Source organism: Mus musculus, chromosome 6, assembly GCF_000001635.26.
Source record: "Mus musculus strain C57BL/6J chromosome 6, GRCm38.p6 C57BL/6J".
Taxonomy (NCBI): domain Eukaryota; kingdom Metazoa; phylum Chordata; class Mammalia; order Rodentia; family Muridae; genus Mus; species Mus musculus.
The window spans coordinates 84004293-84292650 of record NC_000072.6 but is presented as its reverse complement, the minus strand read 5'-3'; the positions used below and the strand labels follow the sequence as shown (position 1 = coordinate 84292650).

Genomic DNA, 288358 nt, shown 5'->3' with positions numbered 1-288358 from the left:
ACTTCCACATTGCTGTTCATCACCAAAGGAAGTCAGGACTGGAACTCAAGCAGGTCAGGAATCAGGAGCTGATGCAGAGGCCATGGAGGGATGTTACTTTCTGGCTTGCTCAGCTTGTTTTCTTATAGAACTCAAGATTCCCAGCCAGGGATGGTACCACCCACAATCTCACCCTTGATTACTAATTGAGAAAATGCCTTACAGCCAGATCTCATGGAGGCATTTCCTCAAAGGAGGCTCGTTTCTCTGTTATAACTCCAGTTTGTGTCAAGTTGACACACAAAACCAGCCAGTACAGCTGTGCTCTTATGAGATTGATAAGGAACCTGTGTGTGCACTTGTATGTGTGTGTCTATATGTGTCAGTGTGTATATGTATGCATGTATGTATATGCATGTGTATCTTTTGTGTCCATGTGATTTTGTGTGACTGTGTATATGTCTAAATGTATATTATGGGTTATGTATGTTTATATATCTGTGTGTCTGTGTATGTGTACTGTGCATTGTGAGTATGTGCCTCTTTGTGTGTTTGTGTATCTATATGTATGCCTTTGTGTGTCTTCCATTTGTATCTATGCACATGTGTGTACTTATATGTGGGTGGGTGTTTTCAAAGAAGCCAGAGGTAGTACTAAAAAGAAAAATATGGTTCTACACATATATGCATTCACATACCCACTATATCTATGGAAAAGGCATGACAAAAACTCATTCTTCATTGTGGTGGTGGGAGTGTAGGACGGCTTGGTCACACATGATCTGGTAGCAGAGAAAGCAATGCTTCCTATTAAACCTCAAGTCCTACTCTGCTACCTCCACCAGGCTCTACCACTTAATGGTTCCACCACCTCCCAAAACAGCACCACCAGCTGGGAACTAAGTGTGCACACCCATGAGCCTATGGAGACATTTCACATTCAAACCACAACTTCCTCTACCTGCTTCCCAATCTACCTGTGGGAAGATGGTTGGATCTGGGCTGCAGTGTTATGAGTCAAGCAGAAAGCTGCAAGCTCCAGCATCCTCAAGTCCAAACACTAGGGAGAATTCTATCTCCAATGATCTGCACAGAGAAAACCATACTACTATCAAAGTACCAAGTCTCTCAGCAAAGAAGCCTTAGGAGAAGAAGAAAGGGCTGAACTGGTAAACCATACAAAACTAAGTCAGAGGAACTGTGAATCTGCCTGCACTAAATATATACTACCCCACTACACACACACACACACACACACACACACACACACACACACACACAGGGCTGAAGTTTAAAAGAAATTGATCATGATCACAGCTATCAAAATTTTGATTTAATGGAGCTGTTTCAAAGCAAGATCCCTAGAACCAGAGAATACAGACTGGCTTCCAGTGGCCAAAGAGCACTGCATCTGATAATATCTTAATGCTGCAAGGGACCCCTCATTAAACTCCACCGAGGAGAGCCAGCATGGTGTACGAATTCTAACCACAGAGAACAACAGAAGGAAAACTGAAGAAGCAGAAAAGAAGCCACTGGCGGGAGAGATGGTTTTAATCGCCCCAGAGCCAAAGAGTAATTGGAGTAACTGTAATTGGTGATTGTTTGAGGAACAATGGATCGCTGGGACATGACTGTAAAAAGTTGACTACATATAGTTTTGTGTTTCTCATTAAACAGAGAAAAAAAATTAAATTAACTAAGTGCTCTACTCAAAAAACAAGCCGGAGCCCCCAAAGTAAACATTTAAACAGCTAGAGGAAAGATCTGAAGATAATGAATTAGATGGCCGTGAATTCAAAACAATAAGCCTGCAGTGTGGACATAAGGAATCCAAGAATTTGGACTTTGTAGAGAATAGCAACTGGTTATGGGACATTTTACTTAATGACTGAATACTCTAGAGAAACACAAGAAAATAAGGAGGGAGGGGGAGATGGGGAGAAGGATGGGAAAGGGAGGGGGAGGGAGAGAGGAGAGGAGAGATGAGAGAAAAGGGGAGATAGAAGAGGGAGAGAGAAAGAGAGAGAGAGAGACAGAGAGAGAGAGAGAGAGAGAGAGAGAGAGAGAGAGAGAGCTTATGTGATAATGGAGACTGAGAGTGTCCATGGTACTTTATGCTCTGGTGTCATCTGCTCCTTCCTCCTAGATGGAAACAGAGATGGCACATAAGGACACATGGTATGGAGACAGAGACCTAGGACAATACCCTTAGCTTTCATGAATCTTGAGTGAATGTCTCTCAGAAAAGTAGGAAAGGAAAGGAGGAAGAAGGCAGAGCTACAGAGAATTGGCCTAGGTGAATTAAAACAGATTCGGCTTGGTAAGCTGCATCTCTGGTCAGCTTTCACGGACAGGTTTGTTGGCCTGATAGAGTGGCTTCACTGGCTTCTCTGTTATTGCCTTTTTTTTTCTCTTTTTAAGCAGCAATGATTTCAAATTTAAAGTTTTGTAAGGACAATAAAAAGAGATTTTTTCCCTAAAACACTTGAAGATAATTTGCCAATAGGATGTCCCCTGACCCTCCTAAGACTTGGGTGTCTCTCCTTAAAATAGGATGCCTTCCAAACAATCACAACAGGACCGTGGGGACCAGAAAAATAACACCACTGCATATGGCCATTGAATCCTTGGGTAGCTGTTCTATGAGACCAGTGAGTGAAGGGGTCTGACCTCATGTTCAGCACCTTGTCTTGTGTCTTGTTTAGCTAGGTCTCCTTGCTTCTCTTTAAGGGCTTCACCCCTTTCTCTACTCTCTTAGTCTAGCAGCTTTTGAGGACATGAACCACTCATGTGTGCATGTTTCTTCCATCTGGGTTGGTCTGGTGTTCCCTCAACATTCCACACCTTTTAACTACGGGGGGAGAACATGATTTCCATGAATTAAGAGAAGGTCTGCCTCAGTCAAATGACACTTTCTCCTGTGTGCTCAACCAGGACTGTGTAAGATTGGAGACCAGAGACTCTCTCTGACTACAGTTCTCACATTAAAAATATCCAGTGGCATACACACACACATACACACACATACACACACACACACACACACACACACACACACACACACACACAGAGAGAGAGAGAGAGAGAGAGAGAGAGAGAGAGAGAGAGAGAGAGAGCTATATTCAGTGGCTAGGTTACTTATTGCTATGATGACTTGTATTTTGGTGGTGGTGGTGGTGGTTGGTTGGTTAGTTTTTGTGGAAGAATCTCATGTTTCTCAGGCTGGCCTAGAATTACTTTCTGACTGAGGATGACCTTGACCATCTGACCCTCCCCCTTCACCTCCCAAGTGCTGGTTCATAGAATCTCCTCTTCACAGCTATGAACCAGATCTTATAGCTCATTCCTAATAAACAGAACACAATGCAGGGGAAGGAAAGTCTCTTTCAAGGTTAGATTACAAAAAGACTATGATGTCCAACCTCATGCCACACACTTACTTATATTTTTAAGATTTTTTGAGATTTTAATTGCATCATTTCACCCTTCCCTATCGTTCCTTCATATACTGATATACCTGAATGTCTATCCTGGTTCTCTTTCAAGTTTATGGCCTCTTCTTTCACTAATTCTTGTTACATGAATATTCACTCACACATTTTATATATATATATTCCTAAATATAAACCACTCAGTCTGTAAAATGTTATTTGTATGTATGTCTGTTTTCAGGGCTGACCATTTGGAATTGGATAACCAATTCCACCCAAGGAATTTATTTATTCCAAAATATATTTTGTAAATTTGGAGATTTTTAAAATTTTTATTCTTGAGATTAATATAACTATTTTCAAGAATTATTATTTTAATTATGTCTATGTGCACAGGAGTGTAGGAGCCCTCAGAGGCCAGGGGTACTAGAGCTCCCAAGAACTAGAGTTACACGTGCTTCCAGTGGGTGGGAATCAAACTCAGGTTTTCTGGAAGAACAGCAAGTGCTCTTAACCACAAAATCTCTCTAGCCTGACCTCACTGTTGAGTCTCAAGGAAACCCAAGACAAAGGACTAGGAGGTGCCTATTTAATATATCAAAGCAAGTCCTCCCAGCGGCTCTCCCAGTACCAGGAGTCACCCCACTGGCATAGCCTGCTCCCTACAGGAAACCTATCCAGCCCTGGCTTCAGACCCCTTTCACCAGCCATCTTGACTACAATCCCTCTTGGCTCTTGATTCTCAAGTGTTCTCTTTACTCTCCCTCTCTCCGCCTCCTCTCTCACTGCCCACCCCATCATGGCTGGGTTTAATCTGGACTCCTGAAGAGACCTCGAGCTGTTCTCTGGCTTCTCAGTAGGGAGCAGCCCTGTCCGACATTTCTCATTCGCCCACCCTTTTATAAGCAGGACCACCCCTCTTCACTCACTGCTCTGCTGATTAAACACATCAAAAACAAGCTAGACAAATTAAAACAACGTGGTATTAAAGACGGACTCAGCGGAAGGGCTTAGCAGGAAAAGCACATGTATGTAGCTCACTCTAAAGATGGAAATTAGATTTATTCTTTTCTTATACTTTGTTTCCTCCATGATTTATGGCAAATGTGTGAAGGCAAATTTTTTATTGCTTTTTTTCCCAAAGAAAGAGCTATTGAATATATTTATCAGCCCTATTGGTTATTTTGTTTTGTTTTGTTGAGTTCATTGTTTTCTTTATTAGTTTTTTTTTTCTTCCTTTCTTCCTTTGGTGCATTTTGTTCTGCAGTTTCTTCAATTGAGTGCTTAATTTTTTTATTTAATAACAAAGTACTTCTTGCCCATTTATTTTTCCAAAAGAACTTCGTATTCTCTTCAAGTTCAGAAAAAAAAAATCCTATGGGACATTTATCAGAATTTTATTAAAGATATAAATTAATTTGTGGTGAAGTGGCATTTTCACATATTGAATCTCCACCACGTCATGTGTCCTCATTTATCCAAGTCTTGTTTTATGTCTTTGAGTAAAACTATAAAAGTTTTATTCCTGAGGGTCCCACATTGTTCTCCATAGTACAAGCTAAGGAGATTTTCATCCTAACTGTTGCTATTTTACAGATACTGAAAGCATACTTGATTTTTGTTAGCTGAATTCATAGCCCCTTCCTTTATGAGCTGTCTTCCCTGGAAGCTTCAAAGTTAAAAAATTACTACTTCCACTCTCACCCACTTCATTTCCTGTATCTGGGCTTCCTTGGTGTCTTAGGTAACTGCATTAGTGGGAGTTTTAGTCTTGCTCTTGACTCTAAGTGCTCTGCTTGTAAGAATCTATGCAGGGGTTTCATGTGTCCTTCACCCGATTTCCCACGAAGCTGCATCACCACCAGGGAGTGAGACAGCACCAGCTTCCTAATCCTATGACGATTTCCCCAACCTAGCCGTGCCCCTGGTCTGTCATATATACAAGACCCCTCACAGCGGTATTGTATAGTGACACATTCCCTGTGTCCTGTACCCCTCACAGTGGTCTTGTATAGTGACAGATTCTCTGTGTCCTGTACCCCTCACAGTGATATTGTATAGTGACACATTCCCTGTGTCCTGTACCCCTCACAGTGGTCTTGTATAGAGACACATTCCCTGTGTCCTGTACCCCTCACAGCGGTCTTGTATAGTGACACATTCCCTGTGTCCTGTACCCCCCAACTCCTCACTGCTAACACCTGTACTCTGTGCTCCGCTACTAGAATTTTATCATTTCAAAGAGTTTTATAAACAGACTCACAGTGTGTAACAGTCCCTGGATTGGCTCTTTGGAGTCACTATGTCTCCCTGGCAGTTTGGTCCTTGGCATCCACAGAGCTTTGTTCCTCTGTACTTGACTGTATGGATGTACCACAGGCTGGGTCACCATTTACCTTGAAGCACATCTAATTAGAGAATAGATGCCGGTGCCGCCGAGGAGGCTTTCCCTCCCCTATGTGTCATCTGGACACCCTCTCTATGTAAAATGCCTTTCACAACTTCCTTGTTTTATAACAAGGGGGGGGGGATGGTGGTGGTAGGACTACCTTAACTTGACAAAGAGTTCTTATTTTAAAATCTCTACAGCTAACTTTGTCCTTTTTAAATATTAAGACTTATTTAATCAGTATGTTAAACTATCTGTATGTGTGCCTGTGTATATTTATGCCTACATGAAAGTAAGTGCAGTGGCCAACGAGGCCAGAAGAGGATATCGGATCCCTTGGAGCTGGAGTTACTTGCAGTTGTGAAAAACCTGATGTGGGTGCTAGGAACTGGTCCGCTGGAAGATCAGAAAGTGCTCTCAACCACTCCAGCCCCTCACCTCCTCCTCAGGTCAACCAGGAAATGTATTCTTCCACTTCCACCAACACAGGGATGCAGGCTCTCACTCCTGAAATGAAGCGAGAGAAAAGGGTAAAGAGCACACGACTTAGAACAAAACCGTCTCTACTCACAGCAACATGGATGTCTATACAGAAAACTGTGAGTTCTATAAAAACCACAGAGTTACATGAAATGCAGGAAGGTTACATGTTGGGAGCCGCCCTCACATTTGCCATTATAAGATGGCGCTGACAGCTGTGTTCTAAGTGGTAAACATAATCTGCACACGTGCAGGGGCAGTTTTCCCGCCATGTGTTCTGCCTTTCTCGTGATGACAACTGGGCCGATGGGCTGCAGTCAATCAGGGAGTAATACGTCCTAGGTGGAGGATAATTCTCCTTAAAAGGGACGGGGTTTTGCCATTCTTTTTCTCTCTCTTGTTCTTGCTTTTTCTCTCTCTTATCTTGCTTTCTTGTTCTTGTTCTTTCTCTTGCTCTGGCTCTTGCTTCTCTCTCTTGCACTCTTGCTCTCTTGCCCTCTTGCTCTGGCTCTTGCACTCTTGCGCTCTGGCTCCTAAAGATGTAAGCAATAGAGCTCTTGCACTCTTGCACTCTTGCTCCTGAAGATGTAAGCAATAAAGCTTTTGCCGCAGAAGATTCCGGTTTGTTGCATCTTTCCTGGCCGGTCGCGAACGCGTGTAAGAGTTGGTGCCGAAACCCGGGACGAGAAGACCTGGGACGAGAAGACCTGGGACGAGAAATCCGGGACGAGAAAATCTGGGAAGAAAAACTCGGGACGGGAGTTAACCATCACCGGCGCAAGGAAGATTCTTCATTCCGGAACCAGAACTGCGGGTCACGGTCATAAAGGTTCCCATAAAACAGACTGTTGAGAAGGATCCAGCGTGGATTCAGAACTCTTCAGCTGGGGAATGGTGGTAATGAAGTGTTCCCACAAAACAGACTGTTGAGAAGGATTCAACTGCGTGAATTCAGAACTCTTCAGCTGGGGAACAGGGTACCCGTAAGTATAGCTTTACAAGGTAAGTCTGGCCTTGAACTTTCTAATGAAATTCAAGACAGTCTATCAGAAGTAAAGTGGGAAATAGCTTTACAAGGTATGTTTGGCCTTGAACTTTCTCTAGTGTTAGGAGCCTTTTTGTTCCTTTTCACATGTTATCAAACGGTTAAGGCAGGGCTGAAAATTCTGGATGAAATTCAGGGCAATCTATCAGAAGTAAAGCGGGGAGAGAGAGTAGGAGCAAAGAGGAAATATGGTACACAAAATAAGTATACAGGCCTTTCCACGGGTCTTGAACCCGAGGAAAAGTTTAGGTCAGGTAAGAATACCTGGGGAGAGATTAGAAGGAAGGAAAAGAAAAAAGAAAAGAAAAAAGATCAATTAGCGGAGGTTTCTAGGAGAAGGAGCCTATACTCATCACTAGGTAAGCTCAAGGAGCCAGTTCTTAATAGTTCTGAATCAGATGAAAAGGCTATTAGGGCCTGGAAGGCGCTCTCCCGAGCAGGTGAAGCCACTGGACAACTAACAAAGATCGTCCAGGGACCTCAGGAGTCATTCTCAGATTTTGTGGCCAGAATGACAGAGGCAGTAGAGCGTATTTTTGGAGATTCAGAGCAAGCCGCACCTCTGGTAGAATAGCTCATTTATGAGCAAGCCACGCAGGAATGCAGAGCGGTCATATTCCCAAGAAAGAACAAAGGTTTACAAGACTGGCTCAGGGTTTGTCAGGAGCTTGGGGGAACTCTCATTATGCGTTACTTCCATTCAGTATGAGAAATTTACTAGGGCAGCTAATTTGTTAAAAAGTCTTTCTCAGTATATGTTACAGAATTGGACGGCTGAATTTGAACAGACTCTTCGGGAATTGAGACTTGCCATCATTCAGGTCAACTCCACGCGCTTGGACCTGTCCCTGACCAAAGGATTACCCAATTGGATCTCCTCAGCATTTTCCTTCTTTAAAGAATGGGTATGGGTGGGATTATTTGGAGATATACTTTGCTGTGGATTAGTGTTGCTTCTCTGGTTGGTCTGTAAGCTTAAGGCCCAAACTAGGAGAGACAAGGTGGTTATTGCCCAGGCACTTGCAGCTCTAGAACATGGTGCTTCCCCTGATATATGGTTATCTATGCTTAAGCAATAGGTCGCTGGTCATTCAGCTCTTGCACCCCACGAGGCTAGTCTCATTGCACGGGATAGAGTGAGTGTGCTTCAGCAGCCTGAGAGAGTTGCACGGCTAAGCACTGCAGTAGAAGGGCTCTGCGGCACATATGAGCCTATTCTAGGGAGACATGTCATCTTTCATGAAGGTTCAGTGTCCTAGTTCCCTTCCCCCAGGAAAAACGACACGGGAGCAGGTCAGGGTTGCTCTGGGTAAAAGCCTGTGAGCCTAAGAGCTAATCCTGTACATGGCTCCTTTACCTGCACACTGGGGATTTGACCTCTATCTCCACTCTCATTAATATGGGTGGCCTATTGCTCTTATTAAAAGAAAAGGGGGAGATGTTGGGAGCCGCCCTCACATTTGCCATTATAAGATGGCGCTGACAGCTGTGTTCTAAGTGGTAAACATAATCTGCACACGTGCAGGGGCAGTTTTCCCGCCATGTGTTCTGCCTTTCTCGTGATGACAACTGGGCCGATGGGCTGCAGTCAATCAGGGAGTAATACGTCCTAGGTGGAGGATAATTCTCCTTAAAAGGGACGGGGTTTTGCCATTCTTTTTCTCTCTCTTGTTCTTGCTTTTTCTCTCTCTTCTCTTGCTTTCTTGTTCTTGTTCTTTCTCTTGCTCTGGCTCTTGCTTCTCTCTCTTGCACTCTTGCTCTCTTGCCCTCTTGCTCTGGCTCTTGCACTCTTGCGCTCTGGCTCCTAAAGATGTAAGCAATAGAGCTCTTGCACTCTTGCACTCTTGCTCCTGAAGATGTAAGCAATAAAGCTTTTGCCGCAGAAGATTCCGGTTTGTTGCGTCTTTCCTGGCCGGTCGCGAATGCGTGTAAGAGTTACAGGACAAAAGATCACCTCAAAAAACCACACCTGTATGTCACTGATAAGGAAGGATAACTGTAGCCACAAAGAAAATGGAATAGTTGGGTTTATTCCCTGAAACAAGTATGGTTAGAAAACAAGAACTGTAATTAGGAATCTGTATGATAAAGTTTTATGATGTCAATTTAATCAAAGAAAACCCAAGAGCATGCTGTACTTGTGGGTTAGATGGCAATACACAATGAAAAAGCAGTTACCTCCCAATTGATTTCTAAGTCTAGTGCAATTGCTATCAGAATCCTTAAAAATTCATTGGTAGACACACAGCTCATTCTGAGGTGTAAATGGAAAGTCAAAGCCCTAAAGCAGATATACACAAAAATTCTTGAGAAACCAAAATTCAACCATGAAATTCATATTTTTTGGTTCTGTTCTTAACACTTTAGTGTTATTCAGGGTTCTCTAGAGTCATAGAACTTATGGAATGAATTATATATAATCTGGGTACACCCAGATCCTGGAGCTGCCACGGTTGAGAAATTTACTAGCTCAAACTTAAGAACTAATATTTGACATCTGCATATATACATATATATGCATATATATTCACATACATACAGGATATACATACATATAGGATGTCAATATACAAGACCCCCATATATATATATATATGGGATTTATTGGAATGATTTACAGGTTTCAGTCCAATTAATCTCACATTGGCTAGTTATGACCAGAAAGTCCAAGAATCCAGTAGTTGCTTGGTCCACAAGGCTGGCCCTCTCAGCTGGTCTTCAGTATATGCTGGAATCCTGAAGAAGTAGGCTCCAATGCTAGTGAAGGAATGGATGTGCAAGCAAGGCAAGCAGGCAAAGAGCAAAAGCTTCCTTCTTCTGTATATTTACATAGATTTCCAGCAGAAGGTGTAGCATATATTAGAGGTGTGTCTTCCCACCTCAAAATAAGAATTAAAGGCCTGTATTTTCCAGCCTTAAGATCCTGATCAAAGGAGTATGTCCTCCAGCCTCAAGATCTGAACCAAAGGTCTTCCTACCTCCAAGGTCTGTATTAGAAGTAGATCCACTCACTTCAACCAAGCAGAAAAATCTCTTGTAGGTGAGCCCTCCATTTCTGGATTGTAGTTCATTCCAGATATAGTCAAATTGGCAACTAAGAATAGCCATCACAACCTTCAAATAGTTCCTTTTTAAATAAAGAACACGGGGCATAGAGTTTCACTCCATGCTTGAAAGGTGGAAATACTGATATTTTTTGGCATCTTTTCTATAATTATTCTATCATTTTTCTATCATTATTTCTTGATTTCAATAGAATATTTTTATTGTATTAAATGTAACTAGGCTAGGGAGATGACTCGGTGGGGAAGAGTGGTTTCTGCCCAAGTATGAGGATCTGAGTTTAGTCTCCAGCACCTACAAACAAAGCTGGGCATGACCCACACCTGTAAATACAGCAGGAGGATTGCTGGTCTAACTCCATAGTCAGTGAGAGTTGCTGTCTTAGTTATGGTTTCATTACCATGAGCAAGGTAATTTACAGAAAAGGGCATCTAACTGGGGGCTTTCTTACAGTTTCAAAGGGATATCTTATTATCACCATGGAGGGGAGTGTTGTGGCATGCACACAGGCTTGGGGCTAGAGAAGTAGCTGAGAGCTTACATTTGATCTGCAAGTTTCAGGCCAAGAGATAGCAAAAGTGAGCATAGAATGGACTTTGAAACCTCAAAGCCCACCCTCAGTGACATATCTTCTTCACCAAGGCCATAGTTTCAGGCCAAGAGATAGCAAAAGTGAGCATAGAATGGACTTTGAAACCTCAAAGCCCACCCTCAGTGACACATCTTCTTCACCAAGGCCATACCTCTTAATCTGTCCTTAATAGTTCACCAATCGGGAACCAAATACTCAAATATATGAGCCTATGGGGACTATTCTCATTCAAACCACCACAGACCTAACCTTTAGAGTGTGATAGAGCAATACACCCAATGTCCTCTGCTGACCTCAAGGAGTGTGTGTACTCATGTGTGCACAGAGCGTTTCCCTACCCCCACTAGCCATACACACACACTCAAATGTAATCATCATGGTCTGTCTAGGTGGACTCTCTTTTATGATCTCGCTTTGAACACACTAAAATACATCTGGGTACACATTTGGATTCTCCTTTTGAATAAGACAGGACTGAGTCATTCTACAGAACCTCAGGGTATGACCAGCTGATGGGGGTCATATGTTGGTCTCCTGGTAGTTTGAGAGAATGGGATCCTGGCTTGCTTAGATTCTCTGTCTGACTATTTCTGTCACAATAACATCCAGCACAAGGAAGTCCACAAGCAGAAAGGGGTTACATGGGGACCTTGTTCCTCTGTTTGTCCTCTCAGTAGACATTTCAACAGTATTGGTCCATGTTCGTGGAAGAACTGCTTGTGTTTATCATATCTCTCATATAATTCCCCAGTGCTCACCTCTGTCTCACCTCCTTTGAGTATTAATTTTTAAGTTTCTTTCCCATCCATCTTTGAACCATTAGTTTTCAGGCGGATAGACTATACACAAAGATGGCTGCCAACCAGTTCTCCTGCAAGTATCTGTCAAGGCAGAGTGGGTCTCCTCCCCTCAACTCAGCTGACTCTGTGACTTGATTGAACCAATAAGATGCAACTAAGCAGATGTCAGGGGGTACCATGTTCTCCACCTTTGGGGGTTATGTAGACTCTCCTTGCACATTCAGATTCTGGAGCTCCCATGGTTGGGAAATTTACCAGCTCCAACTTAGCAACTGATATTGACATCTGCATCCCTGGTGCTGTAGCTCTGGGAAACTCAACCCTGATGTCATTCGACATAAAAATTTCCCTACAACAACTTGAAATATTTCTATCTAACATCTCCTAACTAGAAAGCCTTTCCCACTAAGCCTCTCTTTTACCACTTGGGGATCCAGATGCCCTACAGAGACCAAATTATAGTAGGGGCGGGTCATAATTCTCGAGTCACCAGGGGCCAAGTGACTAAGGGGAGCCAACTTCAAAGGAGATCCTTGGCAGCCATCTTTGTTGCCCACCCAGCTTGGAACAAAATGTTCAAAGGATGGGAAAGGAACAAGTTAATGTCCGTGTGTAGGGAGGTGAGCAGCAGGGGCAGCGCTATGGAAAATCAGAATCCAGTACCCAGCTGGATGCTACCACCTCTTGAAGATTCACTGGAGCAGACCCCACCTACTGGAAGAACTGCCCAGTTAAGCCTGCTATAATCCTTTCTACAGAGTGTGTGCAAATGACAGCTCAGTGTGTCCTGACCAGCCGTTGGCACACTCCCTGTTGCCAGCTTCCCTTTCTCTCACTTGTTCCTCTTATTTCTTGCTTCATCTTGATCCTATTCCACCTTGTCCTATCCAGTTATTCATGAAGCCCACATTTATTTTTATTTTTATTTTTATTTATTTATTTTTTAGTTTCTGTAAACTATCAAGGGCTCCAGTGAATCTTCTAAAATTGTCCTGGTTGCTCTCTGCACCTCTGAGTCAGCAGGGGGAGGTTTCCTTTCTCATGTTCTACAGTTTGTCTTTTATTATCATTATTATTCCCCTCTTATTCATTTTCAAAACAAAAGAAATACACTGAGACACTATTCTAGAAACAGAAAACAAATGTGTGCGTTTTCCTTAGCCCCACCACTGTTCTTTTGGAGTCAGTGTAGTCAGTGTGATGCCTTCTCAGTAGCTATGGGCAGTTCTGGGGCAGCAATGGGCAGTTCAGTATCTTGCAAGGTTATGGCCCAAGTCTGAGCCTGATTTCCTAAACTTTTGGTTCCATGTTACTGTATGTGCTACTGGTCCATGATGATGTTTTGTTCCACCCCTGACACTTGCAGAAATGATGAGCCTATGATTTCTTTTATAGATTCTTACACGCATTCGCGACCGGCCAGGAAAGACGCAACAAACCGGAATCTTCTGCGGCAAAAGCTTTATTGCTTACATCTTCAGGAGCCAGAGAGCAAGAGCAAGAGCAAGAAAGCAAGAAAAAGAACAAGAACAAGAAAGCAAGAGAGAGAGAACAAGAAAGCAAGAGAGAGAGAAAGAATGGCAAAACCCCGTCCCTTTTAAGGAGAATTATCCTCCGCCTAGGACGTATTACTCCCTGATTGGCTGCAGCCCATCGGCCCAGTTGTCATCACGAGAAAGGCAGAACACATGGCGGTAAAACTGCCCCTGCACGTGTGCAGATTATGTTTACCACTTAGAACACAGCTGTCAGCGCCATCTTATAATGGCAAATGTGAGGGCGGCTCCTCACAATAGATGGTTAGCAGGCATGGTAATACCTCTGGGCTTAACTGGGAAGGTCTTCCCCACCATTGGGATCAGCCACAACACCCTGTTGTTTTCCAGGAGTTTCAGCCTCCTAAAGAATGTGGAAACATCTGTGGCCAGGCAAAATAAGCAGGGCCCATGCCACTGTGAGACAGCATCCTCACTTTTTAAATTAGTCTGTCTCCATGTGTGTTTGGGGTGAGACTTTTTCTCATTCAACAAGAGTTTGTCGATGCCATGCCACTTGTTCCTAACATGACACAGTTGTGTTTGCACAGGTGTGTGTGTGTGTGTGTGTGTGTGTGTGTGTCTATGCACATTATGTGCATGTGAAGGTCAGAGGTCAATACCAAATGTCTCTTGAATCCCTCTCTATCTTATTTTGTATGACTGGCCCTTTCAAGGAACCCAGAGCTTGCTGGTCTAACTAGAGCTTGCTGGTATCTGATCAGCAAGCCTTGGGAATCCTCCTGCCTCTGCTCTTCTAGTACTGGGATCACACACACACACACACACACACACACACACACTACTGGATCAAAGCCCAGCTTTTTTGTAAGCGTCGGATATGGAACTTGGACCCTCATCCTTGCATAGCGAACACTTTACTGACTGAGCCCTCTCCCCAGACCCTAATTTTGTGACACAGTTTTATCCCTATTGTCCAGTCCATTCCTCTCATCACCTGACAACACCTCCACTTCAATGATGTCACACATCTTTGTCTCTAGGGTGTAGCTTTTTAGAATGTAGGTTCCAGAGGCCACAGCAGGAGCTGTGATGGGACACCATTGTAATAGAATCTGTGAATCCTAACTTAATTCCCCTTAAACAACCAAGAAAGACTCTGAAAGAAGTTTATGTCAGGTCTGCCTGGGGAATCCTGTGACTAAAAAGGACATAAAACACAAGAGATTTTAATTACAGTCCCCCCAAAGAAAGGCCAACAAACCAAGTAAAGATGGGAGAAAGATGATATCCTAGATGAGGGAAACCGTCTGGCCAAGACCTCTTCCCACTGCCATGACCCTGGATCTGGATGCCAGGGATAGGATGGTGCCAAACTCCATTCTTGAGCTACATGGGGGTGGAGACTATCACTTCCATCTGGGATGTTCTCTCTAGGCTAATAAATCTCCAAACCCCACGTGCTAATTAGTTTTCATCAACTTGACACAAACCTAGATATACCTGGGAAGAAGGAGCCTTCAAATGAGAAGTTGTCTCCAACAGATTAGTCCGTGGTCATGCCTGCAGGGCATTTTTTTTTTCCTGAGTGTTAGTTGATATGAAGGGGCAACTATTGGTGGTTCCAAACCAGGGCAGGTGACTTTGTTTGTATAAACAAACTAAGCAATCAATGGAGATCAAGCCGGTAAGCTGCACTCCTCCATGGTTTCTGCCTCAGTTCCTACCTCCAGATTACTACCTGGGTTCCTGCCCTGACCTACCTCAGTAATGGACTGTGACCTGGAAGTATGAGATGAAATAAGCCCTTCCTCCCCAAGTGCTTTTGCTTGTAGTATTTATCACAGCAGTAGAAAGCAATGTAGGATGGCTCAGGAGTGCCAGGATGCAGCCTATGCACTCCCTTCCGCTGTTTGGTCATTTACTGCTGCGTAACAGTCGCCCCGAAGTTTAATGACCTAAGATAATAACAAAGCATCTTATTGCTTCTGAGTCTGTAGGTTATCAGCATCCATCATCCTGTAGTGGCTGTTGCGCTAGCTCTTTGAGGGTTCTCCTGGGCCAGAACATTTGAGATGGTCAGCTGGAATAGCTACACCTGAATTGGTACCACTGGAAGTAGCTGGGGTTCCAGGATGGTCCACTGTGGTCTCTGTCTCTCTTTCTTTCTGATCTAACACTCCATCCCACCCCGCCCCCTTTCATGACACTCTCCTTTCTTGCACAGATGTGGGTCTGTTTTTTTCATCTTCCCTTGGAAATGGGAACAGACGATTAGCAATTGCCAGACATCTGGGGGCAATTCCCCATGTAAAACCTAGAAGTAAACAAACAAAAAGAGAACTAAGAAGAAACAAAATTCACAAGGAAAGCAAAAGGAAGCATCAGAAACACACAATCAGCATTCTCCACGAAATGAAAGAAAATACTTCATCAATGAAGTAAAAAGAGGGTCTGTGCAAAGAGGTGACCAGAGAACGGCGCAGAGCCACTGAGGGCTGGGTGTGTAATAAAGTGTCATAGGGATAGTTGGAGGATTCATTTTTAAAGTAATTTTTGTAATAAAGCAGTAGCAATAGTAGTAGAAGAAGACCCCAAAATTAGCAAATTCAGAAGATGACATTTCCAACACGTAGGCATAGGGTAAAGAGGGAAAATGGTAGAAATATAACTATAAAAAAGAATGAGGGTGAGGAAAGGAAAAGAGGGGAGGGGAGAAGACAGGAAAAAGTGTGTGCGTGTGTGTGTGTGTGTGTGTGTGTGTGTGTGTGTGTGTGTGTGCATGCCTGTGTGTGTGTGTGTGTGTATGTCTGTATGCATGCACACACACACTTGTGTGTGTGTGTTTGTGTGTGTGCATGTGTGTTTGTGTGTGTGTGCGTGTGTGTGTGTGTGTGTGTGTAGAGGAGACAGAGATAGAGGTAAGGAGGAGAAGAAGTGAAAAAGAGAGGGAGAAAGAAAGGAGAAAGGCAAGGAAGGGACCATATGACCACAAGAAAACTTTCTATGATTGAAGAAAGAAACTCTCCAAATTGAAGTTCAGTTTAAAAACAAACAACAAAACCCCACCCTAGGACCCACTGCTGTGTTTTAGAATAACACGGACACAGAAAGGATGCTGACTGCTCCTTGAGAAAAAAGGCAGTCCAAAGGATGGAAAAACTCAACCTCATCTACAAGCAGAAGTAAAGCAGCCCCTGGCATTCTGCGTCTCCCCGAATTTTCTCTGTGGCTCCATTTCTCACAAAGCTAACAGAACAAATGCACTGTCAAAGCCAGAGACCCTAAGGAGGAAGCCTTATGTGACTGAATAAGCAAACAGTGTGGGGGTGGGGGTGGGGGTGGGGAACCTAGAGAAGGTCAGGGTCTTAATGAGGGAGGAGGGATGAAGCTATACAGAAGCCATGGAAAGAGTGGGACAAGACAGAACACAAGCACAAGTCCCAAACAGATACAACTCAAACTGAAAACAACAAATTATCTAGTAGGTTTGACCAATCATAAAGCTGTACGAATGATATTTTACACATCTTGGGAAATATGAAATACCTTAGATGCCCAACAAAATGTAAGCAAGTGGAGAAAAAAAACCAAGGCAATTACCAACTTCAGGAAAATGAAAAGTCCTAAGAATGGACTGTAATCATAGTACACCATTTGTGTCAACTGTAAGCACAATTTATAGCCATAACAAAACTCTAAAAATTATTTTAAGTAAGACCTTTGTGTCCCTACCTGAGAGCTTGTAACCTCAGAATCTGTAGGAGTCTCCTCTCAGGGCAGTGATACCTTCAGATTTGACTATAGCTCATCATGTTTCTGTTTCTTCAGTCAGCCAGATACAAAGTATACAGACTTCTCTACTCATTTAGGTCACTGCTGGGAGAAGCTGGCTATAGACTCCCCACCCCAGGACTGGAGCTGAGTTTAGCAAGCTTCTTGATTCAACTCTCAGCCAATACCTGGAGTCTGTTCATAGCGCTCTTGCCATGCAACTGAGCTCCACGCTCCAGTGTCTGGCTCTTCATAGTTGTACTCCTAATTGAGGGCTCTGCAGGGCCACTTCATGGGCTGAATGAATGAGTGGATCAAATGGTTTGTGGATGGTTCTCGCCCTTGCTGGGTGGTTTTGAAGAAGCAAGGCTTTGCTAAATTACACTAAAGTGGCCCTTCTTATCACATGATCTTTAGCATCACAAAGAACTTACAAGAACTACAGATTCTCAGGCCCCTTCTGAGACCCTGGCAGTGGGCCCAGCAGTCTGTCCTTGAGGAGCCTCCAGGTGCTTCTGACATCTCAAACTTGAGCAGCTGTGCAGTTCTCCTCACACTTGTGGCCGTGTCTAGCCCCAGGTTTTCTCACACATGGGTATATGAGAGTGAGGCAGAAGCAGCCATGACAAGAGACCACCAGAGATTCCATCTGGACTTGGCAGAGTTTGGACCCCATTGCCTGATGACTGGACTCAAGGCAGTCTGTTCTAGAGAAATGTGGCCTAATTTGGTTCTGCAGTAGGCAGTAGTTAATGCAGAGACTCCCAAAAGTCAAAGTCCTTTGAGTAAGTGACTGAGCATTCATCCCTACCCGGGACCTCTCTATCTACCCCACCAAGACTTGGGGAACACCACGGAAGAGAGGGCAGAGAGAACGTAAGAGCCCAAGGGTGAGGAGGGGTGCTATGAATGAGGTTTCTCGACATGGTGTGGCCTTTGCACTCATGAACTCAGTAGCCGTGGTTACCTGTCACACAACTGTGGTTACCTTCTCACACCTGTGGTTACTTGTCACACACCTGTGGTTACCTGTCTCACAGCTGTGATTACCTGTCACACAGCTGTGACTACCTGAAATACAGCTGTGGTCACCTGTCTCACACCTGTGGTTACTTGTCACACAGCTGTGGCTACCTGTCTCACACCTGAGGTTACTTGTCACACACCTGTGGTTACCTGTCTCACAGATGTGGTTACCTGTCACACAGCTGTGGCTACCTGAAATACAGCTGTGGTCACCTGTCTCACACCTGTGGTTACCTGTCACACAGCTGTGGCTACCTGAAATACAGCTGTGGTCACCTGTCTCACACCTGTGGTTACTTGTCACACAGCTGTGGCTACCTGTCTCACACCTGAGGTTACTTGTCACACACCTGTGGTTACCTGTCACACAGCTGTGGCTACCTGAAATACAGCTGTGGTTACCTGTCTCACAGCTGTGGTTACCTTCTCACACCTATGGTTACCTGTCTCACACCTGTGTTTACCTGTCATACAGCTATGGTCACCTGTCTCACACCTGTGGTTCCCTGTCTCACACCTGTGGTTACCTTTCTCACACCTGTGGTTACCTGTCTCACACCTGTGGTTCCCTGTCTCACACCTGTGGTTCCCTGTCTCACACCTGTGGTTACCTGTCTCACACCTGTGGTTGCCTGTCTCACAGCTGTGGTTACCTGTCTCACACCTGTGGTTACCTGTCTCACACCTGTGGTTCCCTGTCTCACACCTGTGGTTCCCTGTCTCACACCTGTGGTTACCTGTCTCACACCTGTGGTTGCCTGTCTCATAGCTGTGGTTACCTGTCTCGCACCTGTGGTTACCTGTCTCACACCTGTGGTTGCCTGTCTCACAGCTGTGGTCACCTGTCTCACACCTGTGGCTACTTATACAAGATCAAGTCAGTAAGACCAGTCAACACTCCAGCAGGCAGCACTGATCACACTCAGTGTGTTACAAAAGAAAGAGAAATAAGAAAAGAAAGGAATGGAGAGAACAGCAAGCCAGGAAGGGGGCACACTGCGGATATCTGGGGGTAGTGGAAGAGGGGAGTTGGGAGTAGCTAGGATCAAGATACACTGTATACATGTACAAAGTTCTCAAAGAATAATGTAGAATATTCAAAAATAAAAGTGAAGACCTTTTGTAAGGGAACAAAATGTGAGCCTGGTGTCTTCAAGTCCTGTAGAACTTCTGTGGCAGCAGCCCTGGGTCTCAGCAGCTCTAAAGACTTCCAGTTTAGAGAGGAAGATCCTGGACCAGAGAAGCCAAGGTGGGGCTTGGCATCTCACAGCTGAAACTCTGGGGCAGTAGACAAGGTGACACAGGACCTGAGGAGCAAGGTCAAGTTCTTTAAAGCCTTGGAGCACCTTGCCTATCCAGACCTCCCTCCCACTCCTGCCTCCTCCTGTCTTCCTCCTCAGCCTCCGAGGCAGAGCCAGCAGCCAGCTCCAGGCAGATTTATGGCTTTGGGCCATGAATAATGCAGGAGCCCAGCTCCCAGGCAGGAGCAGGCTGTAAATCACTGCAGACACTGTGCCAGGCTGTTTAATCAGCTGTCCCTGAGGTACCTCTGCATACTGAAGGAGGGCACCCTAGCCACATTCAGGAGTCCATTAATAAGACCCAAGGCTACAACCACTGACCTTTCCCTAGCTAGACCCATAGCAATGCCCTGAAAAGCAGAAATCCCCGGGAAGGCAGAACGGAAGGGCACAGATACAGGAGGAGGCTAGACCAGCCACAATCTGCGGTGCATGTCTGCTCCTAAATTCAGGACTCTGTGCCAGGTTGCAGAGGTCACTGACTTCACTGCCTAAGGGCTCTAGAAAGAGGGGTGTTGATGTACTTGGGCTGAAACACACCGCAGACATCACCCACTAAACCCTGCACTGGCTTAGATCTGTGTCCCACCACTAGGGGAACCTGCTTCTGATTTGTTCAAAGGCGTAATCTCAATGACAGACAGACACACACTCAAACATCCTTCCCAGTTCTGTCTTCTCTTGTTCACAATGTTAATCCCACCTCCTTCTAGAAACCCAGCCTTCCTAGCTCAGGGGCTACCCACCACCCACCATCTCTTCAGAGTACAATCATCCCTAGACTCTGCATCTCCAAGCTACTGGGAACAGAAGTCCAATGCTGCCCAGCTCACACAAGCTGTAGACACATGGAACTGTGGATGGGATTCTATGTGTTTGCCTCCAAGGTACATTTCCCATTAGTCCACTTTGGATGAGTGTTAACTATGCTCTAGAAGAAAGACCTCAGACAGGAGGGTTAATAAACCTATTAAAACTCTGACTCATGCGTCTTCCAGTGACCCTTGTTCCCCACTGGCAAGGAGCCTGTTACCCATAATAAAAGGGTATGCTCGGGCCTAGGAGCAGAATGGGTATGCACAGGGGAGCAGACTTCTGGAAATAGAGCTAGGAATTTTAGAAATGCATTAAGTCCCTGAACCATGTCTCCTGTCACATGACCTAGTCGGTGTCTCTGGAAATCTCACATGGAAAATTGGACTGAAACAGGGAGACACTGCTTCCCCAGGGAGGCGGGCAGGCTGGAAGATACTGATTAGAGCCTTCCGGGGGACCTCAGATGGGGGTTCCCTTGGACGTGCAATTTCATTCATGTGTCAGGTTGCCAGCACTGGGAAATATCCTTGAGACCCATTGATGAGAGACTGAAGGGCTGTCTGTCCTGGTCATAATCAGTCACTTCCTGCCTTGACCACTCTTCTTTCTCCAGACCGCTGCTGACTCCAAGAACGTCATGGCTCAGCACATGCTCAAAGCCACCAAACTGAGTTTACCAGCATCTCTGGGATGCCAAGGCAACAGAAGCCCACAAGCTCCCTACCCTTCCTACTTCTATGTGAAACCATGCTACATCCTTTTGCAAGAAGCACAGGCCCTGCCCTGTCCTTGGTGGGTGCCTGATTTGTGACCTTACTGTTGGCTACACAAAACATTCACTGCATAACCCAAGTGACCAGGCTTCATGGGAAGGGGTAAGTCTACAGCCCTTTATCATCTATCTCTGAGTGAGTCACTTAGCCATCCAACAGCTATCCAGGGCAGACACAGTTCATAGTGTGTGAAGATCAATTAAAACGGGCACCTTGGAGAAAATATGGCCATTCCCTTCCAAGTACTCCACAAGAGTAAGCCCATGCCAGCCTGAGGGCAACTTGGAAGGGGAGACATTATCATTATTCAAATTATTATATTCACATTGTTTTTATTTTACTGACAACTGAGACACAGAGAGGTTCAGTCACTTGACTAAAGCCATATAGCCAAGTAGCAGACATATTTTAAGCCCAGACTGATGGGTTTCAGACACCACTTATGCTCTGAGCAGACCCAGAGCCTGTTCTCTGTAAGAGCTCTCCTCTCTCAGGAGTTCTTAGCCTATGAGAGTGATCTATTGAGCTTCTAGCACGGCTCTGCCAGCTCTGGTGCCGTATCTACCCAGGCTTTCTCCAGCACAGAGGTGTTAGAGGAGAGAGGGCTTAATGTTCCCGGAGAACCATGGCTGTCATGTGAGATCAGGTGAGCCATGAGGGCACAGAATGAGCTGAGGGCTGGGTTTGCCCATTCACATCAGGACAGCATATGTAGGTTCTGTCTCATGGGCCATGGAGAGCCATTGAGGCTACAAGCAGGAATGCCTTAAGAGCCCAACCAAAGGGAGGTCCTGGACCAGGTTGGCCTGTGGCTGAGGACCCAGTGGTGGCTGCTTCCTGCGCCTGGCCTGGCCTGGCCTTTGCCTGCCCTGGCCTGGGGTGGGGCCAGGGGAGCCGGCCGGCTGTCTCCAGATGATTAAGGAGCTGGCAGCTACAGCATGGTCCGGGGAGCGGGAGCCAGCACAGCACAGTCTTCTCTCTTTCTTTTTTGGCACCAACCAGGCCTATTGATGTTTATCAGCCCATGTTTATTATTCTTAACGCTGTTCAGGATGTTCCTCCCGGCTGGGGAGAGTAAAGCAAGCCAGTGGGAGAACGTGGGGCCGTGACCTTGAACCTTGGCTCTGCTGCCACCCAGGCTGTGTCAGAGCCCCCCACTGGCCCAGACGCCTCATCGGACAGATTAAAAAGTTAAGGCCAGAAAGGGGGAGGTGGTTTGCCCAAGGTTGTAAGTGAATTGGGTGTAGAGGGTTGGTTATACGTGGAACTGAGCCTGAATCAGTTAAATTCCTACCAGCACCTGATCATTGTGTACTTTCCCTTACAAGCCCCCGATACGTGCTTGGTACCTTGTCCTGCAGTTGTCAATGTTTGCTAGAGGAGTGAGTTCCGGAGGATGAAGAAGGAGTTGTCCAGGGGATGAAGGCTGAGATGCAGGCAGAAAGTTGGTAGGAAGGATGTCATGGGCAAGACAAAACAGAAGCAGTAAGAATCTGAACTGTAGTGAAAGTTTGGAGCTAGGAACCATCTGGAAAACAGCAAGAAGACAGGAAGAGACAGGAAATGTGTCTAAAACCCAAGAGTCTTGGTCTGGGGAAATGGTTTAGTCGGGGTGGGTAAGTGCTACTGCTGTAAACATGAGCCCCAAGTTTAGTCCCCAGAGGCTACATGATTTGCCAGGCTCTGGCTCTAAGGCAGAGACAAGAGGGTCCCTGTAGCGCCAGCCCAGCATGATGGCTGGACAGATCTTATGGATTAATGTCTTGAATCTGTAGGCTTGTCATGAGCAGAGGTCCTGTGACTCCGACTCAAGAGTCCTGTTCACCTTGTCACTGCTGCTGCTGACTGCATTCAAATAATTGTACTCTGCCTGACAGGCTGGGAGGAGCGGTTGGGACGCTGGTCTGACCTCTCAGTAGGCACTGTCCATCTCCAGGGTGTGGGCTCAGGAGTTTTGCTCTGTTTTCTGTTACTCTTGCAGAACGCATGAGAATGGATCATTTATAGAGGACAGAATCTCCTTCTGTCTGGAGGCAAGATAGTCCAAGTTTGAGGTGCAGGCATCCAGTGACGTTGTGTTCCAGGCTCAGTCCTTCCTGTACCAGGCACTGGGGGTGTATGATGTGGGGACATTGACAACTCTCCATCTGGCAGAAGAACAGTTCCACAGTAATATGTGTAATGACACTACCCCAGGACTTGACCCCCATCCTGAGTCTTAATGCTGTTTCAATGAGAATAAAGTGGCAACCTGAACACTCAACCTACAGCATGGTCTGAGGCAAAGGTGTGTTGAGAACCTCTTGATGAAGACTGTTCAAGGGAGTGAAGTCCATATGGGGCCTATGGAAAATAGGACTAAGGCCTCCACCCCAAGACCCAAGAGCCAGCCTGAACATTCTCTGCCCTATTTACTGGAGATCCACAGGGGTGAGGAGTTCCACTCCCCAAGTCCACGTGGTGGCGCTCCACCCCAGTTCATAGGGCCCCTCCTCTGCCCCCCATCTGTTCTCAGCCATCACCATCCTGAGCCTTCCTAGGGTGTGGACCACTTCCTGAAAGTCTTCCTCAAGGGGATCCCATTTGGTTCTGAGAATTTGGGTGGCAAAGCTTGTAGGTCCAGCACAATGCAGTGACTTCCGCTCCAAGTCAGGCTCAAGTTAATTCTAAACCCTGAGATTCTGCAACCTAGAGCTAGCTGTCCTCCCTGGACTTGGGGTCGTTTGCTCCCTGCCAAGAACAAGGCAGAGCATCACCCACAAAGAGAGGTGACAAATCTGTCGGGCAATGGGAAGAGGCGCCATGGGGAGGGGGGAGGGGGGCAGCATCAGCTGAATGAGAAAAAGTCTGTGGGACACTGACAAGAGAGACAAGGGTAAAGTAACAGCCAGAGAGGGAGGGATCACTAGTGAGTGCTGGACTAGGCCCTAGGAATCTAAAATCCTGGGTCTACCTTGTCCCCCAGCCCTGAGGATTGTGGATTTAGGGCCTTGTCTCTGAAGATCTCAGCTTTGTGAAGACGTTGACTCAAAGAGGTCTCAGGAGGCTTTGCAAATCTGTCTCAATGCTGAGTTCCTGTGATTACAGAGTATAAGAAAACCCAGCAGGAACGTGCACTTATGGCTCCCATACCCCCAAACCAGGACCTTAGGAACTCATGTCACCCGGTGCTCCTACCCTCACCTGGGGCCTGAAATGCTCAGGGTGGTGGGGCATAGAAAAAGCACTCCAAAGAGACAAGGCGGTGAAGATTACACATCATCCCATTCATGGAGTGTCTCTTAGTCATCCATATTTAAGGCCCTTGGCTTTGGAGGCCAAAAAGGAGGCCACGAAAGTAGGGCAGAGTTCAGAGCAGAGAAGCGGTCTCAGCACACATCCCTGCGTGTGCCAAGGGCTGTCACCAAGGCAAGACTGATTCATGGCTCCATTCATTCCTCTGGCCATTCACCCCTCACTTCTTCAACTCTTCCCATCCCTTCAATAGGTCAGCATCTGGACAGCCAGGGTAGCCTCTGACTTGAGGAGTGCACAGTCATGGGGAAGATGGAAGGGGTCACCCAGTCTTCAGGATAAGCTGGGTATTGGCACAGGTGTGATGATGGTTCTGAGAAGGAGCATGGTGGAGGGCCAGCTTGGGCCTTAGTGAGTAAGTAAGAAAGAGAGGAGCTTGATGCAGCAGCAGCAGCCGCTCTATGCCTCAGTGGGGTCCAGGCTGCTTTAGAAAGAGAGACCCTTCATCAGGAGGCTGAAGAAGAGTTGGAAATGAAATGACAGGGAATGGTGGTGGGGCCCTGAGCCAGCACTGTGGTGGCAGGCTTGGGAATGAAATGAGAGGCAGACATAGGCCTTGGTTCCTGATGCAGGGTATCAGGAAACATGGGATATATACCTAGAGAGCCCTAGTTCTGGCCTGAGTCACTGGAGAGATGATGTTGGACACAGGGCAGGCCAGAGGGAAACGATTAGCGATTAGTTCGGACTTTCAATCACACTGGCTCTGTTTCCGTCTAGCACAAAAGGTATCATCGACAATCTGTGAATGATTTACAGCCCCCTTCTGTATGTTTTACCATTTGGATTCTCTCCTGCACACCCAGCGATGGAGAGAGACCAGGAGAGAGTCCTCCTCCCTGCCTTTGCCCCTATGCCATGCCTGTCACCAACATGAATGACACCTGATGCCTACACTGTGACTTCATCAACTTCCTCCACACCATTCCCATGGCTGCCCTGGAGGTTTTCAAAATGTATGCTTTGTGGGTAGGGGCAGAAAGAGACTTGTCAGAGGTCACACTTGAAGGCACTAAAGGTTTCCTGATACACACATCACAGTGGCCACTGAGGCCTCTGCTCTACCAACTCCACATGGACAGGAGCAGCAGCAGTGAGCAGAAGCCCCCTCAGGGTCTCAACAGGAACGCTTCCTCTTATCCCATGGAGCTGGGTGGCCCGGGATGCCTCTACTGGCTGGCCCTTAGCTCCCCACGGAACGTTAGGGATGTGGAGACAAATGTCAGCTCTGAATCCCCATGGAAGGATCTCTTGCCCTTCAGTGAAGAGTGGTTCCTTCCCGGAAACCAAGCCCCCGACTAATGGTCCCACTCTCTTTTCTAATAAATACGTGGCCCTGGGCCCGGCTCCCTTCTCTGCTTTGTCATGAGGGACCCGTTATTTATGACTTGGGAGTGAGTCACAGGCCTTGGCAGGGAGCTAACGGTTCTGGGCCCAATGTATTTTTCCACTCAGTAGCAAATGAAGGAGGAGCTTGTAAATCCTGCCGTCAGAACGGCTGTGTAGGTATCTTCTCGGACAGACGCTCCTCCTAGCTTGGCCGTAAATCTTTTCCCTGGTAGATGTTCCCGGTGGTCTTTGGCAGCTGCTGGGAGAGTAGGTGGGGGCCCTTCCAGACTCCGAACTCTGCTCCCTGGCCACACAAGTGACTCTTGTGCCCAAGGAACTGCCACAGTGTCTCTGGGGACTTCCCACAGGCAAAATTGGGGGAGATGATGGGGTCTGAACAGTGAGGGTCAGAGAAGAAAAGGCTGAAGTGTGAGAGGAAAGCAGTAAGATACGTGGCTGGCTTCCGTGACCCACGGGACTCAGTAGGTCTTTCTCGACTGCCTGTGTTGGGCCCATCCTCAGCCATCAGCGGACAACCTCTGGACGTGCCGCACCCAATCTCCATACCCTACTTTTTTCCCATGCCCTGGGCCCACCCTCCTTCCCTGGCGATCCAGGCACCAGGCAGAACTGCAGGCTACTTCATATTTCCTGCTTATTTTTCTTACAGAGCTGTAACTCCCACATCTTAGGCCTCATTTTACCATTTGCCCAATGACCAGACACGTGACAGGCCTAGGAAACGTTGAAAACTGCACAGTGAGACTCTGCCCTTTGAACAAGCTGGCAAACATAACCACACAGTTTCTTTGGATGTCAAAGGACGCTCAAGACCCTGGGCTTCAGAAACAAAAGATAGATTTATTTTACTTTTTCTTAAGTTCCATAGATCTTAATCCCTACAGAACCAGAGATGCCTGGTCTGTACAAACTGAGAGTTACATCATGGGAGGAGCCTACAGCTGTGGGGCCTGGGTCTTTTTTATTAATAGGCAAAATCTAAGCTTGGCCCCAGGGGAAGACATTACCTTTGGTAAACAGAACTATTCTGTCTTTCCCAATCTGTTAACTTAAAAAGTGATGGAAAGAGAGCTAGGTGGGAAGGTAGCTGGCAGGAAAGACAGACATGGGAGACCCAAGGGGACAGGAGACAAACCTGTATCCAGACAGGGGTCTCACCTTGCTTCTGTCTTCTAGTGACTACTTCAGGTATAATGCTCCAGCCCAGGGACTCCCAAATCTTGATTGCATCTCAGAGTATAGAGAGGTTGAGGCAAAATCAGGCTGTAGCCCTCGATGGTCAGTCCCAGCTACACACCTGAGACTCTGGTCAGGGGTCTGGGGATGAAATGCTCCCTAGAGAAGCCCTCAGCCAAAGGAAACTGAGGAGGTGAAAGTTAAATACCTTCTTCATTCTCTGAAGCTATACTAGGACACAGCGTAAGCGACACCAGCCATAGCCCAAGGTAGCATCTGAAAAGGCCACATATGTTGTGCTCAAAATGCAAGGCATGGAAAGCGAAGGTTGGCGACACTTCTTTTGAGATACGTAAAATCTGGCAGTCATTTCTTTCCAGAAAAGATGGCTCAAAGGGGGCATAGGGTGGGGGCACCCTAATCCGGACCCTGTGGGGGCTCCCAAGAACACACCACCTGAAGTAAGAGAAGACAGCAAGGTGACAAGGTAGGGTTACTGGTCAGTTACTGTTCACACTGGGGGCCGGAGAGATGGCTCAACAGTTAAGAACACTCACTGCTCTTGAAAAAGACAATGGTTCAATTCCCAGCACCCACAGGGAAGCTCACGTCTGTAACCCCAGATCCGGAGGATCTGATGTTCTCTTCTGACTTCTGTGGGCACTGCATGTACATGATACATAGGCATACATGCAGACCACGCACCCACATACAATTCTTTTTTAAAGTTTGCCTTTCCTCCTGTAGAGTTCACCCCTAACATCCAATCCCAGGTTAGGGCCTTTCTTGATCCAGACTCTTCTCTCACAGGAAGTTCGAGTGTCTGAGAAGACCAGGGACTCTTCAGGACTTTGGTTCACAGTGAGAGAGAATCTGAAGAGTGGACGTGTGGAAGTGGACAGTGTGAGACTGAGACAGAATGGCTTGGAGAGTCTCTGCAAACCTCACCTAATGATCTGGAGATGTCCCAAGTGTGGTTCCACCACATGCCTGCGTAGTTCACATTCTTCCAGCATCCCTCTGCCAGGCTTCCTCCTCAGCCAAACTCTCCTGCTCTTTACGAGCAAATGGCTCACAGGAAATGATTAGTGTTAATTTGCAAGACTTTATCTGGATGGCCATGTCTCACTGAACCTCTACTTGTACATCCCAGTCAAGACAAGAAAAATAAACTTAGCTTAGAGAACAACACTCGGTGTAAATGCTGTCGATTAGCATAAGGCATGAATCCGGGGCTTCCAGAAAGGCCGCAGAGCTTGTTAGCACCGCAAACAGTCAGAGGAGCATCTTGGATCTTCTTGTGCATGCTAGGCAGATGCCCCACCCCAGAGGGTTGCTCCCCCCCCCCCATATCTGCTACCTACTCTAGCAGAAGCTGCCCTCAGTCATGTGTCCTTAGAGTGTCAGGTCCTGCCTTGAGGTACCTTCAGCACCCAGCACATGGTCTTTATTGAGGGAATGGGGTGAGTGTGTGTGCATGCGCATGTGAACACCAGAGGTCCACCTTGAGTGTCATTCCTCAGCAGCCATTCTCCTTGATTTTCAAGACTGGGGTTCTTGCTAGCCAGGGCTTCCCAGATCCAGCTAAGCTGGCTGATCAGTAAAGTCCTGGAATCCTCCTGTCTCTGCTTCCCCAGCACTAGGGTTACAAGTGTGCATCACCCTTTCCCACTGCTAACCTGAGCTCTGGGGACTGAATTCAGATCTTCATGCTTATGTGGCAAGCACCTCGCCAACTGAGCTAGCTCTCCAACCTCCACACACTTTCTTAACCCTCAAAGCTTTCCCAGGTAGCTGCTTGCTGTCCCATGGTGCTTACAAGGCGCTGTCAAGTTCAGTGTTTTGCACAAGGAAAAGAGCCAGTGTGTGAGGACTGCTGGCTGGGGCAGACATGGACATGCAGAGAGTTAGTTCCCCTAAAGCATGAGCTCAATCAGACCTGACAGCCAGATGTCTGGACTGATGACGTCAAGGCTTAGGGCAAGGGCTGGGGGACAGCCAAGCTCTGGTTGGTAGCCCCCACCCAGACAGCTTCCCAGGAGCTGGGAGCCACATGGGAGGCAAATGAAAGCCTATGGCAGTGCCTCCCTGCTGAGGACACCCTGCTGATGGGCCTGGGGTGGGGGGCTGGGTTTGTACATCAAAAAGAGGCAGTGTTTATGGGTTGCTGAGCCCAGACTTTAACTATAGCTCCAAGAAAGCAACTCTTCCTTCTTGCCTCAGAAGCCCAGGGACTATCCCATCCCAAAACACCCTTTTCTCCCCTCCCCTCCCCTCCTTCTCCCTTCCCCTCCCCTCCCCTTCTCTCCTCTCCTTTCCCCTTCCCTCCCCTCCTCTCCACTCCTCTCCCCTTCTCTCCTCTCCTTTCTCCTCTCTCCTCCCCTCCCCTCCCCTCCTCTTCCCTCCTCTCCTCTTCCCTCTCCTCCTCTCCTTTCATTTCTTCCATCAAAGCCCTCTCTGTTCAGCCAGCAGCATGGAACACTCCCCTTGCTTTGTGATCTGCCTTATGGGACACCTCTCTTCTCCCTAAGACTCTTCCCTCAGAACACACCATCTCCTGCCCATATGGGGGTGGGGGGTGCAGAGGTAACTTTATTCTTGTCCATATTGTTTGTGAGACCTAGAACTCACAAGTTAGGCTGGGTAAGACGTCAGGGATTCTCCTGTCTTCACTGTCACCTCACCAAACCTTTTTTTTTTTTTTTTAATGTGGATTCTGGGGGCCCGAACTCAGACCTTCCTGCTTGCAAGGCAACATTTTGCCAGCTGAACCATCGCCCCAGCCACTTCTCTTTCTGAGTATTTTGCTTGGCCTGCTGTGCAACACCTTGGGTCATAGATTAAGCTGCTTGCCCAAGATGTCCTTGAGCAGCCTTGGGAGGCTGCTGAGTACCTAGATGCTTGGTATCCCCAGGACCTGCTGGCTGCCAGCCACTGAGACTTCTGCTGGGAGACCTGGAGCTCAGCTTGCTCAACTCCACTGTAAACAAAAGCACTAATTAGCCTGTAGGAGGGACAGAAGGGGGACGGAGTAAATCAAGTCCTGCTCCATAATACCTACAGAAAGGGCTCCTCGGTCCGGGAGCTGGCACGTTTGTGATAACCTACCATGGCTCTTGGGATATTAGTTTGTTGATTGCTGATAGTGAACATGGGAATGAAAGTGTGATTAAATGGCACAGTGACTTCCATTGGCTGGGTACTCAGGCACCAAACTAGCTAGAGTAGAGGGGTCCTGGGATATGGGTCTGAGTGAGAGACTAAGCCTGGACTCTGTCCAACCTGGTGGGGACTACACCCTTACCTTGGAGGGGGGTGGGGCAGACTCAGCTTCTCTCAAGGCTACAGTGATAGGACTGAACAGAAGGAGACACATGTGGGCATGAGCCAGAACTCTAAACTTGTGTTTGCAGCTTGCACCATATCAGTATAGAAAGTGGCTATTCTTTCATTTTTGCACGTGCATGTGTACGTATTTATACATGTGTGCATGTTCATGAATGTAGGTGTGTGTGTGTGTGTGTGTGTGTGTGTGTGTACATGTCCACATATGTATATAAAGGCTAGCAGACATCCTCAGCTGTCATCCTCAGGAAACTTCCTCCTCTTTTGAGACAGGGTCTCTCCCTGGACCAGAGCTCACCAACTCAGGCCAGTGAGCCCCAGGGATCTGGCTGTCTCCACCTCCCCAGAGCTGATTACAAGTACACTACCACACTTGACTTTTTTACATGGGTTCTGGGGATGGAACTCAGGGCTCCCTACTTGTACAGCTACTGAGCCAGCTTATCATCCCAGAAAGTGGGTATTCTTAATTCAGAAAAATCCAACCAAGTCACAGGGATGTCCTGGGTGTCAGAAAAGTACTAAGCTCCACCATCAATCTCTGTCTCTCTCAGTCTTCCTGTTTCTTTCTCTACCTCCTTGTCTCTGTCCCTCTCTGTCTCTGTCTCTCTCTCTCACACACACACACATGCACACGCACACACACACCACACACACCCCTCCATGAGCTCTCTCCAGTGTTACACTTACTCTTCATATTTTTCCACATCATTCTCTGTCTCCGTTCCTACTTATAAAATGTATCCGCAGTTAAGAGCACTGGATGCTCTTCCAGAGGACCTGGCACTCAGAAGTTAACAACCATCTGTAACTCCAGTTTCAGGGGATCTGATGCCCTCTTCTGGCAAACAACCATGTGTGCAAGCATAAATCTTAAAAAACAAAACAAAACAAAACAAAACAAAAACCAGCAAAGGGCACCTACTAGCCAGTAAGAAAGCTGGATCTGAGTCAATAAGTTAGAACCAGAAAGGTAAGAAACTAAGATGAGCCTAATGAGCCTAGTCTAGGAAGTCCACTAGTGGTAAGCACAAGGGCAAGGTCCTCCAAGACCAGAGCATCCCCCCATCTTCCATCAAACAGGTACGGGGCAGCTGGAAGGGAGAGAGGAAGGTCAAGGTGCTGGGCTGCAGTTAGACATTGTACCTGACAGACAGGAACAAGAAAGGCCCACCATAAATGACAGCTCAGAGGACGCAGACTAAAGAACCTGCACTGGGTTGGGGAGCCAGGGACAAGGGCTAAAAGTGAGCCTCGAAGGATGCATGGGTGCTGATAAGCAAGAGGAGGAAAAGGCACCCCAGGCTGAGAGTAGCAGGGTGAGGCTGAAAAGCCTGATGTGCCACCAGCAACGCTTTAGAAAGAGCTGAGAGGCCGTCTGACAGCCAAGGCGAAGCCGTGTCATCATTCCTCCAACAAGCACCTTACAGATATACAGACACGCCTCTCCCCAGCCTGATGCCAGGAGCCAGGGAAGGCAGCACATGGCCCTGTCCTCTGAGTGCTCCTGGACAGGAGGAAGATCAAGACACTGCAGTCCTGGTGTGGGAGACACAGAGACCAGGGTGTGGAAGCCAGAGTCTTACATGAGGTCTTAGCCTCCCAAAAAGTGGGAAGAAAGGGGTCCCCTGGGACTGCCATTTAGGTCTTGCAAGTCCTGAATGCTGAATATGTGCTAGGAAGTTGAGGAGAAGGAAGGGGAGCCTGAGGGGTGGAGAGCCCAACAAAGGAAAGTAGTATTCAGATCTCAGAGCTCGAGAGCCTGAAGAAGCAGAGCAGAGGGAGCAAGACAGAAAAGCAGCTTGCACGGACACCCTGTACGCCAAGGGAGGTGGGGGGTTTACTGTCAGGAGAAGGGATCTGGGATTGACCTATGCACATGAACTCAAGCTTTTGCAGATATGTCCAAACCAAGCCAGAGATTCCATGTGTAGCTGGGGATAGCAATGATCGTGGCCTAACAGATCATAGACTAACACAAAATATCATGAGGTCTTTATGTGATCTTTTGTTTGTTTTGTAACTCAATGGCATGGTTCTTGAACATGAACTTTGCAGATGACATGTTGCATGGTCCCAAGGTTGACTCTGTTTATGCCTCAGAACAGGAGAGGCAGGTGCCATGTGAGGTAAGGGGACAGCTGACAGGTGGCTGCAAGGCCAAGTGAGCAGCCAAAGAAGACATAGATGGAGGCAAGTGACATAGAGAAGAAGAGGGAACTCTGAGGGAGCTCGAAGACAATTACTCAAGAAACACTGGAGAGAGACTAGGGGTGTGGCTGCTTCACACAGATGCAAAGTTTGTCACATGAAGAGGTGAGGAAAGTCATGAGTTAGGTTGGGGACACATTGATTTTGATTTTCAGAGGGAATTAAGCTAGTTGCAAGGTGAGCGTGTGGCCCACAGTCAGGAAGGAGCATGCACTCTAAGCATGGACTCAGTGCCATCTTTTGGAGAGAGAGTGACCCCATGTGGTACTCCAAGTTCCAGGGGAGAACATGCAGGGATGGAAGGGAATGGGCCAGGTCCCCCAGCGTAACCAACACTGGAGCAACTGGCAGAGGAACCATCAAGTGAACCAAGGACCAGGAGCCTCAGACACAGTGTGTGCTCTCTCCTAGCATAGCAAAGAACTTAACCAGGCACATGGCTGCCTGGCTTCAGATCATAGTTGATTGCTAGGAGCAGCCACATGCTAATGTCCTGCCAGCTGCTGTGAGCTATGGTCATGTCACATTCATACCTGTAAAGAGAGCTGATGCCCCTCCCTCCTCTCCTCTTCCCTGGGGGCAGCAGACTCCATGTAGACACTCCAAACTAAGAAATGTGAGTGGTGCCTTAAAACAAAACAGCAAAAAGAGGGGTGTTTCGTGGTCCTGTGTTTGCCTGCACAAGTCCAGCTTTTTACTAGATTGAAGCTGGGGTCTCTACCCTGGTTAAACCGTGATTGAGGGTCTTTGGTTTGGATGGGAGGTACAGAGGTCAAGGGAGAGCCATTCCAGTCAGCAGAATACACCTAGAAGGGCTTGGAAAGATAGGCAAAGTTGCTAGGAAGTTCCAAAGTAGATACACACAGGTGGTTCTGGGGTCTTCCCCACAACTTCCTCTCTGAAGGCACGGCCTGCATGGAGTACACACATATGGAGTACACATGGAGCACACAATAGTGATGTGGGTTATCTGAACCAATGTCCTCCAGGCAGGACCAAGGAGTCTCAGGAGCAAAAGAGGCCTGGAGAATGAGGCAGGTAAGCGAAAGAAAATGTAGGAAGCATCCAGCTTTCCATCCCAAACCAGGAAAAGTGTGGGGACAGGAAAGGTCGGGAAGACATGGTATGTGGACAGCTTGGGACCAGCGGGGACAGCAGCTCCCGTGGAGAGTAGCTGGGAGACAGGTTCCGGTTCTCATGTCAGCGGGGTTGAGGGGAGCATGGCTGGAATGCACCACAAGTCAGTGACCATTCCCTGGGGTGGCCAGCGGGGAACCTCCAGCTCCGAAGTCATCCCCACCAGAGGAGCCTAGACCTCTCCATGGAAAAAGGGTTCCCCTGGGGTGCGTGGCGCCAGGGTGGATGAGCTCATGGCTGCTCTCTGTTGCTTCCCTTTTTTTCTAGGCATCTCAGATTTCTGGATGTTTGGAGCATCTGCCGAGGACAAGAAGGGGACTGGGATCCAGATGCAAGGTGGATGTGGGGGTGCAGGGGTTTGTTCTTTCCTTTCTGTTCAGTCCTGGGTTAGACGAGGAAGTTCTACACCCCAACCATACACACCGTCACCTCCCACTAAGGCACCAAGAACTGTACTACACAGAAGGCCACCACTTAGAACACACTTGCGGAGACTTTGCTTAGCAATTGAGAGACATGGACATAAAAATAGAGAAGCTGGTGGGGGTGACAAGAGCTTGATGGGATCAGGACATTGCTGCAAGAGGCAAGGAGCTGTGACAGGATGATGCAGATGGTAGCAGTGCTAAGAATAGGAAGATGTGGCCGTGGCTTGCTCTTCTCCACTGATGCTGTGTGATGCTAAGGAAGCTACCTCTTTCTCGGAGCACGTTTCCGATCTATGATATGGAAACTCTACCTAATCTTAGAGAGCTTCTCGAATTCCTTGAGTGCCCCGTGGTGAATGCTTCAACATCTCATAGCTCTTTGCACTCAAAGGGAAATAATATTAGTTCAGACCGTGTTAAATTGTGGCTGTATCATTGTACAACCCGAGGAACACCATTCCCAGGGTGGCCTTTAGATGTGGCGTCCCCTCCAACCTTAGTGTGATCAGTGAGCTTAGAAATGGTAAAGACCTGTGGGTCTAATCTTTGGGGGGAGGGGAAATGACTGTGTAGAAGGTACCTGGGTGAGTTCTGGGATGTATATGGGTCTCCTTGGAGGGGATGAGTCCTGCTCCAGGACACTCTTGTTTAAATGAGTGTGTGCTGCTTTGGAAGAGGAAGCTGCAGTGGCGAGCTGGCTTGTGCCAGCCTATTGCCATCTCTCAAACAATAAAGAGACAGGGACTCTCCTCCAGATCTGGCACTTGAGTGGCTACCTTAAGACATCCCTGGAGGATTACCCTGTCCATGACAGTCCTGAGAGTATATCAACTAGGAATCCAGGGGATCCTGGACTAAGGAGATGGCCCAGTCTCTGATGTGCATGTTTTGCAAACACTAGGATATGGGAGCTAGACTTGGTAATGTGCTTACCCAAGTGCTGGGCAGATGGAGACAGGGGTATCCCTGGGGCTCTCTTGACGGGTACCCTTGCCAACTGGGTGACAGTGCAAGTCAGTTTCTGGGTTTTGTTTTTTGTTTTGTCAACTCAACACAAGCTAGAGCTATCTGGACAGAGGGAACTTCTAGAAGAGGGGATAAAGTTTCCCTATCAGATTGACCTGTGGCCATGTCTGCAAGGTATTTTCTTGAATAATGATTGATGTGGGAGGTCCCAGCTCACTGTGGGGCAGAGCCACCCCTTAACAACTAGTCCTAGGCTGTATAAGAGAACAGGCCGAACAAGCCATGGAGAGCAAGCCGTTAAGCAGCATTCCTCCATGGCCTCTGCATTTTAGTTCCTGCCTCCAGGTTCCTTCCCTGGCTTCCCTTCATGATGGACTGGAAGTTGTAAGATGAAATAAATGTTTTCCTTTCCAAGTTGCTTTTGCTTGTGGTGTTTATCATGTAATAGAAAGCAGGCTAGAACAGTGAGTTCCTGGCTAGGAAAAGATTTCTCTCTCTCTCTCTCTCTCTCTCTCTCTCTCTCTCTCTCTCTCTCTCTCTCTCTCTCTCTCTCTCCCTCCCTCCCTCTTGCCCTAGCCCTCCCTCTCCCTCTCTCCCTCTCTCTCTCTCCTCCCTCCCCCCTCTCCCTCTCCCCTCCCTCTCTCTTCCCCTCTCCCTCCCCCTCCCCTCCCTCTCCCCCTCCCCCTCCCCTCCCTCCCCCTACCTCCCCCTCCCCCTCTCCCTCTCTCTCTCTCTCTCTCTCTCTCTCTCTCTCTCACACACACACACACACACACACACACACACACACACACGGTGGATGGGAGAAACAACACCTAAGGATGTTTTCTGACCTTTTCACACATACATCACATACATACACATTTGTACATGTACCTCATACATGTGTGCCTATACATATATTCTTGTAAATAGACCATATAAAAGAAAGACAAGGCAGAATATCCTGAGGTCACAGAGGTTATTGTACTGTGAATACCAAGGGTCTTTGGCAACCACGGGTTCTTTAGGTCAAAGGTGTCCTTGGGTGCTCTTCCTAGAGGCAGAGTCTCCTCTGTAGAGACAGGTGGCTCAGAAGATGAACACATTTCCTGCACAAATCTGATGTCCCAAGTCCTGTCCCTGGAACCACAGTAGAAGAGAGCATCAACTCCAGAAAACCATCCAGAAAGTAAAATAATCACTTAACCAGGGAAACAGACAGAAGACAGTTTCTGAAGAGAACCCAAGAGCCCAGGAGATGATGGCTAGGATTCAGACAGAGAGGTTAGGGTTGAGTGGTACCCCAGCAGGGCTGCTCCACACAGCCAGTGGGAATGTTGGACATGTTAGTGCAGTATGTGTCAGAGTTCTCTCTTAAAGCTCTCATGAAGCTGAATGTTCTGCCGCTAAAACATCTCCTGGCATCAGGAGGGCTTGGGAGGCTGAAGGAATCTGAGATGGGTTGGGTTCAGTCATGGCTCATCACTGACAACTGGAAGAGATTTACAGTACCATGGGAACACACCTCTGGGCATGTCACTGAGGAAGTTCCTAGATTGAGTCTGACTGTGGATGGCACAGTCAATTCCATGGGCTGTAGTCCCAGACCAAATAAAACAAAAAGAAAGAAAGTACGGTGAGCATCGGTGTTCATCTCTCTCTGCTTCCTGATTGTGGATGCAATGGAACCAGCTGCTTCAAAGGCCTTGCTGCCCCACTGCCCCACTGTGATGGACTGTAGCCTCAAGCCATGAAACAAAATAAACCGTTTCCTCTCAGGTTGCTTCTGTCACCAATACAAGTGGCAGTTAGACAAAACCTTAACAGTGAGGTGTTTGAAAGAGTTATGGACACTGACCTAATGGGTTAAAACAAACAAACAAACAAAATGGTCTTTGTTCATTTCCTCCCACAGGATCCTGTGTAAAGTTGGTGGTTGACATTTCTAACCAGTAGAACTTTCTGGAAAGAGGGTAGGCACCCATAAGACCTCCTCATGGGTAGAGAAGTGCATACAGAGTGTCTTTGGAATCAAAATTCAAATCTCAGAAGGGGGTTGGACCCCCCAGGCCACTCCCACGCCTGAGAGCCCACCATTCTGTTAAAGTGACTGAGAAAGTCTCTCGAGTCACTAAGCCAGTGTCTGCCTCTGGTGGCTTCCTCCCTCTGAGAAGTCCTGAGAACAGCTCAGGCTTATTCTCATTCAAGCTCTTCAAACACACACAAACACACACACATACACACATGCATACACACAGACACATACACACACAAACACACATACACACACACACATATGGGAAAGGGCCTCGTGTTGCTCAAGTTGCTTTGGAGTCAAGAAGGACCTTGAACTCCTAATCCCCTTGGCTCCACCCACCAAGTGCTAAGACTATAGGTGTATCTCACCACACAGTCTGAAAGAGCTGGCACAGATTTGGCTGTCCTCCAAATGTCATCTCTCTTGTTTAGGACAACCCCCCAGGCCACCCCCACCAGCTTCTCTTATAGCAAGGGACTTCCACATGGCTAAGTTGCCTCCCTCCTATCTGAGTATCCTCTGTGACGTTCCTTATCCTCTCTTCAACTCTACCAGCCAGGACGTTGACTGTCAGGATGACTCTGGAAGCTGTGTGCTGAAGAAAGCAGTTACCATCATGGTAAAGAGTCAAAAGCCTTGGGCAAAGAGTTAATATCCAAGAGGTATCCCCAAGCTTGTTTGACTAAGACATTTGTGGTTCACGTTGCACAATCTCTCCGTGTGGTATTCCAAGCCCTCTGTGCCCTGCATGAAAGCATTTTCATTCACATCTCCTGCTGCAAACTAACTTTCCCAAAGTCTGTCAGAATTCTGGGAATCCAGAAATTCCAGGAGAGGACCACTGGCAAGCAGGTCCTTGCCTCTTGCTTCTGGAGTTTCCTCCCTCTCAGTGGTCTTCCCTTGTCCCAGGCCCCATGTGACCATATGCTTCTCCCCTCACCGCTCCTCTAGTGTGCTCTGAGGAAACAGCGCCTGCAAAGCCTGCGAGGAGGTCATGGGTAAGCATGTTCTATTCTCAGGCAAACAAGACCGCATGCGCCGGGCCAGGTCTCTTGAAATTAGTTTTGGGGAAGCCAAATATAGCTTTCTGGTAGACTGCTTGCTTTGTAAACATGGATGGGGTCCTGGAAAAGGAGACCAAGGAAAAAAGAAGATAATGATGGAGGAGGGGGAGGTGAAGGAAAGGAAGGATGGGGGTGGCAGAAGGGATAGGAGCAGGAGAGGGAGAAAGAAGAATAATTAGGTCCAAAATACCCACATTTTCTAGTAAGATGCTGTCATAAATGGTGACTTCTGCGCAGAGGCTTGACAGAGCAGCACATATTTAACCAGCCTCCCTCCCTGCTGCAAACCCGGATGGAGGGCCCTGCGTTAGCCTGGATTCTAGACCGGAAAGGCCACAGAACAAAGCCACAGCCAGCCCATGAAGCACGGAGAGTCCTCCATTGCCACCACCTACCCATCTCAAACAAACCAGCACAGATGTCACACAGAGGCTGTCAGGGGACCTTCCAATTACCCCGGTGATCAGAAAACACATAGGTTCCAATCATCTACCAAAATGGCACTCAAGAGTGACTATGGGACGTCTCAGACTCTAGTGTAAAAAGTTGAGTCTGTGCGTGGGCTGACAAGATGGTGCCTGTGGGGAAAGAGTGTCTACCGCACAAACACAAGGATCTGAAAACCCAATTTAAAAAAAGCAGGGCATAGTGGCATACACCTGTTAGCCCGGGCTTGGGAATGCAGCTATGACAGGACGGTCCTTGAAGCTCACTGACCAACTGAGACACCATCTCAAAAGGTAAGGCAGAGAGTAAAGAAGGAAGACCCCAGATGTGGGCTTCTGGCCTCGGTGTGTGCACACACTCAACCGTACACACACACACACACACACACACACACACACACACACACACACACACAGATTGAGGTTGCTGTTTGCTATGTAAGCTCCCTTTGGGGACTGTTTGTCATTGCAGCACACACTAGCCTACCTAGATTAACATCTTCAGATATTCTCTGTGTATCAGTCTTTTATCTTAATTAGTCCCCAGATTGACAACATCACTGCCCTACCCACCCTTCCCCTCCATTTCATCATTCCCACTACCACAAAATCCATCATCTTTGCCACTATCCCCCTCCTACCACTTGCTACATCACAGTAATGTCTCTTATCCCACCAGAGCCACCACTAGGGACGCTCTGTACCTCTGCCCTCACTACTGCCATTACAAATGTCCTTCCCATCTCCACACAGCTGGCATTCATAATTGAGCTGCTATTCTTCTACACAGTTTCGGTGCTTTTAGTTAGTGGGTGCCTATCTTTCCTTCCCCTTTTCCCCGGCATCTGCTTCATTTTCTATATATTGTTTATGATCAAGTCCACCCCTTCTACTCCCAAATAGAAGAAAACATTTCCTATAACTCAATTACTTTCAATTTCATTTATTTCTTGGGGATCTCTCTCCTAGATAACTGTCCTGTGGGGACAATCACATCCTCCTGGTGACCCCAGTCACTGCCGTCTCAGCACCAGAGGACCTCCCCTCCTATTCTGCATGTGTTTTTCTCCCCGCCCCCACCTCCACTTCTGCCTTTACTCATGCCACCGTGCTCAGCAATGCACCTCTCCCGCCCCCTCCAGCCTCCATTACTGTAACTGGTACCAGCATTTTCACTGTTCCCTTCTCCTAATATTTCCTCAACACTCCCATTCTGACCCCACCATGATTGTATTCTCACTATACAAAATTATTGTTGGGGCTCCTAATATTTCCTCAACACTCCCATTCTGACCCCACCATGATTGTATTCTCACTATACAAAATTATTGTTGGGGCTGCAGATAGCTCTCAGCACTTAAGAGCACCAGGGCTCAACTCTCAGCATCCTCACAGCAGCCCATAACTTTCTATAGCTCCAGTTCCAATGGGTCTGACACTCTCTTCTGGCCTCCACAGGCATCAGACACATATGGTGCCTATATGCTCATGTAAGTACCCACAAATACACAGAAAATAATGTTGATGGATCTGGGGATATAGCTCTGGGTTAAGAACACGTACTGTTCTTTCAGGGAATCCAAGTTCACTTCCCAGCATTCAGATTAGGCAGTTCACAACCACCTCTAATCTCAGCGCCAAAGGATCTGATGCCCTCTTCTGGCCCTCACACGCACCTGCTCTCACATGGTACACACACATACTCACACACTCACACACACACACCCTCACACTTACACACTAACACATGCTCTCACACACACACTCACATACACACACTTTCACACAAACTCACACATCCTCACACACACACACACACACACACACACACACACACACACACAAGCCTTAGAAAATGTGCCATTGTCCCTTTCTCAAACACTATCCTTGTTGAATCCTGGGAGTCTTTCACAGCTCTCCCCCAGGAGCTTTTGGAATGGTTACCCAGCCCAAGCATCTCTGTGGTGCACTGAGGCAGTCTGTCTGGGTCACGTGGCTACAGGAGAGCTGAGGCCTGCTCCCCTACAGAGAGCCTAATCATCTCCCCTTCTTTTGGTCTTGAGCCTTCCCCTCTGCTCCCCCTCTCCCATGTGGCAGCCACATGGTCTTGGAATGGTCTGAACAGTGGAGCAAAAGCAAGACCTTCCTGTGTTTCTGGAGCTCCTTTTGTGGCTTTCTGGGGAGTGTGGACACATCCAAGTCTTGGGTTTGGACCTGGAGGCAGTAGATGGAGCAGGTCTTTAGAGGATTCTGGTTCTGGGCCATTTGGACTGATTTATTTGGTCAGGACATTTCTCCACGTCATCTAGAATGCCTCTCTAGCGTTCTCTTTGTATATTCTATTTAAATCTTAGGGTTATTTTTTTTTTATCAAAGTAATGCATGTACATATTTTGAAAGTAAAATGTTCTACAAGGTTCATAATGAAAAGCACAGTTCCTGGCCAGTCCTGCTTGCTTCTGGGTCCTTTCCTGACAAGTACTTTGATATATTTTAACCTTGTCTTGTCTTTATTTCCATATTTCCAAGCAGCATGGTAACGTTGACATTTGTCACAAATTTTACCACCAGGTTCTGTGGCTCTTATCACATGGAAGCCAAGTGCCATCCCTCTCATACCACCTCTCTCCAGAGACTTAGTCAGTGTTCTATCGCTGTGAAGAGACACCGTAATCACACAACTCTTGCAAGAGAATGCATTTACCTGGGGGCTTAGTCCATTATCATCATGATTGGGAGCTTGACAGCATACAGGGAGGCATGGTGCTGGAGAAGTAATTTCCAGCTACACCCTGATTCAGAGAGAGAGTGGGAGAGACTTGGCTTGGCATAAGCTTTTCAAACCTCAAAACCCACTCCCAATGACACACTTCCTCAATAAGGCCACACCTCTTCCAGCAAGGCCACACCTCCTAATGCTTCTCAAATAGTGCCACTCCCTGGTGACTAAGCATTCAAATATAGGAACCTATGGGGTGACCCAATCCTTATTCAAACCACCATAGTGCCCCTTGCACATAAACACACATGTGAATGTCAGTATAACAATTTCAGCTCTGATCACCATACTACATGCGTGTCATTCATTTTCTCGTGACAGCTTTGTGGTTCACTTAGTGATCGCCTTGTGTTGTCCTTACTGTGTATTGTATATGAACAGATTCCCTCATCCCTGCACTAAAACAGCCGTTCTCAACCTTCCTCACGCTTCAACCCTTTAACACAGCTCCTCAGGTTGTGGTGACCCCCAACCACAAAATTATTTTCTTTGTTACTTCATAACTCTAACTTTGCTACTGTTAAGAATTGTAATATAAATATCCCTGCTTTCCAGTGGTCTTAAGCAACTCCACTGATTGGGTCATTTGACTCCCTCAAGGGGTTGCAACCCACAGGTTGAGAACCGCTGTACCAAAGCAAATCAGAAAAACAAAAAAACTAAAACTATGTCATTTCTTTTGACTATACATTGCTGGTGTCTTTGTTTTTCTTGTTCCTAGAGCCCTCTATGTTTAGGACAACGTAGACAAAATTATTCTGTATCCATCTCAAAGATTCTTCTTCCAAAGTTCTCCTTCATGCTGACTCCTGGATTTCTATTTGAATTTACCTGGAGCTCTGCATCACTTGTCTGTTTCAGATCCTTGGTGATTTCCCAACTGGACAGCATTCTCTCTAGGGCTGGTTGGAGGTAATACTCTTCAAACAAACCTTTAAAAACATCTGAGGGACTGGAGAGTTGGCTCAGCAGTGAAGAACACTGACTGCTCTTGCAAAGGACTTGGGTTTGGTTCCCAGCACCCACACAGTTGCCTGTAAGTCCAGTCCCAGAGGGCTTTTGCTAGCCTCTGAGGGCATTGGACACACATGGTGTACATACATATATGCAGAAAAATATCCAGACATAAAAAATTTTTTAATCTATTTAATAAGTAAAAATTACATGTGTCCAGTGTCACATCTGTTTTTATTGCCACCCTTTCTTGACACAGAGGCTCAGTGCGATAACGCATGAGTATGGTAATTCTTAGCATCGGAATTTAGAAGTATCATTTATTTTCTTCTGGTTTATATGGCAGTTGAGGAAAAAAAAACTTTGAAACAACTTGGATAATCAATGTTTTTAAAAATAAACTACTTTTCTCTTATCCAAAAAGACTTGAAAATTTTCTTCTCTAGTTTAGAAATTTTACTTCAGCATGTTTTGACTGAATTGTTTTTTGCTTTTTGCTTTAAAATTTAGTTTACTTCTAGAAAAATTTTATTCTGTAATTCCAAGGTCTCTGGCTCTAAGAAATAATCTTTCCCTTCTCCTTTCCTTCTCTCTCCTCCTCCTCTGCTTCTCCTCTTCTTCTTCATTACCCAACCTCCTACTCCTTCTCCCTTCCCTCCCCATGCAGTTCAGAGCCTTCCTTTTATATCTCTAGAGATTCTATCATCAGATGCTACTCACAGATCAAACATCTCATTTTTCTATTAACTCACATTTCTTTTGAATTTCATTCTTCTTTGGGAAAAATTATCTTGACTTTATCTCCTTTATTTTATTTAGGTTTGATGTTTAAATCAAATATGGATGCTATATGTATATTTTCCAGGAACTTTCTTTTTCTTAATCCTTTTAAGAAAATAGTCTCCAGTTCTCATTTAAAGGAGGCGCCACCTTTGATCATCCTGAAAATATTAATCTTCATTTGTGCTGTTTTTCTCTTCGCTGTCTCCTCTGGTTTCTGTGATCCCTTGAAGGTTTTCCTTAACTATGAAATGATTCTCAGCTGCCTCTTATACTTACTTACATGGGAGGTGCTAAAATTCCAGGTGGAAGTGGCCAGAGGAGAGAAAAGTGTGGGCTTTGTCATTAGGTGGTAGAGCAGGACGTACTGTTAGTTGGGGAACCAAGTGCCTTTTACTTTGAGAAAGTTAGTTTTTCTAGGAATAACTCTCCCAAGGTCTTCCTATATGATTTCAGCATCCCAAAGCCTTGGCCTTCAAGAAATGCATTCATCATGGTACCTCTGTGTCAAGAACCTTCCTTGTTCACTATCTCAGAGAAAGCCTTTCTGTTTTCTGAGCAGAGGGACTGATTATATAGGTGCTGATTACATAGGACTGATTATACAGGGTGGAGGACTATTGCTGGGACAGGGACATTCTTCCTGCTTCCTGTAGGAATTCCTTACCAGCACTCCATTTTTCCAGCTTCATTGTCCACTCCCGGCCACTCTGGGATTCTGAGCCCCCAGGGGCTTTGCTACCTATCTCTCCCTGATGTCTGTTCCCACACCTTGTACATTTGGGTCTCCTCCATCTTCTGTGGCTTGGGTCTCTCTGTTCCTTGTGGTCGGCTAAGTCTGGCGCCATACATCCACATACTTTGTAATTCCCAAACTGCTAACGCCTCTTGTGCTGCTGTTTCCTTTCCCGTTCCCTTTCCTTGTGGGTTTATGTCTTCTTCTTCTTTTTAGCATTCCATTAATGACATTTTAGTGGGACTTCTGGAGGTAGCCAAGATAAACATGTGTGTTCAATCAACTATGATTAAGCAGTCTAATGTTCTCTATTACAGCTTAGAGCCAAAGTAACAGTTAATCACATAGCCTTCTCCTACCTGGCTTTGCCTGCCTCCTCCATCCTTTGTCTACTGAGTGGATGACTGGCTGGGAGCAATCTCATCACGTAGCACCATCTGTCACCATGAGGCCACATCAAGTTTAACCTAATCTGTCATGCTGAACAACCCCAGTACTGTGACCTCCACGTGGCCTGTATCAACATCAGTACCATGGCTTTCATCCCCATCACCACCGCTACCCTCCCCTTCACATCACAAATACTTCCATCTTACCCTTCATCACTATGATGACCGCCACCTCTTCCATCACCCTAACCTCGTTCTCCATCAGCTTCTTCATGTTTCCCATCACCACCATCTCTTCCACCTTCACGACCACGCCCTCCACTGTCATTACCCCATCACCACAAGCCCTATCAACCCCGCTGGGCTTCCGATGTACTCACCAAGATCTCCTCTCTCTCCCACAGTGATCTCCTTCCAAAAGATGTTTTACATGAAATAGTAATACACTCTCTATTCACAGGGTCCATAACCAACCAGATGCTGTGCTGTGGGCCTGGTAATCCCTGTTACTCAGACAGCTGAGGGAGGAGGATTGGTTGAATGTAAGAATGTGAAACTAGCCCTGGGAACCATAGTGAGATTCCATTTAAAAGATGAGAGAGGGAGAAAGGTAAGAGAGAGAGTACGGGGAGAGGTGGTGATGAAGAGGAGTAGGTAACAACATGGAGGAATGAGTCTGTCTTTGAACATATACAGTATTCTTCTGGGAAAGGAAAGGCTAAAAATGATGTCTCCAGTTCAAGCATCCTACATGCAACATGGGAGAGGCAAAGAAATGGAACGGCAAGTCCTTCCTGGGCATTGAGCACCACAGTAGACACTTTATCTTCTTTTTATTTTATTTTATTTTGGTTTCAGATGAGGAATATTACTCCTGTTTTAAATGAAGAAACTGAGATTCCCAGATGCGAAATAACACAGTCAAGGCCACACAATTAATAAGCTGTGGAGCCAAGATTCCAACCCTGTGTGACTTCAAAGTCCATATTCTTTCCATTACACTGTGCTGGCGAGAAGTCCCAAGAGTTTGGTTTAAGCACAATGAGATATAACCAGGCAAAGAAACCCCTTATCTCATGGAGAGCTGGTCCAATGTGGCACCAAGAAGCCCCTCTCCCAAGAGAAAGGACACCAAAGTTCTCTAATGACAAGATCCACTTATGCTCACAGAGCTCACACAGTGCTGAAGGCCCTACCCCAGCAACCTCATGCAGAGCCTCAGCCTTACCACCTCTTCCTGACCCCAGTTCCCAGCGGGGAAGGGAGGGAGCATGGACAACCAGTCCTGGGAATGCCTGGGGTTTGGGGGAACTGGGTTATTTTGGGATTGTTTACATTTGGAATCTTCCTGATCTTTGGTCCCAGAAAAACACCCACATGTTGGAAAGTCTTCCGAGTTATTCACTGTTGGGTTTTTTTTTTCTTCATCTCCTTCGACTTTTTCTTCTTCTTGGATGGAAAAAAAATGTGCTAGTGATTAGTCACAACCTGTGAGGCTGGGCTCTTGACAGCCCCGCTGAGAAGGCAGAGACAAAGAGGCTCAGAGCAGGCCCCCTGGCAGATGCTTCTGGGAAGGAAATGTTCATAGCACAGACCCCCCCCCCCCCGGGCCATGGAGTGGTCTGCTCACCTCTAGCTCCCAGAGGTCCATCACTGCCCAGATGTAGGGCCTTTGGCCGTTCTATTCCAAGCCAGCATCCCAGCATCACTAGGGAGATCTAGCCAGCATGTGTGCTTCAATGAAGCCAGAGGACAGGACCTAGGCAAGTGTGTGTGAAGACAGTAGAGGAACAGGCAGTTGGTGAAAAGGATGCCCAGCCTGTGAGGCGCCGTGCTGAATGAAGGCCTTCCTTGGCCATCCCTGACTTCCACACATCTTAAGACCCCTGGCAGGGTGATCACCAGTTTGGTCTTGTGGACACCCTAGGGGCTAGCTGTCCTCTTGAACTCTTTTTCAAGAAGGTTATGGGTTGAGAGGGACAAAACCGTGTCCACCGAGCCAGCACAAAAGGAGATTGCTCCAGCTAAAGAACTAGGCTTGGGAAGCAGGTCTGGATCCAATTTTAAAATCTAAGGATTGTGAAACATGGCGGGAAGGGGTAATAAAGGGAATCTGGGAGCTCTCCCTTGGTGTGGGTCTTTTAAAGGAGATTTTAAGGCAACTAAGAAAAAAAATCAATTAATACAATAAGCAGCAAGATGGCTTAATGTCAGGGGGTGACAGAAGTACCCCTAGGGTGACTGGAATCTGAGCAAAAAGAATTTTCTTGCCAGGCTCCTGCTGATACAAACAATTTGAGTCATTCCAAAGTAGGATGTCAGCACCATTCTGAAAGCCCAGTCTCCTGTGATTACACTCACACAAAGCACTCCACCCCACCAGGGGAGCCATCTACACACCAGACTCCAGGCTAGAAGCAAGTGTAGCTATGGGCCCCACGAGGACCCCCACAGACCTGAGGCCCACCCTCTGTGGCATATGGCTGACCTCACACATGGGACTTGAAGATCAGGAGAAGAAACAAGAACATGGCCCACCCAGGTTTCACTCTAACCTCCAGAGGCCCCAGCTAGGAACTGCTGTCCCTGGTCAACCCCAGTTACATAGGAGGAGCTACAGCAGACAGAGGACGACACCCCAAGTTAGGGGTCCTTGTTGCCCAGTCTTGGGGAAGTGCCAAGGTCCCTCAACAAATACCTTTTATCTCTGCAGTGGAAGGCACTAGGGAGTGGGCACTGTGCTCAGGCCTGGCTCCAACTTATGCAGATGTATAGTTTTTTTTTTTTTCCCATGGGGGCAAAGTATCTGTCAAAAGAATCGAGAGAAGGGGTGGTTTCTCTGGACTCATAGACCATCATGGAGGAAGGTGCAGCAGCAGGGGCACAAGGCATTATGTTTCAAAACATCCTGTGGACAGTCAGGAAGCAAAGAGAGATGAATGGCAGTGCTCGACTCCTGCCTTAGAATTCAGCCCAGAGCCCCAGGCCATGGGATGGTCCTCCCCATGGTGAAGGTGTGCTCCCTCAGCTCAGTCAACCTGATCTAGATGATCCCTTACAGGCAGAGCTAGGTCTCTATGGTAGTTTGAATTAGAAATGCCCCACATAGGCTCATGGGTTTGAACGCTTGGTCTCCAGTTGGTGGCACCGGGGAGTTAGGGAGCTTTCATAGGGTAGGGCCTTGCTGCAGGAAGTACATAACTGGGGCAGCTCTCAAGTTTATACCATTTCCAGTCACACCTCTCTTTCATGTTTGTGGCTGCCAACGTGGTATCTCAGCTTCCTGCTCTGACTGCCTGCTGTCATGCTTCACCACCGTCATGGACTCTTCTTCTCCAACTGTAAGTCCAAATAAACCAAATAACCCTTTCCTTGGACATACATATCCATATCCATATCCATATCCATATCCATATCCATATCCATATCCATATACATATACATATACATATCCTAATAATAGTATTTTGTCACAGCAACAGAAAGTAACCAGTACAGGGTTCTGGGTGGTTCTAGACCCAGTCAAGGTGATGTTGGCCATTTTCCATGATCTTTAGCCACTTCATCTCACCCTGAAGAGGAGGGGCAGCTAAGTGTCTCTGAGGTTCAGGGATGAGGATGGAGCAAATCCACGACTCTGTTCTAGAACAACTAGTCATCTGTGCCGGAGACTTCTCAATGGTGAGGGGAAGGTAAGAGAGAGCAGAGATGGACCAGGAGATCAGAAGAAGCTTATGTCCCTGGGGCAGACCTACATGCAGAATGTGGGGATAGAATCCACTGAACTGGTGAGCTTGTCTAGATTTGGTGGCATCAGGAGACTGGCAATAGGTCAACTGACAATAGGACTATGTGCAGAAAGTTACTATTATTGATTATAACAACATTCCTTTAGACTAAGGATCTCTAATCTTTCACATCATAAAAAGTTGATACTATCTGCAACTGTGTTGGCTGCACTTAGAGCTATCCTGGGATGCATGTCCCAGTCTCACACTTGACAATCCACAGAGGAAGGTGAGTCAGGGTTCCTGCTACTACATAGAGAAGTTGATGCGAGAAATGTGTGGTGCCCCAAAGCCTAGTTTCAGCTGTGTTAGAGTAGAAGACTGTCCTCTTCCCCTTCCCCTGGGTGGAATGAAGGGAACCAGAGGGAGCCATGTCCCAGGCCTTGAGAAGGTACTTCCAGGCAGAAGGGACACCAGGAAGCAGGTTGGCCCTGTTGTCCAGGCACCTTTGCCTGCTCCCATCTGCTACTCTGCCCGGCCTGAGCCTGAACTTAGATCTTCTCCAGGAGACCTGGAGCCTCAGGAGGCATCCTCTCACTCTCTGGGGAAGCCTCCAACGTCATCCTGAACATCTGGGCTCAACTCTGCCCCCTTGGTGCTGAGGTAAAGCCTGAGCCTGGCCTCCACCACCAGACTAAGAGCTCTCTGGGGCAAATTCCATCCTAATCCTATCCCCTAAGCCTCTTTTCCTCCTGTTCCTTTCTCTTTAATACTTTGTGCTCCCTTCCCAGAAAGAACTAGTATTTGACAATGGACAGGCTCTCCTCCCAGACAGCCATTCATCCAACTTGGATTTTGCTTCATGGACAGAGGCCCACCACCTGTTTGCCATGCATGGAGCTACTGGTTCTGAGTGTTCTCCTTGACCAGAGAGAAATCTGGTCTTAGAGAGGCCAGGCGACTTTCCTTCAGGAGACATTCTTTGGGTGGAGCCCCTGACCTTCCAGCCTGGGTGCTTCCCCCTAGACAACCTTGGGCTTGCCCATCTCACCCCAGCCATATGGTGGCCACCCCACATAAAATCCCAGAACTGGGACAGGAACTAGGACAAAGAGGAGGACACTGGGGCCCCAGTCTTGACCCCAAGTTCCTATTTATAATCCTTATTCCAGAGATGGCCATTTAAACACACATTCCTGATAACTGAATAATCTTTGGCACCAAGCAAAAAATAGCCTGTGGCCCAGACCACAATTGTACAGCTGGAGCGGGGTGAGCAGGGACAACAGGGACCCGATGATGCAGGACAGGCTGGAGGTAGGAGGGGCTGGTTTGGGACAAGTGAGTTGGGACAGCAAATATAGACAGTTAAATATATCCCTGTCAACCTGGACATCATGTGAACCTAATGCTATGCCAGGCCCCTCTGCCGCAAGCCCTCCCCAGATGGGCTCAGATCTCTTGTTCACAATGGAAGTGAGACCAGAGACCAGGTCTGGAGGAACCAGAGGAACCCTGGTGACTGTGAGCCCTGGGGCTTTGGAGAAGTCATCGAACAAATCAAGATCCAAGAACAGAGGCTCACATGGCATCCCCTGGAACTGTTAGTGTGATGAAGGGAGTGTAGCTGTGTGCTGGGGCAAGAAATAGAGGGCCTTTCATTCTTCAAGCCAGCTGACAGAATCCTCCCTCAATCTGTGGGAACACCAAGGTCTCTTCTATAGAAGTCTTAGCAAGAGATGGAAGTCTCAGCCAGTGTCTGCTACTGCTCACTGGGATCCCCTGGAGAATCCTGTCCTTAATACTGAACATGTCCCACAGCATCGCTGTCCATGCTCCCCAGCTCCACAGAACTCACACCTCTTCCTGCAGCTGCCATTTGCACTTAGTTTATTTTTGTGCACCTTGCCTTCAACCTCCTTCCAACTGGGGGAAGAAGGACAAATGACCTCACGCTTTCCATTTTAATAAGGTCACCAGTCACACAGGTTTGGGGCCTATCCTAAAACCCCCTCTTAACTAAGATCTTCCCTTCAAAAGAGTCCACATTCTGAACACTAGAAGTTAAGACCCCTCTCCCACAACAGCTGAGTTTGAAAAGGAGATGAGCTCCATCTTATGTTTGCAGAACATTATTTGATGTAAGAAATCTCCGAGAATTACCTCCTGGGACCTCGGACACTTATGGTGCTTTATACTGGTGACAAACAGAAGGGGCAGAAGAGTTCAGCTTCGAACGTGACTTTGAGGAATGCCCAAGCAGGCCCCTGTGCTCACAGCTTGTGACAGACTGTCTTGTGACAGCCTTCTACAGATTAAGCTAGGGTTCTAGAGATACAGTACAGGGCTCAGGAGATGCTCGGTGGGCAAAGCACTTGACATCCAAGTATGAGGACCTGGGTTCAGATTCCCAGAACTCAAATAAACTCAAATGCCTCTGTAACCCCAGAGTTCCTATGGCAAGATAAGAGGTGGAGACAGGAGACTGCCTGGAAATTTGCAGGCCACCTATGCAGTTAGAAACAAGAGTCTGTCACAAGCAAGGTAGAAGGCAAAGACAGATATGCAGAGCTGTGATCTAACAACACATGTGCCTTGGCATATATATATATATATATATATATATATATATATATATATATATATATATGTGTGTGTGTGTGTGTGTGTGTGTGTGTGTGTGTGCCTACACACATGCATATGTGTACACACAGTTGACAGCTAAAAGCTAAGAAGTTAGATCACAAAATGATGAAACAGGAAGCAAGCACAGTTGACGTGATGGAGCCAAGCACTGAGTCTTCTTTTTAAATACTAATAAAATCGACATCCATTTGTGGGAATGACAGCTGGGAAAACGGAATGAGTGGAGACCTGAAGCCTGCATCAGGTTGAGAACTGACTCTCTGCAGGTGCTGAGTCACTTTTAGAAGATAAAGAGAAATCAGGAGAAACACTACACAAGCCAAGTCACATCCCAGTGAGAGGCAAGTAACCAGAGGGCTCCTGGGAGCACAGGGTGACAACCAGCAGCCTGTCCTCCCAGCACCAATTCCCTGCAACTAGCAAGGCCTCCAGGGCTCCACCTCCCTCAAGGATGACCTGACGTTGCAGGCCTAGCTCTGGAAAGAAAGTTCTCAGGACAATGTAGGCACAGATTTTGAATGAACTCAGTTCAGACTAGCCAGAGTGCCAGCCTGCTGCTATTTGCTCTTCTGCAGCACTGACATGACTGCCTGTCATTCCTAGGGCCTGGGATGTGTCCTCATGTGGGGCACACTCTCCTGGGGGACAGAACAGCAGAGTCTATTAAGTCTGTGGGGTCATGAGCCAAGCTTCCTGGGCTCACAACCTTGCCCTACAAGAATCATTTAACAGTTCTATATTAAATTTATCTTAACTGATAAAGCACAAAAGTATACATATTTACGGGGGAGCCATGTGATTTTGGGGATATGTATATGTGTTATGCTTCATTTTCAATTTTTTTAATGATACTAAGGATTGAACCTAAAGCCTCAAGTACTCAAGGCTGGTTCTCCACCACTCAGCCACAGCCCACTCCTCATTTTACTCTTTGAGATACAAGCTCACAAAATTATCCAGGCTGGCCTTGAACTGTGATTCTCTTGCCTCGGCCTCCCAAGGCACCAGGTCAGGCTCATTGTGTCATATTTAAGTCAGGTCAAACACGACCATCCCTTGTACACTGGTCATTTCTTTGTGGTGAAAACATTGCACGTCTTGTTTTATAAAGTACGCAGTGTAGAACTGTTACTTATTTCCACCCTACTCTGCAACTGCACCCCATCGTTTGCTTGCTTCCTTCTTACTTGTGATTTAGTGCCCATGGACCAGTCCTTCCTTCTCTTCCCTGCCAGCTGTTCTGCACACTCTGATAACCACTGCCCTCCTATCAGCTTGTAAGAGATTAAGGTTTGGAGCTTCTGCATCTTGGTGAGGTCAAGCCATTCTTGCCTTTCTGGGCCTGGCTTATTTCACTTAACATGATATCACTAATTCTAGCCCCGCTGTTGCAGACTTCCCTCTGTAGGTGAAGGGTATTCTGTTGTGTTTATGTACCACCTTTTCATTACCCACTCGACAGTTGACAGACACATAAGTTGCTTCAGTGGCTTGGCTCTTGTGAATGACAATGAACAATGAACCGCAGACATAATGATACACGCAGCCAGCATCAGGATTGCTGGGCCATGAGAAAGGGCCAGTTTTCATCCTTTTGAGGGAACTCTGTCATGGTTGTGCTAATCTACACTCTGGCCCACAGAGTTTGAGTGTTGTGACCTTGTTGCATCTCCTTGGTTTGTCTGTCTGTCTGTCTGTCCATCAGGGGTGGTAATAGTGACTCATCGTGGTTCTGATTTGCATTTCTCAGATTATCATGGTTAATCTTGATTAACTGACACATTTAGGATCACCATAGAAACAGATCTCTAGGCATGACTGTGAAAAAATGTCTAGCTTAGGCTAATTGAGGTAGAAAGATAAACCCTAAGTGTGGGTGTCTCTATCCCATGCGATGAAGTCTAGAACAGAGTAGAGAGGAGAGAGCCAGGACATGGTGACAGAGACCTTTAATCCCAGGAATCAAGAGGCAAAGACAGGCTGATCTCTGTGAATCTGAAATTAACCTGGTCAACACAACAACTTCTAGGCCATCCCGGCCTATACTGTATAATAATAATAATAATAATAATAATAATAATAATAAATATTAATAAATTAAAATTAAAAGCGGTTGTGAGTTGAATAGAGAATTTCTTTTGGGTCTTCCTCTGCCTTCTGACTGCAGACACTATGTGACCAGCTGTCACCATGAGTTTCCTTCCATGGTAGACTATATCCTCAAACCAACATCTGGAATCAACTTTTCCTTCCTTAAGTTGTTTCTGTCAGGCTTGTATCACAACAATGAAAAAATAACACAGTACTGATTAGTGGGGCTGGGGGACCTGCTGGCCACCCCTCTGTCTTCTTTTGAGACATATCTGTGGATGTCCATTTAGTCTTTCTAACTAGCTGTTTGGGCTCTTGCTACATCATGTACAGACTCCCTAACCTTGCCACGTGACCACCTACAAACCTTCCCACCTTCTCAGCGCTCCTCTTCAGACACTCCCCATGCAATGGGACCCCATTTGTCTCTTTTGGAGTTTGTTTCTTTGAGGACTTCTCTGAAAAGCCCTGTATTCCTCAGCATTGTCCCTCTGGTTTCTCCTCGTGGTTTTAAACCTTCACATTTACATTTATGTTGTTAGTTTAGATCTTTTTATAAAAACTCAAGTTACAGGTGCATAGAGTTTATGTTTATGGTCTCTGTCTCGTTCTTTGGCCTCTGGTTATTTTTCTCTCAGTGTCCATGCTGGTTTGATTATTATAGTGTTGTAGTATTTTTTTTTTTTTGGTAACATGATGTAATATTTCTGCTTAGTTCTTTTGCTTAGAACTGTGTTGCTGTTGGTTGCCTTTCATGGTTCCAAACAAGTTGTAGTATTTTTTCCAATTCTATGAAGAATATCATGGACATTTGATGAGAAATGTGTTGACATTGTGTCTATCTTTGGAAGTGTAGACATTTGAACAATATTGATTCTTCTAGTCTGTGAACAGGGGACGTCTTTCTGCTCTTTGTGTCCTCTTCAATTTTTTTACCATCAATGTTTTATAGTTTTCATTACAGAGCCTCTCTCAAAACTTTGATTAAATTTCTGCCTCCGGAATCTTCTTTGCATCCATCACAGAACTGACTGCCTTCTTGATTTCGTGCAAGGATACCATTTTTTAACATATCTATGAGTTCGGGTGCCTGCAAAGGCCAGAGGCATCAGATTCCTCTGGGAGGAGGAGTTGCAAGGGGTCGTGAGCAGCCCAGTGTGGGTGATGAGAAATGAACTCTGGTCCTACAAGCTCGTAGGCACTGAACTATCTCCTCCAGGCCAGGGCTGCTGACTTGTTAAGGGTGCTTTTTGTATCTTAATTTTTTTTCTGGGTCCATCTTTTAGGTTCCCAACGTTAATTTATAATCTCTAGATTTCAATTTTCTCACTTTCAATTTTGTAGCAATAAATTTTCAAAAGGAGTTACAGAGTCCATTCATGCAAAGATTCATGACCTGTGCTAAGCATCCAATAACCATCGACAAGAGCAACTCCTGCTTTCCAGGAGTTAAATTATGATTCTGAACATTGCTTAGGGAATCTGGAGCTGAGAAGGGAGGTGAGGTAGTTGGGAGGGGGATTTTACTTTACTCTAGAAAAGCTCAATAAAGCAGCTCAACTCCATAGCAGAAACTCCTTCATCGGCTCCCACGTATCAAGTCTCATGTCCTTGACCACATCTGCAAAGCACTAAGCATCTCTTGTTCCTCTGATCTTCTCCATTCAACCTCAATCCAGCCCACCTCACCTGTGCCTCTCATAAACAAGAGTTACAGCTATAAACTCCAAAGGCTTTCTTAATGCCCTATACTTCATTTTCAACAATCTCCACGATGGGCTGGAGAAACAACCGACCAGTTGCAATGGACCTTCCTAATCAGAATGGCTTAGAGCAGAGGTTGGCAACCCATAGCCCTGCCCAGTTTTTGTAAAACACATGAGTTAGGCATGATTTAAATTTTCAAGAGGACAAACATCACATGGAGAATTCGTGACATATAGAATTACATTGAATTGGAATGTTGGTGTACAACAGGGAAGCTGTATTGGAACCAGGCCACTCATTCTCAATTGCCTGTGGCACTTCCACCAAGCATGAAGCAGCTACTAGTTCATGCTTTACAGAGGTGTTTGCCAACCCCAGGCTTAAAACAGCCACTGTCTTTTTGGTTAAAAACTTTCAGTATGGGTTGCCACTGCTCTTTCTGGTGCCTTCTAAGCTGATCAAGGCAGAAATTGCCTCAGTGTCTAGGGTAGGCACTGTCTGTGTAGTTTTTGGTTAGGGCTATCAGTTGGCAGAACACCTCCCTACACGTTCCTCTCTGACTTTATGGCTTCCTCACAGGATGGCCTCTGAGTCCCAAGGACAAGCATTCTCAAACCAAAAAGAGCAGGTGCTACCACTCTAAAAAGATGCCCTTGAGATCAGCACAAATGGAGATGTTACTTTTCCATTATTCTAGTTTCGTTCCCATTACTGGGATAAAGAATCTGACAAAATCCTACTTACGGGAGAAAGGGTTTAATTGGCTCACAGCTTCAGCTTTGGGGCAAGTCAAGCAGCTAGTCACATCTTATCCACAGTCAAGAGCCAACAGAAATAGATGCATACCTCTTCATATTTATATAGTTTTCTCCATTGTTATATACTTCAGTATCCCTTGCCTAGGGAATGAGGCTGCCCACAGTGGGCTGGGTCTTCTCATATCAATTAATATTAGTAATCAAGACAATCCCCCATAGACTTGCCCACAGGCCAACCTGATATGGAAAATGCCTCACTGAGACCCCCTTCATACCAGGTGATTCTAGTTTGTGTCCAGTTGACAATCAAATTAACTATCACAACCATATTCAAGCCAGTTGGTACAGATCACAGGCTAGGAGGTAGGGGGGATGCAGACGCTACCTTCATTGGATTCAAGGTTAGAGAATCCAGCAAACATGTTTTCTACACATCACAGGTGTAAAGATTCTGGGGCACACGGTAGGAACTCTTTGAAGAGTGACTTTTATTATCTCCACTGTTGCTCACCGACATCATGTCTGATGATGTTTGACAGAATACTGTACACAGAGCTCAGGAGACATCCTGCCTCCTCCATTGGGGGTCAGTTTACAACAGGTGCTCTTACAAACTGATCAAGAATAGAGTTCAGCTGTCCCATATTTTTGTTGTTGTTTTGAGAGAAGGGCTCACTGTGTAGCCCTTGCTGGCCTGGAATTTGCTTTGTAGATCAGGCTGGCCTCAAACTCAGAAATCCACCTGCCTCTGCCTCCCACATGCATTTTTTTTATTCAAGTATAGATTGGTTGTACATGTGTTGATTGGTATGCTTGCAAATGTGTATGTGTGTTCATATGTATATGTGTGACTTTGTGTGGATCTATGTGGGGAAGCCAGAGGTCATCCTCAACTTGTCATTCCTCACATGCTGTCTATCTTGGCTTTTGAGACAGGGTCTCTCAATGGCCTGGAACTCACTAAGTGAGCTAGGATGGCTGACTTCAGGAGTTCACATGTCTTCACCTTCCTAGGGCTGGAGACATAAGACCAAGCCACAGTGTCTGGATATTCTAGATATGTTTGTTTGTTTGTTTGTTTGTTTTAATCTCTGCTGGTAATGATCATATGTCATCTGGGTGAAGGACTACAGGGTACTACAGCATTTCCAGGATCTTCAGAGCCCTACACATTGCTAATTGACAGCCCATACAGTGATTGTAGTATTCTAGCTCTGAACATGGAGCCCAGAGAATAGAAAGCAACTTTGCTTATGATTTCTCTGAAGAGTCCAGAACAGACCTGGAGCACAAAGGATTCTCCACTAACACAACTGAGGACCCCATAACTCTAATCTTCCCTCCCTAGAAAGATTTTCCTGACACAGACTAATCCAGAGTAGAGGTGTCTGGCCTTATGCCAGGCTTCCAATCCTCTTCCTGTCCCCACTTCTGTAGCTTCCAAGGCAACATATACTTAAGACAAAGAAATAGCTTCTGTGTTCCCTGCCTTGGACCTAAGTGGGCTTCTTAGTTGCCTTAAGAGTTGAGGAGACTGCTGGGCGGAGGTGGCGCACACCTTTAATCCCAGCACTTGGGAGGCAGAGGCAGGTGGATTTCTGAGATCAAGGCCAGCCTGGTCTACAAAGTGAGTTCCAGGACAGCCAGGGCTATAGAGAGAAACCCTGTCTCAAAAAACAAACAAAAAAACAAAACAAACAAACAAACAAAAAAACCAACAACAACAACAAAAAGAGTTGAGGAGAGTTCTAGCTTAGATACAGGATACCACTCAGCCCATAGCCATCAGAAGAGCTCCAGCCATGGGCAATGCTAAGCTAAAGCCTGGTCTCCAGACTCCAAGCCTAAAGTCTGGGGTGCCATCTTCCATGGCACCAGGGAAGCCCCTCAGATTGTGGCCAAATGCAGGAGTCCTGCCCTTTGGGAGCTGTGGTCTTCTGTCTACTGAGACACAAGCCTCAGTGGCCCTGCCCAGGCCTCAGAAAGGTATGAGAGCTTGGAGCTATTGATGTTGGCTCTGAACCCTTGAGCCATGGTAGAGTGTCCAAGGAGACCTTTAATTGTCCAGACATGGGGGCGGGCACCAACCCTGCTGCCAATCTCCTTTGCCTCAGTCACAGTGAGAATGAATGGCTCACAGCCACAATCAGCCACCTCTGTCACATACTGCAACCTCAGACTGACCTCAGCCAGGGCCGCAGACCCATGCCTGACACTGGTCCCAGAAATGACCCTATCCAAAGGCCATCCCTAGCCCAGCTACAAAACTATCCCTGATTTACTCCACACTGATTCTGGCTTCTGATCAGGGGCTGTGGAAGTTGTTAAAACCTCACAGGCCCACAGTGCCAGTCTTAATTGGCAGCCACGTTCAGTGAGGGAAAGAGTCTGTCCTGCGAATGCAAGACCCCAGAACTGATACTGTTTTCATTCAGTCTGGAGCCCCCAGCATCTGGGATGGCACCACCATGTCACCTGGTCTAATGCATACCCAGAGGCTTGTCTGCAGGGTGACCACATGTCCATCACGTTGACAATCAATGTTACCTATCTCAGAAGCAAGCAGCTGCTGACCATCCCCCATTGGCCTCTGTACCTCCACACTGGAGCTCCTGTCAGGCATGCCACCACCTCCCACCTACCCTAACTCGCTTACCTCCAGTAATTCCTGTGAGATTGCCTTGCTTCAGTATCCAAAGAGCAAAGCATCAGGGCTTGTTGAGTCTGATAGGACAAGGTCCTAGGTCATCTTAACAGAGCCAGAAGTCTGTCAGCAGCCCCAGGCTCCTGGGTGGCTTAGAAGAACAAGGATACCTGGGGCTTCTCTGGTACCCTGATGTCTCAAAGCCATTACCTTAATGCCAAGTTCACATTCAAGAAGTTCCTGTGAGAACTACAGTTAATTACCTACAGTTAATGCTGTCCTGGCCCCAGTTAAAGACAAGCACACACACTCCCAGCCCCTACTAACTCTCAGCCCACTGGCCCACTCCTCACACTACACAGATCTTCTCAGGGATCAAGACAGTGGAGTTTGTGTCTCTCATCCTCACAAAGTTCAAGCTTTCTATAGCTAGAGGTCTATGCAAGCCTGCACAGGACCAAAACAAAGACCACCCTGAGGAAAGACCCTGCATCCCTAGGCAGTACCCCCACCCTCAGCTCAGTCCTGTCCATCATGCAAAAATGACTTTGAGAGGGGAAAGCCAAGCAAGGCTTCAGAAACTGGGCTGCTGCTGCACCCAGCAGCCTGGAAGGGACTGGAAGAGAGTCAGCTGACTCCCAAGAGCTGTGCAGAGCTGAGCACAGCTTCCTTACAAGGCCTTCCCTAGATTCTAGGGATGAACTCCAACAGTTCCAGGCAAAGTAGGCTATAGGATAGCCCAGCTGACTCTCCATCATCCATAGAGGTGAGCCATGGTGGCGTTAGTGGCCACACAATAAGAAAGGGCCTCTTTTCAGGTGTTCCACTTGAGCTGGATCAGAGACTAAGAATGAAAGCAGGAAGCCGCCCCCCAGCAGACCTGACAGCCTCCCCTCCAGTCCCTGCCAGGCTTCCTGCCCTCGGCCTGTACCTTTCCTCACCCCAGCCATGCTAATGCCTTTAGCAGCCTCCAGGTCTGTCTCCAGGGCAGCCCTAGGTTCAAAGATCAAATACACTTTCTGGCAGACTAGGGCGATGGCCTACTGCCAGCAGTGGGAAGGGCCGAGCCAGTGTAGAGCAAGCAAGGTTCTTTTGAGTCCTTGGTGTGAAGGGACCTTAGGCAGGAAACTCCACAGTGTGCCCAGAAAGAACCTCCATCCCCAGGGAGCTGACCTTGGCCCTGCCTTCCAGCCTAGGAGGAAACGGGTAAGGGGTGGGACCCAGGGGAATCAAAATGAGGGGCGAAGGAGAAGCGAACTAGAGAGGAATCAACTCAGAATGTCATTCTCAGGTTCTGGCTTTTCCCCACCACACCCTGAAGCCCAAACCACTGGGTGTAGTGACAAGGTGTGTGTGGTCAGGGAAGGGACACCCAGGGTGGCTGAGGAAGGACTGGTGAAGAGGGCAGGCAGAAATCACCACAACCAGTCCCTGTCTCACCATCTTGCTTACCAGTGTGTTCATGCTTTTTGGATGGGGGTGTCACAACTCAGAATACATAAACTTTCCTTCAAACAACCACAAAAATCTAAAGCCTTTACCAGGTGAGTGTCTGCAGTTCTGAGAACCAATTATCTTGGAAGACCACAAATGAAAAGTCACTGAGGAATGTGAAGGGTGACCCTGCTGTAAGCTTTCTTCTCACTCAGCTTCCAGGCAAGGCTGAAAGCAGCTGTGAAAACCTGCCCTGTCCCCTAGAGGCTTGGTCCAGGGATGGTAGTGTCCTAAAAAAGAGAGAGAGAGAGAGAGAGAGAGAGAGAGAGAGAGAGAGAGAGAGGAAGGAAGAAAGAAAGAAAGAAAGAAAGAAAGAAAGAAAGAAAGAAAGAAAGAAAGAAAGAAAGGAAGGAAGGAAGGAAGGAAGGAAGGAAGGAAGAAATTCTGAGGAAAGCAGCATTGTAGGAAGTCCTCAGGTCACTGGAGGATGGTGACCCCAGCCACTCCTTCCCCATTATCTGTGTCTGTCTTTTTCTGTTTCATCTCACACTCTCTCTCTTTCTCTGTGTGTGTCTGTCTCTCTGTCTCTCTGCCTCTGTGTCTGTTTCTCTCTCTCTGTCTCTCTGTGTGTGTGTGTGTGTCTGTGTGTGTGTGTGTGTGTGTGTGTGTGTGTGTGTGTGTGTGCATGTGTGTGTTCCCTGGATCATGGCATGAGTAGTTTGTTTCACCACAAGCTCAAAGCCACAGAACAAACCTGTCATAGAGCAGAGCTCCAACCCTGTGAACTAAGACAAATGTCTTTATGCTAAGCATTTTGTACAGCGAGAACAAATCTGACTGACAGAGAACACATCTACTGAGAAATGGGATTGTTGTCTCCAGCAATGTCTGGATGGAACAGAACTTTAAAATTGGTTCTCAGAGGAATGCAGGAACATTCAGAGGAGGGGGCTTGAGAAAACTCTAGATAGCTACAAATAGAACCCAGGGGGCCATCTGCTGAGGGCTCAGACACCAGACTGCTGTGGGAAGTGTGAGCTGTAACAGGCTGTGCAGCTTCAGATGGACAGACACACCAACTAGCATGGAGACATCTGTGGGCAAAGCTGCTCTCTGGGGCCATGGGAGCACCGCTACGACCAGGAGGGCCAAGAGAGGGCATAGCTGCCAGTCAGCGTTGGGGCCCTCCCAAGAAAGAACATGAAGAAAGGAGAGGAGGAGGTGAAGGAAAGGGAGAGAAAGAGGAGGGGAGAGGGGGGAGGGAGGAGGAGCGCAGAACCTGTCAGCTGCTCCACACTCCACACGGGCAGATTGGATGACATTGGCAGGCTGAGGCTGACAGTGACCATGAACTGGCCAGGCAGAGCCCCTTCCAGCTGCTGCCCATCCTCAAGTGCAGCGGCGATTGGAGGACTTGGTCAGCCAGAGCTGTGCAGCTGTCCATCAGGACAGCGGGTCCCACAGATGGAGAACACTATCTACACAGAGGACTCAGCAGCAGCAGCAGCAGCAGCAGCAGCAGCTCAGGGGCCACACAAGGCTCAGCACCTCCTTCAGGTCACCCTGGTTCTCAGGGCAATCAGGAGCCTGATCAAAGTTTCTCATCTGTTCCCAAACTTGCTGACTGTGGAACCGGTCCCTCCCTCCCTTCTTTTCTCCCCTCTCTTCCTATTTTCCTTCCCCTTCTCTCCTTCCTTCCTTTCTTTTCTTTTTATTTTTGTTGTTATTGTTTTGATATAGGCTGTCATATATCTCAAGCTGGCCCCAACTACTTATATAGAACTCCAGATCCTCCTTCTTCCACATCTCACATCTCGAAAGCAGGAACTGCCAGCTGAGCCACCACACCCGTCTTTTTTTTTTTTTTTTTTTTTTTTGTCTGCTGTTATAGACTGAATTAAGTCCACCCCCAAATTCATCTGCTAGTATCCCAGTGTGACTGGGTCTATATTCAGGGTCCCTTTAGGAAGAAGCTGAGGATCATGGAAGCATAAAGCTGGCCCCCAATCCAACAGCACTGTTAAGGGAGATATGAAGGTGGCCAGGGAGGGCCTTAGATCTGGGAGGTCTGGGGACCATCCAGCAGGAAAGCCACTGTGCAGAGGTGGACCGTGAAGGCTGGTTCCCACCATCTGCACCCCAGCTCCGTAATCCTCCCTCCTGGCATGGAGACCTTAGGCACTGGCTGGTTTTTCCAGGCCTTTAAGTATGGAGGGCCTGGCAGCCAGCCACTCCTAGCCTCTGTTGGGGGCCCAGAACCTGGAGAGGGAGGCAGCGTGGAATAGCACTTACCGCACTTCCCCCACTCCGCTTGCACAGGTGGCTGATGGACAGGCCTCCCTCGGCATCTGCTCCCCATTTCTAAGTGAACTCCAGCCAGCTCTCAGAGCCACGTGTTCACCCAAACCAACTCAGCCCAGAATCAATCACCATGTGACAGGAGAGGACATGGGGTCTGCATCACCTCCCCATGCCCCCACTCACTGCTGCCACCTGAGATGCCAAGCATGAGGGTCCTCATGCGTCTCAGCAGCAGGCCACCTTAGGGGTTGGGTTGTCGGCTGAAGAGCGGGAGCACTAGGCAGCCATGGGCACTCACGTCTCTTTAGGGCCAGGCAAGGTCAGAAGGGTAAGGCCACATGTGGGCAGACCCTGCTTTTACCTAATGTATGCTCAGAGCTATGTGTGTGTGTGTGTTTCTAAGCTCTAAGTATGACTTTTTTTATTATTTGTGACTTTGAAAACTGGAAAAATGAATCCCTTGCCTAGTCCTGGCCACACAGTCAGAATCTCTCCACTTCCCCATCCTCAGGGTGGGTAGCAGCAATCCCCAGGCCTTCAGCACTGCCCACTCCAGGGAGCAGCAGAACAAGGGACAGACTGATGGCAGGGGTGGGATTCTGGTACAGCTAGCTGCTGCCTGCCTGAATGGACTTGAGCAAGTTGCCAAGTACCTGATGCCCAGCTGAAGTGGGGGCACCTGTGACCGCATCCTTTCGCAGGATCAGCTGGAGGTTTAGAAGGGTTTGTATTCACCCTGTCCTTCAGAAGTACTGGGAACAAATAATGGATGTATTCATCGGTTCCATGTGACTGGAAACCTTGGAGATGGTTGCTACAACTTGACAGACAACAGGAGAGCCGTGGTCAAATAATAATCTCACGGCCCTGCTTAGATCAAAGCTGCTTGTCCCGCTCTGCCTAAAACAGATAGCAGACTATGGGCCCTGGGAAGCCTCTTGGGAAACCCTGCTGGGGGTCGGGGGAGGGGGGCAGGCACATGAGGGGAAAGAAACCAAGGACACTAACTGATCTTGTGGACCAGGCTGAAGCAGGCAGGGTACCTGAGACCTCTTTCTCTTTTGCTGTGGTCAAGCCGAACTTCTCAGCCTTATGATGACAGTCCTAAGGAGGCCAACCTCTAAGGCTCCCCACCCTTCCTCAGCAAATCTCTGCTTCTCTCTGGTGGAAGTCACAGGAGGGTCCAGCATCAGAAGATCCTGGCTGGAGACTCAATGGCTTCCAGGTGTGGGGGAGGCCCAGCTGGCAGGGCAGGTGTGGGGAGGGCCCAGCAGCTGTGGGGTGTCTGGAAGGCATTTGAGCGTCTAATGAGCGCGGGATCTAATTAAAAAGTTGGAGGAGGAATAAGGGTCCACACCATGTGGCACAGGAAGTATAGCTGGGGCTGCCCGAACAGCGGGGGTTCTGTGGGAGGGGCACCTGGCTAAGGAGCAAGGGTCAGCCCTAGCCTTAGCCCTCCAGCCATGCCTCCAGTAGGTGCTAACGGCAGAGACTTCCATGCCAGACACCAGCCCTTCTGGCTGCCCTGCTAGCCACTTCCCGGTCAGATGTGTAGGCAAGTGGGTCCCACACTCTGCTGAACCCTTGAGAGCAAGGGCAGGGAGCTGGAGTGCCTTTATTGGACTGTGACCCAGAATTCAACAGCTTCTAAGCAAGATCTCCAATGTAAGCTATTCCCCAAAGCCAAGGTGTTTCTGAGGGCAGGAGATGAGCTAAAGTGGATGTTTGTCAACTTGACAACCCGCTGGACCCTGCAAAAGTGAGTTGAGCAAGACAATCCCCCAACACTGCTGTCACAGGAGGTCACTGGGAGTTCAGTCACCCCTCCATCAACTTGTGGTCAGCGAGGCTTTAGGCAGGTGGATTTCTGAGTTCGAGGCCAGCCTGGTCTACAAAGTGAGTTCCAGGACAGCCAGGGCTACACAGAGAAACCCTGTCTCGAAAAAACAAAACAAAACAAAAACAAAAACAAAAACAAAAACAAAAGAATGCCCCTCTATCTTGGTACTCTCTTCTGTTCCCATCACACGCGGTGTCAACTCTAGTCCAGCAGACACTGGCCTCCACATGTCTGTTCTTAGCTCAAATGTGCCTCCCGCACTTGGCTCCCTCTGCCGTGTCCTCCACAGCGCCCTCAGGCCCAAGGCCTTCCTGTGAAGGGCTCAGGACGCCAGAGGATGAGGAAAGGGTCTGTTCCCCATCTTCTAGTGCCCTACCCACCAGCTCGGCTGCCCTGCAGCCCCTCCCCAGCCCTGTCTCTTTTCCCTGCCCCCTCCCATCTGCTCCCAATAACAAAGCTTTGTCTCCCAGCATGCCCTGCCCCTCCCAGTCCCTGTGGGAGGACAGGGAGGCGAGACACCCCCATGCTGGTCCCTGACTAGGGTGTTAATGAGATCCAGGTTTCCATCCAGCTGTGGGCTAGGCCCTGTGAAGGCAGTTTCCTTTCTCTTGCCTTAACCTTGTTCCTTCAAGTGTCTCCCCACATGCTGGGATTGGGGTGAGCAGCAGGTGAGAAGGGGAGAGGGAAGAGAAGGGAAAGGCAAAAGGACTGAGAGCCTGTGTGGACAGGCGACACAAAGGAAACCTCAGAGGGGGTTCTTAGCCTGAAGAAGCCCTTCAGGGTCAACAGGAAGTCGGACCCACAGCCGTTCAGAGAGCTGGGCACTGGCTACCCTTACTCACACAAGCACACACAGCCCTCTTCATGTCAGCCTCAGTGGCTGCCTCCCCAGGATTCATCCCTCATGGCCCGAACTGTTCAAGAGCTCCCCGCTGCACCCCACAATGAGCCTTCCTAGGGACTGCATCCTCCAGCAGAACTGACCACCCACCTCTGAAGGTCACGAGGACACCTGCTGGATCAGCCCTGTCCTCTCTGTTTCCTACCTCTCCTGCTACCCACACCTAGCTCACCTTCTGCTGACTCAGGGAGTTAAAGACCTCATGACCTCACAGGCAGGGCAGTCCAGAGAGGCAAGTGTCAGATCTGCTGCCTGCCTGCCTGCCCTGCTTTACCATGCAGCCTTAGGCAGTTTTCTTGGTGTCTCTGGCCTCAGGGGTCCCAATAGGTGAGCTGAGGGTGGGGTGACGCTCTCCCCACAAGCAAGGTATGCCCAAGACTGGTTCCCACAGGATAAGAACAGTGAGTACATCTGTGAGGCTACAGAGGTTGGAGTCCAAAAGCCTGGGTGAAGGGGAGGACTCTGCCTTGCCCTGAGGGGATAGCACTGAGCCCATACAACTGTAAATGTGGCCAGGGGTTGCCCCATTCTCACTACCCAGGAACTAGAGACCTCACACAGGCCTACATTCCCTGTGCAGGATTCTTTAATTGGTGGTACTGTTCAGTTCTTGCTAGAGCTGTATACCCTAGCGCTGCCTAACCCCGAAGTTGCAGCTCAGGGAGTCAGCGAAGGGCAAAGTATAGGCCCCGGTGCACTCCTTTGCCTACCCCCAACCTACCAATGTCGGACACACAACGCACCACTTCTGCAGAGGCAGGGTTGTGCATAACACAGGTCCTGCCCTGGATTGTGGTTGAAGGACACTATCTGCTAAGAGCTGAAGACCTAAGTGGGCCACAAGGCTGAGACCATTAGTACTACCTCCCTGGATGGAACAGACCCTTTGCTAATGCATAAGCATTGTTTTCAGCACCACACGGAGCCCTGGCTTCTCTCAACATCCCTCCAGCCCTCCTCCTCAGCAGCCAGACTGGTGAAAATACCATAGCTTCGCCCCACTGGTATCCAGTCCACACTCTAAGCCCCGTGCCCTAAATAAAGCTCTCCCTACACACGTACAAGGTCTGCCATTCCATCCTGTGGCCTCTCACTGACTTCACGGGGGTTGGAGATTGCGGGCTGGCTGAAGCCGACTGAGGAAGGCAGTGAGCTGCTCACAGTCCTGTCCAACACAGATGTGAATGCCACCTCTGACCATAATGGAGTACGTTCTTTCCAGACCACCTGAAGGGTGCTCCCTCAAGATTCTGGCCAGCGTTCTCATGGTGACAGGATTGTGGGAAGCTTTCCCCAAAGCCTGGCTGCCTCTGGCAGGAGCACCAGTTGCCTGATGGCCTCAGCCAGCCAGAGGGAGAGTCAGGAGGCATCCACACAGCCCATCCTCCAGTTCTACGCAGAGGCCTCCAGAGCGGAACACACACACCCACACAGGAGGACTGACTTCAGGACACCTGAACTCTACTACCTCTTGTGGTTAGCTTATCACTGGGTGTGACAACCTCTCATCTAAAAGACAGACCTCTCACTATTTCCATTCTTAGGGATTATCTCACCAGAAAGACTATACAGAGTACTCTGAAGGAATGGCCCACCGGTATACCAATGGAACCCTCTCAGAGCTTCCTGCAGCACATCTCTGTGCATGTCATCTCCTGGAAGCCTCCTGTGTTGAGACCCTTGGTACTTAAGGGTTCAGATGGGGCTGCTCCCATCCCACCTACCTTCCTTGGGCCCAAGCCACCAATCAGAGCCTAACTCTGAAGACTTCAGATAGCAGGCACTACCTCTGAAGGGGAGGCCAGGGGAGACCAGCAGGGGCTCTGTCCTGAGGCTTGCTGTGTTCCCCACCTCTGCCCTGACCCTGGCTACAGGCTGCTCTGCCTTTCTAGGATGCCAGTGTTGAGCAGCCAAGTACCACACCCACTGAATCCATCAAGAGTCTCCCAGTTGTCCCATCCCTGCTCCCTGTCCAAGCTGTCCTCGGCAAGGACAACACAGCCACTTTCCTCTCCTCTATTTTCTTCCCCTCCTGCCTGGCCTCACCAGAGCTTGTTTGTCCTTCCAGCTCCTAGGAGAACCTGCTGAGACTTCCCACCACACAAGTATCTATCTAGCCATTTGTCTTCAGGGTCTCCAGCATACTATTGTGGGCTCACTGAAAGCACTGTCCTTCATCAGAATCCACGTTCTCTGAGGAAAATGCCCATGCCTTGTTTATGTTGAGCTGTCCAGTTCCAAGAGCTGTGGCTGCCTTCAGACAGAGGGTCCCTTAGGAACAAGAAAGAAGCTGATCACACATGCCACCCAGAGATTCATAGGGGATGTGGCTCTGTCTTCCCAGCAGTGCAGAGTCATTCGAAGAGCTATCATGCCTTTATCTCCAACCTCGAGGAGAAGTTCGACCTCCCCCATCAGACCCAGGGCTCTGCAGAGGCAAAGTGGGCCTCCTCCATCACACTCTAGCTAGAGAGAGAGAGAGCATGGGGTCCCAGCCTACTGTTCAAAACATAAACCCAGGAAGGTCCACACACCTCCCAGTGGGATAGAAGTTGAAATCCCAAGCAACAGGCAGACCAGAGAGCCAAGAGAATGGTCAGAGACCTGGAGGTGAGCAGGGCAGGCCTTATGCCAGAGGCAGGACACCCAGGGTCATCTTCCTGAACAACGAGGCATTCATGAGCAGCCTGGCTCCAGGCAAGGCAGGCTGTCATGCCAGGCCCGGCCCTGCAATCTGTGCTCTGAGCCCAGCACTGGCTGGTGCTCAAGTGGGAGAAAGTTGCTGCTGCTGAGGTAGCTGCGTGGAAACAGCTATTTTTACCCTGGCAGGCAAGGAACAGGTCAGAGTAGAGTGAGTCGTGGAGCAACCACCACAGGGCCTAGAGAGGACCTAGGCAGGGGTGGCCATGATAACGTGTGGGTTGTAGGGGCATGGGCCAGAGCAGCTGAGGGCCACCCAGGCAACTCGCCACAGTAAGCTAGTCCTACTAGGAGCCAGCAAAGACATCCCAGGGACAGACCCCAGCAGAGTTACTGGTGTGTCTATCCCCGGCTGAGGCTCTCTGATACACACACACACACACACACACACACACACACACACACACACACTGGTCCTTGCTGTGTGTGCAGGGTCAGTCTGGACCAGAATTGGAGACACATGGAACTTTCCACCATTTCTAGTTACAGACCAGCTCCTTTCAGCTCCTCTTCCTTCTTCCCTGAGGATGCTGTGGGTATTACAATTTAGGAAGGGCAGAGGGAAGATCCCACTTACCTCACAGGACCTGCTCGGGACCTCTGTTTGAGAGTGGTGGCTTGGCAGCCTTTAGGTGAGGGGCTGGGAGAGAATTGCAAAGCCACCTCTATTTGCCTCCAGCAGCCAGCACGGGGGGGGGGGGGCACCTGTCCCCGCAGTAGATAGAACACTCTGTGCCTAGGTGCTTAGTTACATAAGCACAGCCACACTCAACTCACCGAGACCATTTGTGGCTCTCCCTGACTAATAAAAAAGCAAATGTCTCCTTGAGCCGGGCTCCCTGCCACCAACCACTATCCTTTCTGACTCCTGGCTTCCTTTGGTCCCCTGCCAGCATATTACCACTCACCTCTGCCTGCCCTGCTGGGAGGGAGGGAGGGAGGGAGGGAGGGAGGGAGGGAGGGAGGGAGGGAGGGAGGGAGGGAGGGAGGGAGGAGGCAGACCATCAAACCTTTCAGGAAGGAAGCCAAGAGAGAGTGAGGTCCAGTGTCCCATGCTGTGTGGCCTTCAGGAGCCCTGGGCTATAGAAGAGGATGCCTGCCTTCCCATGGGCAGTTCATATCCCACTCTGGGAAGGCCTTCTCATCAAAGGACACACCCTACTCAGAGGTCCTGGCCCTACTCCTCAGCACTTGCCTGTGAGATTCTGAGTCTATGACACTTAGCAATTTCAACCTAGATCCATGTTCCCTTTCTTCCTTCCTGACAAGAGTCCCCTTCCTCTGTACTGTTGGATTCATCTGCCCTTTAAGATAGGAAGGTGGGGTCAGATCCTGGAGACGGAGCACCCTGGAGGGTGGAGCTGAGCATAGGAAGAGGGAGACAGAGAAGATATCTGTCAATCAACTTCTAGCTGTTGGATTCTGACCTATACAGTAGCTCAGGGAGGGCTTGCTGTTGACCTTTGTCCTTAAGGCTAGGGCCCTTTCTGTGAGGCTGTGGACAACCTGTACCACCTTGTAGGGAGTCCTGCTGGCTTCAGAGGGAGAAGGGGGAAGAGCTGGGCTTTCCAGGAAATCACTCACTCTTTATAGGGCTCCTGAAGAGCCTTGGGGCCATCCCCTAACAATCCCAGCCTGCTCTTTGGGGCCAAGCCATTTGATTTTCGATCATAAATCACAGAGCTCCGAACTTGCATGGGTGAGAAGGGTCTGGCCCCTGCCCCCACCTTTCATCTAGGGTGGGGGGGGGGACTGCAGACAGATTTTAACTTTGAGTTAATGAGGGTCAGGCAGGAGGACACCCACAGGAAGGAGAGGAAGGGGAGGTGGAGGTGGAGTGATCTGGATGGGGTGGGAGCGGTGTCCTGCGGTGGGGCCTGTCTCATATGGATGCTGGGAAGCAATCCTGGGCATGATGGTTTACACCTTGTCCTCCCAGAACTCAGGAGGCTCACCTGGAGCTTAAGGCAACATGGGCCTAGGCCTATATTCCAACATGCATCTTCAGACCACTCCAGATGGAACACTGCTCATAGAGAGGGATGGCTTACAGAAAGAGCAAGAACAAGAGCCATCATGGACAGGAAAGGGGGGGGGGTGCATAGAAGAGGAGCCTGCAGAGAAGTCCCCAGAACAAAGTAAAACACCTGCCTTTCATACCCTTTCAGAGCATGGCAGGAATTTCTATGCCATGTGATTTAATCAGGGCTAGCCTACATGACGAGAAGCATGAAGAAGACAGGTAGGACCGTAAGTTAGGGGTTGTGATAGATACATCAGGGTCAGCACATCACACTTCTTAATTTTCTGCACAAGGAGGAAGGAGAAAGAGAGAGAGAGAGAATTGAATGTTTGGATGGGGGGATCCTGGTTTCTTCAAGCTATGAAGATATGACCAGCTTTGAGTGACTAGCATCTTAAAGGGCCAAGCCTATGATATATATATATATATATTCATGTGGATGTGTATGAATGGAGATGGAGGCCAGAGATTGACATCCAGTATCTTCCTCAACTACCTTCCGCCTTACTATTTGAGACAGAGTCTCTCTCTGAATCTGGAACCCAGTGATAGGTTAGATTGGCTGGGTAATGGGGTCCAGGGATCTGCCTGCCTCTGCCTCCCTGTGCCAGCCCTGAGTGCCAGGGTTACCAGTGCTTGCTGCCATGCCTGGCTTCTATACTGGGACCCAAACTTAGGTCCTCATGGTTGTAAGCAAGCACCTTCTCAGCCAAGCCATCTCACCAGCCCTTGTTTTTGTTAGTTTATATTCTATACGTAGCACTAGGCTTTAGAGCCATTTCATATACACAAGCATATAGTTATTTTCACCATGTTCCCTTCTACCCTCCCCCACCATCCCTTTTCTCCACCTCTGCAGTCCCCTTGGTCCCCTTTGTCTCCTATACAGTGTCACTTCCGTGTTATATATACACATGATTCTATGTATCTATTACAAAACCCAGAAAGAACAATTGAGAGAAAACATGCAGGATTTGTCTTTCTGAGTCTGACTTAATTTGCTAAATATGACTGTCTCTCGTTGCATCCATTTTTTTAATAATGACATACGTTTATTTATTATGATCAAATAAAATAGTGAAAACATACCATTACTCTTTTTGAGAGAGGGTTTCTCTGTGTAACAGAGCCCTGGCTATCCTGGAGTTGCTTTGTAGACCAGGCTAGCCACAAACTCACAAAGATCCATCTGCCTCTGCTTGGTTTAACCACATGTACCACCATGCTGACCCACCCACTTAAGTATTTAATAAAACAACTTTCAGAGGGAAAGACTAACTTGTTTGCTTGCTTGCTTGCTTGCTTGCTTGCTTGCTTGCTTGCTTGCTTGCTTGAAACATAGTCACCCTGCCACCCCACCCCCCCAAACCCACACTGGCCTTAAACTCAAAACTTCCTGTCTCTGACAACAAAACATGGGGTTGTAGGTAGGTGCCACCATAGCAGGCTTGTTACCATGTACTTTACATAAGGGAAATTCTAGAATTAAGTGCCAGCCACAGTTCTCTCTGGTTAATAGGATTAGGGGCTATTTTATACTCTGCCCTTTGCTAGCTGTTTTCCCAAAATTCTCTAATGAACATATATTACTTTTATAATAAGACAAAAACCATTAAAAACTATTTTTAAAAATAAAATAAATGATCCCTTTGCCCATCTGGAAGGAGTATGTTGCTCAAATCCCAGTGAGGGTTAGAGTAGGCAATGAAGAGGTCAACTTCTAAAGCACTTCCCAGAGCCCAGGCTGGCTTCCAGGCAACCAAGCATGGGAAAGGCAAGAGCCAAGGGCCTCTGTGCCCACATCACCAGTCCAGCCTATAGTAGGCAAGGGCATGAGTCACAGCAAAGGAGCCGTAGGATAGAACCCAGACTCCCTCTCTGGCTGAATTGGTTACTTTGTGCATTGCTGAGACAAAACATCTAACAGGCGTACCTCAGGGAAGGGTTGATTTTAGTTCACTGTTCAGGGGCGCAAGTCCATGTTGGTGGGGAAGTCACAGCAGCGGGACCCCGGGACAGCTGACAACATGGCATCCTCAGCCAGGAAGCAGAGTTCAGAAAGAGTCAGAAAGCCAGTGTTCAGCTCATCTTTTTCCTTTTTACCCAGTCTGAGATCCCAGTACATTGAATGGCATGTTCGCACTCATGGATCCACCCTGTGAAGCGAATCTAGACAGTTCCTCACAGGCTTGGCCAATGATTTGTTTCCACGGTGACTCAACCCCATCAAGTTGACAATCAAGACCAACGGGTCACACTGTCCCAGAAGTGTAAGGTGAGTTACACAAGAGACAGGGGTCACAGCCCACACCTGTTCTTCCCTTGAATTCTTTGAACATGCTGTGGACTCTGCTGAGAAGACTCATCTCAGGTGTACATGGCTACCACTCATTTCAGTCTCACCTCTGAAAAAGGGCAGTCATTCTAAAATCTCCCCTCCCTTCAGTTTTGCAGCCATTATTCAGCCAGTGGCCACCTGAAGTCCTCGTTCTCAGATGCCATGACCAGAGAGGCCTTTCCTCACACAGGCAAGTCTCTCATGCATAACTCCTAGCCAGAGCATGGCAGCCACTCTATAAACATTGCCAAGTAAAGGCAAACACTGCCTACTTCATGGGGCCAGTGTCACCTCTGCACAGTGCCCCCCCCCCTGCGTCCCACTTCTACCCCCACCAGAGCTCTAGGAGCATCTGGGAGCCACCGCGTGAGAGCAACTGAGATAACATACGTGTGTTTCTGTGACATCCTCAAGTTTAACATTTATCCTCTGAAAACAGGCTTAAAACAGCTCCTTCAAAACTGGGCAAAGGGGCACAAGCCTGTGATCTCAGCCCTTAGGTGGCGCAGACAGGTGGACCCAGAGGATCAAGGACACCTTCAGCCACATAGTGAGTTTGAAGCTAACCTGAGCTAGAGATCTTGTCTCAGAAACAAACTAATTAAAACAACGGCTTCCTGTTGCCAATGCCAGTTAAGAAGTAGATATGCCTAGTGCCGTACTGGCTCAAGGGAGCCAAGGCTCCTTCTAAGACCTCCTGCCTTGCAAGGAGCCTCATCCCAAAATAAAGCAGCTCTGGAGGTGGAGGCTGGGTTTCTGGGAACTCACTAGCCTCTTCTCTTTCCTGAGGCTACCCACCTCACATAGATAGAAGAGAGGGGATAGAAGGAGAAGCTGGCCTCCTCTTAGCACTGGGACTAAGGGCTGCCACAGTTGCCTGCCCGCTACTTACACACTCCCTGGATCCAAGCCTCTATTCCTCCACCCTCCCCTCCTCCCATCATCTATGTCTAGAAGTGTTCCTTAGACACTGGTCTCATTCTTGAGGCAATCACCCTCAAGGGGTGAAGCCAAGGTTAAGTCCAAGGCCCCTGAGGCCCTACCTCAACCTGAAGTGGAGCTTACAAGGCCTCCCCAGCAAGGACTTTACTTCATGTTGGGGTCACCAAGGCTATTCTTCCCTCACATTCCTTTCCCCGAGCTTTACTGTCTCTAATGACCACTCAAAACCCACACTCTCCACTCACAAGAATGATTTCTACCAATCTACCCACCCTTGCCTTTCCAAACTCGAGCACTGCTTAGGGTTTCCATTGCTATGAAGAGACATGACCAAGGCAACTCTTATAAAGGAAAACATTTCATTGGCCCAGGCCATTATCGTCATGGTGGGAAGCATGGCAGTGTGCAGGCAGACACAGTGCTGGAGGAGCTGAAAGTTCTACATCTTGATCCGAAGGCAGTCAGGAAAGAGACTCCCTTGCACTGGCAGCCAGGTGAAGGCTCTCTCCTGCACTGGGCAAAGTTGGAGCAGGGGGAACCCTCAAAACCTGCCTACACAGTGACACACTTATTCCAACAAGGCCACACCTCCTAATAGTGCCATTTCTCTCCTAATAGGGCCAATAATATTCAAACTACCCACTTTCTCTGGGCACAACTATAGCCATTTGGTTCAGACAGAAGGATAACACATCTCTGTCTGCTGGAGAGGGAATGCAGCCACCTGAGGGGTGTACTCCCTTCCTAGTCTAGGGAAGGCACAAACACAACCCACAGAAAAGGGATCCCCAAAGACAGTTTGATCTCTGAGGGACATTCTTGAGCTAAAGAGCTGCCCCAGGCCTGTCTGTAGTTTAAGACCTTGGTTTAGAAGGGTCTAACAACAAGCCAGACTCTTCTCAGCAAGTCTCAGGGAGGCCCATGAAAAGCTTTGCAGAGATAATATACACCATCTGAGAGACCCACGTTTTCCTCTCTGATGGGTGAGCGTAGGATCGTTGAGGCCTCCCTGGGCCCTGGGGCCCCTCAGCCTATCTCTGCCACTTCCCCCATGCCTCCAGGCCAGCGTGTATGAGCTGACTGGGGAACTAGGGAATGTCTGCCACTCTTTCCTGGATCTGGGACAACAGCAGGGGGGTGGGGAGATAGATCCAGAAGGGTCCCCTGCCCCACCCCATTTTCCAGACCCAGCCACGTACTTCCTCGTCCCCTCAGTTCAGTAGCTGGCAAGGAGTAGTGATTGAATTTGCAGCTGAGCTGAGAATGAAGAAAGCAAGCGCTTTACATGTCTGGGATTAATTTATCCCCGATGACGGCCACATCCACGCACTCTTTTCTGCCTGCATTTCCAGCATGTGCTCTGGCTGACAGCGGGAGACACATACATGCACGCACGCTCAGAGAGCAAGCATGCTCAGGATGCCTGTCCCTCTCGTGTGTGCCCACGTCTGTCTGTGGCCAGCTCTGAGAGGACCAGGTTGTGAGCAGATACTGCTGAGTCCACCAGTAAGTCTGTCTACGTCAGTGGTTCTCAGCCTCCCTAATGCTGAGACCCTTTAATACAGTTCCTCACATGGTGGTGACCCCTCAACCACAAAAGTATTTTGTTGCTACTTCATAACTGTAATTTTGCTACTGTCATGAATCATAATGTAAATAGCTGTGCTTTCTGATGGTTTTAGGTGATCCCTGTGAAGGATATGTGACCCCCCAAAGGGGTCACGACCCACAGGTTGAGAACTACTGGTCTACAGGCTCTGCAGCACTTTTGGGACCAGGTGATAGTTGGAGCTCAAGTGTCAGAGGCGCCCTGGCTCCTTATGTCCTTCTAGCACTTCCTGGCATCTGTGTCACCTCCCCCAAGAGACAGCCAACAGCATTCCCAAGGACTGTTGGTTACAGACACAGAACACCATGTCTGGGGTTCCAGACACCCCAACTTTAACTCCCATACCCCAGAAGCTCTATGACCTGGAATCTGCCAGCTAGTGAGTGTCTGGCCCTGGGAGAACTGTGCCACACTACTCTGGAGCTTGGGTCCCTGCAGTAGTATACTCTCCCCCAAGGTGAATACCAGTGGAGTGCTCCCAAGCCAGCCACCTGCCGGTAGTAGTACTCCCAAGCTGGCCACTCTCCAGTGAAGGTGCTCCCAAGCCATCTATCCCTAGTGGGTATGTCCCCAAGCCAGCTAGCTGTTTCAACAATTCTGGGTAGGTCCAAGAAGGTAGTGTCCATGGAGCACTGTCCCTGGACAGTGCTGTCCTTTCTTCTTCCCTTTGCCTGAGGCATCTTTGATCCCTTCCTCTTCTTCCTTGGAGTTATCCTGGTGGAGAGGACCAAGCAGGTCAGAGTAAGAATGATATAAAAAGCATTTACTCTCACTATATGAGTCTGTGTGTGTGTGTATATGTGTGTGTGTGTTCCCAGTGTGTGTGTATGTGAATGGTCCCACTATGTGTGTGTGAATGGTCCCACTCTATGTGTATGCCTGTATATATAGTTCTATTCCGTGTGAATGGCCAATCCCCCTCCCATGTCGGGGGGGGGGGGGCAGGTAGCAGGCTTACTCGTGTGAATGCTTCCTAGACTTTAGTCTTTTACTATTTGTTCTTGGTCAAACTTGAAAACTGATCCTTTGAAAGTTTCCAGGACTTCAGCAGATGCTGAAGCAGCAGGGAAGCAGTTTCCTGTCTAGGCCTACACCAGGCAAGAGCACAGGTGGGTCTGAGCCTAGCAGGAGACCAAGGGTTGGGGCAGCTCCTGCCTTCTTCTGCTAGAGCCGAACCTGCCTCCCTTCCCCCTACACACACACACACACACACACACACACACACACACACACACCCCACAGCCATCTGGTTAAGAAACCTGGGTGCCAGGCCAGCCTGGCTGGGTGTGGGGCTTGCACAGGGCATGTCCCTCTCTTTCTCCTTTTCTCCCATATTTTGAGTAAGTGGAGAGGGTAGAGTGGAGCCAGCTCTGCCCAGCAGTGAGACAAGCCACCTGAGGATGGCTCCAGCTCACAGGCACTTGGACAGGCTCCTGGCATGCTGTCACTATCCCTCTGCCTGTCTGCCTTTGCCTCTCTCAGTTTCTGCCCACATTTACTTCATCTGCCAGCTGTGTGAGTGGTGGGGGCACCCCAGAGCAAAGTCAAGGAAATGAGGTGAACCCAGAGGCTGGGTCACAGGAAAGAGCTGATGCAGACACAGTTTTCCCCAGAGAACAGGTCTGGAAAGTCACCACTGTACCTTCAGTACCTCTCAGTGAGGAGGGGACTGGTGAGCCAGGTGAGCCCTTGAGACACCCTGGCTGTCACCAGCTCCCAGGCAGGGGCACTCACCTGGCTCCTCTGGAAATCCCATAATCCCACATTTATGAAACACATGAAGAGAGGATTGAGACAAACTTGAGGTTCCCAGAGTTGGGGCACATAGGGGAGGGGCAAAGTAATCGCTCTGTGTGTGCAGGGCTTCCCTGTCTGCCCAGCCAGGACTGTCACACCAGACTAGAGAGAAGAAATCAATGTGTGTTTCAGTGTTTACCTGTGTGTGGTGTGTGCATGTGAGTCTGTTTCTATGTGTCTGTGTGATGTGCATTTACATGGGCACACATTTATATATATGCTTATGTGTATACAAGTAGAGTATTTTTGCATAGGCCCTTTTGTGTGTATTTGCATATATATGTTTGTGTGTGCATATATTTGTATGTATGTGTATGCATCCGTGTTTGTGTTTTATATTTGCAGGGAGTATACCTATTTGTATGTCTATGTATATGCATGTGTGGCATTTTTTATGCTTGTATATGTTTTATTTGCGTGTGTAAGTATATATTTGTGTATACATGATTTTGCTAATGTATAAGCAAGTTTGTTTGTGTATGTGTTTGTGTACGTATTCTCTGTACATTTACATGTTTGTGTAGGCATGCATGTGTATCTGTATGTGTGTAGAATCTCTCTTGAAAGTTCTTAGAAACAGCAGAGGCAGGAAAGTGAATTTTGGGATACAGAGGTCATACTTTTGACTGAACTGGTTTTTAACAGTGAGATTTTTTCCCCCTCTCACTTGGGTCCCAGAATGATCTCTAATGTGGTAGACCTACAGAATTTCAAAACATATAGTCCCCTGGAGTGGATTCTGATGGCCATTGAGAGGACTTGAGTCAGCCCTCAGCAAAATCCCTCCAGTGAAAGAAGAGAACCCACTGAAGACCAAGATGTGAATCCATCCCTGGAGACATGTCGTGGACCAACAAGCTGCAGTCATCTCAGGGCAGTGCTGAGGAGCTCAGAGTCAGGCTGGGCAGAGCAACAGGGACAGCGTGAGGTGAGTCTCATTCCCTCCTGGGGCAGTGAGGGAAACTCCCTGGGACTAGAGGTCAAGGACAGGGGGCAGAAGACTAGACATAAGACAGAAGGCAGGTCTCTGGGCTCCAAGGAGGCTGGCGGCTGGGCATGTTAGTAAGTGAGGCCCTGACACCGGACTGAGAAGCAGCCGGTTTGCAGGGCACTGGAGAGACAGCATCAGCTCTGTTGATGTGCTGAGTGTGTGTATCTGGTGAAACAGGGCTTCCATACACTTCCACATGCATCCTCGTGCCTGATCGGTGGATCATAGAGCAGAATGGGAACCTTGGTCAGCACCATGCAGGGGGAAGGAAGAACACAGGAGCACCCACCATCTCCCTCTGGGCATAAGGGAGCTTTTCTGGCTTCCTTTCTATCACTGTGATGAAACACTGACTAAAAGGAAACTGAGAGAAGAAACGGTTTACTTGGCTTACACTTTCAGGTCAGAGTCCATCACTGAGGGCACGTGGAGCAGGAACTCAAGCAGAAGCCATTGAAGAATGGCACTTGCTGGCCCACAGGATGGCTTGTACTCAGCTAGTTTTCTTACACAGCTGAGGACCACCTGCCCAGGGAGTGCTCCTGTCCTTAGAGGGCTGTGCCTCCTACACTGATTGACAGTCGAGGCCAACCCGATAAAGATGATTATTCTGTTGAGACTCTTTGGGGTGATTTTGGGTTGTGTCAAGTTCATACAAATTAGACAGAGCTCATCTCAGAGAAAAGCTGGGCTAGGCAGGCTGGAATCAGTCACCCTGGTCAGTGGGAGATCAGGAGCCATCAAGGACCTGGGGACACTATAGACTCACAGGGAAGCCAGGCCAGAAAGAGGAGCACGCTGTGGGGGCTGCAGGAACTCCAGATTGCTTACACAATGGCTGGAGAACCCTGAGCTCTGAGAGACTAAAACGGTGGAGGAGGCTTGGGCAGGGTAAGGCGGTGTCCTTGCAGGAGATGGTGGGAAAAAATACCACTTCCTGTAGTATGAGTGATGTTACCAGGAAGCTACTGAAACAACAACAACAAAATCTCTACTGATTTTATTAGAATGAAACACTTGGCTTCATTTGTGGGGAAAGTGTTGTAGTAAATAGTCTATATGATGTGAACTGGGAAGACGGCCCAGTGAGTAAAGACCCTGCCACAGGAGCACAAGGATCTGAGGGCAGTGCTCAGGCTGGGCATGGCTGCGCATGTCCGTAAGCTCCATGCTGGGGAAGCAGAGATAGGCAGGTGCTGGAGCCAATCAGTGTACTCCAGGTCCAGTGAGAGAGTCTGTCTCAAAACGAAGGAAGAAAGGAAGGAAGGGAGAGAGGGAGAGAGGGAGGGAGGGAGAGAGAGAGAGAGAGAGAGAGAGAGAGAGAGAGAGAAGGGGAAGAGAAGAGAGTAGGGGAGGGGAGGGGAGGGGAGGGGAGGGGAGGGGAGGGGAGGGGAGGGGAGGGGAGGGGAGGAGAGGAGAGGAGAGGAGAGGAGAGGAGAGGAGAGGAGAGGAGAGGAGAGGAGAGGAGAGGAGAGGAGAGGAGAGGAGAGGAGAGGAGAGGAGAGGAGAGGAGAGGAGAGGAGAGGAGTTGTTACCCTCTGGCTGTACCTCCACACACTCACACAGAAAGCACATGGTGGTGTACCCACACACATCTTATTCAGGGCGGTGGCAGTTTAAACAAGTCTCAGGGAGTGAGTGGAGCTCTGCAGCCAAGAAACCCAACCAACAGGGGCTTGGGTTGTGGGGAACTATGACCTGCATCTGGCCTAGAGGCAGGCAGTTAAGGCCTTGGTGCCTTCCCTCCATTCTGCCATCCTCCGTGTGTCAGCTCACTTCCCTGACCCAGACCAGCTCAGTCACAGGGCATAGCCTCTAAAAACATCACTCCACTTCCCACTGGAGTAAGAGCATAAAAATGAAGGTGTGTATGTGTTTGTGCGTGCGCACGTTTGTGAGTGTGTATCTGTGTGTGCATGTATGTGCATATGTGTATGTATGTGTGCATGTGTGACTGTGTATCTGAGTGTGCATGTGTGCATGTGTGCTTGCATGTGCATGTGTGTGCATATGTGTACGTGTGTGTGTGTGTGTGTGTGTGTGTTTTACTTGGTGGGATACCTTTCTAGAAATGCCCAGGCCTTCCTCATCTCCATAGCACCAGCACTTTCCCTAGTTACAACTCCTCTTTCCAAAGCTCCCATTGCCAAGGACAGTGGCTTTAGTTTGATTTGCCTGATCATAGCATGTAGAAGAGGGAGGATGAAGTGGGGTTACAGAGAAGAAGCTTTCTAGAACTTTCTATAAGGAGAGGAGAGAGAGCCCAGCTGCAGATACCTGAATGTATTTGAACCCACTTGTACAAAACAGATTGGATAAAACAGTCCCACTGTCTGCTGGCCATGAAACCTGACAGTCTAGGATGGCTTGGGGCTTGTCTGCCATCCCACACCCACAACCTCAGGCCATGTGTGGATTGCACTGGGTGATTCTATTCATCTCCGAGGTTCTGGGGCAGCACTGTGCCAGCCCAGCCTTTGTATGGGGCCCCCTGCTCTCCCCACAGCAGTTCAAGCAATCTGAACTGTATTCAGACTCGCCGTAGAGCAGGATATTTGCAGGGAAGAGCAGCCCAGCTGAGAGCCTGTGTCTGAGCCTGACTGTGGGGACTCCACATCCTGAGAGGGCCTGTCTTTGCAAACCCTTCCTGTTTCTCTTTCCCTGCTTTTAACTCACGATAGCTGCCCTTCCCTCAACGTGCTGCCCCTCCATCTCCAAGTGCAGAGCTATGCTTACCTTATAAAACCTCTCTCCTTGCCCAGCACCCCACCCTGTATAGGATGTCTTGTATGAATGAGTGGGTGAATCACCTTTGCCTTCTGATTACTGAGCCAGCCTTCTGAACCAACTGTCAGGCGCCAGCTGGCCAGCATCCTGCTTGGCCTCTGTGATCTCTGGCCACACTGAGACTTGGGTCAGCACCCCAGCTACTATCTCCAGCAGGACAGTCTTCCAGGGTGGCTACAAACTAGCAGATACTCTGTCCCTACAGAATTCTCATCTCCCAGAAGAAAACCTAGACTAGAATTATTTTTTAAAAGACACATGGTTCTGACCAAGGTCAGCCAGTCTCTGCAGCCTCCTGTATTCTCCTGTTGTCTCAGAACAAAGTTCAGTCTCCTTTGTATGTTAGGGTCTTCACACCTGGCCTCACCCTTCTTTCTGACCCATCCCTTCTTCTCTGTGACCAAGTTCAGTTCTGGCTCCACAGGGCTCCAAGGAGCTCTTGTTCTCTGTCTCTCTGTGTCTGTCTGTGTCTCTGTCTCTGTGTCTGTCTGTGTTTGTCTGTGTCTCTGTGTCTCTGTCTGTGTGTCTGTGTGTCTCTGTCTCTCTCTCTCTTTTTCCATCAGTGGTGATGGGAACAACTTCCTATTGTCCAGAACACAGTTTGATCCCACTCAAATGTCACCATTATTCCCTAAAGAAGGTCTCCCACCCTCCTAGTCCCAGAGCCGTAGGTGTGCCTCCCTGTGGGAGTCATGTGCAACTCACTGGGGACAGCCGTGGAGCCTACCCTAGGCCTGCCCCACGAAGCATCTCAACATCATACATGTTGGCCAAGCATATGTCCCCTGACCATCCATGCCACACTCTCATCCTCATGCCTGAGATTTGCTTAATGACTGGTGTTGTCTCAAGCTTCAAGCTTCAAGCTCAGTTCTAGCTGCAGGGATGAACGTAAACAGAAAACAACCTAAGAAGGGCAGAGGAGAGAAAGATCACAAGTCCTTAGGTGTGAAGCTGAATCAATCCTTGCCTGAAGCCGGTCTTTTGGTATGTTTCTATGTTTCTATTTCAATGAAACCATTGAGTGCTTTTTACTCATCTGAGTAGACTTCCTATTACTTATCAACTATAATAGAAAAACAGTGCTCACAGTAGCCCTCCTGACCCTTTCATAGCAGCTGGGAGACTGCAGGGGTTCCTCTTACATTCTAGCACCTGGGGGAAACATAGACTGACTGACTAACTGTCTTCCTTCCTTCCTTCCTTCCTTCCTTCCTTCCTTCCTTCCTTCCTTCCTTCCTTCCTTCCTTCCCAAGCTAATATTTTCTGCCTACAGAAACCAGTTCCACTCCACTCTATCTTCCACTGTGTCTCTGATTCTTCCTAACTTCCTCCTCCCAAACATCAGAAATCCTAGGGCATCCTACCAACAAAGCTCCCTGGCCCTTCCTGAGGCTGGACAACCCCTGCTTCCTCTCCTCTGGTTCCCCCGGGCTACTGTCATATACTGTTGGACATGGCATAGACCCAGCAAGGCCTCATCACTAGGTGGGACCTTCCCAAAGAGCTTGCAGCCCCGTGTCCCTGCTTTGCTTTCTGGGTGAGGTGTGCTCCTGCCTCCTGGACTCAGGCAGCAAGCCTTCAAGGGCCTGGCTGCCAGGTTCTCTTGGCCCAGCATGAAGCAAGAGTAACTGGGTACCAACTCTGTCATGTCAATCAGGTGGTGCCTCAGCCTGAATCCCGCAGTCCTGGGAGGGAGGAGATAATGGAGAGGCTGAGGGGGAGAATTCCTCCAGGGCCCGGGGACCTGGGCCAGGGGAACCAGCTCACAGTAGGAAATAGGAGAAGCCTCTTGGTGACAGGGAAGAGACAGCCAGCACTCCAGGCCCTGAGGCAGAGGCCTCTCGTTTGGAAGCCTCAGAGCGGAGTCTTCCAGCTCTGCGTTTTCGGAGTGCAGTCCTGCTGCTTCTGAGGATTAAGTCTGGTTCCCGCAGGAAATTTCAGACCAAGGCCAAGGCCAAGCTTCAGACCACAAGGAAAAGGTGTCTTGATTCAGCCAGATATTTAAAGCAGGGTATGAAAACCAAGCAGACGTGTTGCAGAACTATGTGTGACAAGGTCAAAGCCAGAGGTCAGGCCATCCTCCCAGTCTGCGGCTCTTACCTGAACAGGATAACCTTCCCAGAAAGGAAGGTGGGGGTTCAAGTTGGAAATGAAGAGAAGGTGGTTGCTGGGCTGGATATCAAGCCTCAAATCCTCCTGCCCTGGCGGCTTCTGCCTCCAAACACTGGGCCAGAAACGACAATACCCCACCAGCACCCTGATCTCCCCCAGCCCCTCCCTCCCACACAGTCTCGCTCATTCAGGAACTGTAGACACATAGCAATATATTTTCTGGTTCTGTCTGCTTTATACTGAGAAAGCCAAGAGTTTATCCAGAGGAGTGTTGGGTTAGGGGAGAAAGAGAAGATGAAAATAACGTGATTCCCAAGAACTCCATGGACATGCGCAAGACCACCAGGCCCCAGAGCAATGGAGGAGCAGCTAGTCCTGGGCCAGGAGGCAGCCTGCACCCCCTTCTCCAGAGCAGATGTCTTCTTCATCGAAAGGGCTTCACCAGCTTCATGGCAGCGTAGTTCTAGGAGGAAGAGACACAGATAGAGACATGTGGTAAGCCCTTCAGGGGAAGCGTGGTGGGAGCTGTTGTCATCGAGGCTGGGAGTAAAGCTGCAGGTAGGTGGTTGGGCTCTTGGGTCTTTACCACCTGCCTGCAGCCTACTCTTGTCACCTACCAGCCCATGGCCGGCTCCACACACTACTGTAATGACACTCCTTCTCCAGCAAGCCAAGCTGACCCTGTCCTTCTCCATGGCTCCTAGGCTCCTCCTCTCATACCCACAAACAGGAGACCTGAGGCTAACCCACCCCCAAGCCTCTGTCCAGAAAGACAGAGAGTAGGTAGGGTGTTTGATACATAGGACAACCCACAACAGGAGCCAGCATCAGAGACAAGTCACCCTCCACAAAGCCCTTCCTGCTGCAGGCCTGACAGAAGCCTCCCCTTCCCACCACTCCCCCCAAACGCCATGAAAACACACAACACAACACAGGGCTCCTAATTGGGACAGTATGTTCTCCAGCGCCGGCCTGGAAAGCCAACCCTGGAAACAAAGCCGGCCCTCCTTCCCGGCCAAATCGCTTCTGCCGCCCCAAGCTGGCCCTGCTCCCAGAAGGCTCAGAGGGGCCAGAGAAGTCAGAAGGCCCCCTCTTACCCCTCCTATGGGGACAGTGGGGGTGGTCCAACCAGAGCTAGAGCAACTTGGGTACTCTGCACCGGCTAGTGTAAACCCTCTGTACCACATAGCTAAAAGCAGGTGAGCTGACAGGTCCGGGGACAAGCCAAGCCAAGTGACTAGAGACTTGGATAGGTAGAGATGGGATTCTAGGCTGTAGCCAGGTCAGCAAGCAGAAAGTGCGCAGCTAATCCTGTGTCCCCTCCAGCCTGGAGCCCTGGACTGGATCCACCTGTGCCCTCTGCTGCTCTGGGAGGCTGGTATATAAAGAAGACACCCTAGGCCCATGAAAAGAACGTAACTCAGCCACTGGAGCCCAGACACCGGAGGAGACTCTCTACTCAGTCCCCAAAAGTGCTCCTCAGCCGTCTTCAGGAACACCAAGGTCCACAATCTAGAAAGGACTGGTCTTTCTTCCAGCCACAGCCCTGAGACTTAGGACCCATGGGCCTCACAGGGCTGGGCCCACCTGGACAGGGTCTGGGTAAGCACTGAATCAGCCATGGAGATAGGTGCTAGGGACATGTTCCTGCCCTCTAGGTCCTTAAAGAAGGGACTCAGTTTAACATGCAGCAGTTTGAAAGGACAAACAGAACCCGACCTGAGCCCATCAGAAGTCCGTGGAGCCCATGTTCCTAGGTTCAAGAGCAATGCTCTGTCTCCTACAACAGCCAGTTACTCCATTCTTACGGGGACAGGGGGCAGTTTCCTGCTGAGCCAGCTCAGAACTCTTGTGTCCTAGAAGTTTCCTAGTGACATTGAAGCTGATGCTCCCTGGACCATACCTAGAGATGCCGACTGTATACCTGCCCTGCTTTCTGTCAACCTCAGTCTTCAGTGGCCTTATTATTCCTTAGGTATCTGCCTCACACCTTTTCCCTTGTGGCCCCAAGGCCCTCCCCTCCTAGGCACTGATACCTGCTTATTCAAGCCACCTCATTCTCTGAGTAGAAGCTGATCACACCACTTGAGAGAAGGTGACCTAAGCCAGGCCAGAAGAGGAGGCTGTCCCTACCTCAGCTTTCACAGCCCTACATGGTCCAACCACCAGGCACCAATTCCAGGTCACCTTTGGTGGCAGCTTGGCTCAGGACACCATACTTGTAAGACCACTCCCCACCCCCAACCCCCAGGAGACTTGACTGTGACGCTGTATTTGTTGTCTTCCTTTCCTTAACGTGTCCCCTGACATGGCACAAACTTCAGTCCTCACAGCCTGGACCCACTCAGGACCCCAGTTTGTCCAGTTGACTTCAGCTTCCTGCTGAGTCAGGCAAGCATTGCAAACGGAGTAAGGTGGCCACAGCCAGTGCACAATGCCCAGCCTGTAACCATAGCCATCAGCCGTTACCATTACAGGCTTTCCTGCTACTGTGGCCATAAAGGGAACTGGGGCCTCAACAGCCAAACCAGGAAGTCCCATCTGCTGCTACTTAAGGTTTGTGCAGGTTGGAGCAAAGCAGGATGATCTGTGGTCTTGACCTTTCCTTCCAGGAGGCAAGATACACTGGCCAGGCAGCCCCGTGCTTGGCTCTCAGTGGAGGGAGCCTTTCTACCCATCTCTTCCTCCCGTGAGGAGTCTGTGAGCACACAGTAACCTGGGGATAATTTTCCAAGCAGCTTCTCTAGTCTGAGATGGTGACCAGGATGCCATTTGGTTCTCAGTGACAACCATATCAAGCCATGGTCATGAATTGCATACAGTTTATATGCATGAATTGCTGTGCAGTTTACCAACAGTCCCTTCCCCTCTCTGGACCTGATGTGGCTTTGAAGTGTTGATGTGAAAAGTCTGTGGGCTGAAGATTTGTCTCGACAGTGAAGATAACTGCAAATTCTGTTCCCAGTACTCAGGTCAGACAACTCATGCCCATCTATTACTGGAGCTCAAATAGAGCCAGTGATGCCCTCTTCTGGCCTCCATGGGCATCTGCACACAGGTGGTCCACATTCACATAGAAAACACACACACACTCATAAAATACCACAAAAACTCTAGAGACAGCCTAACAGTACTTCAACACCTTGAAGTCTCAAGAGACACTGGAGGGCCAGGCATTTTCAAGTCTCCTGATGGGGGTGGGGGTGGGGGGGAGTGGTCTTACAAGTATGGTGTCCTGAGCCAAGCTGCCACCGTAGGTGACCTGGGATTGGTGCCTGGCGGTTGGACCATGTAGGGCTGTGGAAGGGTCTTGGCCAGCTGTGAAAGCCAGAAGCATGGGCAGAGGACAGAGGCTTGCCCCACAACTACTGCACAGGCAGAGCCAGGGAGCCAAGGCCCCAGCAGCCCTGGATGGTATGCCCCTGGTGGCCTGGGTGTCTCTTCACCAGATGCTAATTGACTTCTTATCAGATAAAAGGAACCCCAAGTATGACCCTACCACTGAGGGACTCCTGGGCCAGCCCCTGTTCATTCCTACTTTCTCCAAGTCTCCACCCTACCTCAGAGGACCAAGCAGGTGCTGCCCCCTGCCCCATCACCTCATACCTTCCCTTCCACCACCATCACCCTTTGCTCAGCTCTATTCCACCCTTCAACAGGCTCCTGAGCCACCCTAGGCTCAAGCCCCTTGTAGTGTGCATTTCCTCCAAACTTATCTTGTTAAGGTTCAGGAAGCAAACAAAACTTACAAGTCTCAGGACGCTCCTGAAATTTACAAGATTCACAAGACTCTCAAAAAAGAGAGTATCCAAGCAGTGTAGCTTCCTGTGAACTTCATGCAGAAAGCTCCGAGGCTGCAGTTTCTGAGAGTTTCCAGCCATGCTGGAGTGGGCTTTTCAGTGGTGTAGCAACTGCTACTGAGTCTAACCAGTGACATGGTTACCACCAGGTTCTTGGAGCACTTGAAAAAGAAGGCTCCCCCAAGTCAGCATCTCCTCACATCAGGCCTGCTTACCGGGAAGGCGTAGACAAAGACACCCAGGAAGAGCAGGAGGATGAAGAGGATGATGAAGAGGATGATGGCACACCGGAAGCGTCGCCACAAGATGAACTTCATGGTCTTGTACGGGGAGGTGAACCACAGGAAAGAAGTATCGGGGCGCCTGGAAGTGAGATCCCAGAGGCCAGCTGAGCACCTCTGCAGGACTGATTCCTCCAGATACTGCTTTTAGCTGGGACAGTTGGTCAAAGAACCTGACTGTGGGAGAGGGGCACCCTGCCTCCAGACCTTCAGCTCCTCCTCCCAGAGCCTCTTCCTAGATGATGCTTGCCTGTACCACCTGCATTCTCGGTGCTGCTGAGCCCCTTCATCAGGACCCCTTCACAATGGCCCTCTCTCCTTCTGAACCCATCTTCAGTCACAGATCACATGCTTGGGAGTGGGGCGGAGCTTCCAGGATGCCCTGTTTGGTGACTGAGGGTACACTGGCCCCCAGATAAGCCAGGCATTACCCCTGTGTACATAGCTGGACTGGACTTTGGAAGGATGGACAGCAGAGAAGCCAGAGAAGCCCTTCTTCTCTCACTCACTCTTAACAAAGAACCGCAAACCCCCTCTCCTCTAGCAGCACCACAACTCAAAAAACACAGAGCGCTTTACAACTCAATCAGTCATTTAAGTCTTCGAACTTCCTCCTTTGTCTATCAGATTGCAACAGCCTGGGGTACAGGTACAACTCCACATTCTCTAACTCCACACCCTGAGGACAGCATTCTGATAAAGCGAGCCACCTATGCTCACTTTCAAGACCCCATGGTGAGTGCTGCCAAACACAGCCTTGAACTGAGTCCCAAAAGCATCTTCAGCAACTGTCCAGGAAGCTGGAGAACTTCAGATCCCCTCTCCCATTTCTTTACTAGAATGACTGTATTTAACATCAGTGAGCCAAGTTTCATCTGTGAAACGGAAGTAACTTCCCAGCAGGGAAGATTCTAGGACACTGGACCCTAATGCAGTATAGTATGCTTGACACAAAACCCACAGACAACTAGTTCTAAGGGGCCTGCTTCTGTTTGCTTTGTTTGTGTTTTGGGTTTTGAGACAGTCTCCAGCTATGTAACCCAGGTTGGTCTGGAACCCACTATCCTCCTGCCTCAGCCTTTCAACTGCCAGGATAATAGACCTACATCCTGTGCCTGGTTTTGTACCTGCTTCATGAATTAGTTGAAGATCCCAAGTGTCCACTGAGGCTGTGCCATGGCCTCTGTCTCTTAACCCATAAAGACTATGTAGCCTCTGTAAAGCTGTATACTGGATGTCTCCTAGATAGCAGTGGCCTGCTTCTGAGGACAATTAACTAACCTTGGATCCTCTAGCTTCGGATTCATGTTGGGTTCATCCCGACCTTGGCCAGCAGGCCGCTCTTCATGTTCACTTTCTGCAACAATCTCCAAGGTCATTTCCAGCTTGCCCTGTGGACATCAATGGAGCCTGATTGTGGCCTCTGGCCAGTGGCACAGAGCAGAGCCAGGCCAGGCCAAACAGAAAAGGCTACAATGTTACTTTTATTTTTATTTTTATTTATTTTTAAGATGTAGGGTTGTGGTGAACCATCTAGAGAGATGGTTCAGCAGTTAAAAGTGCTTACCGCCTTTGGAGAGGAACCTGATTCAATTCCCCACTAACAGGAAGATGGTGATTCACAACCACCACACCCTCTTAGGTCATCTACTGGACCCTCTACACATATGGTACACATACATAAACTCAGGCACAAATATATACATCAAATAAAATAAACATGTATCATAGCTTCAATTGCCTATTTGGTACAAAATAGAGCAAAATGGGAAGAGACTCAATTGAAGAATTGCCTAGAAAAGATTGCCCTGAGGGCATATCTGTGCAGTATTTTCTTAATTGTCTATTGCCATGGGTAATGTGTCCTGGGCCGGTGGCCCTGGCAGTATAAGAAAGGTAGCTGAGCAAGCAGCACCCTTTCATGGCCTCTGCTTTGGTTCCTGCCTCCAGGTTCCTGTCTGAAGTTCTACCTTGGCTCCCCTCAGTGATGGCTATGACCTGTAAGCCAAGGAAACAAACCCTTCCCTCTTCGAGTTGGATTTGTTCGGGGTTTTATAGTAGCAACAGAAAAGCCAACTATGGCAATATATCTACTTCTGAAACATTGGGTTGTTATAATCACAGAAGCATTCAGAGATTACAGAACTATAATGAAGAAGTCACCACTTACGTGGACACCGGTGTTTCCAGTGTTCTTTCTTTATTTTACCATTTTAACCTTTCTACTGTTTTATTTTATTTTATTAATATATTTTAATTGAGAGACAGAGCATGAGTGTGTGCACACGTGCATTCAGGCAGGTGCACAAGTGACTGAGAAGGCCAGGAGAGGGCACTGGATCCCCTTGAGCTGGAGTCACAGGTAATTAATTACCTGTGAGCCAACCATTGTAGGTACTGGGAACTGAGCTGGGGTACACACCATCCCTCCAGCCCCATTCCCAATATTCTTACTCGTCAGAGCTGCAAGTGTGTGAGGCGCAGCACTGTGCGTGCAGCCCCATGGCTTCTCGCTCGGGAGGCGTTTCACTGTGTAATTATATATTATTTAAGGCTTGGTTTCTAATGATTGTAAAGCCACCCACGATTGGTTGACCATAATTTATTTAGTAACTACTTATTTGGGGTTATTTTATGTTGTTTTCAGCTCTTCAAAATGAATAAATAATAGCACAACAACCATCTCTGAACCTAATTTTTTTATTTTATCTGGTTATTTCTTGAGACGAGAATTTAGAAGTGGGATGGCAGGGTGCAAGGGCATAGACGTTGTCAAGTCCTGTGCTGTACAGTTTGTAACTGCTTCCCTACACACTGAAACAAACCCTGCGACCCCAGCGCAGGGGACTGGGGTTTGTCTCCTTAACCTTTACCAGCGTGAGCATTTCCAATTTGTTGTTGTTGTTGTTGTTGTTGTTGTTGTTTAAGTCTAATTTAATAGATCAAACGCATTTTTTTAAAAATAGTTCTTTAATTACTAGGGAAATAACTAACTTTCTTCTCTTGTGTAATGAGTCACAGAGCCTGTGCATGGACCTTGCTCGGTTTCCCTTCGGGATGTATTTCTTATTGGCTATCATGAGTCTCTGTACAACATGGATATTTTACTACAAGGGTCACTTGAGGGCTGGCCAATTATGCTTTCTAAGGAGTCAGAGGGGGATTAACTTCTTCCCTGGGGCTGCTTTGGACTTCAGGGGAGGACTGCTCATCCTGGTCCTCCGGCCACGCCCCTCCCCCCACCTGCCAGAGTGGACCTCTCGTCCGGCAAGAGTGATCCCTGAGAAAGGGCTGCACAAACAGAAGAGGCACGGCCTCTGTCCATCCAGCAGGAAGCCCCAGTCACAGGGATACTCGGGACCAATCTCTATAAGGCCATTTGTCTATTCAACAGGTCTCCCTGTAATAGGAGCCCAGAGAGAGGCAGGCTGGAATAGGAAGAGGGAGAACACATTGGATAATAGAGACAGAGAAGAGGGCCTGGGAGAGGGCTCAGTCACTCACGTGCTTATCATGCAAGCCTTTGGACCTCAGATAGAGCCTCAGAACCCACAGAGAAACCCAAGGATGGTGACGCATTTGAAATGCCAGGACTGAGGAAGCAGAGACAGACAGTTCCCTGTGGCTTGCTGGCCAGACAGCTAGCCTAATGAGTGAGCAGGAAGCCAATGAGAGAACCTGTCTCAAAAAGACAAAGTAGCAGGCCTCCTGTACCTATACGCATACATTCACATGAGCATGGGTATGTGTGCCCCTGGGTTCCATGAAAAAAACAGCCACTGCCCTCCACTGAGCTGAAGAGGACAGACTCACCGCCAACATCTTCTTCTCGCCCTCCTCTGTCACACAAGGCCACCATCCTTTCACTGTCTTCTGCTCAAAAAGGGACACAAACCATTCTGGGTGGAAGGTGTCATCCAGCTGGTCCAAGGAGCACTTCTCAGCCGTCTTGGCTGGCTTGGGCATTCGGTTGAGATCCAGCTGCAGAGAGCCTGTGGCAGAGTGATGATGCTCTTAGAGGATGCAGCAGTCACTGCTCACTTAGGGCCACTTTGGGTGGGCAGATTTAAGAGCTCATTGCCACCTCTTCAGCTTGTGCTCATGGGTCAGCCAAGGGTCAGCTCCAGCAGCCTCCCAGCTCCTGTCTATTGCCTCTTGCTCCTTCTATATAGCTTCTACCATTCATCCATTCATTCAAAGTGTGTAATCTACCCATTCTGTTTCTGCAGTACAAGCCTTCATACACCCATTCATTCATTGGCATAATCATTTTTATCATGGTAAAATGAATACACACACCTACACTATATGAATCTGTATATGTATGTATGTGTGTATGTATATATATATATATATATATACATATATATATATATATATATATATATATATATATATATGTGTGTGTGTGTGTGTGTGTGTGTGTGTGTGTGTGTGTATTCATGTATGTATATACTTACATATGCATGTGTATATATATGTGTGTATACGCATACATATACGTCTGTATTTATATATGTATATATGTGTGAATATATGTGTGTGTATATATATATACATACATATATATATATATATATATATAGTGTGTGTGTGTGTGTGTGTGTGTGTGTCTGTGTGTGTCTGTGTGTGTGTGCTGGTTAAGTGTGTTTATTCCTCTTGACACAAGCTAGTGTCATCTGGGAAGAGTGAACCTTGACTGAGAAAATACCTCCATTAAATTGTCCTGTGGGTCATTTTCTTGATTAACAATTGATGTAGAGGGCCCAGCCCAGTGCTAGTATCCACCCCTAGGCAGGTGCTCCCGAGTTCTATAAGGAAGCATGCTGGACACACCACAGGGAGCGAGCCAGTAAGCAGCACTCCATTTTACCCACTGGGCCACCTGCCAACCCCCAGTAATACTAAGTGTTCATTCAGCGGCATTAGATATAGTCACAGTGTTGCTTAGCCGTCACCACTACTTACAGAAAGTTCTCATCCCTGAAGAGAAACTGACCACCAAGCTATAACTTCCTTGTCCCCTCAGACCTGAACACCAGCATTGTCTAGTTTGTGTGGACATGCCTCTTGTAGTTACAGATGTCTGTCCTTAGGCGTCAGGCTTATTTCATTGAAAAACTGTTTTCAGAGTCTGTCCATATCCCGGCATGTCACTATGTTTTTTACAGTTGAGTCATATGCCACAGGGAGACAATACATTTCATGCATCCACTCATCTGTTGGTGGACACAAATCATCCTCCCCCTGTGACAACTGCAGACATCTGGGTGGGCGGGCGGACACTGGCATACACAGGCCCAGTTCTCTGCTTTTCTTTTGAGATATGAAATGTGTGATTAGAAAATGCAGTCTAGGGTGAAGAAGGGAGATCTGTGATAGCCCAAAGACAGTATTTGTTAATGGTTTAAGTTTTGTTAAAGCAAAAACAAAACAAAACAGAAAACCTGTTTATCGTTTTGAATGTTGTTTTCTCAGTAAAAATGAAATTTTCTTTGGAAATAAATTTTCTAAAGCCTCATTTGTAAAGGATAGATTGATGCCAAAAAATCTATTAAAAAAATCATGCAAAATGTAAAGGCAGGGAAGATCTGGAGAGATGGCTCGGCGGTTACAAGCATGTATTCCACTTGAGTAGGATCCTCCCAACACCCACGCTGGGCAACTCACAACCACATGTAACTCTAGCTCCAGCTTCTAGAAGCTGGTATCTCTGAACTCCACGGGCACTTGTGCTCACATGTGGAAACCTACAAAGACACATAGTAAAAAGTAATTTAAAAATAATAAGGAACTTAAAATGGTAGAAATGATATGAAATGTACCTTGTATCCTTAATATATAAAAAATATCTGAAAAGCAATAATTTAAAAAATGAGCACATCCCAAAACCATGAAAAAGAATCACCAGTGGGTGTTGGGATGGGCCGTATGATGAATCACAACCATCTGTAACTCCAGTTACAGGGGATCTGATGCCCTCTTCTGGCCTCTGTGGGCACTGGTCAAGGACATGGTGCACATAAACGCAGACAAATCTTCAATTAAAAGAAATTCGCCACTCTGAGCACGTTTAAATCTAGAGTCAAGAGTTGTGCAACCACAGACCTCCCCCTAATTCCAGAACATTTTTCATATCTGGAAAGAAACCTATCTTTCTGTCTATTAGACTCCTTCCCCATGTATCCCATTAATCTACTCTTCCCTGTTTTGGATATGTGTGTGAGTGAGTGTGTGAGTGAGTGTGTGTGTGTGTGTGTGTGTGTGTGTGTGTGTGTGTGTGTGTGTGTGTGTCCCTGTAGAGGCCAGAAATCAACCTCGGAATTGTTCCTCAGGTGCTGATCATCTTTTTCTCTTTGAGACAAAGTCTCTCACTGGCCTGGAGCTGGCCATGTAGGCTAGGCTGACTGATTAATGAGCATCAAGATTCCTGTCTCTAGCTCCCCAGCTCTGTGACCACAAGTAAATGCCACCACATCTGGCTATTGTTTTGGATGTTGGTTTGGTTTGGTTTGGTTTGACTTGGTTTGGTTTGGTTTGGTTTGATTTGGTTTGGTTTGGTTTGGTTTTAAACTTAAGTTTTAGGCTTGAAGCCCGGTGCTCAGGCTTACACGATAAGCTCTTTCCTCATAGAGCCACCTCTCCAGCCTTCGTCCCCTCTTTGGATCCCACAGATGTGGACTTGTGTGGTACTTGTCTTTTCATTGCTGGCTTCTGTCACTTAGCATGTTTTCAAGGTCCACCAGACGGAGTCAGGAGAAGCACCTCTTTTCTTTGTGTGTATGAACAATATCCCATGTATGGACAGACCATGTTTCAGCACTAGTTTTCCTACCTCTTACTAAGGGTAAGACTGTTAATAACCTGCTTCTCCCTCAGCACTCCCTGATACCCACATACAATATCCTCCTTGTCTTCACTCCTACCCATCAGCCCAGCTCCCCATGACCCAGTCTGGCTTCTTAGACTGAGTTCTGTTCATTAGGACCGTCCCTGGGGCACAAGGATAAGACATGACCTGATCCCCACAATTTTTGGACTCTGTATTGCTAGATTGTTATGATCTGGGACCTTTGGGACCTCCCTGTTAGAAATGAGGCCAGGCAGCTGTGAGGGCCAGCACAGCCCTGCCCTGGCTTCTGCCCTTGTCCCCATTCTTCTTGAGTCCCACTCTTTGACATGGCTCAAGGATCACCTCTGCTGAAGACCTGCTCCAGGAGGACCACCCTGGTCTCTGACATTGTTGTGTCACATGCTTCACTTATGCTGAGGACCCAGCAACCCAGAGCTTCTCCTGGAAGCTCAGAGTGATAGACACGAGGCTTACCCAGAAAGTCATCAAAAGAGAATTTGTCATTGTCCCAGATCTGGAAGACCACACGTGCTGGGATCTTGCTCTCTGTCTTGTCGAGTCTCCAGAAGGCATCCTGACCCACAGGAAGATCACAGAAACAAGGTTAGAAAGGTTTGTCCGAGGCTGCAAACAGTGAAGGCCCTCTAGCCTCGAAGACTACAAGGCAGAGACTGTGGAGCAGTGTATCGTTAAGGGTCATACCCAGGCCAGGTCCTATCAGGAAGACTAGAAAGCGCTCAGCACTGTTCAGGGGTGTGATGGCTGATTTTAATGGCAACTTGCCACAACTTAGAAAGCCTCCTTTGAGGAACTACTGTCTATATGAGGCTATGGGTATGTCTGTTGAGGACTATCTTTAATTGTTCATTAATATAGAAAGGACCCAGCTCATTGTGGGTGGCACCATTTCCTAGGCTAGGTCCTGAACTGTCTGTCTTCCAACAACCTAAGAAGGAGAGGCAAACTTTCAGCTGAGAAACCAAAGTACGCAGAGTGTCCAAGGGTACAGAATACAGAGTGACAAGCAGGGATTCAAACCCAGACAGTTAGGTTCCAGGGTCCTGTTCTTAGTTCTAAAATGGGCTTTGCACATGTGGCCTCTGGGACATGTGGGCTGGCAGAGATCATCAGGGTGCAACTCCTGCTGTCACTGGAGGGGAACAAGGCATGCTGCAATAAAAAGCTGGCACTGAGGTGGGTCCACAGGTCTTCCTTCCCACTTCTCTAGCCCATCTCCATCTCCAGAGCCTGCAAAGAAGTTTTTCTCTCCTGCTGGAGAGGAGGGCAGTGCTCTTCATGGCGTGTCTCCCATAGCCCACAGGTCAGACCCTTCTGGAACCAGGCTATCTTGGAGGTGTGGGGGTGAGTTTTCCCATGGATTTAACCACTCACAGCTTGAAGAAAAATCACTGGACTTCTCTGTTCACTGTGGCTCTATCTGAGCAGGTAGCATGTATAGGAAATACTTTGTGGGGCCAACCTGAGCCCTGGATCCATATCTTCTAGTACAAGCTGTGGGATGAGAGCTGGGTACCCCAATTAACCACAGAAGTGTGTGGCCCCGATGTCATAGAGATGGTTGATCTTCATTGACACTATTTAGAATAACCTAGGAGACACACCTAGAAGGGTGTCTGTGAGGGTGTTGCCGGCAAGGCTTAACAGAGGGAAAACCCACCCTCATTACAGGAGACATTATCCCATGGGCTGGGTCCCCAGAATGAATATATAGGGAGAAAGCAGAAGAATAGCTAAGTACTGGCATTCGCCCACTCCCTGCTTCCTGTTCTGTGGGGATATTAGTGGTCACCTCACATTCCCCACGTGACTATGGAATTCCAGCCACGTGCCTTTCCATCATGGTAGACTGTCTCTCTTTAAACCAGGAGCCAAAAGAAACCTTTCATCCCTGCCATTTCTATCTGGTACTGAATCATAGCAGCAACAAATCTGCCATGAACACCCTGGCCACCACAGTTACAAACACCTCACTATGCTTCCTAAGGAGAGACCATGGCCACTGTCCTCAAAGAATGGCCATCATGCACAGTCCCATAGCCTAGGCTTCAGCCGCCTGCATGGAAGGAAAGCAGACCAAGGCTGGCCCCAGCCACCCTGCTCTGTTGCTCAGCTGCCTGGCCCAGCCTCCTGCAGGTGCCTGCTTCCTCTAACCAGCTTTTACAGCCAGCTCCAGGCTGCCTGCAGGGCCGCCAGCAGCCTCCATTCCTCAGCAGGCTGGTTTACTGGCTTAGTAATGAGCCTGAGGTTCAAACGGCCCCTGGTGGGAGCAGCTGGTCAGGGGCTCAGCCTGGGGAATGAGCCCCCCAGGTCCCAGGCGCTCATTACACTCCTGGCCTGGGCCCTTTTACTAGCTGTTTATTTGCAGGGTGGGGGCCTGCCTGCATGGCAGGCCCCAGTGGGTGTGCTGGGCTCCAGGTGGGGAAGAAGGCTGAACAACCAGCGGTGGTTCAAAAAAGGGGGGATGAAAGGAGACCTTGTACTTTACGACAGTCTCGTCTGGTTAATGGGGTCCCTGGAGGGCCTCCCTGCCTGCCAGGAGCCCCAAACTTCATGGTAGAGGGCTGCTTCTGCAGCAGAGCCTGGGAGCCCACAGACCTTGCAGCCCCTGCCCTCAACTACCCCATCCTGCCCTTCAGACCAGCTAATCAGTGCCCTACTATGGGCAAGCTCCACCTGCCTCTCAGGACCTACCCCTAGAAGTACCTACTAGCCCTGCTGTCCTTAGGGCTGTTTCTGCTTGATCCCACCCTCCTGCCTCCTGTCTCCAGCTATCCTTTGCATGGGGATTTCTTCTCTTCCTCCCCAAATGTGTGTCTCCTCACTCCTCTGCACCCTACACACCCTTTGTAGGTTCTCCCTTCTTCCGCCAGACCAGCCACTCTCTTTCTCTGTAACCTCAACAAGTCATTCTATTTGAACTCCACCCTGACCCCAACACAAGTCACCCAGCTTCCCTTTCTTACCATGGGTGCCAGAGCAGTGCTGCCCCAGTGCTAAACAGCACCTGCAACTGGGCCCACAGAACTGCCAGGTGAAAATTCTCAGCTACCAACTTGCATTCTCTCACCCCACCCCTCCTCCACTCCCTCTGTATGTGCCACATGTGTGTGCATGGGTGTGTGTGTATGGGTGTGTGTGCATGGGCATGTGTGCATGTGTGTGCATGGGTATCTGTGTGTGGGCATGTGTGCGTGGGTATGTGTGCATGTGTGTGCATGAGCATGTGTGCATGGGTGTGTGTGGATGGGTGTGTGTGGATGGGCATGTGTGCATGTGTGTGCATGGGTATCTATGTGTGGGCATGTGTGCATGGGTGCGTGTGTATGGGTGTGTGTGCATGGGCGTGTGTGCATGGGTGCGTGTGTATGGGTGTGTGTGCATGGGCATGTGTGCATGGGTGCGTGTGCATGGGCGTGTGTGCATGGGTGCGTGTGTATGGGTGTGTGTGCATGGGCATGTGTGCATGTGTGCATGTGTGCTCATCTCTCATCATCATTACAGCTCCTCCCCATTCTCCCATCCACCTCAAATCACTTGTCATAGTGCTAAATTCTCTTCTTCCTTCACCCAAGGAAACAGGAAGTCCCTGCACCAGACAAGCCTGGCCACATCCTCCATTGTGGTAAAAATGCTGAAGCCCCTCCCGTTCAAGCAACCAATGTGCATCTCTGCCTCAATTTCCCTACCCAGGCCTACTCTCTTTAGAGGGCTCACTGAAGCCTGAAGATGATGCTTTGCCCTAGCCTCACCATCCCTGTCCTCGGCTAAAGGAGAGGTACTTCTGCATTTGATGCGGGCTCTCAGGCACAGTATCTGCTATCAGGGAAATAGGCTTATAATAGACAAATCTGAAGGAAGGGCAAAATCAAAACTTACAGAGAGCCTGGGCACTGCACTTTCAACGTTGACTACACTCAACATTGCCACTAAATTTGGCTTTCTTTTCTGGTGGACCCTACTGCCATCTCTGGGTAGAAGAATCTACCCTTTAACCCTAACAAATTTATATTTTTCTCTTTGACGGTTCCTGGGTGTTTGGTGGAACACTCTGGTTTCTCTGAGGTTTGGATGAGTCTGTGTGTTGGACTAGGGAGGCTCAGAGGTGAGATGAAGAGAATTCGGAGGGCAAGGAAGTCAAGAGCACTCTGACTTCCCTTCAAGGTAAAGCCACACTACAGCCTACAGAAAGGTGTCACTGAGACTGTGACACTGGACACCTGAGCTCCCTCTGGGTAGAAATCAAACCAATAGGACCTAAGCACATGCAGGCATGTACTCGGAGAAGAGGACACTTCTGGGTAGCCATTAGTGTCAGGAAGGAGGAAGAACATTGAAAGCATCGTTGGGCCTTCCTGGAACCAGCATAGCTGGAGACCCACACTGCCCCATACCCATGTATTGTGCTCTACTGACTTACGAGGGTAACCAGGTATGGGGAGGATGCTGCTACCCTTAGACTTAGACCCTTTCGAGACTACAGAGGCTAACACTCAGCTGAGACCTAAACTTGGATCTGCTAAGAGTCCAAGGCCCACCTCCTCACCCAGACCCAGGCCAGGCCTGCCCTCAGGAGTACACAGCTGGCTCCACCCCCTGCCTCTGTGATGACCATGATGGGTCTCCAGACTCTTCTGCCTCAGACTCTAGGTCCTTCCATGCTGCTGGGTGTGGGGGTGGTGGTAGTGGTGGTAATATAGGCAGTGGTAGGAGGTCCTGAACTTGGCTAAGTGGTTGGTGTGTGCTGTGTAGCTATGGATCATCCTGGAAGGTAGAGACACTGGCCACAGTAATACTAGCAGAAAAGGAAAGAGAAGTAGGGTACATAGATGGTGGTGATGCCCCTGTGGGTGACAGAGACAGAGGTCACAGCTGCAGGAGTAGAGAGAGAATGTCATAGTGTCAGCTGTAATGCTAAAGGTGAGGATCACATTAGGAATGTGAAGCACCCAGAGTCTGGTGCCCCAGGCCAAGGGCCACTCACCTTCTTGGCAACAGCACAGACTTGCTCAGCAGGCAGATAGTCGAAGGGAAACACGAACCTCCAGTTGAAATTGCCCTCCCCACCCAGGGAGCGGTAGTGCACATCTGTCTTCTGCTTGTGTTCTTCGAATCCCACCATCCAGCTGGCCACACATGGAAGAGGACAGTCCTCATTGGTTCAAAGGCCCCATACAACAGAACATTTCCCACATGCACTGCCAGATGCTCAACCTCTACTTAGACCAGTGAAGAGTTGTGGAGGTGAAGGAACTTGGTAAGGGAAGACCCAGGTGATCTCCACAGCACCCACTATATACCACAGAGTGGGGTGATGCCTCAGTGGTCCCCAAGAGCATCCTCAGCCCTTGCCATTGTAGCTCAAAGAAAATTTGAGGGAAATGATTCCCCAAAGGTGCAGACTCGGTTGGGAGACCCTCCTTGGAAGGGTGCCTTCTCCACCTCCACGCCACAGCTCTGCCTGAGAGAGCATCTGTCCCCCGACCTCTGGGAGCTGGGGAGGTGTCATGAGCTGGTCCAGGTGGAAAACAATGACTGCCTACCCTTTCACATAGATGTCACTCATCTTCTCCCCCGTGAGACTGAGGTCATCCAAGATCACATCTTTTGTGTTCCAAATAATACAACGCAGAAAAAACCTGGCAAAGGAAAATGGCTTATATCTGCACAGATATTCCAGGAAAGGATATGTTGTCCCCAGCTGATAGGCCAACTCACCCAAGGAGTTCTTCTGCCTGCTTGGCTGGACAGTTATCCAGACCCAAACAAGCTGTGTTCCAAGATCTCAGTGGCCCCAAATCTGTCCGACAGGCACGCTTCTTCCCACTCTCCCACAGCTGCTCTAGCCCTCTTGCCATGGGCCCAGCTAGAGCCTGTGGACAAGCCTGTTCATTACCTTCTAGCTTTCCGTGGGGTGATGTTGAAGGGAGGTCCAGGCCGGCCCAGCACCTTTGGAAATATGTCAATCCACATCTGTAGCTTCCCCTGTAAAGACACAAGCAGTTCATTCACATTCTACACATACACACACACACACACACACACACACACACCTCATTCCATCCATAGTTTCTATACACCTGCCTAGAGTATACACTTGGGGCCCAGGCCAAAGGAAATGAAACTCAGGCCTGCCTGCTTGCCTACTAGAAAGAGACTCGGCACTCAGCAATAAAAGGGAGCCTAGACAGGCTGATGTAGGACCCACTATGGAGGAAAGATCACTACCCACCAGACACAGGCTGCTCAGAGACAGTGATGTGTTGGCTGAGGTTCAGCATGCAGAGAATGGTATGTGCAATGCCACAGAGGGCCAGGGAGCCAGGGTTTAATTATAAGGACTCGGGTCTCTATGACAGAAGTCACTTTCCCTGCCCCCTGGCCTCTACAAACATAGGATATTTCTCTCTCTCTTTCTCTCTCTCTCTCTCTCTCTCTCTCTCTCTCTCTCAAAATGTGAGAACAAAAGTACTTCCATTCAATAATATCCATATGATCATGAGGCTAGAAGACAAGAAGGTTTAACCTGAGCTGCTCTGTGGGGCTGGAAGCCAACCTAAGAAAGTGCCTACCTCTCTCAAAGGCACCCTCAGAGCTTCCCCTGACTTTTCTCCCCTCTCCCCATCCCACGCTGAGCCTGCTTCCTCAACCAGCCTGGCTTGGCTGCCAGTCTTTTTTTTTTTTTTTTTTTTTTTTTTTGGTTTTTCGAGACAGGGTTTCTCTGTATAGCCCTGGCTGTCCTGGAACTCACTCTATAGACCAGGCTGGCCTCGAACTCAGAAATCCACCTGCCTCTGCCTCCTGAGTGCTGGGATTAAAGGCATGTGCCACCACACCCAGCTGACTGCCAGTCTTAAACTTACTGTCTGTGTTCACCTATCTTCCGAAAGGGAAGCTCGCAGTCCTTCTAATCACTCTCTCTGTGGGCCTCGACCATTCCAGAGTTCCTGGATCTAGTCTGACCCCTCAACTGGAGCTCAGTATAGGATGACCTTCTGGGACTAAACCAGTAATGATGGCAGAGACAGAGGACACCCTTAGGTCAGGTTGAAATGGAAAGACTTCAGATGCCCAGGCAAGTCATGTGCCTAAAACAAGAACAGTCATTGTCTCCCTGGCAGTAAGGGCTAGGCCCCAAGAGCCCATGTAGACCACTCTATAAAGACAGGAGCCATGGGGGAGGGGCAACCATGGAGGAGGTGACTGCTCTAGCTATCCTTAGGACTCTGGGGTCTGACAACTCTACAGCCCAGGGGGCAAGGGCTTACCTGCTCGATATCTGGCTGCAGAGGACTATAAAGAGGCCGTGACTCCACATGCTCAGGAACCAAGCCTTGTTGCTGAAGGACATGCAGGGCTAAGCGTTCCTCCACTGGGCCCAGGTGTGGGTTTGGGAGTCTGCCAGCCTCTGCCCCAGGGGGGAAAAAAGGGGATGAGAATGTGAGAGACAAGACACACCAGGGCTGCCTTCCTCTGAAGGTTACCTAGAACTCTTGAGAGCATCAGGGAGTCCCTCATCACCACAGACCATCCCCATAAAGATATACAGTGCTGGCCCTTAGGCCACAATTGCTACGAGGGAAACATCACTGCCCACAGACTCCAGGATCCGAATACAGATAGCCTGTTGCCGTCCTTTCTACCAAACCTCTCCTGGAAAATTCTTCCCTTCCATCCACACTAACCTTGCTTGTCTGGCAAAGCCCACTCATCCATCTATTCTTAACTGCTCCCACCTCTGAGCCCCAGCAACCAGTATCCACAAATGTGTCATCCTAGTGCTGCCAGAACGATGCCCTGGTTCACATTGGTTATTCTCCGAATGGCAGTAGCTACACTCGGAAATCACAGCGAACACTTCTACAGAGGACCCACAGGCCGTGCACTGCTCACATAAGTGTGAGCATGTCTGATCCCTGAAGGACCCTAGCAGCTGAGTATCGCCACCATCACAGTCATAGACCTTGCAGAAGCCCTATACCTGGGCATCGGGCAAAAAAGGTAAATACATGTGGTTTCTACTTCCTGCTTCCTACAGGATAGCTCCTCCACTGCCAGGAGGTGACTTGGAGACAGGTAGCATGGACAGAAAGAAGCCCACTCTCATGGGCTATTAGTGGGTCACTGTTCTTTTGAGCCAAGCACACTGTCACACAGTGTGTGCTGCAGAGCCAGGAGTGTGGCCTGCACTCAGCTGGCTGGTAGCTTCAGGCAGGTCATTAAGTACCCCTGGCCCCAATAGCTTCATATATAAGATGAGGCAGATGCTGGACCTCAGAATTTAATGACCTAGAGCCCCTGTGCTAAAGTTTGCTAGCAGAGCAGCGGGTGCCCCCGGAGGAAATGAGACTCCCCCCTCAACCAGATGCACATTCTTAATGGCTGAGCCTGGCTCAAGCCCTGGGAGAGTCAGGAACACAGACCAAGGAGGAGGGGACGGGGCCCAGGCATCAAAGCCGTCATTTCCTTTTATAACCTCAGCACCAGCCCTGACATCAAACATCTCTGCAACAAGCAGGAGGCACAGGGCCAGCTGGGCCTGTAAACACCTCAGGGAGTTGGAACTGCTCTGGGTGGGCGATGTGGGAGTGTGGGCATCTCAGACACATGGAGAGCATGTGGCGGGGCATCTCAGCTACTACACTGGGCAGAGCCAAGGGCAGGGATGGGATGTGGCAAGGCTGTTAGCTTCCCCCTGGATGCTTACATGTGGGGGGGCGGGGGGGGATGTTCTCAAAGGTCAAGCAAGGAGGTTAGCACAACTCAGTAAGAAGAGCTCCTCAGAGGTGGATATACCACAAGTTCCAACCAAAGTCTTACCACTAAAGCCAAAAGAAGACAGGCCCCTGGCCTCAACGTGCTTCATAACTGCCTGAAATCGTGCCTTCTACTCTAGCTTGCTTCCTTGTGCTATGATAACACACTCTGGCCAAAAGCAACACAGCGGAGGAAAAGGCTGATTTGGCTTACACTTCCAGGTTATAATCTATCATGGAGGAGCAGTCAGCACAGGAACTGAACAGAAACCACGGAGGTTTCTGCTTATTGGCTCCCTCGCCGCTCAGGCTAGCTTGCTTTCCTTCACAGACCAGGTCCACCTTTCTAGACATGGTGCCGCCCACAGTGGGCTGAGCCCCCCTGCATCAATCAAGACAGTCTCTCATTGACATGGCCGTAGACCAACCTAATCTAGATGATTCTTCAGTTGAGGCTCCTCTCAGATTACTCTGGGCCATGACAAGTTGACAATCAAGGTTAACCAGGACATCCTTGGATGACCTCACTATGACCTCTGACCCACAAACAGGTACTCCTTTACTCTGCTGTTGGGGAGGGGGTGTCTCCACCTGGGTCTTTGTGATGAGACGAAGAGTCCTCCACAGTCTGGGGTCCAAGGGCAACTCACCTATCTCCTCAATGGTGTAGTCCTTATCCTGAAACGTCACTCGGTCTGTCCGGTACACGGGGGCCTTGATCCTGTGCTGCTGGCAGAAGAGGTGGAGGAGCTGGGAGGGGCGGAGCTGATCTCTCCACTGATTTGGTCCAGAGCTGAGGGTCAAGGACAAGACTAAGATGAGACAGAGTGAGGGGCTTTCAGGAGCCTTTGCACCCCACACTCACACAGCATTGCCCATGCTTCAGTGTCATAGCTGGTGCCCTTCCTGATAGCTCGTCATCCCCATTTCACTAATGAGGAAACAGAGTCCCAAAGAGCAAAGGACTGAAGTACGCATGAAGCTGGAACTAAAACTCCACGCACAACTGCCCCTGGCAGCCACAGGACTCCCTCAGACCCAACAGAAACTTGTTTTTTGTACTATCTTCTCCTCTCCTTCTTTCTGTCCTCCCCCATCTCTCCTTCCAAGTCACAGTGCCCTGTAGACCTCTGTGTGTGTCACAAAAGACTGAAGCCAGACATGGTGGTGGACATCTTTAATCTCACACTCAGGAGGCAGAGGCAGGTGGATCTCTAAGTCCAAGGCCAGCCTGGTCGACAGAGTGAGTTCTGGGACAGCCAGGGCTACATCGTAACCCTGTCTCAAAAAAATGGGGGTAGCAAGGCTGAATTGTGATAACATGATAGCCAGATACCAGATTCAAAGTCTAATCTTCCCAGTTACAAGCTCTTGTTTCCTTATCTGTGGAATGGAAACAACTGGGCTCTGCATTGGATGCTAGGGGAAAGCACCTGGGCTGGCCCCTAGTGCTGAGAATCAGGGTGGCTGGCTGACCATTGGGAAGCAGCCAGCTCTGACCACTTACACACAATAAGTCTGTGGGATCCTACAGCCAGCCTTGGACAATTACACACAGTAGGTCTGTGGGAGCCCACAGCGAGCCCCAAATTTGGACACTTACACACAGTAGGTCTGTGGGATCCTACAACCAGCCTTGGACACTTACACACAGTAGGTCTGTGAGATCCTACAGCCAGCCTTGGACACTTACACACAGTAGGTCTGTGGGAGCCCACAGCGAGCCCCAAACTTGGACAGCAGCCTGTTCTCCAGGTCTATGACCGTCTCCCCAATCTTCTCATCCTTGGAGAGCAGGTCATAATCGTAGAGTGTGATCTTCAGGTCCTTCTCCAGAGGTAGAGTGCAGGTGAGTTCAAACATCCTGCAGGAGGGCCGTGGCATCAAGGATACTGCAAACTCACCCGATGGCATCCACCCAGTGGGGAATCAAGGGGCAGGAGTGTGAGGGCAGGAGATTGAAAGCTGTCCTAGGGAGGTGACCCTCCTCAACTCTCCTGTTGCTCCTAAAACATCCCACCCACAGAGCAGCTGTACTGGGTATTCCTCTATGTACAACCCCTCCCCATGTCTGTTTCTCTGTCTCTCTCCCTCCCCCCTCTGTGTGTGTGTGTGTGTGTGTGTGTGTGTGTGTGTGTAGATATGTGCCAGCATTTTGAAATCTGAGCTGACTGCCTGGTTCATGTACTCCATAATGAATAGACAATGAGATGGAACACAACATTGACATCTGTTTCTGCCATGGCACTAGGAGAGAGAGAGAGAGAGAGAGAGAGGAAACTGCTACTGAGGGCATGACCGGGACCTACTTTCAGGAACTCCTAGGACAGCTTCCAAGATGGGATAGAAGGAAGGCTTATGAAAAGGTCTCTTGGGAAGGAGCTCCTGTGAAGTGCTCTCTCTCTCTCTCTCTCTCTCTCTCTCTCTCTCTCTCTCTCTCTCTCTCTCTCTCTAGCTATAAGCCCTATAGCAGCTGTCAGAGCTCATCAAACCTCTTCTGTCTACCGTCCCTCATCTCCTAACCATGGTGGAAAACTGTTTCTGGTTGGGACTCTCTCCAAAGTCTAAAGGCAAAGTGACCTCAACTTAGCAAACAGATGTCAGCATATGGATGCAATGTGTCACTTGCTACATGGGGAGACCAGGACTCCACAGGTGCGAGAGACACAACAGCCAAAGGCCTCCCTCACCCCAACACACTCATGACCAAACAGAACCCAGGATCCACCCACATACCCTAGCCCTCTTAGCCCTCTTCCATGGCTCTTAGTCATGTACCCTGGCTGTCTTGGTCGACCTCCATCCCCTAGATGCCTACCACAGAAGCATACCAGGCACTAAGAGACTAACTGCTGGTCACCTGGCATCTGGGATAGATGGGGACAGAAAGAGAAACTGGTGGAAAATGAGTAAGACCTCATAAACTCTCCCAATGACAATGTCCTCCTCTGGACAAAGGTACCATTCAGGTAAGACTGTAAGGGGAAGGTGGGGTGAAGCATTGACGGGAAGTCTATGCTATAGGAAGTGCATCTTCTGAGTGCTCACGTAGGTCTCTAGTCACTGAGGTAACTCTTCCCGTGCTTAGCAAGAGGCTCCTGATAGGGTTCAAGCCTGCGCTCACAGACATAAAAGATCCAAGATAAAAAGTCCCACCCAAGGAATTAGAGACTTTCCAAGTGGTGGCAGCCACATCTGTGAGTTATCCATAGCAGACCCTCTACCCGAAACCCAAGGCACTTCCCACTTACTTTCCGAATACAGGCTCCAGGGTGCAAGGGATGTAGTTATCCTGGTCACTCACTGATTTCTTCCCTATGGAGATCTTGATGTAAGGGTCACACTGGAAGATACAGAAATGTACAAGTAAAAGCACTGGATCAAGGTGTCTTTGGGGGATTCTGGCTGCCAATGGCCATTAGGGAGCTGTGATACAGATTGCCCTGTCAGGCCAGGGCCCATCTTCCAAGCCACATCATAACATACCTTATCACACATACCTCACAACATATCTCACCCGTTCACCCATTATGGCTGGACATGCCTTCCAGCTTCATCCCTAGCAGTGGGAAGGAACATCTGAGTGTCCTCTACTCCTGACCCACTGGCACATGGGAAGAGGTGGGTGTGGTTAGACTCCTGACCCACTGGCACACAAGGAAAGCTAGGTGTTGTTGGACCCCTACCCTCATACACACAAGACCTTGGACAGGTTGGGGGTCCTCCCTATTTCCAAGTGTCCTATTTCCAAAGATGAAAGAAGACAGACTAGGCCACATTTTGCCCACCTAGAATAGCCTGGGTCTGTCTTCTGGATGCTACCTCTAAGCAACAGCAGACTTCCCATCATCCTGCAGGAATATGACGTAAGAGAGGAACCAGAGCTAGCACATAAGGCTTCAAGTACACAGCCAGGATGACAGCCATATCTTCGAATCCATCTGTGCTGCTCAGGCTAAGCAGCAATTTGATTTGGCCTTAGGAGCACGTAACTTCTCATCATTGAAAGGTAAAGCCATGGTGGGATATGGGATACCAAGCTTCTACCTCAAAACTTGGGGGAACACATGGGGCCTAAATCTATCTAAGGGGACAAGGAAGGGCTCAGGTTTGTACCTCTAAACTACAATGACCCACTCCTGCCTTGCTGTTCTCCCTCCCTTTCCAACTCTCTCTGTATGCCCACTCTTCTCATTTAGACCTCCCTCCTCTATTTCTGGCCATAACTAAGCTCTTTCTCTTGCTTTAGATGTGAAATTTAAGGAAAGATCTAAAACTCAGTAATCCAGATAGATGATGTTTTATTATGGTATTTTATGAGCATGAGAGATGACTCAGAGGTCAAGAACTGGCTGCTTTTCCAGAGGACCCAGGTTCTATTTCCAACACCCACATGTCAGCTTACAACTGTCTCTAACTCCAGTTCCAGAAGATCTAATGAAGCATTCTTCTGGCCTCTGTGAATACCAGGCACATATGTGGTACATACACACAAAATACCCATACACATAAAATAATAATAAAAATATTTTTTTACAAAATCAGTACCAACAGACCATCAACATTAGCAGAACAAACCTTCCTGGTTACCCTCCGTCTCCAGCCCCATGGCCAACAGAAGTCACCATTCCTGTCCCTCCCCTCCTGGTACTTCTTCCCACCCAGCACCTAACCCTTCCCGGGCTCAGCCTGAACCTCTGTCCACTTTACCATGTGCCATAGCCCAGTTCTACCTGCTAGCTGAGCAGTCAGCCTTCAGACCTCCATCTCAAAGCCCAACTTTTCCCCAGCCTACCAACAGTCATGTGCCCATAAGGGTCTTTGTCCTCCCTTCCTTCAAGGTTTCGCCATTTTTCCAGAAGCCCAAATAAACTTTAGCCTTCCCTGACCTCACAAACATCCCCAGCTCCCACTCAGTTCTGCAGTGTCTTTTGGTTCCCTGGTTTACCTTAGCCTTTTTGGGACAGAAACTCTGCCTGCTTTCTACAAGACAAGCTTGCTACTGTTCTCAGGGGACCAAAAGCTCCAAGAATGTTTACCTTGCCATTGGGGTCCTTGGGCTGTAAGCCAAATGCTCGGACGATATAAATACGGACCAAGCATTCCTGGGGACCCTGAGCAGCCAGCTGATGGAATTGTCTCGGGGGCATGGGGATGGCTGGATCTTCTGGGAGGGGATAAATTTTGAAGAGACCCTAAAAGAAATGGGAACTCGATTTTTATTTTTGTCACCATGGTCAATAACACAGTAACCAAAAAGACCGTCACTCTCATTTCTGAACACCATCACCATGGAAACCATATAGCTCTAAACCATCCCACACTACCATCCAATTCTGCATCAATCACAAGGTCACTCCCAAGGACAGCAACAGCAGCACCATGGTCACTATTGCCACTACCCCTTTTCTGTTCAGCTATTGCTGAAACCTCACAATCATAGGCCAAGCCAGAGACAGACCTTAAATTCTCCGATGACAGATGGATCATCTGTCTCCTCCTGAGTCCTGCCCCGGTAGAGCTTGAAGGTGTTACAAAAGTCGGACAGGCCTCCAAAAGCCTCCACATTCTCCAGCTGTGTGTCATAGACCTGTCATGAGGATGAGAAGAAAAAAAAAATCAAGAGTGAGAAAGTAGGGGGACAGAAGGGAAGGAGTAGGAACCAGAGGGAAACAAGGCAGTGTAAAGGAAGGGGGGTGGACAGAGGAGAAAAACGGTGCATTTGACAGGCTCAAAAATAACAGAGGAGCAAAAGCAAACAGGAGAGCAGGGTTGGAGGGCGGAGGAGGGAAGGAAAGAGAGAAAGAAATGGGAAGAAAACCCCAGAGAAGGGAGGGGGAAGACATCTATTTAGTCTATTAGGGTGTAAGGTTTCAGAATAATCAAAATTTCAAGTTATCTGGCATTTACAAAAGTGAGCATTTTTTAAGGGATTAAGACTACAAATAAGACCAAGCAGGGGTGGTGCATGCCTTTAATCCCACCCCTGAGAAGTTAGAGGCAGGCATATCTCCATGATATCTCCTCTCAAGGCCAGCCTGGTCTACAGAGTGAGTTCCAGGACAGCCAGGGCTACACAGAGAAACCCTGTCTCAAACAAACAAACAAACAAACAAAAGAAAAGCAAATAAACAAAACCCTACTATTTGGTCTCAGACTTCACTGCTTAATTGGCTTCCAATCTCTTATAATTAACATCAGTTCTTAAGGTTAAAAATGGCTGCTTTGACTCAAGTTCAACATCTAGTGTAATATTGCTGCCTCCTTAATATTCAACAAGTTGGGTTTATTTCCTTTTCTTGTCAAATTCTGTGGTTTGTTTGTTTGTTTGTTTGTTACGTGCAAGCTGGGTGATAGTGGTGCACACCTTTAATCCCCAGCACTGGGGAGGCAGAGAGGCAGATGGATCTTTGTGAGTTTGAGGCCAGCGTGATCTAAACAGTGAATTCCAGGTCAGCAAAAGCTCTACAAGGAGAAGGAGGGAAGGAAGAGCAGCAGTAGAAGGAAAACGGTGTAATGAGCGACTGGTACTACATGTATTGATAAGGCAGAGAGTTTGGATCTAAGGTTTACGAACATTTTAGATTCAGATAGTCATGGGAATTTCTAATTTCTTGTTTTCCTAAAATTCCTTCATGGTGTTGGGCTGTGGTGATGCACGCCTTTAATCCCAGCACTTGGGAGGCAGAGGCAGGCGGATTTCTGAGTTCAAGGCCAGCCTGGTCTACAAGGTGAGTTCCAGGACAGCCAGGGCTACACAGAGAAACCCTGTCTCGAAAAAAAAAAAAAAAAGTAAAAGAATTCCTTCATGTTGTGTTCCTCAACCTCATCCCCACTCTTCTCCTCTTCTTCTGCTCCCCCATCGCCCAGCTTTAGGCAAGGCTCTCCTCCCCAGTGTTAACCTTGATACTATTTGCTTGGAATCCACTCACCTATATAATTTTCTAACTTGACCAAAGATCTGCCAACTCCATTTATTCTACAACATGACAGTCCCTGTGCCTCTTCCTGTTCTAACTTTAATCATGGTTACTCTCTACATCTTCAGTGACAATGATGTCTCCATGGTCTTGTCACCCTGAACCTCCCACGTCTTCACTTGGGTTTCAGGGGACAATGTGATCACAACCCCTCTCTCTGCTGTGGTCTTCCCAAGTCCCAGCTGCTTGGTCCTAGGATCCATTCGTGCTGTACCTCTCCACTGGCAGGCTGTTTTCCAAGTGCTTGGCAGGCAGTATGGCTGACCCTAAGATCCTGTCCCCTGTGTGTCACTGACAATCCTATGCGTGCTGTTTCAGGGACTCGGGACTTTTACAGTCACTGAAGTCACCTTGATCTGTATTCTATTTTAAACAGCTTTGGTGTTCTCAGGGGCATGGGAACAATAAGTATGACTACCTAACAAATTCCTTCTCATCTTTGAAGTATAGTATGCGTCCTAGTCTATATCTGAAGCTGACCAATCAGGGTCAACTGTCCTCACTCACAAAGGTCCTTTTCAAGCTATATATATTCAAGTGTTGTTTCACGACTGTGAAGTTTGAGTAAATGATTACATGCTGCTCTGTTTAACTTCACTGTTTGGGATGTCATCTTCAAAGTCTCTAATCATGCCAGAGTCTGGTCTCCTGTCCCTGGCTAATTCATCTGTCACTTTCTCTGTAGTCCTCAGGACCTTTTTTCTGTTTTCTTTCCTCATGACTACCAGATCTGTGCCCAGCTGTGGTTTCTGCATGGTCATTCTGCCCTGTCCACATTTGCAAGATTACGCTTTCTTCTCTCTTGACAGAGTCCATCCTTCCAGTCTTTAGATCTTGTCCATTCTTGGGCTCCTTCCTTCATGCTTCACATTTTGAAGTTTCCTTTCTAAAAAGTTCACAGCAAAACATTTCTTCTCCTCTGCTCCCAGGGAAGACATGTCCGGTAGGCAAGTGTCCTTTTTGATTGGTTTGATTTCCACTTTCTCTTCTTTTTTTCCACTTTGTAATTTTGGGTTAATGCTATGCAGTCACATTTACTAACCACTAAATGAGTTGGCTTTCCCTAGCCTGGCCGTTTCCTTCCTTCCCACTACGGAGGCGCACGGCCTCCTACAGACATGGCTCCTCCATGTCGCTCCACCTTTCCAGCTCCAATGAATCAAACCAGGTTAGGCTTCTGTAGTTAGTTTGACCTCCTTCAAAGCTCCTGCAGCTTTGGAAACAAGGTGTATACTCCCTACTTCGTGTTACAAACACTTAGTTCTGAAACGATTATGAGAATTTCCAAGTTATAGGAAAGTAAAGAGAGACAGCGACAGACACCACCTCCCACCCCCCGCCCCGTGCATCCACCTCCTGTCTGACACGGTTACCAACATTCTTTCATTTGGAAGAAATGGAAGTTTCACTGGACTTTGTGAGAGCCCCTGTCCCCATGAGCTACCATCATCCTTCTTGTCCTGTGGCCTCTGCCCAATCTCAATTGTCCTTGAGCAGCCCGTACTTATATTTTGGAGTCTGTGGCTTTTATTTGTTTCCAGCTTTTCTGAAAAATGGATTTTGTGGGTTTGAATGATTTCCAAGAGAAAGGGGGAGAAATGCTGACTTATGCAGCTGCGCTCATACTGGAGTCCGAATGAAATACTTTGTAGATTTCCAACTGGATGGACTTTTTGTTTAAATGTATTAATTTCTCAATTTATTGCACTTTAATATGTCCTGACTAAGTTCTGTCTTGGGTAACTTATTACTAACCTAATTTGTGATCAAGCTTTGTAAATGTTCTCTGAGCATGAGGAAGAAAATGTATTCCTTTTTATTATTATATGTGTCTTCCCTTTTTTATCATTTTTGTTTTCTGTCTCAAGGCTGTAGATTTAGCATTCATTGTGTTAAGCTGTAACTTAACTAGCTGTAACTTTTTAAAAGAGCCTTAGTTTGGTTCTGTTATTTTTTTAAATTTTATTTATTATATATAAGTACACTGTAGCTGGTTTCAGATGCGACAGAAGAGGGCATCAGATCCTAATACAGATGGTTGTGAGCCACCATGTGGTTGCTGGGATTTGAACTCATGACCTTTGGAAGAGCAGTCAGTGCTCCTAGCCACTGAGCCATCTCTCCAGCTCCCTGGTTCTGTTATTTACTATTATTTATTGTCTGTTTGGTCAAAGAAGCAGCAACATTAAAATTTCCTCTTCAGTTTTAATATCTGTCTTTTTGAGATGCTACTTTGCTTACATAGTCCTAACTATTTTGTTCCCTGAGCATATCAAAGTTTTGTTACTTTGCTGTTTTGTTCTTTGCTTTTTACTTTAGATTGTACCAGATTCCTCCTTATTTACACTTACCTAATTATGTCTCCCAAAATGTTGCTTCCCAAAATGCTTGGTTTTTTTCCAGTCATTCTGTTCTTTTTTTTTTTTTTTAAGTGTCTTTTAAGGAGAGTACAATGAATTTTGACTTTTAATGTAGATTAGAACTCCTTATCGCTTAGCATGAGAGTTTGATCCATTCTTGTTTATTAGGAAAGCTAATATGTGCTTGACTTTCCCTGCATTCTTTCTGATTTCTGACTGTAGTGCATTCTTGCCGTGCACTCTCATTTCTTTGCTGCTTAGTCGACGAGCTCGTATCCCCTTTGCTGGCGATTGCAATGTATAGTTGTTGTTTTCTCTCGCTCTACCTATGTGCACTGCTCTCTCCACCATACTCTCAGCTGGTGTTGTTGGTAGCCATGGTTCTCTTCCATTTGCCGATATTAAAGGACCAGCATTCCTCCCAGGTCTAGTTCTCCCTCAGAAATAGTTGGGATGCCTTTGTTCTGGAGAGCCTTTGCTCACTTGGCAGCCATTGGAGACCTCCTCGGAGAGGTCAAGCTGGAGGCCGAGTGCCAGTTCTGCATCCGGCATCCTCCTGAGGAATGAGGGGCTGGGGCCTCTGGCCACCCTGGCAGATATCCTCACCCTTGCTTCCTTTGTCACATTTCTTGGCATGGCCACAGTTCTACATGCCAGACCTAAGTGGTCAAACCTTCTTCCTGGTGTGCAAATAGTTCTGTCTGTCTGCCCAGCCTCATACACCCAGCCATGGAGCCAGAAGTACTTACTGCTGCCTAAGGTGCTGCTGGACTCCTGCAGCTTCCAGGAAGGCCAGCCAAGACATCAGGCACAGCACGCCAGGCAGACTCCAGTGAACCTGAAGGACGTGGCCACTTTGTGAAACTACCCCCAGAGTCCCCACCCAGGGGACCTTGAAGGAAGAGGGCCCAGCCCACCCCAACCCCAACTAGCTGAACCTTTTCCTAGCCTCTCCTGGCCTGTGCCCTGTGGTTGTTCATCTAGCCATGAAGAAGAGGTGGAGCTCTCACTTAGAGTCCAGAAAAGATGCTATAAATCATGATTGTACTCAAGTCTCTGATAAAAAAATAAATAATCTTCAGGTAAGTATATCCCATGCCACATCTAAACCATACTTAACATTAAAAGTCATATATTGCATCCAACATTGGATCTAACTGGCCACCCAACAATGGAGACCACATGACACCCTGGGGAACAATTTTTGAGTCATCTTTAACTATCTTTCTAAAAACTCGTCTACCTTGAAAAGGTATAATTATATTTGTAGAATTTTCTCAAAATACCAGACATTGAAGGACACATCTCTGTTTTTATCCACAGAAACAAAGTTTAGCATCTTAATTATACTTGCTAGGTAGCTTCTCTCTCATGGGGTCAAAGCTTGGAGGTCAGAGGTATATTCTCAATTGCATTTCACATTTGATCCCACTACAGAGACCCTACTGCGGAACAGTTTTCCAAAGCCCCTCCTCCACCCCCACCCCCTCCCTACCCCCAATGCAAGAGAAGGGCACCACAAACCCCTCTGCCACCACCATGTTTAGGAACATCCGTGAGTCACCATTTCACCTATAAATGCTTCAACATTTTCTCCCTTTTCTTTTTTTTTTTCCTCTTTTTTTTTTTTAAAGATCTATTTATTGATTATATGTAAGTACACTGTAGCTGTCTTCAGACACTCCAGAAGAGGGTGTCAGATCTTGTTACAGATGGCTGTGAGCCACCATGTGGTTGCTGGGATTTGAACTCTGGACCTTCGGAAGAACAGTCGGGTGCTCTTACCCACTGAGCCATCTCACCGCCCCTTCCTTTTCTGTCTTTTTAGATTTATTTGTTTATTTGGGGGAGGTATATGTGTGTGTATATATGTGTGTGTATGTGTGTGTGTGTGTGTGTGTGTGTGTACGTGTGTATATGTGTGTGTATGTATATATGTGTGTGTGTGTATGTGTGTATGCACGTATATGTGGTATATGTGTGTGTGTGTGTGTTTTGTGTGTGTGTGTGTGTGTACACTCATGCACTCATGCCTCAGCACACACATGGACTTTTATGTTGTCGGCCCAGGGACTCACACTTGGGTTGTCAGCCATGGTGGTAAGCACATTTACCCATGAACCATCTCACGGCATGTTCTATTTCTCTTTCATCCCTTGCTACCAGGGGTTAGATCTGGGTCCCCACAAACGCTGGCCAGAGCTCTACAGAGCTCATGCCACCGCCATCACTATAGTATTGTCAACTCTGTCCCTCAAATACTTTCTTGCTTAGCCTTTTCCGCAGTGATTTCTTGATCTAAGCCCATGCTCTAAAGTAGTGTGGTCGACTGCTCATAAGACTCATGAGAACATCTCTGTCTTCCGCCGTAGCCCCTGCTGCTCATCCCTGAACCTGACGGCTGCTGGGCTGGGAGTGCGTTCTGGAGAGGTCTTACCTTCAAGGTGTCAAAATCCTTCTCCAGGTAGGAACCACACTTTTCCCTCTCCCCGACAGAAGCAAAGAATTTGCTCCACCAGTCAATGAACTCCTCCTCCTGAGCAAAGAGAAACACAGAGGGTTTAGGAGCTCATCTGCCAATCAAGGCCTTCTGAGTAGGATGTTTCCTCTTAAGGCTTCACGCAGGCTGACCTGGATCCCAAGGCTTGCCTGCAAGTAATTATGATTAGGAAGCCAGGGCTGTTACGCAAAGTAACTGTGTCTTGGAAAACAAACAAACAAACAAACAAACAGGGAGCATGGAAATCAGTGAGGCAGAAACCTCTGATTCTCTGTATCGAAGGCCGAGCAGACATTTTAATGGTGCTGAGCAACTGAGGCCCAGGCCTAGCTCCACCCCCATTCCTGCTTCCCATCAGGCACTTGGCCTTTCTTGTCTTTCTGTGACTCTGGCATAACCACAGTGGCATCCCAGTGATAAACTGGCTGAGGTCCAGGATATGCAGAGCTCTCTGCCGGGAGGATGACAAGAATATATTGCCTAGACGTATGATAAGGTAGAGCCAAGGCAGCTCAAGGGCCAGCCCACCACTCTGCTTTCTGCAGTGGGAACCAGAACATGGACTTCTCAAGGTGGAATCAAGGTAGAGTCCCTGAAAATGAGCAAACATTTGCTACATGACTTCATTCACATGACACTGCTAAGTGTGGGGAGCTAGGCTAGCAGACAGGAAACTGTGACACCTCACTCTGCCCTTTCTGTCTTCATCAGTCATATTCACTGGGTGGGGCCGCTGCGTGCCCCACAAACCTCCATCCACACCTTCCAGCTCAGCTCTTGCTTCAGCCCTTCCCCAGCTGTGTCCTAGGGTGTGCCTCTCCCTTAGAGACTCAGCAAGTGCCCTGAAGGCTCTACCCCCCAGAAACCTGCCTCTCCTGACTGAAACCCAGACAGTCTAGCGAGAAGAACTAAGAACAAGATGTCTTTAGAGAACATTCTGGAACCATGACTGAAGACTGAGTAGGACTTTTACCAGAAGCTGCGTTCATCTATGTGGTGTGCTGAGTCTCTGTCATTTAACATGAAAACACTTAGTGTTCCTCTAAGCCAAACCCTCATTTGAATTCCCTCTTTCGAATGGACCAGGCCAATGACGCTAGAAGGCAGTGAGGATACCAGAAGTACCCAGAGGTCCATCCTGGAAGTATCCTAGCTCCCTCAAAAGGTATCCCAGACAGCAGAGAATGAGCGTCAGCATGGGGCTGTCACTTACCAGGAGGATCTTCTGCAGCCACAAAAGAAAAAACAGGGTCAGATGGATTAAAGTGCAGGGAAGGTAGAACTTCAGGATTTACAGCACTCCAGAAGACAATGGCACAGAGCAATGCGAGAAACTGCTGTAGTACGCACATATGTGTGTGTGCGCACGCACACACACACAGACTCACACTGAACACACACAATGACCAGCACACAGAAGACAATGTTTACACGGTCACATCCGACGGAGACAGATGTGCCAGAGCATCCACGTACTCAACAAAAACCGTAGAGAACATACAGGAACACAGAGACAAGCACACGGATTTAGGTCTAAGAGGTTAGAATGGAACCCCGTTTAGCTGTTCAGATCTTCCTAAAGCTTATTTTCTTTCCCATCCATTCCAGGTTCTTAAACTTTTGACTCAAGTCAGGCAAGACAGGCAGCCAACTAGCATGTTTTGTACAAAGAAAAGACAGAAACACGAGAGTTGTGGAAAAGATAGTATAGTATATATTTCTCTATCTTTAAACAGGCACGCGCGCGCGCGCGCACACACACACACACACACACACAAGAGTTGGGTGCAGAAGCTAGGAGACAGAGGTTAATGATACCATCAACAGTGACACCCAAATAGACAGCTTTGTGACAACTGAAAACAGGAAGTATACCTTTCCTTATTTCTGGCACTCTTGCAGCCCTTAGGAGGAAAAAAGCCAAGAGCAAGGCTCAGTAAAAACTCAGAAATAAACTCACGCCGGTCACCTCTCTGACCATTCAATAAAGCTTACAGTTAATAAGAAGCGATAAAATGGAAATCCCAGGCTGTTAGACATTTAAAGACACGTTCTTATAACCCCACTGAGTCAGAGAAAGCCAAGACTAAATCCAAGACACCCAGGTTGCAGACAGGCTCGTATGCATGGAAAACCCAATCTGAAATGCTTTCTCCTTTGTACAAAAAGAATGAAAATAAATAAGCTGATAATTTATGAAATCGGGGGGGGGAAGCAGGGAAATTGTAAGCAAAATATAAAATATAAATTTAAAGCAAAGTTGTAGGGTAATGAGCATATCAGAAAGTGGAATGTGGCCATTGATAATTAACCCCCTCAAAAAGGAGATGCATATTCATCAAACTAATTTCAAAGATTAGATACACATTGGCAATTGGGAAGATGGAATAAAAAGACATTGTGGGGGAGAATAAAGTGGGCCTAAATCCACGACAAAAATCCTCAAAGATCCAGAAGGAGGAGCTTTTCTTTAAAAATATGAATGCCAGCATCAATGCAAAAATAATAGGAAACTAGAAGAGGTTTCTGGCCCTGAAAGAGAAAGCAGTTTCAAAAAATACCGTCCAAGGAAGCTATCAAGCCAGGAGGGCTTTTGCTTGGAAGAAAGTTCTACCAGTCTCTAAAGAATAAATTATTCTTTGCTGCACAGCACAGAAGAATAAAAAAAAAAGGAAAAAATTTCCCATTCATTTTAGGAAACAAAGCTTGACAGAGAAATACAGAGGTGGGAGGGGGTGGGGGGAAGAACTCTCATTCCTGAACACAGATACAGAGACTCCAAATGAGCAGGTTGCCCCAGCAGGCCTGGTGAGCTCTAGCTGGGTCATTCTAGAACATGAGAATGGCTCACTGGAGATGGCTAAGAGTCGTAGGCCAGATAAGCTGTAAACACCTGTGATTCCAGCATTCTAGAGGCTGAGGCAGAAGCATTTCCACCAGTGTGATATCAGCCTGGGCTGCATGTGAGCCTGGCTCAAGAGAGAACGGAATTGAGGTTATGGAGTGATGGTTCAAAGGTTAAGAGCACTTGCTGCTCTTGAAGATGACCTGGGTTTGGTTCCCATCACCCACATGCTAGCTGCCAAGCATTTGTAATACTACTTCCAGGGTATCTACCGCCCTCTTCTGGCCTCTTCAGTCACTACAAACATGTAGTGTACATGCATACATACAGGCAAACCCTCATACACACAAAATAAAAATAAATAAATCTTTCTAAATAATATGTAATAAAACATGAATTATATGACCTTGTTTTAGTATAAAGATTAAACACAAAATATTCAAAGTTATTGCTTCTGAATAAACAGACTAAAAGTATTTTTTGTTTATTTCTTATGTACTTTTGTGAACCACACAAAGAATTTTGAGTTGTTGTTGTTGTTGTATAGAAGTATTCCTTAAATAACTCTTTGAAAATTGGCTTTGGGAGACATTACAAATGTTTATTTATTAGTGTGTGACTAAGAGAGAGGGAGAGAGAGAGATGGGAGAGTTATGTGCAATAGGTTTCAAGATGACATTGTTGAGTTGGTTCTCTCCTTCCTTCTCTACTGACTTAGGTTACAGGAATCAAACTCAGGTCCCCAGGACTGTGCAGCAAGTGTGTTGCCCACCTCACCGACCCTCCACAAGACACTACTTTCAACTTACATGAAGAATAGTAGCATGCATCAAAAGACACTATCAAGAATGGGAAGAGAACATCTGGCAGGATGGGAGGGAAGTATTTGCAAATCACACATCTGATAAGAAATAACTCACACAACACAGTGATTTTTTTAATACAAAAATGGGCAAAGATTCAGCAGTTAAAAATTTCAAACTACAGCCAGGCAACAGTGTTACATGCCTTTAATCCCAGCACTCAGGAGGCTGAGTTAGAGGCCATCCTGGTCTACAGAATGAGTTTCAGGAAAGAGAGGGCTACACAGAGAAACTCTGCCTCAGGAAAAAAAATTCATACTACTCTTGTAGAGAACTCAGGTCTAGACCCAAACCCTCACGTGGTCTGTCAGAGCCACATATAACTCCAGTTCCAGGGAATGAACCTGGTGCCTTCTGATCTCCAAGGATTCTTACATGTAGATGATGCACACAAGTTCATGCAGAGATGCATAAATAAAACAATAAAATAAATTTGTAGAAGTGGGCAATGGTCTTAAGATCACATTCCTCCAGGGAAAAAACACACAGCAGCCAATCAGAAATAAAAACACATGGTCACTGTCCACTCTGTCATCAGGGAAATGCAACCCAAAACTACCATGAGAAATAGATAACACACTGGGGTGGCGGCTCTCAGAGACACAGTAGACACACGGTAATGCAGTGCCAGTAGGGATGGGAGAAGCTGGCAGCAACATAAACATGGCGGACACTGTGGACCATCCTAGACATCTCGGAAAGTGGCAAGCCGTGCATTCCATGTGAGCCCGTTCTGCTCCTGGGGACACATCCTGGAGAAATGGAGATGATACAAAAATACGGACTTGAAAGCTCAGAGCAGACTTTCTCATAATGGCTGCCAGGTGGGCGTGGCCCAAAAGTCTGTCTTCTGAAGAACATTACCCACACAACGTATGGCAACAAAAAGAAATGAAAACCTGATGCAAGCTGCAGCCTGGATTGGACTTTGAAAACCCGCTAAGCAAAAGAAGCTAATCACCAAAGACTACATACTGCAAGACTGCATTTGCATATAATGAAACCCAAAGCAGAACAATGGCTGCCAGAGCCAGAGATGGTTGGAGGCTACAGGAAGCCGGTGTCTTTCCTAAAGTGAGCAAAATATTCTAAAAGGGATTGTGGGGATGACTGTATAGCTCTTTTAATACACAGGCAGCTAGGAACCTGGGGGGTCACCAAACTGTACACTTGTGTGGACACAGACATCTCAACAAAACTGTTAGAAAAAAGGGACAACTGACCAACCAAAAGCTTAGATGCACACACTAAAGACAGAAGCAGGAATCACAAGGGCTTGTTCTAAGCAAGGAAGAATTAGGTGGCCTGACAGGTGGCTCAGTGGCTATAGGTGCTTGCTGGAGAAGCCTAACTCCCTAAGTTCATTCCCAGAACCACGTGAAAAGTCAGTATGGTGGTGGGCATCTGCAAAACCATAGTCCAGTGGAGAAGTAGGAGACAGAGACAGGAAATGACTCCAGATGCTCGTGGACTGCCTGGCTAGCTCAGAGCTCACAGTGAGGCAGAAACAACGGAGATTCTGATTCAGCAAGGTGGGAGGCAAGAAATAACTCCAAAGATTGTCATTTGCCCACCACTTATATGCTTCGGCACTCCTGTGTCATGCTACACACACACACACACAATTATAAGAAAAGAATTAAAATGGATATTATTTCCTTTGTTCTTAAACAGACAAGCAGTTGTCTAAAGCTTGCTGCATAGTCATCTTTTTCTTAAGAACAACTTTTTGTTCATTTTGCTTTGTTTTGTTTGGGACAGGAACACTCAGTGTAGCCCTAACTGTCCTTGAACTCAATATATAGGCCAGGCTAGCCTTGAACTCACAGAGATCTGCCTGCCTCTGCCTTCCCAGAGCTAGGATTAAAGGGATATACTACCAGGCCCAGCAAGACCATCTTTTGTTGCTGCTTGTTGTTGTCTTGAGAGTTCCGTGTCTAGTAGGCTAATCTTAAATTTGCTATGGAACAGAAGTTAACCTGGAACCCCTGATCCTCCTTCCCCGCATCTTCCCAATTGCTGTGATCACAGCTATGTGCCATCATTACCTGGTTCACACAGTGCCTAGAATGGAACCCAGAACTCTGAGCACGCTGGGCTAATGCTCTACCTGCTAAGCTCCACCTCCAGCTTTGTCTATAATTCTTAACATTCTCTAATCCACTCAAGCATGCTTATAAGATCAGTGACTCATGCCTCCACAAGCCTAGAGGAGCAGTACTCAGTGGCAGTTCCTCCTCTGTCCCTGATGCGTGTCTTCTTGCCTGTCCAGAACATCATAGTGTGGTCCTGCCATCTTACTGCCACATCTTCTAGCCTTCAACACTGGTCCCTCATTCCGCACTCTGAGGTCTTCTGCGTATGCTCGCATCAGTTATCCAGCCCCCTTCTCTTTCCATAGGTGCTCTCTCGGAGTTCTCCTCTGGTCCTACGTCTTTAAATAAAGTGGGCATTAATGGGTCTCATACCTCCAAAGTCCAGCTGCCCGGTAACTGTCTGCCACTGAATCCCTTATGAGCCTCTTTAGTGCCCTGTCATGTCCAGTTATCAGTAGGCTGCTGGCTCCTCCTGTAGCCTTCCTCCTATAAATGAGCTGTGCCCTCCTTCCAGGTGCTCAGGCAGCTTTAGACTTCTCTCTTCATGCCCACAGCATCTCTCAGACCCACCTCTAGAGCATATTTAGAATCTGCATTTCCCCACTCCCATCCCATTGCTGCTACTCTGGTCCAGCCTTGTCCCCTCATATTGGTGTCACCTCTCCTCTTGCTGTCTTGTTTCTATATCCACCCTGACCACCACAGCCCTATAACCTGTGAATGGATCCTGGCCCTCTTTATGCAAAGCCTTCTGATGTCTTGTCATATAAGATAAATAAGATAAAGCCTTTCCAAGAACCTCCCAGGACTCAGAGGTTAGAGCCTACAGCTTTCTCCTGTCTTCTGCCCTCTTTCCAGCTTATCCTCTTGCAGCCATACTTGTCTTCCTGGTCCCGCTCTCTTGTCCTTCTCTTGAAGAACCTCTATCAACCTGAGCAGAGGAATGCCTACCACCTCCTCAGAAGACCCCAACTACAAACCAAAGTATGTTTCCCCCTAAGTTCACCCTGGGGATCTGGGAGGTTACTGGGATTGCTTACATAGCATGAGTGGGAGGTTACTCCAGAAGCATGGGTGACCTCAAAGCAAGCCACACTACAAAGTCTTCACCCAGTGTGGATGATGGCTTCCTCATGGCCTCATAGGCCTTTCAACTTCAGCAAAGTATATACTCTAACACCTCCCAAGACTCCCAAAAACTGAGTGATTAGGGAAGAATTGCATCCAAATGGCTGAGAGGAACAGCCGGACTTAGATGGGGGTCCAGCGGCTCCTCCCCAGCCCCTCCTTCAGTGAGGAAATAGCAACAGTCAACAGCCCCACTCCTGATGGCCTCTTGAAGGCAGGTGAAGCTGATCTGATGAAGATGGCCTCTGTTCTGCTCCAAGGACTGTGTTCTTCCACGTGGGTCCATGGCCACGTCCTTCCCTTCAAGCCTCCAGTGCACTCGCAATCTTTCTCTTCTGTCCTCTCTGTTTCAGGCTACAGCTTCCTCCCAGCAGTTTCTACCCGCCTCAAACCCCTTTGTCTACACAGCAGTAATCCCCATCAGACATTAGGAAGATCTCACTTGGTCTTTATTGTGGGCTGTCTTCTCCATGAGAGCAGGGCCCCATAACCTGTAGTCACATGATCAGCTCCATTCTTAGATCAGGTCCTGGTCATAGCTTGGATCTCGGCAAATATTTGATAGGTATATGAATTCTCAGACATCGGTGGGAACAAGTAACAATCTTTGGTTTCAAATCCCCAAGAACAGATAATGTGGTATCAAATTATAATTTAAGGGTCTGGGGAATGTGGCTCAATTGAAATAGCGCTGGCCTAGTTCTGCATGAAGGTTTAGGTTTGCTCCCCTGCACTGACCAATCCAGGTATGGTGCTGCGCGCCTGAAATCCCAGCAGTTGCGTGGCCAAGGAAAGAGGATCAGGAGCTTAAGATTGTCCTCAGCTCCATAGTGAGTTTGAAGCCAGCCTGGGATCTATGAGACCTATCTCAGAAAACAACTGTAAAAATAGGCTTAAGGAAGCATCTTGTTGGGCCAGCTCTCCTCCATCAAATAAGAAGATGGACAGACAGGGAGGGGAACACAGAAGCAAGAACTAGAGAGGTGTGGTAGTTTCAGACAAACCGTCCTAACTCTCTCCCCTCCACGAACTACAGCATTGGGTAATATATAGCTAGGCAGATGTCGCCAGAGGGACTGTGCTGGGGCACTGAACAGGACGCTGAATGAGGCCCGTTGAACACGCACACTTTATATGCCCCAGTACAGGGGAACGCCAGGGCCAAAAAGTGGGAATGGGTGGGTAGGGGAGTGGGGGGGAGGGTATGGGGGACTTTTGGGATAGCATTGGAAATGTAATTGAGGAAAATACGTAATAAAAAAATATTAAAAAAAAAAGAAAAAAAAAGAATTTTGAACAGAAAAAAAAAAAAATAAAGAAAGAGTCTTTGGCAATTCCTGTAGATCTCAGAATGGCATATGACATTAAAGTGCCACATACTCCACAGACAAACCTAAGCCTGCAGGTTAGGAGAGGAGGGAAGAAGGGTGGGAAAGAAAAAGAAAGGGAAGAGAGAGACAGAGACAGAGCAAGACAGAGAGAGAGACAGAGAGAGAGAGACCTGACCAGATTGTGGGGACTAAGAGTAGATGTCAGCAAACACAATCTGATCCATGTGTCCCAAAGTCAGAGCCCAGAGATGCCAGGGTGGACTTGTACTGGGAACCAGGCCACCCTCCCAGGAGAAATAACAACATTAAGGAAGTCCAAACCAGAATTTAGCCACTACCCCCCACTCTAGGGTGTGGAGGGGAATAGTAAGCCCAAAGTGACTAAGTTTAAACCTAAAATGCCTAAGATTACCAGGGATTTTCTGCCATTAGGAAAAAATGAGAGCTCAAAAGGGGGATTAAGTTGACTTACAGAAAATAAAGTGATATTTTTAACACACATTCACGGATATGGCTTGAAACTATCATTCCTGCCATTACCCCAGCCTGGCTTCTGTTGGCATCATCCTAAGCCCACTTCTCCCTTCACCTGCCAAAGAAGATCCAGAATAAGTTAATGCATCTTTAAGGTGAGCCTTGCAGGTCTCAGCCAGACGCCCCACCCCTACACCCCCAGCAGCTGAGTCCCCAGCACTGACAGAAATGCCCCTCCCCCAAATGGAGAGAACTAGTCCCATGGTTTCCAATGCCAAGTGTGTCCTTGACCCCATCTGGTAACAGCTAAGCACCAACCTTGGGACCTTAGAAAAGAAGAGGAAGAAAACACAAAGACTGGTTTCTTAAGCATCAGCTGAAGCTTGAAGCTGAAGTCTGGCCATGGCCTCTGTGTTGTCCCAGGCCCAAGGTTCAAGGCCATTCATCTTTCCACCAGCCAGAAAAGTCAGCTTGATCAAGGCATAGACTGAAGTCTCTTGGATCTCAACTATTAGTCAACCTTCCGTTGTTGAGCAAACAGAGCCAAGCAAGGGAGACAGTCAGTCTAACAGTCACCCTAATCCTCCAAGACCTGAGTCAGCACGGCGTGGTCCAAACACGCACTCCTCATCATCATCCCAGGGCCTGACGCCTTTCGTGACCATGGAAAGCAAAAGTGGCGGCAAAAATCCTAACTCTTCTTGTATGGTCAGGAAGTGGGAACTGGGGTCAGGGTGGACCCCCTGATACTGAGGGTGGAACCCAGAGACTTGCACATGCTAAGGGCTCTAGAACTGAACCACACGCACACGCACACCCCTTTTGCTTACTTTTGAGACAAGGTCTCACTAAGTTGCCCAGGCTACTCTGGAACTATCAACACTGGTATTTCAAGCTCCCAAGTGGTTGGGATGACAGGTTTGTGCCTCCTGCTGCAGCTCATGGACAGAGCTTCTCTCCCTGGGAAATCCACTTGAATCAAAGAAAAGATATTGGCCAAACTCATTCTCTACCAAGGCTATAAAGTTAAGCTAGGGGTCACTATATAGAAGGGCATGCCCTCTTCTAAGTGAAGCAATGGGCTACTGTTTATAAGCTTAAGTGAACATCCCAGACTACACAGAAAGCTATTCCTCATAGAGAAATGGTTTCCAGTCAACCAGACAACAGGCTCTGTTGATGTCTGAGAAATATTCTGAGGCTGTTGTTGGTTACCATGGTAACTGTTACTGTTGACAATACCAACACCCCCAATGTTGATGTGACATCTTCATAGCTCAAATGATGGCAGGGTGTCAATTAATTTCCTAAGGGGGGGGGGGAAGACAAGGGAAATTTGCTCCTGACACAGAAGCACAAACACACATGTAATATACATGTTCTTAGGCCAAAAGCCTAGATAAGAATTCAAACCTACCTCACCCCGTGAATACTAAACCACTCAATACCGCCCAAACCACACAGATAGGTGCTCACACATCCTGCTACCAATGACTCAGAAGACCTCTACATACGCACAGTAAATATCAAGTAAAAGACTAGACTTCTAGCCTCTTCTTGATACTTCCTGGATAATAGCCTTCTTGTCTATAGAAAGGTTTCTATGCCATGAACCCTGCCTTTAAGCTGAATCAGCAGAGGGTGGGAGAAAGAAATCTTTAGCTCGATCAAGTGTTGAATTGTTTTTCAAGGCCCAATAAATATGTACACATGAGCTTCAGCAGAGATAGGACCTGGCCATCTGTCAGTCTCTTATAGACATGGTCCCACATGAACAGGGACCCTCTGGGGAACTCGGGATTTCTGACCTTATCCATATGAGATTACAGAGAACTGGACTTGCCAAGCACATAAGTATGACTTGGTAGGAAACTCAGGCTCACTACACACACACACACACACACACACACACACACACACACACTTTAGCTTATTTTTATTTTGAGACTTATGTCCCACATGGGTGAGGGGCCTTCATGGGACTCAGGCTTCTGGCTACATAGGTGAGGAGCTGGAAGGAATCAAGGCTGCCAGCCATGTGGGTGAGAAAGCTGAGGGTACCAGGCTGCCAGGCACATGGCTGAGGGATCTGGGAGAAGCTGGGTTTCTGGCCACATGCATGAAGGGCCTGAGGAACCCAAGGTTTCTGGACACATGGATGAGGGGGCTGAAGGAACTGGGCTGTTAGCCATTTCCAGACTCAGAAGACTAAATTGGGCATTTGGCCTACAACTTGGCTCCCTGAGGGTATCATGCCTGAGAGAATGGAATCTATTCAGTGGGCTGAGAGAAAGAAGATTCCAGATGAGTCTTCAATCCTATGAAGAAAGCAATGCGACATCTCTAATTTGGAATCTGTGATGGTTCCAGAAGGGCCTGGGGGACATGGGAGCTTACCTAACCCTCGTTCTGCTTATGGGTACAGTTTTGCTTAACAAGAGTTCCAGCAATCTACTTAAGAGAAAAACTATTTTTTGAAGGCCTTCCCGGGACTGCAGAAGCATCCATCAAACTACAGACACTAATATTAGCCATCTTAAATTCAATTTAAAAGGGATTTGGGGGGAACTTGCTCTGTGCCAAAGTCAACCCACTTTCTAGTTACCGTGTGCATTTTCATACACAAAATCACGTTAACTTTTCAAATCTTTGTCGAACTTGTTCCTCGGTTCTGATTTCCTGTGCCTTGGCTCCTGTAGAGATGTGTCAGACAAGAGGTGAGGGATGAAGCTTCACCAAGAGCTCCCAAGGAACCTTGTGTTTAGCACAGAGGGCTGCATACTTTCCAAGTGCCCAGGCTAGGGACTAGGCCATTTGTAGGACCAAGAAGGATAAGAAGGCATCATGCTAATGCTAAATACTGGTGTATGCTTTCTGGCCAGTTAGTTGTCAGGGAAAGGTGCGAACATCCCTCTAAGAAGGAGAAGAACCTTTTTCTACTGAGGGCAAGTAGGTCCTTCATGCCAGGGGAAATACCCCTTTGGGAGGAGGGTGCTAGCACAGCGAGGGCTGGCTAGAGGGAGCCAGGGCCGCCTCCTCCCTGATGGGGGCCTGGAGTCTGCCAGACGTTTCACCCCAGGCTGTCCCCCCTGCAGTGTGCACTGAGGGAGGAGGGGTGCACCCCCGAGGAGACCACAGGAATGCCAAGCAGGGGAAAGGCGCCCCGAGCCAAGGGCTCCGGCAACCAGGATCCAATATCGGTGGGTGACTCCAGCCCCCGTAACAGGAGAGACCGTAAAGTATGTGCTGGGCTTCCCAACCCGCACACACAGCAAATAACCAATTACTCCAAATAGCTAACAGATTGCGGCTCCGACTTCCCTCCCCTCGCCCCCACCCCACCCATGCCTTCACTTGTCATTTGATGGGCAAGTTGTATTTGCTCAGAGAAAATGAGAGAATGAGTCACAAGGAAGACCCAAATGACACCAAGGACAGGCATCAAACACCTAAACAGAACTCATGGGAGTAAGGAGAGCAGGCTGCATCTGGACCATGGACAAAGGGGATATGGTTAATGGCGGGAGAGTCTGCAACTTTCAAATGTCTGTAGTGCCCTGCATCCCCAATCCCATGAGTACATGTCTTTAGGAAACTTACATCTATCTTCCTAAGCTGAGAGATACGAGAATAAGGTAAAAGCTATGAATATTGGGGCTGGGGAAATGGACAATCAGTAAAGTACTTGTCTTACAAGCATGAAGATCTGAGTCCAATCCCTAGAAGCCATGTAAGAAGCTGGGCATAGCAGCATTCCTGTAATCCTACTGCTGGTGGAGACAGAAGGATCTCTGGGGCTTGCTGACAAGGTTCAGTGAGAGACTCTGTCTCAAAAAAGAAGAGTGATGGAGAAAATACTTGTCATGGACCTATGGCCTCCATGTGACCTAAGTGCACACACACACACTAAACATGGTTAAAGTTGGCTCTCATTGTCAGAGGCGTGGCCTTGTAGCTTGCAGCCTGGAGACAAACTGCCTCTGGAAATGCTCCTTGCTTGTGAGCGACGCCCCGTAACTGATTGCTTTGGTCAAAAAACATCTACTTCAAAGTCTTGGGATAAATTGCTGTCGAGACTCATGAAGCACACAATAAGGCATTCTCCTCACATTTGGAAGAGAGGGAATTCAGGCTGTCCATGGAGAAAGGGACCTTGATGTAAATGAGTGCTAGGTCAGGACAAGGAGAGGAAAAACCACCTCAGGAGGAAAGAATGTCCTCTCGTAGAGGACTCACTGCTAAGTGAGAAGAATGTGGGGACAGAAAATGAGAGAAACACGTGAGCCATCCTGAAGGAGTGGGAAAAGAGGTTGGCTTTGAATACTGATCCCGTTTATGCACGCATGGTCAGGGAAGCAAGGCTCCAAGCAATAAAACTGTCCCCACGTTTGAAGAGACATGTGCCTGTCACTCTTGGTCAGCTGTCATTAAGTTTCTAGCCTATCCCTAAACACAAGTTGCCTCTCTACTTGCTGAGCTACAGGGAGTTCATGAGCTAGACCAGTACCCACAGTCTCCGGACCCAAAAGCCATGGCTCTCTCTGCACATGCAAGCTGGCACTATTCACATAGATGCTTGAACACCACAAACTTTAGAGTCTACTCAAGCAACACTGTAGGAAGTTTCCTCAAGTAATATCCCTGCCCAGATGGCCTAGTGTAGAAGGTCAATCCTGCTTCGCTTAGGAAACTCTTCCATGGGGATGCATGAGCAAGGACCTGTGGCTCTGACTTTGCCAGCTACTGCTGGCTGCCGCAGTGAACACAGTGGTCTTCGGCTCACAGAAAAGCCCATGGTAGGTGCTTGTGGTTCTGGGTTCCTCCTCATTTCTCCCAGTCTGTTAGATTCCCAGCTGGCAAAGTAGAAGTCTAGCAACTCTAAACCATTTCCATCTTTCTTTGATCTGAAATGGCTTTTGTTAAAAAAGGAAAAAAAAAAAAAGGTCTGTGCATTCACAGGCAGAATTTTCCTTAGGTTCTGTCTTCCAGTGCTTGCCAAGCAAGAATGGCCCCCTGTAAGGCTAAGCAAATGACAGGAAGATGGCCTTGGGGGTCAAAACAAAGGGGGAAACAATATGAGGGAGAAAAAAAAATGTTTCCCCCAGCCAAAGACCTGAGGCTAAACCAGAAGAAAACCAATGGCTTTGTTCATGTTCGTAGGAAGATTGGAGAAGATGCCACAGACAGGAAATCAGAGTGCAGGGTCCTGAAGGAGATATAACCTGCCTGATGGAAAACAGGGCTGTCAGACTCAAAATTGAAACAGATTTCAATTTCCAACTAAAGGACAAACTAGACAACCAGCAAGATCTTCCCAGCAAGGCCATCACACCAACAGACATCTTTAAAACTTTGCTTCACTCTGGAGATGATGAGGGCATAAGGAAAATCTTCCACAGCGAACAAGAAAGGAAAAATCTGGAGAGACGAGGAGCCAAATGCAGACTGACTATGGGACCCCAAAAGCCACGGCTGAACATTTAGTTTTAAGTGAATCTGGGTTTGTAGTGTCTCCAGACTTCTGGTAAAAGTAAACACACATCGTCTCTGGAAGAATGTGACTTCCATCCAGGCCTCAAAGAATTCTCAGATAAAGTTCCAAAGAGCATGAGTTCACAATCAAAAAATAGTGAACACATGAGGAACAGACACCACAAGCGAGAGCCAGCGAGGATGAACCAACTGCAGAAGCAGACCCGTGAGAACAGAAAGCAGAAGTGTCAGAAATAACATGTGAACCAAAGGACTCTCCAGGAAACAAAAGACAGACAGAGACCTTCAAAACTAAACAGACTGAAGAAGAAAGAACATCCAAAAATAAAAAAAAAAAATTTAAAAAAAATGTAAGCCTTGGATGACAAACTTTGGAAACTGGGTTAAATATCAGATCAGAAATGAGTAACGTTAAGTAAATGGAAGATGTATCTTCAGAAATCAGCATCAAGATAACATCAAGAAACGAACATCGGTGCTGGGAAGATGGCTCAGCGGTTAGGAACCGATGCTGTTTTTAACAAAGGACCCCAATTCAGTCTCCAGCACAATAATCCAGACCTCCCAAATCAGGGGATCTGATCTCTCTGATCTTTTGGGGCACCAGCACTGTCATGCACATAACACACACAGGCACATATATTTTAAAAATACAATAAATAATTTTTAGAAATGTATTCCCAAGGCTGAGGAGATGCTCAGCAGTTAAGGATGCTTGCTGCTCTTCCCGAGGACCCAAGTTTGATTTCCAGCACCCACATGAGATGGCTCTCAACTGCCTATAACTCCAGTGGCCACTCTTCTGGCCTGTGTGGACAACTGCATGCATGCAGATTCACACACATGCACATACATAAGTACTTTTTAAGAACTTTTAAAAAGAAGAAATTAACAGAGTAAGGCCAAGTTTCTGCAGGACCCCAGGGTGATCATAAACTGGAGAAGCGTAGGCCCTTACCTATGATCATGCATAATTTGCATATAACCTACACATATCCTCCTGCACACCGTCAATCATCTCCAGATGACTTGTAGTGCTCAGTGCTAAGCAAAGTCCACATAAACAATTATTAATCTGCACTGATTGGGGGAAGCACTTGTGTGGTTTGCCGTGGGCACAATCATCTTTTAAATAGTTTCAGCCTGTGTTATTTGTACCTGTGAATGCAGAAGCCACAGATGAAGTGTCAGATGTAACATGCAAATTCAGTTGGCATGGAAGGACAAGATGGTCCATGGTGTGTCCATGGAATGTTGGGAAGAATAGAATAGAAAAAGCATTTGAAGAGATGACAACTGAGAACTACCCAAAACCAGTGAAAATGGAAAAGTCTTCAGAGTTAAAATGACAGGGTCACAGCTGACGCCAGAGACGGTGTTGACAGAAATGTCATTGGTGAAATGGAGTTCGCAAAACAGGGTGAAATAAAATAAAAGCATCTTCAGACAATTAGAAAGTGGAAAAGACTAAAATAAACTGGCTCCCGCATAAGAGCTTCAACAGATTCTACTTAAAGAAAAAGTAAGATGGGAGGGCAGAGACTGCCGCACTGAGGGACAGTAAATGTGAACTTAGCTACGAGAAAGCTTGTTACTCAATAAAATTAAACACAGTTACAAGAAGGAACTAAAATGTCCAATGAAGCTGTGAAACTCCTGAAAGAGCCGTTGAAGCTCATAGCCAGACTCTGGAGAAGCGCGTATGTGAACTACATTGAGGCTTCGCTGTGTTAGAGATGCATGCTATGGTTAAAATAAGGTGGGTGTGGTGCACACTTGTAATCCCTACATTCAGGAGACTGTGGCAGGAAGATCTCAAGCTAGGGCTAGCCTGAGTCACCTAGTGAAAGCCTGCCCCAAACAGCAAATAGAAAGAACTCTACACCAGTCACTAAAGGAATAAAAGTGGCACACAACTAACTTTACAAGGGCAAATGAGAGGGGGCATGAAAGGAGGGAAGATTCTTAAATATTGAGGAGGGAGAGAGAGAGAAAGAGAAAGAGAAAGGAGGAGTGTGTGTGTGTGTCTTTCTGTCTTTCTGTCTTTCTGTCTGTCTGTCTGTCTGTCTGTCTGTCTGCCTGCCTGTCTGCCTGCCTGCCTGCCTGCCTGCCTGCCTGCCTGCCTGCCTGCCTGCCTGCCTGCCTGTCTGCCTGTCTGCCTGTCTGCCTGTCTGCCTGTCTGCCTGTCCTGGAGATGTCACTCATTGGTAGAGTGCCTGTTTGTCATGCTCAAGCCCTTGAATTCAATCCTCAATACCAGGGGAGAGAGAGATAGATGAATAGAGGAAAGAGAGAGATAGAAAAGATAAAGCCAATAGAAATACAAAGTGAGACGGCAAACAATCCAAATAATTAGTTTTTTTTTTTAAATGAAAGGATGATACATGTTTCAAAAATGGAGACTCCAAGGGGTATGGTGATGCAATTCTTTAATCCCAGCTTTTAGGAAGCAGAGGCACATAGCTGTGAGCTTGAAGCCTACCTGGTCTACTTAGCCAGGTCCAGGCCAGTCAGGCCTACAGCCCTGTAGACTATGCAGAGTAAACCTTGTGTAAACTGTTCTTGTGATCCAAGTTAAAATCAGGTGGTTCACAACAACCTGTAACTACAGCTTCTGGAGATCAGACGCCCTCTGCTGGCCTCCACAGGCACCTGCAGTTGTGTGCACATACCCACACACACAGAGACACACACACACACAGTTTTTAAAAATAAAACAAAACTAAGTAATCTAATTTTGAATATCACATTAACAAAGTGTTCTAAGTGGATCTGAGGCTGTGAAACACATTTGAAGAATACACATTCTTCAGGCTTCCACAGACACTTATAAAAACGGATCTTTTTCTGGGTCGTAAAGGTCATTTCTAAGTAGTATTACACACAGACTCTGGACCATAGGACAGCTAAGCTAAGCCAGTATCAACAAAAGCAACAGAAAGATAACTTAAAATATAATTTAGGAACGTCCAAAGTATTTTTAGACAACTCAGGTATCAAAATGAAATAACAGAAATAAGAAAATATTCAGAACAGAAAAATGGCAAAAATACTACTTGCCAAATCCTGTGGGAAGCATAACACAATACTTAACAGAGAATTTTATAGCCTTCAATGTTTACATAGAGGTTAAAAATATAATAAACACCCCCCAAATGGAAGGAAGGAAATAATAATAATAATAAACTAATCAGCTACGAAATAAGGAAGCAAAACAGAAGGTCAACTGGGAAACTGATTCCTTGAAAATGATGAAAACAATCTGACAAAGTCTGACTAGAAAAATAAAATCCTGAAAAATGAAGGAGACGAGGGTAGTGGGAGGAGTAAAAGAGTAGAAAAATTAAGAGGGCATTACAAAAAATGCTATGCCAATATTTGTGGAGGGAATGGATACATTCCTATAAAATATAAATCACCAAAAGTGATTCACCTAGAAGGAGAAAATCTCAGAGGTCCTATAAAGACTCTTTAAATTACAACAGCAATTTAAAATATCCCGAGAAGAACGCCAGGTCTAGACAGCTTTACAAGTGAGCTTGTCAAGCACAGACAAATGGTGATGCCAGGCTTATCCTGTCTTCTTAGAAGACAGAGAAAGACCATTGTCACCTAGGCTTTATACGGTGACTGTTACCTAGACACTAAGACCTGGAGGACATAGAAGGAGAAGTTTCAAGCTGTTATCATTCCCCAAAACTGGTACAAAAAGAAATCCCGGGACAGAGCACGTGCCTTAAGTCCCAGCACTCAGGAGGAAGAAGCAGGCAGATCTCTGTAAGTTCCAGGATATGTAAGAGATACAGCCTGGGCTATATAAGAAAAAGAGAAAGACAGACAGACAGAGCTAAGTCTCTGCAAATGGAATCTGGCAATGCACGAAAAAAAATGTCTTGACCATGTTGGCTTGTTTGAAACATACGAAGCTGTTTCTGAACTGAAAGGAAAGGAAAGCAAGCGAAAGTGAGTCACAGTAACAGAGCAAAGGAGAGAAGTCACATGACTGTGAAAATCACATGACCATTTCATGGGATACATGAAAAGCCTTCAATGAAACAGCGTTCCTGATAACAAACGTTAATGATCAAGTTGTCATTTACCTCATAGGTTTCATACTCCTTGATGAGCCAAAAATATTCATTTTTTAAAAAAACTAGGAACAAAAATAATACTTTCAAAAATGTATCACATAACTCACCCAACTACAGGCCTAGCCAGTACAATAAGGCAAGGAAGAAAACAATAAAGATAGTAAAGACAAAGAATTCCATCTATAGAGTTGCAGACTCCTTCAGCTCCTTGGGTACTTTCTCTAGCTCCTCCATTGGGGGCCCTGTGTTCCATCCAACAACTAACTGCAAGCAGCCACTTCTGTGTTTGCCAGGCACTGGCATAGCCTCACAAGAGACAGCTATATCAGGGTCCACAACAATACGAACTAACCAGTACTCCCAGAGCTCGTGTCTCTAGTTGCATATGTAGCAGAAGATGGCCTAGCTGGCCATCATTGGGAAGAGAGGCCCCTAGGTCTTGCAAACTTTTTATGTCCCAGTACAGGGGGACACCAGGGCCAAGAAGTGGGAGTGGGTGGGTAGGAGAGCAGGGGAGGGGGGGAGAGGGTATAGGGGACTTTCGGGATAGCATTTGAAATGTAAATGAAGAAAATACCTAATAAAAATTGGAAAAAGAAAAAAATAGAAGAATTGAATAAAGGTTAAAAATGCATAAAGATTAAATAGAAGAAGAAAAGAAAAGACAAAGAAGAAACAGCAGAGCCGATTGATCACAAGTTACGTGACTGCCTGAAAGTTGAATCAGTAGGGTGAGAAAGAGTCCTAGGAAAGGTTTTGAAAATAAGAGCAGCGTAAATGAGGGCTGCTTTTCACACACAAGTCACAACTACCTGGGAAATGTACCTCTAAAGAACTAGGAACAGAGCAGGCCTAGACATGAATCGGTGGATGAACCAGTAATGAAAATGTGGTACCTCTGCACAGTAGCATTTTATTCAGCTAGCTATAAAGAAAACCACAATCATAACACTTGCAGGAACGTGGACAGATCTGAAACATATGATACCAAGCAGGCTTAGAAAAACAAAACCTGCATGCTCTCCTTCCTATGCAGATCTAGCCTACAATGTACACGCACACTCACACACACACACACACACACACACACACGGTGGGGTGGGCATAGAAAAGAAGTCAATGCCCATGCCACAGCAACTGCTCAACGGTAGAGGCAGAGTGACAAGCGTGGAGGACACATTGGGAGCTAAAGTAACTCTAGTATCAAGGCCTAATCAAGACAGCACAGAGTAACATGGAGAAACTCTAAATGAGTATCAGCAAGTCTAACTCAAACATTATGGCAGCATCTCTCTTTCCAAATGTCCCCTTGACACAGATAAACACACATCAGTGCCAGCTGAAGACCTACACACACCCTCAGCGACTCCCAGCAAGTGAGCTGTGTGACCACAGTCAAATGGGTCTGCTTCTAACCTCCCTGTGCCAGCTGCACTAATAATGGAATGACATAAATATGATCAAATTTTAATTTAATGCTCTCAGCTTTTTATTTTTTTTTCCATTTTTTATTAGGTATTTCGCTCATTTACATTTGCAATGCTATACCAAAAGTCCCCCATAGCCACCCACCCCCTCTCCCCTACCCACCCACTCCCCTTTTATGGCCCTGGCGTTCCCCTGTACTGGGGCATATAAAGTTTGCAAGTCCAATGGGCCTCTCTTTCCAGTGATGGCCGACTAGGCCATCTTTTGATATATATGCAGCTAGAGTCAAGAGCTCCGGGGTACTGGTTAGTTCATAATGTTGTTCCACCTATAGGGTTGCAGATCCCTTTAGCTTCTTTGGTACTTTCTCTAGCTCCTTCATTGGGGGCCATGTGATCCATCCAATAGCCGACTGTGAGCATCCACTTCTATGTTTGCTAGGCCCAGGCATACTCTGACAAGAGACAGCTATATCAGGGTCCTTTCAGCATAATCTTGCTAGTGTATTTTTTAAGTACACACAAAGCAGCATAAAGACGGCAGTCAGACCTTAATTTTCCAAGGCCTCTACACTCAGGTCTTGTCACACCATTCCGTTCTTCTCAAACATTAATAAGCAAGAGGCTAAAATTCATAGATAGTGCATGCTGGCTGTGGTTTTAAGTGAACAGAGGGCAGCTGGCACATCCAGATCCAAAGGAAGTTTGGCTTCTGTCCCCAAGGCTGGGGAGATGAGCACACACAGTAGTGGGGGACCTGCACATCAGCATCCAAAGTGAGGAGCATCAATGATCCAGTCTAACCCACCTTCCCCATCCGCTGGCTGACCACCTGCTTGTGTTAGAGAAGAGGGTTTCGGCCTTAGCACATTATGGACCCTTGACAGGCTGAGAGACCTGGGTTTACCCCAGGAACATGGCCTGGTTATGCTTTATAGACTCTGAGATAATGTAAAGAAAGGTGTCATCTTGAGAAATGCCAAATGACACTGATGAGACCAAACTCATATCTATTATTCCTTTGTGTGTGGGCATGGTGGGGAAGGTTATACACACATGTATGTGTACGTATGCAAGCCATGCGCTCATGTGGAGGCTGAAGAAAGACATCAAGTATCCTGCTCTGCCACTCTGTACCTCCACACAGGTTCTCTCACTGAAGCTGGAGCTAAGATGGTCACCAGCCAGCCCCAGGGATCCTGATGTCTCTGCTTACACACCCTCCACACAGATTATAGGCTCACATGGCTGTGCCTGGATTTGTATGTGGGTGCTGTGGATTTGATCTTGGGTCCTCGCAATTGTGCAACAAGCACTCTTACCCACTGAGCCATTCCCTCCAGTCCTTGTTGCAAGTTTAAGCTAGTAGAAAACTATTGATTAAAGACAAAATCTTGACAAAGACAAGACTATGAGTATAAAACAGCTAGTTATCACTACCATTAAAAGAAAACAATAAATAATTCTCATTAATTAAGGGCCAAATAACTTTGCTCAATGGCACCTCTACTGTCAAGTAGTATTCTGAGTAATAATAAAGCTCCAGCTATGAGGAATAAACTGTCTTATCCATCTAGAAATTTTCTTCAATCAATAAGGGTTAAGGAGAGGGCTTAATAATGAGACAGTTGCAATGTATATGTAAAAGTGCCATTTCCTGAGCTAGGGGTGTAACTCAGTGGTACAGCACTTGCATGCACAAGACCCTGCGTTTAATCCCTGGCACAGAAGAGGGAGAAGGGGAGAGAAAGAGAGGGTTAAGGTGAGAAGAGTAGAGGAGGGGAAGGGAGGGGAGGCAGGGAGGAGAGAAGAAGAGAGAGGAAGGGAGAGGAGGGGAGAGGAGAGGAGGGAAGAGAAGGAGAGGAGAGGAGGTATTTTCTGGTAAGAATTATAATCATAAATAGAGGTATTCCACTGATAACACTAACAAAGGCTACAAAACACCTAGGAATAAATTAAATGACTGGACCTATAGACAGCAAACTAAATCTAGCGATGTAAAGGACAGCAGTGGGAATTAATACATCAAGTGTCCAGTGCTGAGTATGTAGTACTTTGAGATGCTGCATGCTACATTCAACCGTACTTTTAAAAATAGTGGGAGAGCATTCACATTGTATCTTTAAGCTTTGCAGTGCATATTATAAGAAAGGACAATGACTCCAACATTGTAAACCTCAAAGTCTAAACAAGAACATAAAATAACATGGACACACTTAAACAGTTTTAGATTCGGATGGAGATGCTGACCGCCCTGTTTTCTGTATGTTCACAAAAGGTAACTCAGAGAAGCCTGAACCTGGTAGATCAGCAGACAGAAAGTAGCCCTACCAGGTACCACAGTACTGACATTGTCCCAACCATCTGGACTCAGAATACATCAGAACTCACTGAGAGTTCTTGGCCATAGCCATACTCATGTTGTGGGAGGAACAGGGAAGGCTAGCCTGTGGCCATTTGAAGAGCCTTCCTAGGCCCGGTCCCAGAGGACAGAGTAGAAGCTAGGGACCTGCCTGCTTCCTCTGGCCCTAGCAGCCATACCCAACCCCAGCCCACACAGGTAACCAGGGCTGAAGTAATGTTCAGGAGGGCAAGAGACTGATCAGAGCCGGAGATTTCTAGGTTTGCACCCCAGAGCTTACTCCCACCCCTGTATGACCACACCAGGATCAGGAAGGGCTCCTCTCCTCCCTACCCTTTGTTCTTATTCCCAAATATGCAAAGACAATTGAGCCAACAAATAGTGAACAATACATACATGAGGACTGGATGGAGAAGGCGTCAGGTTAGTGGGGCCCAAGCTTGACAGCCCATCTGTAAGCTACAAATTAAACATGCCGGTTAGCAACAGGATTCGGGGCTGAGATCTGAGGACCTGTGAGAGGGAAGTTTGGACAGTTCTGAGGGAGTAGGGTTCTCCTTTGTTCCCTCCCTCTCTCCTTTCCTCCCTCCCTCCCTCCCTCCCTCCCTCCCTCCCTCCCTCCATCCATCCATCTCTCCCTCACTCCTCAGGCACCCCCTGCACCAACTGTGGGCAGAATGGGCTATCCCCAGTAAGACATGCCTGGCTCCATGGTCCAACCATTTATGTGACCTTGGACAGTTCCACAACCTCCCTAAATCACAGTGACCCAGAGCAACAGTGAGTGGTGAGTCAGCTTTGGAATTTGAGCAAGGCCTTGCCAGCCTAGTTTGGTCTCCTGCCGCTGTTTTATGTTACAGCCTTTGCTGCACCAACGCAGACACTTTCTGCCTTTCTCAAATCTGCCTGCTCCAGAGACATTTCCAGCCCTCACCGTCCCTCCAATTGCTCCTTCTGTCCCTAACATACCCATACTTGAGGCAGGGTAGCCAAGGAAGGGCAAAGCCTTCAGCTTCCATCTCCCAGAAGCAGGGGACCACATGGCTCCCCAAACCTACACAAAGGAAGCTGGAGGAGTCTCACAGGACAACCTTGCTGCCCGTCCTAGAAACAGCTCCCCTGCCGAATAGCAGGATAGCTAGTGGATAAAGCTGGACAGAGGGCAGGAGAGAGAGAGAGAGAGAGAGAGAGAGAGAGAGAGAGAGAGAGAAACACCCTGCAACAGGGGAAATGGGAGGTGAGGCTAGAGAAGGCAGGGAGTATTGAGGACCCACAGCCACCAGCACCAACCTCCCTCTCAGTGATTCAGAGGCTTCAAGAAGACCCTGAAAATGGTGAATCTCAGGCCAGACTTCCTTCCTATACAGGAGGAAAGGCTTAGGGCAGAAGTGTAGGGGAGGGCCTGTTGAGACCTGCAGTGGGCTTTAGACTCTTCCTTCTGTGCAGGAAGCACTACCAAGGAGCTGCAGGGCCCAAGTCTAGGAAGGCAGGCAGATGAAATGGCAACCAGCCACCAGCCAGGGCTGCTGGCCAATACCAGGTATAGTAGAACCTTCCAGACTGGTGCGTGCCACCAGCAGACCTCAGATTGCCAAAGATGGCCCTGTCCCTCCCCTTCTTGCCCTGACCCTTCAGAGGCCTCTGTGTTATTTTGAAATCGTTCCCTTTTAGAGAAGGTGAGAGGGGGACAGGCAGGTCACCAGAGCACAAGGGACACATGTGGCTAAACATAGCACCAAAGCCCTGTGCAGCTGCAGAAATTACACGTTCCCCTGGGGCTGTGGCCATAATTTGCTGCTCCAATTCTGGGACTGTGTTTCCACCTTCATGGCAGCCTGAAGCCTATAAGTGGAGCAGTGAGCTCCAAATTAGCCTGAGCCTGAGAGCTGCCCGCACCTCAGCCCACCATGGGAGAGAAGGTCCTCAACACCTTCTCAGGGCTTCCCCATGCCACCTTCCAGGTGTATCCTCAGTAAAACACATACCACACAAGTGCAAATACATTGCATCTTACCACATACACACACTTCACCACACAGACACACACACATACCCACCACTGACGTATCAGCACATACCTACAATAGACATACATACTACCAGACCACATACACACACACCACCTTACCACATGCATACACCACTTCACCACACACATACCAACCATACCACATATATACACATATTCCCTCACCTCACCTCATACATGCAAACACTTTACCACACACACAACATCTTACCACATGCATACACCACCTTACCACATGCATGCTACTTCACCACATGCACACACACACAGAGATACACAGAGCCTTAGCACATATACACCTCTTTAATGCACATACATATACACAAACCACCTTACCACACACACACACACACACATCTTATATGTGTGTGTGTACATACCACATCCTCAGCTACTAATCCAAAACCTGCATGGAATACAAACACACACACAACCTTATTATGTAAAGACACATAACATCTCCCCCAGATGGTATGTTCCTTCCAGATGGTATGTTCAGTAAGAATGTGGCCCAGGCCTCTTCCATCAAAGCAAGCTGGACCCCCCTCCCCCCTCTCCCCTCCCCCTCCATCTCCTCCTCCTCTTCCTCTTCTTCCTTCTCCTCTTACTCCTCCTCCTCTTTCTCCTCCCCCTCCTCTTCTTTCTCCTCCTCCTCCACCACCACCACCACCATCTTTCTCCTGCTACCTCCCAACCTAGGCAAGACCAGCTTTGCCTATGTGTCACATCTCCTGGATCCCAGCTCCTAGGCACCCACCTCTCTGTCCACTTCTCCAGAGTACCCATGTGCTCACACAGAGCACAAGCCTATGTCTGGCTCTTGCACAAGCCTAGTCCTGGTCTGATTATGTCAGGGCCAGGAGGCAATCTAGCCTTGACCACTTCACTCTCTATCTCTGGTTGTGCTTGGAGCCAACAGGACTAAAACAGTCCCTCTTTATCTAAGCCTGTGGACACTAAAGGTGACACACAGAGAGCAGAAATCTTGTTGGGAAGCCCTGCACATACTTGTAGCTTATACAGGCCTGTGAAGCGGGCAGGAAATAGGAGCCGAGGGCAGTGGGGCAAGCCAGGGGTTGGGACTCACTTAGCTACAAATACCCATCAACAAGGAAAGCAAAGCACAGACTTGTACTGACATTGTTGCGGAGCCTTCTCCAAATTTTCACTCAGCTTTCTCAGCTAGGAGACATTCTTCCTCAGACTCATGCAGACAATGGACAAGTTTTCTGTCTATTCATTCATACATACATACATACATACATACATACATACATGCATACATACATACACACATATATTCATACATACATGCATGCATACATACATTCATACATATATACATACATGCATGCATACATATATACATACATACATCTACCCATCTGTTCACACATCTATCCATCTACCTATCTATCCATCCAGTCATCTGTTCATCAATCCTTCTACCTGTCCATCCATGAACCTACCCACCCATCAACTTACCTATTCATGCATCCATCCATCCATCCATCCATCCATCCATCCATCCATCCTTCTATCCACTCATCCACTCACCTATCAACCCATCTACCTACCCGTCTGCTCATTCATCATCCATCTACCTATCCATCTGTTTCTTTTCCCATTGACTCATCCATCCCTTAATATATCTACCCATCTGTCTATCTCTATTCACCTATCTATTCATCCATCCATCTATCTTTCCATCTATCTAGCCATCTATCTATGCATCCATTCATTCATCCACCCACTGGCCATCTAGACAGATTCTCACTGAATACCTTCTCTAAATCAGGTCTTGTGCTGGACATTAGGGACATAAAAAAGGCACCTGGTTGCTGTCCTGCATTTAATCCAGAGAAGATGCTGAGACCCAGAGAGATATGCAGAATCTAGAGCTGATGCTGTAGGCAAGATCATGCCAGAGAAGTGGTGGCCAATGATAAATTGAGTCTCAAATAATGGACTGAGCAAGAGAACAGGGGGCAAAGACAGTCTCAGCACAGAGAATGCAAGGCAGAGACCTGGTGTGTGTTAGAGGCCTATAGATAGCAATTGGGGCTTCTGGCTCGTTCTCAGCATCTGTGAAAACACAGAGCAAGATTTCCTGCCTCCACAGTAGCATGAGTCCAGGAGCAAACCCTGGAAGTAGTAGATTGAAAAAGAGGCAGAAACTGGTCTCAGTATCTCCAGGGAAACTTCAGAGCTAAGCTCTGGGGATCTTGAGGCTGTCTCAGCACTCAGCTTTGCTCTCACGTGCAAGGCTAAGATTTAGTAGGTGACTTGAAGAGCACAGTGCCTTGCCGAAGGTCACCTGTCTCTCCATCCATCTATGCAACCATCCACCTATCTATCCACTGCAGTCTGAGGATAGGGTACCATCATACAGGCTGGGAGGCTCTGCCTCAGGTAGTCTGAAGCTCTAAGAGCACCCAAGGCATTAAGTGTGTGAGTCTGCATGCAGTCACAGAGGAGGGTGACATCCTAGACAAGTTCAAGGCCAGTCTTCACAGTAGGGCTTCTTCGCCTTTCTTGAGGCAAGTACTGAATGGGATGCAGACAGAGCACATCCACAGCTCAAGACAAGAACAATGCTCCCTTCAGGAAAAGGCTTCCTGACACTTGCCTTGGTGTGTCATGTGCTCACCAGCAGGCCCTAAGTTGCAGAGTGCCCAGCAAAAGGATGACTGATTACCTGCCCCTCCCCCAAATCCTCCCTTCTTGGTCCTAGAGGTGGAGGATAAGAAAGATATACTATAGTCCTAAACTAAGCAAGCCGCTCTCTCTAAGATACCTCCAAGGCACTGCCAAGCATGAGATCAGCGACTAATCTTCCTTCAAAGAAGAGACACTCCCTTCTGTATCCCTTCTCACTGAGGGATCTCAGGCCTTCAATGCAGCCATAAGGTAGATGTTCCATTTTTCCCCCACATGCTTCCAGAAAAAAGGTTAGATCTTACCCTAAGGACTACACAACCCTTCCCCCATCACAATGAAAGTTCCCACCCATGTCCTTCCACCAAGCAGCACCCAGCCACCAGGGTATAAAGGGATGTGTATAGTGGCTATACCATAGCAAAGAGTAGGGGAGGGGCTAGAGAGAATGAGGAATACAGGGTATGGGGCAGAAGGAAGCTGACATCTCATTTATCCTACCTGGACAGGAATGAGAGGCTCCTTGTCATCGATGTCAATCAGCACATCTTCCCCGGGGCTGAGTAAGCTCACATCATCTGCAGGGAAGCAAGTCTGCATCTATGAGGGACTCAGCCAGGGGACTGTCACCAGACCCCACAATCTCACCTCCCCTCACACTGGCAGAGGAGTTTCTGTCCCCAGCCCTTCTCTTTCTTGATTCTATCTCTCTCATCTCCCATGTTCCCCATCCATTCCCTTCCCTCTACTTCTTCCCTCTATTTTGAACCATGCTTCCCACCCACAAGTAGGAGGTCACTTGGTCCAGATGTGCCAACCCAAGGGAAAAATGACTGGGCCAGCTCAGCAAAGGCTCCTTACCTGGGCCACCCTGTGGGGATGGACTCTCTGCTGAGTATGGGTCGCACAGGAAGTTCTCCAGGGAGCGAATGGTACACTGACCCACAACTGGCCGGCGGCCAAACTGGCGATTATCAATGACCTTGACCACAATAGGTGGACAGTAGAGGTCCTCTCTGGGTAACATCTGGAGAGGAGAAGAGGGATGCTCTAAACATGGCCTCCAGGTCATTTCTGGGAATTCCCAGGAGAAGGAGTGAGGGAGAGTTCTCATAGACAGGACCAAAGAACAGAAAGTGACTCTGAACCCACAGAGAGTCCACAAGAGTCCAAAGTCCAAAATGGTGGCCAGCAGCCCAGGTGCTGGTCAATGGGACAGGCCACACACCTTTCTGTCCGGCCTCAGCTGCTGTGTGTGAAGGCAGGTTTTCCCATAGCTTTACTTCCAAACACACCCAGGTCAGCCTGAAGTCTAAGCAAGTCTATTTTCTCTGAACCTGCACTGCCTGGGAGGAGGGGGGAGGGGTGGGAGGAGGGGGTGGCAGAGGTGGGGGAGTTGGGCTGCAGCTCAACATTTCTTACAGACAGTCCCCCCCAAGTGGATACTCGGGAGTTGGCTTGCAGACCTAGATTCTTCTCCCCCCACCCCAAAAGCACTTTGAACACAACTTGAAATAATTTATATGCACTCCTTCAGTGGCGTCTCGGCTGCGCCAAGAGAAGGCTCCCGTTGACAGCCACTGGGCCTGGAATTTCTAGTGTGCTTTCATCTCGCAAACCATTTTCCTTCTCTCAGACTTGACTTACACCGGCCACTGGGCCTCAGCAGCCCAGGGAGCTGGAGAAGACTGGGGGGTAAGGACTAGAGGGATAAGGGGTGGGAAACTCAGGGTTCAGGGCTTAGGGCTGGGGGCGGGGCTGAGGACTAGAGGTCTGAAAACTGGGAGGCCAAAGATTGAGAGTCAAGGGTCAATGGCAGGGGACTGGGAGTAGTCGGGGGCAGGGACTGGGGCTGAGAACTTGGGGCTGGGGTGGGGATGCTGGGGGTTGAGCGGTCAGAAGCTAGGAGACCAGTGAGGACAGGAGCAAGGATTGGGAGACCATGGACTAAGGCCACAATGGGTCAGATTTGAAGACTATGGGGGATGGAAGCTGGGTAGTCAAGTGCTGGGACCCTGAGAGCTGAGGCTTCAGACCAGGAGAGCCAGGGCTGAGGAAGGGGAGGCAAGGGTAAGAGCTCAGAGGCCAGGCACTGAGGACCTGGGGATGAGCATTAAGGGATCAGAAGCTGGGGAATTGGAGGAGAGGACTCAAAACTCAGGGGCAGGGCCTGAGAGCTTATGGCTGGAGATAAAGGACTGCAGAATCAAAAGCTAGAAAGCTAAGTGCTTGGGGCAGGGGGGTGATGGTTGAAAATCCACAGGCTACAAGACTCAGGATTCAGGGGCCAGGGTCTGGAGGTTTGGGGGCTAAAGCTGAGAACTAGGGGAGCAATGAGAACTGGGGCTTTGGAGGCCAGGGCTAAGGAAAAGGAAACTGAAAGGTGAGATGGAGCTGACAGCTGAGGGCCCAATGGCCAGGACAGAGGCTTGAGGAACAAGAACTGGGGAGCTGAGGACTGGAGATTGAAGTTTCCCTGAAGGGCTCAAGCTAAGACAGAACCAGGCAGGGAAACCTGGGAGGAATGGCTGAAGGCCAGCCCTGGGGGTCCCGGGAGGAGCCTAGCAGTGAAAGCCTTCCCTAAAGGAGACATACTGAGAATGGCTCCTGAGGCGTCTCCTGACCCAGAATCAGGCAACAAGGCTGTGTACTGCACATAGGACAAAGCCTTCAATGAGGCAAGAAGTAATTCCTATATTCATAGGGTAGCAGAGTGCAAAGATGATATGACTCACACACACACACACACACACACACACACACACACAACCTGGGCCCTTCTGGGAGCTGGAGCTGAACCCCAGGGGTGCCGAGATCAAGAGGTCACTCTACCCCTCAGGACTCTGGAAGGGAACAGCGAGGAGGTAAGGCTCACCACTTCCATGAAGAGAGTACAGACATCAAAGTTGGGGTTCTTCCGAAGGTTTCTGATGACACAGGACTGCACTGTCTGCCCACCACACTCCACCACGAGGCTGGGGGAAGAGATGCTGGCCATCTGATAGCTCTTCATGTTCCGCAGGCCCCAGGCCAGGATCTAAGGACAGAGGAAGGGGAGAGAGAGCCGCTGAGCACGTCTGAGGCAGGAAGTGGGAAGACCAGGCTGGTGGCCCCTGACCCACAACCAGGCTCACCTCAATGGCAGTACGTTGGAGAGCTGGCTTAATGTTCTGGGGAACCATGTAGATGTTGGCCTCCCTTTGAGGTGGTGGGTAAGGCAAATCTGTGTCCTCCGTCTGCAGGAGACAGCAAAAGTGAAAAAGACCACAGTGTGGGGGGAGGCCAAGGCAGTGGAATAAGAACAGGCAGGCCAGCAAAAAGCAATGGCATGCATCGAGAGACACAGGAATGGAGGACAGAGTTTGAGGCAGACAAATGGATAGTAGAAATGAGGGTGCAGGAGTAGCCTCTCAGCTGGACACCATCCTGTCCAGGATCAGGACGAGCACATCTTTGCACAAGGGCTAGGCGGTCCTCCCACCACACAGGCTCACCATTGAGCTACCTGTGTGTTCTGCACACATGTGTGCTCACATGGATGTATTCATGCTGATACAAGCACGCAGACCATCCTGCCCCATCCGGCCCATCTATTTCAGTCTCTCAGTCACATCCCCCCAACCCTGGCTCTCCTGCCCTGCCCCCCCCATCTGAGACACACCCTGGTTTCCACCCAGACACTCTCCAACCCCCAACCCTATTGTCACATCTGTATTCCACAAGGACAGAGCATCCTCATAGGAAGCCAGGAAGAAAAGAGCAATGGCAAATGAGACACAGCGATGTGTGGCCACTGTCCTTATATGACATGGAGCACCATCAGTGCCCCAGAGGAGGCTCCACTACCAGCACAGACCTGGGATGTGTGAGGCATATGGTAATACTGGCCTGCTCAGGGGTTCCAAAATGAGCTGGGCAGGAATCACCAAGAGCTTATGCGGGGAGCATGGCACATAAGGCAATAGAGAGGCGTGTGATCTCAGAACATGGTGACTTTGGGTGTGAACACGAGCTCTACCATTCGCAAGGCGAGAAAGGTGACCCCTCCTTTCTGTCACTCAGCCTCTTCCCATGTGCGGTAGCAGAGGTTAATCTCTAGCCAGCCACTAGCACGAGAGCTGAGAATCTGCACCATACAAGAAGAACGTCTGGAGCACACAAATGCTCACCAGCACTACTAGGCAAATTAACGTAAAATGCCCTTTTCTTAAGACTTTTGACTCCATGTATTTTATAAGTTTATTAGGTCAAGACACTTCACTGCCACCTAGTGGGAAACCTTCAGAATAAATGCAAGTACAGGTTGTACTAGAATCTATTCCTCCTTGATATACCATCATTGCACGTTGCCCATACAGCACATCAACACAGGGAGGTCTTGATGTTACAAAGGTGAACTATAACCAAACGGGCTGTGCTTTAATAAGCATCTCAACTACCTGGCTTACTCTCCGACAGCCTTGTTTCGGAAAGAACGCTGTATCAACAGGCATTTGCCAACACGAATGACAAGAGCCGCAGGAACAGAGAAAAAGACCAACTTCCTCCTGCCTACATCAAATTTCACAGCAAGCCCAGGCCACCTCCTGCCCGGTGGTCCACGCCACCCAGAGCCATGGTAATAAGGACCTCAGGTCCAGGAGCAGACAGCCCTGAACTCTGTGTGAGCCTGGGCAGGTTAGTCAGCAGCAGTGACTCAGTGTCCTCATAGAGACAGGGAATAACAATATGCTGAGCAGTCACTCTGAGAATTAAATGAGAAGATGAACAAGAGGAGTATCTGGCACCAGACAGCACTTGGTAAGTGGTGTGACGGTAATTATGACTGCCATTGCTGTCGGCACCATGGTTTTTACCACTGAGTTCCAATTGTTCTTCCGAGGGTCACTTAAGGAGCATCTTGCAGAACAATGTTGGCTTTAAAGCTGCCCTTAAACCACCAGGGCAAAGGTAGAAGCGGGCTAGTTTCCTCCTAGCCCACACAGAAGGTGACATGGTATAGGAAGAGTGACAGTCAGAGCTGCCTCTGTGCACACCTGCACGAGAGCTGTGCCCACCACATAACCCAAGAGAGGTGCCCCAGAGACCCTGCACAACCACAATAGAAGCCGGGCTGCTAACAGAACCCCAGGCGGCACCAAGACACCAGCCATGAGCTGCATTTGCAGGTGGCTATGCAGCAGGGTGGCCTATTTTAAGGGCTAAGCTTTGTGCAGTATATTCTTAACCCTCTATGGCTGATGCCCAAGCTACTGTGGGACTAAGGCCAAAAGGCAGGGGTTGACAACTGAAAGTGTTTGCCTCTAAGCTTTGCCAAATGAGGAGGCAGGACAATCTCCCTCACCAGTCACCCATTTCTTTGACAATCACCACAGAAAACCATCAGCTAGCTGTGGGCTAGGCTCCACCTTCCTTTCTAGCTCCCCGGAGCACTGCAGTGATGGCATCCTCTGTAAGGCCTGAGAACTCGACTCCCCACAGTGGGAGCCCACTTCTCAAGCAGGATGAAGGCAAGGGAGCCCAAGCAGGTTAAGCGTTAGTATAGTACCGTGCTCGTCCGAAGGAAGCCCTGCAGGAAGAAGGCAGGCGTGCATAGCTGTGGAGCCAGCCACGTGGAGGCAGGAGGGAGAGAAGCAGAGACAGAGGTTAGAGGACACCCAGGGACCACTTCCTTAGCGTGAGGACACCACTCTCATCCCAACACTGTCTCTGCCCACCATACTGTCCCCGGGCCTCCAGTAACATTCCCGCCCTATGCCACTTGGCTTCAGATGCTCAGGATCCGGCTCCTGATGGCCTTCTCTGCCCAGCCTGGAAGACACCATCCAGTACAATGCTGTGTCATATGTGCCACACTACCCAGAGCTGTGACTATGCACCCAGTCCCTGGTGTTCTCCAGGTCCCCGACCCCATCTCACCCCAGCCTTCCGGTCCTTTGCCCTTCCTTCCATATCTGCCTTCCCACCCCAGGGTTCTCTATCCATCCACACTGTTTCTCTGAGTCCTCCCCCCTGCCTCCAGCCTCCTCCTCTCTGCCCTCTGCCTTTGCTACAGCACCTCTTCCCTGGAAACTTCTCTCCCAAGTCAAGATCGGCAACCCAAGGTCACTTGTAGAGTCTCACCTCTCCCATCACATGTCGGCACTTGCCAGCTGATCTCAGTGTCTCTTCCAAAGCCACCTACTCAATTCCCTCTTCCTCTCAAGGATGGACCTGCCAGGCCACCTCCACCCCTTCCTTCCTGAGCCCTGAAAAGCTGTCATCTTTGCTCAGAGACATTCTGTCCCTTGTGTCCCCCCTAACCCCACAGCCCCATTCCTAGCATCTTTCTACTCAATTGGCCCAAGCCTCCTTCCTGGTGGCCTCTCACACTTACCTTGTCCATGATAACATTTTTATCCATCTCCCCAAAAAGCTGCTCCCTTCAATGTTATCTCATACATCACTCCCAGCACCCACCACGACAACCAGTGCCACCCTTGTCTCCCCCTTCCTGCCTTACTATGGTCACCAAGCACCGTTGACCCTTTCCCTAAATCTCTATCATGTGTGTTCTCTCTTGCTCCCCTTCCCTCTCCCTCCTCCCTCCCCTCTCTTTCCCTCCAGCCCCCTCATCCACAAGTTTCCTTTCTCCTTCCTGATGTCCAGTGATCCACTCTGTGGTCTCTATGCTTCCAATTCTGCCCACACCCTCAGCTAACAAAGCCTATGACACTCTGTGGGCATGAGGTTAGGATATGTTACTCAAGGGACCCTGTCCTCAAGACACTTGAAAAGTCTGAAGAGGCCCCCAAGACCCCTCATCTTCCAGCCACTGTTGCGTCTCTCACCACATGACTTTTCCCTTCAGGATTCCTGAAGAGTGACTAGCCACCTCTGGAATACTGCCCTTCTTAAGTAGAGGCGCTGTATTCTCTTTAACCTTGGGACTCAGCACTCGCCATCCATCTGTCTGGAATACAATCTGTCCCTCTTCATATGGCCACTTCCTGCTTGGACTATATACATCATTTAAATTTTCTTTGGTGACCTAAGCTTATTATGTTCCAGTGTCTCCATGGCCCCCATATCCTCTGTCCACCGACCTTCAACCCATTGAAAGATACACCAATTACCCCGAGCCATTTCTCTGTTGGTCATTGTCCCTAGCTACCCAGCAACTCTGAATTACTAAGCAATGACTGTGAGAAGATACAGGAGTAAGGGAAGGGGATTCAGCAGAGATAGGAGCAGGCAAAGAAGTGGCTCTCCTTGACTGTACTGCTACCTGCTCTGCCATCATCATCAGGTCCTCTCTGAGCCCTTGCTAGGTGTGCCTGCTCATGGCTGAGACAGTTTTCTATACCACCTTCTAGAACCTGGTACATCCTTCAGGGCAAAACTCACCTTTCCCCCAATTTCTCCAAACACTCTAGAAACTTTTTATAGCCTTGTTCTCTGACATCTGTTATACCTAGATGACTCCTATAACACATCCAGACACACACACACACACACACACCCTACACAAATACACACACACACACACACACACACACACACACACACACACACACACAATTTCTCGCACAGTTCCAATGAACCTAACCGTCCTTTGTTCATCTCACTCAAGAGGTAATAGTGAGCCTGAGCCATGTTGCCAGCTTCTACATCTCAGGAATACTGCCCTTCTTAAGTATTCCTCCTGGTTCAGCCTACCTATGGGGCCCAAATCTGTCTCTCCAGAACAGTATGGGTACTGGGACACTTAACAAAGCAGGACATAACTGCACCAGATCACTAGGAAGGGAGGGCCAAACTGCAAACGCAACCAAAGTGTCTGATTGGCTGTCTCGCGGGTGACTGGGACTGAGGAGTTCAGACCCCAAGGACAAGTCAATACCACAAACCTAATCACAGGCAGCCATATTAACCCAACTCCTATGCCTGTCCTGAAGACTGCATAAACCTGGGACCACCTACAAGTGGGGATTCATAGGTGGGCAGGGTGCCGGTCAAGCTAACTCAGACCCAGATATCCAGGAACAGTTGAGGGTCTCCTCCCACCAACAGAAGCCATCCTTAGACTCCTCTCAACCCACATAGCCCCATGGCCAATTCAGCACAGATTGCTGAAGGCCCAGATACATTCCTAGTCATTGGTGACACTAGACAGATGTTCCTATCCAGGGCAGGGCAGGTGTTGACATACCTCTGCAGCCAACTAGACTGTCCTGTCCCCAGTAGCCCTCAGACTTCCCACCTCACCCAAAGGGGACCATTCTGGTTCCTTGGGGAGCTGCAGGAAGGGGGCAGCCAGGCAGCAGGAGGCTCCATCATCCGTCGGCCCCACCCCGCTCATTAGGAACAACATGCTGGTCTAATTACACTTCCCAGGAAAATAGTGTTTCAAATTAAGGCCTTGGGGGAGGAGAAGAGGGATGGGGGGCACTGGGCTTATTTTCCTGATTGCAAAACACCAAATGTTTCCCTTCTAGTGGATGCTGGGGTACAGGAGCGAAACTGGACTAGGTCTCAGTGTAAACTGTATATCCCCCTGCTGCCTCCAAGATTTGGGAAGGTGCCTAAGGGTAACTGGTTGAACCACCATTTTGTTGGGGGCCACAAAGGATATGCAGCCCTCAACCAGAGTATCCCTTACCTCGCAGCAGAAGAGGAACAACTAGCAGTGTCCTTTGGACAGTCAAATCCCCAGCCCCTGGATAAGGTCTTCCTCTATATAGGTTCCCAGTTGTAAGAGTCCCACTAGCAAGGAGCCCCAACACTTCGCCTGCCATGTGTGTGCACGCACGCATGCGTTCTTGCTAACATGTGCCCATGCGCACTGCCAATTCTCAGGAAATCTAAAATTGCAGTTTCTTTGAACTCATTCCCCTTGGCAGCCTGAAATGCCTTTGTTCTCCAGACCAAAAAAAAAAAAAAAAAAAAGATGGGAGGGGGAGGGAGAGGAAGACTCAGAAGAGGTGGGAGGGAAGATGGGCCAAGGAGGGCACAGAAGAAGGATGAGACAAGATGGGGAGGAAGAACGGAGACGGCAAAGGCCAAAGGGGCCATCAGCTCTTCACAAGGGCTCAGGCCTCTCTGCACACAAGGCAGCCTGGCTTCCCCACCTGGAACTCACAGAGCAGTGATCCCCTGCAGAGAGCCTGAGGGAGGGGCTATTGCTCTTCCTGCCATGTCCCTAAACCCCACCACTGCTCCTACCCAAGGCACTGCTTCCAAAACATTCCTGCCCCTCCCTTGCTTCAAATACTAGCTCAGTGTCTCCTCTTCCAGGGACCCATCTTCTGTGTTGCTTTAGAAGCAGCCAGCCCTGTGCCTCTCTTAAAGGTCCTTCAGTCTCAAGGGCATGTGTGACTCTCTTCATACCTCACTGTGCTAGCAGTAGGGTGCGCCTGGACTTAACCACTCTGGAGCCTCTCTGTTCCTCCTGGCCTGTCTCCAGTGTGCCCCCACAACAGCAGCTGTCTCAGAGGCCTCCCCACCAGTCTCTCTTCTAAGGCCTGGCTTTATAGTCTCTGCCCTGCAGGCCAGCATGCCCTAGCACATCTCTACTTCTGCTCTGCTCCCAGACTCCCAGGAGAGTGGGTCCAGTGTGCACAGAGATAGGGCTGGAAGGTTGGAGGAAGTTAACAGGGGACACAGGCAGATGATGGGCCACCACACAAAAAAAGACAGAAAACCTCTGCTGGGTCAGCAGGCTTTCTGCAGGAGCAGAATGGCAGAGGGAGTGACCTGCCTCCTCTCAGCCTCTGGGGAGGCTTTAAACTGAATAAGTCCCAAGTTCTTGGCAGAAGGCTCAGCCTCTGCCAGGGGAAGTGTGTTGAGCTCAGGGCTAAGGGTTACACTGGCTTGCTCTGGGGTAAAGAGTATCACAAAACCATCTTATAAGACGGGTCTCCCTGGGCCTTGAACCCTTGACCCTGCCTGGCTAGCCCTGTCTGTGTCCAGCAGACTCTTAAGGATCATCCTCCCATGGCCCTGCTGACCACAGGATGCCTCAGCAGGGGACCTTGCCAGCCCCGATGATGCTCAGCCCTTCAGGGTCTGGCCTCTAGCTGCAGTTTTGATTTGCTTCCTGACAGCCAGGCCACAGACGCATCCTTGCCCCGAGTCTGAGCCCTAGCTATTCCATATGGCACATCCGGTCATGAAGGGTTCTGAGTTTGTCATAACTCATCCCTAGGCTGGGTCCTCTTCAGCACAGCCTGTGGGTTTTGGCTTGGGTTCTATGTTGCCTTCCAAATCGGCAGTCTCTCCGCATGGCCGCCAGAAGCAGGAGGCCGCCTGTCAGGCGCGAAGAGGGCCAGCAGCTGGCAGGCCCCCACCTCTGCCTGGGAGTGAAAGGAAGTGAGGGAATGGGGTGGGGTTGGGGGGGGGGGACTACAATCCCACATCCTGACTGATCTTGTACTTCAAGTCCAAATTGCACCGAAAATGTCAAGTGGTATCCGCTCTCAACCCAGCCCAGGGAGTCCCTGACTCCCTGATGGAGGACATGGACAGCCTTTTCTTGCTTGAGCCTCCACCCAAAGCTCTCCTTCCCACCCATCTTCACACTGCACCTAGGCCCCCTGTACCAAAGATGTGTGCCTCCCGCCTTCTCTGTTAAAGTCTCCTAACTCTGCCTCCACCACCAGAAAGCTTTCCTGGGCTACTCTGGTGCTCACCCAACATTTTACTCTTGAAGACACGCCATCTGCTACTCAACCAGACAAAACTTAGAGATTGCCATTCAAGTGATCTGTGTATGTCTGGACTACTAAGAGGGTATCAAGACTGTGGGGGCTAGAATCGCCTCACGGGATGTACACTAAGTAGCTGTGGCTCCATGCCAAGCAAAAGGACTAAAATCTAGATCAATCACCCTACAACACGAGCTCAGAGGCTGGCCTTTATCTCCCTACTTCCAGGTTTACCACCGCCCCCACCTCCCCCCATCCTTAGGGTCAGCTTACCTCATCCAAAATCCTTGAAGTTTCATGCATCTGTGATGGGCCACATCCAGGAGACAGTGGGAGGGCCAGGGGAGCAAAGGGTCTCCATTAGTATCCTGAAGCACTCACTGAGACAGAGATGGCACCCACAGAAAGCCCTCCCACCAAGGGTGAGCAGGCTGGCTACCTCACCACACCCTCCCAAATGAAGAAGGGACCATGAGAAAGTCGGATGCTCTCCGGAAGTGACAGGAGGGAGAACATCAGACGGAAGGTGGGAGGGACCTGGGATTCTATGTAGCAGCCCCTGGAAGAGTCTCAGACAAAGTTGTGGAATTGTATTGTGGACTTGGGGAGCCATGGAAAGCCAAACGGAATCCCCAGGAGTAGCAGAGCTGAGTGCCCAGCTCTGACAAAACAAGGCGGAAGATAGGGAGAAGCAAGAGTGTGGGAGGGGCTTTTGTGGTTACAACCATCCAGACCCTGTGTCCCAACAGCCCAGGCAACTCCATCTGAGCCTGGTCTAACCTGGAACAAGGAAGCCAATACCCCTGAGACTCACCTGGTCTAATCTGGAACTCGGGAGCTAATACCACTGAGACTCAACACAGGTTTTTCTACTGGGACTTCCAGAGGTAGAAAGAGAACCAAGGGGACATTGCCAGCAGAGGAAAGGACAGGGTCACACGAGCTAGGCCAACGGGGCTAACTGAAATTCCCTGTGCATCAGAAATTTCATGGGGCTGGGTGGAGTGTGAGGTGCTTGGCCTCTACCCTCAGATGGATGGAAGAGGACCCAGAAATTTGCATTTATAACAATCCTAGGCTGCTCTCACTTTTTTTGCCACGGTCCTCAGCCTCAGCTGCATATTAAAGGTCTTAGGTAGTGTTGGAAGGCCCTGGGCCTGGGCCACACCCCCAGAGGTTGTGATGACACTTGCACTCTGATGAATGTTAAATCCATCATGGTGAGTTTAATGCCCATCCCAGGCCAGAGCCCCTAGTGAGGGGGCTCTGAGCTCTCTGCAGTCTGGAACTCACAATACTCAGCTACCTCCAGGCAGGTGGTACCCATGCTGGTCATGGAGCCATTGAGTAAGATGGGACTTCTAAGATGTGAATTCTAGATGCACAATAGGCACAACTCCACCTGCCCTGGGATCACACTAAGCCATCTTCTACCTGAAGGAGCCTCTGGTGGGCTAAAGCAGGACCTGATAACTGGGCCCCTAAACGTAGATGGATCTGCAAACACAGGGAGACTGGAGACATACAAACAAGACTTACCTCAAAGCCAGGGATGTGATGGATGGCTGGCTAGAGAAGAGAGAAGAAGGTGTCAGTCATGTTCGCCCATCCCAGTCCCTCATCTTCACCCTCATTTCCATACCCACAGCCTGTGTCAAGTAGTGAACAAGCCAAGGGCTATGGGGTGTCCCAAGCTAAAGGGGCAATAGGCTGTATCCTGCAGACACCCAGAGCAGCTTACAAACGAGGTTCATGTGGAACCTATGGCAAGCCTGGGGGCCAGGATCCCACCCTTACCTGCTCCCAGTACCTGAAGCCCCTTGCCCCAAACTGGCCAGGCTCAAGGAAAACACACAGGGAGTGACCCAGGAAGAAAACCTGCAGTCATCCCAGAAGTCAACAGCCTACCCTCAGATGGGTTGTGTCCTGACTTGAAGTCAGAAAGGATGACCAGTGTACGTGTCAGTGTGAGGTCTCACTTCAGTTCCTACTGAGTGCAGCGTGTGGACAGGCCCGCCACCCTTGGCCTGTGCCCTAGCTGGGCCTCCCAGGCCTGGAGAGTGGCCAGCCTTACCTTCTCTCTCTGGATAAGCTCGAACGCTGCCAGCAGCTCGCCGGCAGGCTGGCTGCCCCGGGTCAGTGGGAACCAGGCCAGGCGGGGCATCCGTTCCAGGCTTGGCTGACAAATACAGCGACCCATGAACTCGTCAGCACCCTAGACCGGTGTAGGAAAAGAAGAGTCTGTGTCTTCCTTCAGCCACCTGAGAAAGTAGGCCTGCGTGCTACCTCCTGGGCTAGAGAGGGCCCCACAAGTCAGGGCAGCCTCTTGTGTGGAATGGCGAGTTCCTCTTGGTGGGAACTGTGAGGACAAGATGTTAGCAGCCTCGAGCTGCAGCACTAGGGTGAGATTTCTGCAAGAGTTGGGAAGTCCTTCTGTATATCCAACTAGTAGTATCCCCCATGCTTTTGCTTAATCCATCTCTGAGGTCATCAGAGACCAAGAAGAAACAAGCTGCCTGCACTTCTTTAACAGCCTCGTTTGACATGTCAGGGGTTCTCATATCACTAAACGGTGTTTCACCCCTAACTTCTCAATTTTTCAGATTTAAAAAAAAAAATGTGATCTTGCTTACCAAAGTGAATCTTACTGAAATGATGTCTTTACCTCCTAAGGTTTGAACCTGGATCCCTCCTTCACTTCAGCTGCCCATAAGATAGATTTCAACCCCCCTCAGTCACTGCATATCTGTTCTTCCTGACCTACCTCCATACCCACTCCCCCTCCCCTGTAGCCCCTCAGCGTCGCCCCAACTCTTGCTCCCATGCCTTTGTGGTGGTGCCCACCTCTCCCCACCTCAGGCACAGTAGACAGACTACCCATAGCTCATGGGGCAGTCGACAGAACCAAGCCTCAGACAGATGGTGCTATGGGCATCACAAGCCCTCAGCCCTGGCCAAGGAGAGGAGCTGGGAAACAGCCCTGACTGTTCTCGTGCTTCAATACAAGACGGCCTCAACTTCTCCATGAGCCATCCTGGAATAGGCACCAGTTCCAGCACTCACGCCATGCTAATGACAGTCCAGATCAGAAGAAGAGAGAAGCCAAGCACTGGGAAGGGCCTGGGGCTTCTCAGGGCCAGATGTGGCCCCCTTCACTGCAGAGGGGTGGGGCTGGCAAGGCAACAGAGACCAGGGTGATGGTAATTCTAGATTCACAGTGGGCGCAACTCCATCCTATCTCTGGAAACACCAAGATAGACCATGATACTACCCCAGGATAGACCGTGGTTCTCCCTTGCCTTCCTCAGCCTATCAAGCACGAGAAGGGCAGCTTGGAGCAACATTTCCAGAAGATTCTTCTCAAGGAAGTTTGTGGCCAGCCAGGGACAGAGCAAAGGGGACCCTGCCTGATTGGAGAGTGGCAGTGAGATGGAGAGTTCGGAACACATTTCTAGAAAACGTTGCTGTGGCATGGTATGGGTGAGAAGATCTCCAAAGAGCTCTGGCTCAGCCTGGGAACCTACCAGCTTGCCTTGTACCAGACCAGTGCCTCCCAGCCCCCATTCTCCCCCTCCTGCCCCCACAAGCACCAGGACCTACACTCATCCTTTCCCTTATGGGGGAAGTCATTCCCCAGGGACTACACTCCATCCAGTCACTCTCTGTCCTTGAGCTCAGCGTTCTCAAGAGCTCCCAGGTAAGAATCCCTGAATCAGACCTGCACTGCCCATTGCCAGCCTCTGGAATCATTTGAGGGCCACCTTATACAGCATCACCTTCCCCCTCACCCCTGGCTGCCATGCCTTCTCAGGACCTCTGATGCATCATTATGGTAACCTCTTCTAACCACTCCTCCTTGCCACCACACCGCCTGCCAGACCTGACCTCTCTACCTAGCCCTCTTTTTCTGGTACCACATGGCCTCCCTTACTGAAAGCAGCATTTTGACCCGAATCCCCCAGCTTGCCTCACTCTTCCTCTTCCTCCTCCAGCAGCATCCACACTTGCTAGGATGCCTGCATGGTTTCAGGATTTGGTCTTCGCCACAGCTTGCCCTGGTATTTTGCACAGCACTGTCTCACACTGCAGCATAAACCACCTTGTTTTGTCTTGTTTTCAGGCGAGGTCTCAAGTAGCCCAGGTTAGCCTCAAATTTGATAGGTAGCCAAAAAGGACCTTGAACTTATGACCCTCCTGCCTCTACCTCCCAAATGCTGGGATTACAGGCCTGTACCACTATGCCTAGTTTATGCAGTTCTAGGGATCCAATCCAGGGCTTCGTCCATGCTAAGCAACCACCACCAGTTATGTCCCAAACATAGAACACACCCGTTGCAGTAACTTAAACAGAATTTAAAACTCAGAAACACAAGGCTGGTGGCTCCCAGACAGCAACGCCAGAACACCATGGGAAGGCTCTGCCTGTACGGCAGGGCCATGTGGTGTTCCAGATACTCCACCTCACCTAGAGGATTCTTCACACTAGAGTGTCTCAGGTCCCACCTAGACAGCAAACCTCAGGCAAGGGGCCACTCAGGCCAGTTCAGCAAAATGTCCGATTAGTAGTTGTGGGGAGGAGGGACAAGATAGAGCCGAAGGAATACCAGCTACTGATCTACAACTCTGTGTGCTTTCAGGATCTGATCCCTCCCTCTCCCCTCTCTCTTTGATTAGTCATGTCTTCCAAGGGTCATGGGACACGGGCCAGCCATCTATTTTCAATTCCTCTATAATCATTTCACTGAGCAGCCACAGGTCCAAGACTTGGAGACCCAAAACTCAGAGCATAGCTTTCCCCAGAGTCCTGGGGAGGTGAGCATACTCACATAGGTGTCGTGGTCATAGAGCTCCACCACGATGCAGGGCGGATGCTCGGCGATACTGGCTGGCTCGCCGAAGATCTCAATCTCATAGAAGATGAGGGTTTGATCCCAGGTGGGATTCAGGGTGTTCTTCTCCACCACTGTCTTCTGGCTTTGATGCAGGAAGGAGACGATGGCGTAGGGATCTGGATGGGGCAGATGAGGAAGGAGGCAAGACTCAGCTGTGGTGGTTCAGGAGTTCCACAGCCACAAAGCCAGAGCATGGTTGTGGCCGTCATTCTGGAATAATAACACACAGGCCAGATGCCACTTCTGAGGCTGGCTATGTGGAGACGGAGATAGCCTGAAACTTCAAACCTTCCCTTTCCCATTCCTACCTGGCCACCTGGGTGAGGTGTACCAGAGAAAGTGGGTTCCTGGTAGCCCATTCACTTATCCAACAAGCCTTTCAGAGTGCCTTCTGCACAACACACTAGGGACTGGGGACACAATTGGAGCAAAACATAAAAATACCTTCCCAAACCAATGGCAATTTGAATGAGAACATGGAAGGATAAATACAAAGGGCAGGGAGTATGTTCGAGGTAGATCTGGGTTTCTTCAGCAGTTTACCACGGTGGCCACACAGTGGCACCCACAGAAAGCCCTCCCACCTAAGACACCATCAGTCGGCCAGGAGCAGTTTCTTCAGCAGTTCACCACGGTTGCCACACAGTGAAAAGACAGGAGATGCACACGTGATAGTGTGAACCAGTTATGAGGCGACGGCATTGTTAGAGGCAGAGTTGACACTCTCTTCGGTGGATGCAGAATCTAGAGCTGCTCAGCATGCACAGTGCGAGCTCCTCATTGGCCAAGGATTCCCGAGCAGCCTGCCAGCCCCAAGGGCCCGGGATCCAGCCAGTCATTTTCTCTGCCTTGTCCTAAGGCAAGTTGGTATAGTTGGAGCAGATTCTAGAATGGTGGCCCTCAAATATGCAGGTACCGTGGAATCACCTAGAATGTTTTCACAGTTCTCTTGCACACGTGATGTGGCAGAATTGGGTAGGGTCCTTGTCTTTCTAGCAAGTCCCAGGCAATATTGTGAGAAACCAGCATGAGGTCTATGAGGTATGCGAGCATTGGGAAAAGGACCGAGGGTTTGAGGGTATGAGTTTAGGGGTAGGGTCCTGTTCGTTGCTTAGGGCATATGAACAGGGAGTGTGAGATGGATGTCTGAGAAGACCAAGCACAGGCCCTAACTCAGCCCCAGCCCTATCCAAAATGTCAAGCCCCCAGGCCAGACAGCCCCAACACGGTCATTAACTTCCCAAGTGACCAAAGAGAGCTCCAGTGGTCTCAAAAGGCTCAGAACTGTCCAAGCAATCCCATGCCAGGATGGGGAGGCTGGGATCTGGGCCAGGCTCTCTGGCCATAAGGAAACTAAGAGACAAACCAAAACCTCTGCACAGGTGGTGACAGAGAGGGGGGCTGGCACCGAGTGACTATAGAAGATGCGGGAAGGTGAAGCGAGATTTGGGCTTCCAGTTAGGGTAGACAGCAAGGTCCGACACTGAGACTGCCTCCCAGGAGCTGGCTGTAGGGGGAGGGTATCCAGATCACAGTGGGAAACACTAAAGCACCTGTGGCAGAACCACACTGGGTGCCAACGGGCACTGAACCGCACTGGGTGCCAACGGGCACTGAACCGCACTGGGTGCCAACGGGCACTGAACCGCACTGGGTGCCAACGGGCACTGAACCGCACTGGGTGCCAACGGGCACTGAACCGCACTGGGTGCCAACGGGCACTGAACCGCACTGGGTGCCAACGGGCACTGAACCGCACTGGGTGCCAACGGGCACTGAACCGCACTGGGTGCCAACGGGCACTGAACCGCACTGGGTGCCAACGGGCACTGAACCGCACTGGGTGCCAACGGGCACTGAACCTGAGCCCAGCCTGCTAGCTCAGGAGCTGAGGGGCAGTAGAGGAATCGTGGAGGGCATTCCCTGGGATGCTGGCTTTGAACCTGACTCTGTGGTTGGAAGAGGGCAATGGGATGTCCTTAGCAGAGAGAGAGAGACTTCCCCGGGGGAGTGCCTCCCTGGCACAGGACTCCCACACCCACACACAGGTCCTGGCAGGCTGGCCCCAAGCCCTCTTCCTTCTGCCCCTGGCAAGGCCTGGCGGCGTCTGTGCGTTTAATGAAACCGTCTGGCTGTGATACCATCAGCTCTAAGCTCGGCAGAGAACCTCTCCCAGTTCCAGTAAGGGAAGGAGGGCGCGTTCCGATAAATAAAACCATATTAGAGAGCCGGCGAAAAGGCCTCTTTTGTTCCCACCCCCCACCCCCCCTATGCTTCCCAACGCTTTATTTTTATAAGCGTGCGGGCCCCAGACCGACTGCGTTTACACAAAGGTCACAATTGCACATTGTAGCGGCCATGCACGTTGTATTGCTGTTGGCAGCACCCCCCACGCCGGCCTCCGAGCAGGCTGGCTCTCAGGCAGCCCCAGCAGCTCAGGCAATGAGCTCAGCGCTGGAGGGGGGGGTAGGTGGGAGGGGGGGGACAGACAGGGGGCAGCTCACAAACAAAACTCACCCAGACCCACACGCATGCACCCCACCCACCCATGGGAGGGACAAGGACAACAAAGGCATTGTAAAGAACAGGCCTGGAGGCCTTGGGCCTCAGACACTAGGCTACTGTGTGCCCAGGGCCCAGCCTCCACTACCTGCCCCTCCCCCCCCCCCCCCCCCCCCGCGCCACCACCCATCTCCCCATTCCCACTCCCTGCAAAAGACAGAAGCAGCAGCAAGGTGACCAGATGGACTCACAGATACATCCTCTGTCAGGAGGTAGGGTCAGAGGGTAAGAGCCAGGTCCCCATGTTCATAGTCCAGCCAGTCTGAGGGCTTCAGGACCCAAAAGCTCCAGCAACCCCCCCCCATGGGGGACATGTTTGAACAGATCTCTCTGAGGACCGTGTGCTGCCTTTGAAAGACTCCAGACATAGGCCACTTGAGAGTACCACCGGTTTCCCTCACAGGAACCTGTCACCAAGCCCCAATCAGGACAGTTTTTTGTATGAGTCCTGCTGGTCAGACCTTCCTGAAGCAGTTGACACTTGCATCCCATCAACCAGCCAGAGTACCAGAGCAGAGGATGTGAGTGATGGACGGCAGTACTCCTCTGCCAGAGAGGATGCTGCATCTAGAACAGTAGCCTGAGATCCCAGGTGGCTAGAGTTGGCCTGAGTCCTAGTCAGGTACTCTATGCCATGCCCATAGGAAAGGAAGGGGGATGTACGCCAGAAATCAAGACAATGCCAGTTCAATTTTGCCATAGCAATATTGCTACTACAAAATCAGGAAGGACAGGTGCGAAGATGATACCTGCCTGTGACCCTGGTACCAGGGTACTGCAGACAGAAGAACTGGGAGTTCGGGGTCATCTTTAGCTACATAGTGAGTTCCAGACCAGCCTGGGCAACAGGAATCCCTATCACAAAGTAAAATGAAATTTAAAAAGAAAATTAAAATTAAATTTAAAATGTTTAAAATTATCGAACTCAGTGTTGTTGGCAAGCAGTGGGTAGAGTGAGTGTTCTTTCTTATTGGAGCTATGCAGTGACCCATCAGAAAGCAACTGGGCAAGATGCCCTGAAAACATTAAAACGTAACCTTCTCCTCACATCCCCGAGCATCAACTAAGTTAGCCAGACTCTAGGTCCAAAGACGTCACTACAGTGGCTCTAGTAATACACCCCTCATTCGCTACTCATGTACTGACTGGCTACGACATGGTAGGGATAGGTAGGATAGCTCAGTGCCCAGGATGCAGATGAAGGAGACACCAACCAAGCTTTTGAATGTGACTCCTGGGTGAGGACGGTCACTACCCAAGTCAAGAAGCAAAGCAATACAATTTAAGCAAGGGACATTGAAGAGGGTGGGTCAGTGTCACCTGGCTACATCCAATCAGCTTCCTACAGATGCCAGCCATGCACAGGGAAAGCAGCAAGCTGACCTGGGTGACAGAGTAAAGCTAGCACCAGAGCCAGGGAGCTGCAGTAGGGGGGGATGGTGGGCAGATAGCAAAGGGGCCTGGTCTGGTGCTGAGAAATCTGGCACGAGTCCCTTGTGCTCCCCAGTTCTTGGGAAGGCCTTGAGGAATGCTGAAACAGGTTAGACAGCTCCTCCCTACACCCTCCCGGTGGCAGCTCAGCAGCTCCGCTGTGCATTGTAAAGCCCGAATCCTTTTCCCAGTCTCTTTCCCAGGAACCCTTTCTAAGTGAAGCGTTTCACGAGCCTCCAATGCAGTCTGGAAAACCCCTTCCCATGCCTGTCGGGTAGATGCCTTGCCTCCACGCCCCACCCCACCCCACCAGAGCCAACCTGAACAAAGAGTCTGGCTTAGAAGAGGGAAGGCCAAACAGCATCCAGACATCAGAAGTCCAAGAGCAGGGAGTCCCTAATGACATCCAAACCCAGGGGTCCTTATGGCACAGGTGAGCTGAGGTTCAACAGACCCCACTGTGACCTGCCCTAACAGGAACGTCTCTCAGAACCACATCATTTCAGCTTCACTAGACCACAGGCCAGCAGAGAGATGTGGGACTTCATAAGTAGATCCCTCAGGTCATAGGTCACTACAGCATGTAGCATCTGGCCTATTGATAAGCTCTCTTTAACTGGGTTAGCCAAGGACTACCCCTTTGATCCCACTGACCTGTGAGGTCCTCAAAGACTATATAATAAACATATCTGGGCTCCCAATATGTTGTAAGACAACCTTTCCCAAAGACCCTCTGTGTGGAGTAGCAGTTGTCAGCAGAGCTGTGGCTTCATCCAACACAGAAGTTCTCAGTGGAGATGGGGCAAAGCAGACAGCATCTATCCTTCAATAGCATTGGTGTACACGGAACCAGGAACATGTGGGCTTGGACTGTGTTGGGAGATGACATGATGCTGTCACTTTAAAGGGTGACGAAATCTGGCCAGATGGAGCCAGGAACAGAACTGATGGTAGGTGATGTCTCAGTCCTTTGGAGTCAAAGCTTTCAGCTCAGAGCAAAGCATGTAGCAATATCAGGGAAGTCAACGGAGATTGGATGTGTCTTATACGCTTTCTGTCTGATCTCTCCTGCACACACACACACAACTCAAGCACACACCGCAGACACCTCCCATGGGTCTAGAGAGTGGATGTGACCACAAGGGCAAGCCCCACTGAGGAATAGTCCTTACCCAGGCTGTCTGAATAGCAACAGCCCACCAGTGCCTCCTCCAAACTCCACATCCACAGGCTGTCGGTAGGGACAGGCCCTGGACAGCACTAGGCAGCTGGAAGATGCTCTCAGCAGAAGCAGTCACAGCTGGACCCTACCCTGGCCTCAGACATTCTGCCTTCAAACGCCAGTTTCCTCCAGAATGCCAGCCAGAGGCTGGGCATAGCACTGAGCAGCCGGCCGTCTCAAGGTCAGTTCCCGGGGAGAAATCGCTTTGGTTTAGGGTTTGGGAGTGAAAATAAACACTTCGAGTTTTATAGGTTCCCCCATGCTGGCTGCTGTTTTCCTTTCCAGCTGCTGCTCAATCGGGCCTTTCATTCAGAAGCCTCTGAGGAAGCCCTGGGCAGCACCCTCAAAGCTCAAGGGACGTTTATCTGGGTGGAAAGTATGACGTCTCCCAGACCAGCGCCTACTGAGCCACTGCATGATCCGCATGCTGGGCTCTGGTTCCCTGGGCTACCATCCTGGGGTGGGAGGACCTACCCTTCAGAGTCCTTAGCCAGCTCAGTTCATAGAGGACAACCGGCCTTCCACCCTCACCCACAAACCCCCACTAAAAGGAAAAAGGCTAGGCTGGAAATAAGAGTCCATGTCAGAATCCTAGGCACGGCCACTGTAGCTGTCTAACTGCCCCCCATCCTGTCAATGTCATTGTACAGAGGGCTGTCAGGACCTGGCCCCAAAGCCCAGAAGGGAAGTACTCCAGCCATGGTGCTTAGCTGAGTGGGGCTGGAGAACAGGTCATTGGGAGCACAGGAACCTGGATGTGAACTGCAGCTGCCGGGAAGAAAGAAAGTGAAGACTTGGAAGGATGGGCACATGGCTACAAGCAATGCAGCCACTCTGTGACCAGAAGGCCACTCTCAGAGAACCCAGTCCTTCAAAGCCACACGGGTACGTTCTTGCAGGGGAACACCCTTGGACTTATTTCCCAACTCTATCACCTATTTCAACTCCAGCGATTAACAGAGCCCACCTGGGTCTGTATTTCTTTACCCATAGAAGAAGGGAGTTAGGACACCTAGCTGTCAGTATCTGCCTAAGCACACATCCCAAGATGCTTGGTAAATGTCTTTTCTTTCAATGTGCAGTACTGAAGGCTCATAACAGGGAAACCAGGCACCTCCCTGAGTGAGCTCCCAGCAGATGGGGAGATTATAGAAGACAAACCTCAACTGAATGCCACAGTGGATAAGGGCTCAGAGTGTCAAGTGCTGGGAACAAAGTGATCAGCGCAGCTTAGGGGAGTCAAAGGACATGTGATCTGGGTCTGAGGAAGAAATGCATTCCAGACTGAGAAAACATGAAATGCACATGCAGGGGCCTTGCAATTATGGATCAAAACTGGTGAGGGCAAAGCTCCTGGGTAGAAGGTACAGAGATAAGACAGTCACCACATCTCAAAGGCTTGTCGGACAGGGGCAAATATGGCAGATTCATCTGTCAGAATCTATGCTTCAAAACTAGAGAGCGAGAAGTCCAGTTATGCTTTGGGCAGTGTGGAAGGAGAGCAGGGAACCAAGAAGGAACAGGGCCAATACACTGCTGAAGCCAAAGTGTGTGTAGCTGTGTAGTGAAATCTTCCATAAAAGACCCCAGGCCAGGCAGGCATCCCAAGAGCTGAGTATCAGGGCCTGGGAGCTGGGTCTAAGATGGGTCTGGGAGGGTAGGGACCTAAGAAAGCTGGATCTGAACAGAGAGGGACATCACTAGCGATTCCACAAAGAATGACCTCTGGGAAGGAAAGGACAGTCGGCCAAGCCAAATCCTGCTACAATCTCATATGAGGAGCAGCTGCCCTGAGACCAGGAGACATGGGGACCTGGAATATCCAGCACTCACAGAAGATGATCCACTCAAGGATCCTGCTAGAGGCTGCAAACACTCTCCACCCTCCCACTGGGAGTCCTGGGTCCTCTCCTTCTCCCACCTACCAGAGAAGGAGTCCTTGTCCATGGCTGGCAGGTCTCGGGCCTGGTACAGGTAGCAGCGCAGATGGTAGCGGTTCCCATCTTCACTCAGGAGGAAACAGAGATGTCATGTGGTGAATAGGGTTGCTAAGGGCTGGAGCTACAAGAAGAGGAGGGTTTGCCCCAGGAAGGGCAGCAGACTCTAGCTGAATATGCAAAGGACAACAGCCATCATACAGAGTGAGCCTCTTTTGGTTAGGAAGACAGATCCTAGCTCAGAAGCAGCACTTGGCATCCTTTGAGGCTACCCAATCCCAGGGAGAGAGACAGAGAAGGAGAGAGGGCAAGACCAAACTCATGATTACAGGAACTTGAATGCACACATCTCATCTCTAACACACAGATATGAATGCCCACATGCATATGGGCACACATACCAAAAGACCCAACTGGCTTGAAAGCACACACATTTAGTTCTCTAGAGCCTCAACACACACACACACACACACACACACACACACACACACACACGCACGCACACACGCACGCACGCACGCGCACATACACCCACGCACGCACACATACTCCTGACTGTGGAACTTCACCCCAAGTATGAGGTCATGCATACACAGATGCCACCGAACATCACTTACAGTCAAAGATGCAGGAGATTGTGGGTCTGTTAACGCCAAAGCTCAGGGTAGAAACAGACATGGAGTCTTCGCTCTTGTCATCCACCATGCCGCCCTGGAGACACAAAGCTTATCAGGGAACAATAGAAAACTGACCCTGGAACCCTGCTCCCAGCAAACCATGATGTTAGTCCTAATCTGGACATACATGGCTTCAAGCCAGAACCAGCTGTGGGTCTGAATCCTTCAGAGGCTCTTATACCTGAGGGGCAGGGTGCCTCTGCTCAGACCCAGTGATTTGTCCCATCTCTCCCACTTGACATCAAGGATTGCTGCCCTTAACCCAGGCCTGGGCTTCAGGCAGGCCATGGTCCCCACAACTGCCCTTAACAGTCCCTAGAACAAGGTCTTCTCCTCTCCTGTCCTTGCAAAGGGACCAAGCTACACATGCAGAAGGGACATGCTCCTCTGCTATGCACCAAGGTCCTGCTGCAGCTGCATGGGCCCCGGCTCCCACACAGGGCTCCCCCCTGCAGATAGGAGAGGGGTACAGTGGTGCCCTGCCACATCCTTTGGCCACAGTCTCAACACGGCTCTGGAACTGGATGACTTGAGTTCTGATGCTGCCTGTCACTAACTGTCCCTGTGACTTCAGACAAGTTGTTTAACCTCTCTGAATCGTTTTTTGTATATCAGAGATAATTATATAGTATCCAGCTCAGAAAGTTGCTGTGCCTATTAAAGATAGATGAGTAGTTCTTAGGAAACTGCCTGGCACGCAGTACATGCTCAAAGGTTAACAATCCCAGTCTTAAGGGAATAAGGCACAGGGATAGGGCTGAGGGGATGGATGTCAGTGACTATGCACTACACACGTTCACACACACACACACACACACACACACATTCCTATGTGTTAGGAATTATTCCGGGAGTGGCTACAGATGTGATTTAGTCAGTAAAATGCTTGCCTCACACGCATGAAGATGTGAATTTAATCATCAGAACCCATGTAAAAATGCCAGATGTGGTAGCCCACACCTGTAACCCCAATGCTAGGGAGACAAAGACAGGCAGCCTAGCCTAATTGCAAGCCCAGGCCAATGAAAAAACTCTGTCTTTAAAAGCAAGATAGATGGCTTCTGTGGAATCCTCCCCCTGAGGTTTCCAGAGTACACACACACACACACACACACACACACACACACACACTCTATATATACACTGCATACAACACACACATACACACACACACACACACTATATATACACTGCATACAACACACACACACACACACACACACCACTCCCACACATACACACACCACCTCAACAAATACCACACGCACCACATACATATCACTAACACACATACACTACCCAACACATCATACACATACCACCCCAACACACATATGACTCCCATACAGTCACATACACATATGCATACACACATATTAAGAAAGTTATTTCAGCTGGACATGGAGTCACACTCTTTTATTTTCAGCACTTGGAAAGCAGAGACGGGTGGATCTCTGAGATCAAGGACAGTCTGATCTACATAGTGAGCTCCAGATCAGTGTCTTCCTGGTGCCTTTGAGAAATGTATCCTATTGCGCATGTGCTCCTTCTGTATCACATCTCTCACTCTGTCTGTCTGTCTGTCTGTCTGCCTGCCTGAGAGAGAGAGAGAGAGAGAGAGAGAGAGAGAGAGAGAACAACACAGAGGGTATTATACACAGACAGATTAGGACTCCAGTCACACCTAAGATCCTGTCTCCCAGGCAGGTATGGACCCCAGAAGTTCTGGGGTTCCCTCACGAAAAGCAAACCACTTGGCCTGTGCCCTGCCACACTAGTACCCTGCCTCAAGAATAGGCATCTGATGCCCGTAGGGCTCCTCTCCCAGTTAGAGTCTCTGGGCTTTGGCAGATCAAGTGTGGACAAGCCTTAGGGGGTATAAGTCACAAGGACACATGGAAAGCAGGCGAGGGCACTGAAAGTGGGGCTTCATGACCCCTAGATGTAACAGTTCACTACACTCACATACACACACAAATGCATGCACACACACATACACATACACCACACATGAGCACACATGCATGCACACACACACCATACATATACACACAAATGCACACATACGCACACACACACAAGCACACATGCATACATATACATACATACATACATACATACATATATACATAGATACACACACACACACTGCACCTCCCCTCCTACCTCCCCTCACAGTGCCTCTCTCTGAGCTGCTGGCAGTATTTTCTGGATCCATATGCAGGTGCTGTGCCTTCAGCCCGCGATTAGAGGAGGTATTCTCCCTGGGATTTACACAGGGGCTGCGCCAGATATTCCAGGCTTGGCTCAGGGCCTATTAGAATTCCTCTTGAGAATTCATGAGGCCTAGGTTTCCTGACCTGACCTGCCTCCCAAAGAAGGCCCAGCCACCCTATATGGTCCACAGAGTCCTCTAGCCATCCCCATCTGATCTGGGGCCAGGGATTATTTGGGAAAGGCACTTTGGGAGGCAGGACAGATATACTCCTAGAGCTAGGCAGAGGGACAACTTGGAGCCTAGCCTGTCTCTGACTTACCTGTTGGGTATACAGGGGGATGGGGGTGGGGGGCAGGCAGACAGAGACACAGAGACAGAGAGACAGAGAGGGAGACAGAGAGAGACACAAACACATACACACAGAGAGAGACAGAGATAGAGAGGCAGAGACTGACTTTCCCGGGGGGTCTGAACATCACCCTAAACAGACCCCATTAATGTCTCAGAGCAGGCAGAGAAATCCCTCCCTACTGGACATCTGTAGACCCTGAACTGGGGCTTCAGGGTAGGGACGTCCTAACACCAGCACTTCACTTACATTCAAACACCAGGGATACCCTGAGACCCCTTTGTCACCTCAGAGATATCACCTCTCAAAGGGGCCAGGGAAATCCACTCTAAAACCCAGCCTTCCAGCACCCTCATGTACCCCAAAGGGACCTCACAGACACTATACGGTTTTGCTCCTTTCCGTGACGTTAATGTGTAATATGCTGGTTAATATACCAACTATTCTGATCGTGGCTAATGTGGGCTCCAGGAAGGTACCACAATAGCCAGGCACCTCCAAAAGTGCTTAGCGCAACAAGGCCTTAAGAATATCACTGAGTTGGTGGATCTAACCCAGGACAAGGCCTGCCTTGTCTGAAAGCATCTTTCTCCAGAAGGAAGATGAGGGCTAAAGCAATTCTCAGAGACAAGCTGAGGAAAAGAGCCCAGAGAGACACCACCCAAGTCAGCATGTGAACAGAGGGCTAGTGATACTGGTACCAGTCAGTCAATTGGCAACTCTCTACCTTCTCCATCATCACTACGTAGTAATCAAATCCAGGGACCATCCCCAGAGCTGGACCTTGGAACTTTCAAAATAGAGAACAGAAGCCCAGGTTCAGACAAGGGAAGACATCCCTCAGAGAACAAAGAACAAAGTGTGAAGCCACCTGTCCTAAGCAGAGGCAACCAGGGCAAAGTTTCACGTTCTGGGTAGATGATGCTCTCTGAGGACCACCCCAGGCCATGTGCAGTTACAGTAAAGCAGGAGGACCGGCCATGTGCCTGAAGCTCTCAGAGTGGATAAAGGAAAGGTGGCCAGCATGGCCGATGGCAAGTTCCTGAAACCCTGGTTCTCATCTGTGGGCTTGTGAACACTCTGCCCTGGGATACTCCCCATGGCGAGGCCACTGGTACCCTAAGCAGGTTTGAAGTATCCCTGGTCGCCTAGTTAGCGATCAGTAGCATCCCACTTAGTTATGACTGCCGAGATGTCTCCAGACACTGTCAGATGTCACCTAAGGGAAGAGCAGTACCCTTCATTTAGAAACATTCATTAAAAAAGGGATAACAAACTCCCTGCCCTCAGACCCTGCCATTCAGGGTCTCTACTTAATTATGTCATTTCTCCAGTCCTGTGTTAAGCAATTCCTCCCCGAAAGCTCCACTTATTCCCCTTTAGCTTTTTTTTAAAGGCTTAAGCTCACCTTCCTCCTTCTGCCACAGGGCCTTTGCACATGCTGTCCTTCCCACTCGGCATGCCCTTTCTGCTCTCCGAACTTTAGATCCTCCTTCAGCTAGGTCATTGCAAAGCATAAGCATTTTTTTTTTTTTTGGCTGCCCACTTTCAGCAGCTTGCTACCTCTCCAGTTTGTCTTCTGAAGGAAGCAGGAAAGGCATGCGGAAACAACCTTTATACCACACATCCTGGTCATATCCCTGACCCAGAGTTGGCTCCAGTGATGGAAAACTCAGCCTGCCTGACCTTGGGCAACATGGGCAGTTCAAGGACCAAAGATCCCAGACAGGAGGAAGTTAACTGTGTGACTAACAGTGTTCCCCTCGCCTCAGGAGGTCTGACTCTGCCATAGGAGGAACCCCCAGGATGTCTTGGTAACCAACAGGCTGCTCTGTATTATCAGAAGGGCAGAGCAGGATTTTTGGAGCTTCCCTTTTGGGAAGGTTTCCTGCAATAGGTGTGGTGTAATCGTGGGTAGGGGGAGCAAAGGAGGGCTGAGGTGGCAGGTGAGGAAACTGGAGTGGGGATGCCTAGTGGGACTCTGTGAACGCCAGGTGTCATGGGATGCCGCTGCTGGGGTCACTGCCATCCGCCCCTCACCCACTCCTACCCAGCCTTGTTGGCCTAGGGCATTGGGTTTCCCACAGTCACATTCTTCACTCCATAGCTCATGCGGAGACTCCCAGGCTGGGGCTGGCAGCCATGCCGTCTGTGGCCACACACTGTGTCCTAGGGCAAGCTGTATATGGGATCCTGTGGCTCCCTCGGCGGGGGACTGGGCGGCCTCCAACCCACTGCTGCCCGGCAGGAGGCCATGGATCCCTGAAGGAGCCTGAGGCAGTAAGGAATAGAAAGTAGGCCTCAGAGATGCTATGGAGTGCCCCCAAATGTCCCCAAAGCTGAAGCCAAGCCTGGTTGGGCCTGTCCAGTACTGACCTCCAAGTCCTTCAACCAAAGGGAGGTGGGCAGGTTCTGGGTGCCTTAAAAAAGGGGCCCCCCTCTCTTATCCAGATGAGATGGGGACTTAGAGAAGGTCCAAGAGCATGCTTGGGGTTCTTTGAGAGCTATATACTACCCACCAGGAAGGCTGCTCTAGTCTCAAAGGGGAGTTCTGAATGACCCAAATTCTGGGGGACCCTATCAGCACCCACGTGGGGAGGAAGGAGGGAGAAAGTGAGGAAAAGGTGGGCAGAGCAATCACAAGCTTAGAAGGCTGGGGACAGTGTCTCAGATGCCACACCATGACTGGGGGAGGAATCAGCAAGGCCTCAGAGGAAAGTTGGGACCATCTGGGAGACTCCTGGAATTTTCCCTGCACTGGCCAGGTCAAGCAGGGAGCCATAACCTAGCAAAGCGGGTGCCCTCTTCCTTCTTCCAGGAAAGACTACTCCCATCACAGGACAGGAAGAAGAAGCAAGAAGAGCCTGGTGTCTGGGCCATTGGGAAGGACCCTACTAGCAGAAATTAAGCATCACCCATCTGTCTGTTCCCGCACATAGGGCTAGAGACCCCAGGGTGATAAGTGCTGACGCTACTCCGTAGCCATGGGGTAGATTATAGACTTGGGGCTCTGCAAGGCCATTTACTAGACAGACAAGGAAACTGTCTACACTTACAACTTTCAAAACTATATTTCAAGCTGAAGAGATGGCTCCGTGGTTAAGAGCACTGACTGCTCTTCTAAAGGTCCTGAGTTCAAATCCCAGCAACCACATGGTAGCTCACAACCCTCCATAATGAGATCTGACACCCTCTTCTGGTGTGTCTGAAGACAGCTACAATGTGCCTACATTTAACAATAAATACATCTTTGGGCTGGAGTGAGCGGGGCCAGAGCGAGCAGAGATCCTGAGTTCAATTCTCAGCAACCACATGATGGCCCACAACCATCTGTACGGCTACATTGTACTCATATACATAAAATAAATAAATAATTTTTTTAAAAAATGAAACTATATTTCAAATCAGAGGTGGCTCGTGGGATCCCATGGCATGAGAGAGCAAGAAGTTCTAGGGCTGCCTGAGTTACACAGTGAGGTCTGGGACAGCCTAGGTTATCATGAGACTCTATCTAAAAAAGTCAAAGAAAACAAAAAAGAAAAGAAAATCCACACATGTCTGGGAAATGCCCCATGTGCTCCAAGCCTGAACTGGGGGTCCTCGCTGGGCCTTGTCTGGAGAGCTGGCAGTTGGGCATTGGCTGGCAAACCCTCAGATGACCCTCCAGATCTCCACTGTCTTCACTGTGACCTCATCAGCAGCTCTGCGGGAACATTGGGATAACATAGAGATGGACTGCTTCCCCTGGTTCCCATCAACTGAATCAACAAATTGTCTTCAAATTGGGTTCCTAATGGAGCCTGCCTCCTAGGGCTGGTTAGACATCATCTATAAACAAAGTCAGTAGCCACAGGCGCCTGTGGTGCATGACCTAGGACAGGACATGAGGGACCTCCACAAGCAGCCAGGCCGTTTACACCTTCACACTGTGGGCTATGCTGGATCTGTCACAGATGCAGTGCCCATCGGGGCACAACGTGGTGACAGGCCATCCAGGACTGACATTGGTTCTGTGCCAACAGAGGTGTATTTGCCAAAACAGGCCATGGGCTGGTGGTCTGCAGTGTGTTAACCCTGGTCTATTCTTGTTTTGCTATGCCATTATCTTCCCCGTCGTCTAATGGGTGAGAAAACTAAGGTTCAAGAGCGGCTCATCTCTCCCCTGAAGTTAAACAGTGGATTCTCTAACAAGACCAAGGTTTCTTTCCCAGAATCCATCAGTTCGGAGCATCTAAGCAACGTTCCAGATAACTGCAGAGGGCTGAGGGCCAGGCTGGGGCCTGAAGTCACACCCAGAACCCAGGGCACTCTCCTGGCTGCCACCACACAAGCCCCACACAAGACAGCAGGCCAGACCAAGGGAAGAAAGCCCTTTAAAAGAGGGAGTGAACTGGAGACCTCCCTTCCCAATCAGGTTTTAAGTAGAATAACAGGCAAGGGTGCAACCCCATTTAATTTGCAGCTGGAACCAGGGTTTGGACTCAGCCGCTAAAGTCTTCACTAAAATCTTTGCAAAACTACTGCCTGAGAGCTTCAAGGAGTTGGGAAGGCACCAGGCAACCTGAAGAGTGCACAGTGCCACGTGTGGGCTGATCCGGGCCCAGTGTCCTCCCAAGGTCTCCTCCCTCTGTGCGCAGGCTGCGGAGACATCCAGGACAGGTTCTTTCCTGTGCCAGCTGCCTCAAGAATTTCAACAAGTGTCTGTCCCACTTTGCCTGGAAGTGCCCTGATTCTTCACATCTGTTTTCTTAGAATGACTGTTAATAATACCCCAGGCCAGATTTTTAAAAAATTAGGAATAGAAGAACATAGACCCTCGCGTGTGACATCATACTCAGGGCTCCAACTGTGCAGGCACACACACTCAGGGCCTCAACAATTTAAAACCCAAGTTAGAGCAAGGCAGATACAGGGCCCATATATTTAGGGGACATTATCAAACTGTCCTCTCTAGCAGGCAAACAGGAGGGATGGGAGACCTCGGTTTGAATGGGGTACCAGCCCTCAAGTCCCAGCTAGCACAATGCCAGGTAGGGTGCGAGTGCTTGTTTCAGATGGTCAAGAGCCCCTAGGATCTGGGGATGGGGCTCAATGGGTAGAATGCTTAGCTAGCATGAGCAAGGCCCTGGGTTCAGTCTGCAGCACTATGTAAAGTTATAATGGGTAGTGCACATCTGTAGTCCCCATCGAAGAGGTGGGGAAAATCACAAGTTCTAGGTCACCCTAGGCTACATAGTGAGATCAAGACCAGTAATCCAGGATACATGAAACCTTGTCTCAAGAAAGGAACCTGGGGGCCCATATACAAAGCAGTCCTCCAAGAAGTCAGCCACCTCCAGCCATAGCTACTCAGGAGGCAAATCTTTGAAGGGTGCCTCGCAGAGGAGGAACAGATATAGGAACTGGGCTGGAGGTGCCAGGCACACAGTGTGGCTTCATCCAGATCCAGAGATAGCCCCACCCTGGCCAAACCAGATGATACCTCATTTCCAGCCAGCTCAAGTCTTGAGTTACTTCACACTGGCACTGGCCTTTCCTTGACCGTCTTCCCAGCCCTTACAACTCACAGCTGCCCTTCCCTGACAATGGCCCAAGGTGGTGACACCTGTCTCCAAGGGTTCTCACAACTTTGGTCTCAGCCAACTGCAGGCTTCCTGAGTGGCAGCTTCCCTGGGTGGCGAGATGGAATCCACACCTGGCTGCCCCAAGGAACTGAGCTGCCCGTTTGACTTTGTACCCAGCTTAGCATCCTTGTAGGGAGCGAGGATAACCAAGGATGCTAGCCTGGCCAAGTGCAGCCTTCTGAGGCTTCAGATCCTCTCTTCCTACAGCCACCCCAAAGCACCCTGGGTGGGGGAAAAGGTACACCAGTGAGAATGAAGGTGGAAATAGCAGTTGGTGGCCTGGCCAAGAGTCAGAAAGTGCCTGAGGAGGGGGAAGGAACCCTAGGCAGGTGCTCAGACAGACGCAGATCTGTTTCTTCTGTAGTAACACGCAGGACCTGAAGACCCATCTATGACATCACTACACCCTAGCTGCACCACCCAGTGTGACGGGAAGTGCACTTCCTTATTCTGGTTACTTTAGAAAAGAATTTAAAGAGCCATGTGTGGACAGGAGCTAGGCTAGTTGTCCCCAACTGTAAAATGGGCTAATATCAGCCTACAAGGCAACATGTAAACCTATCTGCATGATCCGTGATATGTGGTTAAAAAAGATACAGTAAATCTTTCTTAGAAACTTGGATGTCCTAGAGGAGTAGATAATGCCAGGGCCTGACACTAGAATTTAGCCATCATACAGACACATATGCAAGCATTAGATCTGACAAGGGTCAGGAGAACACACACATACACACACACACACACACACACACACACACAGGGGAGGGGGAGATGCATCCAACTTCCCAATTCTCCTGCAGCTCCAAGGTTCACATGTCACCTTTGAGCGTGGAAGTCTTTCTCAGTTCTAGAAGGCACCAAGGCCACCAGCACGTGCTTCAGGCCTGTCTCCTCCCTCCCAGCGAGACTACTCTGAAGCTCAAGAAGCTTTGCCCCTCTCGAAAGGCCAAGTGCAGAGGCAGGGCTTGGAAAAATCCTTGTGCCTGGAGGGCAGGCCTAGGGCAAGGGCAACAGGACAGATTCCGTGAGCTAATCTGCAGCAGCCGTCACCAGAGTTCCCAGAGAGGCTGGTGGCGTCAGGAGGGGGGTAACTGGGTGGGAGCCGGGCGGTGGTGGTTGTGGCGGCAGTAAGGGGTGTGGGGTAAGGAGGAGGCTGATGGAACACGCTATAATAGCGGCTTTGTACTCCGATTCCCAGCTCCCTGGGAACGCCAGGAAGATTATGAAACCCGGTGTCTTTGGGAATGCCAGGATATTAGCTGGAAAAAGAATAATACGAAAATAAAATAATGCGCGGGATGGAGACAGCAGACGCTTAGCAGACTGAGCCAGGGCCTCCCGCTCTGAGGAGGGAGCCAGGCTTGGCCCCTGCTGCTGGTGCTAACGAGCAGACAGGGCCTGCCTTCCAAAGAGACGATTTCCAGAGGGAACTGGCAGACCAGGCCCAGCCCTGCCAAGGATGCACAGGCCAGGGGAGGGGTACTGGAAGGCAAGGCATAACCAGGCCTGGTGCGGCGGCCCAGACAGTCAAACCCATCAGATTCCCAGGAGGTTCCCTTAACCCCACCCACAGTCCTTCCCTGGCTCTTTCAAGATCTCTATAACCTCCTCCAACCACCCTCCCCCTCAGCATGGTCACCCTGGAATAACTATAGAACAGCTACGATACAGAAGGCAACAGGTTTATTCACACTCGCACATAAGTATCTCTTTCCCAGACTCAAATCACAGAGGAGCTCCTCATGGACCAAGCTACTAGCACCGAATCCACCAAAGAGCAGCAGTACAAGCAATCTGATCTTGCCCCACCATCCATGACGCTGGTCATACACCCAGCAGCTCTCAGAAAAGCATCTAAGTGGAAGTCAATGCATGCTATCTTCTGTCCTTGTTACTCAAAGATGGCCCTGGAGCCAGCAGCAGCAGCAGCAGCCCTTGGGACCTTGTTAGATGTAGAGACTCTTGGTACCTGACTCAGACGCTGCATCAGAGCCGGCATTGTAACCAGTCCTTAGTTGACTTCTGCTCATTAGCCTGCACAGTCACTGCTAATCTTCCAGGGCTGCTGAGATATAATCTCTTCTATGAATGATATAACAGAGTCCCAGAGGCATTGGAGGCAAATGCAGCAGGATCCGGAGCACCCCTGAAGCCTGTCACCCTATCACACATACACCTAGGTCAGGGCAGGCATCAGCAGACATCAGGACCAGCAGTGGTGTCCTGGTAACAGAGCACCAGGCAATCTGTTCTGAGATGCAGCATGGGCGTGAGTTCTGGTCCCTGGGCCAAGACATCAGAATGTTCCAGGGCAAGGCCAGGAAGCTTAGACCAGACTAGAAACATGTGAAGGTGGCAGTAGAAAGGGAGTATGGTATGGGGCCATGTAGGGTGTGATCATGAGTCTGAGTACTCATGTCTCATGAGTATGTGGGGCTGAAAGGATTCCATGCGCTCAGTTACAAAGTGATCCAGGCAGTTACTACCAAAGAGGATAATGGCTCTGTCCAGACACTGAACCCCTAAGGAGACTGCAGAACTATGTGTGATCCACCGTAGCAATCAGACTATCTCCCTCAGATTCTCTGGCAGTCATGTTCCCCAGAGATGCAGAGGGGTTCCTGGGGCTGGTTCCTTCCATGTGTCATAAGCTAATCACAAATGAATCAAAATCCACCAACCCTTCCATGTCTGTCAGTGTGACGTGTGACTTCAGTGATTCTCCCACGACATGCCCCTCCATAAACAAGAGTAGTCAGTGTCTCTGCTTCTGAGAAAGCTCATGACCACCCTGCCCCATTCCTCCAGTCATTACTTCAAGAAGCTTGGGCCCACATCTCCCAGTCTTGCTTGACTTCCTTCTCCAAGGAACCTGCCTTCATGCGTGTGTCTCTGAGTACCATGTGAAGGTGGCAGTAGAAAGGGAGTGTGGTATGGGGCCATGTAGGGTGTGATCATGAGTCTGAGTACTCACATCTCATGAGTATGTGGGGCCATGTGTCCCACCCCTCCCAGCTGACACCCAACCCCAGTTGCTTCCTTGCCCTGGTGGTCTGCGGGGCAGCCACTAGATCTGCTCTCCTCACACAGCTGCACTGAATGTCAGACTTATCAGAGCCAGCAGTGAACTCATAGTAACACTGGGCTCACCCTGTAGTTTCGCACTCTCAGCTCCCTTCCCATCTAACATTACTGAGCCTCTAACACCCCTGTGTCTCCTTCTGCCATTCCAAATACCACCTTGGTCCTTGGGCTCCTTCTTCATGTGGTTGTCTCATCCCTGGATCTTCTGACATCTCCCTCAGTTACTTTCCATAGCTACTTTACTCATGGTCCCCAGTCCCTGCTCCAGCCAGACCTCACCTAGGCTCAACATAGCCCCAGCTCCCTGGTGCCTGTAAGAGTCCCAGACCTGCCCTTCCAGAACTCTCTGCTTACCACTATTTTCAGTTTCTTTTGCTTTTCAGAACGTCCTCTATCAAAGCTAGTGATGCTGTCAATCACAGAGTCCAAGTGTGGTCACCCCAAACCTCCCACCTGCCACCGCAGGCACAGGGCCTGGTGCAGGCACCCAATCAGCTGGGGCCATTTTCCTCCCAGAACTGAGCCACTCTGGGCTCTCCATATGGGAGGGGGACAGCGTGACTTTGTCTAGCTGTGGCTATCAGGACGTGGCATATCTTCTGCCACCGGCATCACCGCTGCTTCCAAGAAGAAAGCCAGCCCTGAAAATCTCAATTTCTTGCCACCTAATACCTGGCTCCTCTCCAGCACTTTCCAGCTAAGTAAAGCCCAAAGCCCCTTTGCTCACCAGCCCATAAGAGTGGAGTCTCTCTGTAATATCCACACTACTCATCTCCCCAGCCTAATTGGAATGAGTCTACTCCCTTCAGTGCTTGCCAGGCCTTCCTGAAGTTCTTCCTCCCCCACTTCCAACCTCAGCCACAGGACTATCCTGAGACCCTGCCAAGTGCCCAAACCAGGCCACCACAGGACAAAGTCAGCCACCCATAGCCCTGCCTCATAAAAACCACAGATCTATCTCATCTGCTCCTGTCCTGACTGACAGCTCTCTGATGAATCTTCTTCTCTCCCAGGCTTTGTCTAGGACTGAAAGGTTCTCTCTATGAGTCTGTGACAGGCTGTCACCTGGCCTCCAGAGGGTCTCCTCTCCTGTACTGCTGAGATGAAGGGCCTCTCTGGTCAGCTTTTAGGGGCCACCACTGTCTGCCACCTCCTTCTCTGCTTCCGTTCATCACTCCTGGACCCACCCCTGGACCACTAGACTCTCCCAGGCCTTAAGCTGCCCTGACCCACTGATTTGCACATAGACACTAATACAGATACCCTTGTGTATACAGGCTAATCATAGGGCCTGCTTCCCAGGTTCATACCCCAGAGCACCCACAAAGAATGCACACGTAACGCCGGCTTCATGTCAGAAGTGGTGGTTTCATTCAGGCCTTTCATCTTGTCTCCAAGAGTCTCTAGTCCAGCAGAACAGAGGGCAGAGAACAGGCTGTATGCCATCATCTCTTCCTGGGACTCATCACCCAGATCTTGAGTAACTTGAGCCAACCTCAGAACTACTAACTATGGAAAAGCCGCAGGGGACAGGTAGCCATTCAAAAATTCCCCTTCGCAGGTGCATATCTCCCCTAAACCCTAGCAAGTCTCTGCCTGGGGAAAACTATGTCCAGCCAGGGATATGCCAGCGTCACCAGACCTCTCCAGTCACTCCCAGACTTTTCCCATCTATCCCAGCCCATCTCTGCAGGAAGCTCAAGTCCCTTGGCTTTGCTGTCTGGTGAGCCACTCAGAGGCCCAGGCTGCCTCCCTCTCTGCTCTCATCTTCACACTCAGAGAAGCAGTGGGTCTTCCAGTGTCAAGAAAGAAGCTGTCTTATTTTAGGAAGACACCCAGAACGCTGTTCACTCTCCCCACATGCCACCCCACCGGGACCAAAGCCAGGATGACTGGCCAATGTTCCATCTAAAAGCCATGACCCTGGGGGCTCCGTGCCTTTCCCACATCAGTCTTGGAAAGGCATGCTGTACCCCACCCATGCCCAGCCAGATGCAACCCAATGTACCAGGGCCCCCTCGAGGGCAAACACAGCTGCAGGTCCCGTCTTCTCCAGCGGCTCCATGCGGCGGCGCCAGCGGCGGCGGCGGAAGGCATCTGTCTTGCGGTACTCCAGGTGGAACTTCCAGCCGAAGAGAGAGGCATACTCCCAGCCCTCGCCCTCGGCCTCTGCCTGCCTGTGCTGCAGGAGAGAGGAGGCAGCTAAGAGGGAGAGACAGGGCAGGATTCCAAGAGGTAAGCCTGGAAGAGCCACCTGGAAGAAGGTGGCTTTGAGCAGCCTTGAATAGGAAACTGAGGAGGGAAAGGACACTCCTAGTACACAAGGTAGCTGAGGAGGCCAGTGGAGAAGGTAGAGAGCAGCTGGGCTAGACACTGGCTTCTTCAGGGCTGTTTATTTAAACTAGGGGTGGACTGCCCAAATCCAAGCTTTCCCTCTTGTTTCCTTTTTATCCTTCACATCCCAGGTTCTAAACACAGAAATGGGTCTACAGTTCAGAGGCAAAATATAGAGACCGCTTCCCTAGCCCAGACTACTTCTCACCAGGATATGGACCTAAGCCAACTGTGAGGGGCACCTGCCTCTCCCCTAAAGGGATCCTTTCCCACAGGAAGCCTGGAAATGCCCGGCCCTGGGCCCTGTGAGAGAGTGACATAGCACTGCTGTTAGATATCAACTCAGTCTGAGCCCCCTAAACAAAGCCCACACCTCTAGCAACTGGATATCCTCCATAGAGAGAAAGAAGTGTCAGCTTGGTTCACAGCAGCTTGTCCAAAACACTTACCTCTCCTCAGACCCCAGACATCCCTCTCTAGAGCCTCTGCTCAAAGGAAGAAGAAAGCCGGCTCCCCTAAAGACTGCACTTACAGTGGGAGAGGCCTGGTTCTGCTACCAAAACCCAAATGTGTCCTTAGGAATGGAGAGTAGATGCCAAGAGGATCAAAGGAAGGCAGGTACTGAGGCTGGGTTAAGCATAGGCATCCCCAGACTCTGGGACAAGCATATGCGGTCATGTGTGCTCACAAGGAAGTACTGTGGGCCTGTCCTGTGTTCCACGGCATGTTCCAGGTAAACAGTGATGGCTCTCATTTGGCCCTTCACAAGCCGACACATTCACACTGTGGCCTATCACCGGCAGCCAGAAGTGTGGGCTCAGGACACAGCCCACCACTAGTAAACCACCTCCCTGTGAAGACATGTGTGTCACAGGACGTCCTGCTAGGCAGTAGCCAATGGCAGACAACTCAGAGAGTGTACACCCCATCCCCTGCCTTGAACCTCCTATCTGTGGGGTTCAAGGGCCCTGCCAAGCCAAGCCTTGCCTGCCACAGCATAGCCTCCATGTTATGGAGTCTTCCTCTAGGAAGCCAAAAACAAGGCACTTCTCTGACATCCTGGAGCATCCTGGGACTGTAAGTGAATGCTACCAGAAAAGTCCACCTGACTCATATCTACTCTATGTATTTGTGGGCATCCGTGAGTACCAGGTGTGATCTGTGGAGCCTGGTCTGACATACATGTTTTGAGTGTGTGGTCTGCGTTGTGGTGGGGGGTTGGGACCTGTGTGCAGAGTGTGGCCTATATTTTCAGTATGCTAAATTGATCTGGGTGTGACCTGTCACTGAATTCACTGGGCCTTGTGGTGCTTTGAATAAGAATGTCCCTTGGGGATTTGAATACTTGGTCCCCAACTGATGGCACTGTATGGGGAGGTTTAGGTGGTCTAGCCTTGCTAGAGAAACTGTGTCTCTGGGTGTGGGCTTTGAAATTTAAATCCGTGCCCCACCCCCGCCACTTCCCCTTCCCTCCCTGCTTCATGCTCATGGTTCAAGGTGTGAGCTCTGGGCTTCCTTCCAGCGGCTATGCCTGCTTCTCAAATATGGTAGACTCTAGCCCTCTGGAACTATAAGCCCAAATGGACTCCTTTTCTATAAGCCACCTTGGTCATGACGTGTCATCACAGCAATATATCTATATAACTATAACTAGTACAGGTCTATAGTGAATGCTACAAGCTCACTCGCATGATTGTTAATGCATAAGGGTCTACCCGATGTCCACCGGCCATCTCCATTCAGAAGCTCCACTCCCACCCACCTCCCGCTGGCTCACCCTCTTCAGTGCTTCCATCTGGCTGAGGTCCCTCCTGCGCAGTCGGACCCAGCGTCGACGCCTGTGAGTGTAATACATCTTCTCAACAGGGACCCAGTGTTTTGGCTTTCGGTCTGGGGGTATGGTGATGCTGTACTCCCAGCCTAGGACGTGGGGTGAAACCTGTTAGTCATTGTCAGCAAATCTCCATCTCTCCTAAGCTATCTCTCTCTTTGTAGCGCCTGCTTAGACCCTGAAAAGCTAAAAACTCTTGTCCTAAATGATAGCTTGAAGTAGAGGTATTTTCAAGAAGTTTCCTAGGTGGATTAGCCCACTGAACTAATTAGCCACTGACAAGTGCCTGGAATCTTCGGCTGTCTCACTGGCATACTTGGAGCTGGCTGGGGTGGGACCCCAAGCTGTATGTGTTCCCACCTTGTTCATCAACAGCCCGATTGAGGTCTGTGGACCATTCTTCATCTTCCCACTTCCAGCCCAGCGGGCATTCAATATCATCCTTCGGAAGTACCTTCTCCCCATTCTAGAGACACAACAGGCAAGTGTGAGGAGATAGACTGGGCAGCCACATATCACCATTCCTCTGGAGCACAGAGCAGTCATCTCAGCAAGTAGGGGCAGTTGAGAAAACAACCATCTTTCTGAGTCACAGGCTCTTTGTGGGACCCAACACCCGGGACCCCAGAAAAAGCACGCACTGCCCACCTGCAGCAACCCCTTACCACATCTGTGTAGTTATCACTCATGTAAATCCACTGGCCCCCAGGGAGCCGGGTCTGGTTCTCGAACACCTCCTCCACGAAGCTCAGATGACCAGCGTCAGCATCATGGAGTAGGCTATTGGGGTGGAGGGGGAGGAGTAACAGTGTCACCCCACTATCTCCTGCCTCCAGGATGGCACATACCCCAGCCTGCCTGCACTGTCAACCTCACTTCGACACAGATGGAGGGGTAGTGCAAAGAAACTGGAACAGAGAGTGAGAAGGAGGCCCGGGACAGGAAGAGATGGTCCCAAGCCAAAGAATGTGTCACCTGAGATACAAGAAGAAAAGAGGGACCAAAAGGAGGCACCAAAGACCAATGGGTAGCTCTAGGAAAATGTCATCAAGCTCTACATTGAAGATTTAATGCTTGATTCTGTGTTATACTTCAAGCTTAAGAAAAAGTTACTGGGTGTCACACAACTATAAAAGAGAGGACAGAGTGACTGAGGAAGCATAGAAGGACTGAACAAAGTGGGGCTACTCAAGTGATCTGGAACAGGAAGCGTCATGTATGTGCAATGGCAGGACACTGTTGTATCACGGAGGACAGGGCACATGGCTGGGTGCTAACTCCAAGGTATGCTTAATAATAAAGGGCTCTGTGTATATGTATGAATATATGTGTGTGTGCATGTGTACACACGGCAGGAACTGGTTTGTGGGGGGCAGGCTATGCAAACATACTATGGCGTGCATGTGGAGGTCAGAGGACAATCTTGGATGTCAGTCCTCACCATCTGTTTGAGGCAAGGTCTCTTGATTGTTTACTGCTGAGTAAGCCAGGCCAGTTGGCCTGAAGGTCCCAGGGGATTCTCCTGTTCCCAATCCTGTCTCCTCATAGGAGGGTTATGGACAGGCCCCACACTGAGCTTTATCATGGGTTCCAAGGGACTGAGCTTCCCAAGTCCTCCCTTTTGTGTGACAAGTGCTTTGCCACCTGAGCCATCCCCAGATACATCACACTTTATTTCTGAGTGAGCTATTCCTGCTAAGCCCCAGCCCCATGAGGGTCCAAACAACAGTCTCTGTGACCAGCAAGGCAGAAAGATTCACAGGGCTCAGGACTTGGGAAGAATGGTTGAGTATCCTAGCCTGGCCCTCCACACCCTGGGACTACCACTCACGTCTTCTCTGGACACACGAACCAATCTCCTGCCCAGGCCCAGCCAGCTGAGGGGCGGAAGCTATCCTTTGGTAGTTTGATCTTGCCTGTGACATCAGAAAACTTGGGGTAGGTGAGGCCCGTTGTGCCCCAGTTCCCGACCAGTGCCAGCTTTGTCTGGTTCTCATACTGTAGACCAAGAAAAGAAGAGAGGTGAAGGGTCATACATCTTCAGAACCCAGGGGCCAGTAGGCTAGCAGGCACTCACCGTTTCGGCAAAGACAGAGAGCTTTCCCTCAGCAAACTGATTGAATTCCTTCTCATCCACAGAGAGCCCGAACCAGAGCTTGATCCGAATCTGCACGGGCATTCGGGCCCCAGGCATACCTTCCATAGGATACTGGGATCAAAGAAACACAAATACGCACAGCCCCTCAGGTCTGAGCACAACAACTCAACACCCAGTCATGTGTACTCTGTTGGGGGACTACACCAAATGTCATAGAAGTTCTTCTCCCCAAGAGTCCTATTTATCAAAAAAAGACAATAGCAACCATGTAGGAGCTCCCTACAGATGGGGTCATATCTACAATAGGGTCTCTAATATCCCCTCCCCCGCCACCTTCTTACATCTATCATTTGAGGTAACTTTCCATTACAGTGGAAAAGGCTCATCTCTACAAGGTCCAGTAGGGCACCCACAAGCCATCTGAAAAGTGACTCGTGTAACCAGGGAAATGGAGTTTTCATGATTGGCCATTAAGTAATTCAAATGGCTCTGTGTGGCTGCTGCGCTGGACAGCACCATCCTAGAAACAGCAGAGCTCCACCAGAGGAGCAATGAAAGCCACTTCGTTTCATTTTCAGTACTTCATGCTCTGGCGAGACGCGAGCATCGCATCCAATGTCCCCACAACTTCAAGTGCTTATCAGCATGTTAACCACTCTTCGCTGTTCAGCTGGTTTTTATCCCGAAGGCTTCAGAAGCTCTGCCAAGTGGAATAACCACAACAACCCAACATTTAAAAACACATATATGTTCCCTACGATTACTTCACCGTTTGACTGAAACCAAAGGTCAGATTCAGCCTTGGGGAGCAGAGTTCCTCCCTCTGAAAATGACACCCTGTCCCCTAGCAGAGACAGCGTGGTGAGAGATACCTCACAGAATGAGAGAGCAGAGGGGGAGTCTGGGTGAATTCAGAAGAGGCTGAGAAGACAGGGTGAGGGTTCCCAAGCTGGTGGAAAGGCCTGGACCCCCCCCCCCCAGAAGGTAGAGCCTATGCTGAGAGAAGGCTTGGGAAGTGGAGCAGACCATTATTGGCTGACTCTCTCCTATTCCTCATGTCCACCTCCTCTCAGTTGTCCCTGGAGAAGTGTGGAGACATTTCTTACCCCGGAACTCCCTGTGGTCTTCACTTCAGCCGTCTCCTCCCTCAGGGTGGCTAGCTGTCCTTTTCCCTCCAAGCCACCAGCCCTTGGGACACTGCAGGAATTCCTGCCCCCCCCCCTTTTCCTCCTCCACCTCGAGCTCCCCACCACTAGCCTCCCCCAGACGGGGCCAGCCTTCCCAACCCAAAATAGCAACAGCAAATAAAGAAATGTCTAGTTTGGGGCTCCTCTCCTCTGCTGGTGCTCACTTTTTCCAGCTTGGGTTTAAGTTAAGGAACACCAGTGTTTGCTTGGTCTCTGCCCGCTGCCAACATTTTTGTAGCGCTTGCTCAGGAGCTACTGGCAGGCTCATGAACTCCGTGGGGAAGACTTCGAGAAACAATTCTATATCCTTCTTTCCCCCCTTCACTTGGAATCAGGGAACATTTTCAGCTCACATTCTCTTGGAGGCTTCAGGACCAAGAGGTCAGAATGGAGGTAAAAGTGTTCCAGAGTCTACCAGCCATTTCTACACTGTGTCCCCCTCCTCAAGCCACATAGACAGGAGAGGGGCAGCCTGTGAGAGCAATAGGGAAGATGGAACTTGAGGTTAGGGACAAACAAAGAATGTCCTCAGATGGTCCGGGAGCAGGTGGGAAGGTCATGAGGTCATGGTTCCTGCCAAGCACACACACACACACACACACAAAACCCTTCCCCTCCAAAAGACCAATCTCCCAGTGCATCAATTATCTCAGTCTTAGCTCTCTTAGTTAGAGTTAGTTGCTGTGATGAAACACTATGACCAAAGGCAACTTGGAGAGGAAAGGGTTTATTGCCTTCCAAATTGTTGTTCATCACTGAAGAAGGTCAGAAACTCAAACAGGGCAGGAACCTGAAGGCAGACGCTCATACCGAGGCCATAGAGGAGTGCTACTTACGGGTTTGCTCCTCATGGCTTACTCAGCCTGCCTTCTTATAGTACCCAGGACCACCAGCTCATGGGTGGCACCACTCACAATGGGCTGGGCCCTCCCCCTTCAATCACTAAGTAAGAAAATGCACTATAGGCTTGCCTACAACCCAATCTTATGGAGGCATTTTTAAAACTAATGCTTACTCCTCTCAGATGACTTTAGTTTGGGTCAAGTTGACATGAAACTATCCAGCACACTAGCCTAGGATGGATCTCCAAGTGCTGGAACAAGGGACAGCCCCAAAAGGAAGTGGAGGGCAGGGGAAGAGAGAACCAAGCATACACTGACCACCTAGCTCACCAAGTACTACCAGCACTGTCTAAGTCAGTCCTCAGCTGAATTAGGTGGACAGCCTCATTCTCATTTAATAGTCAGGAAGAAAATAGGCTATTCAGAGAGCATTGGTGAGCTACCCAAGGCTAGATAGAACTGCAACCAGCACACTGACAAGCCATTCACACAAACTGCAGCTGAAACCAGCCCTCTCTTCCTACCCCAAGGGGCAAGAAGAATGCTAGCCAACAACAACAACAAAAATAAAAACAAAAACAGATAGGGGAGCAGCCAGCAGACGGCTCAGTTCAGAAGAGTCACGGCTGAGATGTGGTCAATGGTGATCTCCTGGAAGCTCGGAGGTATGAGGTAGAGAAGGGAGCAGCTGCAAGAGAGGCTTTGGGGAAATGGGCTGGGAGAGAGGCAAGGCTGAGGAGGCACTGAAGGCAGAGGCATTAGGAACAATTAGAAGAAAATAGGTGACTTCCTGGCCACTAAGAGTAGCTGCATACAGGCATCTTATGAGGTGCACACTGTGTCCTGATCCTCTGGCCACAGCCATGACCAAAGCCATCTGGGCTCTGTGACCTAACATCTGCCCAGAGAAAAGGATGGGAGCACCTCCACAAGCAGCCACTCACTTTCCCTTCATCAGCAGTAGCTGAGGCCACTGGGGAAGAGCTGGAGGCCATTTTAGAAGCCAGGAAGGATTCTTGAAAGAGACCAGCCCCAGTAAGCAATAAAGTCTTGAATATACACATAAACATACACAAGCGCGCGCACACACACACACACACACACACACACACACACATGGCCCTTAATTTGCTGCTACTCATCCCTCCTCCTCCTCCTCCTCCTCTTCTTCCTCCTCTTCCTCCTCCTCTCCCCCCTCCTCCTCTACTTCCTCCTCCTCTCCCTCTTCTTCCTCTTCTTCTTCTTCTCCCTCTTCTTCCTCTTCCTCCTCCTCCTTCTCTTCTTCTTCTTCTTCTTCTTCTTCTTCTTCTTCTTCTTCTTCTTCTTCTTCTTCTTCTTCTCCTCCTCCTCCTCCTCCTCCTCCTCCTCCTCCTCCTCCTCCTCCTCCTTCTGTTGTTCTTCTTCTTGATGTTCTCAAACTCATTGTGTAGCCAAGGATAGTCTTAAACTCCTGGTCCTCCTGCCTCTACCTCCCAAGTGCTAGAATTACAGGCAAGTGCCACCACACTTTGTTTTTCTATTTTATTCCAACCCCACATTCCAGCACCCACCAGCAAGCCTCCTAGACTCACTGTATGGAATCTGGAGAGTTTGGAAGGAATTGAAGAAAAAGAAAGTTATTTTACTCAAATACTCCTTCCAGAATAGGACTGGATGGTGGGGGAATCAGAGAAAGCTGAAGAAAGGCCTTGTGTTAAGAAAATCCTATAGTGACCCCAGCAGAGAGAATACTCACTTTCAGAAAGATGGTCTGCAGCTTCCCACAGTTCCTGCCGCAGTAGCTGGGGCCCCGCCGGGAGAAGAGGACTTCATGGGCAGGCACCCGCTGGTAGGCCACACGCTTGTCACCCTGCAGCATCCAGATGATGATGTCCGGCAGGCTGTTCTGGGGCTGGAGAGGGGGTGGCAGTCAAGGTGGGGATGGTGACATGTACGGACGGAGTCATGCCTGATCTCTGACTCAAAGGCCACAAAGGTCTTGCCTCACTCACTTAGCTCCCATCCCACACTGCTCACTCGGGGCCCTGCCTTTGGCCCTTAGCTTAGAGGAGAGCTCCCACAAATGTCTCTGAGATGCCCATGCCTTTCTGGGAAGATGTTCCTACACAGAGCAGGGAAGATGTGGTCTGCTAGATGTTCCTCCTTCTTCCTCCTGCTGACTCTAGGACCCTAAGTTCTGTAGGCTTAGAGGAGTAGATACCACCCAACAGGGGCTCCTCACCACCTTCTCAGGGCTCTTCAGAGACACGGAGGTCCCAGACTTGGGGGTAGGAACTGAAAGGATATTGAGGAGAACTTGCCCTTGGCCTCTCTCAGCCACGGTATAAATTCAGCGAAGAGGGTAGGATCAGGAGCGAGGGTTCAGAGGCTGCCAGTCAGCAGTCTGGGGGACCATCCCAACCATTATGAAGATACATCCAGAGAACTGGCCATATGCCTACCACCCTGCCCAGGGAAACTCTAAAAGGTTCATCATCCCTCTCCAAGCAGCTTTTGCCACTTCCCTTTTACAGCCCTCTGTTTCAGACACCATCTCCCTGTACGTGCCCAGATACCATCCTGTCTCACCTCCCGTATTTCCTACAAACAGGAACTAGTAGCCCAGAAGGAGTCGGGTCTCCGGGGAAACAGACTTCATCATGAGACCTAGAGCCAGACACCCTGGGTTCTGGTACCAGCCTTATTCTAGCATCCCTCAATAGGCTAGGGCCTACCTATTGAGTATCTACTGTGTGTTAGACTCTGAGTCGGACACCGTAATGCCCAGTAAGTACGCTGTTGTGTCCTGCAAATGGGCATACTAGAGCTCAGAAGGTTAAGCGACCTGCTCCAAGGTCACCTAGCAACAGACCCAGGAATGTACCACAGAGTAAATATTTGGTCTACATTCCAGGAGGCAGGAAGGCTGAAGAAAGGCCCCCACAAGATTCACTACCTCCTCGGCCAGGGCACGGAGATGCAGAAGCCAGTCCTCGGCCTGCTCCAGGGCAGTGGAGAGCTCACTATGGCCAAGCTTCAAGGCCAGAGCAGCTTCTTTGATCTGGCTCAGGTGACGGGTGCGTAGCCGGAGCAGGTACTGATCAAGGTGGGTGGCAGAAGGTATCTCGTGGATGTCACACAGGGGCTGGCTGTGAGAGACAGGTGGAATGCGCTTGTTCACCAGAGCTATCTATACACACCACAGAGGCAGGTGCTTGTATACATAAGTCCTTACCCACTGCCAGCCTACTGGGTACTCACCTCATCGCGGACCTGCCTGCTCCAGGAAGCCTTCCTTATACAACCTGGTCCTTCTACTCTGAAACATACCTCCTTATTCCCAGGCATAAGCCTTTTTGGGATAACCCTCAACCTCCAGTCTAGTGGGTTCTTTTGTATGAGTACTCCCCACCCCACCCCACCCCACCCCACCCTATCCTACCCCACTGACTGCAAGCTCTCAGAGGACCTAGAGGGTCTCTTTCCTGCCCCCTTGTGTAGTCTAGGGCAGAGGGCAGAGGCTAAGTTGTCCCACACTGAAATAAATCCCTTCTGTGTTGGGCGCACACTCTCTTCCACGAAGGAAATTTATGGACCCCTGACTAGCTACTGCAGACGCTGTGGGGAGGCCAGCAGCCATGAATACAGAAGCATCCACTCTGGCTGCCCCGGAGTCGGCCCTCCCAGAATCCTGAGCTTTGGAAAGCCTTCTGAGCACAGCTAGGGTACCGCGGCCCTCAAATAACAGTGCTGAAGCCCAAGTGAGGAGTTAAGTTAAACTCCATCGTGTGTGGGGGCAAAGATCTCTGATCCCGGACTCATTACACGGGGCGCTCTCTAAATGCCCCACAGACGGAAACTCCTCAGCATCCCAGGACTGGATGTGCACACCCAAGGGAAATGCTAGAAAAGAATAGGCGAACTCCAGTTCTCCCTCCCCAGCAGGACCCTCCAGCTGGCCCAGCCCTTGCCCTCAAACAGGACATTCGTCAACGCTGAGCCAGGCCTGCTCTGCGCTGCAGCCCCCGCCCCCTCCCCGCAGCGTCTGGACTCCGGGCTCCCGGCTGATTTATTTTTTCTGCCAATTTCCCCGAGCTATGCAGAACCAATTACCGCCGGAGCGCCGCGGCACCGCTCTGGCAGGCCCTCGGCGCGCTGCGTCTTTCCTGTTATTTTTTTTAATTGAATTTTTAGGGTGGGGGGAGCGGGTGCGCGAGCTCCATCTCGGGGAAACTTAAGCCCCGGGGCCCGTCTCAGGTCACGTACTGCACACCCTGTGGTAATATAATATTTACTGCCCCGAGGGTGCCGCGGACGGCAGCCCCGGGCCGGCGGCAGCAGCAGGCGGAGGCCGTGCGTGCGTGGTGGGTGAGGGGCCCTGGCGCACAGTAGAGCAGAGGGCTGGAGAAGCTACAGGGGACCCTCCAGCAGACCACCCAACCAAGACTCCCCAAGACAAGTTCTCACCACTCAAAGATGTCCTGGCTCTTTCTCAACCCCCCAGAAAGGTCCAATACTGGGGTACAGAAAGGGAGTCTGAGGAGAAAACTGCACCCTTAGTCCTGCCTACAAATGGAAGGTGGGCCATAGCAGGGCTCATTAACACCAGGGAGCAGAGCCGGCTGCTCACCAAGTCACCACCTGTCCCTGAGGACCAAGTCGGTGATTTTATCAGGGCCATTCCTTGGAGAATGAGCTGGTCTCATTCTTGAGTCCAAACAGATGACCATCCCCCAATTTTGCCCTCTCATGAGGGAAAACTGAGGCAGCCTGCTGTTCCCCACAGGAGCAGCCTTGGAATGTTTCCCAGGGGGGGGGGGGAAAAGTGGCCCTGATCTGCACCTGCAGGGCTGGCAGGAACTATTCCTGTGCAGGATGCTAGGAAGGGCTTGTAGCTGCTGGAACGGCATGGTGGCATAAAGTAATGCACAGAGGCAAGGGGTGCAGTATGGGATGGGGAGGGTCCAGCAAGCCAGCACACTCAGAAGGGATGAGGGTTATTAGGTACCCTGTGGGGAAAACAATCCTTTCCAGGTAAAGAAGGGAGAGAGAGAGGGAGGGAGGGAGGGAGGGAGGGAGGGAGGGAGGGAGGGAGGGAGGGAGGGAGGGAGGGGAAAAAGGAGGGAGGGAGGGACGAAGGGAGGGAGGGAGGAAGGAAGGAAGGAAGGAAGGAAGGAAAGAGGGAAGTGGAAAAGGAGGGCGGGAGGGAGGAAAGGGAGGGAGGGAGGGAGGAAGGAAGGAAGGAAGGAAGGAAGGAAGGAAGGAAGGAAGGAAGGAAGGAAGGAAGGGGAAAAGGAGGGAGGGAGGGAGGGAGGGAGGGAGGGAGGGAGGGAGGGAAGAGGGAGTGAAAGAAGGAGGGAGGCTGGGCTGTGGACAGGAGAAGAAATGAAGGCTGTAAGAGCTGCTGTGATCTCTGAAAGTGGTAAACCCATAGATCCAAGAGTGGACAGGAGATGGTGATGGAGTCTGGGGGGGGGGGGGGGGCATGTGTGGCCTTAGACACAGCCTGGCCCAGACCAGAAGGATGGGCATGCAGAAGAGACCCAGTGAGCCCAGAGTTCAGAGAAGAAAGCTTTGGTACATTGGTGCAGGGGGTGACAGGGGTTGGGGGAGGCTCAGAGTGAGCTAGGGAAGGATTCTACCTAGAGACAATAAGGCTGATAGCAGGGAGTCAGCCCAGGTCAGCCATGACACCTGCTTATGCCCAAGCCTCAGGAAGCATGGTTTCAGCCTCAAGTGGTGCTTGGAGGGATGGATCTGGAGTCCCTTCCTGATCCATGTCAAATCATGTCATGGATCCCCGTGGTCCTGACAAATATCCTGAGAAGATGAGAGCCCATTCCCACTCCAGGTTCCTGTCCCGGGACTGATGCCCCACAGAGGCCTGGGCATCCTCCTGCCTCAGGACAGTGGCAGAAGAGCCTGGCTTGACAGAGTTCCAGATACATCCTCCCTAAGAGGGTACTGAAGACAGCCTGGGAGCAAGTCCCACAGACTCCAATGTCCCAGCACCTCAGATTGACTAGGGATTGGATCCCACCAGCCCCACAGACTTGCCTGTTCCACCCCACAATTACCATGAACAGTACGCAGAAACCCATATTCTGCCAGCCACTGTCCAGAAGTGGCATCACTGGGCACTAGGCACAGCGGCCATTCTGTAGGCACACCCAAGGCACAGGGAGAGAAGATGCTACCCCCATGATTGTGCCCTGTGTGACCCCCTCCAGCACCACATTCCCTCCTCCCCCAGACCAAGGCCACTTCCTGATGCCTCATCACCTGGCCCCCACTCTGCTCCCCTCCTGCTAAGCCTCTCAGAGAATGGCCCCAAAGCCCACCCAGCTGCTGTGGCCATAGCTAGGGTGCCTCTCCAGGGCCCCATGTCCTATCTACAACAAAGGAGCAGAGGGATATTCTTCCACTTACTCGACATGTGGGTCTGGGTGTGTCACTCAATCTCTGTGTGCCTCGGTTTCCTTATTTGTCCCTCAGAGAATTGTATGATCAGAGGTTTTTGCTTGGTGACTAGAATAAACACAAACTTCCCACACAGTGCCTGTTGCAAACTCTGCGCTACTCTCTGCTCCCTCCACACCCACCCTCCCCAGCTCCTGCCTTAGGTGCCTGTACCTTAGGTCACTTTGCAGCCCTATGTCTCCTCTCTTGTCGTCCTGAAGGCACAGCAAGCATCTGGCCCAGGAGTCTCCTTCTTCCTCAGCGTACCCAAGCCTGAGCTCTCCTTGGCAGAGCCCCTAAAGCCCACCTTGCTAGAAATCAACCATCCTTGGTAGCCCTGAAGATGGCAGGCATTTTAGGGCTACATGCCTTGGTCTGGGGAGTGTCTTCTCCACGTCCGACCTTTGCATTTCCACAAGGAATCTCTTTGGGAAGATTGCCTGAGTTCCACTGTCTGAATCTGCTCTGAGCTCCCACAGGCCATGCCTCTCGCTTCACATCCTACCTAGAGGGCTCAAGTTATCAACAGAGCTAGGGCTGAGCCTGGTTTCAGGAAGGTATGGAGAATGGAGGAATGATCTGTTTAGGGTGGGGCAGGGGCATTTCCTTGGGATCACTTCCTAACCAGGGTATGCAAACACCTAGCCACCAGTTTCACATATCTCATAGTGAAAGCATTTCTCTGATGCCCTTCAACTGTGTTCTCCAGCTAAGCTAGCCTGAGAAAGAAAAAGATAGGGTGAGGGAGATGGCTATCTTCACTCGGAACCCCAGAGAGTTCAGGAGAGTGGTTCTGACCAAGTCTGTTGCATAACTGAGAAACCAGGACCCTCAGAGGCAGGGCTACTGAAAACCAGCCGACTGTGGCGAGGGGCAGGTTTCCTGGTTCCTTGCATTTGTCATTGTGGTAATCACGGTTCCTTTTACTCGAGCCTCCTCACGGTACCACTCCTTTGTTGATTAGATATTATTAAGGAGTCGTTCTTCACGCCAAGTTCAACTTCAAAGCTCCCATGGAAACACTACCGCTAGCCCTCCTGGGAGTGGAGGAGATGTTGAGGGGAGCCCCCGCCGCTGACCCGCAGTCCCTTTCCTCCTCACTCCCAGACCCCCCCTTTCCTGAAGCTGACAATCATCTGTGTGCAGCGAAAGCCTAAACAGAAACCCTGGTCCCCGACAACATGGCCTTGGGGGAAGGAGGGGTGCCCCCACCCCAGCTTCTCCTGGAGATTCCATCAGGGAGCTATGAGGTCGGGGATCAGACACACAATGCGTCCCATTCAGGTGAGCCGGTCGCCCGCCCGGCCCACAGCTGCTGCTGCTGCTGCGGGGAGATTTATGACCTGTTCTGAACGTCACCTTTTCAACTCCCGGTGCAGGCTCCAGCACCTCTGGGCTCAGCACCGGCCAGACTGCTGGCCAAGCGTGGCTGGGAGACGTGCTTCTGCTCACCACCACACACGAACACTCCTGAGGAGACAGCCTTGGCTGAGCCAGGAGAGGCATCTGAAGGTGCCAAGGACCCCCTACCTGCAGTCTGCAAGGAGCTCATCTGTCAACTGAGCCACCAGGGCGTCCACATCCTCGGAGGAACACTGTGCCTTCAGAGCCAAGTGGACCTGCTCCAGGTTAGCTTCCTGGGAACAAGCATCCCTAGGTTAGGAGTATCACCATGGAGCAGGACCCAACCCCCAGGCCCTGTTACCTAGCCAGAAAGGAATAGATAGTAGGAGCAGGACAAGGCAAAGCCAGACTCAATCTGGCTCCAGAACCTTCCAGAATGCCCCACGCATCCCCATGGCTCAATTCTCAAGCCAGATCCCCAGTCTCACACATGGATGGACACGAGGCGGTCCTTTGCTAAATAGAAATTTTTCACAGCCTGAATGCATCCCCTCCCACCTGCCACCTCAACACCAGGCCTGAGTCCCCACAGGGGAGTGGATCTCTCTGAGACAACACTGGTCAGTTTCCCCAGCAGTCATGCAGCCACCAATAGACATAAAGAGCAGACTCCCAGAGCTGACTCTCTTGCATTTCATCTGATCCCCTTCTCTGGGCATTTTTCCTAGGGCAAGGTCCTGGGCTGGAAGGCCAACTCCAAAATACCTGTCAGCCCAAAGCTGCCTCAGTCTCCTAAGTAGCCCTCTCCACACGTCAGGGCATGTGATATGTGTTCCACCCTGGGGGACAAACCCTAGGAAGAAGACTCAGCTCCTGCTGTCGGGGAACTGTGGTCTTCTGGTAGAATAATGAGGAGTCCAGAGGACAGCAGGACAGTGACTCTGCAGTCTCAACTCCAAGTTCCCCCGCTGGCGTTAGCTGCCCACCACCAGCAGCTGCCAATTTCAGGGACACTGCCCCTTCCTTGCCTTTCTGCCTCCCTTCCTACTGTGCTCATCAGCCCGACCTTCCCCATGCTGCCCCTCATCCCTACCATGCAGCCACACTCACTTTCCCCAGTTGGGTGATGCTCCCTGGAAGGGAGCCTGGAGCCACTGCCTAACCCAGCCAGCGGCTTCCCAGCATCCTTCACCCCTCCCTTGGCCTTCACATCTGTGCCCTCTCGAGATTCTCCTGCATGCCCCGATGAAACATAAGGCAGCCTAAAAGGGCAGAGGGGTTCCCTGAAGCCTCTCCTCACTCCCACACAGAATATCTCTCACATTCAAACACTCTGCCCCTCTCCCCAGATTCCCAGCTTTGGACCCCAGATCATTTCTCTCAAAGCACCTCATCTCCCCAAGACAAATGTACCAAGGCCCAGCAGCCTGAGTTCCAGGAGCTCCCAAGAAAGCCATTGGCCTCCCAGGACCGTCTCACCCTCCCTGAGTCCTTGCCATGATATGCTAGATATGGTCCTCGGTCCTCATCTCTCACTTCCTCCCATTGTCCCTATGGCATCCTCTTGATGCTCCTTAGTTGGTCTCTCCGCCATACTCCACACCTCTCCCTCAGCAGCCATGAAGGCCACCTCCATCTAAGTTTGGATCCCCTAGCTTCTGGCTTCTAGCTGCTGGCTGGAAGTTTCTGGCACAACTAGAGAACACCAGGCATATCCCGACACTTCAGTTATCTCTCAACCCTCCATCTTTCAGTCATCTCCAACATCCACCTCGGGCATCCCCAGCACCTTGATACCCCATCTCTACAAGTCTGCCTGCACATCCTTCTGGCAGGGCTAGCGACCAGGCACCGTGTCTGGACAGGATCCCACTCACCAGGCGGTCAGCGACCCTGAGGAGCTGGTTTTGGATCTCAATTCGATGGCTGATGTCTTCCCAGTATGAGGACAGCACCACCACGGGCTTCACGTTGCCCCAAGGCAAGTAATAGTAGTGGCATCCTACAGGGAGAGGGAGGGACCTGAGCACTGCAGGCCCAGGGCTGTGAAACGCCATTCTGCAGAGCACAGAGCTCAGGTCACAGAGCTTTCAGAGCTGGCCCTGCTTGAGACAGGACTCAAGATAGGAGAGAGGACCAGCTCTGCTTTCTCCTTTAATGCTTGTGCTGTGGCCGGTAGTTCCCAGGATCCAAGCACGGTGCCTGAGCACACCTGGGGGACGGAGTGGGTGGGACCGAGTGCTCTGACTCTCACATCAAAACAAGAGGGCTGATAGAAGGTCTCTGGAAGACCCAAGCTCACATCGGTCAAGGTCTCCAAGCCAAGCCCCCAGGCCCCATGTGATGACGGCAATAGCTCAGGACCAGGGCAACCACAGAACCGTGGTGATCAAGCCTGCAGGGATTCAAACTGTGGGTGCAGTGCCCCTGCCCCCAAGAGGGGTATGAGGGACAACACAAGAATTACAGGAGAGGAACACACCGCTAGGTTTGCTGTGGTTTCCACAGGAGGCAAGGATTGGCATTTGCCCTATGACCCACGTCCCCTCCAGCCTCACCCACCATCAAAGACCGCCCGGCTGTACTGGGTGGTGGAGGCCAAGGGCAGGCAGGTGGTGTCGAACTTGTTCCCGTAGTTCCCAATGCTGACCTCGAACTGGATGGCGTCATCCACATCCTGCAGCATTGTGGCTGAGTAGAAGGCAGCAAAGAGGGAATATTTGCGCCTCCGCAGGTACTTCTGCAGGCAGAGTGAGCAGGCCAGAGATCACAGGGGGAGACAAACAAGACCTGCCCCACCCCCACCCCCAGCATGGATCCCATAGACGGCAGGACTCAGAAACTCCTTCTGGCTGGGCAGAAAGTGACAGATGGTCCAAAGGTGCAGCCTCCAAACTTGGTTACTGAATGAACAAACCCTTTCCAGGTCTGTGCACGTTTGCTCATGTTTCCTAATACAATCTGCTCCTCCAAGGTCAGGTGGCCGCTCCTTAATCCAAACCAGCATTAGTGGCACCACCATGTCCACAGAGCAGGGTCTCCTGCAGTGTCCCTCAGGGCATCCTACACCTCATCTGCCCCTTAAAGGGGCTGAAAACTCTCAGTGATCATGCCCTGCCCACACACACACACATGCACACACATCAGGCAGCCCTGCAGTCTGCACAGGCAGCCTCAGTCATATGCTCATAACGTATAGCTCACATTGGCCATTCCAAGCCCAAGGCACAGGGCAGAGACAGTTTAAAACACTCATGTGTCTTGACATGAAACAACACAATTTTATTATAGTCACCTCTTTGGAAAGCTGGGGGAAAGGAAATGGATCAGATAAGTTTTGGACCATGTGAACTGTAATGATAGATAACACTTATTGAGTGCCTACTGTGTGTGTGTGTATATATCATCTCATCTTATCATCCTAAGGTAAATGTGACTACAGACAGGGAAAGTGAAGTATCTGGCAGATGGGAGGGCCAGCATGGACTCCTGAGGTAGCTAACCACAGTGTCCTGAAGACCATGCGTGGCTCTGATCTTTCTGGGACCTCAGAGTCTTCAAGTATAAAAAGGGCTAACAACAGCCACACTGCAGCATGCTGGATTTGAAGACATCAGTGGCAAATGGTGTCCACTGACCTCATCATGAGCTGTATCAAGTTCTGAGTTCCAGTAATACTTTCATCTCTCTCCCTTAAGCCTCAAAGCATCCCTGGGGGTGAGGATGGGGACGGAATATCACACTATTCTCCCCTTATCCCTGAGACACAGGGGCCTGAGAAGTGCCCTTACAGTGAATGCAGGTCAGAACTGAAGAAGGCCCTGTACCACGGTACTTAGCCACCTTGTTCCTGTTCCCAAGCCAGCTCTGTCCCAGAGCACACCCTCACCTCCACACGCAGGATATCATCAGCAGGAAGGTCTTCCACCTTCTGCTCACTGTGTTCCACCAGTTTGGTCTCCAGGGACAACAGAACCCTGCCTCGATAAGCCACACCTTCTCCCTGCAAGAGAAAGTCACAGTCACGAGCAAAGGGGTAAGGGAGCAGGAAAACACAACGCATGACAGCATACTATAGTTCACCCCTATAGATGGGGATAAACCAATCAATCCTCGGGCCCTGTCCAAGGGCATGAAGGCTGAGGGGGATGGGCCTGGGTGTCCGGGAATGAAGGCAGTGAGCAGGTCCAATTGGCCCGGAGAAAGAAGCCCAAACAGAAGGAGGTGCACTGAGGGTTTGTTCAGGCCTCGTGAGGCCAGTGGCATATCATCTGGGCCCACACAGTGCCAGGCTGGGCTGAGGACCCTTAGAGGCTGTGCTTGGCTGCTCACCTTTCCTGTGTTGAGCTCTGCATAAGGATCTGGGAAGCCCGTGAACTCTCGGGGACTGCCATAGAGGTTCACATAGCAGGGCCCAAAAGTGGGGAGGAAGCCCAGGTTGTCGTCCACTGGAAGATACAAGAAGGTATCAGAGAAGTGGCCCTGTGGATCCTTTTAGGGTTCAGCTGATCCACCTTCAGATGGGGGTCCCATCTCTAGCCCTCAGTTTCCCCCCATATGCACCATAAGTGGCCCCTGAACATGTATAACTAATACTACACTAGTAATGACTATTATCAACTCCCTATAATCTGTCCCTTGGGTCCTTGATCTGCCGAAATGAGACTATTCCTACTATCTCATTAGTCCTATTTGACAGATGAGGAAACTGAGTCTCAGAGATGTGACTGAGCACAGGATAGCAAAGATGCAGCACACTCAGCTGGCCACACACAAGCTGCGGCTCAGACCATGGGGGAGGGGGGACAGAGGTGGGTTCAGAGCCAGGTGACCAGAGAAGCCATGTCCCAGAGAAGATGGAAAATGGAGAGATTATTATCACCCCCTCTATGACACATGTTCTCTTGACAATGCCACAGCTGCCCTTCCTGGGACAGGACCTCACAGGCTACCCTCTGACCCTGCAAAGGCAGGACATTCAGGATGCTCAAGGCAGAGCCATCACCAGGACCATCCGTAGTGTCTCCGTCCACACAAGGCTAAGCCAGGGCAAGCACGGAGAAAACAGCCTCCACACAGAGCTGAGACATGAGGCTGTCCACCCTAAGCCATGCTGCTGAGGCAGTGCAGGGGCCTGGGGGAGGCAGGGGCAGCCAGAGCTACCCTGCCTATCATTGTTCCACATACTTCCTCCTCCAGACCCCAGTGCAGACAGGGCTTGGCTTTGCAAAGCAAAGGGGGAAGCTTGGAATGATCAGCCGCAGGGGACTGCTACCAACTGCTTGTCAGTCATCACGATCATGATTTATCTCATGAATTATGCTTCAAGCGCTTCTCATTCCCCTGGCCACCTCCAGATCCCCAAGATGCCTCACAATCCCCCTGGCCTACTCTGACCCCCATGTTGGAAGCATGGTTGATGCAACAAGCTTAGGGAGGGTCTGGGAGATGTAAAGGAAACTGGCCTTAAAGCATCCCACGTAATTCATATCAGTTACCCAGTGGCTGCGACTTGCCAGCGGTCAACTCAGAGACCTGACTGTGACTCAGTCCCCTTCATGCAAGTCAGAAAATTCCCCTCCAGCAAAAACCCCAATGTCCCATCCCCTCGTGGATCCCTAGGTGACAGCAACGTACGGTCAGTGGCTTGTGGACTCTTGAGTACACCTGCAGGCTCCTCTGAAGCATAAAGAAATGGAAGAGGAGTTAGGATGGGTGTGGCTGGGTGGAGAATGGTTACATGAACAGGAGTCTGGATGGAGAGCTGGGGGACGGGCTCTGTGAATGTACAACAAAGGAAAGCACACACCCTGCCCCCCCCCAACTCCAACCAGGCAGCCCTCCGCACCTCTGTGACCTGAACCTCCATCCAATATACTCAAGAAACAACGCACAGGAGAAAACGTGCTTTTTCTTCATTATATACAGGTAGATTAGGAGGAATGGTGCAGAGAAAGAAACGTGAAAAGGGAAACGCTAAAGAGCCATTGTGGACAAGAGAATACCCTGGGCTCCAAACCCAAGCATGAAACTGACACTTGGGCCCAGCACACTGAGCCAAGGCCATTTAAGGCACAACATCTCCACCTAGTGGTTATTTCTAGTATTGCCACAGACAGCAACATATTATTTTCTCAACGTGAACCGCCTGGGTCTGGCTCCTACCACCAGCCACTTCAGGTGAAGATAAGAGACAAATGATAGCATATGCACAGGAGCATGTCCATGCACAGCCATTAAAATAAATGTAATAAGAATATTCTAACCGTTTTATATTCCCACAGATTCATGACAGTTGCTAGGAACTGCCAGAGGATATCCAACGAACAGTCACATGTAGCCGATAATGGCCTGTCATGCTCCAGTGTCACTCAAAATAAGTATGTGTACTCTCTTATAACTCTCAGGATGTGGCTTGGACATCTTGGATTTAATGTGTCCTAGGACAATTCTTCATCCATTGTGGCCCAGAGAACCCAGGTTGGACGGCTCTGGAAGGCTCACAGAAAGGAGTGTAAAGCACAAATATATGGTGGTCTAGAGGTAAAAGCAGGGATGGAGAACTGAAGCCAGAGACCTAAAGAGGGCAAGGTCCTGAGCTGGCCTTCTGATTTCTGCAGCCAGGTCTCGGCCCCCAAGGTTAGTGGCAAGAATCAGTGTGGCAGAGTGTGTATCTTGTGAAGATTTTCTTATCTACAGGAACTGAGCTGGGCCCTGGCATAGGAGAGTTCTCAGCCTGGAAGAGTGACATACACAGGCACAGCTGTGGTCCCCAGAGTCTACTTTAATCTCATCCCAAATGATGCTTTAGCGGGAGGAGCCTGTTATCTTGGACTAATGAAAGCAGAGTCAGAGATGGGACCCCTGTGTTCTTGCTAGAGACTGGCTTTTATCCTGGTAGCCAGTCAGTGATAGTTATCTACCAGTCCCACCGGCAAGCTAGCCACCTACTGGTGGTGGCTGGAACTGCACAGGCCTCCTTGTTCGTTTGTAGATTTAGGAGCCATAAGCAGATAGGACTGTGGGCATTGGCTCAGCCTTGCTGACGTCTTGGGCCAGTGCTTCCCAACTTGAGAACAGGTCACAGGTCTCCGATGTTGAGGTTCACCCCAGGTTCTCGCCCCTGTGTCTGCAGACAGCTCATAAAGTCAAGGGCGGGAGAGCAAAGAAGCCACCAACACAAAGCCGCTATTTAGTCCTGGTCGTCTTTCTGCCAAAACACAAGTGTTTCGCTGTGTTTTCCCTGAGCCTGGAGAGTTGGGTCCAAGGAAGCCCCAAGTCCCAAATGAACACGCCTAGCTTTTTACTGTGAGAGTGAAGCCCAGTTTCCTCACCTGGAAGAACTGGAAGGGACAGAACAGGCTGCCAGCCACAAGTCACAGCTCAGCAGGCGGTCCCTGGGGACACGCGTGTACCCTGGAGAAGCCAAGCCATTGCCTTCAGTCAGTCTTGCCAGCTCCCAAGGCTCGGCAGAGCCCCAAGCCCACGGCTTTGGCTGCCTGACACCCGCCTGGTCCAGGCAAGAGGGAAAAGGGGAGACTACTGGGAAATTCACTGTCATCCAAAATCCAAAGACAACTTTGGTTTTCCCAGTGCCGTTCTGGAGCACACTGTCCATAGGGGTGGCGGCGTCAAAGATGCCTGCAAGTATCACAGGTCCCGTGAGCTTACTGCCTTTCAAAAGAATAGCCACATCTAAGAGGGCATACTCCTTTAAAAATAATAATAATAATAATAACAACAAAGTCTTCCCTTCATACGTTGGTGCACAGGGTCCAAAGAGTACTTCAAACTTCAGGCTAGGCAAACTGCGGGCAGAAGTGCTTAAGAGGTTCGTGTTAGGTCTTGTCCTTACTGGGGACAAAAACAAGATCACAAAAACAAAACTCCAGGCTGAATCAAATCATCAGGGAGCTCAAGGCAGAAAGAAGCGGGTTTGATTGGTTGGTTTGCTGCTGTTGCTGTTGTTGTCATCGTCATTGTTTTGAGATACAGTCTCAATGAGTTAGCCCCGTGGGTCTTTTACTCACTATGTAGCCAGGATGGCCTCACACTCCTGATCCCTTTGCCTCCCCCATGCAAGTGCTGGGCTACCATATGGTGCTGGAAGTGGAACCCAGGGCTCCTGCACGCTGGGCAAGCACTCTACCAACATACAGTACAGTTTGTGTTGTGTTTTGGGAGAAACAAGAAAACAAGGCAGTGTACTTTCCAGGCTAGGGAAAGAAATGTAGCCATAGGCAAAGGAAGTGACAACCTTCAGGCCAGACAGCTGCGTCCACCTGAGAAAGGGACCCATCTCTACAGGAAGGGCCCTCAGAGAACCCGGGAAGTCCCAAAGAATAACCAAATTTGATCAATAAATTTAGCTCTGTTGTCATATTGATCTGGCTACTTTGCTGCACATTCCAGAAGTCATCAGCTGGTTACAAGAACAAGCTGTGGTCCAGCCCTTGACGCCATCCCTGAGCACACTGGGTTGCTCGTGACTTGAGTGCCATCTAGTGACCATGGAGACAACTTTCTCACCTCATTAAAACCAGGGTGATGAGAGGCTGACTCTATGGCACAGTGGTGGGTGCTTAGCAAGCATGCCGAGGCCCTAAATTTATTTCCCAGTATAATAATTAAGTGAATAAATAAATAAATTATACAATAAAAAAAGAAGTATCTATGTAACAAAAAGAATACATCAAAAATAAACGATGATGTGGCTGGGGGAAAGCCTAAACTCTCATCAGATGGCCGAACACAGAAGCACGGCTGTATCATATCAGAAACTTCCCCCAAAAAACACTCAAAATGCCATATTGTGCCTTGACTGTCATTCGTTCCTGTATTCAGAGACAGAGACAGTACCCAGTCTGAAAACTGAAGCAGACTGTGACATGCGGGTTAGTCAGAACTGCCTCATTTTGACCCACATGAACGCTGTCCCCAACCTCACGCTGCTACGTGTACGTGCAAAGCACCAGTTCACCAAACCCTCTGAGCAGCTCATTGTGTAGACGGGGTACACTCTGGGACAGAGTCCTCACACCTGGGAGGGATACCTTCCAGAAGCATGTCCGTATGTGTTGGATTGTTCAAAGTCCAGATCAATGCTAGGTGCTGAGAGGAGAGTACCGAGATCACTGGATAAGACTCAACCTTGGTGTGTATTTGAGATTTTCTGTAACTAGCCTTTGGGACTGAGGGTATAACTCAGCTGGTAGAGTACCTGCCTAGCATGCATGAAACCCTGTGTTCAATTTCCCATACTACATAAATCAGGCATGGTGGCATATGCCTGTAATCTCAGCACTTGGGGGAGGGGAGAGGGAGGATCAGAAATAAAAGGTCATTCTAGGCTTGATCTCACACAGTAAAATCAAGGCCAGTTTGAGATCACAAGAGACCCTACCTTAAAATACACCAAGAGTGCAGTATATACCTTTAATCCAGGCACTTGAGCCAGAGGCAGACAGAGCTCTATGAGTTCAAGGCCAAACTAGCTTCCTTCCAACCTCTGTACACCAGACACCGGAAATGCTGCAAGCTCTAGGCCAGTCAAGGCTACGTAGTGTGACTCCATCTCAAAAAAAAATTTTTTTTATTTTGAAAAATGTTTCGGAGGAGTTAAAAAGAGGGGATGAGAGACAACTCATGAACCAGCAAATCTGCGGAGGGGCAGAGGGCAGGGACGCCCCGCCCTGCCTGTGCAAACACCTCTACAGAGCTTGCCTCAATAGAAAGTGCATGGCATTGAGAGAGGGAGGGGACTATCAAGCAGGCTATGCTAAGCTCGAAAGCCTCCATCTTAGAGGGGGACACATTTTCGTAAGGCTCAGGAGAACCTCCATCTGAATGCTACAAGAAACAGTTTGTGGAGTTCTCAAGTTCAGGCAAGGTTAGGGATAACTTCTGTGGGGAGATGGACCAGAGCAAAGAGGACCAGAATTGATGCAGGAAAAACAAAACAAAAAAAAAAGATCAGTGGATAATGCTGAAGGTGAAGTGCATGAATACCCGCTGCCTCTGACCACTGAATCTCAGACACCAGCGGGGCTGGGATAATCCACTGGGTCCCTAAGAGAAAGATGATGAGAAGCCCCACTTTGTAGAGAGGAGATTGAGTGTCTCCCCTGAGTAGAAAGAACTTGAGCCCCAACAGGCTGCAGAGCCAGGGTTCTCAAGGCTACCCCATCCTGCCTTCAGCTGTCCCGGGCAGAGGCGAGAATAAGAGTCATTCAACTCAAGACGCTTATCTCAGATAAATTGAAGCAAGAATCGACAGAAGGTGTCCTGGCTAGCCATAGGCTTCCAGCACAAGAGTGGCCACCCTGCGCTATCACAGTGACTCAGTTTGAGTGAGCACACTCAGCGATGTACACACAACAGGAACACCCAACAAGCTGTTTCTTGGAAGTTACAGAGAAATTCTGTATGATCAGCATCTTCTAGAGTCATTCAGAATCTAGTCAGATTCCCACACAGGAAACCGACCGGACTGTTCTCAGCAAACACACCAAACCAATTCAAAGTGTGTTACATATTAAAGGGAGAAATGGGTTTTAAAAATCAACCTAAAACTAAAGGCTGGAGGTGTATAGTTCATTTGGCAGAGTGCGTGCCCAGCATACACAAAGCTCTGGGTGCTTTCACGGGTATCACATAAACCAGGCATGATGGTTGTGATGGTTTGTATACGGTTGGCCCAGGAAGTGGCAAGATTAGAAGATGTGGCCCTGTTCAAGTAGGTGTGGCCTTGTTGGAGTAAGCGTGTCACTGTGGGTGTGGGCTTTAAGACCCTCATCCTAGTTGCGTGGAAGACAGTATTCTGCTAGCAGCCTTCAGATAAAGATGTACAACTCTCAGCTCCCTCTGTACCATGCCTGCCTGGATGTTGCTATGTTCTCGCCTTGATGATACTGGACTGAACCTCTGAACCTGTAAGCCAGCCCCAAATAAATGTCCTGGTAAGAGTTGTCTTGGTCATGGTGTCTGTTCACAGCAGTAAAACCCTATCTAAGACAATAGTGCACACTTGTGTCCCAGCACTTCAGCACTTAAAAGGTGGTGTCAGAGGCAGAGACCACTGAGAAAGTGGCACGTGAATGACCAAATCTGCAGAGTGGCAGAGATATACAGATCCCTACGCACAAAGCTCTGGGATTTGGAGTTCAAGGCCATCTTTGCAAATAACAAGTTCAAGGCCAGTCTGGACTACAGAAGACCCCCAACTCCAAAAGAAAAAAGCTTAAATAAAACCTAGATGTTTGCCAAATATTTATACATAGCCTATAAAGCAGAAGCCATATTTTTGTTATTGGATAAGAAATTTTTTTAAAAAACATAAGCTAGTTAGAAAATTTGAGAAGGAAATAGTAAAAATAAGCCTAAACACAGTTAAGGAATCCAGAACGGAAATCTCCAATAAAGATTTTTTTGTTTTGGTTTGGTTTTGGATTTTGTTTTTTGTTTTTGTTTTTGGTTTAAAGGCTGAGAGGCTAACTGAGGGGAAAAGAAGAAAATACAAACACAATAAAGAAGAAAGAAACAGCCAGGCAGTGGTGGCGCATGCCTTTAATCCCAGCACTTGGGAGGCAGGCAGGTGGATTTCTGAGTTCGAGGCCAGCCTGGTCTACAAAGTGAGTTCCAGGACAGCCTGGGCTATACAGAGAAACCCTGTCTCGAAAAAAACCAAAAAAAAAAAAAAAAAGAGGAAGAAGAAGAAGAAGAAGAAGAAGAAGAAGAAGAAGAAGAAGAAGAAGAAGAAGAAGAAGAAGAAAGAGAGAGAGAGAGAGAGAGAGAGAGAGAGAAAGAAAGAAAGAAAGAAAGAAAGAAAGAAAGAAAGAAAGAAAGAAAGAAAGAAAGAAAGAAAGAAAGAGCGAGCACAGGTAGAAGAAAGTCCCTAAATCCTAGAAGTCACCGTGAGAAACACTGTACACATATTTTAAAGCCTCCACATAAGGGATGTTTTTCTAAGAAAATATAAATTATCAAAATTGACAAAAGCAAAAATAGCAACCTAAAAATAGCAATGATCACAAGAGAAACTGCAAAGTTTATAAAGAGCCATCAGTACACCCGCTCAGAAAGGGCACCAGGCCCATGTGGTTTTATGGGTGAATTGTTTCAAACCCTCAAAAGACTATATTCTATGTTATATAAACTGTTCCCAGATGTTAAAAGACTTTAAATCTTTCCGATTAATTTTACAGAGCTGGCATAACCCAGATACCAAACGCAAGCACTAACAAGAAGGCCAAGAAGACAGAAAACCAAGGGCTGAGCTCAAGAGACGCTGCAGAGTTCCCGAAGTGAGAAAGACGGCATTCAGAGATGTCAGAAACAGATCAGCTGGGACGCACTGCTGATATGACTGAAAAACAGTCTTGAGGAGGTGATGGTGGCACAGTGTCTTACTCACTAAGAAAGAGATTAATTAGTTTGAGCGGCATGTAAATTTAATTTCCATCTCTCAGAAAGTATTCAAATATAACTGACACATTACCAGCAAGCTCAAAGTCAGTGCCCACAATCATAGAGAACAGTAAGAAAAACACAAACACAGCATCAGAAATACATCCTAGAAGTGTGTATTTATAGCAGAATAACTATGTTATATATTATATGTTATGTTACATATCATATATTATATTGTATAGTATATATTATATTGTATATTGTGTGTTACGTATTATATATTGCATATTTTATATATATATATATATCATATTTTATATATATTTATTTTATATATATATATCATATAACAAACACACCTATGTATACAAAATTCTCTGTTACTGTTTTCAGAGTTTTGTTGTAGTTTGGTTTGATCTTTGGGTGAGGGCCTATTGCAGCCCAGGTTGCCCTCTAATTCCCCTAGTCACTGAGGATGCTCTTCCTGCATCTACACACATCCCCAGTGCTGGGCTTACGGGTGCAGCACCACTCTCACCTCCAGTACTGTCTTAGCCATGTGGAAACAGTGTCACGTCAAGTGTACGGAAGTCGCTGAGCATAACTTAGTTCAGACTTCTTGATGGGCAACTTCAGAACTGACAGAAGGGCTTGAAAGTGCTAGAATCCTTGGCTGGCTTTGATGTTAGACATAGATGTGAGAGGGCACTCAAGAGCTGGGGGTGCAGCTTCCGGGTAGAGCACTTGCCTACTTGCCTAGTGTCTGAGGCACTGAGTTTTATTCCCAACAGCAAAAAAAAAAAAAAAAAAAAAAAAAAAACAAAACTATTTTTTACTTTTATTTTTATTGTATTTATTTATTTTATTTTATTTTGTGGGTTTTCCTGCATGTATGTATGTACACCAGATGCAGGCAGGTATGCTCAAAGGCTGGAAGGAGGTGTCAGGTCCCCTGGAGCCGGAGTTGCAGGCAGCTGTGAGAATTCTAATGTGGGTGCTGGGAACTGAACCCTGGCCCTCTGCAAGAGCACGAGATTCTCTTAGCATCTATGCAATTGTTCCAGACCTGTGTTGTTGTTATTGTTGTTGTTGTTGTTGTTGTTGTTGTTTTTGAAACTATGCACAACATGAAAGTCAGCTATAAAAAAACATTCATTGCAAAGTTATTTATAAGGAAGAAAGTCAGAAGGTCGGTCAATTATGTACACTTACGATGAAATATATACTTATCACAGTTGTATCCTCAAAGATAAGGGTGAAACTAAGTTCTTAGACTCAGCTTGAGTGGACAAGGCCCTGGGTTCAATCCCGAGTACCACCAAAAGAATAATAATGTGTTCTAGAAGAATACTTAATCACAAGAAACCAAGACCTAAGTCTAATATTGCCAAGTGACCAGAAGCAATGACCAAACAACTCATTTTAGTGTATATAGGTAGGTATTGTGTGTGTGTGTGTGTGTGTGTGTGTGTGTGTGTGTGTGTGTGTGTGTGTCTGTGTGTGTGTCCCCAGATAGCTCAGGATGCTGTTCTTGCCTGCAGTTATGGACTTAAAGGTAGCTCATAGGTAAATGTCATAGTCTTCTTTTAGATCACTAGTTAATTTTTTTACAAACTGACAATGGGTTACATTTTTACTAGGCCAATAAAACCCATTGCAAAATAGGAATCACTGAGATATTCAGGGCCAGAGTGGAGCCCAGCATGTAGTGCCATACCCTCTACCCCCAGGACTATCCACCCTCCATTCAGTGTGTAGCACTCTAGGTGTCTGTTAGTGAGCTCTCACTGGAATCTCCCTTCAGGCTCCCAGATCTTGAGGTATAAGACCGAGTGAGGAGAGATGGAGCAAGCCGGGAACAGGTGAGACATACCTTCTATTTCTCCTCCAGTAGCAGAGATTTTCGACATACCCAAGTAGGTGGTGGCCACAGTGTCATTGTGAGTGAGGCGGTCCCTAGAACAAGGATGGAAAGAGGACATGAACATGAGAGGCAGACATGGAACACAGTCTACTCAAGAAGGAAGTGACCTTAGTGACAGATTTGCCAGAGGTCCGTCCATTCTTCTGCGGAGGCCTGGGAAGCCTGTGAGAAGAGACTAGAAAGGAAGTGAGCATGCTCAAGACACCTCATGGGGCAACCTGTTCATCTTGATGGCCTTGTACTCCGTATCTGTGGGCCTACATGGGGCCATCATCCCAGGCTGACAGGGAGGAGGCCAGAGGCAGGCAGGATGAGGAGCAGGAGGTTGCTGACAAAGAGCAGTTTTCAGACCCAGAAGGTTCTTGGAACCCAAGAAATGCCTAGATCCAGAGGAGTTTCAGGAAGCCATCTCCGAGGCCACGTGCTGGTGTGCCATGCCTTGTACAGAGACTTTAGCTGTGGCAAAGTGTGTCCAACCCTTATCCCACAGGGGAGCTGCACAACTAGTTAGAGACCAAGGACCCTTTAACATCCTCCATGGACTGAGGAAACTTGGCCACAGAAGCATGCAGGCCCTGTCAGCCAGGGAAGGAAGAGCAGAGCCGGGGGTGGCGGTTCATAGCTTATATCACAAACTGCAGGAGTAATAAGAGACCTCATCTCAAAAATAAAGTTGAGGATTTGACATCTGGCCTCCACATGCAGGTATACACATATGCATGCATGTGCCACACACACACACATCAATCAAACCAGTCAATAAAGGCACACTCTCGGGATCCATAGTATAAACCTTAGCTGGTATATTGTACAATGAGTCCCACCCTTAGGTGATGGTTCTGGTATTGAGGCAATTAGTTATCAGAGGGCTGGTGAGATGTGTCAGCAAGGCAGCTTCCCTGAAAGCCTGGCAACCAGAGGTCCATCCCTGGGACCCCAAATAGAGGTAAAAGAAGAGAGGAGACAACAGATTCCACAAAATTGTCCTCTGACGTCCATACGTATGCCATTACATTCATGCCCAAATACACGCATCACACATATCACACACACACACACACACACACACACACACACACACACACAGAGCATCTCATAGACAGCTCTGAGCCAAGGTACTCCTAGTACTCCTAGTGTGGAATCCAGGGCCCTAACCACCACTACCTGCTCCTTCCTCTGGACAATGGACCCAGGATTCCCCACCTAATGGTTCTAACCCCAGATCATATATGGCCATGTCAGGAGACATTTTTTTTTTCGAGACAGGGTTTCTCTGTGTAGCCCTGGTTGTCCTGGAACTCACTTTGTAGACCAGGCTGGCCTCGAACTCAGAAATCCGCCTGCCTCTGTCTCCTGAGTGCTGGGATTAAAGGCGTGTGCCACCACACCCAGCTAGGAGACGTTTTTGTATGAGACAAGAAGGTTCCAGACTTCCAGAGGGAAGTGCCTCAGGCACTGAACAACTATGGATTCAAGGACCAGAGCCACAGACAAGAATTACTGTACAGAGGTCAGCAGTGTCCGCTTGGGCGGGGCCCTGGGCCCCTCAGGCAGGTTCTCCAGCATACTCCCCAAACCCTTCTCTTGGTCTCCCCGGGGGGGCTTCCTCCCCACTGTGAGCACTTCAGCCATGACAGAAGCATTCAGCACCATTCCCAAAGACAAGGCATGCTGATTTCATATTCCATTAACCCTAACCCCCTGAGACACCCCAGTCTCTATCTCTTCCTTCCTCTTTGGATTTCCCAGGAAAGGGAGCAAGCTTAACGTTTGACATTTCCCCTGGGAAGAATGAGTAGCCTGGCAGCCCATGTCCAAGTCATGGTTTCTGGTAAGCCGTGTCATGAGAAAGCTTCCTGAGGGAGCGGTACCGAAGCCTGACATCCCACGTCTGACATCGCACACCCTTCTCTTGGTTGCCTCTTACAATGACAGGAATCGAACCCAGTGCCTCAAAGGCAAGAGCGCTGGAGGTATTTTTAAAACATTGTTAAGCTCGCTCCCTTAAAGGGAACCTGGCTTCTGACTTCTGGCCTTGTCTAAATAGAAAGGAGAGGAAGAGTGGGTGGGGTTTGTTGTTTCCATGGAGGTAGCTTCTATTGAGGAGGGATTTGGAAAGTTTGTTTGTTTTTCTGTTTTTTTGTTTTTTAAAACATCTATGTATGTTTGCATGAACAAGTTTATGATGTAGTTGCCCATAGAGGCAAAAGCAAAAACAAAAAACAAACAAACAAAAAAGGTGTTGAATCTTCTGGAATGGAGTTACAGACAATCATGAGTGGCACACAGTACTGGGACCTGAACCCTAATCCTTGGCAGGAGCAGTAAGCACTCTTAACCACGGAGCCATCTCTTCTGCCCTGAGGAAATTTTGTTTTTTAGTGAAAAAGGAATTCTTAAAGGCTTGAATGAAAGCTTAAGTTACAGAGCCACATGGACCGTGTCATATTTCTAAGATTCAGGTGACAGGAGACGCTCATTTGTGTGTTCTCAGAAGAAGGACTTTCTGGATAGAAACTTCCAGCAGTGGCATGCTTTCTGGCCAAGAGCTGGGTTTGGGGGTTTTAAGGCTTTTGGAAAACAGTGAGTCTCAAAATAGACTCACAATAAAAGTGCCACTTCAACCCAAGCCAGAGATGCAGCCACCAGATTCCGTAATGTGTTTGGATTGTACAGTATGCTGATAGCTTTGACACAGCTCCAAGGGAGTCAGGCCAGGCACAGCCACAATCCATGGGGCTAACCGCACCCACACACATCCACACAGATGTATGCACGCACACACATGCACACCGGGATGTCCCCGTCCACACAGCACAGTCATTTCCAGCTGACATGCAGAGACGGCTCAGGGAATGTAAAGTGTACCTTTCCACGAAACCGCTTCCCCTTCTCTGAGGCTCATACCAGCCGTGGCAGACCTCGGGACCTCTCCCTGGCCCCTGCCCACACTTCTCTCCCTCTAATTCTCTCAATCTGTTTTCTTTAGGCCCGGGGAACTGGCACACACTTTAATGGCTCTGTGGCCTGGGGTTTTTCCCCTGGTCTCTCATTATCCTCCTAGTTGGGGGTGCCGTGGGCCTGCAACCAAAGGAGAATGGCCAGGAGCCACATGACCAGCGCTTCTGGGGGCAGGAAAAGGACAACTTGCTCTCTGTGGAAAGCCTAGCATTTCGGAGCTCACAGAGCTTGGGCCCTGTTGTCCCCTCAAGTGTGAGAAAGGCCGCCACATCACTGCTGCTGTGAGAGACAGCAAGGCCAGGCAGAGAGTACCAGCTCCAGCTGCCATTCACGTTGGTCCTCTGAACTGTCACTGAGGGCAGGTCATTTGCTCTTTCCTGTCTCCTCTGTGAAGTAGTACCATGCCACCTTGTCAAGGGTCAGATAAACCCATACATGTGGAAAGTGCTCATTGGACACAGCCCTGGCCTACAAGTTGGTGTTCACCAGGTGGTAAGAGTCTAAGACACCCACAGGCTACTGTCCTGACCTGCTTGACACCTGCAATGGTAACTTCTGTTCGGGAAATATAACCCCCATTTCCAGCTGGTGGAGGGGATCTCTTCCATTCTGTCCCACGGGACACAGCAGCTGGCTTAGCTTCAATACCCTGCATTTACCCTTACCAATGACTTATCAGAGCAACTCCTCAGGAAGCCTCCAGAGATGGGCTCCTCACTGCCCCTGGCTGTGGCCTCTTCATCTTCTGCCAGTACAGCAACCCAGCTCCAGGTTGCCCCATAACTGCCCACAGCCCTCATATCCTGCCTTGATACATGCACCCTCTGTCACAGCGGCAGCCCCGGTGCACAAAACAACAGGCCCGAGGACCCCTGAAGACACCCCTTCAAGGACCCAGAACTCACCAGTCCATGACACGAATCCTCATTTTTTCACACATAGAGGGAAACTGGGGAAGAAAAGGGAGCTAGGTGAGAACAGAATCTTAGAAGAAAGCCACGCCCTTGCTAAGCGGAAGTCGGGGTGCCAGCAGGACTCAGGGACCTCGACTTGCTGAGTCCTCCAAAGGACCACTCACCATCGCAGGCAAGGTGATGTTCTGGTTCCACTGAGGGTTAGCTGTCTTCTCCAGGATCTTGCTGCAGAGCTAGGAGACACAAAGGATTGGGGCATGGAACTCTATGTGGAATCCGAGCTTTGTGGCAACCCAGAAGTCATCCCTCTGTCACACTGGCTGCTCTTAGAGCTGGCCCTGAAACCCTAGGTCTCTTGGCCATGCAGGGCAAGCTCAGGTGCAGGGAGTCTCTGCAGAGACAAGGCTCAATGGAAAATAAGATTCAGAATGGGGTAGCTGGTGCAAATGCCACAGCCCCATTACCCTAAATCCACAGCTCTAGACAGAGACATGCCAACCCTACCTCCCATTGAGGCCCAGGCCCACAAACCAGCACCCATGTAAAATTCAGTGGAGATACAAACCCCACATGGCACTGGGAGGGGAGGTACACATCAGTAGACCACTCACCCAATGTGAACAAGACCCTACATTCAATTCCCAGTAGGTCAAAAGAATGGATGGGAGGGAGGGAGGGAGGGAGGGAGGGAGGGAGGGAGGGAGGGAGGGAGGGAGGGAAGGAAGAACAGGGGGAAGAAGAGTGGGAAAAGGAAGGAAGGGAGGGAAGGAAGAAAAGAAAGAGGGAAGGAAGGAAGGAAGGAAGGAAGGAAGGAAGGAAGGAAGGAAGGAAGGAAGGAAGGGAGGGAGGGAGGAAGAAAGGAAGGAAGGGAGGGAGGAAGAAAGGAAGGAAGGAAGGAAGGAAGGAAGGAAGGAAGGAAGGAAGGAAGGAAGGAAGCAAGCAAGCAAGCAAGCAAGCAAGCAAGCAAGCAAGCCAACAAGGAAGCCACAGCTTGCCTCAGAGAAGTGCTGTCTGAAAGCTTGTTTGTGCTACAAACAAGAAACAGACCAAGAATGGAAAGTGTTCTAAGGCAAGGGTTCCGTGCTGTGTCCATGAAGCCCCAGGACAGCCTGCACCCGCAAATGAGGAAGAAGACAAAGACTCAGTTTCAAGGGCTGGGGAGATGTCTTCATGAGTAAATCCTTGCCACAAAAGCATGAAGACTCAAGTTCTATGGCCAGAAACCCATGTAGAAGCCAGGCATGGTGGCACACACTTGTAATCATGGCTCCCAGAAGGCAGCGACAGGAGGATCCCTAGAGTTCCCTGGCCAGGCAGTCCAACCAGTTCTAGGTTCAATGAGAGATCCTGTCTCAAAAAATAAGGTGAAAGGCTGGGAGCTGTGGTGGCACACACCTTTAATCCCAGAGGCAGAGGCAGGCAGAGCTCTGTAAGTTCTAGGCCAGCTTGGTCTACATAACAAGCTCATGACAGTCAGAGCTACATAATAAAGACTCTGTCTCAAAAATACATACATACATACATACATACATACATACATACATACATAATACACACACACACATTCAAATAAGGTAAAGAGCTACGGATAATGACACCAGCATGCACACACAAATATATGTATATATTCACACATTAACATGACATAGAAGGTGTGGGAGGAGATGGAGGAGATATACAGAGGGTCAGGAAATTGAACAGAGGTGTATAGCAATGGGGAATGGAGAACTGGGGTTAGCAACTAGAAAGTCCCAGATGCCAGAAAAGCAAGAGGTTCCCAGGACTCCACGGGGATGACTTTAGCTAAAATACCCCACAACAGGGAGGGAGAACCTGTCAAGACCATATCCAGAGGTTAGGTATGGCTCCCCCAATTGAGGGATGGGGCCACCCACCCATTTCCAAAATTTTAACCCAGAATTGCTCCTGTCTGAAGGAAATACAGGGACAAAGAGCAGAACAGAGACTGAAGGAAAGGCCATCCAGAGACTGCCCACCAGGGGAAATCCATCCCACATGCAGACACCAAACCCAGACACTATTGCAGATGCCAAGAAGTGCTTGCTGACAGGAGCCTGATACAGCTGTCTCCTAAGAGGCTCTGCCAGATCCCGACCAATACAGCAGCCAACCTTTGGACTGAGCACAGGGACTCCAATAGAGAAGTTGGGGGAAGGACTGAAGGAGCTGAAGGGGCCTTATCTGGCATCAATGGATGGGGAGGCCCTTGGTCCTGTGAAGGCTTGATGCCCCAGTGTAGACAAATGCTAGGGCAGGGAGACAGGAGTGGGTGGGTTGGTGGGGGAGCACCCTCATAGAAGTAGGGTAAGGGGAGATGGGATAGGGGGGTTGCAGAGGAAAACCAGGAAAGGGGATAACATTTGAAATGTAAACAAATAAAATGTCCAATTAAAAAAACATTAAAAAACATGACATCGAGCACACATGTACATATGCAAGTGCTTAGACATGCATGCACACACACACACACACACACACATACAGAGAGAGAGAGAGAGAGAGAGAGAGAGAAAGAGAGAGAAACAAATAAAATTTAAGAGACTCAGTCTTGATTATATAGTTTCTGGAAGGCAGATGAGTCCACCGCTAACAATAGTGAACAGGTTTCTCCTACAGGCCTGTCATGTGCTAAACAAGAGTTTTATTAAAGTGCATTATTTTATTTTTTTAAATATTTATTTATTTATTTTATGTATGTGAGTACACTGTAGCTGTACAGATACTTGTGAGCCTTTGTGGTTGTTAGGAATTGAATTTTTAGGACCTCTGCTCACTCCAGTCAGCTCCACTCGCTCAGGCCCAAAGAATTATTTATTATCATACATAAGTACACTATAGCTGTCTTCAGACACAGCAGAAGAGGGCATCAGATCTCATTACAGGTGGTTGTGAGCCACCATGTGGTTGTTGGGATTTGAACTCGGGACCTTCAGAAGAGCAGTCATTGTTCTTACCCACTGAGCCATCTCGACAGCCCGCATTATTTTAATAATGAGCATTTGAATTAGATCCAGAGCTTTGGGTTCCCAGGGACAAGGGCTTTGTCTCTGCTCCCAACCATCCAGTTTCAAATCCTATTGCCATTTCTCCTCCTCCCTGTAGAAAGAGCCCAGCCAAAGCCTGGTAGGGTGGGGCAGAAGAGGTGTTAGCAGAGAAAGGGTGGGGGGAGCAGCAGGCAAAGGGCCAGCATTGCAGGGGTGTAGCCACCATTGTTTGGGAGCATGTGAAGGGCTGGAGCAGAAGTAGGCCAAAGAGTTTCTACTCCCACCCAGATCCATAAATGCCTCTATAGCCTGGCACCACTGTCAGCCAGGCTGGAGGGAAACCACACGCTTGATTTTGCCAGTGGAGGAAAGTGAAATGACTCCTATGGGGAGGGAGCTGGGGCTACCAAACTTAGAAAATCGGGTTCCTTCTACCTGTCAGTCCTTCCCCAGATACTCTCTACAGAAATACCTATGATCAGAGTGCATTGTTTACCACAGCATGGCTCGAGCTAGCAGGGATCTGGAACGAGCTGGGTATCCACCAATAGAGGGTGGGTTAAAGAAAGAAAGTATGGTTCCAGCCATAGTACTATGCAACTCTGAAAAAGAGGAGACTCTGTGTGCACAGAAGTGAAGCAAGCTCTGCCACGGGGTAGAAAAGTAAGGATGGAGCAGTGAGCACAGTATGCAAATGCTTGGACTGGAGTGGTAGACGTTGAGAACCCACAGTCACACTTGCTGACACATACGTAAGGAGGCCAAAACCTTGTAAAGGAAATGCACTTGCAAGGGAGGACAGAAGAAGATGGTTACATGGAGAGCAGAGCAGAGAAAGATGATGGGTGGATGGATGGATGGATGGATGGATGGATGGATGGATGGAGAGATGGATGGATGGGTGGATGGAGAGATGGATGGGTAGAGAGATGGATGGATGGATGGATAGATGGATGGATGGATGGATGGATGGATGGATAGATGGATGGATGGAGAGATGGATGGATGGATGGGTGGATGGATGGATGGATGGATGGAGAGATGGATGGATGGAGAGATGGATGGATGGATGGATGGATGGATGGATGGATGGATAGATGGATGGATGGAGAGATGGATGGATGGATGGATGGATGGATGGATGGAGAGATGGGTGGATGGAGAGATGGATGGATGGATGGAGAGATGGATGGATGGATGGATGGATGGATGGATGGATGGATGGAGAGATGGATGGATGGATGGATGGATGGATGGATGGATGGAGATAGATGATAGGTAGGTAGGAAAGTAGGTAGATGATAGATAGATAGATAGATAGATAGATAGATAGATAGATAGATGATAGATAGATAGATAATAGACAGATGATAGATAGGTGAATGGATAGATAGATAGATAGATAGATAGATAGATAGATGATAGATAGATGATAGATAGATAGATAGATAGATAGATGATAGATAGATAGATAGATAGATAGATAGATAGATAGATAGATCAACCATAGATAGCAGATGCATGCAGTATCATACCTAAAAATAAATACAAATCTTATTATAAAATGAAAGAAATCGTTCTAGAATATACAAAGGGGAAGGCTCTCCCAGCTTCTTGCTTCAACCTCTATCTATAAGTCCATAATCCCGGTTGGTTCTAGAAGCTTTTCTATGGGAAGCAGCTCACGGACAAAGATCTCTGTATGCTGACCGAGTTAGAAAGGAAAAAGCTGAACTCTCACCCATCCATACATATGATTCACTTTGCTGTGTATCTGTCTAATAGAGCAGCGAGCTGGGCTGAGCATTAACCTGAGGAAACGCTGGATAATCCAAGCTGTCCGAGCTGCTCACAGAGAACTGAGTCTCATTTACTCATGGCCTCTACAGAGTCACGCTGAACAATGAATCAGGACTACCGACTCATCATCTAAAGGAAATGGGCAAGGTTATTACCGTCAGCCCATCACGTTTTTCCTCTGAGATCCTCACGGAACCTGCTTCTGCACGGCTCTGCTGCAGCACCCCTGGTTTAACACACATCACTGACTCTCTGACACCAGGCTCGACACCCACAGCACATGACTTCAGCTCACACAGCACCATCTCACACTCGGGGAATAGACAGCCTGTCAGCACTACACTCTGAAGTTGCTGAAACAGAGCCCCCCAACAAAAAGCAGGAAGTACCCCTCCCCACAAAAATTGATCAAGGAAAGGCCTGGAAGAGAACACAGGAACTGAGATGCCAAGGCTCAGCGCTGCCCCACCCTTTAGCCAGATTCCAGTCACAGAGCTGTGAAGGGAAATGAGATCCACAGAGAACAGACCGAACAAGCTTTACCACAGGCGCATGGACACTTTTCTCTTTTCTCTTTTTCTTCCTTTTATTTTATTCTCTCTCTGATTTTTTTATTCTTTAAATTTTGCAATAAATAGGTCTCATTCTTAGATCCATAAAGTCTAAGATATCTGTCCTGTCCTGAAGCACACCCCTTTCCTTGTCCTGTATACAATGCACACATACACACTATGTGTAGTCACTGTGTAGTAGGATAGAACTTGACTAACAGTGCCCCCAAGTGTCCATAAGCAAAACTGCAGAAACATCCAAGTGTGGCTAGGCAGACACTGGAAAGGTCCTAGGGGGTCTCCAGATGTAAGTAGGTGTAAAGATAAAATAAAATAAAATAAAATAAAATAAAATAAAATAAAATAAAATAAAATAAACAAAAGCTTAGAGCTAGAGCCAGGGAGAGGGACGGGTAGAATGGGGTGGGGTTAGGGGAGACAGGTTGAGAACAGGGTTCAGGACAAAAAAGAAGACAGAGCCTAAGGACCATGAAAGCAGCCGGCCACCCTCCTTCCCAGCTCACTCCTCAGCCTCACCCTCTCAAGCAGGACCAAGGGGTAGCTTAGGCTTTATCCAATCTCCCAAGTCACCTCCCCTAGACCCCGGTACTCTAGGAAAATCTCCAAGGCCAGAGAAGAGCATCAGCAAAGTGAAGACCCAGAGCAATCTCAGGCATGGGTGGGTGCTGGTGGGATGCAGGGGACAGGGCCCACAGTGCGCTCGACCTGGGCTCCAAGGCAAGTAAGTGACCTGAAGGTGAGATGATGAAGCCACTAATGACATGCTAGAACTGTGGATAAAAACAACCAAACCTAGTTGGCGCCATCTTTCCCAGCTGTCAACAGGGAAGCCTAATCCTCAGTTTCAGAGGACAAATGTCCAGGAAAACTTGGATTCCTTCCTGCCTTCATGCATCCTGAAACTTGGGAAGTCAACACTGAAGCCGCACTCACAGACCCCAAGTCCAAACCAACACTTGCCTGGGGCTGGCAAGGGTCTATAGAGAACGTTGTCACCTCAGAGGGATCAAGCTGGCTGGCAAGCTGAGTGAGTGACTGGGCCCATGATACTTTCCCTGAGATTCTGTGTTAGGCTCGGGGAGTGGAGGAGGGGGCTCCTACTGCCAACAGGGCAGGGCAGGCTGACACTGTAGCTCACTTAGTGAAGTGTTTGCCTAGCACACATGAGGCCCAGGGTTCATTCCCTAGCACCACATAGACCTAGAACGTCAGGGGTGGAGACAGGAGGATTCAAAGTCCATCCTCACTAAAGCAAGTTTCAGTCCAACCAAACCCAACCCTCATCAAGGGAACTTCTCTGTGCAACAGATGGGGACCATTACAGAAAACCACAACCAATCAAAGTGCAGAGTTGTGGAGTCCAGTCCTAACTGATGCATCTACAATACAACTTCCAGGGCTCAGGGATCACTGCAGAAGAGGTGGAAAGATTAAGAGGCAGAAGAACGGGGATTTTGCTGTGAGATTGTGTCTTCTAGGAAGGTCAGAAGCCACACCCATGAAACCTCACCAATATGGCTGTCTGAACATGACCTGAAGAGGGGTAACACCACTGGACATGCTAGCATGGAAAGGAGAAAGCCCGTGAGTCCTCAACCCTAGGCAAAGAACTGCAGGCAGCTAAGGAACTCTGCAATCAGGATTAATAGTCTCCCCCAGGGAAGAAAGACCGTAGATTTGTTATCTGAAATCAAGGCCATAAATTTGAAAGAGGAGTAAGGGGAGGTTTTGGGAAGGGAAAAGAAAAGAGAGAAAAGTATGTAATTATAATACAATCCTAAGGGCTGGAGAGATGCCTCAGCAGTTAAGAGCACTGACTGCTCTTCCAAAGATCCTGAGTTCAATTCCCAGCAACCACATGGTGGCTCACAACCATCTGTAATGGGATCTGACGCCCTCTTCTGGTGTGTCTGAAGACAGCTGTAATTGTACTCAGACATAAAAATAAATAAATCTTTTTAAAAATAATACAATCCTAAAATGTTTAAAAATATTTTAAGTCCAAAGAGAACTGGAAAGATGGCTCAGAGAGAAAAGAAGGCTCTCTGAACAATCGTAAGAACCAAGTTCAAATCCCTAGCACTCGTAAAAAGGTAGGCATGGCTGTAAGCACCTATAACCCTGCAGGACAGAAACAGGAGGCTCACTGGGCTCACAGATGACAGCCTAGCTCCAATTTCAGGAAGAAAATACCCAGCATCTTCCTTCAGCCTCTGTGCATGTTTAGGGATAGGCAACCCACACACATGCACGCACTCACGCACACATGCACGCAGACACACACAGACTTATTCATACTGTGATGGTTTGTATATGCTTGGCCCAGAGAGTAGCACTATTAGGAGGTGTGGACTAGGAGTAGGTGTGTCACTGCGGGTGTGGACTTAAGACCTTCACCCTGGCTACCTGGAAGTCAGTCTTCCCACCAGCAGTCTTCAGATGAAGATTTTAAACTCTCAGCTCTGCCTGCACCATGCCTGCCTGGATGCTGACATGTTCTTGCCTTGATGATTATGAACTGAACCTCTGAACCTGTAAGCCAGCCACAATTAAATGTTGTCCTTGTAAGAGTTGCCTTGGTCATGGTATCTGTTCACAGCAGTAAAACCCTAAGACACGTACATTCAAAAAATAAAATTTTTCAAGTAAAATGGAGGAGTAGAAATGAGAAAATGAGCCCTGGATAACCCCAAGCAGTGATGTATTCAGGCAGAAGTAGGTGGACACTCAGTGTATTGGGTGATAAGGTACACTTATCATCCTCAAAGAATCAAGATGTCACCCAAGGAGTAGTGGCCAATTGCAGGGGTCGGGGGAGGCATAACAGTTAGAGCAGAAGATAGAGAATCAACCAAGGGGGAATGGGACACGTGATGCTGTGTCATGTTGCAACACAATATAGGGAACATGGCCTGTGGTAAGCTCCAGGCAAAATCCTCTGAATGTAACAGCCCTCCTTTGGTGCCCAGGAAATACAGGAGCCAAAAGAGTAAGGAAATACCAGAGGAAACAACCAGAGAACTCAGGAATTTGGACAAATGACCTAGGTTCTCCAAAAAGTCCCTGTCCTGAGATGGAGAAAGGTGGTGAAGAGACGACTGTGTGACCTTGGGAGGAAATGGCAGTGGCTGGGAAAGGGGCACAGTAGTTAGGAAGGGCTGGTCCTTGGGGCATGTTTGAGGTTGAGGGCAGACTCAGCATGTTGGATGTGAATGAGGAAAGAGTAGAGGCAGGCCCACATACTCCTCCTTGAACAATAGCATCCTTAAGATGGAGGCTCCTCTGAGGGTGGTACCTGGGGAGAACGTTGCTCAAAAGGGCCACATGTAGAGCAGATGAGAGGCATGAGGAAGTCTGGCAGGAAAGAGAAGAGTCAGAGCCAAAGAGAGCTGTGTGGAGGCCCTTGCAGCTAGGTGGCTGGAGCCTGGGTGTGGCCATGGCCTGTGATGCATACAAACAAAAAAAAAAATGCTGGGGCTGTGGGGCAGAATCAACATGGACAGGAATCACTGCCCTACTCTACCCTGGGCAGGAAGGTGAGATGCAAGGAGGGAGGGATGACCAAGTGACCCCTTAGATGACCACCAGCTCTCTCTCTCTCTCTCTCTCTCTCTCTCTCTCTCTCTCTCTCTCTCTCTCTCTCTCTCTCTTTCTCTGCCTTCTGCCACAATTGTGTAAAAATAATTATTATGCTTCCTCACACTTTGAAGAAAATGGTTCCCCTGTCTTAACAGATAAATGAAAAAGAGAATATGGTGTGTATATACTGGAGCTCTATGCAGCTTTAAAGAAAGTGAAATCATAGCATTCAAAAGGAAATGGGGGTGTGCAATTAGGTGAAATAGCAGGACTCACTCAGAAAGTCAATCCATGTGTTGCTTTCAAGCTTAAAAATAAGTGTGTGTGTGTGTGTGTGTGTGTGTGTGTGTGTGTGTGTGTGTGTAAAAAGCTGGGGGCCAACAAGTTGACTCAGAGCATAAAGACATTTGACTCAATCACCTGGTAAACTTTTTCAATCCTCAGAACCCACAGTGGAAGGAGAGAGCCAACTCCACAAAGATGTCCTCTGGTTTCACACACACACACATACACACACACTCCATGGCATGCCTGCCCCCACAGACACAAATCATATACACAAATATTTTTTTTACAGGCCAGCAGACAGCTCAGTAGGTAAAAGTGCTTGTTGCCAACCCTGACAACCTGCGCTCCTCTGGGAACAAAAGAGAACCAGCTCCCATAGTTATCCTGTGACCTCCACATGTACACCATGGCTGTACCCACTCTAGCAACACATACACAGAAATAAATTAGCTTAATCTCTTGTTTCTGGCTTTATGCATTTTACCTCTTGCCCCACACCATTGCTTAATCCTCCCCAATCCTCCCCCACTACCCATCACCCGCCCCTCGTCTCTGTTCAGTCACAACTACTTCCAGACACCTGGGTACACCTGTCCATTTTCAAGTGTAGCACCCCAGAGAGCCAGCCTGGGTATGTTGCTTCCAAAGGCCCCTCTATGTGCACTTCTGCCAGGGGTGTCCTGCTCTGCCTGGACCCTTCGCCCCAGGCCTTTCCCCCCCCCCCATGCCTGTTCCTCACCATTTTCCCAGCAAAGCTGACTTCCACAAAGGGATCCACCAAGTTCTTCTTGTTGCTGTCAAAGCCAAAGATCTGCTTGACGTTGTCCATCACAGCATCGTCCACTGGGGAAGGGACATGCCTGTCACTGTTTGCCAATGTCCCCTCTGCACCTGACTATACCCATGATACACACTGGTCGTTGCCTGTCTGCTGTCTCTCGTTCAGAATCAGCTGCCTTGTGTCTTGCCCATCTCTGATCTCCTCCTAAACCCTCCAGACCCCTCTGCCCCACACTGCCAGCCCCCGTGGCTCTCCAGACCCAACTACCCCTGCATCTCCAGGCAGTGTCATGACTACAAAAGTGACATGCTGTGGTCCCTCATGAGGGAGTCAGCACAGGAGCTCCATGAAGGGACTCAGATCAGCAGCTAAGAGTCATTGTTCCTTCCCAAATTCATCCATCCGTCACTGTCCCTCACACCCCAAGCTTCAGGGCCTCTCCACATGTGGGACTGATTCAAACTCCACACCATTAAGAGCAGTAAGCAACCCAGAAAAGGATGGGCGTACTCTGGGTGCCTGGTGGCATTCCCTTAACACCATGGCCACAGTGATCCACCTGTAGGTTATCCCATAGGCCAGTTTTGCTTTAAATAGAAAATAAGAGAGGCCCAGCGTATAGTCTAAGATTTTCCATTTCCATAAGACCAGCAGACCAGGCGAGGGGAAGCTGGAGGGGAGCCATTGCTCTCAAGTCTCCCTCATCTTCCTAAGTCCACCTCCGTGTGTTGCTTTCCATTAAAAATCTGATTGCTCTGCTGAGAGTGGCACTCACTGGAGTGTGAGCATGAGGCTCTGAGTTCAAACCACCCGAAAAAGGAAAAAAAAGTCTCTGGTTGTTTTTCTGCTGTTTCAGGGGAGGGGAGGTGTCAAATAAAGATTTTCATGATAAGCCAGACAGCAGAAAGTGGGTACCACTGACAACACTAACTGGCCATCTGGGAGGAAACTGGATCAAAAAGAGGAAGGGAATGAGCAAGTGCGTGTCCCTGGGAACAAAAGCACTGAGAAAAGGTCCAGGCCTCTTCTCTGCACACCCTCTCCTCCTACCTCCCCACACCCTCCCCCACTGCCCGCCTAGAGTAGCCCAAGGCCCAGGGTCCATGCTTTTAACAGCCTGGCGGGAGACTCTTGTAAGCATCCAGAAGGGGGCGCCACACTCACTCTGTGGTAAGTCCTCAGCCCGGAAGAGCTTCAGGCAGAAGTGGGCTCCTCGAAGGGCCACACCGGTGGGCCTAAGCAGGTTGCCTTCAATGTCCTCTTTGTCTTCAGAAGGGTCCTTCTTGTCCAGCTGCAAAGAAAACGCACAGGATTCCTCACCAGTCCCTCATCGGAAGGGTGTGTCCTGAGCTCTGGCACCTGCAGCCACTTGGTCCTTCACTTGGTTAAGCTCTCTACAGAGCAGTGTGGACAAGGACACACATGCTCCCTAGCTACGTGGAGGACCACCTCCAACAGTTTAAAAAGAAAATGCAGCCGGCACACAGCAGGCATCTAACCAATCTGACGGAGTCCCCTCTCCCACAAGTCCCAACCGCCTGCACCCCTCCCCTGCCCTCCCCGTTAAAAACTAGCTCAGTAGTTGAAGGAATCAAAGCTAGAAGCTCCATCTTTAGGGACACGTTCCCTGCACACGATTATTAATATAGTGACCACAGGGTCAGAGTTAGCATGGTGCTAATGGGTGAGAGGCACCCCTGCCTGGCAAGGTAGACTGAGGCTCTGATCCACAGAGCTCACTCTTCCAGAAAGAACAAGCCTCTTTGCAAATAAAAGCAGTAACACTGTGTAATAATAAACACAGCGTCTGACACCACAGGAACACACAAGCCTTCTAGTGGCTTTGTGGGGCAGGAGAGCAGTGGGAGGTCAGGAGAGAATGAGGTGAGGCTGGTCCAGCAGCCTACTCCTTAGCAAGCTAACGGAAAGAGCCGCAGCCTAATGCTTACTTAGCCTGTACCCCATGAGGAACCCCACTTCAGCATCTGCAGGAAAACATTCAATCCCAGCACACTCAGGAGCAAGTGTCCATGAGAGAGTCAGAAACCCTTCATCACCTCTAATTCCGTGTCCACAAGGAGATGAGAGTGTGAGGAAGGAGGAAACCTCCTAAAAGAGGAGGGCTGGCTGTGTGGTTCCAGGGAATGGAGAAGGAACGAGGAAGACAAAAAAAGGGCGATGAAGAAGGGATGGCTGAACGTGGTGGAAGAGAGAGGTACAAGGCCATTTACAACAGTGCAAGAGAGACTGGGGTGTCCTGAGGCACCTCTTCCTAATGTGGGGTGTCCTCTGCTATCTCCATCTCCATGAGCGTTTCCAGACTGGCCCAGCTACTCTAGCCCCAGCTTCAGCAGCCTTCAAGAGGCTGGGCTGCCCTCTGCTCGTCTCCCTTCCTTCTTCCCTCCCTTCCTCAGTGTCAGAATGCTTGACCACTTCACTTCTGCCTCCTGCCACTCCTGACCTGCCTACCTGCAACTCCTGCCTGGCCCTCAGGCTGCCTCTTGGGTTATAGCTACAGAGCGTTTTGACAAAAATGGTCTAACCACAAGGAGTCAACACCGTGATGTGGTGGTCGGTGTGTGCTACCCAACTGTGGAGGTGTTCCTCTTTAGTCCCAGCAGTTGGGAGGCAGAGGCAGGTGGATCTCTCGGAGTTTGAGGACAGCCAGGGTTACATAGAGAGACCCTGTCTGGAACAAAAACAACAAAACAAAACCCTAATATCCTTGATATTAATATCTTTTGCAAGGAAGGCCAGAGACTGCAGTCCCACCATCCCAGCAGTGGTATTTCGAGTGCTTTATTTGTTGTTTATATTTTCTGCGTGTTATGCAGTTCTCATGATTACTACATGCCCCTTTAAGACAAGAAAACACCAAGCTAGTGGTTTTCTCTGGTGCTATACTAGGTACTGCAAGGAGGGTACTCACGGGAGCTTCATCTCCAGGCCCTAGCACACACAGGCTGGCTTTGAGGTAGCCTCTGGCCCCCGCAGAGAAGTCATCAGGGTCGGAGAGCAGCAGCCACTTCCGGAGATAAGCGTGTCCTGCAGGACAGAGTGGAAGGTCAGGTCTGCAGACAGGCAGGAGCGTAGGTAGGGTGGACCCGTTAGAGTCTGCAGACAGCCAGGAGCATAGGGTGGACCATTTAAGGTGAGATAGAAGACCTAGGGACCAGGTTTCACACTTCATGGATATGTGAAACCAAGAACTGCCCACTGGGCTCCACGGTTCCTTAGCAGAGCCAGCTTTCCTGAAATATGGAAGACTGGCCTTGACTACTGATATTCGACATGACCAACCATGACTACTGATATTGGACAATGAGTAAAAAGTACTTTGAAGATTTATGCGTCAGAGAAAGGTTAGCAGAAATGTCTAAAAGAGGTGATAAAAGTCTAACTCGGGCCCATTTTTCCACTTCCTTCATAAATCACCCAGTCCAGAGCAAGGAAGAGCACTTGACTCGTAAAGTGACTCAGAGTGGAGCCCAGCTCCAGCTGCCCTGGCCACACCTTCCAGAATAATGAAGCCGGAGGACAGACATGCCTGGGGGCTTGCTTTGCATGGGAGAGAAAGCCCTGCCTTCCCTTCCAAGGGCAGACCCCACCTCCAAGTTGTAAAGCATCAAGAAGAAAAAAGGAGCCCCCCCCCCAAAAAAAATGAGCGCCTCCAAGAAGCTTCTAGAACATCAGGACTTGGCCAAGGGAACAAGAACTCACGGGGCTCTCTGTACACGGTGCCCACATCCATCTGAAACAAAGAGGAGACAGAGTAAACAAAGGACATTTGGCTTTCCGAGACCCTCCTCTACTCTGCAGAGGGTTCTTTTCTTGTGTGCCTGTTCTATGTGTGTGTTCCCTTACTCCCGATAAAAACACCTTTCTTCAACTACTAAAATAAATGAATAAATAAATAAGAAAGCAAAACAAAACATACATACCAACAAGTACAGACTACATACAGGTAAAATATCCATATACATAAAATAAAAATAAATAAATCTTCAAGGGACTAAGAAATCTACCAAGTAGCTGAATGGATAGCCACATAACGCCACTTAATTTTTTTTAAAGATTTATTTGCTTTTCTTATATGAGCATAAATGTTTTGCTTACATGTATGCCTGTGCCCCACATATGTGCCTTGTGCCTGTGGAGCTCAAAATAAAGTCTCAGATCCCCTGGAACTGGCACTATAGACAGCTGTGCGCCGCCATGTAGATGCTGGAAACTAAACCCAGATCTTCTGCAAGATCAACAAGTGTTCTTAACCACTGAGCCATCTCTCTAGCCCCGAGTTTACAGTTTGTAAGATCTGTTAAATCCACCCTGGAGTAGTCTCCAGGGCTCAGTAATTTAGAAGTGGACAGCCCACTGCCCACTTCTGGCCACCAGGTAAACAGGCGAGAGCACCTCTCTCAAGTGCATATGAGAACTCCACTCCAGACCCACAGAGAAGACGGGATCAGGGGGCAAAACACCATCGCATATCGTGTGGTGGTTTGAATGAGAACAGCCCCTCAGGTGCAGATATTTGAATACTTTGGTCCACAGTTGGTGGAATTGCTTGGGAAGGCATGGCTTTGTTGAAGGAGGTGTGTCACTGGGGTGGAATTTGAGGTTTCAAAAGCTCAGGCCATCCCCGTTAGCTCTCTCTGCCTCATGCTCATGAATCACAGGTAAGCTCTCAGCTACTGCTCCATCACCATACCTGCCCGCCTGCTGCCATGCTCCCCGCCATGATGGTCATGATCATCACCATGGCTGCCCGCCTGCTGCCATGCTCCCTGCCATGATGGTCATGACCATCACCATGGCTGCCCGCCTGCTGCCATGCTCCCCACCATGAAGGTCATGAAGCAGCCCTTTGGAACCGTGAGCCCCAAATGAAATGCTTTCTTTTACAGGTTGCCTTGGTAACACTGTCTTATCACAGCAATAGAAAGTAACCAAGACACACAAGATAGCCAAAAATGAGTGAGGGCTGCTTCTGTTCCAGGGTGCAGGGACAGAGGGAAATTTAAAGGGGGGGGGGGGGAGGTGGTAATTCACTCTCGTGGAGACAAGGGTAAGTTCACTCCCTCTCTTTCTGTCATACCCCGACCTCAGGAAAATGGAAAAGTATAAGAACTTTCTCCAGCTCATTGAGCCGTAAGCATGGAGCTGTGGGGTGCCATTCAAGGACCCAGGCTCCACCTCCAAAAGTTGGTTATGGAGGAAAACCAAAGATGTAGGAGTCTGACCTTGGGGGGTTCCAAGCTCCAGGATGTCAAACAACCTGTCATAGAGGCCAAAGTTTTGAGGCTTTTTTCCTCTGAATAAAGAAAACTAACTCACATAGATGACCACAGGAACCCAGGAGAGACTCTGTGCTGGGGTTGGGGGTTGCGGGTTGGGAAGCTTGCTTGCTCTCCAGCCTCTGCCCTAACTATAGGCATGTGATAGGAAATGTGTGCCCCACCCACTTTGGCTTCCTTCTGTCTGTCTAGTCCCAGAGATTGCCTATGACACACATCCCCTCCTGGCAAACTCAATCGTAAAAGTGAGCGCAGACATGAGCCCAGCCCATGGTACTTCCAGCATGCAGGGGGCTGAGGCAGCAGGACCATCGTAAATTTGAGGTCAGCCTGAACTGTAAGATAAGAATTCTGTCTCCGGTAGATAGTAAGTGCTTTATAGTTCTACCTTTGGTGAGAGGTTTCCTGAGTTGGGAGATTTTACGGAGTTTTTAGGGAGGTGGTCTGAAACTAGGTTTTCCAGCACAGCCTGCCCCTGAAGGGGAAGTGCGAACTAACTACTTCCAAGTAGACAAACAATTACCCGGAACTCGCCAAGGAGGGCATCTGTCCTAAGGGAGCGTGAGTCCACCACCTGAAAGGAAAGATCATCTTCCCGTGAGAGTGCGGCTCTGGCCAGGTCCCTCCCAGCCGACAACAGCCAACAGCTGGCACCGTCTCCATTCCAGAGATGGTACTAAGCAATGTTTCACTTCGCAGAACCCTGTGAATAGACACTAACATGGCCCCCACCTCACAAGTAAGGGGACAACGGCACAGGGAAATCACACAGCATGTGCAGAATCATGTGGGCACACAGCAGAGGTGGGACCCACACATCTAGTGCACACCCATCCTCAGCAGCAGAGCGGAATCTGAAGCCACAGCATAGACAGAGAAAGCGACCTAAAACCAGGCACTTCAGGCTTCTGGCCTGAGGCACCTGGGCATTTCCCCTGCCACTGGCAGAGCTTTTGTGAGTCCTTCAATCACCCAGACTCAAGCTTCAACCCACCTCTCTCTCCCAGACACAGACACAGGCTTTCAGGCACAATGACAGACATGTCTCTGGCGATCACATCCTACTGTTGTGTTACCCACCACCACCCACGGAGAACATCTGAGACCTACCGTGATGAAGATGGGCTCATCAAACAGCTCCAAGGGAGAGTCAAATACGTTGAAGAAAAGAGTCTGTTGGTCCAGAACAGAGAAGAGGGATAATCAATGTCTCTGACGCTCAGACCAGGTGGAGGGGCGTGGCCACCCACCAGTGTTGGAGCCTGAGTTGAGGAGACTGGTGGAGCTCAGCTGCCCGGTGCCAAAGACTAGGACTCTCACAAGCTGGGCTGTCCCATCTCTTCCTTGCAGAGCTTAGCATTTCAAGGACAAGGATTCTGAGATTGTGGGGAGTGGGGCTCTCCATGTTCTCTGATCATCTACACTGGTCTTGGCTCTCACACGCCAAGTTGGTGCCCCAGGAGCACATCCTTGGATGAATGCCCTGGTATTTGTTCTCCTGAGAACCATTCTCATGGGCTGTCAATGTCCTGCCTGATGCCTGAGGTCACTTACCTCATTGAAGAGTGGGCTATTTCCCTTCTGGATCCGAGTTCGCTTGGTCTGCCCAGCAGCTGTGACCTTGACCACAGGCTTAATATTCACCCCAGGCAGCTGACGCCCCTCTATCACCTGGACTCTGATCTGAAAGCCAGGAAAAGGGATAAGCAAATGAGAGAGAGAAAAGAGACCACTTGCTGGCCCCAAGACTCAGAAACCCAGTCAGGCAGTGGTGGCGCACGCCTTTAATCCCAGCACTCAGGAGGCAGAGGCAAGTAGATTTCTGAGTTCGAGGCTAGCCTAGTCTACAGAGTGAGTTCCAGCACAGCCAGGGATATACAGAGAAACCCTGTCTCAAAAAACAAACAAACAACAACAACAAAACCTTAGAAACCCCAAGACCAGCTCACTGACAACTTTAGGGAGAGCTATGCAAAGATTCTAGAAAGAGCACTACAAAAACATCCACATACCGGGCATGGTGGCACACACCTCTAACCCCAGCACTCGTGAGGCAGAGGCAGGTGGATTTCTGAGTTCGAGGCCAGCCTGGTCTACAGAGTGAGTTCCAGGACAGCCAGGGCTACACAGAGAAACCCTGTCTCAAAAAAAAAAAAAAAAAAAAAAAAAAAAAAAAAATCCACACTTCCCACCAAGCTTTCCCTTGCATCTAGAAAATTCCAGAGCTTTCCAGAACTGTTTCATCTGCATAAAATCACCTGGGAAAAGGACCAATCCAGCTCTGCCTTCCTTCAGAACAGACCCCATCTGAGACTCCCTTAACACCCACTCTTGTTATTGTTGCTGTTTTTCTAAGTAAGTCACTCTCTAGCTAGATTGCCCTGTCATTCACTAGGTAGCCCAGGCTGGCCTCAAACTTGGGTAATCTTTCTTTCTCCACTGTTGGACACAGTTCCTCAGACTCAGGCAGCTGATTGAGCAGCTCTGAGTAGGGGCAGAGGTCTACTTGTCTAAGGACCTTGGCTGGACGTGATGGCCATTCGGGTCTAATTCCAGCACCTTGGAAACAGAGCAGGAGGATCAGGAGTTCAATGACATCCTAGCTATACGGTGAGTTCGAGGCCAGCCTGAGTAACACAAGACCCGGTCTCAAACAGGGCCAGAGAGATGGTAGAAGAGAGTGAGCAGAAAGTTGCCCTCCAGCCTCCAACACATGCTGTGGCACACGTGCTATGGCACACATGTGTGCATACACACAGAAACATCGCATACGAATATAAATGTAATTTAAAAAATTTTAAACAATAGGCCAAGCCGGGTGTGGTGGCGCACACCTTTAATCCCAGCACTCGGGAGGCAGAGGCAGGCAGATTTCTGAGTTCGAGGCCAGCCTGGTCTACAAAGTGAGCTCCAGGACAGCCAGGGCTACACAGAGAAACCCTATCTCGAAAAAACAAAACAAACAAACAAACAAACAAACAAAACAAAAAAAAAACCAATAGGCCAGCAAGGTGACTCTATGGGAAAAGGCACTTGCTGCCGAGTTCGATAGTCTGAATTTATACCCCAGGATCTATTCGGTGGAAAAAAAAGAACCAACTCCCACAAGTTTTCCTCTGTCTTCCACACAGTGATCTCTCACAGTGGCACTAGTTCACTCCATGCTAACACACTCAATAAATAATTAAACAGTCACTGATTTTTGGGAAGGTTCAGAGGACTCCACTGCTGCTGTTGGTGGGGCATGTGGACCCTAAAGAGCAAGAAGCTGGTCCTAGGACAAAGGCCAGTTACCACAACAAAGGAGATGTAGGCTAGGCTAATCTTTTATACATCCAACTCCTTGGGACTGGGCAGAGGCATGCTGTGAGCTCCCAAAACACAAACTTTCAATTCAGCTGTCAGGGTCCAGGGCAGCCTAGCTTCTTCATGGGAGGCCTCCGGAACACCAGCGCATTGTCCTGAGGCTAGACAACCCAGCCAGGCACAGAACACTAGTGATTGCTGATGAATTATAGAGACAGTTCCCCCACTATCACCTGGAAGTCCTGTGGCTTGTCTGACAGCAGCTTTCTAGGTGGGGCAGAGCTTCTTTTTCTTTTTGCCCCTGGATAGTGGGGAGGAGGGTGGGAAGGTGGCTTCCTGGGTGTGGTCGGTCCCCCTGGGCCCACAGCAGCACTCTGGTCCAGGAACGGCTCAGCTTCATCTCCAGTCAGGCCCTGGTCCTCGGTGTCTTCCTCCCCTCCTGTGTCTGTGGGCACAGGACCCTCTTGAGCACTGTGCACCTTTGGTCCTGACCTGAGGTCTCAGTCCAACAGGGGGAGGACCAAAGAGTGTGCATGCTTCAATACCACACCCTAAGCCCACCCATACCCAAGATGGATGAAATCAAAGAAGGGCAGCTGCCATAGCTGGCCCTGGAAAACAGTCAATAAATAGTTAGTCAGCAAGAAGAAGAAGGAGGATGGCCCTGACCCACCCACCCCAGCCCTAACAGACAGGCCCTTCTGGCCACCTTGCCAGGTGAGACAGTTACAGGTGGTAGGGTCTGGCTGCGTCTCACCCGTGGGGACCGGCCACTTCTTCCCAGAGTATCTCGTGTCCATGGTGCTGTCACTGAGCAGGGACCAAGTCTCAGCCCGGCTCTGTCCCCCACCTGGCATGCATCAGGGCGTAGCCCAAGAGGGGAGGGTTGGGAGGGAGCTGGGATGAGAGAGGCCCACCTTCCCCAGGCCCACCCTCACCTCTCCTAAGCTTATCCACTCAGCCTGGGTACCATGCTCAGAGGTGACGGTCCCTTGCCCAACCAGGCAGAGCTGGGAGCCTCCTTTTGTTGATCAAGCCCAGAGCATCTGGGGACACCTGCCCACCTGCCCTCCCCAGCACCCCCTTTCCTCCCTGAGCCTAGCTTAGCTATCTCTCCCCAGCTCAGGATTCCCAGGGCTGGATGTGCTAAGCCAACGAAACTTCCCTCAGCCTCCCTCTCCACAGAAACCCACACAGAGCTGGCCAACAAGACAGGCATACCCAGGGAGGGCAAAGCCTTCTCAGGATTTTATAACTTGCTTCTCCCCCTACCCACCCCGCCCCCGCCACACCTCCTTCACCAGAAGATAAACTCTAGAATTTTCCCCCAAGCAAATGAGCTGCCCCGTCTCAGCTGCTTTCTACCCACACCGCCTAGTGGTCAGGCCAACTTTCCCAAGCACCACCAGCAAATCAGCCTCCTTGGCCTGCATCTTTACTTGATAAGCCTAGCAGAAGCTTAAAGCGGGCACAGGACATAGCCTACTTAGCCTGTCTGCACACTTCATGTATGATCATCCCTGTGCCCAGAATGACCAGCCCAAAGCCACACAGCTATTCAGTGTCAAAGGCAAGAGATAAACTCCCATTCCCTAACTTTGGCTCAAAATTCTTTTCAGGGGTTGGAGGTGGGGTATGGTGAGTAGCTCTTTTGTAACATTGTATCACCACTTAGGGAAGCACCAAGCCTCAGGTCTCATGCTAATCTCCAGAGCTAGGAAATGGAGAATAGAGGTTGGACCCTGCCCTTCCCAAATATCTGGGATTTGGGGAACCTAATGGGAGCCATCTCCACCTCTCCTTTCCTACCCACCCACAACCTCTGTCTCCATGCTGGCCATCTTCCAAGGACCATGCCCTATGAAAGGGTGGGTGGGCTCCTCACCAGGCACCAGATCCATGTCAGGCAGTGTCGGGGAGGGTGCTAGAGAAGCAGGTGGTGGGAACAGGGGCACAGCTCCTGGGGGTGGCGTGTAGGACACCTGCAGGACCAGAGAGGCCTAGAAGAGATGAGTCGGCAACAGGTAAGTATAAAGGAGAAACGACACCCTCCCTCCGGTGTCCTTTCTAGTCTCCCATCCTCTCTAAGCCATTGGCTCTGACAGGGTCGGGACTGCAGGAGGTTGTAGGGAAGCCACCCAGGAACCTGTAAGCACAGCCAGGTAAGGCTGCCTGGGGTCACACTTCACCTCCTCCCTGGCAACTCCACTTTCCAGAGCAAAAGGTGGATCTGAGTCCAAGGGAAGCCAGACGCTCACAGGACTCCACCCTGGCAGCTTGAGGCCATCAGAGGCCCGTCTGAGTCTCTCCCAGGGTCAAAGGAAAACTTTTTTGGAAAAGCCCAGGTAAAAGCAGGGTGTGGTGGTTAGACACCTGCAGTACCAGGACTTGGGAGGTGGAGCTGGAGAGCCAGGGAGTTCAGGGTCATCCTCGCCTATACAAGGAGTTCAAGCCCAGCCTGTATATACAAGAACGTATCTCTCACCTTCCACCCACCCCAGATCCAAACAATAAGTGCTCAACTTAAGAACATGTAAAACCTCTCTCCAAGGCATCACCTAGGAGACAAGCCTTAAGCGTTCCTGGGAGTGGCCTTTACCACTCAGGGCGTGTCTGAGAGGGACTCTGCTGATTGGGTTGATTCAGGTGCAAAGATGCACACGAGAAGTGGACTGCACCATTCCCTGGGGCTGGGTCCAAGAAAGAAAGAAAAAAGCTAGCTGAGACCTGTATTCATCCATCTCTGCTTGCTGTTGTGGGTTAGGTGTGACCAGCAGCTTGGAGCTCCTGCAGCCTTGACCTTCTTGCCATGAGGGACTGCATCTTTAACTGTGAGCTCAAGCAAACCCTTCTGCCCTTAAATTGCTTTTGTCAGAGTCTTTTATCACAGCACCAGAAAAAGAAACTAAGACAACTCTAGGAGGGAAAATAATGCAACAGAAGTTGTCAGTGTCCTTCCGTTCTTCTATGTGGATATAATCCCCTCTATCTTCCTAAGAAAGGTACACACACACACACACACACACACACACACACACACACCTCAGTGCCACAGTGGGAACCGAGCTTCCAGCACAAGACCAAGACCCTGCAGGTCCCAAGCAAAGCTGGGGAAAGGGAGCACGCTGGGGTCGGTGGTGTCCATAGAAACCAGCTGCTCTTCTCGGTTGTCTCCTTTGTTGTTCCTTTTTAAAATTTTTATATATACAGCTGTTTTGCCTGTGTGTGTGTCTGTGCACTCTGGATGTTCAGTGCTCACACTGGGACTGTAACTCCCTGGGACTGGAGTTACTGATAGTTGTGAGTTGCCATGTCAGTAGTGGGAATCAAACCTAGGTTCCCTGGAAGAGCAGACAGTGCTCTTAACCACTTGGCCATCTTTCCAGCCCCCCCCCCCACCTCCATCTTTTAAACAAGTAGTCAGCTCTGTATTAGACAGAAAGCATTTTCCACAATTTTGACAAATCCTTTACAAATATTTGCCACCGTAATCTTCATCTGAGCAACCTAGCAGGGAATACTAGCCATAATAGCAGAGACATTAGTAATAAGGAGGACACGCAGACTCCCAGGGCAAACCCTGCCCTGAGGTTGAGAAGATGCCAGCTACCACTGTATCTCAGGCTTGCATCCTCCAGACTGGGGACCAAGGAGGGAAAACAGACTAACAAAGGCAGGACCAGCAACAATTCAGGCTCAGAACACTGAGAAAGGAACCCAGAGGCGACCCCAGCACCCCTTTAATACCACATTCAAGGCTTGGATGTAACTGGCCCTGCATGGTTAGAAGCTACCACCAGGTGTCGCCACGTGAGCAGCGAGTATTAATAGACCCCAGTGCCCTCCTTCCTATGACTGATGAACCACTGGGGCTCTTTGGAGAAATAAGTAATTGTACAAGATAATCCTAGACTATCTTTTTGTTCCAGGAAGGTCTCAATAAACTACAGAAACACATCGAAGGGACAGTAAGGAGCTGGGGAAAGTGGCTCAGAGGTTAAGAGCCCTTGCTGGTCTTCCAGAAGACTAAGGTCCAGGTCCCAATAACATGCATGAAACCCTGGGTTCAATCCCAGCATCACGTAAAGCAGGTCTGGTGCACACACCTATATTACCACTGCATCGGTGGGGTGGAGGCAACAAACCCCTGAAGCCCATTCGTCAGCCAGCCACATCCATGATCTCCAGATTCAGCCAGAGACCCTGACTCGAAAGATCAGATAGAGAGTGAAGGACCTCAACCTTTGGCCTCCATTGCTGTGTGCACACACATAAGAATAACACACACAACTGACGAGCCTCGAGGAGGTCTGTGCGTCGGATGAGCTCTACGTCGATATGGCTTTCATCTCTTTGAAAGAGATGCTACGGAGAAGGCCTTTCACTCAAAATACACACTCCGGCATCAAGGGAGATGGCTAGGCGGTGGTGACGTGGTCTCAAGTGACCCAGGACACAGAGTGGTTTGGACTCCTCTTAGAAGGTTCTCTCTCCCACTCTCTGACAGAATCTCTCACTATGCTCCTCTGTATTCTGTGCTGGCCTTGGTTTCACTAAGTCTTCTAGGCTGGCCTCCAATTCATAGAGTCATCCTGCTTCAGGCTTCCCAGTGCTGGAATTACAGGCATAAACCATCAAACCAGCTTCTTTGGTGCTGGTGGTGGTGGTGGTGGTGGTGGTGGTGGTGGTGGTGTGTGTGTGTGTGTGTGTATGTGTGTGTGTGTGTGTGTGTGAAGGTCAAAGTCATTCTAAGGTACCATGCCTCCCTCAGGATCCATCAATCTTGTTTCTCTCATTGGCCTGGGGTTCACCCATTAGGCTCAGCCAACTGCTCAGTGAGCTCCAGGGATCCACCTGGCTCCACCTTCCCCAGGCTGAAATTACTGTCCCACCACACCTATCTCATTCAAAGTTGGTTTGGGGATTGGAACTCAGGACCTCGAGATTGCAAGGCAAGCTGACTGTGGCAGCTCCCCAGCCCTGCTTCTACACTTAAACCATTTCAAAATAAAAGATCTGAGCCAGACACTTAAACCACTTCAAAATAAAAGATCTGAGTCAGCCAGTGGTGTCCCCCAGAAGCAAAGGGCTTCTGCTCAGCAGCACAGGTCCTAGCAGGAACCCCCAGCTCAGAGGTTCTTCCCACCTGCCTGTGCTGTACCAGGACGGCAGGGGGATACAAGTAAGAGAGGTGGAAGTCTGCTCCTGGACCTTCTCCAGGGAGTGAGGACTGCATCCCAGGCCGCAAGGTGAGCTGCTAACCTCTCCTTACCACTCGTGCCTCTCCCCACCTCTGTGCAGACTTAGCAGGTGGCTCACTGAGCAGGGCCCAGCCCTTCTCTCCCATTCACCACATCCTGGCTTTCATGTATTCAACTTAGAGTCATTGTGAAGGATGGTCAGGCTCCACAGGCAGCCTGGGGTCTGGGGACAATGGAGAGGAGGCTGCAGGTTCTCAGCTTGAGTATGAAGTGCAAACAGAATATGAAAGCCAGGCCAAGGGCAGGGATTGCAGATCATTTCCAGCCTTCCTCAGTATGCAGTTTGCAGAAACCAGGCTGAAAGGTTCCATCCCAGAGCACAGTGAGTTTGGAGGGAGTAAGTGTGGAAAACATCAGTGTCTTAGGTTTGGAGTAAAGGAGCGGAGATCTTGGCAGGAAGGTAAGAGCCTTTGGTTGAAGGCTACAGGGAGGAAGCTGCTTCAACCTAGAGGGTAACAGGAAAGCACCAGACAGGTCTCTTGACTCCAAGGGCTGCTCTTGACAGAAACCTTGATATCTCTAGCTGCTCGGTGCACCAGGCTGCAGAAACAGCTAGGAGTCTCCTCAGGGTCCAAGAAGAGTCAGCTTCAAATGCCACTGGAGGCTTCCTAGACTAATGTAGCTGACTGCAGAGCTCAAAGAGAAGGCAACAGGTGACACCGGAAGTGACTGAGACCGTTTCAGAAAACACTGCGTGAAAGCAACCCCAGTGGCTCTCTTTTCCCAGTAAGAACCCAGTATGGTCTCATTCAGCCCAGCCCAAATTAGTCCCAACTCGACTTTCCTAACCAGTCAAAGGTTCAAATACATACATACATGCACGCACGCATGCACACACACACACACACACACACACACACACACACACACACACACACACACACATGCACGCACGCACAGCCTGTCTATGAGGACTGACAGCCCACAACCCTGCAGGCTTCACTGGGAAGTATGTCGGGTTCAGCAGTAGCATCCTGTCATGTAGACAGACCCAGAATCCTAGTGAACAGGAAGAAAGAACCCTGAAGGGTATATTTAGACCACTAAAAATAACAGGAGGCCAGCAAGGAGGACTGGGAATGGTTTGTGCAGACTAGGAGAGAATGGGAAAGCTGGGGGAGGGGCTAGACCGACAAGAGAGGAAAAGGAAGGGGTCTTGACTGGCCCCAGGTGGGCAGGGGAGAGTTGTCTGCCTCCCTCCCCTGGTGACCTGTGACCCAGATGACTCAGATATTCCCTATCTGGAGAATGGAGCTGGCAATGATTCTGGGCAGTCTGCCAGGCAGGCTAAGGAAGCCACTCAAGGCTGACTAGAACACAGGACAGGAGGTGACGGAGTAGGCTAGACTCAGAAGTAGCCAAGTAGGGGCGTGGCAGGCTTCGTTGAGCCTTGCAGGTCCCAACCATGAATCTTTTCTAGCACCCTAACCTATAGCCAAGGAGAGCCATGCTTGGCTCCCAGGAGCTGGCCTCTGGCATAAGACACAGGGCCCCAAACAAAAGCTGGCTATGGACAGAGACATGCAGACATTTACCCCCGTGGGTTGCTGCTTGGCGTCTAGCAGAGGTGCGTTGAAGCTGGCAGAGAGGCTGGGGGTGGCAAGGACCTCCTGGAGTGGGATCTTGGCTTCCCCCAGGAACCTGGGAAGACAAAGAAGTCCAAGGGTGAGAACCAGCCTAATGTGCCTGGCTCGTCTCTTACCTCCTCCACCGCCTAGTTCTTTCGGAGTCCTTTAAGGTTTCTCTGTACCCACGGTACCATGAGTGCCATGTAGCATGTAAGATGGTTCCTGTGGTAACATGTACCCATGTGAGATGCTCTCATGATAGCATGTACCCATGTAAGATGGTTCCCATGGTAACATGTACTCATGTGAGATGGTCCCTTGGTAGCATATACCCATGTAAGATAGTTCCTATGGTACCATCTTAAGGAGAAGAGAGAGATCAGAGACGCCTGCCCTTCCCTTCCCCAAGCTCAACCTTAACCTCTTTCTGTCTGGCCTTAGAAGCCTAGCCATGCTATTGCCGTGGGTAGGGGCAGATTCTCACCAGACAGATTACTTATTTACTTATTTGTTTACTTACTTACTTAGAGACAGGATCACATGTAGCCCAGGCTGACCTCAAACTGGCTCTGTAGCTGAGAATGATCCTGATCTTCTGACTCTCCTGCCTTTATCTCCCAAGTGCTGGGATTGCAGGTGCTCCCCACCACACCCTGTTTATACAGTGCTGGCGATCAAGCCCAGGGCTTCACGCATGCTTTGCAAAGCACTCTCTCAACTGAGCCACACCCCTAGTGCTGCCATCAGATCTTAATGAACCGGGCCAGCATCACCATGGGACAGAGGCAGTTTTCCCAGTTCACACCTTTGATGCCCCCATGCCTCAGCTGGCTGAACCCACCACCCAGTCTGTCTACGCCAGTTTCCCAGGAAGCACAGCCCCAATTAACAAATCAGAAGCAAGACACCTTCCTGTCTTCATACCCAGGGAGAAAACGTGTTGGTCTAGGAGACAGACCCCTTCACCAGACGTCCAGCACACATACATGAGACCACACTTGTCACCGGCAAGAGACGAGGTCTTGGGAAAGTGGCCCACTGGCTGGCTGGCCGAGGAAGGCCTTTCAAAGAATCTAGAGGAATAAGTCCTGTTCTGTGGGTCCTAAACCACACACGATTCACTCTGTGCCTCTGCGGTGGCAGCAAGTGGCCTGTGTCACCAAAAACCTGTCATCAGAGTCTGCTTCAGCCTCTGCTTGCTCCCTGGGAGCCAAACTACGGATAGCCATCAGGGCACAAATCCTCATCAGTCCTGGGGACAGCTATGGGGACATATCCGGCATTGCTTTTTCTTATTTCTCCTAATGAATAAAGCTAGCCCAGTATCAGAGACCATCCTTGCCCTGGTCTCTGTAACAGTAGTCTGCATGTGGGTTTAAATAGACCCATGGAGTGAAATTTGAATCTTGACCTAATGAGCTAGGTTTACAAACGCTACTCCAGTAAGACACCATCTCATCTCCATTAGGATGGTGCTAGAAACTATGTGTACTTCGGAAGTCGGGCTGAATGCATTATGAGAAGATCCTGAGCCTATAGGGACAAGGTAGAAGGCTCTGTCTTAAAAGGGATATGTGTAGGTGTCAGGTTGGCAGGGATGGACTTGCAATGGTTAGTGTTGACTGTCAACTTGACAGCATCCAGAGTCATCCAGTAGACATACTTCTGAATAGATCTGTGAGGACATTTCTAGATTGAGTTCATTGAGAGGGGGAGAGCCGCTATAAGGGTTGGGGGCCTGCTGCCCAAAAAGGAAAAAGTGGGCTGAGCAACATCGTTGATGTCTCTCTGCTTCCTGACTGTGGATGCAATGTGAGCAGCATGCTGCTGGTGAGAAGAATGGAGGGGGATGCTACGGAACATTAAACGTAGACAGGCAACCCAATCTCTAGCCCCACTTCTGACTCCAGACATCTATACAACACATTCAAGCAGCAAATCCTCAAACATCAGAAAATGAGACCTGCTCCATGTCCATTGGCAGAGTACCTGCCTAGCGTGCACAAAGCCCTGGGTTTCATCCCTAGCATCACATAAGCCAGGCAAGGTTGTTCATACTTATAACCCCAGTAATCAGAGTTCAGGAGGATCAGGAGTTCAAGGTTATACTCAGTTACATAATGAAGTTGAGACACAAGACATTGTCTTTAAAAGGTTAAAGACACCAGCACTCGGGAGGCAGAGGCCGGCAGATTTCTGAGTTCGAGGCCAGCCTGGTCTACAAAGTGAGTTCCAGGACAGCCAGGGCTATACAGAGAAACCCTGTCTCAAAAACCAAAAAAAAAAAAAAAGGTTAAAGACAGTGGAGTAGGGGTGGAGCTAGAGATAGCTCAGGAATTAAGAGCTCTGGTTGCTCTACTGGGAGGCCTGAATTCGATTCCAAGCACCCACATGGAAGTTTACAACTGTCTGTAACTACAACTCCAGAGGTTCCAATGTTCTCTTCTGGCCTCTGGGGGCCAAGGTATGCAAGTGGTATTTTGAATGCAAGCAAAATTTACATAACATATAAAACAAGAAATTAACCTTTAAAATAAATAAATAAATAAATAAATAAATAAATAATAGGAGCAACCAGGCCAGGTAGGCAGATGGACAAACAAGATGAAATGTGCATGTACATGGACTGTTAGTCAGCATTCAGGAATTTGTGACACTTCTCCTGGGACAAGTCTTGGCACAGCTGGACAGCAGCTCCATGGTAGAGCACTTGCCTTGCATTTACGAGGCTCAGTCCCCAGGACTGTCCATAAATAATAAAGAAGAATTAGACTAAAGACACAGAAGGACAAATACCATGTGATCCTTCTTGTACAAAGCACCTAGTCAGACTCACAAGCACAGAAAATAGAATGGTGGTTGTCAGGAGCTGTTGGGAAGGAAAGAAGAAAATTGTATTTAATGGGTTCAGGTTTTCTGCTTGGAAGATGAAAGAGGTCTATAGGTGGATGGGTGCAAAGGTTGCACAGAACTGTGCATTTAAACTTGTTAAAATCTAGTGTTCCTCCTGAGAGTGATATCACGGTGGACTTCCATATCCCACACAGAAGAGCACATGTGTGCATGCTTATCCTTCCCACATATACACTAAGCAAATTAATTAAAAATAAGTAACTTGTAAACCTATGTGATAAATAATTATTAAACTCTCTGGCAATGAAATACATGTGTTTATACCCTCTGAGGCAGGCAGGTTCTGAGCCACCTTACAATTTCCTTTGCTAGAAATACAAACACTGTGTGTGTGTTTGTATGTTTGTATAAGTATGTATGTGTGTGTGTTTGTATGGTTGTGTAAGTATGTTTATATGTGTATTTGTGTGTGCATGTTTGTGTGTATGTGGGTGTATGTGTATGTGTGTGTGTTTATGTTGATGTGTATGCATGTTTGTGTGTATGTATATACATGTTTGTGGGTGTGAACATGTGTGTGTGCCTGTGTGTTACAGAGGACAGCTGTGTTGTTGGTTCTCACCTCCTACCTCATTTGAGGCAGGGTCTCTTCACTGTTTTTCTGTTCCATACTCTATGCCAACTGCCTTTCATACTCCTGTGGGATCTCTTGCCTCTCCCTCCCATGTTCCTGTAGGCAAACTGGGATCACAGAAGCTCAATTGAACTTGGGTCCTCACACTAACACAGGACACGTTTTTATCACTGAGCCATCCCTCAGCCCTCCTCTTACATTTCTTTATTTTGGGGTTTGGTTGGTTGTTTGGTTTGGCTTTTTTTTTTTTTTTTTTTTTTTTTTTTTTTGAGACAGGGTCTTACTGCATAACCCTGTAGACCAAGCTGGCCTCGAACTCACAGAGATCCTACTGCTTCTCCCTCCCAAGTTCCGGGATTAAAGGAGTGCATTGCCACACATAGCTTAGCATTTATTTCTTTAAAGAAAGAATAAAGGGAGGTTATTATAGGATTTTTAAGTCCCACAAAGGTCCAGACGTCTAGACTGTGGGTTTCTCTGTTCCCTGGCACCTACAGGAAGCTTTGCGCTATGGCTTCCTAAACAGGGGCTCTTGTTAGGTGTAACCTAAGGACCATCACGGGAATAGCGCTTGTCCCCAGCATTGTGACCAGAGTGTCCTCAGAGCAAGATTCTCTGTGACATAAGAAATCAGAGTCACTCTGTCCTTTACGGGAATCCTTGGCAGCAGACCAGAGTGATCTGACCAAGCAACCTGCCCCAGCGAGCCTGCAGATGTGGACAGTGTCTATCTACAGTTGAGGCTTCTGGCCTTGGCAGCAAAAAGGCCAGGCCCAGCAGCAGTCAGGTAGCAACAAACAGCAGTCTAGCTCCATAGCTCCGTGTGGCTGAAGCTGGTCTTAGGAGCCGTGGCCAGAGGCCCAGGGTAAAGGTGGACCACCTGAGCCTGGCTTGCTGGCAAAGTCCTCCCAGACAGCAGGGAGAATTCCAGGAAGTGGGGTGGTGAACAATGGCAGGAAATGCAGAAGGAAATGCCGGCTCCACCTCTGCCAGCCCTAGCCCTTCCGGCTGCCCCCAGAGCTGCCTAGGAGTGACTGCTATTTCCTCCCTGATACCCCCTTGGGGGCCATCAAATGTACCCCCTGAGGAACAGGGACTAGTCTCTCCAAGGTACCAGGTTGTCCTATATCCTGAGGAAGAAGGGCTGGAGGCCACCTGTCCAAAGACCCAAGTGGGAGGCTGTGGTGACGAGTCAAAGAGACAGAGCCTCCCATCTGCACGAGTGATGTAAAAGCATAGCCCAGCGGGAAGGGGCAAGTTGCAGAGACTTATGGAGGTTAATGAGGTCTGAGGCTCCATCACAGGTTGTGGAGAAAACCACAAATTCATCCATTTCAATCTGTAAAGGAAATAGGACATTAAAGCCCCTCCCCAAATTCCATTTCCCTGTAACTTTATTCAAGGGACCCAATCTTGAAAGCCCAAACCCTGGTCTGTCCCATCTGAAGACAGACACCGAAATAAAAGCTCTAGGGCCAGGTGTCTGCTAAGCAAGGTTCTATGGGCACCAATCGGTGGTCTGACAGGTGCCCTGTGGCATCAACAAGACTCCAGTGAGTCAAGGAGGGACCTGGAACCCTGCAAGGGCCAAGGCTGTGGAAGCCAGCAGGGTGTGGCAGAGCCTACCTAGTCAGTAGCACCAGAAGCGGCCCTGTGGGCCTGGCCCCACCTTTACAGCACAGGCCCTCCAGCCTTCCCTCTCTGGCCAGTTCTCTTAGCTTCATTGTTTCAGAAACACTGTTACATGGGAGTAGAAGTGTGGGGGCTGAAAGAGGCTCGGCCATCCCAGAGAAAGAGAAGGCAAGATGGGCATGGGGAAGGAGAGCAGCTGAGATTTGACAGACACACATCTCCCCCAGGAAGAAAGAGTTTATTCCCTAATTCACCCATGAGTGTCAGTGCCCTGTCAGACAGATGCCGAGTGGGAGCCTCCAAGCTGGGTTTGAGCAGTGTGTGTGAAGGCGAAGGGGGGGGGGGGGGGGGCGGGGGCTAAGTTTATGCTAATGAAATGTGAAAAAATGGAAACAATGTTGTTTAAAAACATTGAGTCTTACTGATTCACTGTTTGTAAGAACAAAGCACAAAAGCAACCCAGCAGTCCACCACCCGAGACTGCTAAACTGCATAGATACAGCACAGCACATCTGTGCTATGAAATTCTGCCACAAAATAATATAATTCTACAGAAAGTTCTCAAGACTTGGTCAAGCGCTAAAACAACCATAAAGGATTATATCATACTATCTACTGCCTAAGAAAAGGGAAGCTCACGGCTATCTTGGTGATTAAACACTAAAAGCTCTGGAATCATCTATGCCAAGCCAAGACCATTGGAATGAAAAATCAGGGCTGCTTTTTTTGGAGAGCCATATGGAGGTTCCTCAAGAAACTAAAACCAGATCTGCCGTAGGACCCAGGCATGTCATGTTTCCAGGTATATATCCCCAAAAAAAATAGCAGCGTGTAAAAGACACACTTGCCTGTTCTTGTTAACAACAGCTAAGCATGCAATCCACCTAGGTACCTACCCATAGGTGAATGCATAATTAAATGTGAGATATATATATATATACATTCTGGAGTGTTAGGTTATATTAATGAAATGTTATTCAGCCATGAAGATTAATATTCTATCATGGCACCAAACAGATACACCTAGGGAATACTATGTTAAATGAAACAGATGCAGACAAATCATGAATACTCCCTTTCATATGTGGGTGCTCAGCCATCGTGGTGGGAGGCTGGGGAGATGACTCATCAGCTAAGAACCCTTGCTGATTCTGCAGAGGACCTGGGTTCGGTTTCTAAGCACCACATGATGGTTAACAATTTCTCATAGCTCCAGTTCCAGGCGCTGTGGCACCCTCTTTTTGTCTCCATAGGCTTTGTATACAGGTAGTGTGAGTGTGTGTGTGTGTGTGTGTGTGTGTGTGTGTGTGTGTGTGTATGCGGCACACGCATGTACACACACATACATCTAAAATAATCTTTTAAATTGATTGTGAAGATAGGCTCAGAGGGCAACATGCTAGTAGCCCTAAGTTTGATCCCTAGCACCACAGAAACTAATATGGTGGTACAGACCTGTAATCCCATCACTTGGGAGGTACGTGCAGGGGATTTGGAGTTCAAGGTCATCTTTGGAAAAAAAGAGACCGGAATGTATAAGAGTGATTACTAGTAGTTTGATTGGGGAGGGGGGGCAGTAGTGGCAGGCTGGATAGCAGGTACTTAAACACACGTGGATGTAATAAATCCATAGCACAGGAAGGACTCAAGAAGAGAAGGGCTTAATGGCTCCAAATACACAGGCACAATAAGGAGGGGGCACTGTTCATCGCCCTAGTGAGGTCAGAGTACTGGATCAAAATATCACACTAGAGCCGGCAAATGTGTCAGTTGTGGGAAGGGTACAGCTCATTAATTTAATCTAATTCAACTCAAAACAAAGCAAAAAACAAAAAAAAATTAAAAAAAAAAACCAAATCTCTGCAAAACATTTTGTTCTGAACCATATTCATCATGCTTTTGTTTTCTGATAATTTTCATTTTGTTTTGTTTACTTGAGATAAGGTCTTATTACATAGTTCAAACAGACCCTGAACTCACGATCCGCCCACTCCAGCCTCCTCAGTGCTGGTACTGCAGGGACAAGCCACGCCTGCCCACAGCTTTCCTATGTTCTGATGCTCTAACATGCTGAGCCTTGTTGATCTAGAGACACCGACCCTCCCAGCATAGGCAGTCCCTGGAGACAGCAAGGAAGGTCCCCAGCAGGCAGGGTGTGGCCTGACGCACAGCTAGCTGGGTAAATTCCACTTCCATTTCCCCTGCCCTGCTTGCTCTTTTGATGTCCCCTGCACATTCTCATTTACTCAATGGCTCTGAGGCTCCTATGACTTCTGAAGGGAGAATAAAAAGGATGAATCTCAGAAGTCCGTGCAGGATAGGCTGGGAGCATGGCTCAGTTTGCAAAGCGGTGCTGCCTGGGCACAAGGACCTGAGTTTGATCCTCAGTATCCACAAAAGAAACCAGGCATGAACGTGTTCCCCAGTGCCAGGGAGGTAGAGCTTGCTGGACAGCCAGCATAGCCAGTATGAGGGGGCCCCTGTCTCGAAGAACAAGGTGAAAAGTCCTAAGGATTGATACCCCAAATTAACCTCAGACTTACACATACACCCATGGCACAGGGAGACTGTGGCCCAGCAGTGGGAGTTCAACAAAACAGCCAAGGAATGGCTTCTTCCTCCCTCCAGAATGTTCTCCGTGATAGACACACGGAACCAAAGGACCAGAGGCAGGGTGAGCTCCAGGGAAAGCCTGGGTCGACAAAGCCCAGTGTGCTCACAGATCTGCGTGTGTCGCTCAGAATTGGCACCCCACTGTGACTTCAAGAGTGGGGTGTAGGTAGGAAGGCTCCCTCAGGCCAGTCAGACATAAGCTGGAGACCATTTGCCGCATCCTGGCAGATCAGGGAAGACACACCACAGGTGCTAGGTGAGGGAGACATTCTGAGGAGCAGCACATTTGCATGGGCCCAGAGCATGGCTTTAACCCCAAGAGGAAGCATGCAAAGCAATACACAGTGGGAAATCAGCACCAGGCCAGGCCACAGAGAGCCACATACCCAGAGAGACACCCGAGGCCCCAGAGCCTAAGACAAACACACCGCCTCAGCAGCATACAGTGATCTAATCTTGAGAAAGCATCCGATGGTTTCCAAAGGAGGGAGAATAAAGAGCAGGCTTCATTCCCAGCACCCACACAACCATCAGTAATGCCAGCACCAGGGGACTTGATGCCCGCTTCTGACCTCTGTGGGCATCAGGCCCATGTATGATATGGATAGAGATATACATGTAGTCAAACACCCATACACATATAATATATGAATCTTTTTAATTAGAAAGTTTCAAATAAAAATAAATTGAGATAAAGATGGTGGGATTAAAGAAAGCTAGGGTAGCAGATCTTGCCAGCACAGCTACAGCACTTGGGTGATGGAGGCAGGGGGCCTCGAGGTCACCCCAGTGACACTACAAGCTGGAGGCCATCCTGGGCCAAATGAGACTCAATTAAAAAGTCAAACAAGCCAGGCGTGGTGGCGCGTGCCTTTAATCCCAGCACTCGGGAGGCAGAGGCAGGCAGATTTCTGAGTTCGAGGCCAGCCTGGTCTACAGAGTGAGTTCCAGGACAGCCAGAGCTATACAGAGAAACCCTGTCTCGAAAAACAAACAAACAAACAAACAAACAAACAAAAAAGTCAAACAAAATATTTTTAAAAAATTACTAGAAAGCTAAAGAAATATGACTCGATCTGGGACTCTAGACTGCATCTGGTTCTCAAGGAGGGGCGGGCACTGTTTGGAAAAGCATTTCTTGATCAGTTAATAGGATGCTCTAAAGCATAGATTCCATCTATCATGTTCATCCATGTAATGTATCTACTGAGGTTAACATGGTGCCCAGCCCCCATCTTAAGAAATCTGCCCTGGAATATTTAGGCCAGACAACTATGGTGATTATGGCTTACCTTCAAATGGGAGGAGAACAGAGAGAGAGGAAGGGAGACATAGTGAGAGAAAATTAGAATCAACAGAAGTAAAGGGCAGGCGGGCTGTCTCTGTACTCATTTCTTCTCTTTATTTTTTATAATCGTGAAATTAAACTTGTAATATTCAAGGATGGTCACTATGGGTCAGTTTTTCATATATATATATATATATATATATATATATATATATCACAATTCAATCTCCAGTGACTCAGTTGCATACTGTCATCATGAGTCAGAGCCCCTGTCCATCCTGGGGTACACACACACAATCACACACACACACACACACACACACACACTCACTCCAGAGAAGAAACACTCCTGATCTGAGCCTCCTGGGCCCTGAGCTATGCATGCCTGGCAGGGAAAGACAGGAAGTAAGAGATGGTAGGACCTTCCCCAGCCCCTGAACCCTCCTGGCCTCAGGCAGCCTTCCTTCCGGGACCTGACTCCCTAGAGGTTGTCCAGAGGTAACTCGAAATAGTTTTCCACTTCAGTCCAGAGAAAGACAAAAGAAATAGTATCCTGAAATCCAGGGATGTCCTGGACAGAATCCAAGACAAAATATAGTTTTTAAAATCCTTGAAAATGAGGGTGTGCCCAGCACTTTTGAGCCCACAGAGAACAATGGGATGGTGAGCTGTAAGAATCTGGGCCCCAAACTGCCTCCTGGGGAGTCCAGAAAACAGTCTGCAAAATCGAGGTTGGCCCTACTGTGCCTGTTCTTCCCAGTTCTACAACGGCACCCTGAAGCTCAGCCTTCAAAATACCCTCACGGATTCCCAGATCTGAGAGAGAATGCCCTAAGCTAAGCCACTGAGAGCAGAGGAAAAGGTCCTCTGTGCTCTGAGTGGACCAAGTGTGCCGATTGCTAGTAAGAGCCCAAGTGTGCAGAGTTAGGATGAAGCCAGAGGAAGAGGTCAAGGAAAGTAAAAGCTCATGTAGACAATCACTCTATGATCTCAACACTTCTGAGGCAGAGGATAAGAGAAATCAGGGCCAGCCTGGGCTACAAAGAAAATCATTGTATAAATAAATAAATAAACAAACAAACAAACAAACTAGCTAGCTAGCTAGCTGTGGTGGCCAGCCTGAACTACAAAGAAAACCATTAAATAAATAAATAAATAAATAAATAAACAAATAAATAAAGCTGTGGTGGCCAGCCTGAGCTACAAAGAAAAACATTATCTAAATAAAACAAACAAACAAACAAACAAATAAATAAATAAGCAGCCAGCTAGCTGTGGTGGTCTGCAATCTCAGTATTCAGGCGATCGTGAATTTTAGACTAGCCTGGGCTACATAGCTACACTCTGTCTCAAAATAGGAATAGAAATGTTAGTTAGATAGATAGATAGATAGATAGATAGATAGATAGATAGATAGATAGATAGATAGACAGGAAGGAAGGAAGGATAAATTACAGAGGGGACAATAATCAAATGAAAGATTCTTACCTGTCAGTCAAGGAAACACAAGCTACACTATATCTCCTCTTGACCATCACACTGCCAAAAGGAAAAACATTGGCACACACCCTGTCTACACTGTTGTTAGACACAAGTTTGATTATTTTTGAAAAGCAACTTGGAAGAATCTCCAAGCTTCTTTGTGCAATATACATATGTGTGTGCTTGTCTATGTGTTGGGGAGAAGGCACACATGTGTTTACAGCTGTGCCTATGAGCTTTTGCCTTGGTTTTCGTGACAGAATCTCTTGCTGGCCTGAAATTTGCCTGAGTAGGCTAAGCTGGCTGGCCACCAGGACCCAGAGACCCGTCCACCTATGTCTGCCTTCCCTAGGGTAGGATTAGGTGTGTGCCATCACATCTGACTTTTTTTTTAAATGAGTTCTGGGCATCAGGATCTATCCTCAAGTTAGAACAACAAACAGTTCCCCAGCCCTCCAAACATTTTATATATATACTCATATATACCCACTTCCAGGGACCAATGCAAACAAACGAACAAGCAAACAAAACAAATAAGCAAACAAATAAAAACAAAACCACCCCCATAAAACAACAACAACAACAAAAACCCCACAAACTTTGACACATTAAAACATTGGAATCGGAATAAAATTGTTCATTGGATAATCACTTGAAACAAGAAATTGGGAAGAACTGAAACTCCAGCCAGTCAGGGCACAGTGAGCACAGTGAGACAGGTAGGAGCACACAGCAGCATATTTCCGAGTAAAGAGCATGCGCGTTATCTCTATCACTGTGTGGCAAAGTGAGCTTAATAGAGGTGTGTGCAAGTCAGAATAACACGTGACAACGAAAAATAAATGTGATATACTGTGAAGTGACACACACATGGAGAATGACACAAAACAGTGTGTGTGTGTGTGTGTGTGTGTGTGTGTGTGTGTGTGTGTGTGTGTAAAAACATACTTCATAGGCTCAGGGGAAGAGAGCAGAATCTAAACCAAGTTGCTAATGATAAATGCCATGGAAGACAGGGAAGAAATGAATGAATGAGAGAAGAATTGACACTTTCCTCTTATGCCTCCTTAGTAATGGAGCTTGAGTATATATACACCCACAGACACACACACACACACACACACACACCCTTGCATACACATATACACACGCATACACGCCAGCTCATGAACACACATGCATGCATGCATGCGTGGAAACATACATGCATACACACAAGCATGCATACACACACACATGCACACACATGCACAGAAATATACATGTATACCCACATACAAGTATGTGCACACACATATATACACATACACACTTTTGTGGAGGTTTTAAAGTTTAAGTTAAAATCGGCACAATTCGGACTTCATCCATGACTTCCATCAGCTATAGAAGGCCCAACTTATTCTTACGTGTATAAATACACAGGTTTGACATTCCTCAGAACACCTTGGTTTTTGAGGCGGCTTTCTCACTAGGACCTGGGACTCACCAATTAGGCTGGGCTGGCTGGTCATAATACACACCTGTCTCCTTTGCCCAGCACTGAAGTACAAGCATATACCAACACCCAGCTTTTACATGAGCTCTGGGAACTGGACTCAGTCTTCATGCTTGTGCCGCACACTATGTTATCTCTGCAGTCCATTTCCTTTCATTTGATGAAAGAACATGTATGCATTTATATAAGAAACATATCAAGGCATGCAGAGCACATTCACGTGCTGTGGGATTAATGTATGTGCCTCTGTGTGCATCCTGCTATGGCCAATGGCCCCCATACTTAGCCTCCTCAGTGTTCCCATTCATGGGCTTTTAGCAGACACACTGTCATGTTATTCACCTACAGCACACCCTTGCCTCACATAGCTTATATTATCCCAGTGTTCCAATGGGAAAATAGCCTGAGCACACACACACACACACACACACACACACACACACACACACACACCAGCCCCCCAGTACCAGACAGGGACTCGCTGCTAATAATGGAGTTAAAGTCCCTCCCTCCCTCCCTCCCTTCCTTCCTTCCTTCCTTCCTTCCTTCTTTCCTTCCTTCCTTCCTTCCTTCCCATTCTCTCTCCCTCTCTCTCTCTCTCTCTCTCTCTCTCTCTCTCTCTCTCTCTCTCTCTCTCTCTCTCATTTTCTCCTTAAAAAATACAGACAAACCAAAACAATAACAAATAAGAAATACATACAAAAAAAAAAAAAAAAAACCCACAAAAGACTGAAAAAAAAAGACCAGCCAAGAAAAGCTAAATGAGCCAGGCATGGTGGTGCATGCCTTTAATCCCAGCACTTGGGAGGCAGAGGCAGGTGGATTTCTGAGTTCGAGGTCAGCCTGGTCTACAGTGAGTTCCAGGACAGCCAAGGTACACAGAGAAACCCTGTCTCAAAAAAAAAAAAAAAAGAAAAAAAAAAGAAAAGAAAAGAAAAGAAAAGCTAAATGAGACACAAGTTCTACAAGAGTATTATAAAGTTTGTTTTGTGTTGGCCAACTACTCCTGGGTCTGGAGCCTGTCCTGGGAGTGGTTACTGTACCTGGCAAGACCCCATTGGAGAAATCTGATTTTTTTTTTCCTTGATAACAGGTCAGTTGCAGGGAGCCTGTTGGTTAGGAGTTGTAGCCAGCAGGTTTTTTTCTTAATCCTTATGGTGCAGGGCTGAGATAGGGTTTAGATGTTTAAGAGACAGCCAGGGTTGAAACAGTTTAACAATCTAGAGCTGTCTGTCTGATAAAAGAAGTCACTAATCGCTGGGAGCTGCGTACATTTAAAACACGAAGCTGAAGTAAAGAACCGGGTGTGGCGCTGCACACCTGAATTCTCAACATTTGGGAAACAGAAGCCCCAAGACCAGTAGTTCCAGGCCTCCCTGGGCTACAGTGGGTGAGGAGAGAGACGGGATCAAAGCAACAGACTTGTGAGCTGAGGTGCAGGGAGGCAGGTTATGCAGGATGCGGAAGGCCTTGAGGGTTTCTAGAGGCAGATAGCAGCTCTGGATCTGTAGAGGGAGAAAGGTGAGAGAGAGAGACTGGGAGAGGGAAGTCCCACTTATGAGTAAGAGCTATCTGATTGGAAGAAGGCTACCAGAGGACAATGGTGAGCTCACAGAAGATTGTCAGGAATCCCAGGGTGTGGCTGCAGCAAGACCCCCTCAGGACATTAAGAGGGGTCAGAACAGAGGATTCAGAACAGCAAGACAATAACAGTCACCACCTACTCGGGACCAGACTGTGTGGCTGGCAGGTGTTGAGGAGGTGTCCTATTAAAAACACTTACTGAACTTGTCTTAGTTACTTTCCTATTGCCGAAGAGCCACCATGACCAAGGAGACATATAAAAAGAAGTATTTAATCTGGGCCTTATGGTTCCAGAGGGTTAGAGTCCATGACCATCATGGTGGGAAGTATGGTAGCAGGCAGGCAGGCATGGCGCTGGAGCAGAAGCTGAGAGCTCATATCTCAGTGAACAAGCAGGAGGCAGAGAGCTAACTGGGGCTAAGCTCAGTGTGGGCTTAATTTCCCATGAGTGCTAGAGAGCTAATCAGCCCTCGCGCCTGCACAGCGAGCACTTACCCATCTGAGCCATCTCCATAGCGCAGTCTTCTTCTTTCCCTTTTTATTAAAGATTTGTTTATTTATTTCATGTTATTTCATGAATGTGGGCCCACTGTCCCTGTCTTCAGACACACCAGAAGAGGGCATCAGATCGCATGGCAGATGGTTGTGAGCCACCAATGTGGTTGCTGGGAATTGATCTTGGGACCTCAGGAAGAGCAGTCAGTGCTCTTACCTGCTGAACCATTTCTTCTTCTCTTATACAAGCTCGTCATCATGAGCATAGACTACAGCATGAGGGCATTACAGAATTACCATGCAGGGACCCTATCCCTCCGGCTGCTTTAAATAAGGTCACCTCATTTAAGCTAGCTGTTATGAAGACCACGGACTGGCTTGCTCTGATCACTCCCTCACAGAATAGGGTGTTTAGGCAGCTCTGTCCTTTTGCAGATCTTTATGAATGTGGCCTTAATTTTAAACTTAGTCTATTACAGTTTAATCCTTAAATTGCCAGAACCGCTAAATGAAGATAAATGCTTGGGAAACTTAAAAAAATCACACAGGGTTATCTGTAAGACAGTAAGTTCTGGTAAGTGCTGTCTAGTGAACTGGCTATTCTGGATGTGGAGGTCTGAGGAACTGTTCTCTCAGTATGCTGGCCTGCAGTGACCTGCTCACGTGAAAACTGGTGAGTCAGAGTTCACCAGCAGGGGCTAGTGGTAAAGACATATGACCCCTCTGCAAAACATATGACCTACAGAGCTGTCTCCAGGAGGTCCAGCCGGGCCCCAAACTGACCAACAATTGTCAAAACTATGTCTACAGTCCCTGCTGCCTCTGGGGTCTCAGACACCTCCCACAGCTCCTGGGAAAGGACTGAATACAATGATGAAAATGAAACCTGCATTTCCCCGTGGCCTGCAGTTACCCGGCCTGTCCACCTTTGCCTCACTAAACTCTCAACTCCTACGTCATCAGAGGAACTGAACTCTGCAGAGATCCCAGAAGCCAGCTGCCAGGGGCCTTGGGAGCCTCTGAAATGCAGAGATAACAAAGCCAGGAGAATAACCCAAATACCTGCCCTCCAGCCACACACAGCTCCAGCATAGCTTCTGGGAACTCACCAGTCTCATCTTAGAGCCTCTGTTTCCTGTCTTTGAGGACAGCAGCAGCATCTGCTAGAGATGGATTGTCTCATAGACCAGGCTTCCCCAACACCAGAAACCTGGCTAAGCTAGGTTAGTACCAGCTGGGAGGTTTCTCTGTTGCTATGGTTAGCCTGGGACTGGCCAGGAGGCTCCATTTCCAACAAGGCTGCTCCGGGGACAACTTTGAATTTCCACAAGAACTCACTGCCCTTCACTTCTCCACCTGGAGCTAATTTCTCCTCCAAAGCCTGGGCCTAGGTAAGAGTGGGCCCTTCCTAGCCCACACACCCCGTGTCCAGAGTTGCTCCTGAGGTGCTAGTCCACCTTCAAGCTCATTGAGATGCCTACCTTTCCACGAAGCAGTGAGGCTATAGCAAAGGCCACAGCTTTTATTTTACTTTTATTATTATTGTAGTAGTTGTTGTTGTAGTTGAGTATACTGTGCATATGTATGAAGAGAAGATATCACGTGTGCCATGGTCAAGCCCTTACCTAATGAGCCTGTGCCATGATTGGACCCTTACCTAGTGAGCCATCTTAACAACTGTGGGCCACAGCTTCATAAACCTTGGGTTAGATATATCTCACAATGTAATATGGGCACTGCAAAAACACTTAGCAATGGTAAAATTTTCTAAACCTAGCCAGTTGTGATAGGGCACGCCTTTAATTCTGGCACCCCTGGAGGCAGATCTGTGTAAATTCAAGGCTAGCCTGGTCTACATATTAAGTTCTAGAACAGCCAGGGCTATGTAGACAAACTCAAGAGAGAGAGAGAGAGAGAAAGAAAGAAAGAAAGAGGGAGGGAGGAAGGAATAAAGGAAGAAAAAAGAGGGAGGAGGGAGGGAGGGAGGGAGGAAAGAAGGAAGGAAGGAAGGAAGGGAGGGAGGGAGGAAGGAAGGAAGGAAGGAAGGAAGGAAGGAAGGAAGGAAGGAAGGAAGGAAGGAAGGGGAAAGGAAATAAAAGGTTTCTAAGTACACCTTGACCAAAAAGTAATTTAAAATAAAACATATAATGGCAGTGCTCACCCGGATCCCTCATGAGACTCCCTTCACTGAAGCCTTGGTTCTGAGCACACACCACACGCACCTTGCACCATGCATGTGGTCATGCCAAGCAAAACCCACAACACTGCCTCAAACATCTGGGCTCAGACTCAAGACTACTGTACGCTGGAGACCCCTGGGTTTTTTTTTTTTTTTAACTTATTAAAAAAGTTTTCTGGTCTTGTAGAAAACATTACTATTTCCTATTACTTTCTTACTGTCACTCCTCAGCATGCAATGTTGTGGGGCATCCACCAGAGAAGACAGCTCAGACATGGGGTTAAGTCAATAGCAAGTCTTATTAGCTGGGCAGCGGCCATACTGGGTGTTTAGGATCCCAGAGGAGCACCAAGCCTTTCTCGGGGTGAGAAAGTAAGCTTTTAAGTACAATAATCATGTTCTGAGCTGGGCAGTGGTGGTGTACACTTTTAGTCCCAGCACTTGGGAGGCAGAGGGAGGTGAATATCTGAATTGGAGGTCAGCCTGGTCTATAGAGTGAGTTCTAGGATAGCCAGAGCTACACAGAGAAACTTTATCTTGAAAAACAAACAAACAAAACAAAAACATATTCTAGGCTATTGAGAGCAGTTAGCCAGAAGTGGAACTACAGAAGGCAAAAAGCAAGGTTAGTACATTTAGAGGCTTTCCCAGAACTACGGACTTGGATGGATTAGATCCTTTTGGCTGTTGCTGTTGTCTACAGGCTGAGTTTTCCATCATGGAGTCAGTCGTGCTAAGGTCTGCCCTGTTACAGTAAGTACTGGATTCTTACATCTTTAGATTGTATTATGTTCATGTTTCATCTTAATAACTGTGGTTTGGGTTGCTGGATTTCATTTTTAAAATGTTTAATTTTGATTTAAGATTAGGACAGAATTTCCTATGGTTTCTAAAATGGCCCTAGACATCCTTCTGTCATCTTGCACTGTGTACTTTAAGTGAAATAGAATTCTCAACACTGATGGTTCTAGAATCAAAATACTGAACAACTCTGCAAAATGTTGTTCTCTATCCTGCAGTATCAAATACTCAGCCAAGCCTTGATTATCCAGGTAAAACTAAAGTATGTCCACTTCAGGAGGCAAATTTCCTTTCATCTTCCATAAATGGTAAAATACATGCAAAACAATTATAAAATTAAAAATTGTAAAAAAAAATTCTTTTTTAATCTCACTGTGTAGCTCTGGCTAGCCTGGAACTTGCTATGTAGACCAGTCTAGTTTCCTTCTCACAGAGCTCTGCCTACCTCTGCTTTCCAAGTGCTGAGATTGAAGATATGCACCACCACGTCTAGTTAAATTCCTTTGTGGACTATTATCAGTAAATACTTAATTTACCCACTTTATATACTTACATGCCCAAAGTCATGTATAATTTTCAGAAGCAAAAGAGGGCCATGACTAGAGCTGTACCGTGTAACCTCAGGCACAGGCTGGCTCCCCGCCCTACAGCCCCACTTCAGAAGCACAGGGACAGTGCCCTGTCCTTCCTCAGGGATGCCAGACCACGCACCCAGTGCTGAACCACACAGAAACAGCAATGGCTTGGATTCTTTCTTCATGCTTCTAAGACTTCAAACTTGGCAGGTTTCGAAGCCCAAGCTCCTCCCTGGCTCCTTGATCCCTCCTCCTTCCCAGCTTCCCCCCTCCAGGTTCACAGAACCAAGATTCCCTGCCTCAGATACAGCTGACCCAGTTCCCAGACAAAGGCTCCCCTGTGGGCAGGTCTGTATGCAGCCAGCCCATGCTCCTCAGGGCCAGATCTCAGTGAACAGCACCAGGCACTTGAGCTCACCCAACACAGCTGCACCCTGCTGTACTCACCAGGGACTACTGACTCCCTGTCCTTACCTAAGTACTGTCACTATAGATCCTGCCAGGCTATGTCTCCTGGCCACTTACACCCACAGCCAACTGGCCCATTGAGCTTTGGCGATCTCACCTACCACTACTTACAAGGCTCAGGATCAGCCATGACGAAGAAGCCACCCATCACCTACCTAGACAGAGCCCGCCTTTGCCAGAAAGATTTTGCTTCTGAGGTCTCTATTTGTCAACCTAGTCCAAATCTACACACACACACACACACACACACAGAGAGAGAGAGAGAGAGAGAGAGAGAGAGAGAGAGAGCAGACTAATCAATCTGCTCCCTGTTATTACTGTCCTGACTTCAACCTCACGGTTCTTACCTTAGGTTCTGCTTCTTCCATGCAGCCCTCCTTGACTGCTCCCTGCTAACTGCAGCTTCTCTTTGTCTACCCACCTCCTGGAGTGTGTGTATAGCCGCCCTCACCAGCTAAAAAGAGGCAAGGAGTATTCCTTCCCAAAGAGAGGCTACAGAGAGAGACAGGGAACCTGCTCCTACCTGTTCCCCAGAGCCTGCCCTCCTGTACAAAAAAAAAAAAAAAAAAAAAAAAAAAAAACCCTCCTGGACACTTGATCCTAGCACACTGCCCCTCCCCTGCAGCTTGTGTAGCTCTCAGTAAGATTTTCTCCCAGCATCCACCACTAGGCTAGGCCCATGAACAGTAAGTGGGACACAAAGAACTAGACCTCAGTAGCTCTGTTTTCAGGGTCCAAATTCATCAAAACCCACCTGCACCTTTAAGTTATGAGGCCAGTCTTGGGCCCACTCACCTGTTTCTTCCCATCGTCTCATGGTCCTTGACCACCACGAGAAGTTCTGAGCTCTGATCTAGAGGAATACCTTTGAGGTCCCACTCAAAGCCCTGGAAGAAAAGAAGAGAAGGCAATTCAACCTGTGGCCTCAGTATACTGAATGTTTCTAGGGGATGAGCATGTAGCTTGGTAGGTGGACTGGTGGATAAATGGATGGATGGGTGGGTGGGCGGGTGGGTGGGTGGGTGACTGGATGGGTGGGTGGGCGGGTGGGTGGGTGGGTGACTGGATGGGTGGGTGGGCGGGTGGGTGGGTGGGTGACTGGATGGGTGGGTGGGTGACTGGATGGACAGATGGATAAGTAGATGGATGGGTGGATGAGTGTATGGGTGGATGGATGGATGGATGGATGGATGGATGGATAGATAAATGGATGGATGGATGGATGGATGGATGGATGGATGGATGGATGGATAGATGGATGGATAGATGGATGGATGGATGGATGGAGTGGATAATGGATGCTGTACTAGCTAATTTTAGATCAACATGACACAAGCTAAAGTCATTGGAGAGGAAGAAGCCTCAATGAAGAAAATCCCTCTATGAGATCTGGCCATAGAAAAGCCTATAGGGCATTTTATTAATTAGTGATTGATGTGGGAGGGCCCAGTCCATTGTGGGTGGGACCACTGGCCTGGGTTCTATAAGACAGCGGGCTAAGTGAGTCAGTAGCAGCACTCCTCCTTACCCTCTGCATCAGGCTCCTGCCCTTATTGAATTCTAACTTTCTTTGATGATGAACAGTGATATGGAAGTATACACCAAATAAATCCTTTCCTCCCCAAGTTGCTTTTGGTTACAACGATGGTAACCCTGACTAGTTACTAGTCACTAGTTACTAGTAACTATAGTAGATAAGTGAATGTGTATATGGATGGTTGGGTGGGTAAGTGAATTAGTAGGTGAGTAGTAGATAGAAGGGTGGATGACTGAATATGGGTGATATGGAGGGGGGTGAGTGGCTAGATACTTGGATGAGTGGGTAGGTGAATGATATATGGATGGGTGGACACTTGGATAAAGGGTAGATAGCTAGGTGAGTATGGATGATAGGTGGATAGATGAATGGGTAAGTAAATGGATAGATAGGTGGATGAATAGGTAGATAGATGATAGATATGTAGATGGATAGGTAGTGAATAGGTGGGTGTGTGAGTGGATGGACAGATTGATGGATTTGTCTGAAGATGGGTAGATATATGAATGAGTGAATGGATGGGTGGGTGAAAGGATGGATAGATGAGTGAAGAATAGATAGGTGGATGGATGGGTGGGCAACTCTATGGATATCTTGGTGTGTTTGTGGGTGGGTAGATGCTTGGATGAACGGGAAGGTAGATATATGAATGGGTTGATGGATAGGTGAATGCATGGATGGATGGATGGATGGATGGATGGATGGATGGATGGATGGACACTAGAATTCCAGGGCCTCGGAGGTGAGGGTAAGAACTAGAGACAACTAAAAAAAAGAAGAGGAAGCCACCCTGCAGTAGCCACATCTCATCCCAGAGCACCAGAACAAAAGCACAACAGTAAAAGCGCTGGGTGATCCCTCAGAGTCCTCACACAACATCACACAGTCATCCAAAAGTCAGATCCCTGGTGTGCAGGAGCAGTTAGGGATAAGTTAGGGAAGGCTAGCCAGAGTCCTCAACCCTCCTAAAGCCAACATGCAGCCTGCACCTAGACTCCATTCTCAACCCCACTTGAAAAGGGCCTCATAGAAGCCACATCTACAGAAAGCTCCTGAGGGGACAGAACAACTGGAGGACTTGCTTAACGAGGGAGTACTACAGGGCTGGAGAGATGGCTCAGAGGGTAAGAGCACTGACTGCTCAAAGGTCCTGAGTTCAATTCCCAGCAACCACATGGTGGCTCACAACCATCCGTAATGAGATCTGACGCCCTCTTCTGGTGTGTCTGAAGACAGCTACAGTGTTATCACATATCATACATACATACATACATACATACATACATACATACATACATACATCTTAAAAAAAAAAAAAACAATGTGGGAGTGCTATGGAGAGGAGGTAGCCTTGGCCTGTGAGAAGTGATCAGGCAGGCAAGGGAGAGCTGGCTGGCCAAAGCTAGACAACAGAGAAAAACAAAACAAAACCAAGCATCTATCCTTTCCGCATACCCTGTGGGGCAGGGTCTCAGGATAGAGTTGGATCCCTACCCTTCTGAGAATGTCAGCTCCCTGCAGAGGCAGAAGGAACAGAGAGAAATGAGAGGGAAAAGGAACACGTACCTCATTCCACACGGGGTTCACACTGTTCTTGATGACTTTGGTTCTCTTCTTTACCCCTGCGGGAGATAAGGAAGACAAGAGTGCATACTCATCGCAGTGGGGCATCCACCCTGATGGGCTCACCTGTAGAGACCTCCCTCTGGACTCAGCTCCAAAGGAGAGTTCACAAAACCAGCCTGGCCTCAACACCACCCAGGAATGCCCAATGGCTGTCATTCTTCTCTCTTGGCTTTGAGGGCCACTAAATAATAGTGTGACTGAAAGAATGTTTTTTGAAAGTTCTCCAACAACATGGTAATGTGTGCCTTTAATCCAAGCACTTGAGAAGCAAACAGGTGTGCCTCTGTGAGTTTAAGACCAGCTTGGTCTATATAGAGAGTTCCAAGACAGCCAGAAGACTACTTCAAAGAAGAGGGGGGAAGAAGAGGAGGAGGAGAAGGAAGAGGAGGAGGAGGAAAAGGAGAGGGATGAATAAGGGAAGGGGGAGAAGGAAGAAGAAGAGGAGGAGAAGAAAGGAAAGGAAGGGAAGGGAAGGGAAGGGAAGGGAAGGGAAGGGAAGGGAAGGGAAGGGAAGGGAAGGGAAGGGAAGGGAAGGGAAGGGAAGGGAAGGGAAGAGAGAAGAAAATGCTGAAGCTGTATCCTCGTTAATTGTGTCCTCATGGTCATTGTCTTCCTACTCCTTTATTCTCCCAGATCCTCTACGTGGCCCCCACCCACACTATGCTGCAGGTTAGCCCAGGCCCCACCATATCAAGCAAGTACTCTACCAGTGACTTGCATCTCCAGCCTCTTTCTGACTTTTCAGACCTCTAGTGAAAATGAACCCTTCCTTGGGGCTGGGGATGTAGCTCAGTTGGTAGAGTACTTACCTAGTATGTAGGGGAGAGAGGCAGGAAGATCGGCAGTTCAAGGTCATCCTTAGCTACAAGGTGAGTCTGAGGCCAGCCTAGGCTACTGGGGTAACTGTCTTAAACAATTTTTAAATGATAAAAATAAAATTAATAAACAAACATGAATAATCTTCCAAGAAGATTATTTTTAAATCTTTTAAAAGATTTTTAAAAAAATACTTGTTTTGGGCTGGCGAGATGGCTCAGTGGGTAAGAGCACCCGACTGCTCTTCCAAAGGTCCGAAGTTCAAATCCCAGCAACCACATGGTGGCTCACAACCACCCGTAATGAGACCTGATGCCCTCTTCTGGAGTGTCTGAAGACAGCTACAGTGTACTTACATATAATAAATAAATAAATCTTTAAAAAAAAATACTTGTTTTGTATTATCGCATTTGCATAAAATGTCGAGAGCAAGCAAATCCATAGATTCTGGGTTCCCAGGGGTAGAATATGGAGAAGGTAAACTGGGAGTGATTGATAGCAATGAGTTTGTGGGACAATGCTCTTGAATCAGATCATAACTGATGTTCAATATTTAACCCCCAAATTACCTAGAATTCACTTTGTTTGTCCTGTGACACTAGGGATTGTATCTGGGGTTGTCCTAATGTTAGTCAAGCACCCTATTGCTAAGCTACAACTGAGTCACATCCCCAGCCTATTTTTCTATTTTTTTTTAAATTTTGAGATAAGATCTCATTCAGTGTTACAGGCTGACCTTGAACTCCCTCTAGAACTTCAGATCCTCCTGCCTCAGCTTCTCATTACAGATCTATGCCACCAGGCCCTTTAACCTTAACTGGTTAAAATGATGGATTTGATTGTTTACCTTCCTCACTGAGACCTGGAAAGGGTTTATGAGAAACAAGCAGACTCAGATAGTCCTATCTGGCTCATGAAGCTTCGGGGTAGACAACTAGAACTAACACTGTGACTTCTGAGAACTGGCCCTTGTGACCATAGGTAGCAAACAGCTGCAGCAACTATGGAGCAGGGAGCACTAAGGCCGGGGTGCCTATTCCTAGTGCAGTGGGTGACTGAGCCTTGAAGGAAAGATCACATAGAAGATGCCCAGGGAGAACTGCTTCTAAGGATGGACACTGGAATATATGGGCAGGCTATGTTCATAACAAAGTTGAGTCTGGCTTGCAACTCTGGGCTCTGCTGGGGCAGGCAGGTCTGCTCCTCTCTCAAGGTGATCCCCAGAAAGAGGCCAACAGTGGGTCGACAGCATCAGAGTGAGGAAGTCCCCACCAGGTGGTCCAACAAAGACATCTGTAACTACAGAGAAAAGCAGCTTTGAAGGAAAGGGCCATAGGAACTGATGAATCTAGGTATGGCCACTCTGTTCAGACAGGGGCATGGATGGCTATACCTGCCCCACTTTTCTAGGGAGCATCAAAAACACAGTGTCTGACTGCACAATAGTGAAAGGGAAGGGACCAGCCAGCCCAGGAACCCTCACCTCAGCCAGGTCTTCAGTCCTTCCCATACAATACATAGACTCTTTATTGAGAAGCCTGTGGTCACCATGACTGCATGGGCTATGAAATCTCCTCTAAGACCTGGAGCATGTTCCTGGAACTTGAGCCCTGAGTCCTCCAGAGTTGAGCTGTGGCTGGGCTTAGCCAGGTTCCTACTTGTTTAAGCTACTCACATTTCCCTAGATAATGTGGAAGAGGGTGAACCCTCAGCCCCCTCCCTCCTGGTCGTAAATCCCTGAGGTTGGGAAGTTAGTGGGCTCTGCAGATACCTAAAGCTCCACCAACTGTTCATGTCCAAGCTCAAGCTTCTGGGTCCCAGAATGTCATTCTTGTAATTTACAGAGGGTTTAGAAACTGAAACTGAAGACATTAAAATCGGATTTAGTAATCAATTTAGCTGAGCAAGGCTGTCATCCCAGCACTCAGGAGGCAGGGGTAGAAAGATCAGCTCTAGATAGCCTGGGCCTGTGTCAAAGCAAAATTGGTAATCAATCTAAGGAGCTGAAGAGATTGCTCAGCAGTTAAAAGCTTGTACTGCTCTTTCAGAGAGCCCAAGTTCTGTTCCCAGCACCTACATCAAGCAGTTCCCAACCACCTGTAACTTCGGCTGCAGAGGATAGGATGCCCCCTTCCGGTCACTAAGCACAACTGCATTCACATGCATATACTCCCATACAGACACACACTGGAGAAACATGCAATCAAAATAAGTGAAAATAGTAAGAATGAAAATAAATACTTAAATAATAAGAAGCCCAATACATATTAGCATCAGTGACATATTTATGTGGAAAATAACTTGCACTACAAGGAAAAACTAAAAGTGTTACTTTTACATTTTTGCAAACCTCTGTAATGCTTGGCTGGGTGGCTATATTTGCTCCTGTGTTTATGTATTCATTGATGGTTTGTTTTGATTAATATCTAAGAAGAAAATCCAGCCAGATAGGTAGCTGGAAGTAAACAAGACATATGTTTTAGTGAACTTGCAGGTAATTGTAAACAGTCCTTAAAATTACATGTATACTCAACAGATGGTAGGTTTAAACTGTTTTTTAAAAGTTGTGATGTGTATTCTAAAATTAGGCTATTAAACATTTTTGTTTTGTTACATTAAACTTAGTTATTCTGTCTTGTTCTCTGAAACGAATCTCTTACCTACTCATGATTCTGTAGCATCTACATTTGAAAACTTTGATGCAATGAGTTAAACAGATCTTCCAAATGTTGAAGTATTTCTTATATAACAGCCCCCAATTTATTAATATCACCATCAGTCTCCTCGGGAAATCAGTATCCTATATAGGGGGAAGCTGAGAGAGACAGACTTTCTAAAATTTCATCTTATATTTGCTTGAAAAGCAAACTTCCCGATTAGCAACAAATGATAAATATTAGGCACTGTCCATGAACCGAGCAGGCTGGTAAATTTTTAAAATAAAACTGCCAAAATCTTCAGTCTAAACAATCAATTTGCCAGTCTTTTCTCCCATTAAAATAGTGTCTTGTGAACATAAGCTAACCAATGGCTGGTATAGCCTTTTTTTTGGTATAGTCTTTTTTTTAATTCACAAATATGCTATTTTTTATTTCCCAATTCTAATTATCTAAAACACACATTGCAAACCTACAAATATCTATTCTCTCCACATGTCAGCGCCCATTCAGCATCGTTTTGAAAATGGGGAGAATAGATTCCCCTAAATTGCAAGTCAGTAGGTGTTTCTTTACAGTTAACTTTAGCAAAATTCATACAAAGTAGTAATTAGCAATGATCTTCTTGTTAATTCACAAGGAAACACCTTCAAAACTGCATTTTGTTAAAGTTTCTGTACTAAAATGTAGAAAAACTGAACTACACAAATATTGAAAAATTTAAAATTCCTTAATTTTTTATTCCTGGTACCACTACCACAATTTACAGGGCAATATACCTGATGTAATGAAAAGAAAAATCTACAACAGATAAAAGACCTCAGGAATGTACATCTAATTGACCCTACATTACATTAATCAGTAGCTGTACTTTTTGCAAACTGTGGCTATGACAGCCCTGAACACGAAGGGTTTCCTGTTTAAGCTGCAGTGACTTTTCTGACTATGGATCATCATTCCTTCTGTGGCAGACTTTTACAGTTCCTCTAATGCATTTGGGACGACTGTCTCAAAGTAATTGGCAGCTTTCCTGACAACGCCTCCCTCTCTCTCCTGCTAAGAACTGTAGCCGTTTCTGTTTTATTTTAAAACCTTCTGCTACCGTATCTACCACTTCCACCTCCAGATCCATAGCCATCACCATAGGGACTGCCTGAGCTTCTTCCACCAAAACTGCCCCCCTTCATGGGTCCATAATTTGATTGTTGCTGTCCACTATAATTTCCAAAGTCATTATAGTTGCCACCATCACCATAGTTACCTCCACCAAAATTTCCTCCTCCTTTGTAACCATCAGATCCTCCTCCTCCACCACTACCTCCACCACCCTGGTTTCCGTATCCTGGTCCACCACCTCCATAACCTCCTCTACTGCTGTAACCAGGACCACCACCATAGCTGCCACCATCACCTCCAAATCCACTATATCCACCATCACCACCTCCATAACTACCTCCGCTGCCACCACCTCCACCACCATAGCCACCTCTTCCACCAAAGTTTCCTCCACCACCTCCAAAGTTTCCTCCACGACCCATAAAGCTGCCAGCTCCACCTCCACGACCTCTCTGTGATCCAGCAGACTGCAGCTCGTGTTTAGAAAGGGCCTTTTCCACTTCACAGTTATGCCCATCAATCGTGTGGTATTTCTGAACAACAATTTTATCAACTGTGTCATGATCATCAAAAGTTACAAAAGCAAATCCTCTCTTTTTCCCACTCTGCCTGTCTTCCATAACCTCTATGGTTTTAATCTTGCCATACTTTTCAAAGTCGTCTCTCAGGTTATATTCTTCCGTATCCTCTTTAATACCACCAACAAAAATTTTCTTCACCATTAAATGGGCACCAGGCTTTACAGAATCCTCTCTAAAAAGTGCTCTCTTTGGTTCCACCATACACCCATCAACCTTGTGTGGCCGAGCACACATTGCAGCAGCCACCTCTTCAACACAAGAGTAGGTCACAAAACCAAAGCCTCTGGAATGTTTTGTTTGGGGAATCTCTCATTACCACACAGTCTGTAAGTGTGCCCCATTTCTCAGAATGTTCTCTTAAGCTATCATCTGTGGTTTCAAAGCTCAGACCACCAATAAACAGCTTCCTCAGCTGCTCTGGTTCCTGTGGATCATGGCCCGCCATTTTGAGACCGGACTCGTCTCTTCCAACTCGAGTTCAATATCACCTTATGTCTTAGTTAGGGTTTCTACACTACTTACTAGTTTGCTCCCCTTGGCTTGCTCATTCCACTTCCTCATACAGCCCAGGATCATCCACGGGGGGGGGGGGGGGTATCACCAGCTCTGTGAGACAGGCCCTCCCACATTAGTCATTAATCAGGAAAATGCACCCTCAGACTGGACAACCTTGTCAATCTGTTAAAGGCACTTTCTTAATATTACCTCTCCCCAGCTATGTTCAGGTGTGTGTCAATCTGACCAAACCCAACCAGGACAGTTTGTAATGCAGGTGGTCACACTCCGCTTGGTTTTCCATAGTCACCACTTGTGGGGTATGAAAAGTGTCCTAAACAAATGTCCCACTTCATGTTGCAAGACATGATAGTGTATAAAATTATTAGCCATTATTAAAACTTTACGTGTCATATTTATATTGTGTGTATTTGAAGATTAAGAGCCTCCTTAAATGCAGCTCTGAGCACACGGACATAAAGAACACAGCAGGAAAGGCTGGAGAGGTGGCTCAGCAATGAGGAGCACTGGCTGCTCTCATGGAGGACCTGAATTCAGCTCCTGACATCCACATGGCAGCTCACAGACGTTTTTAACTCCAGTTCCAGGGCATTCCAAACCCTCACTGGGGCTCTGTGGCACGCTTACATACATGCAAGCAAAGAGTCATTCACACACAAACAACTATTGAAAAAGCAAGAGGAATACCATAGATGTATGTGAGCGTCAGAGCCTGGAGTGATGCCAGGGAGCAGCAGCGGTGGCTTCCCTTGAGTGCAGTCAGCAAGGCAAACGGCAAGTGCCCACTCGCCAACTCCCAACTCACTCACCAACTTGGTGAAAAGGGTGAATTGTTTAACATGACAGTGGAGCCGGGCAGTGGTGGCACACGCCTTTAATCCCAGCACATGGGAGGCAGAGGCAGGTGGATTTCTGAGTTCGAGGCCAGCCTGGTCTATAGAGTTCCTACACAGAGAAACCCTGTCTCAAAAAACAAACAAACAAACAAACAAAACAAACCAAAAAACAAAACAAAACAACAACAACAAAAAAACCAAACCAAACCAAACCAACCCCCCCCCCAAAAAAAGACAATGGATATTGTTCTGACCCTGTCAGTTGACCCCAAGATTTCAGCCTCGCACACGCCTTTAATCCCAGCACATGGGAGGCAGAGGCAGGCAGATTTCTGAGTTCGAGGCCAGCCTGGTCTACAAAGTGAGTTCCAGGACAGCCAGGGTTATACAGAGAAACCCTGTCTCGGAAAAAAAAAAAAAAGATTTCAGCCTCAAAAAAACAAAAAGGCTGGGCAGCAAGTGGTGGTGCACACACCTTTAATCCCAGCACTTGGGAGGCAGAGGCAGGAGAAGTTCTGAGTTCAAGGCCAGCCTGGCCTACAGAAGCAGATTCCAGCACAGCCAGGGCTACACAGAAACCCTGATTTGAAGAAGATAGAAAATAAATCTCAGCCTCACTTTGTTCATTTGTAAGATCACAATAACTCACAATAATTAAGTGAGACAGCATGGGCGAGGTACCCAGCTGCCCTCCGGCTCACCGCCCTCGGGCTCATAGCTACATTTGCCCCGCCCTCCCCTTCGCAGCTTTTCTCATGCACCTATCCAAGTCTGTGAACTGTCTAGTGACCTCCCACTAGACACTCCTCATGCAAACTTCCTGGATGCCCCATCTTCCCTGAGGGTGACAGAGATAGCTATTCTCTCTGGGGCTCCCAAGACAGCTGGGCTCCCAGCCTGGGACAGCAGCTCACAGTGTGCTTTTCTATCCGCTGACCAGGCTGTGATTTTTCTTTTCTTTTCAGAGAACAGACACCACACCTCTGTCATATTAGCAACCCTTATTCATAATGAAGCATCCTCATAGACCCTTTTCTTTCTGAAGTTGCTGTGAGTTAGCTTCCTCCCCAGGGAACAGAAGCACTGTTCTTGAGTTCACCACAACCTTTCTTACTGGCATGGGACAGTTCAGGTAAACGGAAAGATCAAAGAAAGCACCGTGGGGCCAGAAGTACGCTGGAAAAGAAACCAGTTGTCTTCTCAGTGCTGACCCAGGCCTGCCTTGTGTAAGCTGCTGGTCTCTTCTCTGGTTCCATGGGAGCTGGACATTGTTTTTTAAGTCATTTGATAAGGACCTGGAGGTTATGAAGATGGTTCAGGGGCAAAACACTTGTCACACAAGCCTAGAGACGTGTTTGGATCTCCAGCATCCGTGCGGAAAGGCTGGATACAGTAATAATCTCAATCCCAGCTTCCCTACCAGGAGATGGGTGGTGGACACAGGACAGTTGTCAGAAGCTCAAAGTCAGGTAGGCTGGCATATAGTAATAGTAGACAAGACAGACTCTGTCCCAAACAAGGTGGCAGGTGAAGACTGGCACCTGGGTAGTCCTCTGACATCTATAGGCATGTGGCATTGAGGCCTTAAAGAACTGGGCACCTTCCAGGCCTCAGCTGCCCAGCAGTGCACTGACCTGTGTCCACTGTAGGGTTTTGAAGGGACAGGAGATGAAAGCTAAGTGTCCACACCCCTCCTCTATCACAATCTGCTTCCTGTGGCTCCAGAAGCAACATGGAACATTCCACATACTGCCCTTCTTGAGTGGCCCACTAGAAAACTCATTTCCTGGTGCTCCCTGCTAACATAATCAGGCAATGTCCATGACAGCCCTGGGCTAAGTGCCTTTCTAACCACTTTCTGCTTCCTGCATTCCCTGAAGATGAAGACCACAGAGGGCCATAGTGGAATGTTATGAAGTCTTGACTCAGAGGGTAAACTCTCGGACAGTCCTGGTGAACTTGGGAGGAGCCACTTATGGCACTACAACCCCAAAGAAGAACAAGGGACAAGGAGACACTGGGGACAAGGAGACGCTGGGGACAAGGAGACACTGGGGACAAGGAGACGCTGGGGCTCAATGATAACGTGCTTCCTGCTCAAGCAGAAGAAGCTGAGTTCTATAGCACGTAGAAAGCCAGGTATGGAAGCCTGAGCTTGTAACCTTAGTGCTGGGGAGACAGAGATGCGTTTCCTTAGGACTTGCTGGCCAGCCAGCCTAACAGAATAGGTGAGTCCTAGGTTCTAGTGCAAGAGACCCTGTCTCAAAAACCTACGTGAACAGTTTGTGTGTTTGTATGAATAATATACGTAGAAATGCAAACTTTTGTTTAAAGGAAAGGAATGGTTACCCAGCTCATCGTGTGACTGACAGGCACCTAAATAAGAGAAGGCATCTTGCCAATCCCATGCCTGGCCATTGATTCTGGCCTTGGGAAATGTGTCCTTTCATCTAATAATTTCCAAAGTGCACACAGTTTCTGCTGAGGGGATAGTGCTGGAGGGCCCCATAGTGCTCTATAGATGCACTCAGTACCCGAGATAACTGTAGGGAAGCCTGGGTCTCATTCATTCACTGGAGAGGAGAGGAGAGGAGAGGAGGAGAGGAGAGGAGAGGAGAGGAGAGGAGAGGAGAGGAGAGGAGAGGAGAGGAGAGGAGAGGAGAGGAGAGGAGAGGAGAGGAGAGGAGAGGAGAGGAAGAAGACATGAAGAGTGGGAGGGAGGCAGGGAGGGAATGACTCTGGGTGCTGGGAACCTGGATCACAGAAGCAGAGGAAGATGGTAGTTGCTAGAGGTGGGGAGAAGGAAGTGGAAGTGTTCCCTGAGTAAGGAAGTCTGGAAATGTTCTAGAGAAGCAAGCTGCTGACAACTGCACAACTGTCTGGTAGGGTTTCTTTGTTTTCTTGGGGTTTCGTTTTTGTTTGTGGGTAGAACTTGCTGGTTTTTTGGGGGGGGTTGTTTTGTCTTTTTAGAGGGAGAGTGCAAGCTAAGGAAGACACTAGGGACTGACTGCATGCTAAGCACACACTATCCCCCCTGAGCTATACTCCAAGACCCCTGTATGTACTTAATAATATCACACTGAACTCAGAGATCAGCCTGCCTCTGCCCCCAAGCACTGGAATTAAGAAATGTGCCACAAAAAAAGCTGGACGTGGTGGCGCATGCCTTTACTCCCAGCACTCGGGAGGCAGAGACAGGTGGATTTCTGAGTTCGAGGCCAGCCTGGTCTACAAAGTGAGTTCCAGGACAGCCAGGGCTATACAGAGAAACCCTGTCTCGAAAAACCAAATAAATAAATAAATAAATAAATAAATAAATAAAAATTTAAGAAATGGGTAAGATGGTATGGTGGTTTGAATAGATATGGCTTCCATAGACTCATGTTTTGAAATGCTTGGTCCATAGGGTATGGCTTTACTAGATAGAATAGGTGTGACCTTATTAGAGGGAGTGTGTCACTGTGGAGACAGTGTTTGGGGTCTTATATATGTTCAAGCTTTGCCCAGGGTGACAGACAGTCTCCTTGCTGCCTGTAGATTATGCTGTAGAATTCTCAGATCCTTCTCCTGCACATGTCTGCCTGGAAGCTGCCCTGCTTCCTGCCTTGATGATAATGAACTAAACCTATAAAACTGTAAGCCAGCCCCAGTGAAATATTTTCTTTTGTAAGAATTGCCATGGTCATGTCATGTTATCTCTTCACAGCTTTGAAATCCTAAAACAGATCATAAATTAAGTCAGGCATGATAGCACACAGCTATAATCTCAGAATTTAGGTTGCAGAGGCAGAAAGATTACTGTAAACTCAAAACTATCCTGAGTTAGAGGCCAGTCAGGCCTACATAGCTAAACCTTGTCCCCACATCCCCCCAAAAAAGAAGAGATAAACTTTCTATAATATGTATCTTATCACAATCTCTCTAAAGTCCTTGGGAATATGGTGAGGATGCAGGCAGAAGACCTCGGACTACAGGCCAGTGTCAGTGTGGACAGAGGGAGGGTAAAGTTTCTGACTAAAAAAACACATGGTTAGCTACTGAGAACCCCGCCTAGAGAGGAAGCAGAGACCAGCAAGGACAGAGAGACTGCATTGATTTATATTTACTGTCAACCTGACAAGGTCTAGAATCACCCTGGATACAAATTTCTGTACATGTCCAAGTATTTTCTGGATTAGACCAATTGAAGAAGACTTACCCTAGCTGCCCAACTGAATAAAAAGGAGATTTCTAGCTCAACATTTTATCTCTCTCTACTTCCTGATTTCTAACACAGTGTGGCCAACCACCTCCAGACCTGGTGGCCATGACTTCCCTGCTGTGATCACTTGTTGTAGTCTCAAATAGTGAGCCAAAACTCCCTTATATTGTCAGTTCAGGGGAGGGCCATGGCTGCTATTGTCCCTGAGTCAGGTGGCTGAACTCTGTGGCTCAGAAGCCGCAGAGCTTCTAATACCACAGGAGCCTCTTGGCTTAGCCCACAAGTATCTGCTGTGGGCTTGCTACATGTCACAAGTCAAAAAATTAATAAGAATCCCGGTGTCAGTAGACCACTGATGATAGAGGGAAGAAAGGCAACCCTGAACATGATGAGGAAAAGCCATTGTCTGTCTACAAACTCAAGCCTGGGCGTCGGAAGACCTGTATACATCTGTCACCTACATCACCATCAAAGCATCATCCTTCCCTCCTTCAGTCACCCCTCCTCATGTGTCTAATCATACAGCTCAGGAAAGAGGTGGCCAGGAAGAACACTGGGTGATGGTTACCATGGCCGCCATGGAGTGCACTCAGAGAGAGATGCTCAAAGGAAGATGTTCACTTGGCACTGGAGAAGATATTCTTATGCTAATTGTCTTGTTGCTTCTTTAAGGCAGTCTCGTGTAGTCCAGGCTGGCCTTGAACTCTTGAGCTCCTGCTGTCTCTGCTTTGTACTTCTTGGGTTATAAGCGAGCATCAACCACACTCAGCTCTATGCAAGTTTTGTCAATTGAAGAAACAAACAAGGGTCTTGGTGGTTAAGAGAATTGGTTGCTCTTCCAGAGGGCATGGGTTTGATTCTTAGGACCCAGACAGTGGCTCACAAAGTCTGTAACTCTAGATACAGGGGAACCAATGTCTACCACTGGTCTCCAGGGATGGATACCAGACATGCATATGATTCACAGACATATTTTCAGGCAAACACACATACACATAAACAGTTTTTAAATTAACTGAAACACCCATGACAAAATGTTATTGTTCTTAATATGTAAAAAAGTATTTGTAACTAACTAAAAAAAAACAAATACTACCCACCTCCAAAGGAGCAGATAAAAAGGTAACTCAGTAAGAAATAAATGTTATAGTTAATCTTGAAATGTCATTAATAATACTTCTTAAGACAGGATCTCAGGTAATGCAGGCTAACCTTGAACTCTCCATGTAGCTTAGAATGCCCTTGAACTTTTGATCCTCCTGCCTCTACCTCCCAAGACCTGGGATTATGGATCTGAACCACCACCCCTGGTTTTATGCAGTGATGGGCATGGAACCCTACACCTCATACACACTAGGCAAGCACCTCACCACCTAAGTTATAGCTCCCAGCCCAACAAATGCTATTTGAATCTCAAGAGATAGTTAGAGATTTGAAGATATTAAGAAAATAAGCCCTCAAACATGGTAGTGACATGTAGTGTAGTGATGGCGTAGACTTCCAGAAGGCCAAGTGGGAAACTCAGCAAAGCGGCAGAGGTGGCCACAGCAACCCTGCTCCTGGAACTCACCCAAAGAAAGTAGCTAGTTAAACATCTAGGCAAAGATCACCCACTGGGAAAGTCTTCAGGTTGACAGTATATTTTAAGAATTGGTTATATTTTAGTGTGATTGAGAGCCAGGCACAATAAAAACATGCCTGTAATACCAGCGAGTGGGAAACTGACATGGAAGACTCATAAGAGTTCAAGACCAGCCTGGGCTACATAGCAAGAACCTATCAAAAAAAAAAAAAAGAAAGAAAGAAAGAGAAAGGAAGAAAGGAAAGAAAGAAGAAAAGAAAAAGTGCTATGATCTAAGCGCTCATCTTAGGAGAGTTGTTTGAATTAACTACTGTACATCCACCAAATAAAACACTCCACGGACTTTCAAAGGGGTGTGTGGAAGAATAAGTATCAACACAAAAAGTACCCTTGGCTTATTTCTTTCATTTTATATTTTATTACTTTTTTTTTTACTTGAAGATAGATTTGGGGGGGGGCTGGAGAGATGGCTCAGTGGTTAAGAGAGCTGGCTGCTTTTCCAGAGGACCCAGGTTCAGTTCCCAGCACTCACATGGCAGCTCATAAATGTCTGTCACTCCAGTTCCAGGGGATCTGACACCCTCACACAGACATACATGGAGGCAAAACACCAATGCACATGAAATAAAAATAAATAAAATAGATTTTTTTATACAATATATTTTGCTTATGGTTTTCACTATCCCCAACCCCTCTGGACCCTCCATACTTCCCCACCTGGCTAGTTTTATGTCAGGTTGACACAAGCTAGAGTTGCCTGAAAGAAGGAGCCTTAATTATTAAAATTCCTCCATAAGACCCAGCTGTAGGGCATTTTCTTAGTTAGTGATTGATGTGGGAGGGTCCAGCCCATGATGGGTGGTGCCATCCCTGGGCTGGCGGTCTTGGGTTCTATAAGAGAGCAGGCTGAGCAAGCCGTGATGAGCAAGCCAGTAAGCAGCACTCCTCCATGACCTCTGCACCAGCTCCTGCCTCCGGTGCCTGCCCTATTTGAATTCCTGTCTTGACTTCCTTCAGTGATGGACTACAATGTGGAAGTGTAACCCTTTCCTTCCCAACTTGCCTTTTGCCAGAGCGTTTCACCACAACAATAAAAACCCTAAGAAACTACCCAAACCCACAGCCTTTTTTTCCTCTCCCTCATTATAAAGTAAACAGGCATCTAAAAAATAAAACAAAATACAACAAACAAACCAGACAGAATAAGACAAAACAAATAAGATAAAAAGAACCAAAAAAAAAAAACCACACAAGACACACAGATAGACACAGAGACTCACACTTAGCACTCACACACACAGAAATCCAATAAAAAACACAAAACTGGAAACCGAAACCATAATGTATAAACAAAAGATATTCATAAATCGTGTGTGTGTGTGTATCTCCCAAATAAAGCATTATAAGACAAGAAAAAAATCTCCAAAAATTCACTAAGTTTGTTTTGTGTTGGTCATCTAGAGCTGGACCTAGGGCCTGCTCTTAAGTGTGGCTTGCAAACCCACTGAGACTCTATTAGAGAAAACTAATTTTTCTTTTGTGAGTGGTTATCAGTTGGAGATAACTTCTGGAGTAGGGACAGAGCTTGTTCCCACTTCCCCTCTGGGATTCCATCTGGCTTAGACCTGTATGACCCTATGCATGTTGCCTTGGCATATTTTTAAATATGCAAACTTCCTGGGGTTCCCTAGAGATGAAGGTAGGGAGTCTGGGAATTCCAGCATAGGACAGAGATAGCTAGCCTTTATGCTTGGGTATGGATGGCATTGCAAGGCATCTCACTGCAGTGTGTCCATCACAGCAGAGTTTCTCTACCTTGCACAATTAACCTTTGGAGCCACACAAATCCTTGCCGTGAGCTCTGTGGGGCCTGCACCATGTATGGGCTCTTGAGCTCATTGCTGGCCCCTGAGTGCTGCATTCCAGTAGCCACCTGTTGCCCCAGGAATGTCAACCCAAAATGTTCCCAGACTTTGACACAGGTTCCCTAGGGAATCAATCACCTCAGTGGCCTTCCTGCCCTTCTTTCCTGACAGGTGAGGCAGAAGTACTCCCTCAGGACAGATGGTCCTGTAAGACCCCCAGGATCCTGCCTGGGTGACAAAGGGGATGCACAAGGAGAGGGGACCCAATCAATGACCAAGAGAGGGGCAGAAAGGGAAACAAGGCCACCTGAGTTCCTAGACAGGAATTCGCCAGGGGTATGGCCAATCCAGGAACGTTTGAACTCCAAAGGAGCAGGGGACTGATTTTTGTCCTCAGATGCATCTCCAGCATCTGGGATGACAATGGGTAGATAATATGTGCTCAACAAATGTTTGTTCAATGCAGAAAACACATAAATAGAGGGATATAAATAATTGTATTACAGGATGGAAAATGGTCAGGGCAGAAGAGAGACATCAAACGCTGTAAGAAAGGAAGCTGAAACTTCTCATTCATACAAATGATGGTCAAAAAAGCTTCGTGCATGCCCAGTTACTCATGGCAACCTTGGTTAAGTAATTAATCAGTGAATACAAGATCAATGATATGACTAACATTAATTAATAGCCTGTATAATAGCCTCAGATGGGGAAGCCAGACAGCTCTGAGTCCAACCTCCCAAAGCCCAGAATCTATTTTTGGAGGCAGATCCTGAAATTACATCTGAAGATGGAATGCCCAGGCAACAACTGCAGGGTGAGGCCAGTCCAGGCCCACATATCTCAGCTTCATGCTGGAGGCAAGCACAGCACCTGGTGTGGGACGGTTTCTCAGCAAGCAGGCCACCGTCCCTCTGTGACTCACTGCTTATCAATCCTGACTGTGCCTGGTCAGGAATACCCTGCTGGGCCCCACCTCAGGGGCCAGTGAGCTACGGTAATGGGCTCTATTAAAGGTCTTCCCACCATTCTGGTATACTATAGTGTAGAGATCCCCACACTGGGTGCTTCATAAATCCTGGGTCTGATTCTAACAGCCAGGCATCAACTCAACGCCAGACTCCATGAACAAGCATGCTCATTTCGTCCATGGTATCATCATCCATGGTATCATCTCCATGTCCAAAATGGCCTGCACCAGATACATGTTAGGAGGTGATTCACAGGTCACCTCCTAGAAGTTTGTGGATGATATACTCTGCAAGTGACTCTCGAGTACCACGAAAAACAAGTGCCATGCCCAGATTGAGGGAGGCGAGGGGTCAGAAGTGAAAAGCCATATCCCGCTCAGAAGAGGTCATTCCAGTGAATTATCAAGACAGGTGGCTGTTCTCAGGAGTCCTGGCATTTGATGGAGGTCTGGGGAGATGTGCTAGCGGACCCAACAAGGTTCTGCTGCAGTTAGACAGGGTCTACTGAAAGCCATCGTGGAGAAGGTGGCAATACAGACCCCCAAGGTTAACTCTCATCTCTGCTGGAGAGGTTACATGCAGTCACGGCCCTTCTTATCTGTGCAAATAAACAGCAAGGCTCCATACAAGTGGGAAGGCTGAGATTTGGGGAGGACCACAGATGAGCATATTCAGGATAACTGAAGCAGGGCAACAGCCAAATGGGGCTTCAACAGCTCTGGCCACCTATCTGATGCAAGAGTAGTGCCATTCTCAGTGCTGGAGGTTTTATCTGATGTTTTGTTCTGGTTTGGTTTGGGCAAGGAATGAAGCCCAAGGGCTTCTCTTTTTAATTCATGATGGGAAAATGGTCTAACAGTGAGAGGCCGAGGATCCTGATAAGGGAAACTGGTTGCCTAGCAAGCAAGAGGACTAAAGCTGGATGTTAAAACAAACAAACAAACAAACAAAACCTAGGTGTGGTGGCAAATATTTGTAAGCCCAGCACTGACGGGTGACAGAGTCAGGTAAAATCCTAGGGCTCCAGGGCCAACCAGTTTTTATGGCGTTTCATTGACCTGGGAAATTGTAAGCCAATGAGATGTCTCAAAATGTCTCAAGAAAGAAAGAAAGGAAGGAAGGAAGGAAGGAAGGAAGGAAGGAAGGAAGGAAGGAAGAAAGAAAGAAAGAAAGAAAGAAAGAAAGAAAGAAAGAAAGAAAGAAAGAAAGAAAGGAAGAAAAAACAAAACCAAACCTAAGCAGCGCCTTCGACCAGAGGTCCTCCAGCCTCTCCTACATGCATATATACACACACCACACACAAAAAAAGTGCTCTACCACTGAGGTATACCCAACTTCCCTAACAATTTCCGTATAGTGAAAGTCTGGGCGACAGCTGAGAGACGGTCAGGGGAGAAAGAAGGAAGAACCCTGCTGAAAGTTTCCTGACATCAGGAACACCCTGGCAAGCCTGACCAGTGAAACACCAGGGAGGCCTAGGATGTTTCAAATCACACTTTGCAAAAGAATCAGCCGGATAGTCACCCGCGACCACCCGAGACCAAGAACAAACACGTGATCTGGAGCTCAGCTCAGTCCCTGTCTCTCATATTATTTGGGGGTGGGGCTGCATGTAAAGTGGACAAACCCTTGGAATCCTGATGTCCCCACTGTTGTCACAAAGGTTAACACTTTTGTGACAAGCCGTGCCTCAGTTTCTCTACACGCTGCTCTCCTTTTTAAATATATTTTCCGCAGAGCCCCGGGGTACAGCTCCTGGTGAGAGGAAGCCCTCTCTCCTCTCCTTATTTATCTCTCTCTGCAGAACTGGGGTCCTGACTCACCACTATTGTCCCTTCTCTCATTTTGACAGGTCCTTCCTCTTCCCTTTCCCCTCCTGAGACACCCCTCCCTTGGGAATCTGCCTGAAGCCATAGTGAAAGGGCCAGATATGTGGAGGAAGAAGTAGTCTCAGCAGAGAAACCCTTTCTGGTCTAAGCAGCACAAGACTTAGCAACTTGAATTTGGAAAGCATCCCACATCCCAGACACTCCTCAGACTTCCTGCGACAAAGCCACATCCATAGTATTCAGTTCCTCTTCCTTCTGGTTGAGATTTGGCCATTCAAACGGACAGTGTTCAGTCAGATTCATGGATAGATGGATGGGACGGTAACTTTCAAAGAGCACTATTAAAACGCTCACAAACCAGTTCAGTTATGTGGTGGCCCTGATTACACCGCTACCCTCTGCGTCTTCCAACCCACCCTGTGCCCACTATCCAGCCTTTCTTCCTTCTGAGTACTGTCTTGGGAAAGTAATAACTCCTGGCCTAGAACAGTACTTCCAGTTTTCCTAAACTCTGTAACATTTGCTGTTTCCTTGCTGTCAGTCCTGGGGCGGGATTCCTGGTCTGATCTGGGCCCACAGACCCCAAAGCTAGATGCAGAGAAACAAACGGATGGTACCCAAGCCTGAATGAAGTGGCTTCAGGACTCTCACCTCGAAAAATCAGGCTGGCAACTGGATCGCTGCGCCGGTCCTTCTTCACATTGGGGAGGTTGCTGGCCCTTGCCAGCAAGCAACAGAGCATGGCTCCGCAGCCCAGGCGCGTGGGACGGAGAGGGAGTAGGAGCTTAGGACTCAGTCACTACTGCCCTGCCAGAGTTCAGATCCAGGATGGCTATGCCAAGAGAGCAGTTGATTCTGCTGCGCCTCCGCGGAGACTTGGTCAGCTTAGAATGCGAGGCTGCGCGTGGGATAAGGTACACCCAGGGGGCGGATCCTTCCTTCCATCCCGGCCTGGGTCCGCCCTCAGGGCGGTGGCCAAGGAGGAGCAAGGAATTACTCTGGACCAGGCACTGGTGCCTTGTTCTGAGGGTCTCCAGAGAAGGAAACGCTGCTGCGAGGTACTGGATGAGTGGCTGGCAAGAACAGGGCAGGGTTGTTGCCTGGGGTAGCGCGGGTCCAAAGAGTCTCGCAGTAAACGCCGAATAAGTGCGCACTGTGTGCCCAGTGACCCAGGCACAACTGCTAGTGAGCTGCCACGGAAATCTCCTGGCGACACCTAGAGTTGTTGAGGTCTAACTCAAATCACACTACGTTCCCAGTCGCTGCCCATTCGATTTCCTGCAGTTCTCCACTGCAACAATCTTTGCACTCTTCACCCTCCAAGGTTGAGAAAGTTGCTAAAGTCACGACCCTTAAGTCATTCCAGTCCTGAGCACGCATCTGTGTGTTGTCTGATCCTGTAACAGCTTAGGAAGATCCTTCCCAACAGCACCCAAGCTTCTCTTCCCCACCTCCACCCCCACACACTCCAGCAGGTAAATGGGGGTGGGGCGGGGGCATGGTCCCGGCCCTTTTCATTTTGAGGGACACAACACTTTCAGAGGGGATATCCTGCTCGTGCCCTCCACACCTGCTCCCTGTATGACTTGGCAGGGCAGACAACCAACTCTGCTTATGTGGATGCTTAGCGGTCAGACAGCGATTCTCAAGTTGCCCAGTCTCCCTCTCTCTTGACAGCACACACATGTGGGAACCACACCACTCAGCCTAAACGCCAACCACACGCTCTTTTTGCATTACCTTTTGAAAGAGCCTCCAAACTCTATTTCCATTTCCTCCTCTACTCTCCTGAACTATTCAGTCATGCTTTCAAATCTTAACACACCACCAAAAAGAGCCTATGGGCTCTGCTTGAAAATATGGCCAAAGAAGAAAAAGAAGAGGCGGGGGGAGGAGGAAGGGGAGGAGGAGGAGGAGGAAACAAAAAGATCCTGATGGAGCAGGTTCTCCATAAATAATTATTTTTAAAAGAAATGTAAACCATTTGGTGGCACACACCTTTAATCCCAGCACTTAGGAGGCAGAGGCAGGCAGATCTCTGTGACTTCAAGGCCAGCCTGCTCTACAGAGTAAGTTCCAGAACAGCCAAAACTACAGAGAAATCCTATCTTGGGGAAAAAAAAAAAGCGCCAGGCCAGCACCCTTTGGGTTCTGATGCGCTGTTCACTCTGACTGGAGTGCTGTCTCTTGCTCTTCCTTTGCAGATCCACTCTAGGATCAGGGTGGCCTTGAGCACTGGACCTTGGACTTTGGATCTTCTTACCACCCCTTCCTCAGTGCTGGGATTATAGGCATACACCAAAGTGCCCACTTTATGCAATCTGGAGCTCAAACTAGGAAAGTGTTCTATCAATTGAGCCACATGGCACCTTCCCGGACCCCAAGACTCCCTTGCATGTTGCTTTTCAGCAGCAATAGCTAGGTAATGTCTACACCGTATCTCTTTCCCACATTTCCATTAGAATATTGGGCAGTCTCTAAGAAACTAGGGGAGCTTTGCTTAGCTACTGTAACCTTCGTAGTACCTGAAACAGGGTTCTGCACATGGCATGGGGCTGTCTATAAATGTCTTCTAAACAGTTCACTAAGAGGTCATTGAACTCCACACTCCTCATTGGTCAGCTCTAGCTGGTGATGCCACATCAGACAACACAGACAGCAGATGGCAGCAGCTGCAACTCTAGGCACGGTGGGACATGCTCTCAAGAAGAGGAAGGCCCCTGCGAGGGCCAGCAATCCTCACTGGAGTGGGGCATGGTGAAAGACAAGTAGGAAGGAGAATCCAGAACCTTCTTTGGCTGCTAGGACCTTCTCTTACTCTCTCTGACTATGCTCCTCTCCCTTGGCAGCCAGTTTTCTCATAGCAGAATTGCTGTGGATTGCTGTTTTTTTTTGTTTGTTTTTTGTTTTTTTTTTTTTTTTTTTTTTTTTGGTTTTTCGAGACAGGGTTTCTCTGTGTGTAGCCCTGGCTGTCCTGGCACTCACTTTGTAGACCAAGCTGGCCTCGAACTCAGAAATCCGCCTGCCTCTGCCTCCCGAGTGCTGGGATTAAAGGCGTGCTCCACCATGCCAGGCTTGGATTGCTGTTTTTTCTGCCCCCTCAAAAGGGATGTGAGGTCAGGTGAAATCTTAATTAATCAGATAAGACTAGGGCCTGTGATTGGGCAGTGGAAGAAGAAGGTGGAGCTGAAAGTTTTAGAAAGGGGAGGGGGAGGAGTCAGGATAGGAGAGATACCATGGAGGGGGAGGAGTCAGGATAGGAGCGATACCATGGAACCATAGGAGAGGATGATGAGCCGGAACCATGTGGTCGTTGGAGCCATAAGTAACTGGGGATGCTGTAGATAGACGACTGAGAAATGTAGGGTACATTTGTCCAATCTAGGGGTGCAACTTGTATTTATATCAATTGATTTTAGAGTTCTTTGTGTGGGCATTTTGGTGGTTGATGATTTACTGTTGTAAATCTGGCTGGTAAATTACAAGCCTCTGAAGTTGTCATCTTACAGGGCAAAGGAGGTTAGCGTGAGCGGCAGCCAGCTTGTACAGGTTTGCCACAGGGAGCGGGTGGCTTGGGAAGTGCAAGCAGTTTGGCAGCAGCTAACCACAGGAACCAGGGCAGACTGCCACTTGGGGCTCCCCATGGAGGTGGGAAGACCACCATTGGCAGTGCTTAGCCAGCCATAGAGTGGATTGGTTTTTATAATTACACACTACACAGAACCTAGCTGATTAGATGCATGTCTTTGGTTCCATGATAGACCTGACTCTATCTCCTGTCAATGGCAGGGTTGCCATGGGCCTGCATCCTAAGTTGTTCTTATGAGGGCACAGGCTTATATGTCCTACACCAAGAAACACAACTCCCATTCCTGCTTCCTGTAAGCAAGGTAGCATAGAGCCAATTGCCAATGACACCCAAATGTCCGGGGATCCTGGACAGCAGAGCAGAGAAAGCAGTGAATCGGCCTGGTTCAGGTAATGCTTTTGGGGGTGTGCAGTGCACATACATATATATCCAGAACCCACCATCATATTCAAGGGAGTGACCGATCACTTTAGAACTGTCATTTAAGTCTACTTGAGCCTAAAATGCCAGTTAACTGCAATTTAGGTCACTCTTCTGAATACTTGTTATGTCGGTACCACCTGGGCATCCACAAGCTCCTGATGCCACCCACTGGCATCTGCTTCTGCCCGATGAGTGACAGCATCTCCTAACTGGCCGTGCCATGGTCACCACAACCACATATGGTCCATTACCCACATTGCAGTCGTGAGATCTTCAAGCACAGTTGGGTCACTGCCCTGATGAAGATCTGTCAAGGGCCTCCTCTTCTCCTGGGATGAAGCCTAAATTCCTTTCCCTGTGCCAGAGGTTAAGACCACTCAGGCCCTTAACCCCAGAGTTCTAATTTCAGAGAGTTTTCAGTTTCTCAAACACACCAAGCTCCCCTCCAGCTTCGAGTCTACTCACTGCTGCTTTCTGGCTCCCTCTGCAATACCACCTCCATCCACCCACGGGGTCTCAGTTCAAGTATCAGTCCCTAGGGAAGAAGGCCCTGACCTCCCTCTAGGTTGGGTCACTCTGGGAAGTAACCACTTCAGCAGAGACATTTTTCCTTAGAGTTCATGGCAGTTTTAAGAAAGGCCTAGCTGTGAACTTGCTTGTTCATTGTCAGAGACCAGGGCTGGCTCAGTGCCCTGGTATTCCCAGTGTGTAGGTCAGGGCTAGCCTGGAATTGAAGCAGTGGACACTGCCCAGGGCTCCCCAGAATGGGCTCCGCCTCCTGAGGTACTCAGTACTTTTCAGAGAAGGCAGCATTGCCCCCTAGGGGAAATTTAGATATTGTGAGCTTTATTTTTCGACTCCTAGATTCGCCCCCACCTCTTCCTCTGCAAGTCCTAACAGAGAGAGAGAGAGAGAGAGAGAGAGAGAGAGAGAGAGAGAGGAAGAGAGAAAGAAGGAGAGCCTATTTCTATTCCTGTCCCCACTCCAGTCCACAATACTCAGCACAGGAAATCTGCAAGGGGTATGTCTAATATTTTCAGAGACTATTCCAAGGGACTTCAGCACAACCTTGGCCTGTGTCCAAGAAACAGGGACTCCACATACCTTTCCCATTAACCAGAAAAGCAACAGCTGCTGACCCAGACCCTGAGCACATCCTGAGGCCTTTCCCATCTGAAGCTCCAGCTTCCTGGTCTTACTGTTGTCCATCACTCAGAACTTTCCTTCCCCTAAACACACAGCCGGTCCCCTGCAGACTTCAGACTGGAGCCTCAACTCAATGGGGCCTCCTCTCAAGGGGATTTGTCTCAATGATAAAGCTGTAACAGGGCTATGGAAATAGCTTAAATGGTAAGAGTACTTGCTGTGAAAACATGAAGAAAGGAGTTCCAGCCCCAGAAACTGTGTTTAAAAGCCAGGTGAAGTAGATCACACTTGTAATCCCAGTACTAGAAGGTAGGCATGCCTGCTTATGCATGCATGCATGTGTACACACACACACACACACACACACACACACACACAGAGAGAGAGAGAGAGAGAGAGAGAGAGAGAGAGAGAGAGAGAGAGAGAGAGAAGCTAAAATGGAGAATGGAGCTTACCCTCCATATCAGTTCTTCTTTCTTCTACTGATATTTCCCACAGTTTTATCTGGCACTTGATATCCAAATTAAAAACTATATTTCCCCAGACTCCCTTGCAGCTAGATTTGAATATGAGATCAATGAAATAGAAGGAGGAAATATGTATGTAACTGTCCGTGTGCCTTTATGGAGAAAACGCATGCTTCTCCAGTACCTTTTCCTTCTTTTAGATATTGTGAATATGAATTATGATGCTATGCTATCACATATTGACAAAGACATTGCCTGGAGAGAACAGAGCAAGAGACAGAATCTTGGACAACCTGATGCATCAGGAACTGTTGAACTAGGATGCCAATATGTCAATGATTACCATGGTTTATCATGAAGGCATTAGGGGTCTCATGATAGTGGGTATTTGTAGATTTGCATCTACAGAGAGAGAGAGAGCAAACTATTCACCAGTTGAAAGGTAAGAAGGTCAACTGGAAGTTCAATGGGAATGAGATCAATTGTGAAGTAGTTTGTAGAATTCCAGATGGGGTTTCTGTTTGTTTGTTGTGCTTAGACATCATGTTTCCAGACTGATAGAGGTAAGAAAAAGGAAATTAGCCGGGCGTGGTGGCGTATGCCTTTAATCCCAGCACCCCGGAGGCAGAGGCAGGCGGATTTCTGAGTTCAAGGCCAGCCTGGTCTACAAAGTGAGTTCCAGGACAGCCAGGGCTACACAGAGAAACCCTGTCTCGAAAAACCAAAAAAAAAAAAAGAAAAAGGAAATTAAAAGTCGTCATTGGCTTTAATGATGTCACCCCTCATGGGTGATGATGGATAAGGGAGAGGATGCTGTCCTAGAGTTTATGCTGTGCATAAGACAATACACTAGTGTCCCCAAGAGACATGTCTTGGAGCAATATGATGTTTTATAGCAAAATTGTGTCCAAGTTAAGCATTGGAACATGTCAATCTCCTCTTATAGCTTCCTTTGGAAAAAATCAGAGAATCTCTTTTTTTAACCATACCTGGCTTTTTAACATGGAGCCCATTTAACATAAATCTAACACCTGTGTATAGGTTGGGGGTGCACTGACCCCCACTTACCCAGTGAGCACATGGGTGTCATCACTGGCCAGGCTCCCAAGACTCAGGAATGTTGTAGTCCTGTTCTCTATAATCTCTTGGTGGCCATACCACCTAACCATGAATGAAGACTGAAGATTTCTTTGAACACATTCTCCTAAGGTCTGGAGTTTTGTTCCCCAGGACCTAAACACCAAGCACTCTGAGGCAAAGACGTTGACTTCTGCACAATGACACCACTCACTCTTCAGAGGGCTGCTCTGCGGGAGTTTGCAGAATTCCTTTAGGACACATTTGCAAGTCCCTAACCCCCTGTATGTCCTCTCTGCTATCCTCACCTCTCTCTGGATGCCCCAGTCCAGTAACTACCTTCATGTTGTTGAGGATATAAACACTCAAGTGGTCCAACTACAGCCCTAAGCATGTGACCTCCAGGAAGAGCCTGCTATGGTGGAAATGATGCAGGCCCCTGGCCAGCCACCTTTTCCTCATGGGGTGACCCAGAACTTGCAGAGACTGATTTAGCATCCTCTTGTGAAAACAAGAGGATGACACCTTGCAAAGGTGTTGCCTTCAGCACAGTGCTAATCCCCCTGCTTCCTCCCCACCAGCTAGGACTTCCTCTAGGGGACAAAGGTGGATAGAAGCCAGCAGGCAAGCAGTGAGAAAGGGAGAGCATTGGGAAGGGAGGGCTGAGGGCTCCAGCTGGGGGAGGGAAGGGGGTCTCTATAGAAATCCGCATTCAGAGAGGCTTAGCAGCACTATGTTGGGCAGGCAGACAGTGCCTCGGTTCAGAAGGACTGATAAAGGAATGGCAGACAGAGGAGTCAAGGGTGCCTGCAGATTGGCAGATACCAGCCATACAGCTGGTTGTATCAGTTTGGGAGGACACTGAATGGACAAACAAAGCCAACGATAGAACTGACTCAGTTAAAAAAAAAAAATACTGAGCTGGGCATGGTGGCGCACACCTTTAATCCCAGCACTTGGGAGGCAGAGGCAGGCAGATTTCTGAGTTCGAGGCCAGCCTGGTCTACAAAGTGAGTTCCAGGACAGCCAGGGCTATATAGAGAAACCCTGTCTCAAAAAAAAAAAAAAAAAAAAAAAAAAAAGTGTTGAGGCCCGGGAACTGTTGAAAGTGCTTTGTCTGGTCTGCCAGATCAGACAGAGTAGCTGAGCGGCTTGTCCAAGGACACACAGTTGAAAAGTGGCAGAGCTGGAATGTGAAGTTCAAGATTAGAAATCCTAAGCAATTTATGTGTACAAAGCCGGTGATCTTAGCCGCTCTCCCTCCTTCCCTTTTCCCTTCCTTCCTCCCTTCCTCCCTCTCCCTCCCTTCTTCCCTCTCTCAATAGTTTTATGACACTGGGCTGTGACCAAGGCTGCCAGCTGTCTGCCTTCCTTTGTCCCCTTCTCAGCTTTTATTCCATAAAAAAGGCCCACAGTGACACCACTGCCCCTCCCCCAGAGGCCCTGCTATAATCATGTCATCTTCAGGGACTTAAGACCCATCATGCTGGACTTAGGGTATCAGATCCTAAGCATGTACCTCCACAGCCGTGTGAGGACTCTGGGACAAGGGCTGGGACACCGGAAAATCTTACTAAGTGGTGTCTAACTGACCCACCAGACAGAGAGAAGGGGATCCAAGTCGGAAGCCTCCTGAGATGAGGCCTGAAGGCCACACAGAAGAGCTGAGGCCCTTGGTACCCAGGTGAGTAAGGAGTAAGAACCATGTGTGTGATGTGTCAGGGGGTCAGGGTGGTGTGTGTGTGTGTGTGTGTGTGTGTGTGTGTGTGTGTGTGTGCAAATAAACATGCAGATAGGCACACACCAGAGCCTGAATTCAGTCTTCTTCCTCCTCTGTCTCTGAGTCAGACCTAGAGCTAGAAGGCAGCAGTAGAGAGAGTAAAGGTGACGTAGAGATGACTAGATCCAGGATGCGTGGGCATGAAACCCCAAATCCAGTCCTTACTGGAGCAAACATCAGGCTAGTCACTTTTGTCTTTGTGCCTCGGTTTTCCCTTCTGTAAAGTGGGACAATGAGAGTTGCTACCAACCGTGCTTGCTACTGGACCAGGAGGTGGTTCATGTTATAGGCTCTATTCAGAAGCGTGTCAGGTGTAATAAGTCTGGATACTCATCATAGGATTTTTGTAGCCTTTTACAGAAACAGTTTCTGAAAATGATGTCTTGCTTGTTTAGCCAATGTCCACTTCCCCTCCTTGTGATAAAGACGTTAAGAAGTCAGAACTGGGAGGTGTAGTATAGGCCTTTAATCCCAGCACTCAGGAGGCAGAGGCAGGTGGATCTCTGTATGTGGCCATCCTGGTCTACAGAGTAAGTTCTAGGACAGCCAAGGCTACACATAGAAACCCTGTCTCAAAGAAGTTAGGCCCCTCCACCTTTGGGTTATTTGACCTGTATTGCGATCCTTACAACCTTATGTTCCCTCTCCTAGACTCAACCCTACACTGGGCATCCAGCCTGGTTGGTGTGGGTGGCACATGGCACGCATTCCATGTGCCCTTTCTTATTCACAGGCCTCTTGGGAGGGGATTCTCTGGCAAGTGGACCACCTTGGCAAAGCTCCTTGGCAAAATCTCTCTGGGCCAAGTCTTAGTGAAGGGGATAATAGCCTTGCCCTTTAACCCTGTAGACCTGACTGAATTTACTCTCCCACAGAGAATCTGTGAGATATTGTGACCACGTCACTGGGAAGGCAGGTCTGGGTCAGCTAGGGAGAATAGGCTTCCCAGAAGTGCGGTTCACATTTCTCTGCCTCAGGCCAGAGGCTGCTCTGTAATCATTCACCAGCCTGGCCCTGACGGAGAACAGCAGAAGCGTGAGCAAGCTTAAATGCTGCAAGACACCCAAATTTAGACATGGGTTAAGAGTTTGGCTAAACGCAGGAGGTGGAAGGTGGCCAGGGCCTGGGGGAAGGGAAAGACTGCATTCTCCACTGCCTGACAATGACATCCTGGGGTTATGCATCCCAGCCAGCCTGCTTCTCAGGTTGAGAGCACAGACAACACACTTCCTTTCTGGACAGTGAGCTCTGGGATCCAGGAAAGGGGAACATACCCAGAAGAGCCAGGCAGCAGCTAACAGGAGGACTATGGATGCCCTCCCCCCACAGTGAGGTTGAGGAAAGATCCAGACAGGTCCCTGGGGCCGGTAACTACCAGCTGTGCTTCTGGTGAGCTAGAAAGCACTCCCATTCATTATCCCCACACCCACCCCACCCCCACCCCCCACTCCTCTAGCCTTCCTCCTACTAGAGCTCCTGAGCCTGCCCTGGGGGATGGGTGGGCAGGAGAAAGAGAAGGCAATGAACCTTTGCGGAGTTCTCTAAGCTCTTCATCTTCTTCTCTTAGTGCAGGCTGCTTTCCAGGCTGCCCACCCTGGGTCTCTGTCCAAAGATGCACCAAGTCCTACACTGGGCACTGTGTGCTCCCAACACACCTACGTGTGCCATGCTTGCCTCAAGCCTTCAGATGTCCCAGGGACTCCAGAGTGTGCACACGCTTGTGAGCCCATGTGCATACTTGATGACTGGTGACACCAAAAAGGGATTTTCACTGGATGGCCAGGGGCAGACTGATGCTCTAATCTCCTGGGTCAGGTATGAAGGGAAAAGAGGACTAGCCGGGAAGGAAGGCAGAGAAGGAAATGTAGAGAGTGGGTGGTGAAATTGGCCCAAACCCTTGCCCTCTACTCCTGATCCCCATTATGTCTCAGAGCTGGGAGATAAACTAAAGAGCCAGGTCCTGGTCTGGTCCCGGGATAGGGAAGGGTTGTCCTGGAAAAGCAAACACGGCCAGCCTTCACATCCTAAAAGAAAAGCGCAGGCACAACTCTGCCAAAGCTTGCTGTGGAAAGTCACAGGACCAGAGAGGAGCAGGCTGTCAAGCATTAGGGGACCCCAGTCTAATAAAGCCTAAATAACGCCCCCGCCCCAAACAGGTGTTACTCTGTTGACAGTAAGGGAGACTCCTAAAGATTGATAATGGTGACAGCTAAACTTCCCCCACTATGGGGTGGGAAAGGGGAGAGAGGGAGGGAAAGAAAGAGGGAAGGAGGGAGGGAGGGAGAGAGAGAGAGGGAGAGAGAATGAGAGAGAGAGAGAATGAGAGAGAGAGAATGAGAGAATAAGATTTCTGGAGGCGTGGCTGTTTGCTTCAGTGGCAGGCAGTCTGCTAGTCTAGCTTCTGATAATGAGTAAAGGCCCGGGGAAGTTATAAATAGACAGAGGCCAGGGCCTTCCGGGGAGAGGAGCAGAGCCCTGCTTCACAGGATTGTGCAGCCAAGAGTGGAAAGACATCTTTTAAGGGATCCAGAGAAAAGAGTAGTAGCCTGCCCTCAGCCCTGGTCCAGCTGAAGCACAGTTGGGCCACTTCTATCTCACAGCCTCAGTTTCCCCTGAGGTGCCCCACCCCTCTTCTCTGTGTCTTATCGATATTCAACGTTAGTCAGGTGTTGTTAGGCAGTCTTTTTCCTGGCTTCCAGGCACTCCCTGATCACTCCTTAGGATACTATTCTGGTCCCGATAGGGTGCCTGGCAGGGTCTCCCCGGCGGTCCTACCTGCAAACACCGCGGAGCAGTAGGCATCGCTGATGTCGGAGTCCGGGGTGTGGACATTCTCCGCAAAAAGGATGAAGACTCGCAGCATCGCTAAGCTGGAGGGGCAGGGTCAAGGCGCAGGCGGAGGGCTCGCCCCAGGAGCGAGGCCGACTTGGATGAATGGCTGCCGGCTCACAGGTGTTGCCCTGAAGAGGAACAAGCTAGTCCAGGCGGCCCCAGTGGGCCCCCGCCTCGGACGGCCTCACCCCGCTAGTCAGAGTGCGTTGCGAGGAGAACAGGGGATTCTGTTCATTTCCCACCCCCGCAGTTGTACTCCAGCTCCATGGAATTGTAATTCAATGCCCCGCCACCAGCTTTCCCAATGACACGGCACTTTGCCTTAGACCCTGAAGCTGCGGGCTGGGCGGCGGCCGCAATGGCCTGAAGGAGGACCAGAGCTTCAGGCACGCAGTGCAGACCAGATCTCTCTCCGGGACAGAAGAAAGTTGGGCTCCACCCCTGACCTTCCACCTCTGTTCAGGAGCTGTGATACGCTTGGCTACGCGTGGCGCTTGCAGTGGCCACGGGGACGTGATAGCTCCTCAGAAACTGGTCAGACAGCCCCAGGGAGAAAGAGAGATCCAGGGCTTAGAGCTAGGAGCAGAAGCACCTCTGGCGCTTTCACTGAGAGCTCAGAATTTCATTGGTGGACAGCAGCGGCTTTAAAAAGTTTGCTTCCTTCCCTGACTGTAAAAGTAACAAATGCTTTAACACAGTGGTTCTCAACCTTCCTAATGCTGCGGCCCTTTAATACTAATAATAAAATTAATAATAATAATGATAATAACCATGTTGTGGTGACCCCCTAATCATAAAATTATTTTCGTTGCTACTTCATAACTGTAATTTTGCTACTGTTATGAGTTGTAATGTAAATAACTGATATGCAAGATATATGATGTTCGACTTCTGTAGAATGGTTATTTGACCCCCCAAAGGGGTCACGACTCACAGTTTCAGAAGCACTTTTACACAAACGACAGACAACTCACCTCTGGTTCTTTAAAACAAATCAAAACAAAAACTGTTAAGATTCGGATATTTACCAATCCGGCTCCCCTCGGAACTTATAAATGTGTGTAACTGACAATTTGCATTGACTGCCTCTCGAGCGCGCGCCCCCAACTCGCCAGCAAGAACGACGCTGCTACAGGATCCTTCTGCACACGTTTATTCAGTCCTATTTCTTCTTTCTCTATATCTCCCTTGTTTATATCTCCCTTGTTTATATCTCCCTTGTTTATATCTCCCTTGTTTATATCTCCCCTGTTTGTATCTCCCTTGTTTATATATCTCCCCACTAATAGTAATCCTCTCTCGAATAATAATCCTCCCTCTAACCCGGGCCTCTCACTCTTCTATACTCTCAGTTCACATCCACGCACAGCAGACCACGCCACCTCACCAGGCACGCAGCTTCAGCTAATCAGGGCAGCAGGGGCAAATCTCCACCAAATTGGATTCACCTGAATCCTGGTACACCTGCGCAGCACTCAAGATGTTTGTGTCTTATATGAGGAAGTCAGGTGCAAGTCATATGACTTAGCTGCAGTCTCTAGCACCTTTGGGACTGCCGCCACACCCGCTCCCCACAATTCCCCCTTTTTTCTTTTTTGGCAGAGAGAATGTCTGTAGATAGCCCCCCGCAGCCATGCCCCTTACCCGTCCTTGGGTGACAAACAGCATTGGTTTGATCCCTGTCTTAGGTTGGTGACATGCCCAGGGAGTCTTATCACTGACTACCTCTCTATCATGCCAAGCCACACCTGGGGAGATTGTGTTTTGCTTGTGGCAGGTGCATCAAAAGGCCAGGATGTTGATAATCTATGGCCAGATCTTAATTGCTGCAAGCAAGCCTCATGGGTGAAGGTAGAGGTCTGATCCCCAGTGTGCAAGCATAGGGGCCCTACACAAAACCATCCCTTAGGCTCATCACCCAGAGAGGTCTTGGCCAGCTCCCGTGTCGTTTTTCTTGGGGGAAGGGAACTAGGACACTGAACCTTCATGCAATCAGACGTGCCTTCCACAGGATGCCAACAGCAAGCTATCCTCTGTGCAGTGCTTAGCCTCGCACCCCACGGCATAATGCAGCATAATTTCTTTTAGAGCGGCAAACCGAATCTGAGGAGATTGTCCCGCCTCCACTGCAGCAAAAGCCTACGCTACCATGGCAAAAGTGCGGGCCGCACACTCTGCACCTAACACATGTGCCAAACACAAAACACACACACACTATAACAAGCATACATCCCAGGGCTCTCATCCCCACTCATCTTCCCTGAAGCAAGGGATAGATGGCCAGAGAGACTATCTCTTTAAGGGGAATTCAGGGATCAAAAAGCGTGGAAAAACTTGAATGTCATGTCGAGCTGGTATCGGCTTCTGGAATACCGAAAGGATCTCTCATCTCGGCTCCATCCTTTGTGCTTGTGGGAATATCCACCACATCCACAGGGGCAACTGGATCAGGAGCCTCATTCTTGCAGTGTCTCACCAATCTCTCCGGCACCCAAAGAGGTTCCGTCTGGTCCTGTGGAAACACACAAACAGACCCTCTCGCCCACGTCAACACCTGATCCGGTCGATCCCCTCCAAATATCCGGACAGAAGGTCCACCTACAGGTGGCTGCTGAGGAGGCATAGGGAGGCGGCACAAAAGCTAATTTGCCTTCCTCCTCCACCTCGGCTCTTTTATTTTGTCCTTCCTGACCACCTGATAACACTGTGTCTCCTTTCTTTTTCCTTTTTCTTTTTAAGCCCTTTTCCTCTTCCGACATACTTTCTTGTTGCTCTGTAAGGATTTTCTGACCTGTCTTGACTGCCTCTACACACAGTTTCAAACAGTAACAGAGTCCATATATTAGAACAAACAAGACCAAAACTATCAGACCTACCCACAAAGGGTCAATGGGAGAAAAAAGCATAACTACACAGCGAGGATCTATTGATCACTACACTGAGGTTATCATAGTTCCTTAACTTGTCCCCAAACCGGGAACCTTAACTTGTCCCAAAGCCGGGAACCTTTCGTTACCTTGTGCCTGCTTCCTGGCAACTTTATGCTCGCCTCTCTTTTATCCGAGGTCCTTCCCAAACTCCTGGGTTACTTTGTGCCTACTTCCTGGCAACTTTATGCTCACCTCTATTTTATCCGAGGTCCTTCCCAAACTCCTGGGGTCGCAAGTTTCACTCACCGTGAACTTACCCTGCCGGCAACCACTGACTGCTGAAAGTTCTGAACTCGGTGGGGGAGTCGGTTCCCCGTACGGGCCACCAATTGTCGCGCCCGCTCTCGACCAGCAAGAACGACGCGACCACCAGTCCTTCTAACAGCAGTTTATTCAGTCTTCATCTTTCTTCTTTCTCTTCATCAATACCGTTCCCCAGCTGAAGAGTTCTGAATCCACGCCGGATCCTTCTCAACAGTCTGTTTTACGGGAACACTTTATTAACCCCTTCTTCCCCGTTATGCAGTTCTGAATCCTCCCTGTAGCAGGGGGTCTTCACTCGTGCCTGAAGATGTTTCTTGTCCCGGGTTTCAGCACCAACTCTCGAGCGCGCGCCCCCAACTCGCCAGCAAGAACGACGCTGCTACAGGATCCTTCTGCACACGTTTATTCAGTCCTATTTCTTCTTTCTCTATATCTCCCTTGTTTATATCTCCCTTGTTTATATCTCCCTTGTTTATATCTCCCTTGTTTATATCTCCCCTGTTTGTATCTCCCTTGTTTATATATCTCCCCACTAATAGTAATCCTCTCTCGAATAATAATCCTCCCTCTAACCCGGGCCTCTCACTCTTCTATACTCTCAGTTCACATCCACGCACAGCAGGCCACGCCACCTCACCAGGCACGCAGCTTCAGCTAATCAGGGCAGCAGGGGCAAATCTCCACCAAATTGGATTCACCTGAATCCTGGTACACCTGCGCAGCACTCAAGATGTTTGTGTCTTATATGAGGAAGTCAGGTGCAAGTCATATGACTTAGCTGCAGTCTCTAGCACCTTTGGGACTGCCGCCACACCCGCTCCCCACAACTGCCCGAGTCAGGATCTGGGCCATGTCTTACTGCTTCAGCTAACTTTTCTTTTTTCTTTTTTCTTTCTTTTCTTTCTTTTCTTTCTTTCTTTCTTTCTTTCTTTCTTTCTTTCTTTCTTTCTTTCTTTCTTCCTTTCTTTCTTTCTTTCTTTCTTTCTTTTTTCAAGACAGGGTTTCTCTGTATAGCCCTGGCTGTCCTGGAACTCACTTTGAGGACCAGGCTGGCCTCGAACTCAGAAATCCGCCTGCCTCTGCCTCTCAGCTAACTTTTCTTTTGTATCATTAAAGTTTCCTCCTAAACAGTATTGGAGAGATGAAATAGCTGACTTGTTAAGAGCACTTGCTGCTTTTGTAAGAGACCTTGGGTTTGATTCCCAGAACCAGTGTGCTGCACCCCACGTATTTAACTTCAGTTTGGGGGATCTGATGCCCCCTTATGGGTTTCCCTGGCACTGCATGCACATACACGTGCTGGCAGAAACAACCACACACATAAAATAAGTCTAAAAACAAATTCTTCATAAACAACATTTTCAAGATCGGTGAGATAGTTCATCAGGTAATAAATATACCTGATACCATACCTGACTTCAATTCTTTTTTTTTTTTTTTTTTTTTTTTTTCATTTTTT

General features: G+C 48.7%; 1 protein-coding gene, 1 long non-coding RNA gene and 1 pseudogene across 32 annotated transcripts; 1 reads left to right on the top strand and 2 right to left on the bottom strand.

Moving 5' to 3' along the window:
• Positions 1 to 81590: 81590 nt before the first annotated feature.
• On the bottom strand, positions 81591 to 284290 carry Dysf (dysferlin). 29 transcript variants are annotated; one of them, XM_006506164.4, is made up of 59 exons: positions 283649 to 284290; positions 255362 to 255417; positions 253054 to 253145; positions 234127 to 234232; positions 229216 to 229330; positions 228088 to 228180; positions 227564 to 227775; positions 225579 to 225707; positions 225135 to 225197; positions 224548 to 224598; positions 222448 to 222478; positions 221657 to 221772; positions 219892 to 220018; positions 218686 to 218789; positions 208867 to 208935; positions 208694 to 208737; positions 204777 to 204859; positions 196133 to 196174; positions 194828 to 194943; positions 194385 to 194498; positions 193058 to 193235; positions 192373 to 192497; positions 190682 to 190788; positions 185649 to 185841; positions 184449 to 184604; positions 180664 to 180795; positions 180418 to 180584; positions 179252 to 179366; positions 178947 to 179052; positions 178533 to 178675; positions 176430 to 176603; positions 163087 to 163180; positions 162458 to 162535; positions 155252 to 155433; positions 152500 to 152640; positions 151965 to 151994; positions 150699 to 150728; positions 145289 to 145336; positions 142875 to 142976; positions 142616 to 142777; positions 140602 to 140767; positions 140242 to 140318; positions 135450 to 135512; positions 114157 to 114168; positions 112881 to 112979; positions 106565 to 106693; positions 106143 to 106298; positions 104355 to 104446; positions 102797 to 102967; positions 101754 to 101896; positions 99616 to 99755; positions 98244 to 98332; positions 97891 to 97986; positions 97332 to 97473; positions 92804 to 92903; positions 89290 to 89468; positions 86758 to 86867; positions 85411 to 85558; positions 81591 to 81858 (listed from the first exon to the last, which is right to left on the bottom strand). In XM_006506164.4, the coding sequence occupies exons 1-59, from the start codon at positions 283734 to 283736 to the stop codon at positions 81820 to 81822; spliced, it is 6465 nt and encodes a 2154-aa protein (XP_006506227.1). In that variant the 5' UTR covers positions 283737 to 284290; the 3' UTR covers positions 81591 to 81819. The 29 variants fall into 29 exon arrangements, 27 of the variants coding, with proteins under 27 accessions (XP_006506227.1, XP_006506226.1, XP_006506228.1 ...); XM_006506163.2 differs by lacking the exon at positions 283649 to 284290 and adding an exon at positions 273043 to 273388; XM_006506165.2 differs by lacking the exons at positions 114157 to 114168; positions 283649 to 284290 and adding an exon at positions 273043 to 273388.
• Positions 260139 to 261039, bottom strand: Gm7498 (predicted gene 7498; annotated as a pseudogene).
• Gm33024 lies at positions 280530 to 283759 on the top strand. Of its 3 annotated transcripts, none has more exons than XR_377791.4 (3): positions 280530 to 280777; positions 282441 to 282688; positions 283617 to 283759. It is a non-coding gene; the product is annotated as a predicted gene, 33024 (long non-coding RNA). The 3 variants fall into 3 exon arrangements; XR_377792.3 differs by lacking the exon at positions 280530 to 280777 and adding an exon at positions 281773 to 282262 and having other exon boundaries at positions 282446 to 282688; positions 283617 to 283703; XR_377790.3 differs by lacking the exon at positions 280530 to 280777 and adding an exon at positions 281773 to 282262 and having other exon boundaries at positions 283617 to 283703.
• Positions 284291 to 288358: the final 4068 nt, after the last annotated feature.

Excerpts from the sequence above, each read along its gene's own strand:
- Dysf (XM_006506163.2), bottom strand. The coding sequence starts at position 273,133 with ATGCTCTGTTGCTTGCTGGCAAGGGCCAGCAACCTCCCCAATGTGAAG. Across the intron at positions 194,499-194,827 it reads CAGAGCTCAACACAGGAAAG|GGAGAAGGTGTGGCTTATCG; the intron begins GTGAGCAGCCAA and ends TTTCTCTTGCAG. Across the intron at positions 185,842-190,681 it reads GAGCTCCTTGCAGACTGCAG|CCAGCCCCTGTGTGACATCC; the intron begins GTAGGGGGTCCT and ends TGTCTCTCACAG.